This window comes from Glycine max, chromosome 5 (assembly GCF_000004515.6).
Source record: "Glycine max cultivar Williams 82 chromosome 5, Glycine_max_v4.0, whole genome shotgun sequence".
In the NCBI taxonomy this organism is placed as follows: Eukaryota; Viridiplantae; Streptophyta; class Magnoliopsida; order Fabales; family Fabaceae; genus Glycine; species Glycine max.
Genome location: NC_038241.2, coordinates 1,996,039 through 2,225,576, shown reverse-complemented (window position 1 = coordinate 2,225,576; position 229,538 = coordinate 1,996,039). Strand labels below are relative to the sequence as shown.

The 229,538-nt window shown below is 32.8% G+C and overlaps 27 protein-coding genes and 3 pseudogenes across 44 annotated transcripts; 14 read left to right on the top strand and 16 right to left on the bottom strand.

Annotated features, from left to right (window-relative positions):
- The first annotated feature begins 3,280 nt into the window (after window positions 1-3,280).
- Window positions 3,281-5,126, top strand: LOC100798002 (NAC domain-containing protein 100). The gene is made up of 3 exons (XM_003524678.5): window positions 3,281-3,804; window positions 3,895-4,172; window positions 4,252-5,126. Exons 1-3 carry the CDS (start codon window positions 3,618-3,620, stop codon window positions 4,837-4,839), a joined length of 1,053 nt encoding a protein of 350 aa, XP_003524726.1. The 5' UTR covers window positions 3,281-3,617; the 3' UTR covers window positions 4,840-5,126.
- Window positions 5,127-12,825: 7,699 nt separating this feature from the next.
- Window positions 12,826-14,874, bottom strand: LOC100803305 (galactoside 2-alpha-L-fucosyltransferase). The gene is made up of 2 exons (XM_003524687.4): window positions 14,535-14,874; window positions 12,826-14,418 (listed from the first exon to the last, which is right to left on the bottom strand). The coding sequence occupies exons 1-2, from the start codon at window positions 14,845-14,847 to the stop codon at window positions 12,971-12,973; spliced, it is 1,761 nt and encodes a 586-aa protein (XP_003524735.3). The 5' UTR covers window positions 14,848-14,874; the 3' UTR covers window positions 12,826-12,970.
- A 3,800-nt stretch (window positions 14,875-18,674) lies between these two features.
- Window positions 18,675-23,611, top strand: LOC100786514 (ribulose-phosphate 3-epimerase, chloroplastic). Of its 2 annotated transcripts, none has more exons than XM_006579467.4 (10): window positions 18,675-19,221; window positions 19,855-19,969; window positions 20,167-20,307; window positions 20,391-20,504; window positions 21,590-21,668; window positions 22,077-22,186; window positions 22,295-22,351; window positions 22,728-22,797; window positions 22,898-22,985; window positions 23,340-23,611. In XM_006579467.4, the coding sequence occupies exons 1-9, from the start codon at window positions 19,115-19,117 to the stop codon at window positions 22,945-22,947; spliced, it is 843 nt and encodes a 280-aa protein (XP_006579530.1). In that variant the 5' UTR covers window positions 18,675-19,114; the 3' UTR covers window positions 22,948-22,985; window positions 23,340-23,611. The 2 variants fall into 2 exon arrangements, with proteins under 2 accessions (XP_006579530.1, XP_003524706.1); XM_003524658.5 differs by having other exon boundaries at window positions 23,336-23,611.
- A 726-nt stretch (window positions 23,612-24,337) lies between these two features.
- Window positions 24,338-27,825, bottom strand: LOC100800105 (NEP1-interacting protein-like 2). Of its 2 annotated transcripts, none has more exons than XM_003524682.5 (5): window positions 27,389-27,825; window positions 26,545-26,723; window positions 26,256-26,339; window positions 25,074-25,238; window positions 24,338-24,724 (listed from the first exon to the last, which is right to left on the bottom strand). In XM_003524682.5, exons 1-5 carry the CDS (start codon window positions 27,486-27,488, stop codon window positions 24,581-24,583), a joined length of 672 nt encoding a protein of 223 aa, XP_003524730.1. In that variant the 5' UTR covers window positions 27,489-27,825; the 3' UTR covers window positions 24,338-24,580. The 2 variants fall into 2 exon arrangements, with proteins under 2 accessions (XP_003524730.1, XP_006579531.1); XM_006579468.3 differs by having other exon boundaries at window positions 25,074-25,229.
- Window positions 27,826-34,419: 6,594 nt separating this feature from the next.
- On the top strand, window positions 34,420-37,857 carry LOC100788659 (protein NEN1). Its single transcript, XM_003524662.5, has 6 exons — window positions 34,420-34,735; window positions 34,827-34,984; window positions 35,118-35,164; window positions 35,248-35,311; window positions 36,192-36,919; window positions 37,498-37,857. The coding sequence occupies exons 1-6, from the start codon at window positions 34,462-34,464 to the stop codon at window positions 37,730-37,732; spliced, it is 1,506 nt and encodes a 501-aa protein (XP_003524710.1). The 5' UTR covers window positions 34,420-34,461; the 3' UTR covers window positions 37,733-37,857.
- A 3,205-nt stretch (window positions 37,858-41,062) lies between these two features.
- LOC100786522 (two-component response regulator-like APRR1) lies at window positions 41,063-45,738 on the top strand. 2 transcript variants are annotated; one of them, XM_006579469.4, is made up of 7 exons: window positions 41,063-41,721; window positions 42,202-42,363; window positions 42,475-42,608; window positions 43,352-43,519; window positions 43,773-43,872; window positions 44,144-44,191; window positions 44,355-45,738. In XM_006579469.4, exons 1-7 carry the CDS (start codon window positions 41,535-41,537, stop codon window positions 45,281-45,283), a joined length of 1,728 nt encoding a protein of 575 aa, XP_006579532.1. In that variant the 5' UTR covers window positions 41,063-41,534; the 3' UTR covers window positions 45,284-45,738. The 2 variants fall into 2 exon arrangements, with proteins under 2 accessions (XP_006579532.1, XP_014630912.1); XM_014775426.3 differs by lacking the exon at window positions 44,144-44,191.
- A 1,287-nt stretch (window positions 45,739-47,025) lies between these two features.
- On the top strand, window positions 47,026-50,131 carry LOC100786005 (pentatricopeptide repeat-containing protein At5g61370, mitochondrial-like; annotated as a pseudogene).
- A 930-nt stretch (window positions 50,132-51,061) lies between these two features.
- LOC100793238 (probable xyloglucan 6-xylosyltransferase 5) lies at window positions 51,062-52,984 on the top strand. Its single transcript, XM_003524669.5, has one exon. It carries the CDS (start codon window positions 51,372-51,374, stop codon window positions 52,713-52,715), a length of 1,344 nt encoding a protein of 447 aa, XP_003524717.1. The 5' UTR covers window positions 51,062-51,371; the 3' UTR covers window positions 52,716-52,984.
- On the top strand, window positions 52,762-60,104 carry LOC106798756 (probable receptor-like protein kinase At5g61350; the record flags this gene model as incomplete). The annotated part of the gene is made up of 4 exons (XM_014775922.2): window positions 52,762-52,814; window positions 57,974-57,995; window positions 58,964-59,514; window positions 59,909-60,104. Coding segments are annotated over 4 exons (822 nt in total), but the record flags the coding sequence as incomplete, so codon positions are not given.
- On the bottom strand, window positions 54,184-56,181 carry LOC100814169 (uncharacterized). The gene is made up of 2 exons (NM_001253183.3): window positions 55,688-56,181; window positions 54,184-54,953 (listed from the first exon to the last, which is right to left on the bottom strand). Exons 1-2 carry the CDS (start codon window positions 56,012-56,014, stop codon window positions 54,858-54,860), a joined length of 423 nt encoding a protein of 140 aa, NP_001240112.1. The 5' UTR covers window positions 56,015-56,181; the 3' UTR covers window positions 54,184-54,857.
- A 5,281-nt stretch (window positions 60,105-65,385) lies between the features above and the next one.
- Window positions 65,386-66,844, top strand: LOC100809875 (uncharacterized). The gene has a single exon (NM_001317580.2). It carries the CDS (start codon window positions 65,448-65,450, stop codon window positions 66,417-66,419), a length of 972 nt encoding a protein of 323 aa, NP_001304509.2. The 5' UTR covers window positions 65,386-65,447; the 3' UTR covers window positions 66,420-66,844.
- Window positions 66,845-67,956: 1,112 nt separating this feature from the next.
- LOC100785475 (formin-like protein 20) lies at window positions 67,957-83,129 on the bottom strand. 6 transcript variants are annotated; one of them, XM_041015874.1, is made up of 18 exons: window positions 83,011-83,129; window positions 82,454-82,732; window positions 81,004-81,707; window positions 80,701-80,922; window positions 78,057-80,623; window positions 77,815-77,941; window positions 77,142-77,213; window positions 76,848-76,946; window positions 76,654-76,695; window positions 75,453-75,533; window positions 75,311-75,361; window positions 75,151-75,232; window positions 74,897-74,991; window positions 74,749-74,820; window positions 73,215-73,331; window positions 71,040-71,108; window positions 70,895-70,961; window positions 67,957-68,914 (listed from the first exon to the last, which is right to left on the bottom strand). In XM_041015874.1, the coding sequence occupies exons 2-18, from the start codon at window positions 82,524-82,526 to the stop codon at window positions 68,757-68,759; spliced, it is 4,698 nt and encodes a 1,565-aa protein (XP_040871808.1). In that variant the 5' UTR covers window positions 82,527-82,732; window positions 83,011-83,129; the 3' UTR covers window positions 67,957-68,756. The 6 variants fall into 6 exon arrangements, 5 of the variants coding, with proteins under 5 accessions (XP_040871808.1, XP_040871809.1, XP_040871807.1 ...); XM_041015875.1 differs by having other exon boundaries at window positions 82,884-83,108; XM_041015873.1 differs by having other exon boundaries at window positions 82,938-83,108.
- A 12,695-nt stretch (window positions 83,130-95,824) lies between these two features.
- LOC100784406 (protein IMPAIRED IN BABA-INDUCED STERILITY 1) lies at window positions 95,825-101,493 on the bottom strand. Its single transcript, XM_003524654.5, has 9 exons — window positions 100,555-101,493; window positions 99,736-100,020; window positions 99,280-99,597; window positions 98,723-98,950; window positions 98,357-98,454; window positions 97,647-97,734; window positions 96,977-97,510; window positions 96,382-96,514; window positions 95,825-96,215 (listed from the first exon to the last, which is right to left on the bottom strand). Exons 1-9 carry the CDS (start codon window positions 100,861-100,863, stop codon window positions 96,196-96,198), a joined length of 2,013 nt encoding a protein of 670 aa, XP_003524702.1. The 5' UTR covers window positions 100,864-101,493; the 3' UTR covers window positions 95,825-96,195.
- A 7,191-nt stretch (window positions 101,494-108,684) lies between these two features.
- On the bottom strand, window positions 108,685-112,730 carry LOC100527904 (uncharacterized). 2 transcript variants are annotated; one of them, XM_041015187.1, is made up of 4 exons: window positions 112,592-112,730; window positions 110,349-111,783; window positions 109,926-110,048; window positions 108,685-109,012 (listed from the first exon to the last, which is right to left on the bottom strand). In XM_041015187.1, the coding sequence occupies exons 2-4, from the start codon at window positions 110,572-110,574 to the stop codon at window positions 108,873-108,875; spliced, it is 489 nt and encodes a 162-aa protein (XP_040871121.1). In that variant the 5' UTR covers window positions 110,575-111,783; window positions 112,592-112,730; the 3' UTR covers window positions 108,685-108,872.
- On the bottom strand, window positions 112,550-113,998 carry LOC100305991 (eukaryotic translation initiation factor 5A-1). Its single transcript, NM_001249052.3, has 5 exons — window positions 113,807-113,998; window positions 113,535-113,657; window positions 113,358-113,414; window positions 113,178-113,252; window positions 112,550-113,071 (listed from the first exon to the last, which is right to left on the bottom strand). The coding sequence occupies exons 1-5, from the start codon at window positions 113,927-113,929 to the stop codon at window positions 112,967-112,969; spliced, it is 483 nt and encodes a 160-aa protein (NP_001235981.2). The 5' UTR covers window positions 113,930-113,998; the 3' UTR covers window positions 112,550-112,966.
- A 1,209-nt stretch (window positions 113,999-115,207) lies between these two features.
- LOC100784943 (uncharacterized protein At5g01610-like) lies at window positions 115,208-117,022 on the bottom strand (annotated as a pseudogene).
- Window positions 117,023-132,450: 15,428 nt separating this feature from the next.
- LOC100783886 (probable LRR receptor-like serine/threonine-protein kinase At1g74360) lies at window positions 132,451-136,610 on the top strand. Its single transcript, XM_003525410.5, has 2 exons — window positions 132,451-132,937; window positions 133,090-136,610. The coding sequence occupies exons 1-2, from the start codon at window positions 132,874-132,876 to the stop codon at window positions 136,296-136,298; spliced, it is 3,273 nt and encodes a 1,090-aa protein (XP_003525458.1). The 5' UTR covers window positions 132,451-132,873; the 3' UTR covers window positions 136,299-136,610.
- A 4,877-nt stretch (window positions 136,611-141,487) lies between these two features.
- On the top strand, window positions 141,488-142,220 carry LOC100500294 (nucleoside triphosphate pyrophosphohydrolase-like). The gene is made up of 2 exons (NM_001249033.3): window positions 141,488-141,655; window positions 141,767-142,220. Exons 1-2 carry the CDS (start codon window positions 141,524-141,526, stop codon window positions 141,992-141,994), a joined length of 360 nt encoding a protein of 119 aa, NP_001235962.2. The 5' UTR covers window positions 141,488-141,523; the 3' UTR covers window positions 141,995-142,220.
- Window positions 142,221-153,366: 11,146 nt separating this feature from the next.
- Window positions 153,367-156,129, bottom strand: LOC100818066 (flavin-containing monooxygenase FMO GS-OX-like 8). Its single transcript, XM_003524634.4, has 7 exons — window positions 155,391-156,129; window positions 155,127-155,197; window positions 154,753-154,911; window positions 154,582-154,664; window positions 154,286-154,421; window positions 153,768-153,941; window positions 153,367-153,681 (listed from the first exon to the last, which is right to left on the bottom strand). Exons 1-7 carry the CDS (start codon window positions 155,941-155,943, stop codon window positions 153,484-153,486), a joined length of 1,374 nt encoding a protein of 457 aa, XP_003524682.1. The 5' UTR covers window positions 155,944-156,129; the 3' UTR covers window positions 153,367-153,483.
- A 5,998-nt stretch (window positions 156,130-162,127) lies between these two features.
- Window positions 162,128-164,844, bottom strand: LOC100817010 (flavin-binding monooxygenase family protein). Its single transcript, NM_001255407.2, has 7 exons — window positions 164,217-164,844; window positions 163,729-163,799; window positions 163,342-163,500; window positions 163,165-163,247; window positions 162,818-162,953; window positions 162,564-162,737; window positions 162,128-162,481 (listed from the first exon to the last, which is right to left on the bottom strand). The coding sequence occupies exons 1-7, from the start codon at window positions 164,767-164,769 to the stop codon at window positions 162,272-162,274; spliced, it is 1,386 nt and encodes a 461-aa protein (NP_001242336.2). The 5' UTR covers window positions 164,770-164,844; the 3' UTR covers window positions 162,128-162,271.
- Window positions 164,845-168,686: 3,842 nt separating this feature from the next.
- LOC100783350 (flavin-containing monooxygenase FMO GS-OX-like 8) lies at window positions 168,687-174,129 on the bottom strand (annotated as a pseudogene).
- LOC102660235 (uncharacterized) lies at window positions 173,197-176,784 on the top strand. The gene is made up of 2 exons (XM_006579464.4): window positions 173,197-173,395; window positions 174,646-176,784. Exon 2 carries the CDS (start codon window positions 174,683-174,685, stop codon window positions 176,378-176,380), a length of 1,698 nt encoding a protein of 565 aa, XP_006579527.1. The 5' UTR covers window positions 173,197-173,395; window positions 174,646-174,682; the 3' UTR covers window positions 176,381-176,784.
- A 1,167-nt stretch (window positions 176,785-177,951) lies between these two features.
- Window positions 177,952-189,166, bottom strand: LOC100811838 (uncharacterized). Of its 2 annotated transcripts, XM_014775424.3 has the most exons (12): window positions 188,525-189,160; window positions 186,852-188,159; window positions 184,110-185,906; window positions 182,450-183,550; window positions 182,002-182,106; window positions 181,735-181,824; window positions 180,958-181,068; window positions 179,399-180,874; window positions 178,929-179,203; window positions 178,597-178,816; window positions 178,396-178,462; window positions 177,952-178,307 (listed from the first exon to the last, which is right to left on the bottom strand). In XM_014775424.3, the coding sequence occupies exons 1-8, from the start codon at window positions 188,579-188,581 to the stop codon at window positions 180,347-180,349; spliced, it is 5,097 nt and encodes a 1,698-aa protein (XP_014630910.1). In that variant the 5' UTR covers window positions 188,582-189,160; the 3' UTR covers window positions 177,952-178,307; window positions 178,396-178,462; window positions 178,597-178,816; window positions 178,929-179,203; window positions 179,399-180,346. The 2 variants fall into 2 exon arrangements, with proteins under 2 accessions (XP_014630910.1, XP_006579526.1); XM_006579463.4 differs by lacking the exons at window positions 177,952-178,307; window positions 178,396-178,462; window positions 178,597-178,816; ... (1 more) ...; window positions 179,399-180,874; window positions 180,958-181,068 and having other exon boundaries at window positions 182,002-182,075; window positions 188,525-189,166.
- LOC100782817 (uncharacterized) lies at window positions 178,092-179,424 on the bottom strand. Its single transcript, XM_003525408.1, has 6 exons — window positions 179,399-179,424; window positions 178,929-179,203; window positions 178,597-178,816; window positions 178,396-178,462; window positions 178,203-178,307; window positions 178,092-178,127 (listed from the first exon to the last, which is right to left on the bottom strand). The coding sequence occupies exons 1-6, from the start codon at window positions 179,422-179,424 to the stop codon at window positions 178,092-178,094; spliced, it is 729 nt and encodes a 242-aa protein (XP_003525456.1).
- Window positions 189,167-191,800: 2,634 nt separating the features above from the next.
- Window positions 191,801-197,058, top strand: LOC100782283 (heparanase-like protein 2). 3 transcript variants are annotated; one of them, XM_041015881.1, is made up of 10 exons: window positions 191,804-192,242; window positions 192,958-193,204; window positions 193,350-193,386; window positions 193,536-193,719; window positions 194,120-194,268; window positions 194,345-194,578; window positions 195,218-195,407; window positions 195,544-195,669; window positions 195,798-195,900; window positions 196,492-197,058. In XM_041015881.1, exons 2-10 carry the CDS (start codon window positions 192,995-192,997, stop codon window positions 196,900-196,902), a joined length of 1,644 nt encoding a protein of 547 aa, XP_040871815.1. In that variant the 5' UTR covers window positions 191,804-192,242; window positions 192,958-192,994; the 3' UTR covers window positions 196,903-197,058. The 3 variants fall into 3 exon arrangements, with proteins under 3 accessions (XP_014630909.1, XP_040871815.1, XP_006579525.1); XM_006579462.4 differs by having other exon boundaries at window positions 191,804-192,248; XM_014775423.2 differs by lacking the exon at window positions 196,492-197,058 and having other exon boundaries at window positions 191,801-192,248; window positions 195,775-195,901.
- Window positions 197,059-198,829: 1,771 nt separating this feature from the next.
- LOC100809874 (SNAP25 homologous protein SNAP33) lies at window positions 198,830-201,682 on the bottom strand. Its single transcript, XM_003524619.5, has 6 exons — window positions 201,352-201,682; window positions 200,294-200,863; window positions 200,018-200,111; window positions 199,668-199,798; window positions 199,248-199,345; window positions 198,830-199,092 (listed from the first exon to the last, which is right to left on the bottom strand). The coding sequence occupies exons 2-6, from the start codon at window positions 200,771-200,773 to the stop codon at window positions 198,993-198,995; spliced, it is 903 nt and encodes a 300-aa protein (XP_003524667.1). The 5' UTR covers window positions 200,774-200,863; window positions 201,352-201,682; the 3' UTR covers window positions 198,830-198,992.
- Window positions 201,683-207,251: 5,569 nt separating this feature from the next.
- LOC100805612 (protein LTV1 homolog) lies at window positions 207,252-210,807 on the top strand. The gene is made up of 5 exons (XM_003524612.5): window positions 207,252-207,825; window positions 208,037-208,486; window positions 208,988-209,599; window positions 209,794-209,921; window positions 210,522-210,807. Exons 1-5 carry the CDS (start codon window positions 207,448-207,450, stop codon window positions 210,523-210,525), a joined length of 1,572 nt encoding a protein of 523 aa, XP_003524660.1. The 5' UTR covers window positions 207,252-207,447; the 3' UTR covers window positions 210,526-210,807.
- Window positions 210,808-212,202: 1,395 nt separating this feature from the next.
- LOC100807732 (photosystem I reaction center subunit III, chloroplastic) lies at window positions 212,203-213,343 on the top strand. Its single transcript, XM_003524616.4, has 2 exons — window positions 212,203-213,074; window positions 213,159-213,343. The coding sequence occupies exon 1, from the start codon at window positions 212,400-212,402 to the stop codon at window positions 213,072-213,074; it is 675 nt and encodes a 224-aa protein (XP_003524664.1). The 5' UTR covers window positions 212,203-212,399; the 3' UTR covers window positions 213,159-213,343.
- An 834-nt stretch (window positions 213,344-214,177) lies between these two features.
- LOC100781747 (shootin-1) lies at window positions 214,178-219,092 on the bottom strand. Of its 6 annotated transcripts, XR_414158.4 has the most exons (9): window positions 218,644-218,782; window positions 218,317-218,437; window positions 217,831-217,893; window positions 217,318-217,420; window positions 216,515-217,112; window positions 215,459-215,588; window positions 215,153-215,320; window positions 214,936-215,043; window positions 214,178-214,482 (listed from the first exon to the last, which is right to left on the bottom strand). XR_414158.4 is itself a non-coding variant. In XM_006579457.4 (8 exons), exons 2-8 carry the CDS (start codon window positions 218,389-218,391, stop codon window positions 215,017-215,019), a joined length of 1,164 nt encoding a protein of 387 aa, XP_006579520.1. In that variant the 5' UTR covers window positions 218,392-218,437; window positions 218,644-218,782; the 3' UTR covers window positions 214,178-215,016. The 6 variants fall into 6 exon arrangements, 5 of the variants coding, with proteins under 5 accessions (XP_006579520.1, XP_006579521.1, XP_006579522.1 ...); XM_006579457.4 differs by having other exon boundaries at window positions 214,178-215,043; XM_006579458.4 differs by having other exon boundaries at window positions 214,178-215,043; window positions 217,831-217,890.
- Window positions 219,093-223,174: 4,082 nt separating this feature from the next.
- LOC102669916 (uncharacterized) lies at window positions 223,175-225,709 on the bottom strand. The gene has a single exon (XM_006579456.4). It carries the CDS (start codon window positions 225,156-225,158, stop codon window positions 223,449-223,451), a length of 1,710 nt encoding a protein of 569 aa, XP_006579519.1. The 5' UTR covers window positions 225,159-225,709; the 3' UTR covers window positions 223,175-223,448.
- Window positions 225,710-229,538: the final 3,829 nt, after the last annotated feature.

Below are 229,538 nucleotides of genomic sequence, written 5' to 3'. Positions count from 1 at the left end.
AAATACAAACTGATTCGTTAGGCTAACAATACTGATATAATATCTTATCATATATTCTATCACACCCCCGCAGTCGAAGCGAGAGGTCGACGAACACGAACACTAAGACTGTCTCGAACTGGACCCAGGACTACCGCCACTAATTTTTTTTTTCCAGAATTCTTGTGATATCCAGACGGCTTCCCACGTTGTTGTTGGTCTGAATGAGAGAAATTTGAGTCATAAATGGATTGTGAGGCAGCCACCATTGTCGATTCGGCTTCCTTAAGTGTGAGCATCGATCGAGCCTGATAAAACAGAGGTTGATGATCACGCTGCTGAATTAATGTCCCTACACCTCGATATACGCTTGTGAGACCCGGAACAAGTTGAATGACGAGGCAGCTCTTCGACAGACATTCTCCATTTCAAGAGTGATGGAGATATGGTTCCTTATATTGAAAACCGCAAGAGACGAATGGAAAGAACTCTTATTGTTCGTCATGACGGTGAGAAGAAAAAGAAATAAGAGATGGAGGGAAGGTAAGGTAAGAGAAGTGATTTGAGAGAGACAGCGAGCAAAAAGACTCATTGGGATTTGAAAAGTTCAGCCAATGTCACATATTGGACATTTTCCATCTCAAGAATGATTAGGACATGATTCTTGATGTTGGAGACAACAAGAGAAGTGTGAAAGATAGAGTTTGTAATATGAGAGGCCTGTGTGTGAAAGTCAAAGGACGGTGCTAGGGTAATATGAGAGTGTGTAATATGAGAGGCCTAACTCAACCCCAAAAGTTAGTTTAAGAGGTGAGAGTTGTCCTTCACTTATATATTCTAATGTGAGATTACTTTTAGCCGATGTGAGACTTGAATTATTTTCAATACACCCCCCTCACGCCAAACACTTCTTGGACTTGAATGGTGGGTGTTTGTCACCACAAAGCAAGTGTGGTCTCAGGATCAGAACTGGTTCTGATACCATCTTAGAATGAATAAGATATTCTATCAATAATTTTAATGTATATAATTAAACAATTGTATATGAAAAATATTAACATCATGCATTTTCAAAGATTAAAATGCTAGTTTTGTTATATTTATAGACTAAAAGTATAATTTATTCTGTAAACAAAAACAAAACCAAAAGTTTTGAAAATTCTTATTAGTTTTTTTATGGAAATATAGCTCCCTTTGATTTTGACTTCGTTAAAATATAATTAGGAGTAGAAAATGGTAATTTTGTAACGGTCAAGTGGTTATGCGTCTTTGCACTAGACAAATTTGCTCAAAGGCCAACGAATTTACTCATCATTTGACAACCACCCAAGTGAATACTATCCCAAATCCCAACAGTCCTTCCATATCATCAAATGTTGTTTTGACTAACTTTAAATACGTATTGTATTTTGACTCATTTGTATGTAGTTATGTTATTATATGTTCATAAGTATTTATTATTTTAGAAATTTGTTAAAACTTATATCACCGTCAAAATATTTTAGTAATTAAAATGTTGTTTTCAATTATTGACAATAAAAAAAAGATTTTGTACTTGAAATAATGCCCGATTTTTCATGAATGATTCTTAAAAATGTATTTTGGGAGGAATCCTAGTAATGTTGAGAGTCCGATTTAGATTTACATTTCTATGGGACTAATATTAGAAGAGGTAGACTAATAGTTAAGAAATAATTCCTCTATCTACAAATACTTCTCTATTTATATAGTTTGACATGAATACACACTATATACTTAAAGATCCTTTTGATTTGCTTAAATGTAAGAAATAACAAAATACAAAAATATTTGTTATATATCCGTCTGGTTATAAAATTAATATTAGAACAACACAAAAAAAAATTGCGAGGGACAAAATAAAATTACAAAAAGTTATAACATACTAAACCAGGGGATAATTTTTTCTCTTGCACATAATAAAATAAAAAACCTAAATTGTCCTTCTCACATTCCAGGATATGGAGGTCTTGCGAGGGCATGTTGGTTACCGTTATCGAGATTACACCGAAAAGACGAGGTCCTATGACGGCAGGGAGCGTGATATATAAATTTTTCACGTTATTATATTTGTATTGTTCATTTTTTTTTATCAAAAATAATGTATAAGATAAAAAAATTATATTGTGACTTACGCGATTGTGTTGTATTGTACACCTAAATTTGTATTGTTCATTGTATTGTACACCTAAATGCGTATTCAACACACAAAAAGCTTGAGTTACTAGGCACGAGTATCATACCATGTCATTTGTGAGTTCAATGTATCATTGTTGTCAAAATTATTGATTTGACCAAAGACGGTGTTTTAAGACACTAATTTGATCTAGGATTTCCTATCGATTCAACAACAGATTTTTTGTTTTGTCTACACTTGTTTATCTACGATTTATGTTTATTTTTAAGGTAAATACCCATTGTTTATCTTTTAATTCAACGCTGTCTATTACTAATTTTCAAATTCAACATTGTTTACATAAAATTCAACTTTAAAAAACGTGGCTTTGCAATTATGGTTTATTTCTTTCTTTTTAATTTTTTTTAAGAACTATGTCTGCCTCGGAAACTAGTTGCAGGGGCAGTTATTTACTTATTTGACTTATTATCTTTTGTTTCCTTTTGTCCCTAATAAATCTTGAAGACCATATTTGTAATTTCAATTACAATAATGTGAATATAACTGATTTTCAAAAGGAAGATGCAGAACGAGATGGTATGATCTATTATTGATTGCATTAATACAGCTGGGATGAGTTTCAGAGAAAAAGAATATTAGCTTTGCGAATCTTTATTTATATATATAAATAAAACGAGTTTTTTATTTTTTTTAAAAAGTACAGAATCTTTGTTTTTTTTTTTTTTTTAAAGTCTCAAGTTCTAGGAGGAAAAACACACATGGATTATCAACTCTGGTTGATTCTAATCGTTCTTTCCTCTTCTGATTGAGAAAGGAAAAAGAAAAACTTGTTATAATATTATCCAAACCAAATATTGCATGAAAAGGTCTTGTCGGTCCCCTCTTCACTCAGATATCCATGTTAATAATTTTGTTTTTTACACTCGAAAAACGTTTAAATTGAAAAATTCATCATTTGACGTTTTATCAATGAAATAATTAGATGCTACACACTAATAATATGGGTGAAAAAAAATAGTAAATGAAGATGGTTAGAGTTTTCACTTTGACTAGTGGAGCCCAGGGCAGTGAGATTAACTGTCTGGTGAATATCCAGTGCATGCGCGAATATAGATAAACTGAGACAGTAAAGTTTAGAAGTAGCTGGGTTGTAACTACCTTAGCATGATGAGAATTTAAGGAAGGGGTGATTGATGATGAGCGAGAAGAATTTAGGGTAGTGAGAGATTAAATTGTTATGTGAGAAAAAAAAGGTTGTAAGAAGTGGGCTTAGGCTATAAACAACCAAAGGAGGTTACCTTACATTCCACGTTTCTTCCTCCTCCCCCAAACAGCAGTATTTATGGCCTTGTTTTCCTATCTCTCTTTTCTCCTCATCATATTCACATCTCCATCTTCTCTCTCTCTCTCTCTCTCTCTCTAACTCTCTTCTAAAACTTACCAACACAACAAAATCGAGTTTCCAATAAAGAGTTTTGTTGAAATGGAAAACGTTCCGGCGGTGTGTAAGGAAGATGATCAGATGGATTTGCCTCCCGGATTTCGATTCCACCCGACGGATGAAGAGCTCATAAGCCATTACCTCTACAAGAAGGTCATTGACACCAAGTTCTGCGCCAGGGCAATTGGAGAAGTGGACCTCAACAAGTCCGAGCCTTGGGATTTGCCATGTAAGTGAAACCAAACCAATTCGATCAATCTACCTTTCATGTATTATATTGATTTTCCTTGAAAAGTTAAAATTGCAAGTTTGTGTTTAGGGAAAGCCAAAATGGGAGAAAAAGAGTGGTACTTTTTCTGTGTGAGAGACAGAAAATACCCCACTGGCTTGAGAACCAACAGGGCCACAGAAGCTGGGTACTGGAAGGCCACAGGGAAAGACAAAGAGATTTTCAGAGGAAAATCTTTGGTTGGAATGAAGAAAACTCTGGTTTTCTACAGAGGTCGAGCACCCAAAGGAGAGAAAAGCAATTGGGTCATGCACGAGTACCGACTCGAGGGAAAATTCTCTGCTCACAACCTCCCAAAAACTGCAAAGGTATATTATTATTCTCTTCCTTATCTTGCTTTTCAACTTGGATTTGTTTTGATGATTATGATTGTTGTTTTTGTGGCAGAACGAGTGGGTGATTTGCAGGGTGTTTCAGAAGAGTTCAGCTGGGAAGAAAACTCATATCTCGGGGATAATGAGGTTGGACTCTTTTGCTAATGAATTGGGTTCTTCTGCTCTGCCACCCCTTTCAGATTCTTCGCCTTCTATTGGCAACACTAAACCTCTGAATGATTCGGCTTACGTGCCCTGCTTCTCCAATCCAATTGATGTTCAAAGAAACCAAGAAGGTGTCTTCGATTCCTTCACCAACTCTATGTATGGGGTTTCTTCAAATCCTATGGACATTCTTCCCAGAATGCCACCTTCTGGCTCCTTCTACTCCACTCAAGGTGTTCAAGCTGCGCCTAATTTTGCATTTCCTGGTTCTGTTTACACTCTTCAGGACCACACCATCCTGAGAGCTTTGTGTGAAAACAATGGTTACAAGCCAGAGAGGGACATGATCAGTGTTTCGCAGGAAACGGGTCTAACTACTGACATCAACGCTGAAACCTCTTCAAATTTTGATGTGGGTTGGAGGCCCTTTGAGAATCACAATCATGCATCTGTTTCTGTTGCCCCATTGGATCTTGATGGTTTGTGGAATTACTAAAAGTTTAAATAAAAGGAACAATTACAGTGAAAAGTGAAATTAACCCCACTTTTGAGCTGAAAGGAAGAGGAACAACAAGAGCCTCGGGTGGGGTTGATACTGTTGTTGTTTCTCTGAATAGATTTTATCTAAGACATGTAATTACTGAAGCATATGTTGTTAAGTGTAAGAATTAAGAAATGTTGTGGAATTAGGCTGGTCTGATCTTTTGACACTTTGGGCTTGTGGTTGGCATGAACACGAGCATAATTATTTTGTTTCAGCTTGGATTAAAAATCATAGTAGATTGAGACTGGTGGATTAAAATTAAAATTTAAAAAGTCATGATGATGATTATGTACCGTAGCTTGTTGATCTTGCTTTTCTGGATTGGATTATCAGTATAGTATAATCCAGCTAATACTGAGACCATGACCAAGAGCTTGATTCGGTTAATGTTTGAATAGCATATTTTTAGTTTTAAAATGTGGGGGCTGTACGGTTACCAATGAAAATCCCTCAATTCTCTTTCTCTCTCGATTTGGACACACGTGCACGCGCATACTTTGACATAGACAAATGTTATCAAACTTATCTGCATTTACCTACTCCAAAGCTAACTGTACAAATCATGACTCTCAACTCTCAACTTCTCTTTCTGTTTACGTGCGTGTGTGTTAATGATAAGACAGCAGTATGATTCATTGTCAAATGCAAAAATTCAAAGGTTTTTACCTAAAACATCTGAACACATCGCTCTAGCCTCCAGTGGTGGTGTTCACATTTCATACCCTTCTCTGATTTAGCCCTTTCAAAGTCTTTTGCATTATTAATAACAAGGATGAGAACAACTGATATATATTTATCCTAATGCAATTTCTCAAAACTAATTTTATTTACCAAGAAGAAGGCGTTTTAGAATAGTAATAAATAACTAAATATGATATGTTTAGTTTGTAGTCAAGATACAAGTCAAGTGAGAACAAAGAATTTGTGCATGTGCAACCTCCAACATCATATTGGTATTGAATATGACACGTAATATAAAAATACATGCATAGGATCAGTGGCAAGGAGACTGCAAATGAAAATCAAAGTATAAGGTTAAAAAGAAAAAGGAATATGGTCTAATATATTTTATTTATTTAATATGCTTGTGATTTTCAGTGAAATTCCATCCCATTGAGCTATATTCAAATAGCATGTTACTGATTTTTTTGTAAGCTTAAGCTGTATATAAGAAATAAATAATAAAAATACTCCTTTTATGAGGTGTGATTGCTTTTACTGAATCAGGAACGCTTGTCTGTATTTGTGATAATTTATTTTATTCATTCATTTGAATTTGTCAAATCATCTATTCCTCATTTCATGATATGAATTCCGTTTTGAAGCTGTAATGGCATGACATGAGCGCATTGATCTTCTTTTTCTTATTTTGTCCAAAAATACAATATACGTATCTCTTTGGTACCATGCACATGTGGTGTTTACATTTATGGCACATGATAAATCCTCTAAAAAAATCCACCAATTTGAGCCCTGCACGTCTTGATCCATAACTATATGAAAATACTGGCAATAATTTGTCTTTTAATAATTTTTTGCACAACTCACTTAGTTTGATGGCAAATAAATACGTTAAAGATAAACCTCTCACAGTTACTATTTCGTTTTCTTCATGATATAATGACGCCAATCCAACGCCCCTTCTTCTACATTGGCCTACGAAGTGTTTATTTTTATTTAGTATATTTTACTGTATGAATGAGGTTGAAATAGAAAATTAACTTTCGAGGACGTATTATAAGTTTTGTGGCTCTATCCTTTGATTGCTGCAATTGTGGTATAAGTTTAGAAACGCCAACTACCTTATCATCATCGCATTAGTGAGCTATATGGGTATTCCGGGTTTCAAAGTTATGATTTGGAGAAAGAAAATTAGTTTTCTCCCATTTCATGTTACTTTGGAGAAAGAATAATGTTTCTAGTGAAAATTGTAAAAACAAATTCTTCTTATATTAAATAAAAAATAAAAATTTGACATTTTTATTTTCTTTGTCCTATTTCTATTCAAACAAATGGGATATTTTTCTTCAAAAAATAATCTTATTTGAATTTTGAAGTGTGATTAATTCTAAATGTAAATATATTTAGTTAATTAGTTTATCATGGGAAATTATTCCCTTTCACTTTCAGTGTACTCAAATCCAGTTTTGGTTTACAAACATGGTATTAGTGTGGTTAAAAGTCTTATCTTTATCTTCATTATAATTAGTACATGGTGACACAAGTGATAAAATTTGAAGGGCGTAAAGGTCACTTCACGTTCTCGACATTAAATTTAGTGGCATTCCAGATTCCGTTGGCAAAGGTAACTGACATGACCTTAACAAGAACTGGCACAGGCAGTGTGTCCCACACTGCCTCATGTCATTCTAAGGAGAAAGTTAAGCCTTTTTAACGGTTGATACCACCCACTCCCTCTTCTCCATCATATTTTTCTTCTTTTATATATCCAATAAATATTCAATTCATATATCAACACATTGTTTCTTCGAATATTTATGAAAATATAAACAATTTAATAATAAATTAGTATTTGAATAGTAAAATGAGATAAGATTTATATTTTTATATTTTATTTTAATTTAAGATTTTTATTTCATTTCATTTCACTTTCTTTTCATTTGTTTACATAATATCAAATTGGTTATAAAAAATATAATTTATTATTAAACTTATCTTTAAACATTATAACTTAATAGTAAAAAAAATCTCACAATTTTTTTTATATTTAAGGATTAAATTTTAGTTTTTTATTTTTCAGGTACTAATTTATCACCATCTCAAACTTTAATGGATAAAATGAATATTTACCTTTTATATATGTTTTTTTATCATCTATGATCTATCATATTTTATTTAACAGCTAGAGTAAGAAATTGATAAAACTAATTTAAATGGAAAATAAGTTTATATAAACAATCTATTGATCTTAGTCGTCAGAAATATTGAAAGTACAAGCTAATGAGAAGTAAGAATTGCAACAGTCGTTAGAAACTATGGTTAAAATAAGTTGGAGTAACTCTTATTCTTGAACTATCCCTACCAGGTAATAACAAAAAAAAATGATTGTATAATAAGCACATGCTGTTGAACAGTTGAATTAAATTTTGAAGAATTGGTGATATTTTTAATTTTGATAGTACCTAAAATGCTATTCTCAAATAAGTTTATATCTGGGTATTTTCTCATGTGGAATGCTAAACGAATATGAATGTGACAGTTTCAGGTGTCCCATTTCTTGCCAAATGTCCCTAGCTATGTCGACGTCATCGTCTGAAAACAGTGTGTTGATTTTTTTCCTTCAAATGCACTGGAAGTAATAATTTTTTATGTTTTGAGATTTTAAATTTAATTCAGTTGAATATATAATTGTGCCAATTACGTATTACTATATTTTAACAGATTCAATATTATAATAATATTTTATAGAGTGCACAAAACTTTCTTCCCAAAGTCCAAAAGGCAAAGATGCATTTCCATTATTGTGATTCTGGTTTTCGTGGCCCACTCTGCCCCCAATCATTGTTCTCACCATAAGAACTCTTCTATTTTTCTCAACCCCATCTCGGGAACAAATATTCATAAGCCACTTTTGATAATAACTCAACAATTTTCAGTTGAAAAAAGAATAAACATGAACAAATTGGCTCACCTAATAGACAATTTCTTAATATAATAATTTTGCACATGACCTTTTTCCTTTAATAATTCTCTTTTATTAATTTACAAGATTAATAAAGAGAAAATTAAAGAGGTCCAAGAATAAATAAATGGCCATAGGAAACGACGTCTATGATATCATTTTTGCCACGTGCCACTGTCATGTTTGGCTAACCACAATGTTGATTGTTACTATGATTAGGTAATGTCAATTATTTCACACCCTTAAGGCACTTAATGGGGTCTGTTATTCACATACTTCCAATATGGTATCCAAATAAAGTAAGTGGAAATATTATAAAAAAAGAAAGATACAAACAATGAACAGAAAGTAAGATATCCACGGAGATTTTTTTGCACAAAGTATAATCAAGCTTAATCCAAATCAAAAGTGGGAAAGGTCAATCTTATCCTCGTTTCCTTGGCCCAGTAACCACACAAAATGATTGCAGTGTGGTGTAAGAGCGAGACATTACGAAACAAATTGCCATTTTCTTACAATAAGAAATTATATAGTTAGTTAGTACATTCCTTTTATGCATAAATGAAACTAAGAGCAAAAGGGATCTCATTCAACAAATTGAGACGCATTCATCCTAGCCCATGCACTCATCATCATGCCAATGGCAATATGGAGGCATATGATTGGCTTTGAGGAAAAGTGGGTAAAGATAAATGTTTTGAAGAATGGTGTTTTGATCTGGAAAAGATGATATAAGTTATAACCACACCTTGGGGAAATCCAATTGGGACTTGAATTGAACCGCATGTTGGACTTTTGTTTGGGAAGGAAATGGGGACTCTTTTGGTGTGATTATGCATTACAAAATTTCTAAACGCAGATGCGACAAATTTGTTTTGGTAACAATTTCATATGTTACATTTGTTCATAGTCGGGTAAATTAAGGCCGTGTATTTCAACTTTACTACACCTGGCCACTAAAGTGAGAAGGTCAACTTTTAGAGAATTGATTCCATCCACATCATATGGATATGATTAACAAAATATCAAAGTTTCGATGGGCTATGGCTGATTTAGGTGGTGATGTGAGGGTGGTACTTTCAGCCTTTCTAAATAAAAAATAAATAGAAGTGTATATAATTTTTTAAATAGACATTCTCTTAAACTTAAAATCACCCTCCTAAAATTATAAATTATAAATTATAGTACCTCACAATTTTTTATTAGAATAAATCACAATTTGTCTCCTTAGTTTGATCAGAATAAAATCACCCTCCTAATAAGATATTTTTTTCTATAGCTTATTTATATATTATAATTACATTTGATAAGATATTTCAATTAATTTATATTCTTTTATTAGTTTAAAAGTTTGTTGGATTATTCGATAAACAAGTTTTTTTTATTAACTTTTAATATTTTTTAAATCCTACCTCAATATATTTATCTAATTTTTTTATTACTCTTTTTAAATAAATCATGATTTTTTTATAATTATACATTTTTTAACTACTTCAACAATTAATTTTATCGAATATTTATAATTTACTAAGCTAGCTTTCCCGCTTCTATCTAATCAACTAACTTTTCAGTTTTTAACTTTTTTTTTACTTGTAACTAGTTTTTACCAAACATAGTCTCTATAAATAATCACATCATAATTTTTCTTCATTTTTTATATAAATCACAATAGGAGGCAGTCATGCCTGAGCTATGTACTATAAGTATAGATTATAAAATTTTTCCTCTAAATATTTAATGTAATTACTTACGACTTAAATTCAAGACTACTTATTAAGTTGAAAGTTAAAACAATCATGTTAGTCTCCATTCAATTTTCATCCAAAGAAAAATGTGCTAGAGTTATAAAAATTTAATAAATAAATTATGAACTTCTATGTGAAATGCTAAATACTGTTAAACGACATTTTTGTTCTTTTTTGACCATTTACCAAAAAGTATATTAAATGAAAAAAAAATAAGAGGGAGAAAAACCCACATTAAAAATTTACTGCATAAATAAATCCCCGAGGTTGTAAATATTTAATGTTTTTTTATATCAATCCTAGCTATTTTTTCATCAATAAATAAATATAATGGTTTACTCAAGATATAAAACATCTTGCTTCACCATTGTCACAAAAACACACAATCGCAATTGAAATTTATTTGGCAGCAAATTTCTATTTAAACTTGTGTTTTTTATAAACTTTAATAGAAAAAGTGACAAAGTGAAGCAAATAGTAATTTACTTTTAATTTACCAAATATCCAAAGAGTATACAACCATACATGTTGTTTTTATTATTGACACACGTGTAAACAAATTGGAAATTGGTTTAGTGAGCGATTAGATTTTGTGAGGAAGTACAGAGGCATTCTCCAATATGTGGATGATCCGATGATATGATATTTAATTTTCGTGTTTAAATACATTGATAATCCCCTCTTTTTTACCAAAAAGGAAAAAAAAATACTTCAATTAATTGGAATGCAATAGGAAAACACGCGTGAAATGTATACAATTGCTTACTTTCTTTGCAATTTCCAAAAGCTTCACTTTTAATCTCTTTGACTTGGATTAGAAATGATTCGAATTTGATAGGATGGAGATGTGCCTCCTAACTTTGTGTTTTCTCAACCTTTTTGTAAACACTTAAGATTAAGATATATTCCGTGATAGCGACCTTCTATGTTGAATTTGATTCTCCATTACTCTCCCATTATGATTTATGGTATGTATATTTCCACTAACATGTGGCATGAATATGGTGATTCATTGTCAACTGATAAGAAAAGCATATTGTATATTTGTATTAACTTGTTAACAACATGAACATCCTAATGAGCACATGATTTGATTGATCTATTTTTAAATGACCCATTTGGAAGGATATCCTTGTGAGGTCAAACGTTGGGCTTAAATTTAAGCCCACAAAATAAACATTATCCTCCAACATGGGACAAGACAAATCTTTAAGCAATTAAGTAATATTTTACTTATGGATGGAAAAGAAATGTAACTTTTTTCTTGAAAGAAGCTGCTGGGATTGGCTTAGTAATGAAGATCGCACCCGTAAGGTGATTTTTATTTCTTAGGATAGCTATGGGTGTTTGTTCTTGATTCATTTTTAAATTGTTATTTGGTTTTATGTTCACCTTAATCATAGCAGAGCTGAGAATCTTAATTTGAGATCCACATTTTTCATAAATTTTTACAATGCAAAATGCCGCTGTAGAATGTGAAGGTAATCACTTCATTAGCAGTTTATAGGAGAGGAGGAGAAATAAGAAATTGTTAATTCAAATTGATTGTTTGAATAGGTATAATTTTCCTTCCCCTTGGAAAGAAAAGAAAACTAATACAGAGATTTATATATTTTGTCTTTTCAAACATATATGATCAAATAATATTTCATTGTTATCCCAGTTGTGGCCAAAGAAATAACTGATCCCTGCATAAGAATGAAGCTGATTTTCGAAGTATTTATTATAACACTCAGCTATTTATGTGGTTAAATGCTTGGATGTTGCTTTGCTTCCTTCCCTGTCGAGAATGTGGTTTATAATCTATACAATGTTTACTGAGAGAGCTTTTACAAAATAGTTTAGATTATTGTTGTTACTTTTTAATACTTCCGAGATTTTAGGGCTTATATGTGAATGTGGCCTAGTCATGAATGGTTTTACTTCATTTGGAATATGAAAATACCCAAACAATAATCGAACACGTTACAGATCAGTACCACTTTGGATTTGGTTTGCCATATATATCAAGTTCCCTAGTGATAATCTAATACAAGTTGAGACCAACTTTCTGAAAGAAAAAAATAGACATGTTTAGCGGTTGTTATTAGAAGACAATGGAAAATAGCTAGTTCCGACAAGAAGGATCAATGAACTGAGCTCCATTGTGACTTTATAAACCGTAGTTGCAAGGGAACATTCCTTTACTTTTTCCCCTACAACTGAAATCACAAATACCGGAATATCAGTGACTGGAAATTTGAAGCTTTTATGCTTTGTGCTTTTTAAAAGAAACATAAAATTTTAAGCAAGTTCATATAATAAACCCTCAAATAAGTCCTTAACTATGAGTCAGATATTTTAATCCTTGAGATTTAAAAAACTCTTCATGACTTACCAAAGCATCATTCATTTTACTTTATTTTTCACCATTGTTTTGCACCAAAAAGGTCTTAAAATTAAAAATACCCAACTCATATAATCTCGAGGTCTAATATAGAGGTCCACTCCAACAGCAATGCTAAATTCTTAAACCTGGTTATCGAAGTCATAACTAGAAAAGCCCTAAAGTAGAAAAAGCTAATACCATGGTTCTCTGGGAGAAAACTAATTACACATCTAAAAGAAATAACTCATTCTATTTTACAACAAAATGTGTAATACTTCATAGCTGAGTTTTCATAATACTAGCATACATAGCATTGGTCATAACTAGCTAGCGATAACTATCACTGTCCACAAGCTTAAGGCCCCAGCTCATATCTTCACAGTGCCTTACATATGGAACAAGTTCACCTGTGTCAGTTCCTCTCTTGGCCTTGCAGTCATAGAAGGGAGGAGCATGGAAACACGGCTCCATTGACATGGCACGTCGACAGGGAGGATCTGGGGCTGTTCGATTCTCAGGTTTGTACAGAATCCACGGTTTTAAACCTCCAAGCCCCTGAGCCACATACCCAAAAGTAGACCATGAGCTAGTAACCAACACATCAGTTAAGCTTAAGAGATACATTTCTGCCCAAGCTTTTTGGTTGTGCATCTGCTTCTGTGTTTGTTGATATCCTTCGTGGCTCGGCTGGTAAACGCCAACCACTTCTCCCGTCACCGTAGGATATTCCCAATACATGTCTCTCACCTTTTCAAAATAACCAGAGTTTAAGGATGTCATCAGTACCGCTTTTGACTTGGGAATTCCTGATGAATTGGTAGCATCCTGCTGGTGGTTAACATCAGGCAAAATATTCTTCTTCAAAGTACAAGCTAAGATCTGATCCAATACATGTTGAAACGGACCAGGTTCAGTGTCAAACACTCTAATTTGTATGCCCACTCTTTCATCAGCTTTAGATAAATAAGCTTGATAGTATCTGACCACAAGTCCCCACACACTGTTTGTAGGGTGGAACAGATACCTACTCAAGAAATGGAACACTGTTTCCTTATTTGGGAAGAGATCATTCAGTTCCTGCTCAAAAGATGGCATTAAGAATACAGAAGGGACAAAGTAGTTATCTGTTTTCATTATTAACCATGGCACGATCTGGAGAAAACGTTGTTCTTCATCGCAGAAGAAAAGCTTATCATGATCATCATAATCATGGGCTATATGAAGGTAGACAAAAGATGCAACAGTGGAATCTGTAACTGCTTTACTTTTCAGCATTTTCCCATAACAATGATCAGAATTCTGACTGAAATTATTAAACTGAGCATTAAGAGGAAAGTCACTAGGAAGAAGCCAGGAAGAATCTGGAAATGGCTCACAAAAGAGATCAACCATATCCGCTCCAGGGTCAACCAGTAGAACACGGTTAGTGAGGAGAGCATAGAGAAAAGCAGAAGCTAGGGTCAAAATCCTATTCCCTAAGCCACTAAACGAAATCCATACAACATATTTACACTCTGAGGACTCAGTAAATTGACCACCAGACCTAAGTTGTTCAACTGTTTTGTTATAGGAATCAGTGTAAGGTCCACATTGTTTGTGCTGAGCTTCATATTTTCTTAACCTAGAAATGAGGTAAGAAGAAGGCTTTTCTGATAGCCCTTTGTGAAAGTGATACCTGCTGAGACAAGATTTTTCATCAAATCCATCAGCTAGAAGGCCACCAAGCAGTTTATCTTGTTGCAGCTCAACAGAATCAGAGGTTTCATTGACCAAATCTACAAAGTCAGAGAAAGTGAAATTTTGTAACTTAAACAAATGGGGTGGGATAAAAAGGTGAAAAAAGTTGACCCTTTATACCGAGCAAAGCAACAATGAAGAAATAGGTAGCTACCTCGTAGAGTTTGTGTGATTTGCAAGAGGGGTGCGAGTGACGAGGGTTCGTGCAGGGCGGCATCTGAGGGAGGGTCTCGAAGAACAATGGAGACTGAGAAAACCACAGAGCAGAGGACGAAGGAAGCGACAAAAAAGCCCATCATGCTCATCAACGAGGGAGTGGAACATTTAGTGTCCAAATCCGAGGGTAAGAGTGAGAGTTTCTTCATCACAACAAGTGCAGTGACTGAGTGACTGAGTGTTCGAGTAGGCGTTGTTTGGTTTGGTTTAGCCACACACCCACACCAAGAAAACATGCGATTCACAATCATTTGTTTCGTTATAATTTAATAACGTTGTACTCATATTAAAAATACAAGATGTTGTCAATAAGTATTTTTTAGGAACATAAATTTTATATATTTTAATACAAAATTTCTTTTTTTTTTTAGATTTTAATAAAAATACAATCACAATAATAATAAGGACGTTGTACTCATATTAAAAATACAATCACAATTAAGAAAATGATGTTAAGAGTGTCACTTTTAAAGAAATTAAAACACTGAATTTTAAAGGGATTAAAATTTTAATGGGAAAGTACATGATTAAAACTAAGAACTTTAAATAAAATATAAAAATTAAAAACATATTTTTCTAATAATGTTAGTCTTAAGTGGACTGTCGGTGGTACCCTTTTACGCTCCATTGCGTTACCTTCAACTTGCAAACCGCACTCATGGCAACCTCAACCGATTTTTTTTTTTTTCATTTTAAAATTGAAAAATATAAATATGATCTCACATATATTAATTTTCGGATGTCTTAAAAGGAAAATATTGTTCAGTACGAATGACATTTCCTACTAAACACACAAATTAGTATTAGTGGCTTTTTTTTGGGGCCATTAACAATTTATATGGATTCTCTTTCGTGCTTTGATTCTTTTCTAGTTTTGTGTTTTTTCATTCAGTAGTTAGAATTCTGACTTTTATTTTATCACCAAAAATAGGTAAAAAATATTTACATAAAAAGAATAGTATGGAAACTATTAACATGACATGAGTGATTTTACTTTTTTACATTTAATTATAGTATAATTAATGTAAAAAATAATTTTTTTATTGATTATAGATATAGATGTAAAATATAATTTTTACATAGATTATATTTGCAACTAATGTAAAAAATTACTTCTTTACATTGTTGAAGAGATAACAAATGTAAAAAAAAAATTATTTTATTTTATCTATTTTCATCAAAAGGTCTAGAATTTCTAATTGATATGCGGGATAGGTTCCACAATTAGTGGGATATAATCAAGGGTATTTTAATTTATTATGTTTTATAGTAATTGTAAGTTAGAAATACTAACATGTTATTTATTCGTGCTTTTTTATACTTCAAGCTTTTCGTACGATGTAGCACTACTGATCTTAAAAATACGTAAACGGAATTACCGATAACAGACTTCACAAATTTGTGTCAGTGGTGACTATCGAGCTCCTCCTCCTGCAATTGCCATATTGTTGCTTATTTTGTCTAACTTCACCTATCGAGAATTGTTGTGTCAAGTATCCATTTAGGTTCAACCTCTCAAACATTAATAAATAGAAATCTCATTCTTAAATGAATACATGCATAAGTAACCATGGGCTTGATTGAATATGAAGGATGTCTCAAACTTCACATAGGTTTGTAAATTGTTTTGTGCTTTTGCAATACGCAGTCACTAAACTCCTATAGTTAACTAGCGGTATCAAAACATGTCAATCCAACCTAATTCATCCTCAATCTATTAAAAAATAAGTTAAATTGAATTGAATCCATAATTGTTGGGTTGGAAATCTTAACCTAATTTAACTATGATAAGTCATAGGTTGGATTAGGTTGACATACCAAAATTTATAAAAAAAAATACATTCAAAATATAGTTCGTGATTAACCCATCAAATAAAAAAAAATATAAAAATATAATTGCTAACATTTTACATTTCCTAAAATAGGGTTTTCTTTTCTTATCTTGAGGAGGATGTGTTAGAGTATTCATTTAGTCAAATTTAGGCTATGATTGTTTTTTTTTTGGTTTACTTTAAAATAACACCTTTAAAAATGAAGTTAAAATTGTTTGATGATTTAATTTATTTTAATTTAAAAGAAATTATTTGAGAGAAGAAGTCTGAAGTGAGCAAGGGAAGAGAGTGAGTGAGTGAGAAAAGTATAGAGAAAGAAGAAAGAAGTCATTTTTTTTATAAAAAAAAAAAACTTATCGTCTTAATTGATCAAAAAGCTACTACCATTTCCCCCTCCTTTTCTTTTATAAAAATATTTTGCTTAATTTAAAAAAAAATCAAAAAATGCGTTTAACTCAATTTCTTCTCCCAAATAGAAGAAACAAAAAACAAACACCACTTTAATTATTCTTTTGTAGTAGTGTTATTGATGACCTATTTGTTTTCCCCCTAGAAATTTCACATTTTTCCCTCCCTTATATCCGAGTTACAAATTAAAGCATTGAAATTTTTGGCAAACTTACATTTATTTAAAGATGGTGCCAAGGGAATAACTACTGGGAAAATAAAGCTACACCTAGCTAGCAATGAAAATTGGGTATCAATGAATTCTGATGGTTTTTGGGGGCCTACTCGCTGAGATAGTATATAGTGGTGGAAACACAATGACTCGGGTTAGTTTGTAATGGTTGACTTGTGGTTGATAGAAACATGTCATATTGTTGGTGGCCCGGGTTTGCAAACCAAAGCACTAGAATTTTGGTGGCTTGTGTTTTGGCAGGTGGAGCTGGTCAAGGTACTGAGCTAGTAGGGTAGGCATTTGTATGATCTGATAGTGGCAATAAACATGTGGTCAGTTGTAATCGGAATCAGTACAATGTGATGGATGCTGGGATGGTAGAAATAACTGTGAGTTCTTTTTATCATGTTAGTGATTAATTTTATTAGAATATTAGTGAAAAAGATTCAAACATAATCCCTTTTTTTCTTTTTCTTTCTTTAATTATCAAATTAATCTTATAACTATCAGACATCAACACAGGAAATCTCAACTGATACTACACTCTGTTAACGGTTTGGTTGTTATGTTTTAATGCTGGCAGTTTCTCTGATGTAATTATAGGGCTGAATTGTGATCTGGCAGCCATTATGATTGGCAGCTGGCTATTTTGTGTGGGGCAAAATTTTATCATTCGGATAGGGTTCTTTAGGATGGCTGTAATTTTGGTGAAGCTTTGGTTATATTTTATTTATACTCTTGTAGAAGGTATAAATAAAAAGTAACCAATGGCTGCTGGTTGGTTGCAGGTATTTGTTTGTATATCTCTTTATAAATGGATTTGAGGTAACTCTTGTATTTTTTTTTATTAGAAATTAATTCTACTTGTCATACATAATTATTTAATTAAATAAATTATTTTTATAATGTGAACATAACATAATCTTATATCAGTTGTATTTATTATAAATATAATTTCTTTGTTGATAAAAAATGAAAACTAGAATTTAATATCAAGTTATTTTTGTTAGCATTTGACTTAAAGTGAGTTAGGTTCTCCTTTTGTGATTTAAGATGGAATTCAATAATAGAAAAGGTGAAGAAAATAAAATAAAAACAGAACTAAGTTGAACTCAATCTCCTCATGATAGTCTGCTCTAACTCGTGGGTTGCATGGAGCAAATCAAAATAATTCAGGATACTTCCTTTTGTTTTTTTTGAACGGACTCATGTTACAACTAAGTTAAGCTAAATTGACGCAAAAATTGAAACATTCTGACAGTTCTATCAATAAAGTATTCATTTAATGAGCACCGTGTTATATAAGAAAATGCTTAATTTTTTTTGTAAGCAATGTGAATCTTGAATTTTACACCAAAACGCATAATAAAAGTATTATAATCCCCATGAATTTTGGCACACTGAATTCTACTTTACCGCTGTTTCGTGTTTCAGATAAGTACGTATGCAAGTCATATTTTGCTTTCAAAGGCTAAATTTTGGTATTTTTTGTTTTCTCTAGAACAGAATTTCAGTGGTGGAGAAATGTTTGCCCTACACACACCGTTAAATGATTTTAACATGATAGCTATGTTTTTCTCTTGCATTTATTTATAGCCACAAGTAACACGAATCAGTTCTTCATAGACATAAATGAATTCCCTTAATTAAGATGACTTTTTAGTGAGATCTAAACATTCTTAAAAAATTTAATCTTTTGGTTGACTATTAGATTGATCCTCTTAAAACTTTTCATCCCTTTCAAAAGATGTATAGTACAAAATCGAATTCAGAAATTTTTCTATAAATATGATGTATAACAGGTATTTAATAATTTAAGGCAAAGATGCCCTTGCAGCTGTGTCTTGTGGCTATGGAAGAACTGAGAGATGCAGAGCGCCAACCATTGCAGATAAGCACATCCCCCACCAAACCACAGGACACGTGTCATTCACACGATTTTCCAATTTTCATATCACAAAACTAAGTTAATTCACACCACACCACATCACATCGTACACACACAGTCACACTTTTGTGAAGGCCTAGGATTGCTGAGTCAAACTTGAATTGAAGGTGAAGAAGGAGATGGCAGCAACTTCTTCCTTGTGTTCATCGACCCTCCAATCCCAAATCAATGGATTCTGCCTTCACAAAACCTCTCTTTCCCATCCTCGTTCCCTCACTTTCTCCAGGTATTCATTCCTCTTCTTACAATCACTTGTTGAATTCGGAAGCAAATCAAGGATACCCAAAACATGAATTTCGCTCTTGTGTTTTGGATTGAATGATTGAAAATCATATTCACTCACTGGGACCACTTTGTGTGATGATGGGTGTCTGTTTAGATGACTTGTTACCATTTGTTCAAATTGAAAGAAAAGAACAATCTTTGGGTAGCTTGCAATCAGCTATTTCAAAAGTGATATGATTTACTTCATGCCATCATGCATGCATCGTCTTCTGGTTGGAATACATGTTATCTTCACCTGGGAGGACTGTGACAACTTGTTATGCTGTTGATGGTTCTGTTTATTTGCTACCCTTGCTATTAGATTTGATAATGCTCATGAGGTTTGGGAATTCGTTAATGGGGTAAAAAAATGTTAGCTTGCGAGCTTCATTCTATGAGTCAGCATTTCCATGTGTTTGTCTGTGGCCTTGTGTTCATGTTGAGCTCTAAAACTACTTTTCATGTGATCGTACATATTTCTGCAGATTGCAGTGCATGTATATTTTGTTAAATGTGGCCTGTGCCTTGGAGTATTTGAAAGGATAATATAGTCTGCATTAATGTTCTTTTGTTACTTTATGTTCTGTGAATTCAGGAAGAAAATTTCAACCACAGTGAAGGCTACATCTCGTGTTGACAAGTTTTCAAAAAGCGATATCATTGTTTCTCCATCCATTCTTTCTGCAAACTTTGCAAAATTGGGAGAGCAGGTTCTATAACATGCTTTACATTCTGTAATCAGTATTTCAGTTTCCAATGTTTTGTTTTGCTACTACAATATATAATATTTCATAATTTTTTTTATCACGTTTGCTGATTGCCAGTAAATCTGTCCTTTTGTTTTCAAGGCATGTTTTTCTATTATCAGCGATCATGATTGTTGTAGTTTGTGTGTTATCTTGTCTAGGTGAAAGCAGTGGAGTTGGCTGGTTGTGATTGGATTCACGTTGATGTAATGGATGGCCGTTTTGTTCCAAATATTACAATTGGACCTCTTGTGGTTGATGCATTGCGCCCTGTGACAGATCTTCCTTTGGATGTACACCTGGTATTCATCTTTATTTATACAAATACTAAATTAAGCTGATATTGAATCTAAGTAATTTTCTGGCTTCTATTGAAACACTGTAGATGATTGTAGAGCCTGAACAAAGGGTACCAGATTTTATTAAGGCAGGAGCTGATATAGTCAGTGTTCATTGTGAACAATCTTCCACCATCCATTTGCATCGTACTGTTAATCAAGTAAGATTTCATCCTGAACTGTAACTCTTGAACAACATTGCTGCAACTTAAAGTTGATACCGGGGAACCAACTTTGATCAAACTGTAAAAAGATAAAAACAATTAAAGGGGCTAAAATATGTTTAAGCCAATGTATAATTGTCAAGTACAATTTGAGAATCTTTTTGTCAAGGACACAGTAATCATCACATATAGTATTGATGCTGATATGAAATTCTAAAAGATTTAAGTAACAGTGAAGGGATGCCTTGATTACTATCATTATTAAGGATATTTATTTTTCATGATGTGGATTGAGAGCATTGACAAATCAATCTGAGGACTGGCTGAAGAAACGACCATTGCAATTTCTTGTAGTATATAAGGCATCAACTTGCTAAACCAAATTGTTATATTAAAATTGACATACTTTTTTATGAAGCATTTGAGCTTGGGAATTGTTTATTTATAACCCTTTGAAGATACATAAAGCCAAATGTCATTTCAAGGAAATTTTTAAACCAGGATTGGCCTTAAAGTGAATTTTGCATTTTCTAAAACTATTTTAAAAAAAGGTGAAATACTTTTTGCTGTTACATATTCTCTATTATTTTCTTGGGGCCTGTGATGTTAAAATTATTTCACATCTCTCTTTTTTTTTTTTTTTTTCTTGGTTGGTTTGGGTTAGTAATCACCTATTATTTAGGTTATGGTAAAACACAATAGAAGGCATTGGTCTCTTTATCTAGATGACCAGAGCTATATATGAAGTTGCATACTTCTTATTCCTAATGAGGTATGCTTTGCCTCTTCATGTCAATGAAGTGTCTAAATACATAAATAGAGTTCGGAAGCCTTATACCATCTCAGAAGTTTTCCTTTGTTTGAAGCTTTGTTTGCACCATAGTGTGAAATTTGAGGCCTTACATTTGAGTATATCCATTTCAGAGTTGGCTTTTTTCTTTGAGAATCACATATTGTTATATGCAAAAATGTTAAAGCCATCTAGGGAACTGGACAGTTGAAATTATTCTTTGGAAATATGTTTCCCCTCTCCTGTTACAATTTTTCAGCTTTATATATCTGATTATGTTCTCTTGATTTAGGTGAAAAGTCTGGGAGCTAAAGCTGGAGTTGTCTTAAACCCTGCTACCCCCTTAAGTGCAATAGAATATGTCCTTGATGGTGAGCCATTTTTACTCCCTTTTTTTTGTCTTCTTTTCTTTTCATTATACTATAAGAACACTAGTGATTTATGACACGGGTTCCTAGTATGCTTTATATGGCTTTCCAAGGCTTTAACCATGGACCAATAGAAAAGCTACCAAAGTTGTCAGTTAACCAAGAGTTCTGTTACTTCTTTGCATTATTTTTTTTTAATAGAAGAGTTTACGCTGAGCTATCTAAAGGACAAAAAGGAATTTGTTCGTGTTTTGACAATACTTATAAAAGAAAGTTATAATTTATAAACAAAAGGCAAAGAGAGTAAAACAACTTCTTTCACAACATATTGAAATCCATTGAGTTGCATGTTTAAAAGTTGTTTTGGTAGTGAGACAATAAAAACTCTTAATCTTGTTATCGTGTTGGCAGTGGTGGATTTGGTCTTAATTATGTCCGTAAACCCTGGCTTTGGTGGCCAGAGTTTTATTGAGAGTCAAGTAAAGAAAATTTCTGACTTGAGAAGAGTGTGCGCGGAAAAGGTATGGTGATTGCATTTGCTTTACTGTTTGTCTATTATTTTTGTCCCCCCCATCCCCACCCCAACTTGTATATTGTGCATAATATCTATCTGCATTCTCTCTCTTCAGGGAGTGAATCCATGGATTGAAGTAGATGGTGGAGTTGGTCCAGCAAATGCTTACAAGGTGCCACATACATAATCATATTGTCTTCCATCCATTCATAATTTAGAATGATCTGTAACAAGTATTCTTCTACACGCTTAACATAATCTGATTGTGCTCAATGATTGCCTTTTTTGAGAGAATGAACTCAACATAAAATATTTGGAAACAGCTGATGTGACATGCATATCTGGTCATGCACTTCAACTTTATGTATACCACTATTTTTTGTGAAGTGCTCCAGTTTTTGGATAGAACAAGGAATTCAAAATAAATAATGAGGGAGAAGGTCATTCTTCTTTATTCATTGAATTAGAATGCTTTCAACAAGACATAGTAATAGGATTAATCCATTTGAGTTGTAAGATCCAATTTTCAGTATAATCTTGATTGACAGGTGATTGAGGCTGGAGCCAATGCTCTGGTTGCAGGCTCTGCTGTGTTTGGAGCTAAAGATTATGCCGAAGGTACCCAAAAAAATATTTATGTGATTTGGCATATATATATTGCAATGTGTTGAAATTCAATGTGATTTTGATAATTTTCATGGCTTCAACTCCCTTGTAGCTATAAGAGGAATCAAAACCAGCAAAAGACCTGAAGCAGTTGCTGTGTGAAATGCCCATGTGGTTCAATATTCACCGTATGCTCCAACGTAAGCTGTATTTTTGACCCATAGAGGTTTCTCCATTAAATTTTGACATCAATTTTCTGATTGGGTGGTTGAATATAAGCAAAATTGACTGCCAATATGAGAAACAATCAAGTAAAATAATGGCAGACATTGCTTACACACCAGTTTCAATGTCAAATATATTGTATAATAAAGTTATGCTTCATCACATGTATCTGACTGATAATTACTCAATACTAGTAGAAATTTTACTTTTGGTTGTGTTAAAAACGCTCCATTGGAATTACAAAATTTAGATGGTATTGTCCTGGCTCTGAGCATGATCTCTATCTTATTCTCACTGCTGGTTTTACTCTCTTTGAACCTGGCAGACAGTACTCATGAATTAGTGGCCTATCGAGCACCATTATGTTGCCTGGCCTGCTGTCACCACTGGCAATTTGCTTTTCTCTGGAAATAACTATAAGAAATCAGTCCAAGTAAGGCTGCTGCTGTGATGCGTAGTTTGTGTATAATCTTTTGGAGTATCAGGACAAGTTTAATTCAAGATAAAGCCCTTTACTCTGTATCACCTTGTAGCCTGTCAATTCTATTCCCCCATATTGTAAAGCAGTTGTGATTTCTATCAATACAAGTTTTGAACAAAACCAGCTAAATACATTATATATATATATATATATATATTTTTTTTTTTTTTTTATTTTTTTTATTTTTTTTTTTTTGACAAAGTTGATGCCATTTTGTTTCGTTCTAACAATGTCAATGTGACATTCCTTGTCACTTATATTATATATCCCAGTCAGGAGACAAAATGTGTCTATACATGCATTAAAGAGAGGATCCCTTGAAAGATGAATAATAACCAATTCACTTCAAATTCTAATCAGAGTGCCTATGTGTGAACGTTCACACTTTTTCTTTAATCAACAAATGTTAGTTTACTAATTTTGTTAGAAATGTCAATTGGAAGGATTTGAACCTGCAACTTCTTTCTCCTCCCTTCTGCCTTCATCCATCTCCAACCACCGGACTCATCTTATATAAGTGGCAAATTGATGGTCTAGAGGAATGAAGAAAAGACAATCTTAGTGCCAAATTCTCATGCTAACAACGGACTATTCATTGCCCTACACACAAAGTTAATCGTATGTTGTATCAATGGTTATTAAATATACCACTTTATTGTCTTTTTGACAACCATTACCAATTCGCCATAAAGGTGATGTCCCGTGCTAAATTATCAACGGACCTAATTGTTGGAGACAATGTACAGATGGCCGCACAGTTCTAGCGTGTTAATCTTAGATGCTAATATTTGAAAATAATACGGAACATTGTACAGCAAATTAACTTAATTAGAAAAATGTAACGTGTTCACAAAAGAAAGAAAAATCATTCATTGATATACTTTTCAAAGTTTACCATTTTCTCATTTTTTTTTCTCCCAAAACATTTGTTATTGGGCATTGGCTTTCATACCAAATAGTATTATCTAATAATTACATCGCAGGATAGTACAAAAAGCCAATGTCAACTATACAAAACTTAATGGTAATCTCAGTTTGTATATAAAGAAACAAATAATACAACATATGCATCCGCCCATAAAGATAATCTCAAATTGCCCAAGGAACAAGTTGCACATTCTGTCTGCAAACAGGACACGAATCATTCTTGACAAGCCATTTGTCCACACATATCAAGTGAAATGTATGGTGACAGCGAGGTAAGCTTCGTGCAATTTCGCCTACTTCAATATCCTGTAAGTTTCACTTCTCAATGTTAAGATCATTACATTAACAGTTTCATAAAATAATCAAATGGGGATAATGAAGACTTGTCGCAAGTATTAGTGCAGGCAAAGCAAATGCATTTGGTGGTCATTAAAAATAAACCTCATGAGAATCATCACAAGCAAGAAAAGTAGAGGCTTCCTTAGTTAACTATGCACATAATGTTGATAAGGGTTCTACACCTTCTATCTACTGGTTTAATATTAGTATTTCCAGAGTCTCCTTATCAATATTCGTTGTTCTTTTTAATTATTTTCACATAGGAAACAGAAAAAGGATTAGGAGATCGACATATCTTAAAAAAAAGAATAATCACCTGCAAACATATTGCACAGCAAGTATTATCTGCCTTCATATCCTTTGAGATCATATGGTGCGGTAACCTCTTCAATGAATCTCCTGACAATCCTCTGGGTGCCACTAAGCCATGAACATCATGAATCTCATCATAGCCTGTATTAGCAATGCCAACCTGCTCAAACTAAAACCAATGATCATGCGTCAAAAACTAGATAAAGTAGTCCAAGTACACAATATACAATTGACTTCTTAACGATAAAGTACTAAACAATCAACGCAGCAAATATTTATAAAACTGATTAGTTATATGCAAATAAGCTTTACAAACATGCTTGTTTAAAATAAAAATCAAAGTAGTCTACATATGGGTTTAGTTAGTTACAGTTATAGATGCACATGTGATTAGTTGGCGTGGCGAATAGTCTCTCTACTACTACATAAGCCGTATATAGTTATTATGTTAACGACTTTCACATTTCAGTAATTTCACTTTCTTTCTTTCAAATTCCTAGTCCTAGTCCTACCTAAACTCCTCCTCCTTCTATCTTGGCTTAAATTTTTCAGAGAAATAAAATACAAAATCCTTCAAAGGATGATTCTATTAACCATGATATCAACGTGCCATATCCCGATTTGATTAGTGTACCGTTTATGGATGATTTCCTTTACGAAAACAAGCTCTCAGCTGTCAAATTTTTGTTTTTGCCTTACTATGTGTTATATATCTGCAGATTAATGCACTCTGATTTGTATTCTAAATGTTTTTGAGGCTTTTTTTACGAAGTAAATAGTTTAACTTTAATTTCAGATTTAAATTGTTATATAACATGAACTTGTCACAAGCTGATCAAACCGAGAAAAACCAATTTTAGGTGAATTGAAAGGAAAAGAGGTCCATCTCTGATTCTAGAATAGTAAAAAGGCTGATAATTTGATAAAACTAGCCAAGAGGAGGAGAAAAAGAAAGCTGGCATTTTGCCTGCTTCCATATTGCAAAGGAAAAATTTATAAAACAAGTGGTATTACTCATAAGTCTTGAAAGGTTAAGTCTATCTCAAAATGGCCATACCCAACAGCTTTTTGCATTACTAACTCAAAGATTGCCTCCCTAGACTATTATATTCATAATTCATCTACTGATGCACACAGCTATTGCTTTCAGAAGGCAAATGTAGGGCGAGAGAGAAAGGAGAATTACCTGCAAATTGTAAGCAGTTAAAATAGCAGGTGTAAGGGATTCCTCAACAAGCCTCCCACGAACAAGTTCCTCTATGAAATCTGCCTGGATTTCAATGTAAAATATTGGCTTGAAACTACGAATTAAGATTGCCATTCATAAAGGCTAATCATATAACAGGCTAGCACAAATAAGTGCAAGGCATAAAAACTTAAAAAGGTAACCATATTGTGCCTCATAATTTTGAAAGTTACAAATCATTTTACTCACAAAGAGACCAAGGAAAATCAACAAGAAAATGACTACCAACCATAGATGATGCACCCCGTGAGCCGGTTTGCTCCATACACCAATAGGCGCGGGAAGCTTCCAACACCTCCACGGAGAGTATAGAGCCGGCAATGGCACCCAATGAAACTCCCCGGAGAAGACCACTCTTAGTAGCCTTAGCTGCTAGAGCACCAGCTATAGCTCCTGTGAGGGCCCCAGCTGCAACCAAAAAACACAATTACATGAGACCAACCAAACCAAACTTCACAGCCTGTGCAACACTAAAATAGTGGCTACTGGCCAGGCAAACATTCTACACCCTTCAAATTTTCTACCCTTGTAAACAATAGCACCTACACCAACAACTAGCACACCAACCATAAATCTCACTACCACCACCAATTCAGGTCATAAAAAAAGTACAAAGCTTAAAATACAGTTACTTTGGTGCTTTTAGCTTTTTTCTCCTATCAGAATTATAATTTCACCTCAAAAAACTAAGTTGGCTTTTTGAAGTAAATATTTATTACAGAGATTACTGTGGTGAAACTTCAATTCCAATAGGAAAACAACACGAAAATTACCTAAAAAAAACTGCCTCAAGTTTTGTCTTATACAAAAAATCCAACAGTTCAGGGCAAAAAAACCTAGCACAAATTTGATTTATGCATACAATTTAATATTTCTACTTTCTACCTAACAGCAAGCCTGGAGAATTACACCTTAATAATCAAAAGCAAATAGTATAACAAAAGTCAAAGGCTCTAACTTTAGGGGAACGAGAATCGTGTTATTGACGCCCCACTAATTAAAACAAAGAATTGACGATATAGGATAGAAACAGTTAATTCCTGAAGGAAAAAAAAATCAGAAGGTATTATTACCAATGGCAAAACACACGGTCAGGGCCCCAGAAATGGTGCACAAAACGACTTTGGATAAAGAGCGAAATCCCCAAGGTCCCTGGATTCTTCCAGTTTCCATGGTGCCCAACCCAAATTGGGAGAATCTGGGTGTGTCAGAAAGGTGCAAACTTCAAGGACATGGCTGCTGATGTTCTTGTTATTTATTGGTGATAATGATGATGATGGGATTAGATTAGAAAGGATAAAAAAGAGCCCAAATTTTGGGGTAATGGAGAAAATGAATTGAAAGCTAAGGTAAGGTCAATTGAAAGCTAGCTAGAGATCAAATCAAAAGGAAGATTATGTAATTTGATGGTATGATAGGACTTGCTAAGGTCAAGAAAAATAATACTACGAAGAAAATAAATAATACTAATAATAATAGTACTTTGTTATATGGTAGTACTACCATACCATATCATATGATTCATATAATATATAGAATTATGGAGGAGGTTAAAAAAAACAAAGTCACGACATTCGCATGGGACTGTGAGGTAGTTGGTACCAACCAAAGTTTGTATTAAATTTTGTAATTAATGCTATAATTAATGGTAATCCCCTCATGTTTAAATTTTACACGCACACCTATCACAGAAATTGCTTTGCTTGTGGTATTGAACGGCCACACTGATCACTGATGTGTTGATAGGCTCTAAACGGCCCAGCCCTAATTATCCATAACCACTGTACTACTACATCTTCAGATCCAATGCCAACAATTATCATTATTTTCAGCACCTCCAGCCACAGAATTTGTGTCCACACTTCACACCCCGTTAATTGAGCAACTACTGGAGTGACTACTAATCAACCTGGTTAATAATTATTCTCACCATTTTTACATTTTAAAGGGAAAAAGAATTTTATTTTAGTTGTCACATTACAATACTAATGCAGGATTATTAAGAGTGCATTTGATCTCCTAAAAAGACAAGACAACACTTGACAAGTAGCTGAGTCATAAGACAATTGTTTGTAGTGTAAGTTGTTTTGGTGGTCAATATACAATATAAATCATTTTATGTTTATCATGTTTGATGTGCCTATGTAATGGACAAAAGAATATAAATTTTACTATAATATCTTTTGTACTGTGTAATGTTTGGTTTGTATTAGGAAAAGATAAAAAATAATATTTTGAAACTTTTTTAATTATTTTATTATTTAACAAAATTTATTATCATGCTTTACTAATATTTATAATTTATTAATATTGTGATATATTTTAAAGCATTACTTTAGACTTATTATAAAAAAGTTTACAATTTATTAATTATGTTGATATATTTTTAACTATATCTTATAAGTATCATATTATAAATTAAAAAACAATTCAAAAATAAATTAACGAAATGCATAAGTAAATTAATAATAATTTATCATATGTTATAACTAAAAATATTTCACAATCATCCAACTTTATTAAAAATATAAAATCTTATTAAGATATTTTTGGTAACATGTAAATTCAAGCTTTCTTAATTATTAAATATTGAAGGAGATGATGGTGGCGTTGGAGGGGGAGTACGGTGCAAGAGAGTGGATTGAGATGATGTCATAGTGGAAGTTGCGGGTAAGATCCACGGAGCTAAAGTTGTCGGTGATGCGACTGGTGATTTGAAGGAGCGTGGTGATGAGTTTGCTGGGGGGAGGGGGGATAGGCGTTGGGATGACAAGAATGGAGAGGGAGGAGCGGTTCGAGAGATTCATGGCGAGGAGCGTGGTGGAGATGATGATGGAGGTGAATTGGGAGAGCTCAGACATGGTGGAGAGGAAGCCGATGAGGTTGTTAATGTTTGGAGAGGGGGGTTTAGAGAATGAGACAATTATGAAAAAAAGTGTGGGATAATGAAAAGTAAAAAAATATGAATAATATTATATTTTTACTTTTGTTAAATACTGGACCAAAAATTGTACGGAGTTTAATGAGTTACACATTTTTGGATATTTGTTTAGTTCATCATTCTTTATTTTGTATTACTTCTCGATCATTTTTTAAATCAAATGTTGGACAAATATTTTTGTGTTGTTCAATTTCTTAGTTTTTAGTGAATCAAACCTACCCTAAATGTACTTTTTCTTATTATATGCTAATTATAAGAAATATAGATCGATTTTTAAATATATTGATTGTTTAAAAAAATCTTTAATTTATTGTGAATTATAATATTTATGAGATACTCATTCATTCTTCGTACATGTGGATGCCACTTTTTTAGGAACCATGTTAATGATGTAAAAAAAGTAGTAATATTATACTTAAAAAAATTCGCATTTAATTTACTTAATAATAAAAATATTACATACTATTATATTTTTAATATTTTAAACTAAAAAATACTAAACAAAAATAAATATATTTAATGTATAGAAACATAAAAATATTTAATATTGAAATAATTATAAAAAAAGAGAATTATGAATTGTTCAAAATGCATTAAAAAAGTTGCCAGTGTTTTCTGATTTGGTATAGAATAATGAGGATATCTAAAATACTCCTTATTAATGATTCAATAAAGAAAAATATTAAATGCTTTCAATTTTGAATATATTAAACAAATATGTATTAATAACTTAAAAAAAAACAGATATTTATTAGCAGAACTACACGTGTCTTGTCCGGGCTTTTGTTTGTATTGTAAAATGTTAGACGTAGCAACACTTCCTGTTCGTGTTTGGTTAACTTGTTTAGCTTATTATGGAAAAATAATAATCCGTGCAATATCCATCAGTTTTGCAGAGCACTGTTGCTGTGATCAAATTAAGATGGTAGTATTTCATAATTGTTCATAGGGCATTTGGGCTGCACCTTGTTCTTCAAGTCCATTTATTGTTCTCACGGTTTGCAGCTTGATATTCCAAATAGAGCTTCAAATAAATTGTTCTCACGTTTTATTCTTCCAAATAAAGATCTCACCGGTTTGCAGCTTGATATTCCAATTCCAACTTCTTTTTTCTTTCGGTACTTGCCAACTATTTTACCCCAGGCAAAATGAATTGCAACTATATGAGCTCAAATCTTCATTTTCCTCCCACCATGTTTGTTCTATATAATTACGAATCTTCTTCTTATATCAATACAAGACAAACTGTTTTTCTTTTTACATGGATTCAAATTTTGAGATGTCACAGGATGCTGGTTGGCCAAGAGTGAAGATAAAAGAAAGGGGAAGAGAGATCGTGAATTCAAATCCTCCCATTGATATTTTTAACAAAATTAACAAATTAACGTTTACTTATAAAAAAATAAATCAAAGAGAAATGGAGATGAACAACTTAAAGAAGCACAAATTCATGTACCAAATCTTAATGTTGATATTACAGAGGTAGCTTCAAACTACATTCTCAGTTCAGAATTCTGGTCAAATAATTTGTTGCAGTGGTAGTTAGGTGTATAATAAAAAAGATCAATCACTGTTAGTTGAAGTATCAACAAAAAAATATTATTGAAAAAAGTAATTAATATATTCTGACAAATAATTTGACGTAAAGAAATATTTCAAAAGAAATAATTCTAAATTTTCCACTTACATTATATAGTAAACATTGAGTTTTTTTTTTAATATTTTTAATATATGCATTAAAAGGTTTAATGTTTTTTATTCTTGAATTTTTTGAAATTTTCTTTTAGTCTCTAAACAAAACTTTCAACATTTTTGGTTCTTCTACTTTTCTTTTGTTAAAGAGTTTTATTTGTTGTGAAATAATAATGGTAGCAAATTATGTAACGATGTTAGGGGTCTAATAACTTGTTACATTATCAACAAATTTACTCGCATGTATTTTTTTCTTCCTTAAACTGTGTTTTTATTTCCATCTTTTTGTTTGATGACAAAAGAGGGAGTATTAACATACTAATCCACAATTTTTTTTTAATTTCTAATGATTTAGTTATTAAATTTGCAGATAGATATTTATGTCCTAGTTCTTCAAGCTGATGGAGGTAAGTAAGACCTGATAGTGGGATCCTGTGATTCTCTTCTCTCATTGTCATTTTATTTTCTCTCTCTTCTACTCTTTTAATACAACTCCATTATTTTTTGGCAATGTTAAAACATGTCTTTGTACTTTAATATAACTTTTGTTCTTGACATGCCCTTGACAGGAACTGGATCTGCTTGTATAAATGCTGCAACTTTGGCCCTTGCGGATTCTCTAATAGCACCCCTCTGCTTGGTATATATCTGTTTTTACTTAAAATTTTAACTTGCTATATACAAGTGTGGTGTGTCTTCTTTTATTTCAGTTCATAGTTATTAAAAGTTGCTTATTGAATATGGACAGGTTAATGTTCATGTCTTATTGTTTTCTCTATTTCTTTTGTAGTCAAAAGTATATTAATTCAGGGAAAAGGAAAAATTTTCTACTCCCTCTCGGGTTCTTGGGCCTAAATTATTGTGAAAGTTTCTACCGTCGTGACTGTGGGTCTTAGTCTTTTTTGTAGAGGTCCTTGAGCCCATGTGATCCATCTTTTTTTAACTATTGCTCTAGCTGCTGTCATCGGTACTCACATAAAGCAAGATTTGACTTTTTTGTTGTCCCTTCCCATACTCTTTCTATCTTCCTATGCTGTCGCGTTAAAATCATACAATTTTAATGATTTTTTAAAATTAAATGTCATCATTAAATATTATCACAGTTGTGCATTGTTATTTTAATGAGATAGGAAAAGGATAACAGAAGCTAAATCACATAAAGGTTTTGAAGCTGTAATCCCCCTCCCTTTTTCCAAAATTGTTCTCATTATTAGACTTACATGATTTTGGATTTGGCTCCAAGTGGTGTCTGTACCTTGGAGGGAATATTTCGTAGTTATAATCTTGATTAGTCTCTGTTTGTGGTTACATAAATCCCTCCCTACAACTCATGAATTAAGAATTCTCGAAACAACAAGGTCTACTCGACATGTTTGTTACTAGCCTTCCTCTTAGATTAATATTACGAAGCTGTATTTGTTTCAAACTGCGTGATTATAAATGCTGATTGAGATTGAGAAGCTTGAAAATTTTAACAAGAAATTTACCACTGTATCATAATTATGAAAAAAATGCAAAGCTTTTCTTTTGTACTCCAGTTTACTTCTTTCAAATTTTCTCTAGTATTCACTGACTGCCATATTCCGTAATTTGGAAACGAAAAGCTCCAACTTTAGTTTTATTTGCACTAATTCCTTTTGTTGCTGGCTGTAGATGGATTCTAAACTACCAATTGACATTTTGGAAAATGTTATGCAACTGGCAATTGAAGGCTGCAAAGCAATAACAAATTATATTCGAGAAGTAAGAACCTCTCGTCACTTTTGTGATTATACTAAGAGGAGTAAAAACATTCATTTCATGGCTTAATTCACAATTTCTTTGTTGGTTGTCAGATTTTACTGGAGAACACAAAGCAACTTGAGCATCGACGAGGTGTATAGCTTTATAGCAGATTTTTTTTCCTTTTTGCTTCCATTTTATGTTGGTTTTTGCTTGTGCATGATGATAAATTATTATTGTCGTTGGTCTTATTTTTCCAGATCTGTAGGTTCATTCTTTCAGCATCTGTGCCTTTTTTCATTTTGGATTAGAATTCTCCTGTATTTACCAGTAAACAGTTTTGTTTTTGGCATGCAGTGTTGACTAAAAGCGGGAAATGTAGAGCGGTGATTGTAGCATTTGTTTCTCATTTCTACTTAGTACATGCTTGATTTCAGTTGTGAGAGTTTAAAAGTATTTTTCCTCCTAATAACAAATTCTTGATTTTATGGATTAGAATTTGCCAATTCGCAATGGAATTTACAAAATACTTTTCCAACTTTAATCCAAATATAGTCTTACCTAGTCAACTGAAGTAACAAATTTATGGATTATTTTGGGACCATGTCCTTAAAAAATCCCGCAATATGTAGAGTGTAAGAATTAATAATTGAAGTTAGAACCAAAATCATTTAAAAAAAAGTATACTTTTTCATATATACATAATGGTTTACTTAATAATTTTATAAATCCTTAATTATTATTTAAAATAAAATATCGTTACTTCTACGGTGAATTATGTAGTTTATGGGTAAATAACTTTTAAAACCTCCTTCACGAGATTAGTAGATCTTAAACTCCATACCTTCAAAACTCGTATCTTCAAGTTGTAGATTTATAAAACCTAGAACGAAGATGACAAGTAGAAGGCAACTTCTGTTTAAGCACATACGTGGTTGCACTTTTCAGTTCAAGTAAAGTTGCAACTTGTAATAAGTATTAATATATGCTATTATTATAGTATTTATATATCTATAAAATTGGAATAAAATGAAATAATAAAGAATAAATATATTTTTGTTTAAAAATTAATTATTGGTAAGAAAAAATAATAGTATATTATCATAGTATTTTAGATTTGAATAAAATTAAATCTTAAAAAAATAAAATAGTATTTTAGCCATTGATTTTGTAAAACACTTGTTAAGACTAATGAAGACTCAAAAGGTATATACAATAGTATCCCCATCAATTATGCAACCTCTCAGTGTTTAATTTACAAACAAACACGGAAATAAAACTGCCCATGATATCCATCATTCTAATTTCTGATCAATGGTTTGAGAAGTTAATTAGAAGCTTATGTACTTGTACAATTATGCCATCTCTCAGTGTTTAATTTACAAACAAACACGGAACTAGAACTGCCTATGATATCCTCATTCTGAAATCAATTTGTATTCCAACAGAAGTTATTTTACTTGTATGAGCAATGTTGATTTAGGGAGAGATGCGTTTTGTAAAACACATGTTAAGACTAATATGAAGACTGAAAAGTAGCATATGCAAATAGTATCTTTTTGATGCTTGAGGAGTTGCTATATGCTATGGTGTTTGAAGAAGCAAAGTATAACTAACATAACTCCCAAGGATTGCTTGCATTGCACGAAACGAAAAGAGATACCTGATGGGCGGGTTAGTAATAACTTAAGCAATGGGCCTGAGTGAAAGCCCAATCACGGCATTTGTCTTATATATATGTTGTGCTCTGCTCCAATCAATGGAACAAAGAAATCTTCAATTTGAATTCCAATGGGTGAAGAGCGATCCGAGATAGTGTTCTTCGATGTGGAGACCAGCGTTCCGACCCGGGCGGGGCAGGGTTTTGCGCTTCTGGAATTCGGCGCCATTTTGGTTTGCCCCAGGACGCTCACGGAGCTCCGCGATTACTCCACTCTCGTCCGCCCAGCCAACCTCTCCGTCATCACCCCCTTGTCCGAGCGCTGCAACGGCATCAACGCCGCCGCTGTCTCCGCCGCCCCTACCTTCGCCGACATTGCTCACCTCGTTTACGACCTCCTCCACGGTTTCTTTCTTCTCCTCTCTCTCTCTCTCTCTCTCTCTCTCTCTCTCTCTCTACTGAAATTAATCAATTGTTCTGAATTTTGACTGTTTAGGGAGGATTTGGGCGGGGCATAACATCATAAGATTCGACTGTGTTCGGATTAGAGATGCGTTTGCTGAGATTAATCAGCCACCGCCTGAACCTAAGGGGACCATTGACTCGCTGGTTTTGTTGACTCAAAAGTTTGGTAGAAGAGCTGGTGACATGAAGGTACCTAGCTATCGTCAAAATTCATAACACTGTCTCTTCCTCTACCGTTTACCTTTCAGTTAGTGTGTGTATGTATGTATGTATGTATGTATGTAAGTTTGTGATGCATTTAATTAATTCATGTTCGTTGCAGATGGCTACTCTTGCTACTTATTTTGGGCTTGGACGCCAGACACATAGGTACTATTTATTTGCTAACATGCAAGCAATTTTATCTTATGTTGAATTTCTCTTTGCTGATATTTGCTGCTACGGATATTCAGGAGCTTGGATGATGTTCGGATGAATCTTGAAGTCCTCAAATACTGTGCAACAGTTCTATTCTTGGTGATTTCTAATTCGAAGACTTCATTTTGCTTTTTTTTTTTTTTTTTGTTTCAGTTAAGGGTATTTTTTTTTCAAATCATAAGTGAGAAGAAAGAACCAAATTACTATTTGTTAATTCTGGTTAATGTTATCAAGAAAAAAAATTGTGGTTACATTGTGTCGCTCAGCGCAATGTATCATCTTGCTAGAATTTAGTTGTGTGTTTCTCATTTCAGTCATATGATGGCATCTTGTTTGCAGTTAGTGATAGATGCTAACAGGACTTGGCTAGCAATAGCATTGCACACTTTGACCAATCTTCTTCTTCTTCTTCTTTTCCTTGGTTTTGCAATGTGATGATTCTTTTCCTTGGTTTATTCTCATCGAGTACTTGTATTATAATTCTTAAATACCTGGATGCATTTTCTGGCTTTAATTAAATTATTTAACGTACTACCTTTTGACATCAATAGTGCTTGTATCTATCTCCCAGTTGTGCTTTTTAAGGTTGGATCACTATATGGTCTCCACATAAAATTCATATACAGCAGAATACTCACATAGTCACATTCATCAAAATTCCTATGTCATATCTGTTTGGGGGCGGGGGTTGGTTTAGAATCTGTCTTCAGTCTACAATTTAAATAGACAGGACTACCCTACTTTTGGCTGGAATCAGGTTTTACTGTTACTAAGAAAATGATTGATGGAGGAACCTTAATACCTGCGCTTCCTTCTGAATAATCAAAAAGGCATTTTAAGAAACAACAATATGTTTTTCTTATTCTATGTAATCTTTTGTATATATGAGTTTCAAAGCTTTCCTTCCTGATATTGTTATGTATTTTGCAGCATTATTTAAGAACTTGTCATAAAATGTTGATTATATCTGTTTTTACAGGAGTCAAGTCTCCCAGATATATTCACTGCAAATAGTTGGGTTTCACCAAATGCTACTACAAGAAGCCGCAGTAATGGGAAATCTCCATCACAGTGGGGCTTATTAAATATTAATAAAGATTCTGTATTATCATCTCCTGCAACTGAATCCAAAGACAAAAATCGTCCAATAATTTCTTTTGCATTGAGCAGCCCAAAAGGGAATGTCTCGAATATTGCAGATCCTAACATGGATCAATCAGATCCTTTTAACTTGAGCACTCTTGAGGCTGAAATAAAAAGAGAATCCATTAAGTCAGATGTCGCCTTGGAGGAAAAACCCATGCAAGAGTCAACTGATTTGGCTTCCTCATCTTCTGTATCTCAGCCTTGCAGCAGCTCTATTGCTGTTTTGGAACCTGATGGAATATGTATACCTTCTATTGATGCATCTCTTGTTCCATCTTTTCGTGGCAGTCAAAGAATAGAGTTACTGCATGAAGGTTTCCTGTTTCAGCTTCATTGTACTGATTTGAAAGTGCGGTTTGGAATAAACTCAAAGTTTTTTGATAGTGCTGGCCGGCCACGATTGAGTTTTGTGGTTGATCCATCACCAAGTCTATGTAATGTTCTTGATGCATGTGACCGTGTAGCACAGAAGTTAACCGTGGATTCTGGTAGCAGCTCTGATTGGAGGCCTGTTGTTATTAGGAAAGAAGGCTTCTTCAACTATCCTACTGTCAGATTACAGTAAGTTCTTGACCTGCTATTTTATTTTATCAGTAGAAATGACTGTTTCACTTCACATGTATAAAGGCGTTTAACATTATTCCCGAAACTGGGCATTCAGTTTTACATGACCACCATGCCGAGGGGGTTTGAAGCATCCTAGAAAGCTTTCTCCAATACCGTGTCTATTTTCCTGGTTTTATTAAATTATTAGAAATGACTGCATCAATTTATGCTTTTATTGTTTTTGTGCTTTATGAGGGTGAACCTTGGTGCAGTGGTAAGGTCACTGCCTTTTGACCTAGTGTCATGGGTTCAAATCTTGGAAACAACTTCTTTGCTTGCAGGGGAAAGACTGTGTACATCAACTTCCCCTAGATCCCACTTGGTAGTAGTGGGGTACCCTTGTTTTTGTGCTATATATAGATAAATAAGGGATGACATTAACTGGTTAGAATCACAAGTAGGGATAAGTTCAAGAATACCATTAATTGAATGGCAAAATTAATCCAAAATTTCTGCTTTGGTGATCCTAATTGGCAAACAATTAGGATTTCTCAATGAGAATATCTCTGATTTCTGTAACATTCATTTTACAGCATACCTACTGCAGTAGTGGCAGACATTGCTATTTATGCCACGGAAATATATCAAAGAGAATCATCTGGAACAGTGCAAAGACTTCTCTTCAGTAAGTTTGATGCTGCAGAACTTGGTTCCTTGTTCATGCCTGGGACATTTGTTGATGCCGTCTTCTCCTTAGATCCGTATGATTATCAGCAGAATGCAGGGATTAAATTAGTTGCCAAAAAATTGATCATTCATAGCAAATAGAAGGAAATTGATAATTAAGTATAGGTTAGTTATTACATGCTAAGGTTGATAGATTAAATATTGGTTATGCTGTAAAGTTAGTTCCATTTCATGTTTGTAGTTCAATTGATGTTCATACCTTTAAATTTTCTGGTTACTCAGTACTCACTGATTTCCTCAACTCCATCTAGAACTACAGGATGAATTTCCTCTCCTGTGGCAAAAATGAATAAGTAAGAATTAAGAAAAGAACATGGAATTATTGATTCAAAAACTGATATCTTATGTAAAGAGAAAGAATGACTACTAATTATTTCCTTGTACAAGAATGACCATTCGGCATGGTTACTTTAGTTGATTCTTCATGTTAAGGGACAAACAGGAGAGAATGACCATTCGGCATGGTTACTTTAGTTGATTCTTCATGTTAAGGGACAAACAGGAGAGTTTGGATGGATCCTAATGTTGGTTTCCAAGTTATCTTATGCATCAATTATTTTTTTACCAAAATACTTTTAATTATTTTACAATAAATATTATGAATTAAAAAGATAAATACATTAGATTGAAGACTAACACATTAATTAGACAGAAAGTAATTGAGTAAAAAGAAAAATTATGAGTCCCAATAATTTTAAAGGGTAATTTTAAAAAAAATGATACAAATTACTAAACAACTTTAATGTTATTAACTAAATCAACCAATTTTCTTAACCAATAAATTTAATGTTACTAACTAAATTTACCAAAAAATTTATTTGTCCCTTTATATACGACAATTAGTTTTTTTTTTTTACCCAGGAAAAAAGACAATTAGTTGGTTGAACTAGTAACATGGCACTTTTACCTCGCTAACAGGAGATTTTGGGTCAAGTAATAGCATAACGACTGGATTGAGGACATGCCTTCTTGAGCGTTGTCTTGTTGAAAAGGCTTTTCAATCATATTCTACAATTGCTAGTTTGTTTAGCTCCTATATAGCATTAGTGTATGAACTACGAATAGCTTTAGCCCTGCCCCTGTGGCGAAAGAATTATCCTTTAGCTCTAGCTCAGCCTTTAAAAGTTGATTTATTCGGACCAAACAAACAAGGGGTATGCCCAAAAACAATTCATAGTGTAAAAGACCCCCTCCCCTCCCAGAAGAGGAAGGAAAATAAATTGCACCAACCCATAGATTGGCATGTCCAAGTTTTAATTGGAAATACTCTTTGATCTTCTCATAAAATCATGTACAAAAGAGAAGAATCGTGTGATTTCCACGTTAGGATCCCTTTATAATGATTGACAATTGTGATTTCTGCCAAAAGATCACATCGTCATATGTATTAAATCTGCGCAAATCCTTTCATAACAAATGGCGACATTGAATTTTAATTATTTCTTTCAGAGGTGTGTGTTTCTTCTCCATGAATTCTATGACGATAATGTGGACTTAACATATATCCTCAGTAAAATGTTGCGTAAACGAAATGCAAAATTGAAAAAAAGATTCTATTAAACTCATATTTGGCAAAGCATTAGATCCACCTGTGATTATTAAGTGGCTTCATCTTTGAATTTCCCAACCTAGGCAAAAGAAGAAATCAGGAATGCTAAGGACCACAATCGCCTAAACTAAATAATTGACACCTATTGTGATAACAGATTATTAAAATACTAGTTTGTTTTAATGTTATTGTAAGACCAAACATTGTCGTTGTCCCGCCTGAAATGTATTAATCTTTTGAGTGGGAAATCCAACTAATAGTATAGTAGATGCATTCAAGATGCATCTAGGAGAAACTTTCTATTTTTCTCTTTTGTCTTCTCAGTAACACCATGTGATTGATTGTTCAGCATAAAGTGTAGAAAGAAATGATCATGTACCTTGCTATTCATGATCATTAGAGGAATGTATATGCAAAGACTCCGATATTCAAGTCAATATTATAAGAATCTAGAGGTCAAGGATATAGTATATGCATGATTTAAGGTGGCTAGAGTTAGGATTTTTATAGCCTTATTGTCTTGATCTCCGAGTCTCAGTATGGATAGTCCATTCAGTCTTTAATGTGGCATAGAATATTTCAGAGCAATGATTTACATGATGGTATTAAGGGTAATAAACATTGATGAGTTTAAGGTTGAAACAAACACATATAACATATTGCACATTAACCCACATTATGCTCAAACATGTTATGTTTTTAGAGGTCATTAATATACTACATGGTTAGGAATCTTGGAGGCCCAAATGCAAGATTGGAGAATAAGTGTACTTTATGTTTACACTGTTCGAGAAATTTTTTTTATCAAGGACATCTTTTTATAAAATTCTTATTTATTCTTCAGTTTTATTTAGTTGGATCAACCTAGGATGTTGCATCTATTAGTCTCAGTTGATATCTGTTCAAACTATGAAGGATATGTAATTCCTGTTGGCTGTTGATGTGGATGTCATTCCTTCCTTCAGATAACTTAAAAAGTTTTCACTAAAAAAAAAGACAATAATTACATCAATTGGCATTTGGATTTTGGTGCGACTGAACAGGTACCGTACCCGTTCTGACATATAATTTTAAAGAGTACTATTTTGTTTACAGAGAAACAAAAATTATTAAATTAAAACAAGATTTGACATTTAAAATGCAGGTTTAATTAAGTTTCTAGTATTTTAAAAGTTTTTTTTGATAATTTTTAGTCATTTGTTAATTTTTCATTAGTGTTTTAATCTTTAAATCTTTTTTACCTATTGTTGGTCTCTTATTTATTTTTATTGTTCAAGATTATTTGTTGTTTTATTCATTTTTAGTTTCTCATTTTTATATATTTTGAATTAATTTTAAACAATAAAAATAAATAAAAAACTAAAAATACTGAAAAAAATAGTATAGACTAAAAATTGATAATGACTAAAAATTAAAATTTAAAAAAATTGAGTGACTAAAAGTTTAATTAATCCTAAAACATATTTTCGTTTGTTTTTCCGCAGACAAATAATGTTAAAAAATCAAGTAAATTTTACTTATATAGAATAGATAAGGTTCTGCAAGTGGCATTCGTACATTACTTATCAAGTAAATTTACTTATATAGGATTTTTGTTCTTTTTTCTTCTGCAAGTGGCATTCGTAAATTTATATTCCTTTTAGTTACTATAGTGAATTTTTTAATCCTAAAAAATAAAATATAAAGTTTAATCCTAAAAAATCCACTTAAAGAAATAAGTTTGAAAAATATAAATGAATAATTAAACTTAAAACATTAAAAAAGAAAGAGAAATACATAAGGGGACTGAAGAGGATATTTGGGATATTTTGGTGAGATTGTGTCTCCTTAAAATAAGGGAGATTTGGGGAGTGACGTGGCCTGCTCTCTATCTCTAACTAACTATCCAGACCCTAACCCACTCATATCTATTTCTATTTCTCTTCTCTCCCTTCTTTCCACGTCACCCTCTACCCTTTTTGCTATCCTACGCCCCCCTTCTCTTCTCCTTCTTCGCACCTTAGCTCCCACCACCATCTATTTGGTATTTTTTTCCCCCTCAGATTCAAATCCCAATCAATCCCTAGCACATAAAACTCTCATGTTTGTTCTCACAACCTCACTACTGGCTCAAAAAAAGTTTGATTTTTTTTTTTGGTTTGAGCTGCTAACGTGCGCCGTCTCTCCCAGACCTGGATTTTGCTGATGCTACAACGATCAGCGGATATGAACAAATGGGTTTTGAGTTTTATGTGTCTTGACTGGGGGTGTGGTTGCAAGATTTGATTTTGTATGGAGCTTTAGTATTGGGTTGTTGTTGTTGTTTTTTGTTTAGTACAGGGAAGAGTGGTCACGATGGATGCTGAAACTGAGACTGAGGAACTTATAAATTTGAACGATAAATCAAGTAACTTTGGTGGGAATAATAGTAAGAGTGGCGATGGATTCATTGACAGAAGCAAAGTGAGGATTTTGTTGTGTGATAACGATTCCAAGAGTTCTGAAGAGGTTTTTGCTCTTCTTTTGGGATGCTCTTACCAGGGTATGAATTGAACTTTCTTCTTTTGGTGTCAATTATTGTTCTGATTCAGGATGATATAATATCAATTACAAAGTTGAATTATGTTTTGCTTGTGCCTTGTAAAAAATATTAAATTGAAATTTGCTTTGCTAGAATATGGTTAGTGATGTGAGTTTCTGGGTTCATTTGAGGATAATTCTGATTTGGAAGTTAGCAAAAATATGGAAGGACAATTTTATATGTGTTATTGAGTTACTTCCATTCGTTTTTAAACTAGATTTGTGTTCTCTGCCCAAATATTTGTGTTCTTTGGCTGATGCAAATTATCATTTTTGTTTTTCAACGTTTGAGGACCTTACCCATTTGTTCAAGGTGTTACACGAAAGATGATTCTTAGAGGAATGTTTAGCTTCCCTAAGCTAGCCTTAATTGAGCCTGTGCAGGGGAGTTGCTTGCTACAACTTTTGAAAATATGACCACTGGATTTTTTATGCTTCACAGTTACTTCAGTAAGGTCAGCTAGGCAAGTAATTGATGCACTGAATGCGGAGGGGCAATATATAGATATCATACTAGCTGAAGTTGACCTTCCAATAAAGAAAGGCATGAAGTTGTTGAAGTACATAGCAAGGGATAAAGAATTGTGTCGAATCCCTGTTATAAGTAAGCCTTGATTCTTTATTTTCATAATGAACTTTGTATGACTCTTTATGTTAGGCAAATTATATCCTGTTCCTCATCAATGATTTTTTATTTTTTGGGTGGGGTGTTAAGTGATGTCTGCACAAGATGAGGTTTCCATTGTTGTAAAGTGCTTGAGGCTTGGAGCAGCAGATTACCTAGTAAAGCCTTTACGCACAAATGAACTACTAAATTTGTGGACACACATGTGGAGAAGGAGGCGCATGGTATGTATTTCCCAACTTCTAATTTATATTTTGTTTATTCATATGATTATTGGTTTTCCACTTGTCCTTAAACATCTCTATTCCATGATGATATGAAATGAATACTGATGACCGACTTTCCCATGGACTTTAAGCATCTCTATTCCATGCTGTCCACTTTTTCTTCGAAAGCTTTGAGATTGATTTGATCAACCCACCAGCCATTTTCTCCACCTGTGTGCTGTACCAGAGCTAAGCCAATCAGCTTGCTGGTGCAAAGTTATGGCCAAAACTCCAAAAGTGTTTTTTTTGGGGGGGTGGGGGGTGTACTATTAAAAGCTTTTTTTTAACTTATAAAATAGGTAATACTAAATGTTGCCTGCCAACTATATCAGTAAATTACTTGTTGACTACATTGTTATTTAAGTTAAAATTGAATCAATGTGTTTGGCAAAGTAGTTTATGATCACTGCATCTAACATTGATTAGTAGTTTCATTTCTCATGAAAATATGTTACATTGCTTCATCATATGTGAATAATGTGGAGAACTTTGATTTAGAAGTCATAAATAAACACAACTTTACATGGAATAACCATAATGGAATATAGAATGTTGGTGTAGCCTCTCCCCTTTTCTCTAGCTTGCTTCCTCACTGTTTATGTGCATTTGTGAATCTCCATTGCATCTGACATTTTCCCCTAAATTTTCCAATGTTAAACTTAGATCTTCTCAAATTGAAATGAGTGTTTTTATTCTGGCAGCTTGGACTTGTAGAGAACAACATCTTGACTTATGACTTTGATCTGGTAGCATCAGATCCAAGTGATGCCAATACAAACAGTACCACCTTGTTCTCTGATGACACAGATGACAAGTCCAAAAGAAGCACTAATCCAGAGACAGGAGTATCAATCCAACAGGAACAAGAGGTAAATGTTAGAAATCAGTATTTAAGTAAAGAAAGAATGTGTGTGTGTGTGCGTGCGTGCGTGCATGTGTGTGTGTGTCTGTGGCAATTTTGAAAACACTTTTTTTTAAAATATAAACTAAAGACTAGAAAACTCATAACTATGTATAGAGCCATTTAATTATGTATTGATGCATGTAGCGAAGTGTTGATGTGACACTTTTTTTTTTGTATAGATACACTATATAATATATGTATATCATTTATCTTTTCAGGCTAGTATTGCCACCATTGCTGCTGTGGTGGTGGAGCTTCCCAATGCTCTTCTATCAGAATATCAGCCTGATGTGCCTGGAATAAGTGATCGTCGAACAGGTCTGCTGCTCCTTTTCCTTTGACTACTATTTTTCAAAATAAAAAATTATTTAGTAATTTTGTACAATGTAATGCTCTGCTTGTTACTTCCTATGGATGTATAGGACAAATATTTGAATGCCATAAAATGATAGATTATTGCAAACTTCAGTTTTTCCTATCTTTGTGCATATTCTTTTAGCCAATTTTGTTCTGTATATCTGCAATCTGATTTCTCATGAAAATCAAATAAATACATTTATTCATGCTTAAGTGTTATTTATTATTACAGTTGCAGCTACTCCAAGGCAGCATCCATCAAGCAGCAGAACTAATGATGGTAGTTTGCACATCATATTTTTCCTTCTATAGCTCTACAGTTATAATTTCAAAATTGGCCTCAGTTTAAAAGGGATGAGTCCTAAAGTTGAATAAAGTTTGGCTGAAGTGAGTACCCCGTGTCATTTTTACTGATGTCTCTCTGATTTTCCATAATTTTGCAGGACATTTTTTATCTGGTCCAAAGAAGAGTGAACTGAAGATTGGAGAGTCATCAGCCTTTTTCACCTATGTCAAAGCAACAACACTTAAGAGAAACGTTGAAGAGAGTGCTCATGTTGACAATACTACTACTACAGAAGTCAGGGTGGAAGATATGAATCAAGCATGTACTGAACAGGGGGGTAATGACCTTAAAACACATGAAAATGAAGAAATGTTTGAAAACCATTCACAAGATGACTTACCCAGCAGCAATAGTATCCCCGATTCTTTCTCTATTGAGAGATCTTGTACTCCACCTGCATCGACGGAAGTTTCACAGCAAAAGCATTACAAGGAAGAACATTCTCAGGGAGTGGTGCATCCAAGAAATGGTAGTCATGGTTCTGGGCCTGCTCAACATGCTTATCCATATTATATTTCAGGAGTTGTTAATCACGTTATGATGCCATCATCAGCACAACTGTATCAAAAGAATATCCAGGACCTGCAGAGTCATGCTGGTTCTTCCATGATTGCACAGTACAATCATCTTCCCCAATGTCCTCCTCATGCAAATGGGATGACATCCTTCCCATATTATCCGATGAGCATTTGCTTACAACCTGGTCAGATTTCTACTAATTCTTGGCCATCATTAGGAAGTTCAAGTTCATGTGAAGTAAAAATAAGTAAAGTTGATAGGAGAGAAGCAGCATTGGTGAAGTTTAGACAGAAAAGGAAAGAGCGCTGCTTTGATAAGAAAATTAGGTATGTCAACAGAAAACGGCTCGCAGAAAGGCGGCCTCGTGTGAGGGGACAGTTTGTCAGAAAGTTGAATGGTATTAATGTGGATCTTAATGGGCAACCTGCTTCCACTGATTATGATGAAGATGATGAAGAAGAGGAAGACAATCATGGAGCAAGAGATTCCTCTCCTGAGGATGCTTGAGAATCTTAAATTGTTCCTTTGACCAAAGGGTGAATGGCCAATGAATTCCTTCCTGCACTAAAACTGTCGTGTTGAGGACTTGACACTGTTCCTGGTTTTGATGGAAAATTCATGCGACAGCATTAATCGATGAGCACGTGCTGTCTGTCGGGGATGCTGATCCAAGTCCCCTGGGTACCCTCCTCATCAGTTGGAGTTCAAACAAACTCTTGCTGGGTATCACTTTCCCAAAAGAATGATCCGTCACTCTTCCAGAAGGTATACCTCCTTCAGGTCATGTCCAACACGGTTGAAAGTATGGCAGTTTTGTTTAATTGTAACTTATTGAACTATTATGAGATTTACTGTCAAACAAATTTTACAACCTGCTCAAGCATATCCTGATATCTCTCTTCATAATTTTACTCTGTACCAAGTGTTGTGTTATTAAACTAATTTAGAGTGGTCAAACCCAAGGTTGAAAGTAGCTGGGTGATTATTTCTGATATTGGTTAGTTGTAGTCATCTAATATAGGTTGAGCTATTTACCAACTGTTGAGTGGAATGATCAACCGAAACCTCTGGACAATGTTACTATTAAAGATTTTTCACTACAAAGAGGCCATTTATAGCAATTGAAATTACCAGTCAAATTTCTGGTCTCATATATCCCTATCCTTAGGTTTTGTAACATCTCAGCCTATTACTATCACGATATGAGGAAGGTGGAAAAGAGAATTGCGTAGCGTGTTAGCTAATTAATTGCCTTTCCTCCTTCACCCCTTTTATTGAATTCCTTCCCACTTTCATGTTTCCTTGGATTCTTTTCACAGTAGTGAAACAATATAAAAGAATAATAGCCCAATATAAAGGAATACCTCAGTATTCTTCCCCCAACCAATCATATTTAATGTTCTACCACATCTTAAATATGATTACTTCTAAAAGAGAATACCTATATCTAAACAAAAAAAAAGAAGAGATCTTTCACATCCTGGTAATATTTTCTTATTTTTCACCCACCTTATAAAAAACAATTCATGAGCATAATATTTGTGGAATTTAATATGAAGTAGAAAATAAAAAAAAATATTATTATATTATTAATTTTTATATAATTACTTATTTTATTTTTACTTTTATAATAATTACATTAAAATAACATTTAAAGTAATCTTTTAATTAATTAACAATGTAAGTATAACAAAATTAAATTCATATTTAAACTTAAATATCTTTTTATCCATAATGAATATTCAATTTTTTTTTGTTTTTAATAAATTTTTGCTTGCATTGAGTTTCTAATAAAATAATAATTTTATTTTTATTCATTGACACTTATTTTTAATCTTTGATAAATTAACGAATTTAGTACTTATTATAAATTAGCGAATTTAATACTTCTTTCTTAATAAATTTTTTCATGTATTAATAGTCGAAATAAAAATAAATTTATTTTATTTATTTAAAAATAAATACAAAATTTAATAATTTATTAGATACCAAAACAAAATATCAAAGATTATAAACAAATATATTATTTTAGGAATTCAATATAAAATAAAAATAAAAATTTATTAGAGAGAAAACATATTTATTAGGAATAAAAACATATTTAACTAAAACTCTAGGATGTGTTATAATTTAAATAATAATTAAATTTTACTACAAAAACTTTTTTGGTATATTTGAACTTTTTGTTGTACATTAAAAAAAACATTTTAGTATTCTTCTAAACTCGTGTTGACGTGTTATTCCCTCTTTCAATCGATCTGACACGACAACCCTGGTAATTTATATGTTCAGTTTAACCCCGACCTCTGAACTCTGAAGTTCAGCTTCGAACCCTAAATTTAAAACACAAGAGGTTCATCAGCAGTCCCTAAAGTCTAGATTTTGTGGATGCCAGCATCTTACCTTTCTCTTTAACATGCAGTTGGGGTTGATTACATCTCGCACAACCCATGTGTCTGAAAATTTAGAGTTACAACGCTGCAAATACCTATTTGATGAATTTCTCGAATGAAATTAAAGATGCATGCCTTGTTGAAACCTGCGTGGAAACGCTTTTGGCTTCAAAATATGAGTACCCAGAATTTTCAAATATTTCCATTTTCTCATTATTCCACATTGCAGCCAATGTCTGTTCATCCCCAGTTGCAAGAGCTCTGCAACATTGTCATGAGCACTGTTGGTGGGCTAGATGAGCTGGAGTTGAGTCTAAGTAAGTTCAAAGATTCTTTAACTTCATCTCTTGTAGCTCAGGCTAACGATTCTACTAAGCATGAGGCACACACTAGAAGATTGCTCAGGTTCTTCTTATGGTCTATTAAGAATTTGAGTCAAAATTTGGAAGACAAGGATTATAATCATGCTCTTCAACTTTTTGCTGAAAAGAAAGACTACACGGCAATGGATATTTTGATGGGAGATCTCAAGAAGGAGGGTCGAGTCATGGATGCAGAAACTTTTGGTCCTGTAGCTGAGAATTTGGTTAAACTAGGAAAAGAAGATGAGGCATTGGGTATTTTCAAGAACTTAGACAAGTATAAGTGTCCTATAGATGAATTTACAGTTACTGCTATAGTTAATGCCCTTTGTTCCAAAGGGCATGCTAAGAGGGCTGGAGGGGTAGTTTTGCATCACAAAGACAAGATTACAGGAACAAAACCTTGCATATATAGAAGTATTCTTTATGGGTGGTCTGTGCAGAGGAATGTGAAGGAAACTAGGAGAATTATTAAAGAGATGAAATCAAATGGGGTTATGCTACAACACATTCCTCAGGTGCCTTTGTGAACGGAATCTTAGACATAATCCTTCAGGACTTGTGTCTGAAGCTTTAAATGTCATAATGGAGATGAGGTCTTATAATGTTTTCCCAACCTCAATCAGTTACAACATACTGCTTTCTTGTCTAGGGAAGACCAGAAGAGTTAAGGAATCTCGTCATATACTTGAAACAATGAAAAATTCTGGTTGTGATCCTGATTGGCTCAGCTACTATCTTGTGGCAAAGGTGTTGTTTCTGAGTGGAAGGTTTGGTAAAGGGAAAGAGATGGTGGATCAAATGATTGGAAAAGGTTTGGTGCCAAACCCTAAGTTCTACTACAGTTTGATTGGTATTCTTTGTGGGATTGAAAGGGTAAATTATGCTCTTGAACTGTTTGAGAAAATGAAGAAAAGCTCAATGGGAGGTTATGGACCAGTTTATGATGTGCTCATTCCAAAGCTTTGTAGAGGAGGGGATTTTGAAAAGGGAAGAGAGCTTTGGGATGAAGCCACAGATATGGGCATCACTCTTCTGTGCTCAGAGGATGTTTTAGATCCTTCAAAAACAGAAGTTTACAAACCTACAAGGCCAGAAAAAAGCAGCCTTGTGGACAGCTCAAGAGTCAAGTCTCCAGAAAAAGTTACAAAATTTTCAGGGAAAATGAAGATGAGAAAAAGAACAGTTGCAATGAAGAAGAAAAAGAACTAAAAAAATCTACTGCAACTTAATAGATTAACTACATATTAGTATTACTACAGGTTTGTGCTTATGAACTACATACTCTTTGTTATTGGATTCAACATCTTGCATGAAAAATCTTTATGATCTCTCAGTTAAACTGCATCTTATTCTGTTAGTTCAAGTTCACATTTTTAGGTGTTTTTGCACATGTTAGCCATACCATTTTGTGCCATATGACTTTACTTGGAGCTTTGGACAATTTAGAATCAACCTTTTCAGCTTGGTATCGGAAATGTGTTTCTGACATCTTTATTAATTAATAGGGGGTGGTTAAATGCTTATAAAGCTTGTTAATTTCTCTTCTGCTGTCGCACTTAATTCTTAGAGTTGCAGGTTGTAGTTGGCCAAAACATTGTTTTAATATTTGAAATATAGTTACCATCTGAAACCGGTACCTCTAGTTTTATCTAATTTCCTATGTAGTCTAATGTTGGCTATTGGCATTCAACAGTAGCAAAGCAGGTTAGTTATATTTCACAATAAGAAGCATAAACACAGACAAGAGTCACAAGTGTAAATTACACCACATGAACACGGACGACTAAGTCTAAATTACAAAGACACGGGATGCATATTTATCCAAAACAGAGATTATTGTTTCAGTTTCTGATCGCCGAATTACTTCAAGTTTGTCTTTGAATCTCCTTGAACGATGTGCATGAACCGATATCACGCCTTGTATCCATAGAAAGAAGAGTACATGCTTGGAAAAGCTTCCATTAAAAAGGGCATCTAGATTCAGAAGGCACTTGCTGAGCACATTAAGTCATGTTTCAATCAATATTCTCTATATGATCAAACTCTTGATGTTTGAGGTTTATTTTTGGTATAATCAAAATGCTCCTTTTTTTTTTTCCTTTATCAGGTGCATGTACTATTTTTGAAACTATCTCCTCCAGGTAGGACAATAGGACAGTGGCAGCAGAGAGGATGATGACACAGTAAGTATTACAAAATGGAGATCAAGATCTTGAAACCCCTCACATGGGGCCCCCTCAGCCTCTCACTCACGTTCCCAGATGCAACTCTCCAATCTAACTTTCCATTACAATGCAAGTGGATTCCACGCGTAACATAGCAGAGACAACTATGGGTCCAATGCCAGAAGGCCCAAAGCTGGAATAGACTCTATCTAGCATAAGCATGCCATACATACGTTTCCCCACTAATATTTTCTCTCAAAATATCCTTAATTAATACAAATTCTTATTTATGGTCTTGATCTTGTTTTTTAGTTTATTTGTTCTCTAGTAGGTCAAGACTGAAAATAATCAAAGCGTATGTATTGTATATTTGTAATATTGTCTTGGGTTAAATTTTTCACGAGAGTCATGCCTAATGGCGTCTCGTTGAAACTTGCTTGTCTCTTTTAACTTGTCGGATAGGGGAATTTGTTGACTTTCCTTTTGGCCAAACCAAATCTTACTGATACACAAACAAGACTATAGTCTACACTTTTAACATTAAAAGAAAAAGTGATGTATTCTAGGGAACGGATTATTTGTGCCCAATCTATTTTTTATTTGTAGACTTTCATCCAAATGCTAAACTCGAAAAGAAATTCATGTTTTCTTCTAACAACTGGAAAGTTGACCAAGAGGAGATAAAAATAATGGTAAAATCTGAGTAAAATGTCTTTATTTTTATGAAAATCACTAAAAAGAATATTTTTTTTAAAAAAAAGAGCCAAAAGATCGAAGTATAAAAAGATATTTAAGTATTAGAAGGAAGGAGAACTTTATCGGTCATAATAATTCTATCCGATTCAAATAAAATTATCTCTAATAGAAGATATAGGTTGTCTAGATAAAAAAAAAATATTTGAGTGTTATTACAAAAATTAATAATTTTAACATACAAGATATTTAAAATTAAAAGATAATATACCTTTTTTATGATAAAAATACATTTTAATTAAAATTTAAAAATAAACATGTTTTTAATTCTTACAAATACAATAAAGTGTTTTTAATTCCTGAAAAATAAATCTATTTTTATTCCTCTTTTCTAAAAATGTGAATTGTCTATTATTGTCTCTTATTCACATATAAGATATATTTTTATTTGGATTAAAAAAGGTAGTAACATTTTTTATCCTATTTAATCGTAAATTTTATTTTTCATAGTATTTTTTTGTCTGTCATATTACATCACTGATTTGATGTATTTTCTATTTATTTTTTTTTTATCTCTCACCGGGTCGGAGTTCAACTAGTGTATCCCAATCATGTTCGAAAAGAAAATCGTATAAAATATAGACAGAAAAGGTAGTAAAATATTAACACGATAAAGAGCATTACTTATTAGTATTTATTTATAAGTGTTGAAGATCCGGCACTAAGAAAAAACACATATTTTGTTTCTTCAATCTCGCTTTTCTTCAAAATCCAATGATTTTTGTTTCTAAACCTCCTTCTCAGACTCAAACAAGCACCCTCTAGTCTCTGTCTCAAACCTTTTCCCTTTCCCTCCAATTAACCAAACCAAACACTCCCTAACACCAACCATTTATGCATTTCGCAAACCACACCACACTCTTCGCTGTGTCCACTGATTCGTGTTAGTTATAATTCAATTCCCCCCAAATCTCGCGACATGGGGCAAGAGAACCACCACCACAAGCGCAGCACCGGCGTGGGCTTGCCGACCTCCAACGCGCGAAGCCGCGGCGGCAACGCGCTTCCCCGCGGCCGCCAGATCCAGAAGACCTTCAACAACATCAAGATCACCATCCTCTGCGGCTTCGTCACCATCCTCGTCCTCCGCGGCACCATCGGTGTCAACCTCGGTTCCTCCGACAACGACGCCGTCAACCAGAATCTCATCGAGGAGACCAACCGCATCCTCGCCGAGATCCGATCCGACGCCGACCCTTCCGATCCCGACGACCAGCAATTCTTCAACCCTAACGACACCTTCACCCTCGGCCCCAAGATCGCTAGTTGGGACACAGAGCGCAAAAATTGGCTTCACCAAAACCCTGAGTACCCTAATTTCGTCAGAGGTAAACCTCGCATCTTGCTCCTTACCGGTTCCCCTCCCAAGCCCTGTGATAACCCTATTGGAGATCATTACCTTTTGAAGTCGATTAAGAATAAGATTGATTACTGTAGATTACACGGGATTGAAATTGTGTATAATTTGGCTCATTTGGATGTGGAACTTGCTGGGTATTGGGCTAAGTTGCCTATGATTCGGAGGTTGATGCTGTCGCATCCTGAGGTGGAGTGGATTTGGTGGATGGATAGTGATGCTTTTTTTACTGATATGGTGTTTGAGCTTCCAATGTCTAAGTATGATGAGTACAATTTGGTGCTTCATGGTTACCCTGATTTGTTGTTTGAGCAGAAGTCTTGGATTGCGGTGAATACCGGGAGTTTTCTGTTTAGGAACTGTCAGTGGTCTTTGGATTTGCTTGATGATTGGGCTCCCATGGGCCCCAAGGGGCCGGTGCGCGAGGAGGCCGGGAAGATCTTGACGGCCAATCTCAAGGGGAGGCCGGCGTTTGAGGCTGATGATCAGTCCGCATTGATATACTTGTTGCTGTCCAAGAAGGAGAAGTGGATGGACAAGGTGTTTCTTGAGAATTCATTCTACTTGCACGGTTACTGGGCCGGGTTGGTTGATCGGTATGAGGAGATGATTGAGAAGTATCACCCAGGGTTGGGGGATGAGAGGTGGCCGTTTGTTACACATTTTGTTGGATGTAAGCCGTGTGGGAGCTATGGAGATTATCCTGTGGAGAGGTGCCTCAGTAGCATGGAGAGGGCTTTCAATTTTGCAGATAATCAGGTGCTCAAGCTCTATGGGTTCAGGCACCGTGGTCTCTTGAGTCCTAAGATCAAGAGGATCAGAAATGAGACAGTTAGTCCTTTGGAGTTTGTAGACCAGTTTGATATTCGAAGACATTCTACGGAAAACACGGAATCAAAGAGCTAGTGAGAAAGTTGTTGTTCAATGGTGGTATTGTAGAGAGTAATTATTTAGAAGTGGAGTTTCATTTGGGGACGGTTCGCATGTAATTCTGCTTCTTCTGTTGTCTTGGTACTTCTTTGAGAATGTTAGGATAGAATTCTTTCGTAAGTTATCTTCTTTCTTCCAGGTTTGAGCAAATCAGCAAACAAAATTTATTTACTCATCTGCTGTATACTGAGCTTCCTTTGTATTTGGACTTTTGTGACATGAAATGAGTTCACCAACTTAATTAATATACTTCCCTGTCCTCTTTGATATCGTTGTGATATGTTGTAACATGAGGTAACTACTGTTTTCTGTAGCTGTTATATTTGATCTGCATATCTCAAATGTGTTTAACAAAGGAAGTGTGTGATAGTTTGCCCAATTAAGATTTGAAGTGATATATTTTTTTTATATATTTGGACAATGTTTTGGATTCATGTTTACCCCCGTGATAACAGTGAATCCAAAATGTTGGGAGTGGCCTTTTGACATGTAACGATAGGATAAAAATCTATACCAGACACCAACATCTTTTAACTGCAACACTGTTTTGTCTTGGAACCAAAAAGGTGTTATTCATATTGACAAATACAGTGGCATGATATTTGAATATCATGTCTCACGAGGCCCTGCTTTCTTACATGTTAACATTAGCACATTTCTTTGTCAGTTACAGCTTTCGTTCCGAGTATACATTCCTGCGCACTCTACGATTTGTGAATGGAAATATAAATAAAACAAATCTTGTATTTTCTTGAAAAGTTGTTTTCACTTTCCAATCATTTTTTCCCTTCCCATTTACGACTATTCAAGAGCTTAAGAAAATATATATATTTGGGGCAGGTTAATGTATATCACTTATGTCTGATGAGCGTAGCATAACAATGTGCTATTAGTAACAGTATGCTAGAAAAGTTTTAATATTTGGCTATTAGCATATTCTTTAATTCAATTTTGTAATATCCTTGTAATCATGAGGTGACATTATATGCTTACTCCACTAAGAGTGAGTTCATATAGTATCAAAAGGAGTGTGAAAGTACTCTTGCTGCGCTGCCGGTGGTGGTAACTCAGTCACTCTTAGTTTAGTAGGAAGCTTTTAAGAGATTCCTAACATCACATGACTTGTTATCTTTCGTAGATATCCCCGTCATTATCATGTCTCTTATAAATTATAATTGCATAATTGCAAAATGAGACTTGAATGACGTGCAAGGTGTCGCGTTCATTGTACCAACAAATAATTGCGTAGTTATTTGGTTAAAACTTAAGTGGCCATGGCTCTTTTCCTTGTTACATTGTATAATTTCGTCGTCATTTGTTTTTCGGGTCCAGACTTGTCATTGTTGACTAAGCTTTTGAAGAGGTTGCGCCGTAAATCCTCTTACATGCAATTAACAAAGTAGAAAATGAAATGAAAAACTGTAATTCTGCATGAAACAAATAATTCTTTGAAAACATTAAACAAATTCTTCAAATAATAATTAATCACGGGCCTGTTTACTAAATACTAATCGTCAAAATTCACTCCATAACACTTTAGAATGATACGTTCTTGGATGTTCTGTGACATGCATCTCAAATACAGTAAATAAAAGAATGGGATTTTTGATTTTCCAAAAGCTAACCAAATATGGTGGAAGTCATTAAGTTAACATAAGGACTTGAACAAATGCAACATTGATCACCAAGAACCTAGTTAACAAACCGTTAGTACAGTTAGAGTGTTCTGCCAGCTTCGCTGCGTAAATGCTGTGGTTATCCATGAAGAGTGGAGAACTTCATTCGTCAAAGTTTTCACGCAGATTAATGATATAACCCCAAAGGCGCCTCATTCGTAAGCCATTTGCTTTGATTAGGTTTGATATGCCAGTTCTGATTGTTCAATCACTTGGCTGTAGCAGGAACATGTGCAAAGAATAACTATTAGTTGCTATGTCAATTTACAACCTAACTCACATGCAGAATCCAAGCAAATTACAAAATGCACATGTAAGCAGTGGTATTTCAAAAATAGAAAGAAGATAACAGCAGCATCAATGATCATTGGTGTAGGCAGGGTGAAGCCCCGACCACTGTTCCTTGTGAATGTGAGCTACCATATTCACAAGCTTTAGGAAATCATTCCGCTGCCGCTGCTTTTGCAACCAAAGCTTTGTGACGATCTATGAGTATTTCATTCATTTGTGCAATCTGGTGCAAGAGTTTGGCAATTTTCTGTAAATAAAAGTAGCTAGCAGTTAGAAATGAAGGTCATAGCAAAGGAGGACAGAGAGGAAAGCGGTAAAAAAAATGCTTAGCTTCAAGAGAATGAATCAATAGAAATGAGACATGATTGCATTTGCATAGAGAATCAGTGTGAGCTTGAATTAGTGGTTAGTTCAACTCACCATGATTTATAGAAGCAACAAATATTTGCTTTTGTGGTGAACTCACCATGATTTTATCTGTTTGTTGCTTCCAAAAATCATGGTGAGTTCAATCGGAACACACTCAATAGTTCATGCCAACATACACATCCAATGTTTAAATAATGGTAGGAAATGCCTTCTTCACAAAACCATAATTAATTTTTTCCCTTTGGGCAAACAAGGTCAGTACATTCTTTGTTATAAATTTCCTCCAATGCAATTGAATCCACTTCCAATGAGATATACCCCTGAACCTTTCTTGTTAGGGTAGAAAACTATTTCTACCTAAAGTAGGCTGACATTGTTAGGCTCATCGCATCTCAAGTATTCTTTGCTTTAACTCTCGTGACCTTTCACTGTCGTGTTGTGTGTGTCATCCTTTAAAAGGCGCTTTGGTGCGTTAAGAGAAGGTGTTTACAAATTAGTAAAATTACCATTAACTTTAATTCCTAAATAATTTCAAATTTCATTTGAATGATGATGATGATGATGATGGCATGGCCGAAATTGTAATGAAAGAAAGAGAAGAAATTTACGAACCCGATCTTTGTCCTTGATGATGTTAACGAGACGCGCTTCATTGGGCGTGAGGGTTATCTTCTTCCTGATGGAGATGAAGATCCAGCATGACATTAGAAGCGCTGCAGAAGGCAGCCCAATTGACCAAATTGGCCCTCTCTGCATCAAAGATGAAAGCTTGGAACGCAATATGTGGAAGGAGATACTAATCCAGCCGCGAAGACGAGAATCGAAGGGTTGGGGTGAAGGAGGTGAGGGAGGGGTTTGTGACGCAATTTGGAGATTTTCGTGGTCGATTGGGGGAAATAGGAAATCATTTGGACTCGGTGGAAGGTCAGAATCCACCATCCTTCTTCATTCAAGTTCAAGACTTCACTTTCATCAGCCAAAGCAAGAAATTATAGAATTCATAAGTGATTACCTCTGTACTGTACCGGAAGGCCAGGGTTGCTTTGCTTCGGTTAACCTAACCTAGTATTAGCCTGTTACCTTCCCGGCTTTCTCCAATCTTGGTCAAAATTTGAATGTCAACATAAAAAATAAAAAATAAAAAAAATATATCATTATGATACGTATTATTTTGATTTAAATTAATTGGCTGAATTATAATTTTAATTCTCTTTAATTTATGGGTCACGATTTTAATTATTTTTTTTAATATGTTAATTAAGGTATTTCATTTTTCGGTGGAATCTCCTGCTATTCTTATAAATTTTTTATTCTTTGAGCGGATTATAAAATTAATTATGTTTAATCACATTTGAAATTCATCTCTCCTTCCCAAATATATATATTATGTGAGAATCAAATTTAAATCATTTTTCACAAATATATCTATTAAGTTTAATTATCTATTTAATTCTTACCGATTTTAAATTTATCTCCTCCTAATTTAAATGAGTCTTATTGTCCTTAAAATTTACATTTTAATTCATAAAAGGTTTTTATTGTTAAAAAATTTTAATTAATGGAATTAAAAAAGTTAACGGCATAAAACTTTTAGGAATTAAAATATAAATATCAGGAACTAAAAAATTTAGTTATTAACTATATGAACTGTAAAAGGAATAAATTTAAAAATTATTGAGATTAAATAGATAATTAAACCTACCTATTGATATTTTAATTTTATTTTTTACAATTTTAGTTCTCTATGTATTTTTTTGGCCAGACAGATAACAAAATGCCGGTCGAATCCTCATGTGTATTTAAGATGATGGAGAAAATACTGTATTCTCTCATGCTAAAGTATTTTGAATGGTTAATTTTATTTAAGAAAAACAATTTAAAGAAAAGTTACTGTCCTGGTCCAAACTTTTGGCACCCATTATAACTTATAGTAGTATAAAAATGGCTTTAGTGTTTTTTTTTACAATAAAAAAATGGCCTTAGTTTTTAGAATTTTTAAATTGTGCAAAAAACTGGTTTGAATCTTTATATAAAGCACAGAGAAATTATTGGCCCATAAATTAGCCTGAGTCATAACCCATCCAAATTGATAGTTCATCCTGTTAGAAATGAGTCTGAATTAAGGGTACCGATTTGGTTCAAATTAGACTTTTTGAACTGGACTCCAACCAAACCAGATCAATGCCCAGCCCTAGAACTATGATTATGTGTGTGCATGCATACACATATTTTATGTTCATTGTAAACTGTGGAAGACGTTAAGTGAACTAATTTGCTAACAGCTAGTTAAAAGGCTCAAAATTGATTAATACTTAAAATTTTATTTTTATTATATATTTAAAACACTTTTGTATTTCAAAAGTATGACGTGCTAGTAATGTTAAGTGCATAAATTAAATGACTCATTAGTTATTCGAGTTTACTCAGTAATTTTAAATTTGAATCTTACATATATAATTAGATATTTAGAAGAATGTCTTAATCACCTAAAACGACTTTACCCCGCTCAAATAAAAGTGTTTCCTTAAAGAATATTTATGATTGCTAAAAAAATATATGATGTATCGATTCATTTAATTAATCCATTACTCTTGATGAGTTGAATTGAATTTACTATAAAGAATGAACTCAAATGGGTTCACTTAAATGTTAAATATGATAAGTTAATTTTTATTTGTTAAAATTAAAAACATGACAAATTAACTTTTTTTTACTGCCATATGACAAATTGACTAAAATAAGGGTTGATTCATTTTTACAATTCTAATTATAAGTTGTAAAATATTCAATCTCATTTTTTAATATACAATGTGATTTTAATTTAACACCTCATACAAATTGTTTAAACTCTTACTACTAGATCAATCCTAATATGTATCATCTTATTTTATTCTAAAGTGTTTTACTGGTAATAAGCGCCATTTTTATTTAGTTCTTATAATTTTTAAAATGATTAAGCCAAAGAAGGAAACAAACAAATAGAATAAGAAAAATATTATTATTGCATTTTAAAATTAAAAAAAGTGGTTGCAACTGTCATATGAATCTACCACCAAGCGTCTAAATCATTGGACTTTTCTAACTTAACTGTAGATCAAATAAATGTGAACTAATCAAATGTAATGTTCTCATACTAGGAATCCTAAATTAAAAAAGCAAATGTCGGAAAAACCAACAAAAAAAGAAATACTTTTAGTACTTTATCATCTCTTATTAATTACTTTACTTTTAGCCGTAAATTATACTTTAAAACTTTGTTATCCTGAGGAACCAAAAATGAAGCTTAAATCACAAACAATTTATCATACAGTGAATATTTTTGCTTCAATTTCGTAAACTCGGGTGGGTCATCTTATGGGCAATCATGATATTAATTAAGGACAGATGGCAAATGTGTAGTCAAATTATGCTCTGTTGCATTGCATGTATCATGCTAAAACAAAAATCTTTCTAAACCGATTCGCTTTGGTTGTTACGCGGTTTGCACTTGCTCATTGATAAAAGAATTTTAGGACAAACAAACGTCATTAGTGACATTCTAGGGTCCAACGTATACCTCGCTCTGATTCATCATTAGTTTTATCGATTCTAACAACACCCTCCAACATGCAACACAACTTGCTTCTTCTCCCTTTCATTACAAACAAAACACCTCTCTTCTGTTTCTCCAACTGCTGCATGCATTGCACCTTCTCCAAAAAAAAAAAAAACTACCTTCAGTTTCTTCCTCGTATTCATCATTCATGTACCCCATGTTCATCTCCACCCTCATTGTGGAGCCTCAACAATGGAAGAAGAAAACAAAGGAATCATAGTGAAGCTTCCTTTTGTGTCATCCCTTTCAATATTTCTTCACCTTTTTTCCTTTTCACCCCTGCCAAATGTGACTCTTCTTTCTCACCTAATGTTAACTATCTCATTGATTGTGGCTCCTCCCACCCCACTCTGCTCAAAGATGGTAGAACCTTCAAATCTGATCGTGAAACCACTTCTCTCCTATCTACAACTGAAGATTTACAAATATCACTCGACTCATATCTCTCCCCTTCTGTTCCTTCTTCATCATCACTTCCTTTGCATCAAACCGCAAGAGTTTTTCAAGAGGAATCCACGTACTCCTTTTACATCTACAAAAGTGGGAGACTTTGGGTTCGTCTTTACTTCTTCCCTCTCCCTGACCCTTCCTATAACCTAACAAGTGCGGTTTTCTCTGTCCAAACCAATCAGCACGTGCTCTTGCATGAGTTCTCTGTGAGGAACAATGACACATCTGTTTTCAAGGAATACCTTGTTAATGTTTCTGATAGTAGATTCTCTCTTAAATTCAAGCCTAAGAAAAACTCATTTGCGTTCATCAATGCCATTGAGGTTGTCTCAGCCCCTGACACTCTAATATCAGATTCAGCAACTGCACTTTCCCCACATGGAGAATTCAAAGGGTTGATTTTAATATCAGATTCTCTCTTAATTTTTCAATTTTTTAAAATAATAAATAATATTAAAAAATAAATTATATCTGCACTTTCCAATATTATTTATCTTAATATCAGATTCTCTCTTAATTTTTCAATTTTTTAAAATAATAAATAATATTAAAAAAATTTGTTGGTTTCTTGGGATTTCTACATTTGCCATTCCTGTCTTCCGTATGTCCCCCTCCTGCTGTGGTGGATCCTAGGTCTCAACCAGTTATACTTCAACGTGTACATCAATGGGATTGAGGGTGTGTCAAATTTGGATCTTTCATCGCAAACCAAAGTTCTAGCCACTGCCTTTTACAAGGACTTTGTGCTAAATGCATCTTCCATCACAAACGGTTCAATCTTGGTTCAGGTGGGACCAGCCAATCTACAACAAGGCATGGACCGATGCAATTGTGAATAGAATTGAGGTGATGAAGATGAGCAACGATGCAGACAGCTTGGATGGTTTTTTCTCTGTTGATGGGAAATACGAAGGGGCCAAGTTCAGCAACCAAGGAGCTACCATAGCCACTGCTTTTTTTCTCTTTTGGGGTAGTCCTAATTGAGGTACTTTGTGCTAGGCCAGTTATTTACCCTACACTGCCAAGAGAGGAGATTAATTTGGCTGATTGGGCAATGAAACAACATAAAAGAGGAGTGCTCAGGGAAGTAATTGATCCACGTATTGTTAAGATTATCAGTCCTCAATCGTTCAATGTTTTTGTGCAAACTGCTGAGAGATGTTTAGCTGATTGTGGTGTTGAAAGGCCTAGTATGGAGGATGTGTTGTGGCATTTGGAATATGCTTTGCGCCTACAAAAAGATGCCACAAGGATTAAAGAACTTGAAGAAAAAAGTGCAAGTATATTCACAAATGAATGTAATGATAATGATAATATAGCAGGTCACTCGGGTGATCCAGCAAGTGATGTGTCTGACAGCACAGATGCTAATTCTGCTTTGTTTTCTCAGATAGCCAACTTTCAAGGAAGGTAAAGTTAGATTAGACAGGAATTAATTACAAAGAGGTTCAAAGGCAAAGTGACTATGGTAGCTCCTTGTTCCCCCACAAAAGGAGTTGGATTAGTAATGCCACTCTTCCTTACTGCTAATATTCACTTCAGAAGTTTATGATATGGATCAACCTCTAAGCATTGTCATGCAACATGATGCACCCCCAAATTGGAGTGAGTGATTTTAGTTTTCAAGTATAAAAAGAGCCTACTCTGTTATTTTCTCCCTGTTGTCATAATTGATCATAGTGGAAAAAAAACATCAATAGGGTAAGAAAAATTTTGTATCTCAAGCGTGTTTTGTGCTGTCACGTTATATAGCAAAAAGTTAGCTGGAATATACAAAGTATTATACCTATCTGGTGTCTCAAAATGTGAGTTTTTACTTGTTTTTAACGCAATTATTTCATCCTTCCTCTTGAGTTAATGGATTAACTTTCAAAATGATTTAGTTACGTCAAACAAACTTTTTCATAAATATTTATAGGAAGAAAAAATCAAATAAAATGATTTTTTTTGTAAGATAAAATTATTTTATATCATAAGTTAAAATCAAATTTTAAAAATTTAATATCAGAGAATTTTTACAAATTAATTTAATCATAAGTTAATTTTAGATTATCGAAGAATTTTATTATATTTTTTTTCTTATTCTCTAAGTGCTTATAGAAAGGTTTCTTGAAATAGAACCCTACAGAAAATATCACATTAGAAGAATAAGAATTAAAAGTTTAAAATCAATGGATTTTTTTTAATAAAATATTTGGATTAAACTTCGGAAGCTCTGACTTTCCCCTCTAGGTTTGGTGCTAACCCTTTTTGTATACATTCAAACCAAACGGTTCCTTAGTGCTTCATGTCATTATTTTTAGCGGTCAGCAATTTTAGGTCTGAAAGAAATGTTATACTGCATAATTTGTATACAATTATTTTTTTCAGAAACATTATTGGTAAAATTTTGGTTATAAGATGAAATTTTGATAGAAAGGGAACATCAAAATTTTCTAAAGCCCAGACCCATAAGGCCATAGGAGAGTCTAGTATGGTTATGGTCCAAATCTAATATAGGGCCATGAATTTAAGGATTTTCTTTCTGTACCACGTATATCGATGGTTAAAAATATGTTTTAAAAAATAATTTAAAATTAATGATTTAGATCTTAAACCTTTGATTTTTGTGTTAATAGTATAATGTTCTAATCAACTAAGCTAATAAATTAATCATGTTATAAATTAATTAATGTTACTTATAACAATTAATTTTTATTTAATAATTAATTTTTATATCTATATAAATTTTTATTAAACTTATGATTTTTATATAAAATTTATATATATAATATTTTTTAAATGTAATAAATGAAATATTTTTTAAGTATATGTATGTATATATATATATATATATATATATATATATATATATATATATATTAAAATTTAAAATTAAATAAAAATTATTATATACATATATAATAAATTTTATATTAAAATTTATTAGTTTATTAAATTTTTAAAAGAATTATTTCATCAAGCTTATTTTTAAATTTAATTAAATATAAAAATAATTAGTCTCTTAATTCCTATCATTTTTATTATGAATTATATTTAATAATTTAGAAAATATAGCATTTAGTATTATTAGGCAGTTAACAAAGTATTGTTAAATACAATATATTTATTGCTTCTGTTTTAGTTTTATTTCTGTACCAAAAATAAAATATTTATTAAATTATTTTAAATATATTTTTAGTTCCTAAAAGTGAACCAGTTGTAATTTTGATTCTTATAGAATTTTTTCTTTGTTTTTCAGTTATAAAATGGTTCAAATCCTATACACCGATCCTCTCCCGTTGAAAGCCTAACAACATTAAATACTATATCTATTAAATACAATATATAGTCAAACGATGAAAATTTGATCAATTATTATAGCTAGGTTTTTTTTTAAGAAACTTATTATAGGTAGGTAAAAAAAAAACCACACACATATATATATAGTGCTTAATTATATTGTTTAAGTTAATTATGTACTCTTTAAAAAATTTGATTATATACTATATTTTTAAATGTTGTATTCATTAAATATAATTATATAATATAGTTAATAGATTTTAATACATATTTAAATTAAACTATTTTTAATATTATAAATTTATTCAATACTTTATTGTTAATTATATATTCAATGTAATTTGTATATTTCTCATTTTATATAATAATGAAAATCATAATTCTTTTAACTTATATGGATTTACTAACATTTTGCTATTATACACATACTTATTTTTTAGTTGAAGTATAATAACAAGGTATAACTAAAAGTGTCTTAACGTGCATTGACGATTTAGTTTGCCAACTTACTTCAACTAAAACTAAAAAAATAAGTTAGTGTTTATATTAGCAAACCACCCCCCAACCACACACTTATATATTTGAAATAACATAAGTAAATGGTAAATATACTAAATGAATAAAAAAAATGGTACATTATTAAATGTAATATATTTATTAATTTTTTTGTTAAATGTGATAATTAATGAAAAATGTCTAAAACAATAATAATTAATAAAAATATGAAACTGTAATTAAATATAAATTCTACGTTAATATTTGTGCTCAAGTCAACAATAGCTTACCAGCAGTTTTTCAATGACCTATCAATTAAAAATTTAGCAAGAATTGAATGTAACACTTTTTTCGTTACCATGAGTTAATCTCCATTAAATGGTACATTCCAGTGCCGTTACACAGTTGTATTATTAATCCCCTTAATCTTATATTTTTTTTATTAAATTGTTTACCACATACTAATACCACTGAAATGTATGTCAAAATGTCCCAAACACGAGGAAATATCCCGATGTTAAAGTTGTAATGTTGAAAGGGATAATGTTACTTGTTAGAGCATCCCACCATATTCATACCCAAAAAACTGCTTACATATTTTTCTTCAACAACACGAAATCTAGCTAGAATATACATTTCAAGTATTATTTAGTGTAATTAGTAGGTATAAAATTGAAAAGATGAACATAGAAAAATTGAAGCTAGGGACCAATGTAACATAAGCTTTTATTTCTGTTTAACCATATAAGCGTAGATTACTATATGTTACATTTTAGAGAAAAAAAACCTTTAAAAAATTGCATCAAGTACGAAAAGTTTAGTCAACTTCCACCTTTTTTTGGGGGGGTGGGGGTCAGTATCGTTTAGATTGGTTTTTAGACGAACATGATATTTAAAATAAACTAGTTTAATTAATTTTAACCATAAATAAAAGGAACCGACACTTTTGTTTTGTGTATATGTAGTCTTATTTTTATAATACTAAGCTGGAAATCGTTTTTTGTCTTCTTAAGGTTTCCTTTTTGTTTTTCCTTTACAGAAGAAGAAAGGAACCCGGGGTCCCCAATCCAAATGTCTATTACTTTATATTCAATCACCTAATTGCAATTTAAATTTCAGTTTGAATGTCAACAAATATATGTTGACATCTCAACAAGGAAAAAAAGTATAACTAAAATACTTAATATCATTTAATGACATAATATTCCCTTCTTATAATAACAAAATCATTTAAGAGATTACCCCATCGAACTTGCACCAAAATTACAAGGTCAAACAACTACCTTAGCTCACCAACTAAATCATACGCATACCCTATTTGCTGATAAATAAATAAAAAATACGAATTCCCTATTCACTATTCATCATGTTTTGTCCTCCGTTCATTTTCACCAATGGCATCAGCTATGATAAAGAACTCAACCCACCCCTGCCCCACGTCTATGATATCCTAATTCCATAGCCTTCATCTCACATCCAATTTGTGTGGCGTTTTAATTTGACATGAATCATTAGTTGTGTTATATGCATGTGATTTAACGTTAAATTGATCGTCTAGATTTATAGATACATCATGTTGCTAAGGGGTCCCCTTTCTCTAATAATTGTTAATGGAAGTGGAACCATTTTGATATATCTTATTATTGATATTGTTTTTGTTATTATTATTGATATTAGTATAGCTTACAAGCTACGTATTACTCACTTATTATACAACGGGAAAAGTGTCAAAAGTCCAAAACTGGGGTCGTGGTCCTACCTTAAGCAGCATGCATCTCAAGTTACTAGTAGTTTATAACAATTTTCATTGTATATTACGGCAACTTGGATTAAATTCTATGCTCCTTCCTCAAGTATAAATTTTACTTTATACTTTCCACTCATGTCATAAATTGCTCTTAAAATTTTTAAATGACGCTTTAATTACAAGGTTAATGGGGCCAACATCGAGTGCTTCATAATTCACTTTGTCATCATTTCTATTATATTTCTAGGACTTGAAAAAGTGTTGTGGCTCGAATGATAATATACCAAATAATGTGCATTTCAAGCAATCTAGAAAGAGAAGAAGCTCCTCTCATCATCAAGACAAAAACAAAAGACCTGTCATACCAAATTCCACATTAGCCTGTTGATAAATGCTAATAAATTAAATCGTGAAACCAAGGAAAAGGTGCTATGCTTATGCCCTCTTAAACCAGCTAATCTGGTGAGATTCGTAGAACACAAAGCAAAATCCACAATGCTTCCAAAGCCTCTGGTAAAAACAAAGTCCAAACACTTCCACCTTATAGCAGTCGTTGGTTTGTTCTTGTTGGCCTATCTATTCATTCAAAACACCAACCCTTAAACTCTCTAACCTACCATTTCCAAAAGAAAGGACAAACTCATTTAAGAAAAACTAGGACAGAAAACGAAACACCAACACCTGACTCTTGTACACTTTTGATGAGTATTATAGAGTCCATATTGGTGAGAACTGAGAAGCCACACAACTCTTTTCCACATCCCCTCTCCCTCTTGTGGCAATCTTCCAAAAGATCAATTCCAATGGAAGTTTCATGCAAGATTCTCAGAAGATCAACTCACACTTTTCTCCAAAACTATCATCACTTCACCTCAACAGCAGCTTTTCTAGCTTTTCCTTTCTCGGCTTCAATACTCCTCTCTCAAGCATTAGTCCCTTCACCTTCATCCCTCTTGCCCCAAATCTATAGCCGCCTAAGGACTCTCTTTGATGCTGCAGGCTTCCCTTCTTCACACTTGTTTACCATTCTCAACCTCAAGGTCTCTCAAACAATCACTTCTTCAATCCTCGCCCTTCCTTTCACCCTCACTTTTCTTCTCATTGCAAAAGCATCCATAATCCAGGCTCTCAATCACCACAAGCCAACTTTTCCACCTTCCTTCAAATCAATACTATCCCTTTACAAGCCTCTCCTCCACACCTATTTTTGCAACTGTTTCTTGATTCTCTCAGCAAATGCAACTGCTTTTGGTCTCATGTTTTTGGCCTTCAGCTTCATTGAAAGACTTGGCTACTCTTCCCCTACTGGCCTCACCCTCTTCATATCAGTAACTGGGGCAATTCTCTTTTCTGTGATTCTTGCCAATGCTCTTGTCATATGCAGCATGGCACTGGCTCTATCTGGCATGGAGGGACATGGTGGATACTTGGCAATTCTGAAAGCTTGTCTTCTCTTAAGGGGAAGGACATCAATGGCTTTGTTCCTGGCACTTCCTGTCAACGTGGCCTTGGCTGCCATTGAGGCCTTGTTCCAATTTCGGGTCGTAAGGCCCTATCATATTGCTGGAATAGCAAGGCCTTGTGTGGCTTTGGAGGGGATTTTCATTGCTTACCTCTACTCAATCTTCATCATCCTTGACACAATTGTGAGCTGCATCTTCTACAAAAGCCTTAAGACAGGATCATGGATCAGTCAAGAGGACAAACATTCGTTAAGGATTGAATTCCCAGAGGAAGGCAAGTACGGTTACATGGGCACCAAGGATCTACCTTAAGTAACATAAGGCGGCAAATCATTAATTTGGTCAAGGCTTTTCTCATATTTCATAAAGGAGAAGGAGCTACCAGTTATTTTATATGAATATAGAAGAAATTTACAAAATTCATTCATGTTGCTTGAAGGAAATCGAGCAACTTTGAAGACATAAAAGATTTTCAATTGAGCAACCTCAGCTCAGCTATGTGCAAAGCCAAAGAAGCTAGAGATAGTACACCATTTAATATAAATGCAATTCTGCTATATTCTTGGACTCCATCTTTTGTTTTTGTCTATTTTACTTTGTAGATTGGCAAATGGCAATATTTTACAGTGTGGATAATACAAATGCTTCCCTTTAATTGCCTTCTTCTCTGCGTGCAATTGTCATTGTAATTTTCTAGTGTTTTTCACCGAATGAAAAATCAATAATGATTTCGCGGACCCTGTGTGCATTTAGTACTTTCCTCTTAACCCGTGAAGATACAAGTTAGGATGGCAAAGTAATTCCTCCCCCGCCACCAGTACCATCCATTCCATAAACATAATTCAGCAATTGTACTTTGACAAACTAGCATGAGGAGACCTTGTTCTATAATTCAATAAAACAATTCTGAATGACCACCCCAAATGAAATCACACAAGGTGTGATAAATGGTGTTACAGTTGGGAAATGTCCATCTCAAGATACAAACATAGATATAACTGCTCAGGAACACCTCCGGGTAGCACCATGTACAGCTCCACTATCTCTCAATTTTTACTGTTTTTATACTCCTAAACTGTGCGCTCATATAAATCCAAAGTGGTTAATTTCATGAGCTCCTAGAAGAACAGACTGTGACAAAAACATTTTACACAAGAAAAACGAAACTAGCATATCTAATTGGTCTGCTCTTCTCTAGAATCTTACTATTTACAATTTGAATGATAAAATTTGATACTTTTACTAGTCCACGATTCCTATCATGCGATGAATCATGTGTGCCCATATAAATTTGAATCTTGGGATACATTGATGAATAAAAGTGATTCCAAGGAATAACACAATTCAACGACTCATTTTTTTTTTTTAATTTAACCATTTTTAATTAAAGAAATTGAAATGTATGATAAGCACAAATGATTAAATAAAAAAGAATTCAAAGAGCATTGCTCAACATATTAGTATTCAACTGCAATATTTTATTCTTCTGTCACATCTATGTTATGCATTGTATTTTGGTTAATTATTCCATTTTTTTAGTCAATTTAGAGTTTAATTGACATATATTATCAATTTAAAAGTTTATACTGTCAATTAATGAAAAATCATATCAATTAATGAAAAGTTTATAACAAAATCATTGTGCATAACAATTTGTAATTAGAAGTTAACATAAAACACTTTTACAGTTTCATTACAAACATTATTTCTTTAAAATAAAGGCTTCATATACTCAATTATGACTTATGATTTTTTTAGGACTTAAGTCATTTTCTATTTTGAAATAATTGCATTGAGCATTATATATCATTTATATAATATATTTCAAGCTAATTTCATTTTGTCTCAATTTTTCTGATTCAATATGATTTATAATTCACAATTCAAAAATTATCCTCGTGATTCACAATTGAAATTAATATTGGTTACAATACAATGACCTGATTTCTATTTTCTCCGAACCTGACTGCTATACAACATTTTCTCGAGGGTACCTACCAAAATCTCTATCAAAAAGGAAACTAATTTCTATGTTACATGAGAAAGAATTGAATCCTAAAGGAGGAGGGCTAGTGCTTTATACAAGGTGTCATGGTACTACGGTTGGGGTTGGACTTTGGTGTTTCACAAATCCAAAAAGCATCTGCTGTGGTGCTACATTAAATATGCCAAATGAATGATGCAAGCCAATGCCACTTCTACTGCCATAATAGAAGGCATGCCCTGCTACAAAATTTCTTCTTGAACCAACATAAAAGGGACTGGATCCGTCATTTTCATAGCATACACTGGACGCATGCAATCACAGTAAGCATCCATTCTGCATCTAAATCAGGGAATTTCCAGAGTATTCTGATAAAAAAGATCAGTTGGCCGCATAAATCCAATTCAGCACCATGCCATCAAAGAATCAACTCCTATCTCCTAAGCCTGTTGTATGTTCAAAACTCCACAGGACGCAGGAATTCGCTATTCCCCGCCAATATATCAGCTTGAAAGGCTAATTGCCACATCATCGTCGTCATCGTCATCATCATCATGGAAGGGGAGGCTTCTTAACTGGTCTCAGAAGCATTCCCCTTACACGGGTACATTCCTGCTCTTTGGCAAGAGCGTGATGTTGATGCAAAGGAGCAGAAAACGCAGCTGTCAACTATCTTTTGCACCCTTCTTTGTCAAGTTAATGCCCTTGGCCTTCTCCATTTCAGCCTCTTTCTCAGCTTTCTTCTTCTCTAACTCTGCTTGTTTGATATTCTCTTCATGTGCTTTCCGAAACAATCGTATAAAATTTAGCAGGGTTGTGGTAACTGCAATTGTTAAACCAATAAGAATAACAAGTTAGCCTGAGCATAATAGAAAAGATGAGAATATATTACCACTCTTTCCAAACATAACAGAAACACACATGGATGATGAAACTTCATTCCATTGAGATTTTCCCTCAATATATCTAATTTTCTTTTGCTGCAGTGCTTACACATGGATCCAAGAAGGACAGGCAATTCTATCAATTCAACAACTGATTACCACACCTATCATTTTAAAGATATGAAATAGTTTGTTACAGATTCCATTAGAAACTCTTAGAATGTTGGCTTAGGACCTAAGTCAACCCTATAAAACTGGCTTATAGGGTGAGAACTTCCCAAACCTTATAAGGATTACATTGACCATATCTCTAGTTGATGTGGAATCTCATCACACTCTCTCACACCCAAGACTGAACATTTGAAGTGTTGACAAATGCAGATGGCCCAATAACAACACCCCATCACGCCTAGGAATAGACATCTAGAGTGTTGGGTGACACAATAACAGATCTACGATAGGCTATCATACTATCTTAGAACTTGGACTTGGGCCTAACTCCACCCACAAAACCAACTTGAAAGGTGAGAAACTGCCCAAGCCTTTTTAAGTTATAAGGACTACATTGGTCATATTTCTACTTGATGTAGGATCTCAATAGCAATATAAATAACTAAATAAAAAGGTACAAGCATGCATACACACTTTGGCCCAACTATAAAATGCAACAGGTCATGAAAGTGTACTTTCACAACAAACATTAGTTAAATCAAGTTAAGAAACTATAATCTGATAGGGTGCGTTTGGAAGAGCTTGTTTACATCTTATTTGGGCTTATCTTATGATATAAGCACATGTACAAGTGATTGGGATAGCTTATGATATATCCGTAAACTGTTTTTAGCTTATATCTATGTGGAGATACATCTGGTGCACTATGGTTTGGGTGATATGGAATTGTAGAAACCAATCTATTTTTCAAGGTAAACGCTTTGAGAGAGATGACTGTGACTGCATGCATCAAATTCAGTTTCAGAGCTGGTCATGGTTAAGAGGATATTTAGCAGATTTTAACATATCCTTTTCTCAATGGTCGTCAAATTTCTCTGCGTGTACTTTGGGTTGCTATGCGTGATGTAGGTGGGGTGTGTAGGAGGATACATGATCAGTATATACAGTATATGCTTGCTGTCACTTTTTCAACTCACGTATATAAAGCTGGGAAGGTGGGATAGTTTTGTTTATCATATGTGAAAGTTACATGGTGAAACATTCTCGTGTAGCGCAATGCCAAGTGAGTGGGGGTGCTTTTGGTCTGGGCCAACATGCATGGGTATTTTCAACTCACTATCTCCTAGCAGATGTGGGATTTGAATTTTTTCCAATACACTACCTCACACCCATCACTTTTGGGCTTAGTGTGTTGATAACATGATGGGTGGTCCTTTTAATGGATCTAGATAGACTCTGATTAATATCATCTTAGAATGTGGATTTGGGCATAACTCAACCCCAAAAGCTAGCTCATAGGGTGAGGATTACCTCCAATTATATACTCTATCTTAGCACTATCTTTAGCCAACGTGGGACTTGATTTTTCTCAATAGATTTCATAATTAATTTAGGACAGATTTTTTCCAATAATTAATACTGATTTAGGACTGATTGATTAACAGTAATAATTAGGGAGATTTTATTTCCTTCATGTTATTCTTTATAATCAGTGGCCTATATTGGCAGACTCATGATTGTATTCCAAAGTAAGCAATAATACTCAGATTTTCTACAAGTTTCAACTTATTTTCTCTTTGATTACAGAAATAACTTGTTCATAAGTGTTTACATGATATAAACACATATTTAATAAGCGCTTAATTGAGTTGTTTATCCAAACACAACCTAAGTCACCAGTGGAAAAGACCAATGACTGCATATCATACCGAGTACCAACAACATAAACATGTTAATCATCAACCTACCTTGCTCCATTGGGCAACGAGCAGGATCCTCACCAAAATATAGTGCAAGTGCATCAGCACTTCTACCCTGTCAGACATATTCTACAATCTTTATATCTCTTCATATTGGTGCATAATGTACAACAAAGATAGTTAAGCATATTACCACTACAGAATATAGGTTTGTTAGAGATGCTACCTCTGACTCAGATACAGCTATAAATTCTTTCAATGTCTGAATAGAACATTAAAAAAAAAGTCAAATGCGCTGAAAATGCAAACCAGATAATAAACCATACAAAGTAGAATTTTTTTTTGTCAGCCAAGACAGAGAAAATAAATTAAAGAGGATATGAGGGGTATCCAAAACCCGGTTACAAAAGGGGAACACGATCACTAGAAAAATGCAGACACCAGTAGGTACCTAACAGGTGCACACCCCTTACTATTACTCATGTACCTTATTACATATATTCCCTTCCCCTACAGCTGACTGACAACAGCAATAAACTCCAACCACAGCACTGTTTAATCTCTATTCCATCTTGTACCCACTAATGACACACATTTACCACCAAAACGTTATCCCGCACCAATTGCACTTCGTCCCTTACAATGACGTTGCCAGGTTACACCCCAAATGGCACAACTCATTTGTTTATGCACTAGCACTAATGTAATATGAAGGAGAACTTGGCCACTGATAAAAAGAAAATTAAATATCTACTTAATTTCAGTTTGGCGCAAATGTTATGCAAGACTAAATAAACAGGAGGAGATTTATATTTTGTTCAACGTCACCATCGATCAATAACAAGGGACTGAGAATTTAGGAGAATATGACAAGCAACAATGCTGACAAGCAAAAAAATTTACAGAGAATAATGTGAAAATAGGTAAAGAAAAAACATTTGGAATTGTTGAGAAACATAATTCATCATAGGGTTCAAGTAAATAGTTGACTAAGTCAGTGAACTCAAAATAAAGAGCATGTTATCTAAGTCAACTTTATATAACCTTCAAAAACATTAAAGTCAAGATACAACAAGCATGCAGAAAATCAAGAATTCACCAAGGCTTCCCAGTTTCTCTCCATATCAGAAATAGTAACTTGTTTTAAATAGCCATGAGCAGAGCACCAACGAGAAGCAAAGAACACAATCCTATCCATGATAGGGAATGAGACACTCCTAAACATATGATCATAAAGTTCTAACTGAATAAACCAAATAACACATAAGCACCTAACAACTGCACCCCAAAACTTGGAAGAACAGAAAACGGTTTTGGCACTCATTTAAAGAAGACAGCTATCATTTCCTTTTCAATGCAAGTTTGGAATTTTGAGCTTCTTCTGGGATTCTGTAGTTCAATTCTAACCCCAGGTGGTAACCCTAAAATATTTCCTCCAAAACCCCCCTCATTGTCATAATCCCTTTCATTGGATACAAACTGGAAGCTAAAGAAAAAGTACAAATACTCAAGTTCAATTCAATAAATAATCCCAACAGACAAGGGATTTGGCTCCTCTAAAGTAAGGGGAGGGCACTTTAGAAGATAAAGTGCAAATAATAACCATCAATTAGAAAATTAACGGTTGAGATAATAATTAACTGTAGATTTTATTATATATGCATTTGATTTTATCACAATTCTCAGCCATTGATTATCTAATAAACGTTAAACGATTGCAAGTGCACTTTATTCTCTAAAGTACACCTCGCTTTAGAAGAGCCAAATCTAGAATAATAGTACCCTCAATATTTAAAACCAATGTCAGTCCCACCTTTAGCCATTTCCTTGACAAATTAAAGGGAAAAAAACATTGTCAGCTTCTGAAAACTTTTGTTTAAATCCACCCACAATAAATTCCCTTACATGTTCTATCAGAAGGTATTTTACTTCTCTATAACAAGTAGCCAATAAGCACATTGAGGGGACCTCAGAGCAATAATACCACCTGTTACATAAAGAGGAAGGACATTCTAAACGGCCAACACAAAACTTGTATTGGGTAATTTTAGATTAAATGTAAATTTATATCTCATGCTACAAATAGAAGATTGTGATAAGAAACTAACAGCATAAAATGAAGAAAACAAGTTGAGAAAAAATCTGCAAGAGTCTGCAAATCGACATATCTAACATGAACTACCCATAAACTTTAATAATTGATGATGATAATCATCATAACTACACAATCAACTACATTCATGAAGCAGGAAAAACCAATACTCTGAATCATTTTAGAAATTGAACTTTCTTTGTCATTTTATATTATTGTGGTTATTATTTTCCTGATATAATGAAGAATCAAGTGACTGACAAAAATGATTAACACCTTATGGAAAACTTCAGAGACAGGTCCATCATTTGCAGATGCAGCAAATTCTTGTTTAACCTTTTCTAATCCCTTGATGATTGCCTGCATCTCTTCTGCTAATGACTTCAATTGTATCTGAAAGAAATGGTGTGTCCAGTCAATAACCATTGTAATATTATTACCTGATGCTGGAATTTAAACAGTCCCATCTCAACAGCTGTTTCTTTCAGCTAAAAATGTAAATATCACTCTAACTTTTACCCTTGAGTAAATGAGGGGTGTAATCAACCCACTTTTTTAACAAGCAAATAGCTGCTTGTACCTATTAAGAAATGAAAGAAAGCAAGAAATGTGGTTCAAATAATGGGGATTTTGCTGGAACTTGATTCAACATGTGAGCTTCTAGGTGAAATTTCACTTGATTTTGTGATTATTGGTAATTGGATATTTCATTATGGTTTCTAAATATGCGTACTTGGCAACTGGAAGGGTATATTTTGCTAATAAATTTTAAGTGAATTAATTCCAAACTTGATACCAGCAGGAAAATTTGCCAAAAAGCCAAAGTGAAGGAAGTTACTTGCATTGTGGTCTTTTTCTGTTTGGTCAACTGCAGCTTGCCACCCCAAATTAGGAATGACAAAATGGGTTGGGTTGAGGTAAAGCCGTTTTGAGACTGGATTGAAAATCTCAACCCAATCCAACCCTAGGTGGTTTGCAGTTTGGTTGGGTTGGCTTGACCCACCATAATTTTAAAAAATAAAAAATGGGTTATAAAAGGGTGACCCCTCCATACATAATCATAATGGCCACTAATTAGACCATTAAAACAACCAAATGTTTGGAACATCAAATACATCCACCATAACCAATGGACCTTAAAAGGTAAATACTTGAAACATAAATATTTTACTTCACTAACACCAATAAATGTGCAACTATAAATCTTGGTGGATAACAATAAAAACAAGAATTTGCTCATAAAAAAAATAAATACAAGAATAAAAAAAACGGATTGACCCAACTCAACCCACTTAGAAAACGGGACGGGTTGGGTTGGATTGAACTCATTTTGAATGTGGTTTGTAAATTCCAAACCAACCCAACTCGTTTAGTAGGGTTAAATGGGCCAACCAAATGGATTGAACCCATTTTGCCATCTCTACCTTAAATTAAGTTCATTTGCACTTTTGCTATAAATTACATTATACCAAGTTCCGAATTTATTTAACACAGATTTTTGTAAAGTCCTGTGTGATTTTTTTAGCACATAACGGACTCAAAAGGACTTTTTGACTATGCCAAAGGGATGAGCTTTTGTCTCCAATGGTGAGCTTCAACAATGACTCAGAGGTAAATTGTTTTTATTTGGAGTAACGCCCCTGCTCACCAGCATCTAAAACCAAGTCTCTTAGAATCTTAGTTATAAAAACTGGAAGGAATATGCTCACTTTTACAAATAATGGGGAAAAGTGAAATTAGACCAACAAATCAAGGATGTAAAGCACATTTGACCTTTTCTTGGCTATAAAAAACCAAAATAAATCATCACCTTAGTGGAAGATTCCAGGCTTACAAGGTCTAGGTGGAAATCAAGGAGCCCGGGCGACTTATCAGCCAGGACCTAGAGCCAATTAGGGGAGGGAAAAAAAGGTTAGCAATGAAACAGTATCTTCATTTGATGCAATTGACACTTATACCTTGCAAAGATAATGCATCAGTGTCATTTTACTGTTAGAAGCACGAGTGTCAGTGAGCTTTAAAAGACTATCCAACTTGAATCCAACAGCAGATCCTGCAAAAATGAAAACATTTGATACTAAGATCTAACATAATCATATAAAAGATTGACTGCTAACAAATAGAGTTGGCACCATGTGTCAAGTGTCTAATACATCTAGCAACATATAATGAGAATGAAACTGACATAACTATAACAGACTTACGGACTTACCCCTTGCTGTTCCTTGATTCAATGTATTACCCAAATAAAGAATTTTCTTCATTATGTCCTTCAGTTTAACAGAATTCCGGACCTGTTACCGAGAAAAAAGTGCACAAGGTCAAAGAAATTCAAGCAATACAACATTCATCAGTTTGATATCTAAAAGTACCTCTTCACAGGCAGAGTTCACAGTGTTTAAACTCTTCTTAAATTCCATAACCTGCATAACAAGCAAAGTATGATATCTGAAGGAAAAAGCCAAATCCACTGAACATTCAGAAGTCAGAAAAATATTACAGACATCACCATACCTGAGAATTAAACTGAATCTTGAATGCAAATACTCTTAATTTTGACTCCACTCTTGGCACCTTCATCAACTCCAAAAAAAACTGAAACATCACAAAATATATAATATGATTATTATACATATTGATTCAAGAGTTAAATACATCTACAATTAAGGGCAATAAATACAAAACTGATGAATCTGAACAATCATGTAACCTCCAAGACTTTAAATGCTAGCCATAAGAACTGTTTCCAACAATAACAATTGGTGTTCTATCAATCGATCTATGATAAAACCATTAGCCCCACACCAAAGAAAACCCTCATAATCTTCTCAATCCTCTTAGCAACTACCATTGGTATGCAATAAAGATAAAGAAGACTGAATTCGAGATATACACACAACCGCTCAAAAACGGAAGCACCCCTCCAACTATTTAACTGCTTGTATATCTTTCTAATGACAAGCTCCCAAAAGGAATGGACCCGAAGGAACACCAAGATAGGTAAGGGACCATTGAAGTATTTGACAACCCAACAGAGAAAAAAAATGGTTAAAATCTAATAATCTACATTAAACCACACTAAAGCACTTTTAGAAAGGATCATCTTTAATCCCAAAAATAAATTTAAAACATTCAAGAATCGAAAGAGAATTATTAAAGAAATCAACATCCAACTCCAGATCACTTACCTGCAATTTGAACTATCATTTTTATCAAATGTCAGATTCAGTTCTAAAATTAAAACCTCATTTCATTGCTGTGTAGTGTTTTAATCTCTGGAGCTAACTATTTATACCCAGATTTTTGCAATAATTAAAATTCAAAAGAAATTACATCAATTTTTTTCTTAAAGCAAAATTCACCTCTTTCTGGTAGCTGGCTACATCATTTTTCCATCATTCCTCCCACCTCCCTTTCAAATTTTGTTGCACACAATGATGGCCAAACAAATCATCTAGTACGAGATATTTTTATCATTATTATACGTTTAATTTCCTCTCAACTTAATATGTGAGAATTTTATCCCATCACTTATATACTAAAGGAAATTTTACTTTTAAAACAGCTCAGTCATCCTTCATGTAAACCTCATGACACCAAGGCATGTGTCAGTTACGGATAAGCAGTAAAATGCATCCCATATAATTCTATTACCAACACTTTATTTTAATAACCATCACATATAATGTTATGACTAAAATAAATCATTGCACACCTGTTCACACTTCCCCAAAAGCTCCTTGTCACCAGTGTATCCCTAAACAATCATAAACAAGAGGAATCAAAATTAGAGATTAAACAAATCAGAGTAAAAGGATATATTTTAGTCTAACAGAAGATGCCACAAACTAGAAACCTTAATTGTTAAAACAAGATGTAAGAAGTATGGATAAATTTGTTAAACTTCACCTTCAAAAGATCCATCTCCTCTTTGGTAGGACAAAACTTAATGAGATTTTCCACTTGATCAACATCCAATACCGACTCATCCAAAGCTAGTACTGCAGCCTGAGAATATCCATTTCAACGTGTTAGGAAAGATAATACTTACCATTGATAGTTCCATGTTGAGATTTCAGAAGTTAGAAAAAGTTTGTAGCAGATATGGTGCCAAAAGATTGTTTATCTACTATCAGCAGCCTTTAACTTAAATAACTACTCTTGCATGATTTTAAAAATGCCCACATCAACGTGTCAGCCTACCATCATATCAGGAAGTGGCATCTTAACCTTGGTGAGCATAATTTCAGTATTATTAGCCCTCCTTAGATCAACCTACAATTAATAATACAAACACCCGAGTTATTGATCAGTTATTAACAAGGTATCAAATAAGCATCAAGTAGATGAGTTTCTAATAAATATTGGCTTTATGCACTAACATAAAAAAAAAACTGCACCAATATCACCTATAATTCATTCATTTACAGTATCAGAATTTTAATTTAGGGAACATGAAGAGACAGTGAACAGAAAGGACAATAACAGAACAATATTTATTATTGATGTAATTAGCACAGTCAACGATACTTAATGCTTTATGAATCAACTATCAAGGTGTGCTGGATATTTTTATTGACATAATAAAATTAAAGAAAAATACATTTGTTTCCTCCACAAGTTAACAAGAAGTATCTGATCTGGCAAGTTAAGTAAAAAAGAAGAAGACTTTGTTTGATGAACAAATAATGAAGTTTCAAATCAATGGCATTAAATTCCAATTTAAATATAAATGCAGTGATGATATTTAACAGCCTTTGTGAAGCAAAACTACAAATCATGGTGATGGAATGACTAAATGAGAACCATCAAATCATTTCTCACATAAGGCTTATATCAAAAATCAAATTTTAAAAATATTCATATACAATAATACCAAGGTGATTTTATCAGTTTTAGCTCCAACAGACTTGCGCCGCCCTCCAGATTTGCCAGAATCAGTAGGTTTTGGAACATTTGCAGAGAAAAGCTTCTCTAGCTCTGAAACATCAAACTCTGGTGCACTAAGAGAGAACATAAAACCAGTCATTACAAAATGTAACCATATAGATAAGATGGAGAACATACAATTATACATAATTGAAATGATTAAGTGCAACAGTAGACAAGACAAATTACATTTGCGGTTCTCCATGTCTTTGTAATTCTTCCCATAAACTTCCTTGTAGTGCCCTTGTAACCTTGCTCCAATGCAAAGGCTTTAAGGAGGACCGTTTGGGTGCCATTGCACCAGCTCCTGCAGGGCGTGCATACCCACGTCCCCTCCCTCTTGGATCAGCTCCAACATTTGCACCTTTTGCACCTAAGGGCGGAGGTGGTGGAGGTCCACCCCCAGGAGGTCTAGGAGCCCCAGGAACACCAGGGGGAGGTGGAGGAGGAGGACCTCGACCACCGGGAGTAGGTGGAGGAGGTGGTCCTCGACCACCAGGAGGTGGCGGTGGAGGTGGTGCTCCATACATTGGAGGAGGCGGAGGAGGTGGTCCTCGCCCACCAGGAGGTGGTGGTGGAGGAGGTGGTCCTCGCCCACCAGGAGGTGGTGGTGGAGGAGGCGGTCCTCGCCCACTAGGAGGTGGTGGTGGAGGTGGTGCTCCATACATTGGAGGTGGTGCTCCATGCATTGGAGGAGGCGGTGGTGGTGGTGGTGCTCCACGAATTGGAGGAGGTGGGGCAAGTAGGGTTCCATACATTGGAGGAGGTGGAGGTGGGGCTCCACTCGAAGGAGGAAGGGGTGGTGGGGGTGGGGCTCCACTAGATGGACGAAGAGGTGGCGGTGGGGGGAGGGGGACTCTAGACAATGGAGGAGGTGGAGGTGGGGGTGGGGCTCCACTTGACGAAGGAAGAGGTGGTGGGGGTGGAGGTGTGGGTGGAGATGGAAGTAGTGAAGCTTTACCAAAAGGAGGGGGAGGTGGCGGTGGAGGTACAGGTGGTGGAGCTGAATATATATGTGAATTAGCTAAGGGTGGTAGAGGGGGAGGCGGAGGGGGAGGTGGAGGTGAAGCTTTATGTGATGCAAATGGAGGTAGTGGGGGAGGAGGGGGTGGAGCTCTATGTATTGAAGCTGTAGGAAACATGGTAGGCAGAGGAGGAGGAGGAGGAGGAGGAGGAGGAGGAGGAGGAGGAATTGATGGAATTCCATGCTTTGGAAGAGGTGATGCTAATGGTGTTAGAGGAGGAATGGATGAAACTTCATACCTTGGAGGCGGCATTGGAGGTGGTGGTGGAGGAGGCTGTGAAAGTGCCACTGCAGTACCCACTACAAAAGGACTATGATCAGGAGGGGATGGGGAAGGAACTAAGCTCCCTTTATTTAGCCCAAAAAATGGGGGTGGAGGTGGGGGCGGGGGTGGGGGTTGGGGTGGGGGTGGAGGGGAAGGATGAAAAGTTGCAGGTTGTCTCGTAAATGACGTTAAACTTGAAGGTGGTGGTGGCACCATGGTGGACCCCTTTCCACCCAAAGAAGATGGTGATAACAGTTGAGATGGAGAATCTTGAGCTGATACATCATCCTTTAATGATAAGGATTCAAAAACATGTGAAGGGATTCTACTTTGAGATGGAAGGGGAGGTGGTGGGGGAGGCTGTAGCCCTTGCTCTGAGCTCTGTTCTTGGGCTTGAGTATCTGACTGAAAAGATGTCTCTTTAATTGGCAGCAATGATAATGGTGGACATTTTTCATCCATTTCTGCTGCTATATAGGCAGAAGATTTTGAAGTGGCAACCTTCCGACTTTTCAGGTCATTTGTCTTGTCAAGAGAAACGACTGCAGAGACAACAGGAGCAGATAAAGATCTTGTTTTGGCATCTTCCATTTTCTCCTTTGAGGAGGAGAAATTTGTCAGCGCAGCTGGTGCACTATTATTCCTTGATGGTGGATAATAGACATGCATTGAATTTGTATAAGAACCCTTGTTAGAAGGAATCCACCTAGTTACTACATTTGGCTTAGCTTGTTTTGCCTGAAAACCATGGGTATCTTGCTGTTTAATCTTTGGCTTTGCTGCAATTGAATCTCCAACTGGCTTCGAGTTAGATGGAGGTTGTTTCTTGGCAGTAGATGAAAGTAGTTTACCAGATTTTTGTTCAGACAAATCAGGCATCTGGTGGCCTGCCTTGGAGTCTAATTCCTTTTCTGTTGCCTCCTTATCTTCATCATATTCATTTTGCATAACTGCTAATTCTTGGTGCACATCCATGTTGACTTCCTTTGTTTCCAGAGGAGGTTTCATCGTATCAGAAATAAATGTAGTGGAAGTTGACTTAATTTCTCCATCATCCACAGCAATGTCCTTCACTGCATGAGGATCTGAATCCATGCTCCCATCAAATTTATAGTGCACATCATCAATGGAGATATCTTTCACTGCATTAATACCAGAATCCATCTTGTCAACCTGCTTAGGAATCCTGTCATCGGGTGTACAATCCTCAAAAGTATGAGGATCCGACTCTTGCCTCCAGACCTCTTTATGAGTTTCAACATCCACTGCATTTTCATGAAAAACTTGTGAATCAAATTCTGTCTTACCTTCCTGTGCATCAATTACATTGCTGAAAATCTCTTCTACTTCATAGAATTCCTCAGGTGAAGCACTTTCTGTCTCGGCACTCTCAGTCTCATTTGCATCTTCACTCACCGTGACTGTGGTTAGATCAGGTATAACAGCATCAGCGTCCAAAAAAAGCACCTGATACAGATATGGGTATGCGTTCAACTCCTACTGCTCCTGAAAATGGCTTTTGCAGAAGAATAACAATAACTTACCTCTGCTTTGAAGTCCTTGGGAAATAGGTCCTTTGCCTCCCACAAAATATCAATTTCATCACGGTTCAGCATCAAAATATTTGACCGCACAAATGCAGTATGAAACATAACTCTAAACATCATCTCCTCATGAACAAAATCTTCATTTAAATGTATGCACTCAAGAACCACATCCCCTTGAACACGACAACGGATGTCAATTTTCACGAGCATACACTCTGCCTGTGATTAAAATTTAATAAGAGGGACACTCTATCTAATCAATTCACAATTTAGTATCAATAGTGGAAATTTATATGGCACCTGTAGGTAGTGGTGAACATGCTTTATGGATATTGAAGATGAAAAAAGTAGCTTTGAACTTCTATTGGCAGGAATTGAAGGGTCCTGACCATAAACACGTACAACAGGCCTGCAACCTTTTCCATCATCAAATAATGGAAGGACTCTAAGAATCAGACAATCCAAATATAAGGGTGTTTCCGATGGTGGCCACTCAGAACCCAAATGTCTCCAGGAAATATACTGAAGATATCTTAAATGAGAAGGCTGTGGATCCAAAGGAGATAAAAAGTGTAGTAGTTCTCTTGGAGCTTGCTTGTAGACCATCTCAAGAGTCTTCTGATCCCCACTGTACTGTTTCCGGTATAACAGAAGACCTGCTAGCATAAATGCCAGCACGGGCCAACCACCCCTTTCACAGTGCATCAAAAGCACATTCTGCTGCCCCTCCAAAGACAACCAGCTTTCACTTGATCGAAGGAAGTGATGGATCATCTCTAAAGGCAGAAGGGGGCAACCCTCATATTGCCGAGGGTACTCCATAACTGTCATGTCATACTGAGAAAATATGTCTGAGATTTGGCTGCGTCTCTCCCCTTCTCGGAAGTTGAATACCATGAAAGAAGCATCTGGAAAGTGATCCTGTAGCTGAGCCACAATCCCCCCCATATACACTCTGTATTCATCTTCTTCCAAGACATCCTTGGAGAAGCAGCAATCGAAAACTGCAAAAACAGGTAAGGAATAGTCAAATACTACCAATTCAGCAATGCAGGGGCAGAGAGCTAGAGAACTTACTCACAACTTCAAAACCCATGTTTTCATTTCAATAAAAGTTAGAAAAACCAAAGACAGCAAGCAAAGAAGAAACGAAATTCTTATACAGAAGCTCAAGAAGATCCAAAGGCTGGACATTTAAGAATTAACAGAGGAAACTGTTTCATTCTGCCAATATCCATCTTTGCAACAACGTAAAAAAGCATCTGTTGCAAGGCATAAAAAATAATGCCTTAAAGGACAACACTCAATAGTCTCTCAGTTTAAGAATCTTCCAGAGCTCATCAACTACCAACCCTAATTTGACAACAGGAGTACCACGACTTAGATACTGCTTTATTTTTTCTTCTCAACAGTGATTAATTTCCTACGAGAAAGCAAGAAAGGAAACTAAAAGCTCCTACTTAAAAAAAGAGGTCTACATTGTTGTAGCACATTACCATAGACATTGTTTTGAAACGGCATTAATTAAAGCTTACTAAATTAGCTTTTAAACATTAAAAAGGAGTCCTAAAAGCTACAAAATCAGCTGTCCCTCAACTTGCCCAGAGTTGAAAAAAAAGTAACGCATGAAATGCTTCGGGTGCATTCATGAGCTGAATTATGCAGAGGAAACAGACCAATAATAAATGAACAAATAGAAAAATTTAGGGAAAGTGAAAAAAAGAGAGAGGAAAATGGAAAGGAAGCAAACCATAAACTCTCTCGGAAATCTCCAGAAGCCGATCCGGCGGCTTCCGGTAGAAGAACCTTCTGAACAGCGCCATCTGATGGCGCTGTTTCTACCCCGACCGGATCCAAACCGGAAATTGGGTTGGTCCACCACCAAGATCAAAACTTTTTGCCACCAACAAACGAAGCCGCAGATCTTGCAAATACCCAATTCGATCAGAGCCCTATGGAACCCGTAAATGCTCAATTCAAAGGCAGGAGAGAGCAAAAGCAAAGGTGGGTGACGTGATCCAATGAAAAGCTGAATTGCAGAAATACAATAATAGTCAAAGAATTGAATTCTAAAAATTAAAAACTGAAAAAAAAATATGAAGGGGGCAGAGGGGTAGGAAGAAAAATTGAAGTGAAATAGAAGTACGTGTATGAAATGGAATGCAAAAAAGGTAATAAACCTCTTTTTTTTTGGGGGGGGGGGGGGAGGTGAGTTTGGGAGAAAATGTGATTACAATGTGAATGGGTAACGGAGAAGAGGAAAGGGAAGAAGGAAGCGTAGTGGACTGAAAAGAAGAATATGAATACTCGTTGGAAGTTAGACCCGTCTCTCTCTCTCTCTCTGCTCTCTGCTTCTATGCCTGTGTTGATGTGTTGCGTCTCTCTGCAACTGCATACAGACAACATATTTTTGGGCAAGTTGGGGTTGATGGCACTCTTGTCTACGTGGTTGGCGACGTGGCATATGCATTCCAGATCTTGCTTCAACACGTTTAACTACAAAAGCATTCAAAATGTAATAACAGTTCACTTTTTAACTAAAGTTTCTTTTTTTAAAAATTAATTTTTTATTCCCTCAATTTTTTTATTATTATAGTCCATCATTAATTTTTTTTTATTACAGTAGTACAATAATTTTAGTCTTTTTTATTTTTTTTTATTTTTAATCTCTTGTTTATTTTTATTACTCAAAATTAATTGTTGTTTTAGCAATTTTTAATCCTTATTTATTTTATATTTAAAAATAAATTTGAGCAATAAAAATAAATGAAAAATTAAAAATACACTAAAAATTATAATGAAAAATTAATAAAGGATTAAAAATTGTTTAAAATATTTTGAGGAACCAGAAATTATAATATGAAAAAATTGAGAACTAAAACTTTAATTATTTCTCGTTTTCTTTACCTTAAAAATTGTAAAAGATTTTTATATTATTAATTATGTAATGTTATATGTATATATAATTTTGTAATAATCATTTTAAAAAATGCATTAGGTGTGATTGTTTGTTAGTTAATATTTTTAGTTCTTTATCAACTAAGTAGGAAAAATAAAAATATTTTTTTTATATTTTTGTGTTCTGACCTCAAACCTGCAATTGAAACAAGTTCAAGCTCAATGGATTATCACATATTATCCTTTTAGAAAGTGTTTCTATGGATTAAGAAGCAAAGGAATTTATAAATAATCATTGATCTTAACTCCTAAATAATATATGACTTTATGCCTACAAGATAAAAATAAAAAGAGAAAAAATATAAGCTAAATAAAAATTAGGACGACAATATTAGGTATAACATCAAGAGAGTGATCTTATTTTTGTTAAGGGATAATAATATTTAAAGAAATTGAGGAGATTTAGCTTAGCTGACTAATTAGAGTGTATAAATTATTATAAATTTTATTATTTTTATTTTATTCTTATGGATGCTTAGTAGTGGATAAATGGGTCGGTCCGTCTCGCATAAGGCTCGTCCGCATAAGCCCGCATTGGTAGCAGACCGGACTAGCTCACCCTGCATTCTTATATGGACCTAATAAATTGGTCAACCCCCACCCCGCGGACCTAGTTTTAAAAGAATTTTAATTTTAATAAAAATGCAATACAATCAAATAAGTTCAACACAAATGTAAATAAAATATCAACAATTAGTTAATTACATCAATAAAATAAATAATGTCTTAACAAAAAAAAATCCAAGCAATAAATCTAAAATATGAAACTTAAACATCTCCAACAACAAATGATTCCATATTTGAAGTAGCTTGAGTCTTTCATCTCCACATCTTCATATTCTTTTCCTAAAACTCAAAATGATAATAAATATTAGAATCAACTCAAGTTAAGTGATTAAAAAACAACATTTATTACACATTATTTACCTTGTTCATCAAATCCTAGTAATCAATTTTTAGTACATATCAAGGCTTGCACATTGTCACCAAGAAGTCTAGTTCAATATTTGTTAAGCACCTGTGAGCCAATACTAAAGGCCAATTTGGAAGTCATAGTTGTAATTTAGATGCTCAAAATATCATAAGTCAACAATGAAAGATTTGAATTAAGCGGGATTCTTAAAGTGTTGTAGTTGGTGGGATTCGCAAACCATGAATTAAGCGGGCTTACAGGCAACCCGTGGACCCCGCGAGCCAAATCCATACAGTCTGTAGGTTAAGCAGGGCGAACCCAAAAATATTGCATAACCATTGACTTTGGTCCATTACCCGCGTAGATCGCGGGTCCCGCGGGCCAGTCCATAGACTTGGGCCCGTTTACCCACTCCTATTGTTTAGAGAAAATAGGGACTAATAGTACTTATTGTCATTATGTAGTGTTACATATGTATTAAAAAAAATTTCAAATGGTTCGATATTAATACTTATCTAATTTTTAAAATTGAAACTAATCAAAATTAACTTTAGATTTAGAGCTTGTTTAGGAAATATAATAATCTCTAATCTCAACTGTTTTAATTGAAAAAAAAGTTGTTTATAAAATAAGGGGAATGTTTGAGACATCAACTCAAATTTAGTATAAAAAAACCTTTTTTTAAAATTAGTTGTTTTTATGAATATGAAAAATTCTACTTTATTATTATTTTTGGAACCTTATTTGTCCTTTCCAACAATTTCTATACTATTTTATTGTATAAAAGTTGATTCTTTGTTGCATCCAAACAAAATTAATTGACTTCAAATATTTTTCAACAAACTTACCTAACCAAAATTTGATTATAATTATAATCAATTATAAAAATAATTAATTATACATATAATCTATTATGAAATAATCTAACCTTTCCGATTGTGAAAAGCACACACTTAATTTTACTTTTTACTCATTAACTTTTTTGTTTTTTTAGCAAATTTTGAGAGTAAAATTTGACAAAAAGTAAAAAAAAAAAGATAAAATTCATCATAAAGTAAAAAAAAGTTAAGATAAAATTCACCAAATTTTTTTCACAAAAATGAAGATAAAATGTATAATTATATCATCATGTCACATAAAATCTTCATTAGTCAATTAACGAATAAATGAAAAAAATTAAATTCTCTAAGTTTTTTTAAAAATAAAAAAATAAATTGTACCAAATTAATTTATTAAAAATAAAATTTGTCAAAAAAAAATATAAGAATAAAAAGTGCAATTAAACACATTGACTTTAAAAACACCCTCAAGTTAGTACAGGCTCTCGAGTTAGTGAAACAGAACTGATCATAAATAATTTCTTATATTTATAATATGTAATAAGGTTGAAACTTATGATTTCATGTTAATTACCTAAATCCTCCCTCCATGTATTTCACCCTAGTGGATTATCATAAACATTATAATCACCTCAATCAATTACTTATTATTTTTTATATTATATTTAAGTTCAGGAAAGTTTTAAATTTTATAAATTAATATCAATATATAAATTGTAAAAGATATATATGTGTAATTAGTTTATGCAATTTTTGAAATTATATTTAAAATAGTTTTGATATATATATATATATATATATATATATATATATATATATATATATATAATCATGTATAATATATTTAAAAATTATGCTTCAAATAAAAGTCACTAATATTATTTTTCAAAGAAGAGTATACTAAATGATTAATGCACTTTGTCGGGTTCTTACGTATTATAATATCCTTCTAATAGTAGGAAATTAAATGCCAATGGTGTTTTAAGAAATTAAATTAACAATTATTTTGCAAAATAAATTATTTTAATAGTTATTATTTTTAATTTGATGGTTTTATCATATTTTTGTTTAAAAATAAATAAATTGTCCGTGTCAGCTGTGGTAATTTTAATAAAAAAATATAAATATTATTGAAAAAACCCTAAAAAATCATTATGAGAATATTAATAAAGAAAATAAAAATAAAAAATAGTTGAAAATAGTGTGTAATAAATAAAACAACAACAATAACAACGCCTTATCCCACTAGGTGGGGTCGGCTACATGGATCAACTTCCGCCATAATGTTCTATCAAGTATCATACTTCTATCCAAACCATTAATTTCGAGATCCTTTTTGATAACCTCTCTTATAGTCTTTTTGGGTCTTCCTCTACCTCGAATTGTTTGTCTTCTCTCCATCTGGTCTACTCTCTTCACTACAGAGTCTATCGGTCTTCTCTCTACATGCCCAAACCACCTAAGTCTATTTTCCACCATCTTCTCTACAATAGGCGCTACTCCAACCCTCTCTCTAATAGCTTCGTTTCTAATTTTATCCTGTCGAGTCTTACCACACATCCACCGCAACATCCTCATCTCCGCTACACCTACTTTATTCTCATGTTGGCTCTTGACCGCCCAACATTCTGTTCCGTACAAAATCGCCGGTCTTACCGCAGTCCGATAAAACTTTCCCTTTAGCTTGATCGGTACCTTTGCATCACATAACACCCCCGATGCTTTTCTCCATTTCATCCATCCTGCTTGAATGCGATGATTCACATCCCCTTCAATTTCCCCATCATCCTGTATTACAGACCCAAGATATTTAAACCGTGTGACTTGAGGGATAATATGGTCTCCTATTTTCACCTCTGAGTTAGAAACCCTCCTTCTTTTGTTGAACTTACATTCCATATACTCCGATTTGCTTCTGCTTAGGCGAAAGCCATGTGTTTCTAGAGCTCGTCTCCAAGTTTCCAACCTCTCATTCAACTCCTCCCTCGACTCTCCAAGGAGGACTATGTCATCTGCAAAAAGCATGCATCTCGGCGCTATCTCTTGGATTTGTTCCGTGAGGACATCCAGAATTAAGGTAAAAAGGTAGGGGCTAAGGGTTGACCCTTGATGTAAACCAATTGTGATGGGGAAATCGTCTGACTCTCCACCCTGTGTCCTAACACTAGTCGATACCCTATCATACATATCTTGGATAGCTCGAATATATGCAACCCTAACCCCTTTCTTCTCTAAAGCTTTCCACAAAATCTCTCTAGGCACTCTATCATACGCTTTCTCCAAGTCAATAAAAATCAAGTGCAAGTCTTGTTGGGCCATGCGATATTGCTCCATCACTCGCCGTAATAAATAAATCGCTTCCATGGTCGACCTTCCCGGTATGAAACCAAATTGATTCTCAGTAACTTGAGTCTCCTTTCTTAATCTCCGTTCGATCACTCTTTCCCATAATTTCATGGTATGACTCATGAGCTTGATTCCCCTATAATTTGCACAATTTTGTATATCCCCCTTGTTCTTATAGATTGGCACTAACGTGCTTCTCCTCCATTCCTCTGGCATGCATTTTGACCTCATAATTTCGTTAAAGAGTTCGGTGAGCCACTCAAGACCTCTATCTCCAAGAGTTTTCCACACTTCAATAGGTATGTTGTCTGGCCCCACCGCCTTACCATTACTCATTCTTTTCGACGCTTCCTTTACTTCCTGTTTCTGAATCCGACGATAGTACTTATAGTTCCGGTCCTCTTCTCTTGTGTCTAGACTGCTAGAGTCATATCCATATCCATCATTAAATAAGTTGTGGAAATACGCCTTCCACCTTTCCTTGATATCTTTTTCATGCACTAAGACTTTGCCTTCTTCATCCTTAACACACTTTACTTGATCCAAATCTCTAGTCTTCCTCTCTCTACCCTTAGCAAGCCTATATATAGATCTTTCTCCGTCCCTGGTTCCTAGAGCTTGGTATAGTCCGTCAAAAGCTTGGGCTCTTGCCTCACTCACCGCCTTTTTGGTTTCATTTCTAGCTATCTTATACTTATCCCAAGTTTCAGAATTTCTACACCTAGACCACTCCTTGAAACACTCCTTTTTTACTCTAACTTTGCTCTGAACATTTTCATTCCACCACCACGATTCTTTACCCCTAGGTCCAAAACCTCTAGATTCACCCAACGTCTCTTTAGCCACTTTAATAATCTCTTGGGACATCTTGTTCCACATATCATTTGCACTTCCTTGTGATTGTCCACACCAACCCTCCCATATCTTTTGTTGGAAGATTCCTTGTTTCTCACCCTTCAAGTGCCACCATTTGATCCTTGGTGCTACCAGAGGACTTCTTCTCTTTGCCCTATCTCTAATTCTTACATCCATAACCAAAACTCTATGTTGGGTAGTCAAGCTCTCTCCCGGGATAACTTTACAGTTCAAGCAATACTTCCTATCAGACTTCCTGATAAGGAAGAAATCTATCTGAGAACATGTCCCTCCACTTTTGTAAGTGATAAGATGTTCCTCTCTTTTCTTAAATCATGTATTGGCTATAGAAAGATCCAAAGCCTCCGAAAACTCCAAGATGGATTTACCCTCCCCATTCATCTCTCCTAGGCCAAAACCCCCATGCACCCCCTCAAAATCTCTAGCCACGCTACCTACATGTCCATTGAGATCCCCTCCTAGGAAAACTTTCTCTCCTTGGGGTATATCCTGAAGTACCCCTTCTAGATCCTCCCAAAATTTTACCTTAAAGTGTTCTGCTAACCCAACCTGAGGTGCGTACCCACTAATAACATTAAAGGTGTCCTGTCCCACTACCAATTTTAAGACTATGATACGATCTCCTACTCTTCTTACATCCACGACATCCTTCTTCCACTCCTTGTCCACAATAATCCCTACCCCATTTCTTGATCTGATTTTTCCCGTATACCACAGCTTAAATCCCGAGTTGTCTAATTCTTTCGCTTTTTCACCTGTCCACTTAGTTTCTTGTAGGCACATAAAATTGATCTTCCTCCTCACCATAACATCCACTATTTCCATAGATTTTCCAGTAAGTGTGCCTATATTCCATGTACCAAAGCGAATCCTCCTGTCATGAACTAGCTTCTTTACCCACACCCGTTCACGAAAATGTGGGAACCCTTGCTTACTTTTCACTACATCCGGGCGGCGATGCAGCGGCCCTTGCTCTTTTGACACTGTACTCGAGCCATACAACACGTTGCTTCCGGGCAACGATCTAGCATTCACATTATTACGTAATTGATCCATGTCATAGAGATTCGACAAAGTTTAACGTTGGCTGTCGAAAGCCTAACACAACCCTCTCCTTTTATCCGGGCTTGGGACCGGCTAAGAATAGCAAAGCTACCCTAGGCAGGATTTAACATATTAAAACATGTGGAGTGATTTAATAGTTAAAATTTCTCCTATTTCTATAAAGTATTTAAAAATACTTATATTAAATTATTTTCATGTAGTATCATTAAGACACATGATGTTTAATAAACAGGAGAAATTTTATTTGCATAATAAATAACAAATTATCAATTTGGAGTACTTATTTTCCAACTTGTCCATTGTAGTTATACTCAACTCCAGTATGATTGTTTCTAATAGCTTGCCATCTTTATAAAAAAATAAATAACAAATTTGTGACGTGTAAATTACTGTGTGGAATATGAATAACACATTTCTAATAAAAAAATTAATAAAAATAAAATAAAATTTTTTAACAACAGACAAACAAGAGCATATGAAATCTCCTTTATTCAGCAACTAAAAAGTATTGTAAGAAAAATTGGGATTATTCAGTAATTAAGTCAATATCGAAATGATGTACAAAAAGTTTATATGTAGAAGTGAAACAACTGATATTTAAGAGAGAGAAGAAATGACATAAAAAATAAAATAAAATAAAAAATGAGAGTGTAGGTAACTCATTTTGTACAAAAATATGATTTCCAAAATTAAGAAAATATTTTTTTTAGTGAGAATAACTAAAGTTTAAATGAACAAATAAATTTGAATGTAATTATCACAGAGTTTTCATCGTATTAAATAATACTACTAAAGCTACATGTTTTAGATTTAGGAATAATATTATTTTTTGGAATTTTCATTATAATTGTCGAGCATATCTAAAATTAAATAAGCAAAACATAATATTTGGAGGAGAGAAAAACAAATAGTGAAAAAGATATTATTCACATCCCATAACTCAACCATTTCTATCCCTTCACTCTCCCCAACAGGTCTCACTTCTTCATGTAACCTTGTACTCAACAAGTTAAGTTTAATAGAATACATTAGTGTCTCAAACATAATTACTTTTGAATAATGATACATTTAGAAAGAAAAATTAAAAATTGTGATCTTCCTCACCGTCAACACAAACGGATCTGTAAGAGAGAGAATATATATATGGAGGATATCTAATTAGATTTAAGAATGCATGATGGTTAATTATTATTGGTGAGCAAGAGTCAGGAGATATTCTTGCGTTTTCTTTCTTTCAAAGTTTGAATACAAACCGGAGAGGATTAATTTATTCTGCTCGTATTTTTGCAAATGAATTAATGCTTTATATAAAGACTACAATGTAGTAATTTTAAAAGTATCATTTTAATTTAGAGACAGTTTGAACCATTCATTTTTTAAGATATTATATCAATGGTTCAATGGATCAGCGGTAGTCAAATTATTTGGTGGCCCAGGTAGACAAAATCTTGATTAATTATGTGCTTAAAACATATGAAAATAACTCGTTAAAGAACTTGAACTACTATATAATTTTTTTTGGGCTACTAACTGTGAATAGAGTATTGCAACTAGAAGACAACAATAACTTAGGCAAGTCAGGCAATCTCAAATCATAATTAATATCACGTATTAAAGCATCATTTTACACGCTAAAATTTATCCGAATAACCAGCGAGTGTTCATCTAATTAATGAAAGAAAATAATCTTCACCAAATAATTAAATTGTGCATAGCCATTGAAGTCTTTATTTATTTCTAAAGAAAAAAAGTGTGTATAGTAATAACAAATATTTCATCATGAAATTAAAATAAATTAAGTACAACATATTTAAATTAAAAGTAATTTAATATTTAGTCTTACTAATAAATAAATAAATGACTATCTAAGTGTCTAGTATTTGTGTATGAAGAATCTCACTATCCCTTTTTAATTTTTAAGTTATTCCTGTACTGTTCATTTAAAATGACATTACAATTCATATAAAAATTGTATTAATATTGAGATCATGATTCAATTTTAAAAATCATAAAAAATGATATTATTTGCATGAGAGGGTTGTGTAGCAAAGGGATGAAGAGAAATAAATGGGGGGAGTGGTGTTTGTCGTTTAGGTTTGGCAATCCCGAAAAGTCTGGGATAGAAGGATTGGGTCCAAAGATGAAGATCTTTTCCCTGTCAAGCTCACTTCAGTGGATGAGACATGAGACACGCCCCCGTTCATTGTCAACAAATACCAATCAACTTCAACTTTTTTTCACCTCCCTTATCCCAACAATTTCTTTATAACAAACAAATAAAAATTCAGACGTATATCATCTTTTGTACAACAATTCAAAAGTTTCATTTTGTTATACAACTTACCACGATTGTTTTTAATAAAAATTAAAAAAGGTCAATTATATCTTTTATTTTTTACTATTTTCAATTAGCAAATTTGTTTTTTTTTCTCCAAATTTGATATTTCACTAATTTAATTATGTAATTTTAATTCTTTCATTAACTTAACAAAAATGTTGACATAACATTATAGTAAAGTATTGTGTCAACATAAATGTACTTATATGATGGTGCAATAGAGTGTCATATGTCAATATTTTTATTAAATATTAGATATTAAATTAATAAATAAACTAAAACTGTACAATTAAAATAGTAGACTATAAGTTCACCAGAAAATATCAAAATCACAAAATAAAAGTAATAGGGATACCAAATTGCAATTAGGTCTGATAAAAAAAATAACAAGAGAGAAATATATTCAATATCATGTACTAATTTAAAATGTATATCTGATTTAAAAATAAATAAATAATAGAGCATTTTTTATTTTAGAAAGAGGTTTTAGTTTTGTAAAACTAAAATTAAAAATCTCATTTGATTATTAACAATAAAAAAAACTCTTCACACTAAAATCTATTATCCTAGAAGCTCAAATTCTAAGACCCTTAGAATTAAACCAACAACCACAATTTTGATATCGAGTTGAGTGTGTTGTGTGGATGCTGCACTTATTCCTCAAGCATAAAGGTTCAACCATTGCTTGCTAATGAAAGAGTTGGAGTTTCATTGTGAATAAAGGATCTTTGGGATTATTTGGAGGAAAAGTTCATCAAATAAACCATTATTGTAAAATTGGGGTTTTGGATTTGAGGTAAAATAAAAAAGGTGCATGAAAATGATCGAGTTGAAAGGTTTAATGGCAATGGAGTGAGGTTAGGGTTGTGGCAAAACCATAATGTTTTCGAGGAAGTGGGGTGTGTGGTGAATGTTATGGGACTATTTGACAAAAATGAGGATTTTGGAGAAAGTAAATATGCAAATGGTTTTTTTTAAGTATTCACATAATAAAGGTTGTTTCATACACTCATTTGTCTTGCAAACAAGAAGCATTAGCCAGAAAGTAATTTTTACATTGGTTATATCTGTATAACCGATATAGAAAATGTTTTTTTATATTAGTTAGAAATATAATTAATGTAAAAGAATATCTTCTACATCAATTATATATCTGATGTAAAAAAAATATCTTCTATACTTGAAGGTATCATTGAGAGTGATGTCTCTCGCTACATACAAATGGGCATATGCAACAATGGCTACCATATAAATACTTCTCAAAAGAAGCCATTTGTATATTTACTTTCTCCAAAATCTCCATTTTCGTCAAAAGGTCACATGTTATGATGTTGCGCTTGGCATACTCGTTCGACATATGAGAGTTTCTTTCTTCTTGTTTTTTGCTTTTAAAAAAAAACTTTTGTTTTAAAAATGATTTTCAGAATTTGATAGATTTTAGGTGAGATATCAACTAACGAGTAGCATAAAATTATTTTCAAGATAAACTTTGAAATAAAAAAGTAGAAATAAAATAAAACAAACCCTAATTATTTGACCCTATTTATTTTAAAATTATAACTATAAATGTTTATAACAACTTATTCTTTGAACTCATTCTTTGATGTTTAGATTGATAAACCAACATCTTTTTTAGGAAGATCTCCTACCGTACGTGTAGGACTATCCGAGTAACTATAACTGAGGGAAATCATTCCCAGTTTGAACTTATGCAATAATTTTCTAGGTAATCTTTTACTAATAGTCCCAACATGTTATATATAAGCACCTTAATTATCCAATAGCAGAGAGTGTCTCCATGTTCTATCACATTCAAAAGAAAAAAAAGAAGAAGAAGTAAACATTAAACCAACAGAATTTCATGCAGATGAATAAAATTCTTCATCAGCTTTAATAATAATGTTAAATTCTCCAAAACAGTTCATTTTTCTTATTTTATTACTTCTCCACTCTCCCTTTAATGTAGAACTATTTGTAGATTAAGTGATAATTTTACTAGTGATTGCTCTCTCTCTTTTTTTTTATTATTAAATAAACTGCCTGTTTTTGTTTCTTTTATAAATATTTGTTCATAGACTATTAGTTATAATGATAATCATTGAATTTTGATTTTTAAAAATAAAAGAATTAACTACAATATCTCTTTTATCCTATCCTTTTTTCATTTTATTTAATTTTCATTCTAAATTATGTTTAAATTAAAAATACGTATATAATACAAAAAAATGCTTCTTTATATTGCATAACTATTAACTAAATAATTATCATATGGTGAATTGATTTTTAAGAAAGTTTAAAAATATACTAAAACAAAACATACATTTTTCATAAAAGTGTGAGAATTAACTTTTCCAGAATAAAGTAATGTCTCTAATGGAAACTTAATGGATTGCACGGGTGCATTATCGCCGTGAGGCAAGGCCAAAGAGACATATGAAAGTGGTAGACATATGAAAACTCAATTTTGTCCTCTTTGGTTAACTGACACGTGTTAACTTTTTAGGTTTTTTAGTCTTTTCAACTTTTTACTCAGAGAGAGAGAGAGAGGTTGTGTGAAAAAGAAAAGAACCTCGGTAATAAAAGGAGCAGGCCCAGAAATGAAGTCACTTACTTCCTGCTTGAGAATATAGAGGAAACTTGGTAGAACGAAGAGAGAGAAAAAGAAAGTGTTTGAGAATCCAGTTTGTAAGTTTGCGTTTATTGTTCCTTGGTTGGCCGCAAGCAGAAGCTGACACTGCAATTTGCCAAGTGCAAATATGCAAATCCAATTCAATTTATCTATCTATATTTAATAATAATATAAAGCCACACGCAGTTTTCCCAGTTGAGATAAATAAAATAAATGCTCTACAAAGCAAAAATCTAAAGAAATGCAGGGCAACAAGATCCCGTCTTATCTTTCTGGGTAATTTCAAAATTTCCATAATATTCTTAGGACAATTTCCACCAGTACTTTTGGTATTGTTTTTCAATTAGAATTAAAATTTTACTTCATTATTTGTGTAATAAAAATTTCCAACAATGGTTGAAATCAATTGCCTATGTATATCAAAAGGTGACTGATGTTTGATGACATGTATGTAGAGGGGAAGAAATAGATAGAGGAAGTCTCCCAAAACTGATTGAAATTTTCTTTTAAATAAGTATTCATTAAGACTACTGTTTTTGTCAATTACTAATGAAATTCTTCAAATAATTATTCAACGAGTCTCTACTACTTCACATAGATACTTTTGAAGGTTAAAAGCAGAAAAGGATACAAAAAATGTGTAGTAGAAGCAAAACTATAGGTGGTCATAAATTGATTTGACAAAATTGAACTAACTTCTTGAGGTATTAACTGTTAACAATGTTGTAAGGTGTGCGTGCTATTGCAAGAATTGAGGGTGAACTTGGGGTTTGAAGGAATTCCTATGTTTGTGGATAGAAAAGATGTAGGAAAGCACATTCAAGTAAGATTTAAGAAGGCGCTCATGGTAGCTCTGGACAAAGAAGACATTCTCACTTACCTGGTTGGTGTCAATGTTGACATGATATTTGAAAGGCCAATGTTAGTAGGTTTGAATCTCTCCCACTAACAAAAACTAACAAATTAAAAATTAATATTGATCTTTCAAAAAAAAAAATCATTTCTGATTCTTTCCTTTGATAAAGAAATTACTAAATCGGATACCTTTGAAGAATATAAAAATAGTGAAAATGGTAACTAGACAACCTATAGATATTCAAGCAGTTATGGCAGATGAAATATGTACATTACTGGATGAGACTTGAGAGGTAGATAACGATTACCAAAGGCAAAGGCAATAGGATTGAGGAAGTTTAGATCATACAGAAATAAATTTTTCTATATTATAATTGGCCAAAAATAGAGAATCCATGGTGAAAAAGAAGAAAAAAAAAGCCTCTCTTCTCTTCTCCACGGCCTTCTGATTTCTATAAATTGAATTACACTCCTCAAATTAGTTAGTTTCCAAGCTTCTAGGTAACATCTCATGCTGCTGGTAACTGTGTCTATGTGTACATGATAATGTTCATTGTTGCTCAAAGTCACAGCAGCGAGTGTGCTTGGTGAATGGAGAAGGCCCTTTCACAAGGACATTTGATTTGATATACGAGGATCTATATCCTTTCAAGAATAAATATTACAGTTGCAGTTACTTCCCTTGCTTCTTACCTGCAATCCAGGGATCACATGTTAAAAGTTTGGAGTAGCATAGTTCCCTAATAATGATTTCAAGAAATTTATGCAGAAAGATGAAGGTGAAAAGATAGAACAGTAAGTGACAAAAGCAACTGCTGCGTCTTGTGGTAACAGTCTTTTTGATATTACTGTCATGTACCTCTCTGAAACCATGATCTTCTGACCGTACGCCGGATATGACTCTCGTGTCTTTCTAAGAGCTCATCAACTGTGTGCATTTGAGATAGTAGTGGCCCTGAAAACTCTACCTTTTCTGCTTGATCCTGGTAACTCTGTTAGGAGGGAAATGAATAAGTTAAGAACTTAATAACCGTGTCCATGCAAGGACGCATAAATTGCATATTCTGGCTTCTAATCTAACAAAATTAGCAACTACGGCCAGAAAGTAAAGAGTAAACTTTGTCAAATTTTAGGTAATTATTGTAAGACTAAAGTTATTTTTTTTTTTTTTTTTGGTTTTTAACAGACAGTTAATCATCATCTAAGCAAGACAAAATATGTCAATATCAATATTCATCAAAAATATGAATATCTTTTTGGCCTGTGAAAGTTTAAATAATTCTCTGTATCATCAAAAGTCCTAAATTCCATCTTGCAAATAGAATCCTACATTAGTCTCCACATCTGGAAACAGAAACAGAACAAGATGTAGAAAGTGACAGTTAAGTTTCATGCGTCAGCAGATGGTAATGCTTAATGCCATATTAAAAATAGTAGCAACTTAATGAACTTACCAGGTTACTTCTCTTGGATAGTGAATCTTGCCTGTTATAAAGTGCCACGGACAGTTCTTGTGAATGGTATTCGTCACAAGTATCAAACGAATCTAGACGATCAAACTTACTCCATTGATTTTGCATGGCAAGCTTAGAAATTTCAAGTAGGTCATGGCCCCTAGAATTGGCATGTGCCCCGAAAAATTTCTTATTTTCATGGTTTCTGGATTCAGAATTATTCCTTGAATTTAGTGTAGAAGTTTCTGATGAATTAAAGATATATCCTCTAGAAATAGACCGACTGTGGGATCTAACTGAAGTGTCATCTCTACGCCTTTTTGCCCATGCGAAGCCACTTGATTTTGAAACTTGCAATGGTCCAGGAAAGGGAATATCTACTTGAGATGCATTCTTCATATAAGAAGAAGCATCTTCTGGTTTACCACTAGACTGCTTTGGTGCCTCCTCACATGTGTTAGTGTTCTCTTCTTTAATGATGTGGACAGATCTATCATCCATCTTTTGGGAAGTTTGAGTTTGACTTGACAAATCCTGTAGGAGAAGAATGAGATGCTAGGTGATATAAGAATACATTTTTGGTAATTAGATCACTGCTGTAAATCAGTGCATGCAACCATGCACATAAGAAAAATCATAATGATGCAAGAACAGAAGAAGCAAGCTAGACCTCTGCTGGGGCTAATTTACTGAGTGCTAGTGGATTTCTTGATGGTTTTCTTGATTCTGCTCTGCAAGCTCGCCCACCAATCTTTTTCCTGAAAGTTCATCACCGTATATTTTCATGAAAAGATAACAAGTAATAATTGCAAAAATGGAAATTTAAAGATTAAATTTTGTTTATTATGCTCTATACTAATGAAAGCTTCACATCATCTTTTCAGTATTACAATCTTGAGAGTCTGTTGGTATTTTGGGACATCAAACTGACCCTTAATTGAAGCTATATCTCAGTAAAGCAATCCACTTCCAACTCCCAGAGAGATGGAGCGATGGTGAATATAAAACAGAATGGAATATTCCTGTTGATTCGTTTACTATCAATAGCTTTCCTTCTTAATTTACTGCTCAAGCATGCTAATTCTAATGACATTTGAGTGATAAAAGAACCAGTCTAACCTCCCCGGCATTCTAACACCAAACCTAGACCCTGATAAAATATTCAAGAAAACATTTCTTTAATGGATCAACTTATGAAATCAAACTATGGTGATGGACTTGATCAAGTGAATGGCACATGCAGATATCCTCTTGGTTTGACCATACCAGCCAGACAGAAGGTAATACATTGCTAGTGACACTGGCTGATATGTGACAATCCAAATTTTTCCTAGCCTATAAAATTGCAAAAAATAGACAGCTTAGATGATTGATTTTCACCTTCTCGATTCTTCCTCATTCTTCGCATCAATCTCCTTGCTAGGCGGGTATATTGGTAAACTTGATGGGTCACATGCATAAGGTTTTGTTTTGAAATACTGAAAGTGGTAAAATTATTGTATCAGAAGACTAGAAGGATTCAAAACCATACATTAATGCTTCACATAGTCATAAAGTTTGCAGATGGATGATGAACAGATTTGTACCCAGGAGGCTAGGACTAATATCATAAAACCAAACAGATTTATATGCATTAAATAAATCTCAAAATAAAAATATTATCAAAATTAAAATGGACAAAGGCTCTGCTATAGCGATTAATCACTGAAGAAAGAAGAGTTTGCTTGGTTCAACACTGCCATGTACCTCCAATGAGAGAGCAGAGGAGGCAGTCCCACGTTTGCTTGGTTCGACAGAAAGAAGAGTTTGTAGAAGATTTACACTGGATGCATGAAAATCTTTAAATGTCTCTCGGAGGCAACTATCATATGGTTGTTGTGGCTTGAACAATGTTGCATGAGGAAGTCTGGTCTTTTTCCAGTATTCTTCGGGTGGGGAGCCACAAAGCTTGAAAATTTTGTGCAATTGCTCAACCTGTATGTGTAACAGTTGAATTCAGAAGAGATTCAAAAGAACCGTGAAAAAACAAATTATTGAAGTTGTCATTTCCAGTTTATCAGTTTATTATCAATTAGCTGGTTAACAATCAATCTATGCAAGATTGATTCCACTCTCCACTCCACCAAGATTGAAGAGATAAAATGACACCTTTTAAATAGAATAGTGGTTTACTATTTCTGTAATAAGATGTAATCCAATTTTCAAATTTTCACTAACAAGCATCCTCAGAAGGAAATCTGAACACAAAATATCAAATGGGGAAGGAAAAAAGTTCATACATTTTGAAAAGTTTACTTTACTACCTCAGTTCTCCCCTGAAGTATAGGCTTCCCAATTAGTAATTCTGCAAATACACAGCCAACACTCCAGAGATCCACGGATGCACCGTAAGCTGTTGAACCGAGCAAAAGTTCCGGAGGACGGTACCATAAGGTGACAACACGACTAGTGAGGGGCTGCTTGTTCCCAGAATTGGAGAAATTTGCCAATCCAAAATCTGCCACCTTCAATATCCCTTCATTATTCACCAAAAGATTTGATCCTTTGATGTCCCGGTGCATCACACCTCGCGAGTGACAATGCTCAATGCCAGATAACAACTGTTTCATGTAGCATTTGATCTGCACAACAAAATTATTTCTTCATTCTAACTATGCATCACAACAGTCAGTTGGCACTTTCTGTGTCAGTTTTACAAAACGGTCTCTTTGCACTTATGCTGTATGAGAAACAAGAAAACAAACATGCGACATTCATACCTGTGATTCACTAAACTTGATTTCTGGTCTAGCCAAGAGCCCTGTGATGTCGTGTTCCATGTACTCAAACACAAGGTATATGCTACAAGACAATCTAGAAGTAATCAAGCCCTCCAATTTAATGATGTTTGGATGATCAAGCCTTCTAAGAATCATTATTTCTCGTGCCATAAACCTCACACTCTCTGGCTCAAAATTGTCGAACCTCACCTTCTTCAAAGCCACTATCTTCCCGGTCTGAATCTCCTTTGCTCGGAAAACACTGCTATATGTACCCTGCCCAATCTATTCATCCATTTTCAAAAAATACATATAAGCCAATTGTCAAAACTCAATAATAAACATTAGTAGAAAAAGCAGCATCATATATACAACTCAAGAAAAAGCTGCATCATGCATTCATATCCAAGGTTTTAAAGAAGAGTCTCCAACTGCAATTTTAGTTACAAGGACAAGGCTTTTGGAATCTGAGACTACATTGCAACCGCAATTATGGCCGCATTTGTCAACAATTTCCTATGATATCAAAGATTGCAACAAAATTGCGATTGCATTGCCTCGCAATACAATTACGGCCATATTCGTCTGCAATTTCCTGTAATATCAAGAATTGAGACAAAATTTCCACTGCAATTTTATTTATAGCATTCCAACAAGTTTGAGAAACCTCCTTGACTCTTAAAATTCTCACTTTGACATGCAACCTAGTTCATCAAATCATAAAATTAACGCCCCTTGCCCCCCAAAAAAAAACTTAGGAAAAAAAAACAAAGCATTGTAATTTGACATGATGAAATGGTTGTTGTTATTAATACAAACCTTATCAAGTTTCTCAAACGCGTCAGCTCGGAGAGGCACCCAACCGTGAATGGCCTCACACGCGACGGCGCTGAGCCACGCCGGCCATCCCGCCGCCGCCTGCTCTCCCTCCACGTACTTGCTCAGGTTTCCCAACCTGAAGCTCAGAGACTCACTTCCACCATTGGAACTCGCTCTCCCCGACTCACCCAACTCGCTCCTACTTGCCCCCACTGACTCAGTCTTCTTCTTCCTGTTCTTCTCCGACTCAACCGAGTGCTCAATTGCAGGCGTCACTGACACCGCCTGCTTCGCAACCACACACCCCATTACGCTATGCCTCACCACACCATATCACTCCCCAACACCTTCTTCACCTTCCGAGTTCCGACCCACTACGTAACCGGTTAACTCCCTCCGGTTCCTCGGGTCAAGTTAGCTTCTTTTGGAACCGTAGAGAACGTGGGCGAGCATCAGCAACTGTTTGGCAACACAATGGAAAATGGGTCTGGTCTTTTAAACTCGCATGACACGAACTCAGACGCAGACACGAACATAAAACTTTGTTTCATTCACTTTCTCACCTTTTTTTTTTGGTTTCTCCGGTAATTGCGGAGAGAGGGTGGATGTTGGGTTCTTCTTAATGAGGCTCACTGAAACACAGCACCGAAATCAACGGAAGAAGGATGAAAGTCTTTTTGTGCGTATTTGCCTTTCGAATGATAACGAACGAAAACGAAAATTCGAAATACTAGTTTTGTTGTATTTGTTCGTACTAGTTTGCAACTTTGTATTGTCAATTTGTCATAGGTTTGTTTTTGCGTGGATGTTGAGTTGAGTTAGTAAAAGGTAAAAACTACTAGAAAGTGTGGAAACTTTGCATGGGAATTGGATTAGAAAAGCGCGTGTGAAAACGGGAGGTTATATTGTGCGTATGAGAGATATATTCCGTTTAAATTGATTTGGGTCTTGTCATGCCAATCATCAATTAATATTGCTTCCACACTGATAAATGGTATTGGCTCGTCGTTGTTGGGTTGATTAATGCGTCTTCGTAATCTCTACTTGCTTGTAGATTTCCACTTTCTTTGAATTTAAGATTTGAATGTTTTTTTGTTCATACTTCATGCACCACTTTACTTAAGTGGGGTCACCGCAATAAATGGGAGTTTTTTAATACGCTCTAGGGCAATTAATTACTTTATTTTTAAATAATAAAAATTGTAACAATAATAATTGTCTGTATAAAATTTACTTTTTTTTCCCTTTAGAGGCTACATATAATTATATATTTAGAATTCAAAACTCTGAGAGTCAAAATTAATTGCTAAGCTAAAATAAATTAATTTATATCAATCAATCTATACATATGTGGCATAAAAAAATTGTTTTGTTTTTTAAAAACAAGATCAGATATTCATATAAACCAAAGATATGAGACTAAAATTCAAAACGTAAATATCATCGAAGTGAAATTTTTTATATACGCACATTCAAAGAATTGGAAACCCTCCCAAGTAAGAAAAATGTATTTGAATCTTGATAATTAACATGATAATCTCATGTTAGAGAGGAAGATATAAAAATTAAATTAATGGTCCTAATGGTGAATATTTATACGCAGTAATTGTTTCATGTCTTTCTTTCTTGTAACATATCATTGTCATATTAGTTACCAATAGAAGGAAAGATCTTAATCCGCATAAAATTTGCTTACTTTTAACTGTGTTTACAGTTCTCCCATCGCTGACATTTTCATGCTTACTTCCGTCAGTTACTGACTTAAAGTCCACGCATAGTTGGGTTTGATTTTGAAAGATTGAAATAATAATGGGGCAGGCACCTCTATCCCACAAAATTTTCTTCGTGGTTTGACACTAGGTTATGCAAATATAGCAGTCTATATATCTTTCTATCCTTGGTGTAGATAAATATTGACCACAGTTCTCACTTTCTTAGAGATAACGCTTTGGAATGTTGGATATTTCTGAGTGGGTAGAAAAGCGAGCTTCTTAGGATAGGGCTTACTAAGGAATTGAGAGACTTGGGACCATTTCTATATTTTGCGAAAATTTGGTTAAGGTAAAAACTTCTAAAAGGGTCAAGGCCATTCTACAATTGACAATTTAGCTTTTAATTTCCTATATTTCAATATTTCTTTCTATGTGCACAACCAACATTTGGTTCAATTAATACAAAAAGAAATTAAAAGTGGTGTTTTAATTAATGATTCCTTCTGCTGATGCGTTTAGGAATTTAGTACAATGATTAGGCATGGTGTATCCATAGCTGACTTGAGTGAAAGAAGGATAGCATTATGATTTGATGACCAAAACCTTGCCTGCATTATTAATGTGCTCGCCTTATTCTCAGTATATTGTTTTTTCAGTATCCTAATAGCGAGGGAAAAGTTTTTAGTGTGTAGCCCCCACTATCTTTTTCTTTTTCTCGGTGATAAAAGGAAAGGGGGCACCGAGCCTCCAACAACTATTTTCACCATTATGATTGCAATTGTGTGTAGTTTCTGGAATCCTAGAGTAATAGTTATGAATAGGGTAAAGTAAAATAAGTGGATAATTTTTTCTGATTTTGCAAGTCTTGTAAGATTGTTATATTCACCTAAATAATGGTTTGTGCTATTATGCAAATTAAAGCTTTTTAATAATTTTGTCTATTTAGCCACAGGGAAAGACCATAACTGAGATTAACAGTTTTGGCCTTTTGGGCTAAGCTTCAGAATTAGCAACAGAAGTGTGTGGTAATAAAAGTGGAAGGTGCCTTCTAATTCAGCTAATAAAGATTTATTTGTAGTTGATTGCAATGACCATTGCTTAAATCCCACCTTTACTCATCTTACTTCCCGAAGAGGAAATTTCACAAATTAATTAAACCATAATAGGAGGGGAAAAGAAAAAATTAAAAAATGAAAGGAAAATAAATAAGTATCCAAAGGGAAGAAAATTGTAAATTTGAAATTCAAGAGTTAAATAATATCTATTTTTTAACAATGTCTTTGATAAAAAAAAAAATAAAAAAAAACAGGCTTCGTTTTACTAGTTCTTCATGTGGTGTCTTTGTCATCACTGATGTGCTCTGATCATAGTAACTATCTTCAACAATCCCTCCTCCCCCAAGAAAAGAAATGGTGCTGATAATATACATTAGAAAAAGAAGAAAAAAAAGATGACTCTGAAAAAGCCATAATTGCTGCCTCGTGCCTCCCGTGATCTAATCAAGGTCTCCCTCAAAGCATGAGGAGCACTCAGAAGCAATGATACAAATAAACAATACGAAAGTGATAACTAATAAATACATCTATAGACGAAACTATGAAACACACCCTTACATTAATCAATGAAAATTAATGTAGACAATGCATTATTCAAGTTGATAAGAAAAGTGTTACTCCCACTGTATTATTATAATTACCGTGTAAAACAAAACATAATTCTAAAATAATTCTCATTTTAACTTTTTAATATAATATTAATTATTTTTTTAATTTATATTGTTATAATATTAATGGTCAACAACTAAATTTATAAATAAATTAATGATAATAAAAAAATAATTTTATAAAATTATTATTTTTATTTATTTATTTTCTTAATATGTATAACACAACTTAAAACAATAATTATTTTGAGACAGACAGTCAATCACAAATCTAAAACAGGCATAAGTTTTGTGTTTTAGAACCTTGCACCCACCTTTTTCCCTAAAATAGTTTCAACCCAGTTATAAGAAAAAATATGAAGAGCTATTGCCTGGTATTTACTTCACGGGTAAACACAGCAGCAAAAGTCCACAAATTTTTTAATGCATAGCTGATAAGATAAAATAATTTTTTCATTCAATAAATTTATTAAATACTTCAGACATTTTGACAAAGTTGGCTTGAGAATAATGACAAATGCTATTATTGCCTTAAGTGGACTTAATCTTTAATATAGAAGTGTTTCACATTGCAACTTAAGAAAAATGACAAGAAACAGAAAGGCAAAGCGTGTGCACCTAAACAAGATTAAACTGATAAAAATAATTTCTAAACAAGGAAACAACTCGAACAAAAGTGAGTAAATGTACAACAAAAGAAACGGGTGAGTAAATGTGATATTGAACAAAGCATGTGAGTGGAACTGTTGTGATTAATTTTTCAATTCATTTTTTATGCATGGTGGAGAAAGCATCTCCCTCTTCTCCCACTGGAACAGATGTCAACGGAACATAAATACCAACAGCGGTGATTAAAAAGAATAAAGAGTAATCAAATGAAGAACAAAAGGAGGTGGTTGTGGTAGGTCAAAGGTTGGTTACAAGTGGGGATCCATGTCAGGATTTGCTTTATAACTATGGTTTAGTTGGTGCAAATATTTACTAGAGAACCTACATATAATGAAACCACAAAGAATGAACGACAAGGGAACCATAACACACCAACATTTCCTTTGTTAGTGTGTTTTATTTCTTTTCCTGCTCACATCCTAGCCGTGCAACATGTTTATGCTTTCCCCCTTAATTATTACCCAAGCAGCGTATGGTATATATGATTAACAAATAATCTTATTCGTTAAGTATGTAGTTAGGAATTTTAATTTCAAGTCCGTGCATATACAAAATATACATCTTAAATCTCAATTTCTCAAGGAATTTGTTCCGACTAAAAGACACCTCAAATTCATCCAAATCATATCACTCAATGAGATACTAATCAATCCAAACCATGGGGTCATAAAACTGAGGTTTGGGTATAAAGTGAACTCAATGAAGCTAGTAGGGTATTAGTTATTCTTCATTCTTATATAAATTTTTTGCCGATCGATGCTTGGATATGGAAACCTTCAAATCCATTTTCAGTGGCTTCCACATACAAGCATTTACAAACAACCATCCTAGAGCAGCAACAAGTAGCCAGTCACACAATCTTCAAGAAGTTTTGGCACTCAGAGGTTCCCTCAAAGGTTCTGGTTTTTTCTTGGAGGCTCATGCTAAACAGACTTCCGACATGTGATTTGGCATGCAGCGGTATGGTTATTATGGAATGCTAGAAATGGCATCCTGTTTAGAGAACAAACTTCTGATGGTGCTGCAATCTTAGAGACTATCAGATCTTTTTCATGACAGTGGCTAATATATAAGAGGAAGGAAAAGGTGCCTTTGTTCTTCTCGGACTGGATGACAAATCCTATGCTTTGTCTTCAATCATCTTACACATGATTGCACATGTTCTTGTAGAGGTTTTAGACTTTTTGTTTTCTGTATATCAGTTTAACGTATAGAACTTTAGCTACAATTTTTCTGTCTGCTGTCTTTGGTATAATCTGACAGCATGATCAATTACTAAGTTGATCATTTGTACAACTTTGCTATAGGCACAATTGTGCATTGAATGAAAGTTACTCTCTTTGACTTCCAAAAAAATATGTATTTAAAGTCATGAGCTAGTAATAATGTATTTAATGGTTATTTAATTTGAAGTATTTCATAATTTTAACCCACTAAAATTTAACATTAGATACACCTTTTCTTTTATTATTCAAAGATCAATTCACTTTAAAAATGTTTTCTCCAATAGATTTACTGCAATTTAAGTGTATGATTCTTACTTAAATATACTTTAAATAATATTTGGTATATTTGGCCCAAAGAGAGTTAAAAAGTTAAATGTTATGGGGTCAAGTGTCTACTTCTGGCTGTCTCTATCCATTTCGAATTGTTTGTCGAAAGAGTCAAAGGCTGGCATGAAAGACCGTGTATGCGAACTGAGAACACCAACTTAATTAGGTAGTAATATTAATTCCATTTTGTTAAGTACTACCTGCTTAGATATAGAAACCTCATGGAAGCATTTATTTCTAAGGCGAAAGAATGGTCAAGGTTCAGTATATGAATCTTAAGATTATTATTAGGTTTTAGTCCAAATTTTAAATTATAAATTTTCATCTATGATAAAAATTTAACTTTATAGTAATTAATTGGTTGATAGCGTAATTTTTTTAACATTAATAATAAAAAACTATAATTTTTACAAAATTAAAAAAATAATAATTATTTTCATTTTTTATAAATTAAAATGTTTTAATTTATATAACTTTGAAGTTTGAAGACTAATTTAAATATTTCCTCATAAAAAAGAAAGAGAGGATTACACAACACTGACACACTGGTGACACGCCCGAGTGCCAACGTGGTTCCCATGGATGTCACTCGTCGCAGCTATAGAACAATTCTTGATCTGAAAATTAATATTTATATTTTTAAGTGGAGTGCTATGATGAGATGGTTTATAGGGTGGTTTGCATCAAGGTATTATTAAGTGGCTTACTTAATCTTGTAAAAACTGAAAATCGATAAATTAACTTAAGGGTGTTGCTAGGTGCACCCAATATTTTTAAAAAATACCAAAACTGTCCCTGTATTTTTTTCGCATTTGTGATAGGTGTGTGTGAGGGTGATCCGTAAATCGTACGGATCAAGTTGATCCGTAAGGTTGATACAGATCAAGTTGATCCGCATGTTGATATTAAACATACAAATTAACTTGATCCGTAAGCCTTTTATGAATCAACTTAAAAGGCTTGCAGATTAAGGGTATTTTTGTCATTTCATTTTAAGTGCTGGGTGCACCAACAATAATGCTGGGTGCACCTAGAAACACCCATTAACTTATGGGTTGGACATTGGGTCGTAGCCCACATGACCTTGCGGACTCTTTTTATGTGTGTGCATTTTTGTTAATAGCTAACGAGGGTTAAGGCTCAATGTGATGGGCTAGCTACTACAAGAATAGTCTATAGAGAAGACTCGCAACTTGTAACTTGTAAGAATAGAAGAAAATGCACGAATATATGAAACCTTTAAACTATGCTTTATCATTAAAAAATCATGAGGCCTAAAACAAATTGACCAACCAACAAATGAGGCCTAAAACAAATTGACCAACCAACAAAGGTTAGTTTAATCGGTAAAAATCAAATTATGTCCCATAAGAATGTGAATTTTGCTGTAAAAACTTTGTTGGTGAAAAATATATAATTATTTTTATAAACATTCTTTAAATCTCTGAAACTCAATTCATCTAGACTTTCCTAAATTAGAAACTCGCCCTAGGGCTAATTTTATCCGCCTTATCCTGAAAATCATCCTTAGACATATATTTTCACATATAGTATAGCAAATTAATGTCATTGAATTTTATTTTACACATGTAAGTATCTTCAGCGCTTAATTTTCTAAAATTAAGTAGTTTTAAAATATAAACTAAAGAAAAAAAAATTAAGAGAAAAATACTTCAAAATTATAAGAGATATATATGCATAATTAAAAAAAGGGGAGGCCTCTAAAATAAGTTGAATTAAACACTAATAATTGAATAAAGCACACTTTCAATTTGAAGGGACCGACTTAATTCAAACCCATGCCTTATGAAATTCGAGTTTGATCCTTACCATTTAGATCAATATTTGTTGGCAATTTTTATCTGACCTCTAATATGAAAGTTTTATTCACTTAAATTTTGTCTTAATAACCCTTTTAGTATTTAATGGGAGTATTTATCACCATTTTCTCATCTTAACATGTTGCCTTTAAGTAGTTGAACTAAATTAAATGCCTATTGGCATTTTTATATTTATCTAAATTCTTAATTAACAATATAATAATTAATTTTACATATCAAAATATCCTTCTTATTAATTTTAATTTTATAAAAAAAAATACAACATACGCCAACTCAAAAACCCAAAGACTAATGTTGAAAGTACAATTGTAATTAGCAAGTAAAATACTACTTAGAGAACTGTTGTTAGTGTTTGACGAAGGTTATATTAATTAAGCATATGATCTCAATAATTTAACAGGAAATTTAAAAAAATCTGACAAATCTATAGTTATACTTATATGCAAAGACAAATACTAGAGGGTTTACAACTCACACCGGAATTATAAGATTGGCATAATGAAGGGAGAAGAGAGGGAAGAGAGGTGGCAAGTTTGAATCCCTCCACTAATAAAATAATAACAACTATCATAATGCTCAACCATGTTATATCCCCTTGGTAGATGCCAATGTCTTGTTAAAATATAAGTTGTTGATTTATTAGTCGTTGATAAATATAGATTTTTCCTTTTTCCTCTTGCTTTAGAGTTCACTTTAAAGAAATCAGAAGCCTCGAATTGTGTTTAACAACTCGTCTAGATGTCAATGATCACACGAGATTAAATGATAGAAAGTGAAACAACTGTTATTTTTTTGTCTAAAAATTAAGGGAGTGGACAGGAGCTTCTTTTTAAATACATGTATGTTGCAGAGTTGATTGCTACAGCTAAGATTCATTCTTCTATGGCAACTTACATGCATCTGTGTCATCCTTTGGTTTAAATTTGCCAAGCTTTTCAGCAATAGTTCTGCAACGACACTGGTTTCCTGGCCGCATCACATCGCCATAAACAGCCATCTCAATAATATCAAGTTCCTTATCTGAAAATTGATCAAAAGAAGATTATACTACTAGAAACATGATGATTAGGAAGAAATTTGAGCACTACACCATTTGCTTGTAAAACCCTTTACCTAAAAGTAAATGTGTAGTAAACATGTGATTTAAACAAACGAGTCATTAATGGATCACCTCTCAGCATCAACCAGAACAAGATCCAAAGTATAACAACAATTCTTCTAACTTGACACAATGAAAAAACTAGCCATCTTAATAAGAGGGAGAGTGGCTGCCAATTAATCCCCTTAAGATCCATCTTAAAAAATCTTGCCAGCTGATTTTGAGATCATCATAATCAGGGTTGGCAATTTACAATAAATAGAACAGCATATTCTTAATAGATTAAATTAAAATGAGCGTTGGCTTCAAAATAGCATTCTTGGCAAAAAAAAAATAAAAAAATTACATCCATCCATGACCAAATTCACATGAAGGAAACTAAGAAAAGCATGAATACCAACTTTCAGCTAAACATTGTCTACAATCCATACTCCTTGTAAATCATGGGAGATCATGCAAGTGAAAGCACCTAAAGGTGCAATTGAAGCACATGAATTTGTAAAGCATTTAGTAAATCCATCCAATCTGAGCAAGGAAGATGCATGTTAATTTTTTTATATTTTTTTTTGCAGAAGCACTTCAATGATGCAGTCTATAAATTGCAAAAGCCAGCAATTGAAATAAGTTATGATTATGATCATAAACTATAACAATTTGATTAATAATAGAAGAGGATTATGATTTTCAGTTACTAAATAATACTAAGATTTTGTTCCTCCATAAAGAACAGTACTGAACAAAGGAATCGCTAAAGTCGAGCATGGGTAAAATGCACAATATCAAGTGAAAGAATAAGTAGAATGCAAAGAAAAACAAACAAAAAAGCGGGCATACCAGTAAAATTAACCTCACAGGAGTAGTCTTTCAATTGATCCGAATCAATGTTATATTTGTCCGATTTGAGTCTGTTAACTCTTGATTGAAGTATTTGGCAATTATCCGCAGTGGACTCACCACCTACAATGTATCAAATAGATTAATCATCAAATTACAAAATATCGATCCCTATTGTATGTTCATTCAACGACAAACCTTAAATTAAAAACCAAAAGCACAAGTTTTTATTCCAACCACTATCTTCCTTTTCTATATAGAATTTTCTACTAGTCACCATTTAATCAAAACAATTGAAAAAGTCGACACCACATTTTATCATTACAATTTAGCTCTATATTCAGTCATTGCTCTCTTATCTTAACTCAAAATATGATAGAACAGCAATAGAGTAAGCAAATGAAAGGGGGGTAAAAATGGAACCTTTGGAAAAGGGAATGATGTGATCGTACTCGTAGCAGAGGCAGCCGATGCAGTTGAAGAAACGTTTGCAGACAACGTTACCGGCGGCGTCTTTGCGCCACCTCTCAGGGTGACGGCCGGGGACAGTATCAGCTTTAGACCAACAGATGGCCTTCGCGTTTGAGTCGAAAAATCTGGGCCTTTTCTCGCCGTCGCCGCGAGAACGTTGTGGAGAGGACGAACTCATCCCTCCTCAGTCCTCACTTTACACTTTGCAGGGAAGAAAAAAAACAGTAAACATAAAAGGATGCACTATGGTTTCATTAAATTATAATTATAACATAAATTACTGATTTATGTTTTATTTTATTTTTGTTTAAATCGCATGTATTATTAGAGATAATGATGTTCCAGACGAGTAAAACTTAATAATTTATAATGTTACGTAACGATCCCCCTTAACATTTATTACAGATTATAATTTTCGGCCTCAATGGTTAAATACACTAGCATTTTGTAAATTTTGATCATGAAATGTTAAGAAATTTTTTTCCTAAGAATTAAATTGAATTTGGTTCAAGTTTTGGAGAACTAAAATTTTATTTAATTCTAAAAAACATTCTAATTAAAAGCAGTTTCATATGCTCTAACGAGAGAGTTTGAGAAAATTAATTTTTAATAATAATTTTTGACGATCTAATGAAAAGTAAGGAATAACAATGATGTTATAGACTTTTTTTCATAAAGGTTCGACTATTTAAAAGCATGTTTAAAGATGTATTTAACCAATTAATTATTTTAAAACCTAGTAAAATATTAACTAAAAAAAGAAACTTATAAAATTTTGTATAAATAATGTACAAATTCAAAAATAATTGATAAACAAAATCATATTGAATTCAAGTTATTTAAACACAAAGTATATCAAAAGAAAATGAAAAAAAAACTCATAATATTAAAAAATATATGAATTAGAGATTATTTATATTAATATAGCCAAATAAAAATATTTAAATTGTCTGAAAATATTTTTGCAAAACATTCCTTTCTTTAGAGGTATTAATCTGGTTGTATTATCAAAAATGGTATAGATAATAATAATAATTATTATTATTATTATTATACCTTTTTATCTAAAAAAACTTTTTAAAAAGTTTGAGTTTGACCTTAGCCTTAAATAGGCCGAGATAGACCCTTGACAAGTGATTCGACTCATTTCTATCCCTAGTTGTAGTCTCCATAACATAACTACAAGATATGTGAGTGTGTTGTGCATAAACAGAACTGCAAATCTCGATTATGATTTATATGAAATTGACATTGCTGTAACAGGAAATAACCACACTCCGTGCCTCTGCCATTGTTATACCAAGCAGCCACAAATAGAAGAAAATTGCTGATCGTCAATTGATCCCACAACAATGAATCAAGATCATTGGTGATCGACACAGAGCAACTGCGAAAAAGAGATTAATTATAAGGCAGCAATCAGATGAATTTGCCACAGAATTAATGTTAAGCTCCTTATAATGCAATATAAACCAGCTTGCTGCATCTAATGATCTTTAAAAGTAGAGGCGAGAAGCCGAGAACCACCTTAGAACCAAGCCCAACATAGAAATCATACCAGACAAATTTTCATAATAAAACTAACTAAAGCGTGTTTGTTTGCATTATAAATAAACAGAACAAATTTTCGGCTGAAAAAGTGCATGGACGAACAGTTTTACAAACTTGATCTTGGTTGAAAATAATTTCTAATAAAACGATTTATGTTTAGGTATAGAAATTTGTTTGAATACCAATAAATAAATAAACAGTAAAGACTAACTTTTTTTCAAACCAAGAAGGTATAGAAATAAAACCCAATTAACCAAATGTGACATCACCCAAAACGATTCTGGGTAAAGGAACTCAATTTGCACACTTTGATGGATGCTGCAAATTGCAACACCATGCATGACCTAAAATACAAATTGATGAACGAATCACGGTTAAATTTACACAATACTCACTTTGACCCAAGTTACTAGTTAAGTGATATCTAATGTAGATTTGTCAAAAAATTGTTGACTATTTTCAACCAAAACCAAAGTTACTTTCGGATCAAAGCGAACAATTATAACTTTGACGGTTTAAAATTTTCATATAACATACTTTTCATATGAAGGTTACCAAATAAAATTTGCCGCATTTAAAACTCAACTTTAACCCAAATTCATGTTGCAAAAGCATCATTCAAAATCAATATCATAATTGCTCACCTAAAAGTACAACAGTACGAATTGGGTCTGATTCTGTCATACACAATTGGTTTATTTGCATCAGGTCTGATAATGCTGTGTGTAATTTGACATTAGAATGTAAGTTTTCATCAATGCAGGCAATGAAAATCTCATCATATCATACCAAAAAAAACCTTCCCACATTTGACTCCTCCTTTATAACAAAGTCATAGGACAGCATAGAAAACCAGAAAAAATGTGATATAGTTTCTGTGACCACATCCATAAACACCATTGTTAAGACTAGTCTGACTAGAATCTATAAGCCATAAGCCAGGTCTTGAACAAACCAATATAAAGGCTTACAAAAGGATCTTTGCTTAAATAGAAACAACAGGCTGCCAGCACCAAAAGCTAGTTCTTTGGCCCAATATCCTTCAGGGCGCAAATCTGTTCCTCACCCATAGCAGACATGACAGACACAACAAGATCCTTGCCCTCAGCAAATCCATCCTTTATCTGCAAAGAGAAATCAATGATACAAACCAATCAGACGAAATATACACAAAAAACAACCTATATTTGTCAATCCAAAAGGGGAAAAAATCATTAGAACTGTGCCAACCTGAGTGAGCAGACTCTCATCAGTGGGAAGCTTGAGGTCATCCTTGGTGTTCCCATTTTCAGTAAGCAGACTCAACTACAATAGTAGCAAACCCTTGTTCAGATTTCAGAACATAAAAGCAAGGGCTAATTACTAATCTATAATAATAAAAGAAAACTGGGAACAGAAACACCAACTCACAAATCCATCCTCAGCAATATCAATGAGCTGGTAATCAGTACGATTCACATGAGGAACCTGAAAAGACAAATAGCAACAACATAGAAAAAACATGGTATAGATTAAGCTACTATTAAGAAAACAATGAGAGAAAAATTATAAAAAATAATAATAATAATAATTAAGCGGCATGCATACATCACAGTTGTGAGAAGAGGGCACAATATCCTCAAGTTTCTTGGCAGTGAAAATATCAATTCCAACAAAGTGGCACTTGGCGTGACCGTGCTTTCCAGTTTTGGAAGTCGAAACTTCCACAACCTGTTAGCAAAATATAGATGTATAATAATTAAAAAGAACAACCATAGATAAATCAATGGCAGGTTTCAACGAATAGCCAAAAAAATTAGGGGCAGAGAGTGTGGATCTAAGAAGTGGAATGAAATAAATTATTGAAGAAGGGATTTCACCTTGCAGGGGCGTCCTTTGATGACGATGTAGCCGTTCTTGCGAATGGTACCGGCTTGCTGAGGGTAGGTTTTGGAGGCACCGGCGTCTGCCTTGGACTCGAAATGGTGCTCTTCGTCCGACATGATGATGTTTGACCTATCCAGCTAGGGTTTCCTTTTTCTTTTCTGTATCTCACTCTCAGATATTCTTCCTTTTCATTTTGAATCGTTGGATCTTGCCCAACTGCGTTAGATGGACGCTAAAACTAATGGGCTTCGGCCCAACAACAAACACCTACATTTAAAATAAATAAACTTGTTATTCTCTATATTTGTTTTAGCACAAATTATCCTAAAATTATGAACATATAAGATCAACTTTTAATAATCATTTTAATTATTATTATTATTTGATAGTTAAATAATTAACTTAAATATGTTTTTCATATTTGTAATATATTTTTTTCAGTTTTCTACCTTAATTTTTTTTTACTATTTGACAATTTTAAACTTTTATTTGTGGTACTTATTATTAATTTAAGTTTATTAAATGATTATGTGTCACTATGTTAATCTATCATTTCATCATTTAATAGATAATGTGATACTTTATTAATTTGTTAATTTGTCATGTTATCGCTTAACAAACCAAAACTAATGGTAAGGATCAAAAGCAAAACTTTAAAAATGTCATGAAGTACAATAAAAAAAATATTTTTTAGGTGGTAAAATGAAAAATGAATATATTATAGGTATGTAAAAAATATTTAAGTCTTAAATCATCTATAATTAGGAACATATAAATTTGTACACTTTTCATATTTATTATAAATTTTAATAGTATAAATTAATATTTATCATGTGTATTGAATTGGCTAAAACACTAATTTATTATATATAAGAATTTTAATTTTTAAATAAAAATAATAGATGCAAAAAACATTTTTGTTTTCACCATTTTTATTTTGAATGGAAAATAAATAAAGTCACCTTTTGTAATTAAAGCCTGAATAAATTAATAATTTTCTAAATAATAAACAGTCAAACAAAGACAATATTTCATTTTCAATTATTTATGATTTTATTTTTAAAAAAGAAATGAGATTTATCAACATGAAACATTTGTTCAAATTATGACATTGGTATAGAGTATCATAAATTTTATTAATAACTAATCTCAGTTGAAATTTTATTTTAGATTTACAATAAATAATTTATATATCATGATACAAAATTATTTTAAAATATTTGTACTTTCTTTTTTAAAAAATATTAGTTTTTTTTTTAATTTAAAAACAGATAAAAAGGAATACATTGAAAGATATATACAATCAATATATGATATTAGCATAAGATATATGACTTAATGAAGTCGTTATAATTCTTAAAACTTCTCTTAAAAAATAATCCCTAAAAATTCCCTTACTCAATGGTAGCGAACCATACTTTGTCAGACTTGTAACTCTCAACAGCAACACTAGTCACCTTGACCCAGACAAGAACCTTGGTTTTCATTCCATCTATATATAACAGTGAGCTTCCCCTTTGATAATGACCCTTTAACACGATTTGCATACCTCACAATGGATGAGTCCTTGAAGCATACCTCACACGGAGAGGACAAGTACACTATCAACTTTCCCTTTGATGCATCAAATTCGTAGCTTGTTATGTTGCGAGGGAACAGACCGGTTGGAAGGTTGTACTCTCGAAGGAGATCAGGCAAGGCTTTCTGGGTTTTACCTATTAATTAGAAAACAGAACTAAAGACTTTGTCAAATGTAATTCAGTTTTTTATTTTTTCTTAGCAACAAATATTAATCGTTAATTTTTCAGTATTTTAGTAAGAATTGAACCAACTACCTTGACCTTTGTTATTGCCATTTATCATTATTGCTAATTTAAGATTATGCAAGCCTTAGGAAGAGTTGAGTTCGAAAAAACAAAATAGATACAGTTATTTCAAGTTTTCAATCTGAGAATCATGATGCCACCAAATGAAAGGAATCAAACAATGAGTAATTATTTGAGGGGATAACAACCGGTTACCCAGTCGCATAGCTTTATAGCTTGAGATGATACGCAAAGATTAGTTAGGCTAATTCTTTCAAAAATACCAAAATTGCATGAGAAGAAAGGGGTAAATGAAATGCAAAATATTATAGGGTAGTGATAGGGGATTTTGAAATTGAAATGTTAACTTGCATATGAAGCAATCGTGCATATACGAGCAAGGCTATAAAAGAAAGATAAAATGATAAATGTTACTGAAACATTTTCTAACATTTATTTTTTACATACTCTTTTTTATTGAGGTAAAATTTATGTGAATATCACATAATATGTGGATTCTAGTTTTCATTTGTCAATCTCATTCTCAAACTAGTAGAGTTCACGTGAATTTTAATTAATAAAAAGGAATGTGTTAGTAATTTATAACTTATGTTATTAGCTCTAGCTTAGCGAGAGAAGAAAGCCTAGGTAAACATTTTGCAAGTCATAACTTGTTTATGCTCGAAACATATGTGCAAAATGTTGTGAAAATACTAGGTAGTAGGTACCTTTGAGCTTGTTGATAAAAAGTTTTGCCTTCTCTTCGACTGTATTTGGGAGAGACTGAAATTGCAAGCACGGTATAAACATTCTTGTACACAAAATATTAAAATGTTTACACTGCAACAAATCAATTTACATAAAAACAGGAAGAACAAAATGCTAAATAGACTCTTATGAACTGCAATTTCTTTTTACTCTTTAATTTGGTTCACTGTTCACAGTACTGATCATTTTATATTCTTCAAGGTGTAGGGCCAAACCAAGTTTTGGATGTTAATTTGTGGCTCTGAACAAAATTTTGACATAAGAGAAGAACAGACATTTCTCTCTCTTATCATTAGTCATTACCAATAACGTTCACACTAATTTCTGGAACAATGGGGTGTTATAGAATGAACACAGAGGCAAGTAATATATATGAGTATGAGAGTCCTAGCTAGAAAGAGTTGCAAATGTATTGCATCAAATCTTTTAGTTCTAGCAATTTTGTACAAAGTCAAGTCATTTAATTTACCCAAAATAGAGATAACTCAAAAGCATTCAGAAATGTTGCTAAACAAAAGAAAAATTTCGGACACAAAAAAAGACACATACTGACAGGTCATCGGTTATGTGGGAAATCTCTGCCTTGGCTTTCTTGGAGATCCAAGCGCTACCCAGTTTAGTTAGAGCTTTATCCATTTTCCTTCTACTTTTCCACTTCTAAATTTCTCTTAATAAAAGGAAGAAAAATCATGTTTAAAGTTTAAACACTGTAGTACGGGTCTCTATCTTGGATGGTAAGCCAGACAACTCAGTGTGTGTGTGTATAATAAAAACTACAAGAAAATTACTGAAAGTGAAAACATCACCACTGTATAAGAATATACTCCTAAGCTTTCTCTCTTTGCTTTTATAATTAGCTAGTCTAATAATCAGTTACCAAAACACTGGAAAACAAAGATTCTTATTGAAAAAATGTATTAGTTTTGGCCACTGCTTCAATGTGATATGTAAGTTAGGAGCTTAGCTTGCCTTGTAATGTAAATTTCTGTGATTTTATGGTTATAATTGTTTTTACAAACTTCTGTATGAGAAAAACTAATTATAATATTTTTAATTAGAATTTAATTAGTAAGTTTTACACACTTGTTTCAGGGCATAAACACAAAAGATAAGCCAAGAATGCATTGATTTAGGCTTTTATACCAATTAAATATTTTTCTAAATATAAACCTAGATTAATAAAATTCATTAATGATACAACATTATAGCACGTTCTAGAACATTCAAAGAGAGAATTAGAGTTAAAATTATGCACCTGGCGTTAGATAAATATGGATCCATCTTTTATCAAGCCTCGTTAGGGAATGGTGGTGGAGTAATAAAGGGTGTAACAACGACTAGCCTTTATTTAATACTAGCTAGAGTTTCACGCTAAAAGAAGTTGTCTAATAAAAAACAAATTTTATAATTACACTAGATGAGAGTAAGGATCTCTTAATATGTATTACACGAATAATTCAATCCATTAGAGTGTTTTTAATTACTTTTAAAAGTTTTTCATGTGTTTATTCTGCTTTTTTTTAATAATGACAAATTAAAAAGAATCTAAAATATTATTAAAATTATAAGTTATTTTAAATAGGTTTAATTTTCACAAAAATCATTTGTTCAATTAAAAAAAAGTAACTTTTTTAATTATAAACAAATATAAATTAACTTATACGTACTTTTTAATAAAAAAAATCCAAAAATAGTTACTAAATTATTTTGTCAAAATCACTTTTATTTTAATTTGTAACAGAAATTCTTAATTAATAATTCCAGTTTTATCAATTAATCAAATACTATGTTTAAGTTAATAATTTTCTTAATTAACATATTTAATAATAATTTTAAAAAACTAATTAATACAGTACTAATCACGGACAAACCAAGGAATTAATGCTACACTCACCCTCCATATACAATTTCCCGTGAGACGATAAGAAAATAACAGGAAAAGCATTAATTAATTTCCATGGAAACGTAGAAATTCGGAGTGCAACGGCATAAACCAACAATTTTTGCAACAACTGAGTTACTCCAAGACAACACACTAAACCACTTAGGAAACATGCTTGATTCTACCCGACGATTCCAAGAACCAAAGAGGAATAATTCTTCGACAGCCATGCTCCATGACAACTTCACAGCATTGTGTTATCCGCAGCAATGCTAATCCCCATTAATACAACTTCACTTCTTGTGTTAATTTTGACTTTCTTGTACCTTCGATCAGTTTTGCAAAATCATGGGTAGTGAGATAGATACTAAATCTATTGAACCGGTCCGGAATGCCGTCTCTTTGTTTGGAGATAAAAGTGATCAGAAGAAATATCTAGCTGCGAGGAGTAAGGTTAAGATATGTATGGAATAGAGTTTTAAACGGATCATGTTAGAGTATCTTTTTTTAGTTTCCTATACAAAATACAGTATCTATGCACTTGACATTGTGACATTCAATTATTAGTCTCATTCACTCATGTAGATTGTAACATTGAAATGTCGGTGTTAATGGTCATGAGAAGATAGATATCTTAATTCATGATTTTCCCTTTTTATTTTGTTGATCAGAGTGATTGTGAAAAAGAATTTGAGGTGTTGACCAAGGAATTGGCCGATTGCAAGGTACAATTAGAAGCAAAGCATGCTGCTCACTTGCAAGCACTTCTTAAGCTGGAGCACAACCAAAAGATGATTAATGAGTTGTCTACCCTGCTGAAGAAATCTGACATCGAAAGAAACAAGAACGTGAATGAATGTTCAGAGTGCAAAGCTCTCAAAGATGAACTTGAATCCAAGATGAAAGAGATGGCTGATCAAAATTTGGAGACTACTGCAAAGGTCCGGGACCAGCTTTCACATGTTTTAAGTGCATTGAAGGCCACACAAAGGGAGCTTATTAACAAGGAAACAGAACTTGTTGCTGCTAGAGATTCAGAACTCAACTCTTTGAAAATTGTATAACAATTGGAATCTGCCTTGGAGGCTGAAAAGGAACAGAAAGAAGAACTCCTGCAGCAAGTGAAGGAGCTCAATGAAGTTATTTACGATTCAAAACTAGATGCTATTAAATCTGAGCAAGAGAAGTTAGCTATATTGGGTCTGTTTGGATATAAGTTATAAGTACTTTTGACATCTTTTCTACTAGAAATATAAACCATTTTTCAGTAGATAAGCTCTTAAAAGCACTTCTAACCTTAGATCCAAACAGGCTCATTGTCTGAGAAGGAAGAGAAAATTGAGTTAGCAACAAAAGCCACTTCTCAAGTACAACAGCAGCTAGAAGATATGACAAAACATGCAGAAATGCTACAAGGATTACAAAATCAACCAATGGATAAGTCTACACGGGTTGAAACACTTGTTTTATCTGAGGATTCTGCTCCCAAATTCGTAAATGACTCAGGCCAATTAAGCATTGACATGGAGCTAAAGGAGAGAAAGATCATGGACCAATATGTGTACATTGAGACACTAGAAATGGAATTGAGTCAGTTAAAACAAGAGCTCACTGTTGCAAAGGAAGAAATAAATTCCTTGAATATTACTAATGAACAAGGACAGTGACATTGAAGCACAGGTGGAAATTGCATTGCTGAAATCTCAGTTTCAGGAACATAGGTTGGCTCACAAGAATGGACAAGTTACTGAAGTTTCCAAAGTTGATCACTCAAAGGCAGAAGCTGAGGAGAGAAATAGTGAGAATAACAATGACCATGTCACAAGCAGAAATGGAGCTCAAGGATCAGTAGGTGAAGTTAAAAGATTTTCAGAGTTAGCATTGATGGAAAAGGAGCTAGAGAATGCATCAGGGAAGATTTCTGAGTTGAGGGCACGTGGAGAACAGGCTCTAAGCAAGGCTGAGTTTGCTGAGAATGCTAAAGCAGCGTTAGAGGACAAAATAAGGAGACATAGGGAACATATGCAGAGAAGGAGGGCTGCTCTTACTGCACTGCACTTAGGGAGGAATCTACCCCTAAACCATTTAGTCCTTCCTCATCATATGGAACACCTGGAACCTATGTAGTTGTGAAAGTCTAACTCACATGTAAGTTGTTACTTGTTAATTACATTTTTTCAGTGTTCCTAAAAAAAATTATTGTGTCTAGCTATGGGATCAGAGGTTTGGTCTTATTTTATATTGCAATATTCTTATCTGAAGACAGTAATATGTTTAAGGTATATATGAACAATGATACGTGATTGACGTCCGGATTATAATTTCTAGCAATAGTATCAGTACACACTGAAAGATGCATGCACTCTTTTGGTGATTCTAAAAGATTATATGCTGTGAATTTTTTTTTATTCAATTGCAAGCCATCTTTTTTGTTGTAAAATAACGACAATGGAAATAGAACTTAAAACTTTTTGCAAACAAACCACTAGGTCGATCCTAGTGCGTTTAACTACTAACTGGCTAATGCAAATTTTACTATAACTATGGAACCCAACTAGTTTATTAATCAAATTCTTTTCTACATTGTTTGTACATCATATATATCATTTATTTATTCTCACTGTTTATTACTGAAACATGGTCTTTGTTTGTGTAATATTACATAGATACGATTTTTTGCTCAATCAATTCTTCTCATTTTTCTTTTTATGGGTAGTAATTCGTTTTAAAAAATAGTAGAGATATTTTCGCTGACACTTTCTTTCTAATATTCTTCTTATGATTGACTTTTATTGAAAATCACCAATTTTGATGAGGTCAATGATCTCTTCTGATTTAAAAATGAGACCGACTAAAAATTTGATAATTTCCAATAATTCAGCTAGTAGAGTGTCGGAGCGAGTATGAATAACATTCCTTATTATTTTTTGTTTATGCATGTGTTACAATTATCCTAAAAGGCCTCTGCGGCTATGATCCAATTGTTTCTGGTGTGGTATGGAAACACAAGAATGCTGATGATAAGAGCTGGTTTGGGTTTAGTTGGCCCAATGATAAAAACAACAACTTGATAGAACGGTTGGGCTCAGTTCTCATGGACAAACTGGGATGGCCTAGTTAATGGGAACACATAACATCCTTAATACCCGGTCCCCTCCCAAAAAAAAGTACCACCCATGAATATTGGAAGGATGGAAAATTATCTTAGACATTCTTAAAAATAGAGTTACGCAGTGAAAAGAATTATTAATGCATTTCATTTTTTTGTTCTTTTTAATGATATATTGAATCTAGAATCTTTTATAGGTTCCAATCATGATAGCCATTTGATCTCATGTAGGTCTAAGTTTCGAGTTTGGGATGTTTTACCCACGTAGAATTGTCCAATGAAAAATCTAAAATTGTTTCCTGAGATAAAATATTGCATATACTGTTAAAGACACGTTTTGCATTCCTCGTCTTTGGTCCCTATCTGACAAGAAAAGGCAAAATAAGCGGCATGTTGCATTACATGGACTTTTGGTCTTCATTTTCCACAAGCGTGTGCTGGTTAACTGAACACAATAGACCAGTTTAATCAATTTCTGCATTCATCTACGACATTTCAGATTTCACTCTTCAAAGATCAAAGTAGATTGTTCCCGAAAGAGGGGGGAAAATCTTGAAGTCAATATTTGTCTATGAACTCATTTAATGAATGCCTGGAGCTAATATATTTTTCAAACTTTTATAGAAGCACCCATTTCGTCTATATGCTTTGTTTTAAAAAGGAAAAACTACATTTGGAAGGTCAACAATTTAATGCAATAAATACTACATTGCACGTGTGCGAATCTATCGTATGTTCCAATTTTCTTGGTATATAGGCAACAAATGTCTTTCGTAAAAGCTATATATACTTGAACAAAATAAGATTATTATGGCGAATAAAATTTTCTTTAAGTATTTAATGTAATTATTTTTAAAAAAAATCAATGTTTGTTATTCATTTGTTATTATGAAAGATTCAAACTCAAAACCTCTCGTTTTCCTTCTCTCTTCATTGATCTAATCTTATAATTCTTGTATTTAATGTAAGTGTATATTTAAAATTTGAATTCAATATCACTAGTTAACTAGTTAAGTTATAATAATCCTATACCTATACATTTGATTCTTTTTTTTCTGGAATGTGGTACGTTTGATGGTTTAAATTAAAAGTAATCATCTTCATAAATTGATTCACTGTATAAACTGTAATAACTAAATCAAAAACTAATTTTTTTATTATTTATAGTTATATTGGATTTTATTTTTTTGAAAATCAATCTATTTGGATTTAATTTGTCTTGCAAGATTATTCAATAAGCAGTTACATGGTGATATATTGAAGAATTTTATGAACAAAAAAATTACTATCAATTTTGTATTTGTTCTTTAAAAGATTGCAAAATTAAATTTAACTTATAATTTGAATATATACGTCATACAAATACTTCTGATGCAATGCAGGGTTGACCAATAGAGTTGATCCAAAAAGTCAACTATACCCATTTTTTTACGAATGAGTATATTTTTTTGCATGGAAATAACCTTCTAAGCAAGACCGCATTCCTTCAAGCTATGCACGGTCGATACTTTTGCCAAATTCCATTGTTTAAGGGATTAAAATGACAATTTTATCTTTTCTTATTTTTAGGGCATATTTTTGCTATTTTCGTTATGTAAGGGTCTTTTTGCCATTTTATTATTTCTTGTTTTAGGATTCTAACGCATTAGTACCTTTCTATTTATATGTATCTAAGCCTCCTTATGACGACAAACTTTGATTGGATAAAATTTGAGAATTTTTTTTTCAATTCTCATTTCTCGGTATTCTTAAGAATTAACTAGACGTTGAACCTTGTTTCCATTGTCCTTCCCGTTTCGTTGCATCAACTTCTTTTAATAAAGTATTTGTCCTTTTAAAAAAACAATTTAAATGTATAAATTGAACTACATTATGAGTTTTATATGAAAAATGATATTTGATGTTGAATTAATTTGTATATTCCATTATTTATTTGAATATTTGTAGACTATTTTTTAAAACAAAAACTGATACAATCCTATTCAAATATAAATTAGATTGGATTAATATGATTTAAAATAAAAATGATTAAATGGTAAAAAAACTTAAGTAATTAAGTTGAATTATTTTCCACTTAATATCGATCTAATCCAATTTATAAACACTCTTTTATCAAAAGCATCTACTTCTTTTGATGCTGTTGAACTTGAACCTCAAAGGTACGACGCGTATTTTTTCTTCAGGGAATCCAGTTGGTCTAAATTTTGATGCACGTGAGCCGACCAAGATTGTTTATCGTAAGAAAATAAATATTCACGTAGCAATATATCTAACGTGAATTTTGACCAAGAAAATGCTTTTCTGATAATATTCGTGGGTTACTTGATTCTTTTAAATTAATAAATAAAAGCCTATTGATAGCGTGAAACTTTTGTCAAACACGTAATTCAATTATTTATTTATGATTAGAGGACTATTAAAATACACTCTCTATTATTTGGGCTGAAATTTGTTGAGAATTACCAAATTATAAGAGTGGTTCATTAAATATGGAATGAGACTCAGTTTTTTTTTAAAATTTTTAATTATTAATAAAAAGTGTACTGTATTAAATAATGTGTTTGTTAACATTTTCTTAAAATTACACATGATCCATGGGAACAACGCTGCTTGGTTTGGTACTAAAGTTTGGTTAGGACCATAATGGTTGACCTGGTTGGAGGTTAACTAATCAGATTTTGCTTCTTCCAACCATTTAAAAATTTGCACCTTGTATGTAATGAAATGGGTGACGAATATGTATGTTTGAAACAACAAAAGTGGAAAATGAACTACATAATTAAATGCCATGTTATCCAATTAATGGTAGTAAGTTCACTTGATTATGATAATAATTAGGGCGCGGTGGGGCTAATTAGGAATTTTCTGTTTGGTCAATAGATTTTTTTTTATTTTTTTTATTGAAAGATATTTGTCTTATATTATGACTTTGACCAGTAAAAACCATAAATTCCTAAATCATGATGAGGATAAAAAATTTTGTGCAACAAAATAATTTAGCCTTTACACATTATTACAAGTTGGGTGGTTTGAGATCTGGGCACTTGCTTGCGTGCAATATTTCCAATTGAAGCTAGCTTGCAAGAAAAAAGTGATAATTAACCAAGAGAAAAATAACGAGGAATGGGGAAGTTTTATTTTATTTTGCTTTTAAAAGCAAGAGGATGAAATATACTCATGTGTTTTAAATGTAGTTAGAGGTAGAAGAACGAGTGTGAGCTCTAGCTAAACAGGGATTAATACAACCTAAATCATTGACTTAATCTGATTATTAGTAAACAAAGTTCGGTTAAGAAGTACTCACCTGGCCAAATTCATAGTTTAGATTAGAGTTAATTAATTTTTTTCTTTCAACTTTTTAAAATTTTAGTTTGAAGTCCCTTAAAAAAAATTGGCAACTTTTAATCTTGTTATATTTTTCCGTCAACATTTTTAGTCTTCTAAATTATTTATTTGTTTTTTAGTCTTTTGTTTATTTTTATTGTTCAAAATTAGATAATATTTTTTTCTCATTTTTTTGATTCTTTTATTCTTTGGAACTAATTTAAACAATAAAATTAAACGAGAGACTAAAAATGAAGAAAAAAATTGCATGCACTAAAAATATTAATGAAAGATTAATGAAGTATTGAAAGTTGTAAAAAAATTGAGAGATTAAAAATTAGAATCTAAAAAAGTTAAGAGACTATTTTTTTAAAATAATTAATTAAATTTTTAGTCTTTCAACTTTTTTAAATTCTAATTTTTATTTCCTAAAAAAAATTAATAACTTTTAGTCCTCTATTAATTTTATGCTAGCATTTTTAGTCTTTCTAAATTTTTTATTTATTTATTTTTAGTTTCTCATTTATTTATATTTTTTCAAAACTAGCATTTTTACTCCGTCTCTCATTTATTTTATAGTAAGACTAATTATGAGCAACAAAAATAAACGAGGACTAAAAATACTGAGAAAAAAATTAATAACGGATTAAAAGTTATTAAATATATTTAAGGGACTAAAACTAAAATCTAAAAATTTAAAACTTAATTAATAAAAAAAACATAACAGAATGGTCTACCTAAATTATACACTATTATATATTGTTCTTTCCATATTATTCAACATCCACGTAAATGATATTATTATATAGGATAAAATATATTTTGTCTTTTATAATTTTGTTATATTTTGTTTTTCATTCTCGTATAATTTAGTCTTTTTGAACTTTATAAAAAATATTTAGTTCCGGAACTTACTCATCAAATTTTTTACTTTTTTATTTCAAATTGTGAAAAGGGACTATAAATTGGATAAAATAGAGACTAATTTTTAATAATAATCTGTAGCTTTTCTTTTTATCTCTTTTAATTTATCATTGTCAAGTTCTAACTTAAATTTGATTTTTCTTTTATGAAATTATCAATAATTGAAAACAATATATGATAACATAAATTATTTATCATATAAATCTAAAATATAATTTATATATTAAAAAAATTATTTATTAATACTTTAATTATAATATAGTCTATACATTTAGAAATATTTATTTATTATAAATTATAGTTGTATAAATTAAATATTTATCTTATCCAATGCACAAATTAAAGTACTAGTATTTGATAATGGCAATTAATAATCATTGTTATATATAGTTTGACTCTAATTTTATATTTTTGTTAAAAAACTGGGCAAGATGATCTCAACAGAAGCATCGTAATATGATAATAACAATCCAACATATAAGATTTTCATATAATTGTCCAAAGGATAAAATTGCATAAATATATATCAGATGGTCCTCACTCTCACTCCATTGCTATATATATATATATATATATATATATATATATATATATATTAAACTTTGCCGTAAAGCCAAATCCAAGAATGTGACGGAGGTTGGCACGTTCGTCGTTACTCAATGAACCAATATTGCTAGTTGTATAATGTTCTGCATAAAGAGTTATAACATTATTGGAACCAAAAAATCAAACAAATCATTAGTTTTATTATTCTGTTGAAAAAATTGTGTTATAAATTTTAAATGTTTGGCTTAGATACAACATTATTTCTTCTATTTTGTCAAATTTGCAATTTTTGTATCCTATTTTAAAATATAAATATTTGATTTTTTTTATAGAAAATTTATAATTTTGGTTTAATTTATAATTTTGTTACATTTATTTTTATATTTTAATTAATTAAATTATTTATTAATGATACGTTAAATGAATATATTAGATCAAAGATTTAATTAGACCAAAATAAAAAAATAAAATATAAACAAAATTGATAATTAAATCAAAATAGTGAATTTTTTAAAATGTAATCTATATGAATCAATGAAAATTATGAATTAAATAAAATTACATTTAAGCCTAAATATTTTAAAAATTATTCTTATCATATTTATTGAAGATATGGCATATATAACTAGGCATGTCTTGGTATATATTATTTCAAAGTAGTTATTAATGTAACATAACATCATTCTTAAATGATGGTATGGATTATTTTAGATTTTTTTATTATAGCAAATTATAACTAACAAAAAATTATCAAGGATAAAAAAAAGTTCATCATATTTATTTATAATGACTATATTGAAAATTGAATTGGACCCTCTTTAAAAAAAAATGAATTGGACTAATTGATTCGACCCAAAAATTTGGTAAATTAGTTTTTTATCCTGTCCATTAAACCAGAGAACCGATTGAGGATTGACTCAATTAAAATCTGATAAAAAGTACTAAAAATCGATGCTTTCCAGTTTGCAACAGGTTAAATAAAGACGTTGCTTTACCTCTTAAAAAAAAAGACGTTGTTTTACTTCTCCAAAAAATAAAATAAAATAAAGACGTTTTGTTTTATTTATTTATTTTCATAGTTACTGTTTTGGTGATCCACACTTCTACAGCACATCATTGTGAAATTTCTGGGACGTGACTCAGTATCACCAAGCTTTGAGTACTGTTTGCTGAAATTCCAATTGCAATGACAAGTCTAGCTACTATCACCGTGTGAACCATGCAAGCTTGCTGCCGTTGAATTAATTCTGCAACTTACAATTGCAACTGAGAGACCCGAATGGTTAGGTATTATTTATAATCTCAATTAATTTTCATATGCTACACAACTAAATATTTCTTTTCATAAATTAAAAACTTGAATATGTATTTCATAAAAATTGATCTAAGACTATAAACATATAGTATTCCAGGAGGATCAATAATATCCAATAATTTCTCCATGACATACCTGTACGTATGCCTTGCTTGTTTGATCAATATATCTCATGAATAGTTAGACTTAGGGTAAACTGGATAGTTAGACGTGTACAGGGTTTCATTTATGTGACCTGCGGTTGTAATTTTTGTTGTATTTGTAGTTTTTCCTGTGTGATGAGGTTATGGTAGTTTGATTTTATTTTTTTTTACATATTATTTCATAGATTATATATTTTCCTAAAAATATTATTTAATTAATACCAGTTAGATTACAGATTAACTAAAGTTGAACCACTTTAATATTTTTTGAAAAAATACCACGTGCATGACAATTGTCAAATCATGAATTTAAAGAAGGTCCTCACATGTCTTATACCCTTGGCTGGACACGGGCGCGGCCAAAACTATTACAATCTTGTTCCAGTACATTGAATATTTGTCTTTATATTGGCTAAAAAAAATTGTCTTTATTAATTCTTTCCGTTTAGGCTCATCATCAGTCATCACTATTCTTTTTATAAACATGTATTTTTATAATAACAAACGAAAAACATAATTATTTAGTAGTTATATATATTAATGGCTAAAGAAAGAGCATCACTTACTCTAAAAAATATAATGATATATTATCATTATTAAATTTTAAAAAACTTCTCCAGATAAAGAAAAAAATCAAGTTAATACTAAAGATATTTGTCATTATCATTTTTTTGTTTACAATTTGACACTTAATTATATATTTAAATGCTTCTCAAGTTATAAAAAAAATTAGCTAAAGAAAGAGCATCCACTTAACTATGATGTTTTTGTTCTTATATTTTTAAGAAAAAATATGTTTTTCTAAATATGCAAATATTTGAAATTCATCCTTTTTACAAAATTTTTGATATAGTTTTTATTTTCATAGAATTGAAATGTGTTATTTTTAGACCTGGAATAAGGTTCAAATTTTTGAACCTACATGTATTGTTTTTTTTACATCAGTTATATGCATAACAAATGTAAAATGTAAAAAACATCATATTGGTAATGCAAACCAATGTAAAAAAAATATTATCATAACTTCTGATTTATCTAAGTTTCATTTGAGCCAAAAAATGATATATTTTAACTCTGTGAGGATGAAAAACATACTAAAATTTTTACATAAATGAATTCTCAAATATTTTCATCTAGCCTATTTTAAATGGATAAATTTAATTTTTCATCTTTCAAAAATATGTAAATTTAGATTTTTTTTAAATTTTGTGCTGGTAAAAAATCTCCATTAAATATTAAGTTTAAACATGAAGAGAGACTAAATTTACATATTTTGAAAAATTAGATAACTAAATTTTGGATTTGAAAAATACAGGGACGAAAATCAAGTTTAACTATTTCTATGAATTTTAAAATTTATGAATTTAAAACTAACAAAAATTTATTTTGATTAAAATCAAAATTTATTATATTTATAGGATCTATCAAATATATTAAATAAAAAATAATTTCTTATAAACATATGAAATAAACCAGACATACTTTATTTTTAATTTGTTTAATGTTGATAAAGTAGGTAATTCAAAATTAGACCAACTTGCAGGCTAATCCAAAACTAAGTCGAGATATGAACAAATAATCTGACTCATTAGCATATGTAAGGGATAGTTAAATAATATGTAACTTTTTCTTATATTTAGTTAAAGACAAAATCTAAAATCTAAAATCTAATCTAATATGAAGGAAAACTAGTTTAGGTAACATTTAATTTCAAAATTGGTTAATTAAAATTTTTAATGTCAGATGATTACTTGAATTAATTACTTTTTATTTTGTTTTGGTGACAACCTTTTTAATTATTTTAGTTTATGCATACATTTGATTTAAGGAAGAAAACAAATACTGAAGTCAAGTACTTTTAGCATTATATTTTAGAATAATTATGTTGGCGCAATAGATTTGAATAACTAGATTGTGTATATAAATAATTTTAAAATTATGGTGACAAAAAATGCTTGTTATTAAATATATAGAGATGATACATCATGACAATGAAATTAGAACTAAAATTTTGAAATTATATTGTATTTTTCATACATTTTACATGCTGATAAATTGAAATTAAAATGCTAATGATCTTATAGCTCAATCGATAGCAACTTGGTTTTTAAAATTAGAGTATGGCAGCTAAGTTAAAAGTTTAATTCTATACTAATTTGTGAAAAATATCAAGTAATTCTAGTAAAATATACATTTTAACATCAAATTTACGTAAAGCAAAAAAATGTATGGTTGTAAGCTCTGTATCAAATGCTTTCTTGTTTCCTTTTGGTTGTAAGCTCTGTATCAAATTAGAAAGGGACACGTCAATTCAAAAGTCTACCTCATTTTAATTAGGTTTCAGGGAAGATATATCCATGACGTCGTTTGTAACGTATTTCATTAATTCTCATAACGTTTTCCATTAACATGTTCTCCTTCCCTCTTCTCCCTAGTCCCTACGTTTCTTTGACAACAAATTTGGTACCCTGAAACCTTCAATTTGTTTTCATGCATTACAAGAAGAAATAATAAAATATTTGATGAAATACTGGTATGACCTACCAGAGTTTGTGGTTAATTTTGTGAAAACCCGAGAACCATATTACTTCAAAGAAATTGTTTTTTTAAGGGACATTTGATCGAACAAGTCGTGAGCATGTTCAATTTCAATGGTACATGGGGTGGGTAATCATCATGTTTTAGCAAGCAAGGTTGCAGGACAACTGGACAAGGGATTTCCTTAATGCAAATCCAATTTTTTTTTTCTTGTGTAATCCAATTATTACTGACAGTTCCCTTCAATACAAACCTAAATATTTAATGCAGCTTTTTTTTTTGTTGAATAAATTTTAATGCAGCTTTCTTTTTGTTGAATAAATTTTAATGCAGCTAACAATCCGTAAAAGAGAAATAAGGCGAACATGTTTAATGGAGAATGTGGAGGGAAGAATGAAATAAGTCACAAACAACATTAATCTTCAATGAGGCCTAATTAAAAGAGAGGTAGAATTTTTAATTGCCGTATCACTTTCTAATTGGGAGAAAAGGGAATGAGACAGAAAAAAGGGACAGGAAATCTTGATTCATAAACTCTATCATGCAACCGATGTCCAAAGCTAGCTAACGAGTTATATTTTCAAAAAATGATTAGTCATTTTTAAACATTTATTTTTAATTACTTATATGTCAATAAATTTATTATATCATATGTATCTACCAAAATCGTTAAGAAAAGAATATTAAATTATGTAAAAATTCTAAAATAAAATTAACTAGTAATAAAAGTTCTAAACCTTTTGATTAAATTATGCAAAAATTTTAAAAATTTTAAGTGGTCGGACAAGTTTGGGGTCGGGGACGGGGCGAATGTAGAATCCCATACCCGTACCCGACTTTTGGTTATCGGGGAAAACCCGAACCCAAACCTATACCTGATCAACTCAGATATTATCTATTAAAGTCGAGATAAATTTGGACGGATACTCACGGATACAGATTTTCTTGTCATGTATACTTTTTTTTTCCTTAATCTAATAGCAGAAGTTATCCTAAAAAATTATTACGTATTTAATACATTTTTAATTTTAAATATTATAATAAAAAGCTATAGTACTACGATGTTAAAAATTCGTCACTATGGAAAGGTACGAGATAGAGTCATCATACATAATCTTATTCTTACATATGTAAAGATATTGTTTTAGAATTCAAACTCATGTTGGTCATCGAAACACAACTTATATTATAATAAAATTGCAAAGAATATATCATATTATTCAAAACAGTTCTATCCGCATCGGATAGGAAGATGTATTTGTCATTTGAAATGGACAGAGTTAATGAATCTAGAATGAACTAAGTTAACACATAAACCCAACTGAAATAGACTAAGTTGATGCTTGGCCGAAATGATATATGTAAAATGGTCTATCTGAATTGGATTACGCTGAAGTTCAAGATGAAATCGAAATGAACTCTATAACAAAGTTAAAACTCCATAAAAAAAATTGGATATATGCGGAAGGTATTTCAATGTTCAAGTCAATAAATATTCTACTTGAATAATTTTTTGATAATAAATGCCTATATCATATAATAGTGTTGTATTTATAAGAGCTTAATTATAATGGATTGGATTTCTTGATATAGCACTTTTTGGTGGGAAGGAAACAACGACGGAACAAAAACCATTAAAAATGTGTTGATGAAAAAACTGAAAATTAAACATTAAAAACGCTAATGTAGTTTGTTGGTACCCGAGGCTAATATGGATAGCATTACCAAAATTGTTGTGGTATGGTATGAGGTTCCTTTGGCTTTACTTGTATCCGTTCGCATTTACTTGCCATCACGAACATGACATTTATGGCTATCCAAACGACATTATACGATACACCATTTTTAACCACTTTGAATTTGATTCAACTGGTATCTAAATTCAGGGGCCTTCTTAGCAACTCCCTAGCCTTATTCACAGATGCTGTCCCCGTATATCGTTGCCAAATTTTCCACGAAATTCACAAAAACGCATCTACTAACGGCGGTCTAGTTTCTACCTTGCTTAAGCCACAATACTCTTTAAATTATATATATTATTCACGTAACATGTCATAAACATTTTATAAAATGTAGAAATATATTGTGCAAAAAGTAAGTAAAGGCCAATTTCTCGTGTCCTTTTTGCCTTTGATCATGTATACAACAACCTAATCTATCTACCAACATTGGTAATTGCGTAAACCATGTCTGTCTTGTAACTTTGTTTAGTCACAGGTCAAACTGAAAGCCGTGCGGGCCAATTTTCTCCGAACCGGTCAGCAAGGGAGGCTCGACCGGTCTCTCTGGCTCCTCCAAAACGTGAGCTTCTTTATCTTTTTCCTTATGCTTCCATTCAGAAATGTGAATCCTTGAATAAATAAATGCACCCAAGTAGATCCATGCAACTTATTTTGTTTTTACATAATCATACGTAGCCACCATTCATTAAATTACAATTATTCCTGAGACCTGAACACACGTATCTTCAACGAGTAAAAGTAAACATATAATGCAAGTGAAGCTTCGTGTTCTGAGTTCCATTTTTGTCTCCCTGCTGCTATACCTCCCAGTCCAACACGCTCCCCAGTGGCTTCAATTTCCTCTTTTTCTTGAGTAGTAACTCTTATTTTATTCTGTGAACCATCAGCACATGAGTTTTGATCAATAAAGAAAAACAAGAGAAGAAGCAAAAGAAGGAAAGAGATACTCCAAGCAGCAACATAAATGTCAGAGCAGGAAACACATTCTTGTGGCTTACTCTTATTCTTTTTCTGGATCCTTCTTTCAGGTAATCATTCTTTTGCTCTATTGTACTCTTGAGAATTAGTATTATTTTATTCAGTGTTCAAAGGTTGGCGATTCTGTTATACAGTTATAAACTTGTGTCTTTGTGTTTACCGAGGATTTTTTTTTTTTTGCTTTTGTGTTTGGTTTTGGCAGGTAAAGCTGTTGTAGGGGAATCTTTGGACAAAGACAAAGAGGTTCTGCTGAAGCTGAAATTGTACCTGGACAGCAAAATTCTTGCAGACAGAGGAGGGTACATATATTGGAACACCAATAGCTCCAATCCTTGTGAATGGAAAGGAATTTCATGCAGTGCTACGAAGAGGGTGGTTGGCATAGACCTTTCTAATAGTGACATCACTGGTGAGATATTTAAGAATTTCTCGCAGCTCACTGAACTCACACATCTTGATCTCTCTCAGAACACGCTCTCTGATGAGATTCCTGAGGACTTGAGGCACTGCCACAAGCTCGTGCATCTCAACCTATCACATAATATTCTTGAAGGGGAGCTGAACTTGACTGGATTGATAAGCTTGTGCACATTGGACTTGTCAAATAACAGATTTTATGGGGATATTGGGTTGAATTTTCCTGCCATTTGTGCCAATTTAGTCATTGCGAATGTCTCAGGTAATAAATTGACTGGTAGGATTGAAAGCTGCTTTGATCAATGTGTAAAGTTGCAGTACTTGGATTTGAGCACCAACAATCTGAGTGGAAGCATATGGATGAAGTTTGCGAGGCTCAATGAGTTTTATGTTGCCGAGAACCATCTAAATGGGACTATTCCTTTGGAAGCTTTTCCTTTGAATTGTAGCCTTCAAGAACTAGACCTTTCACAAAATGGATTTGTTGGTGAGGCACCTAAGGGGGTTGCTAACTGCAAGAATTTAACCAGTCTGAATCTTTCTAGTAACAATCTTACTGGGACTATTCCCATTGAAATAGGGTCCATTTCAGGCCTTAAAGCATTGTACCTGGGAAACAACAGCTTTTCAAGAGATATTCCTGAGGCCCTTCTGAACTTGACCAATTTGTCCTTCTTGGATTTGAGCAGAAACCAATTTGGTGGGGACATACCAAAGATATTTGGCAAATTTAAGCAAGTAAGCTTTCTTCTGTTGCACTCAAATAATTACAGTGGAGGATTGATATCCTCAGGAATTCTCACATTACCAAACATTTGGCGGTTAGACCTAAGCTACAATAACTTTTCAGGTCCACTACCTGTTGAGATTTCTCAAATGACAAGTCTGAAGTTTCTAATGTTATCCTACAACCAATTCAGTGGATCCATTCCACCTGAATTCGGAAACATTACCCAACTTCAAGCCCTTGACCTTGCCTTCAACAATTTGAGTGGGCCTATACCCTCAAGCCTTGGAAACTTGAGCTCCCTCTTATGGTTGATGCTTGCAGACAATTCTTTAACCGGAGAAATCCCTCTGGAGTTGGGAAACTGTTCAAGCTTGTTATGGCTAAACCTTGCCAACAATAAGCTCTCTGGAAGTTTGCCTTCTGAACTGTCCAAAATTGGAAGGAATGCCACGACCACATTTGAATCGAATAGGCGAAACTATCAAATGGCTGCTGGATCTGGTGAATGCTTAGCAATGAGGAGATGGATACCTGCAGATTACCCTCCATTCAGCTTTGTGTATAGCCTCTTAACCAGGAAAACTTGTAGAGAGCTTTGGGACAAATTGCTCAAAGGATATGGTGTTTTCCAGATTTGCACGCCTGGTGAAAGAATTCGCAGAACTCAGATATCCGGGTATATTCAGCTAAGTTCAAACCAGCTCAGTGGTGAAATCCCTTCAGAGATTGGGACAATGGTGAACTTCAGCATGATGCACTTGGGGTTCAACAACTTCTCTGGGAAGTTCCCTCCAGAGATTGCAAGTATTCCCATTGTGGTGCTAAACATCACAAGTAACCAGTTTTCAGGTGAAATTCCCGAAGAAATTGGCAGCTTGAAGTGCTTGATGAATCTTGACTTGTCATACAACAATTTCTCTGGGACCTTTCCCACAAGTTTGAACAACTTGACAGAGCTTAACAAGTTCAACATCTCATACAACCCCCTAATATCCGGTGTGGTTCCATCAACACGACAGTTTGCTACCTTTGAGCAAAATTCATATTTAGGCAACCCCCTTTTGATCCTTCCCGAGTTTATCGATAACGTTACCAATCATACAAACACCACCTCTCCCAAAGAGCATAAAAAGTCCACAAGACTGTCTGTGTTTTTGGTGTGTATAGTTATAACACTGGTTTTTGCAGTATTCGGGCTTCTTACGATCCTAGTCTGTGTATCGGTGAAAAGCCCTTCAGAGGAACCAAGATACCTCTTGAGGGATACAAAACAATGGCATGATTCCAGCAGCTCCGGATCCTCATCATGGATGTCTGACACAGTTAAGGTTATCCGTCTGAACAAGACAGTTTTCACACATGCCGACATTCTGAAAGCAACTAGCAGCTTCTCAGAGGACAGAGTTATAGGAAAAGGAGGGTTTGGAACAGTGTACAAGGGAGTGTTTTCAGATGGCAGACAAGTGGCAGTGAAGAAGCTTCAAAGGGAAGGTCTTGAGGGTGAGAAGGAATTCAAGGCTGAAATGGAGGTTCTGAGTGGTCATGGCTTTGGTTGGCCACATCCAAACCTGGTCACACTCTACGGTTGGTGCCTAAATGGTTCAGAGAAGATACTGATTTATGAGTACATAGAAGGTGGAAGCTTGGAGGATTTAGTCACTGATAGAACACGTTTCACATGGAGGAGGAGGCTAGAAGTGGCAATTGATGTGGCACGTGCACTAATCTATTTGCACCACGAGTGCTACCCTTCTGTTGTTCACAGAGATGTGAAGGCTAGCAATGTGTTACTAGACAAAGATGGGAAGGCCAAGGTTACCGATTTTGGGCTTGCTAGAGTGGTTGATGTTGGGGAGAGTCATGTGAGTACTATGGTGGCTGGGACTGTGGGCTATGTTGCACCTGAATATGGACACACTTGGCAGGCTACTACAAAAGGGGATGTGTACAGTTTTGGGGTGTTGGTTATGGAGCTGGCAACAGCAAGAAGAGCAGTGGATGGAGGGGAAGAGTGTTTGGTGGAGTGGGCTAGGCGTGTTATGGGTTATGGACGACATCGCGGGTTGGGTCGTTCTGTGCCGCTTTTGCTAATGGGTTCTGGGCTTGTTGGTGGGGCTGAGGAGATGGGTGAGTTGCTAAGGATTGGGGTGATGTGCACAACTGATGCACCACAGGCTAGGCCTAACATGAAGGAGGTTCTTGCTATGCTGATTAAGATATCCAACCCCAAGGGGGACTCAAGTTATGGACCCTACCTTATTTAGTCTTTTTGTGTTAAGGGGATTGATGGATCTGCGAGAAAAAAAATGTGCATAGGTTAAGGTGTAGCATAGTTTACATAGAAACAATGTGTCATGCACAGTTGACTCTACTATTGTATATACACAGAAACTTCATTCATTATGTTAAAGAAGTCGCTCAATTTAGTTGTGTAACACGTTTTCCTATAGTGATTTTACATTCTTATGTTTGTTTCTTCTTTTTGATGATTATTCAGCAATCAGCACATCAGTTCTTTTGTATTAATTTGCTGTAACATTTAGTTAACCATTTCTGCATATAGATACACACACACACTTTATACCATCAATATGAAATGGAGCAAGAGAGAAATTGAACAACGTCAAGAGCCTTGAGGATGACAAGTGATTAGAATGTCAAACAGTAGAGTATACCCCTTTACCAAGAAGGCAAAAATATAGCTTTCATTTTGTGCTAATATGGCCATACGCTGGAGCTAACATGTAACATTAGGTCACAAGTTATAGTTATTAATCACGGTATAACTATTAATTGCCGTTCAAAAAAACAACTGGTATAACTACTCATTTTTGTCAATAAACACGGTTTAATCTGCGTTCGATCCATTCTTGGCGTTGTCAAGGAAGGATGTTAGTCCCTAACCAACAGTTTCCTCCCAGTACCTCCTTCTAGCCAATGGTTGTGATGCCAATTATCGGATTAAGTACTTACATAGACCAAAAGCTTTAGTTATCAGCCGAAGAGTGAAGCAAACACGTTAAGGTGGACTACTACCACTTTGTACGTGATGAACTTTTGCGAGGAACCATTACAACATATCATGTGTTGTCTCATGCTCATCTTGCAAATATCTTCACCAAGGCTTTAGGAATGACCCAGTTTGATTGCATACTGTCTAAGTTGGGCATTTATAGTTCATTTACTCCAACTTGAGAGAGGGTATTGAGATTATTAAGATCCTATTATATCTTCCATTATTATTAGGATTAACTCAATATTTTCCATACGTTATTGTAATTAACCTGTGATGATATCTGTAACAACTAACAAGTCCGTACAGATTATATTTAGGAATAGTCACCAGATAATTAGCATAGAATTGAAACAACTATTTCTGTAAACCTTGTATACATATATTTAGTCTGTACAACAAAGAAAATGCAATATTTGCATCGCAAATTCTTCTTTTGACAAGTTTTCAAAATCAAAACCAAACATCCAAACCAGTAAAAAAAAAAAAAATCGGTCTTTGATTTTTCAATAAAGTTTTGGTGATTTATATTAGATTAGATAAACTTATAAACAACTTAACTCTTATTTATTTAAATCGTCAGTGATCAATGTGCTTTTGGATTTGATATGATTCCAACTTTATGTGAGCCTTGTACAGAGTACTATTGCTGGCTTTCAACCAACAATACCAGGATGACTAAGCCGTAGCTTGGTAATGATTGAGTTTTATTATAACCCCAAAACGGTAGGTATTCACCTGCCCATTTCAGATTCATGCACCGGATATATTTTAATTTCACATGTTGTATTAGTTGGTGACTAGGTGCTGATAGTAAAGGGTTAAATAATTGTGTATCACATTATGGTTGCGAAGATCGTGCATTATGGATGTTGTGCAACCAATTGTTAACCACTTCTCTTCTGACTTTGTTAAAATAAATAAAATGACACTCAAGTGTTTTAACAGTCTGTCATTTCTTTGATTTGATGACATGTATCAACGAAAATGGTTTGGTGTCATAGTGGTTCCAATGTCGAATAACAACCTAACAGCAAGCTGATTCAGTTCCCATCTTCTGTAATTTTTCCTTCACAATCTTTTCTTTTTGTTTATTTATTTCCTTGATGTTCTGAGAACCATGATGATGAGACAATTGAGTCTCTCCATCAGAGTCATGTCTTGTAGGATTGTTGATTTTACTAAGTCCTCCAAGTTCCATGCTCTAGTGTTAGAACACAGGAGCAACAAACTGGTGGCAAATGGCAATATTGAAATGAGTATTAGTTGCATAAACACAATACATACATTATTCTCTCTGTAAGGAGATATCTCAGCATTCATTGATTTTGTAATATTTGAATTCTTGCATACAGAGATGTGAAGATAAGACTTGTTTATATACATCTAGATGTAACTACTCTAGCTATAAAGAGGGAGTTTGTTATAATAGCCTATAGGAAGTTATTTCCCTCTATGTTTACATCCCCCGCAAACTGATTGTGGGTAAGAAGATCAGCTACTTGAGGGAGCCTTGGTTAGAAGATCAGCTACTTGAAATTGTGAGGGTATGTGCTTGACAACTATTTCTCCATTCGCAGCCTTTTCACGAACAAATCAAAGGTCCAATTCAAAAGGTTTTGATTTTGAATGCAGAACTGGATTAGCTGTTATCACACCTTGATTATCACACCACAGTAAAGGAGGCTTCGTTTGGATGACATGCAATTCAGTAAGAAGGGACTTTATCCATTTAATTTCAGCAACTAGGGCTGCTAAACTTATGAATTCTGCTTCAGTGCTAGACCGAGAAACTGAATGTTGCTTCTTCGCAAGCCAGGAAACAAGATTATTGCCTAGATAAACACAGAATCCTGAGGTGGAACTTATATCAGAGGAGTCGCAAGCCCAATCTGAATCACTATCCAGTGATAAAAAGATTCTGTGAAGGATAATATGCTAAATCATGATCAATAGTACCATTTAGATATCATAGAACACGTTTTGTGGCTTTCCAATAACTTTCAAGTGGGCTATGCATAAACTGACATAATTTATTGACTGCATAAGCTATGTCCGAACGGGTTATGGTGGCATATTGCAATGTTCCAACCACAGATTTGTATAAAGTTGGATCAGAAAAAGAATCAGTACCATCCAAAAAGTCAAATGTTATTTGACTTTTTGGATAGAACCAATTTTTAACATATATGAGATTAAAAGAAGGTAACATCATTTAATTTAGTGTGTCTAAATATGAACAAAGAAAAAATACATTGATTATTGGAAATTAATTTAGTGGTGAAATATCTTTATGTTTTCATTCCTTTAAACAACTCCTATAAAATTCATCATTATTTTTAATAAATTATAGTTAATCGACACACAAGTTAATCATTATTTTCCATAAATTATGGTTTATATCAATACAATAAAATTTCCTATATTACATATTTGTTTGATAGTTTACTGTTACTAATAGTTCTCTTATATCTTATACATAGAGTTGAATTTTAATCACTCAATAGTAAATGTTTTTTCAAAACATATAATTAAATTTAATATTTCAAAAAAATCTTATCCTATGCATATGCACGGATAATTTAACTAGTTTGCATCTTATTCGTTTTACTTCCAACATGAGTTAAGTTATCGTTGCTAGTAGCATTAATCACCACTTTTTTTTTTATCAGGCCAGCTCTTGTAGTCTCAAACCATTAGGGACATGTCTATCACTATTTGTGAAATTTTTGGTTCCACATGATCATGTCATTGCTGCCCAATTTACATTTCCTTTCCACCAACATGTCTCTCGCACTTTTATTTGTTAAATGTTTTTATAATTATTATGCTTTTACGAGTAATTAAATGTTTTTTTTATTTAAAAGTCTGTCATCGTATTATAACTTTTTATTTTCCCATAAATATTAATTACTAATTAATGTATTTTCCTGATATTTTTAGTCTTTATTTAAGTCTTCATTATCCCATGACCATACGATTTTTTTTATTATCGTTTTCTTTATTTCACTTGGTAAAAAACTTGTATTGTCATATATACGTGACGTTGATTTAGCTTCTTAGCTTGTCTGCCGTTACGTTTTTTTTTTCTACTGTACCAAAAAAAAAGTTACGAAGTTTGTCCCCTTTTTTTTGTCCTGATTACCCTTTTTTTTTGGAAAATTATACTGCAAGAGTGATGGTATTATAATCTTTGATTTCTCTAACATTTTCTAAAAAAGAAAAAATAATAAGGTGATGATCTTTATCTATGAGTAATTGATAATTGATTACAATAATTTAATAACTAATTTTGCATTTCAAAAATTTTGAAAGTTAAATTTTAATTAAAACTATCCTATTTTAATAAATCATTTCATTAGTTTGGAAAATACAATCCTAAAATTATTTTTTAAGAATAAAATTTGTTTTAAGTCTAGATAAATATTAGGTTGGCCCAAACCATTAGTATATATATATATATTAATGTGAAGCATTATAATACTTTATTTTGAAGCAGGTGCATCAATAAACTGATATGGAACTATTTCAATTTAATGAAATATACAAGTTTTAAATATGTAGTTACATTAAAATTTGGATGAAGAATTTTCTCCAATAATGAGAAACAAACCCAATGAAAAAAGTTTAAACATGAAATCTTATATATAAAAAATAAAACATATATCACTTTAGGCTAGAAATCTTTCACTCAAATGGAATAGGCCATTATAAAGGGTTTGATAAGGATTAGTAAAGCTTTTGCTATAGATGATGTGTATTTTTTATTTGATTTTTATCAGTGTCTAAATCTTTCACTCAAATGGAATTGGCAATTATAAAAGGGTATAATGAGTCACAAGTTAATTCATTACTGTACATTTCTAATTCAATCAATAAAAAGAGATTTTTCCACAATCTCTTTTGTTTTCAGTTCTTTTAGTTTTGAGTGACTTTTATAAACAGTTGCAGATCTGTTCATAAGTTACAGATCTGTTCATAACAGGAACCATATCAACTTGGCATGCAGGAAGAAAAATCCAAATTGGAGGGGATAAAACTTGGTTCTTTTAGAAAATTAACACAACTTCTAGATTCTATAGGTGAGTGTGATAGGCAAGGCAAGTAACTAGGGGATTAATAGAGAAAATCGCTATTCAAATTCGGGCTAAAACTTTTCAGGTGTAAGGTAAGTGGTTTCAAGTCATGGATTGTAAAGATGGAGGCATATCTGCCATATGCCACCTCCATGATTACTGTCCTACATAGAAAAAACCAATCAAGTGCTCCTCCACTACAACAATTAGTGCATATATTAGTTAGAAAGGGGAGGGAACAAAAGAAATACGAATATATCTTATCAACTATTTCACCCTTCTCTCTCTCTTTTTCTTCCTTTCTATCTTGTAGCCCCACTCTCAGGTTGTCTATAAATTGGACATGCACGCAAGACTATTGGATGAAGCAAAAAACAAAGAACCCTGCCTAGAAAAAAAAATGGAGTACTCTAATGGATTCCCTAGAAAAAGAGATGTTTCTCTTCAGGAACTTAGCAAAAGGCTTGCTGAGTTTGCTGAAGTAAGAGGATGGGATCAATATCACAGTCCCAGAAATCTTCTTTTAGCTCTTGTAAGTAAAAAGTATACATATATGTCATATTTACCTAAATTGATGATATTGAAATTTCTTTAATTAATATATAATTAATGAAGCATTCTATATTAATGATTTATTATGTAGGTGGGAGAGGTGGGAGAGCTTTCTGAGATCTTCCAGTGGAAAGGAGAGGTTGCAAAGGGATTGCCCAATTGGAGTTCTGATGATAAGGAGCACTTAGAGGAAGAGCTTTCAGATGTTTTGCTTTATTTAGTGCGTCTTGCTGATGTTTGTGGGCTAGATCTTGGACAGGCTGCTCTGACTAAAATAGTGAAGAATGCTCAGAAATACCCAGTTACTAGTACTAATTAATCACACCAGCAATTCCACTTACAACTAGCAATTAAGCTGTTAATTTCTCAGTCTTTTTCTTCATGTACTAGTATGCTTTAATTTAGTGCTACCTACCCGAAAAAATAATTGCATCTATGTATCTTCTCTTGGTTTTAGTTTTGAAACTGAGTCCACTGCCACTTAATTCAATCCTTACCGTGTAAGAAGATGAAACCTTAATTTAAAGAAAAAAAATTTAAGTATTTGATAATTTGTGTTATGCTATCTTAATCTGATGTAGTAGTTTAGGTGTCATGAAATGTTACCAAAAGGACTACACTCATATTTCATCATTCTGTCATGCATGGATCGAACTACCCATGTGATCTCGTTCTAGGGTCCTAAGCGTTAGTGAAAATGAGTAAACTGTCCATGTCGGCACGTGCCTATAGACAACAAATTTTCATCTCATGGGTTGTTTTGCGATATCATTGGCGTCATCATTTATGAATATATGCTGTATATTAGAAAACCTGTAACGCTGATGTTTCCGGGAACATTAGAAACTACTATGACTAGAGTAAGAGCTATAAAATAACTTGAAAATTATGTTGATGAGTGATTTGACTGGTGGCAGTGAGTTTGATGGGAAGGGTGGATACAGTGGTTAGTTCCACAAGTGAGGAAGCCATGGATAGGATCTGAGAGAGGACTATGAAATTATAGGCTTATCTGATCCTATATAGAAGATGGATAAACTAAAGATTTTATTCGGTACGTTTAGTTGTATGTGTACAAGAAATATATAGAGAGAGTATAGAAGAATAATAAATTCATAAATTATCTATTAAATTATTTATAACTTAAATTGAACTTGAATTTAAATTACAACAAACTAAATAAACTTAAATTTAAATTATCATATCAACAGTGCAATAATTATGCGAGGTGGATTAGTAATTAAAAAGTTAATTGATGACAACTGCAGCTCATGAAAAGAGGCTATCATTAATACAACAATAAGAAGAATCTTAGCAAATTAACTTCCACGGTACTTTTAAACAAGGTTATGCATCATGCATGTATTCTCTAACTGTACATGTTCGATTTATTAATTCTTTAGTCACATCTAAGGTTTGAAATTATGTTGATAGCGTTGTGTTTGTTGCTAACTGATGCAGCTAGCCATTGTAAACCGTAATTGCGGTTGCAGTAGCTGCTGCAACTCAAATGATGCTATTGCATTATATGTTCTGTTCGCATCATGAGATATGTACGGCTTTCATTTTAAACATGATCATCGTGCATGTTTTTTAGTTCATCTCTATCCAAGAGATTATGTAAGAGTGTAATAGCTAGTTATTTCACCTGACTTATATATAATTTGTTTGATTGATTTATAAATTTGTTTGATAAAAAAAATATTTAGTAAACAAGCTCATTATTTAGTTTATAACATCTTTTTAGATATTATTTGTTTATGATTATTTATTATTATTATTATTATTATTATATTTTTAAAATAACAAATATTTTTATTTAATATTTTTTATTTTCTTAATTAATATTTTTAACATGTCATATATATAAAAATTAGAATTTATCTTCAATGAGAGAATTTTTAAGAGTTTATATTCAACCCAATCTTTTTTAAGAATATTTCTTCAACGAGAAGTTAACCTTTTATATTCTTTTTATCTATTCTTTTTATTGTTATTTTTAAGTTAAATTTTAAGATTTTTAAAAAATTTGTCCATAATTAAATACAACATTATATCGTTATATCATAAATCCTCAAATAAAATTTATATGTCCAGAGATGTGTATTTATTATAAATTTTAATTAAAATATAATTTATATATTTAAAATTATTTATTTATTTTAAATTTTAATTATATAAAATAAACATTTATCTTATATATTGTACATGCTAAAATACTAATAAATTTTTTTAGTGAATTCAGGATATATTTAGACAGAAAGTTAAGAATTAATTCCTCCAAATAGTAAGATTTATTTAAAGATGTTTAATGCACAAAGTTATAAAAAGGAAAGAGAGACCCACCATATTAATAAAATACTTGCAACTTAATATTGGTGTATATTACTTCATATTTATTTTAATACGTAAAAATAAAAGCTTGAATTGTGGTGTCCATTCCATTGCTTTGTGATGGTATCTTAGATAACCGATTAGGTCACTTCAATATTACCAATTCAAGAATTGATTTTGGTACGAATAACACGTATCTTTTATATATAGAAGGTGTTTTTTGAGCTGAAAAAGATTATGTTGATTGGTATTTTTTTTTAGTATTTATATATAGTAGTTGTATATCTAAGAATCAATCTCAAGATTATTAATTATATTAGAATAAGTTTGCATTAATCTATTCATACATTTTTTTTTTGGAAAAGGTGATCCATGCATTTGATTGTTGAATATTCAAGAATTTTTGTTAATTAACAAAGTTTTTTGCATGAATTATTTTCTTGTAGATCAATGATAACTGCTAAATAATTGTGAATTAATAGTAGTTAAATAGTAAAATTTTGGCTTAAAATTAATTATTTAGCAGTTATTTATAATTAAAAGTTAAAAAAATTAATTAAATTGAATTTCTGGTTGCAGATACGAAAGATGAGGGTACATTAAGCACAAATGGCAACATAAATGAAGAGAAAGAAGGAATTCTAAAGCAAGCCCAGCCCAACAGTGGCGCTAAGCGCGCATCAGGCGCTAGGCGAGCAACCAACTGCAGGCGCTAAGCGTGGCGTTAAGCACGAAGGAGCAGAAACCGTTACGCGCGCTTAGCCCAGCTCGGCGCCCAGCGCGCGATCCAACAGAAGCACAGGCTAAGCCTGCATGGCGCGTCCAGCACGCGATCTGAACGCCCTAAGCGCGAGGTGTGGTGCTGAGCGCGACTAGGAAGGCCCACAAGCCCACTTCAAGCAACTATAAATAGAGAGTCAGTCCCAAGGAATCATCACCTCGTCTGAGAGCACTGTTCTCAGTACTTAAAGTCTGAGCTCTCCCTTCTCTCTTATTATTCTTTGTTTTTATCATCCTCATTCTTTCTTTCACCCCCAATTGTAAGCCCTCAATGGCCATGAGTGGCTAATCCCCTAGCTAGGGCCTGGCAGGCCTAAAAAGTCAACGATGTACGGTGTGCTTCAAGAATTATCAATGCAAAGGGAATTTCTCATAGGTTTTGCTGTTCTAATTCTTTTCTTGTTATCTTGCATTCGTTCTTAAATTTATTTTGGATTTTATTCGCTCGGGAGAGGATATTTCCTAATAAGTATTTAAGATTCAATGCATGCATTCGTTTCAGGGATTATATACTTGGGAAAGGTAACGCCTAACAGAACATCTTAAGAAAAGAATCCTTGGGTTATCATTGCTAGGCATAGAATGATAACCCACTACCCATGCATTTAAGCCACATCTAGAACTTAACTTTAATGTATTTTAATTATTGAATCTTTGCAAAGGCATTTGGGAGATAGGTAGTTAAAATAGGTTTGCCAACGAGAGGCATCAGGGGCAAGTAATTAATAGATGTGGGTAGAACTAATACCTGTGTAATGAATATCATATTTACATGCATCGTTGGCCAATTGGGTTTGTCCGATCTTGGCATCTTTATTAATTGTCTTTCCTTTTAAACTAGTTGATTTAATAACCACCCTTATTCCTGTCTTTATTATCTTTAGTTATACTTACAAATTGAGAAGTATTTAATCAAGTGCAATAAAGTCCCTGCGAAAACGATACTCGTACTTTCGAGTTATACTACTTGAGAGCGATTTGGTACACTTGCCAAAGTCTCAACAATCAACATTAGATTTTGTCCATTTTGGTTTATTTAGTTCTTGTTTTTTGAATGACTAGTATAAATATGAACTACAATTAATATGGGGATTAATATGGGTGAAATTTACAGTTGACAAATAATTAAGCTGCTTAAATATATGGTTAGAGAAATAAGATGATGTCTTTTGAGAAATATCATCAGCTTTAAGTATTTGCTAAAAAAATTAACTACTAATAGATGCAAAATTTAGTTTAGAGATTTTATACACTATTAAATTTTATTATTGACTATTAATATATACCAGATTTAATTTTTTTTAGTCATCATATTATTGATGCAAAAAACTTATTAATTTTATTGATGACTATATTTTCATCGAAAAATTTGTGTGTCCTTTTTTAATAGAATATTCTCTCAACAATATTTTTTTCATTTACAAAATTTTAACTTAAAATCTTCCTTAACAAATCTAAATTCAGTTTCTTGAACCAACAATATATAAATTTAGTTTATAAAATACACTTATACACTATTAGATTTTATTAATTAGAGAATGTCAATGAGTTACCGGAAGGGAGTGTAAGCTTACTTGAAATGTAATCTATTGGTAGGTGATATGTAATCTCACCGTAAATTCTTGTTGAGATTGATGGTCTTCTCTAGTATATGGGGTGAGCATTGCATTCCTTTAATCCAAAATTTAAAATAAAAAAATAAAAATATAAACCATTGTTTTATAAAAGATAATTTCTATTTGATTCTATGTATATTCGTTATATAATTTTTAGCTATTAAATTTTTAAAACTTTAAATCGGCGAACTCGTCAAGCTTTAAAATACAAATATGGATTGCCTCATGCTGCATTAATTGAACTGACCTGATGTAAAAGTATAATGGTTAATTGTTTATAATAATTCTCTTTTAGTTAAAATTTATGACGTCTATTTGAAAAAAAAAATGTGATAATCTTTCATTTTCATAACTTTCAATAGAAAAATGTGATATATCAATAAAAAAAGTCTTTACAATTTCATCATATACTCTACCAGAAAATTGATTAATTTAGAGTAAATCAAGAACATGCTCGATTTTTTCTGAGGTGAAGTTTTACTTTTAAAAGAACTGAGTGATCATGAAGTCAAGTTTATGAGTGAACACAAATACACATCACTTTAAAGTTTCAACTTCTTTTGAACCAAAGTGAATTAGTGAAATGACATGTCGTTTGAGTCCAAACTCCAAAGAGATTGAATATTAAGTCTTTTCTTTCAGATAATTCGACATGACAATGTTTTTTTTTTTTTTTTGCTTTTGAGATTTTAAAACTAATTAAATATAACTTAATTGGTATAAACTATAATATACAAAACATAATAATGACTAAATTTCTTTGTAATAAAAATGAGAATAAGTGCATGTTAAAAAAGAGTAAAACTGTAAAAGTTAAAAAAATTTGCATTTGTTTTTTATCAGTTGTGTTAAACTATTTTTCCGTAATGGAAGCGTGATTTTAAAAAAGATATAATTATGCCACACTTTGGCCGATTAATTGGGTAAATGCTCAATTGGGGGACTTATGCACTTCACTTGCATCCTTCCAAAAGATAAATAAATGATTGTATTTGGGACTTCAAAACTTACCAATTATTATTAGCAATACTTGATCAATATATATCAATGACCAATTAATGTAAATTAATATCAAGGTATACATGCGTTATACCACTAAAGTAAGAGTGGAAAGCATAAATGAGTTTTGAGAGAGTTCAAGAAAAAAGGATAAATGTTGGTTACGTAATTTCTTCGTCTCAGTAATTATCGTGTAAAAAAATTATAAGATAATTATCATTTTAATTTTTTAATGTATTATTAATTATTTTTTCACTTTTATCCCTTATAATATTAATGATGGACAACAAAAACTAAAAATAAATTAATAATTTTTTTGTTTGTGTAAAATTGATAAAATTATGATTTTTTTTATCTATTTATTAATTTTCTTAATTTGTGTAAAACAATCTAAAACGATAATTATAACAACAATACACAAATGAAGTAATTCTTATGAATTCTAAGTTACACTCAAAATCTCACATACCATGTGTTTTTAATAAATTAAGTCTTATACTCTTTCATTATTTAACTCTAAAAGAAATTCTTAATTGTTTTGCTCGAATAATACCATGCATCTCTCTCTAGATGTCATTGACACTGTTAACAAAAAGTGACATATTACACTTGTGTTTTTTTTTTTCAAATTACATTTAATGTCCCTCCGTTAATTTATTAATTATTTATATAAGTATATGAATGTATAAATATGTTGATACATTTCTTAGATAGTACTTTTATTTATTATATTTATTAAATATAATACATTTCTTAAATTTAATAAATATAATGATACATGTATATTAAATATTTAAATACATATTATGAAACTATAATTAAATAAAAATAAGTATACCAAAATACATACATAACCTTATTGGAAAGTTTTGAGAATTTGGAGGGTGAAAATGCCAAAAATGGGCCACCAAAAGTAAACAGGTAATGGGGGCCTTCCTGAGCCATGGACTACAAGCTAAGTCAGGGCCCAGACACTTGGGCCATTATGTGGAGACCAAACCTGTTAGTTATTTTTCTGTTGCACTATACACACACACACACACAAAAGGATAGTAGTGGCTCTCTCGAATTACCTTTTCCAGTAACTGAATACAAGTTTTCCATCTACAATTTCTTGGCTATCGGTGTTCTTTGATCAAAATTCCTACTCCTTCCTCCCTAATTATAAAAAATCATTAATTAATTCACGCAACTTTAATTAATTAATTAATTAACATTAGATTGATTTGTAATTAAATAATTAATACGTGGGGAGAAAATAATAATTGTTGAATTTTAATTTTTGAAATTAAACTTATTCATTCTCCAATCCTCCTAAGAGATAAAAATAACATTTATAATTTGTGAAGTAAAATAGTAAAGAGTATTTTGATAATTGCAAGGGATAATAAAAAAGAAACTTAGAAAAAAATGATAAAAATTTTCAAAACAATGTTTTTATGGTGACGAATGAAGTAAATTAGAGAACATTAGACCATTTGATCCTTTGATCCTACCTATGCATAAATAAAACCCTCAATCACTATAGGCTCCACCTACCACACCAACCCCAGAAGAAGATCCACTAAAATTTCAAGAACACATGCATGCCTCCGACAACAAAAGAGAAGTAAATGGCTAAGAGATATTATATTCAATAAGCCGGTATAAATTTCTTGGGCAGTTCTTCAAAATTCTACAAGAATGCATAAAAAAATGTCTTGTTCCATGGCTTTTTCTTTTCTGTTCTTTTTTTCAAAACGTTCCTTGTCCTTTTGTAAATGAAAAAAAAGGGTGTCATCTAGAATGTTTCTATATTTTCAAGTGCATAATTCTGAATAAGTTGATATGGATCACTATTCCTTAGTTTTTGCTTGAACAAGATATCTCTATCACTTTATTTTATTCAATAAGATTTAGCATTTGTGAACAGCGGCATCTCATGGCATAGATTTGTCCAGTGTTGGTGCGTTTAAAAGTTTCTAAACAAATAATACGTCCAAGTTAATTATGTCCAACTCAAAACTCCAGTACAAATGTACAATTATAACACGCCAAGAAAATTAAAACAAAATAAACATATATTTGTTAAAGAAACCCAATCAAAATGAATAGACAGAATACTGTAGAGAGGACATGCCCGTCACATCTCCCGCTTCTTATGGATTCCAAGAGCAAAAAAGGAGCAATAATTTGTATATATTTGCCACATGTTAAAACCAATATTGATTAATCCACCGACACTTACTGATTCAGTAACACCTTGCATAATTATCAAACTTTTTGACTTTGTTAATTTTTACGAGCTTATTAATTCATTTATAATTTCTATATATTTGCCACATGTTAAAACCAATATTGATTAATCCACCGACACTTCCTGATTCAGTAACACCTTGCATAATTATCAAACTTTTTGATTTAATTTGTTAATTTTTATGAACTTATTAATTCATTTATAATAAGTTGACTTATGTGTAAATTTTCTTTTTAGTAAATTTTGAGTGAATTTTGATAAATTTTAAATAAATTTGATAAACTTTTAAGTTTATTATTGAGTCAACGAGAGTCATGAAGTATTATAAAATTTATTATTTATTATTTTATTTTATTATATTGTTAAAATATTTAATTTATATGTTATTTATAAATATTTTATTATTATTTTTATATAAACTAAACTCTTATAAGTCTATAAATCTATAAATTAAGTTGATAAGTTGAATCAATAAAATTCTCACGAAATAAACTCACGTATTTAATAATTTGATGGCTATGTTTCCCTCAAATGTGGATTCCACTTTCAATAAGCTCGCATGCCACCACTCCTTTATTCTGGTAATCTGGTCGTTGAAGAATGATAACGTGCCGGGTTTTGTTATCCATTGTCATCACCAAGTAAAAGAATATTTGTGAGGTCTTAGCTGTCATGAATGATACAGGAAAAGGTTAACTAATGTCCTGATTAAAAATGTTAAAATAGAAATATTTTTATTGAAAAATAAAAAATTATGTTGTTTATAATTTTTTATTTTTTTATATCTTTTAAATAAATATTTTTATTAAAAAGTATCTTGAGAACATTCCTTAATAAGATCCTATGATATATGATCAAAATTGATAAGCAAAAGTAAATGAATTTAAGACTTTTTATTAAAAACATTTTTGTACGGTGAGTCATTAACTTTTATTACACATATCTTAAAAGCCATATTTAAGATGACACACACACACATAACTTGCATGGTATAAATTGCAGGGGATGAACTTCTTGAAAGACACATAACTTGCATGGTATAAATTGCAGGGGATGAACTTCTTGAAAGTCGGTTTGCTATTGTTAAACCAATTTCTAACAGTTTTTATGTACAATAAATTTTCGAATGTGAAAAACAACTAGAAATTGGCTTCATTTAAACAAAATCAACTTTTTAAAATGTATACTAGTTTGGTAATTTTAAAATCAAACCACACTCTACTTTTTTTTTTTAAAAAAAAAGCCAACCTGTATTTAAATATTTATTTCTGATAATTGTTATACATACGCAGGTAATTATCTAATTTTTTTCTCTTTTATTATTTTTTTTAATTTAAACATTAGAAATTTAACTTATTCGGAGTTTTTATCTCATAAATGTTAAAGTTAGTAAATTTATACTATTTTTAATTGTATACTTTTTATAGAAATATAAACAGAAGACATGAAAAAGGATTGAAGAGTTGGACAATTGCACTCAATGCGATTGCCTTGCTTAACGCGTTAGGAACGCTCAACCTAAGAAACTCGCTTATCGCAAGAAATCACATGGGAAGTCTATTATCATATGCAAGTGCGTTGAGCACGCACCATGCGGTTTAGTACGTAGTCACTTAAGTTAGCTGAACTTTTTGCGTCACGCTCAGTGCGCCGTCTCTCTTAGCAAACAGTCAATGCCGAAAAAACATAAATGTGTTGTTTTAAGCAAAAAAAAAAAGGAGGGAACTCGGGGGGATTCAATTGGGTAGCAAAGAGTGAGAGCTAGGACACGATCCATTGGAGGAAACTATTCATTTGGAGCATCTCATCTCCATCTTCATCCATTTTCTTCCATTCATTTTTCCCTTTTTTGTATTTATAAGTCTCTCATGACAATGAGAGGCTAAACCATCCATTGTTGGGAGCTCAACAATTAAACATTCTTGATATAATGATTCTAACTATTTATTTAAATGTTATTTCAATATTATTGTCTCTTCTCTGTGTTTATTATAATGTTGATTGTTAATGGCTTAATCACCCATACTAATGTAATGTTATAAGGTTTAGGCATTAAAAAATGTTTATTTCTTAAAAACTTGAAAAGAACAGTAATTCATCTTTAGGGATAAAATAGTATTATTTAGCTTAAATTATGTATTTATGCTCATAATGTAATTTGTCTGATGTATCTCTAAAGGGATTAAGGGTGAAACTAGGTAAGTTAGACTCTCTCATGTGAGGAATCATGATTAGAGTATGTTAGTGAATGTAGATAATGATTAGAATAATATTAAATAGAAAAAAATCATTAACTTGCATCAAAAGTAATTCTAGTAGGTTGAGTCCCAACATGCTGGTAAATCTATATCATGTGAGTGTTTGTTCTCTCACCCTTGCACATGCTTCCTCTGTTACGTCGAATTTACATTTATGCATCATCATGTTACAAATATTTAATTCAATTCATTAATTGTTTAAAATTGAACATATATAAATTCTGAGTACAGTTAAAGTCCTTCTGGATTCGATATTCGACCTTACCGTTTTAAATTACTACTTGCATAAATTGGTACACTTGAAAAATAGTTAACAATTTCCCTTTTCACATATCATTTTTTACAAATTACAAGCACAAACTTTATTTTTTCTTTTTGATTTTTTTTATCTCGTTTTTCCGTTTTTCGTATAGATACCCCAAGGGTACTAAACGAGTATTATTCTATCGTTGTTAAAAACATATTATTATTCTTAAAAAAAAATAGTATAGACAGATCTCTTTAAAAAACCAGCAATGATTTGCTGCTTATATGGACTATGCATAATGCAATTTTGCATACCAAACCAAAAACCTTTTCTTTTTTGCATTTTGATTAGCACAATATTTGATTATTTGTCCCAAATCTTATATGTCGCAACCAGCTTGATGCCTTATTGCGTTTGGGTTAAATGGCCGACGGTTTTTTAGCATATAATTGGTAAATGAAACTTATTGTAAGCTTATTATAACTATACATTGAAAGTTCACTAAAAAAAACTATATATTTAACGCGCACTAGAATAAAATGCATCCTCAGGTCATACTTTTAGACTTTTAGTGGAAGATCTTCGAAATATTTCTATAAAGGATCAGTGCCCCACTTTCTAAAACACTCTTTATAATATATATTTTACTATTCATTTAAATTTATTAAAAATAAAAAATTGGAAAAGAAAATTATTAAATAAGAAGTAAGAAATAGAAAATTTGGATTTTTCAATAAATTTTGGTGAATAATAACATACATATTTTAAAGAATGTATTAAAAAATGTGTTATCATTTTTCATGTTATTTTTTATTTCAACCATCACAAGTATAATGTAAATAAACCTCTAAATAAATAGTTGTAAGAAATAAAATAAAAATAAAAATTTCATATGGAAACACATTTAAAAATCATATAAAAATGCATTTTTAAAAAATTAATTTAGACCAAAGTATTCTTTAATATTTCGAATTTTCAACATATTGTGAAAATTATAAAACTTCTACCTTGTTTAACATGTTAATCTTTATTTTATTTTATTTAGTTTTAAACGTTTATTACTAATCTATATATACTGTGCCATTTTTTTACTTTTTTTTTAAAAATCTAAATCTTGTATCAACTAAACTATAATAGAGTCCAAAAAAATTGACAAAACAAGATTAACACAAAGATTGAAGTTCTTAACATAGAAAATTAGAAATAATGCGTCAGTATAACTTATCTCAAATAAAAATAAGATTAAATTAGCAATCCATATCACAATTTTGTATGTACTCCATTTTTATTAAGAATAAGTTACACAACCCCACGAGATATTACTAATTAATTCGAGTTTTACAGAGAAAGTTGTTCAAGTTGAGTGAAGTAAGGACTTCGAAGGGCCTCCTGAAGCTTCTCATCAATATCATCATTCCACGAATCACGATATGTCTCCAAGTTGGCAAAAGCGTTCATTCCAGCTGATATGCACAACTCTTTCCTCCATTCTTCTGTCTTTGGGAATCCAACATTTTCTCCGTATTTGTCACAATACTGCAAAACACACTTAACTTTTAGTATATTGTATGTCACAAACCTTTGCATGCTTTAGCATATCACCAAACTCCTAATGAACTTACATCAAAGGCATCAACCACATGGGTGTAGCGTTTAGGAATGCCAGCTACTTCATTTGAATGATAGAACTCCTCGATGGATTCCATCATTTCCTCATATGATGGCAAAACTTTTTTCCCAGACAGTAGTTGCGCTATCCATTTTCCTTGGGACTCAAAGAAAGTGATCCCCAGGATCTGCAACATTCATCAACAAATATTACTACACTATTTATCAAATGTTTTTTTCTTAACCGTACGATTGATCAAAAGAAATGAATTATAAGTAACTAATTCAGAGTTTAGCCAACAAATAAGTAAAATCTAGTCAATAATTATTTTTGTCAAAAATTAAGATAATATTACATGAACAATTAATCTTAGTTCCAACACGTTAATCACTTGTATTCAATCACTTATTATAATATTTATTAATGTATTGACATAATTCAATTATAACTAAAATAATGCATGTTCTCATGAATAAATAAATAAAAAAAGTGTCCTACCTAAAATTACATATCTGATTCAGGGTAATTTACCTTTCGGGGGATGCCTACAAAAGAAAGTGAAGGAGCAAGTGATGGTGGGAAAGTGTGCTCATACAAAGGACCCACTCTGTTATCATCCACAACAACTATTCCTTTGGTGTCGAGAAAGGGGTAAGAATAATTGTACCTACATAGAAACCCATTGATTATGACTTATGAGGATACACAACACGCCAACACCCATTGTTATTTAAGTGGACCTTTGAAACAGTGAAATTTAAAATATTAGGCTTTCTTATTATATGTATGAGGCATGAAGAGTAAATTTGTGATCCCATAGATGTTACCCAGTGCAGTATAAAATAGTGTCAGCGATAATGTTGGAACCATCCGTGAAAATCACAGTCCCATCCTCTTGAAGGGTGTCTATCTGCACAATGTACCACATCTTGTAAGACTAGCAAAAATAGCAGTGAATTTTTTCTTGGTTTTAGAACTTCAAGATTAGCAAGTTATACCTGTGGACGAAGGTGAAAATTCTCGTTTTTGGATATGACTTTGGATAAACCCTCAAAAATGATAAGAGATTTCGAACTGAGGTGAACTTCCTTCGCTACTTTCACAAGTTCCATTGATATTTCTTGTCCACTTAAAAAATTTCCAACCACCACCACTATCTGTAGAAAACTTCTCATTTGAGGATAGCTTATTTAATGTTAAAAGGGACAACATTTTAAAATACGAAAGCTAAACAAGATCATTTCTCTCTGTTTAGCTATGAAGCATATATGCTTGCATTCTTAAGCTTCCACAAAACTTGTATGGCCATTTCTTATATAAAATCTCACTCTCTTTGAAGAAAAAATATATTTAATGGGTCATAGTCGTATACCTCCCCGCGGAATGGCTCTGAAGACCTGTAAATATGACTGTGCATTTGTTTTCTTTTCCATGTGTCCATTCCTGAGCATCAATCACGGGAATGGAATTAGTTTATTATACATGAACTTGAAATGCATATGATTTTCATTTGCATGAAATATAAGGACGAGTGGATTCTTTTTCCTTTCTTTTGGTGAGGAAAAACACCCTCATTCATGTGTGTGTGTGCGCGAGTGAGACACAGAGATCCAGAAACAAAGTGATGTCCACCTACCTTGAATGCAGGGCAATCTAGGATTAGAGAAATGGCCAGTGGCCACAACCACTGCGTCAAAGACTTGTTCAACTTCCTCCTCACTCTTGTTCTCTTTGCTTCTAACAACCCATTTCAAATCCTCACTAGGGACACCATAATTTAATGGTCCTACATAATGCACCTTTGTATTGAGCTTGATCATCTCACTCAACTTAAACCATTCACAAAAGTCCTTAAGGTAGAGAAGGAACTCTGTATGGCTTGGAAACCTCCTTGTGTCTCTACCTTTCTTGACTAAAAAGGGGAAATCAGTTGACCCCATGATCTCTCTGGGAGACATGAACCTTAAAGACTCATAGATGCTGCTATGCACCTTTAGCCAAGGGTCTCTTCCTAAGGGATCCTCCTCTTGTACATTTGGGTCATATAGCCATTGACCTCCAATATCATGGTTCTGCTCCAACACAACCACCTTGTGACCTTCTTTTCTCAGCTCCCTCGCTGCCAATAGCCCCGAGGGTCCAGCTCCAATTACACACACATTCTTGGACTGGTTTGTTTCGGAAGCCATGGTTTGTTTGACAGGGATGGATTACATAAGTGGTAGAAGATACAGATTGCACTTGTTTAAATATTTATATGTATAATTACTCATATTTTTTTGTGAAATAGAATATTGTAACTTCACACCAATTCAAGATACGGATTATTTCTTATTACACTAGTATAGCTAAGCAAAGTAGTTGTTGGCCTTATTTTCTGACAGAGGGCTTGGATTCTTCATTGGAAAATATGAGAATTTGGAGGTTCAAAATGGGCCACCAGCAAGAACTAGCTGAAGTAGTTGGGCCATCCTGGGCCATGGACTACAAGCTAAGCCAAGGCCCAAGAACACGGCCCATTATGTGGAAAAACACGACACACATTCACCCTTAAAGCATAACCTCTGAATAATAATATAAAAAAAAAAAAACTTAAGAGCTAAAATTAGTTGTACAATTTTTAATCAAAAACTTTTTTGGTATTGATATTTAGATACCTAAATTTTACAAACATTCTCATTAATATCTTTTTTTTTCTATCACATCCTATCATTAATCTTATAAATTACTTATATTTCTTCTCTTTTATATATGTCTCTCAAGGTGTTTATATTCCCTTTAGGTGTCTAAATATATTTTTCAAAACTTTTTTTTATATGGCAGAGATGTTATTTCATGAGTCACGTTTTCGTTTTCGTGCTATTACCCTTCCTCAACACAATCACTAACCCCGGAAGAAGATCTACAATACAATTTCAAGAACACCTTCATGAATCCAACAATAAAAGTTAATGGCTAAAAGGTACTACATCCAATAAGCCGGTATAAATTCATTGATCACCTTTTCATAATTCAACAATTTCATTACATAAAAAATCTGTCTTGAAGTTTATGCAAGCAATGATTTGTTTCATGGTGCTTTCTTTTCTTTTCTTTTTTCAGAACCGTACTTGTCCTTTTGTAAATGAAAAAAAGATTGACATCTACGACTTTTTCCCATTTTATGAATGAGAGTTTGAATAAGTTGACATGATCACTATTCCTTTGTCCATAAAGGAGACATCTCTATCACTTTTTTTATTCAATAAGATTTAACATTTGTTTAGGTTTAGTGCGAATACCAACATCTCGTGGCCTATTTGTTTAAGATTAATCCAGATTATTGGTGCGTTATTCGTTTCCCGCTGCGGACAGTGAACAAGTGTTTGCGTTTAGAAGCTTAAAACTAAACAAAACTTTTTACGTCATTTTTAAGTTAGCTCTTACGACTTAGATTTATCTTTGTTTATTTATGTGTTAATTATTGTTTAGAGTCTCTATTACAAAAAATTTCAAACATTACTTCAAGCGAATGGTTTGGAGATATAATAAATTGATGAAGGAAAGGTGGTATCTATTAATTTCTAATGCTATGTTTGGCTGTGAGAAAAGAAATAAAATAGGTGAAAATTTAATAGGAAGGAGAAAAATGGAATTTTGGAATGTTTGGTTTGAGAGAAAAAAGATTAAAAAGAAATAATAGTGATTCTTAAAATTTGTAGGAAGCAATTAATTTGTACTTATATAAGGAGTTTTTAAAAGTCATTCACTCTACTATGAGAAGAGCAGTCTAACTTAAAAGAGAGAGTAATAAATTAAGTAACAGATTTTTTTTAATAAACAAAACAAAATTTTGATGAAACTACTCAAACTGAACACAATTTGTCTCAAATATTCAAGACGGCAGAACAATTATAACATCTCATGTCAAGAAAATTGAAACAAAATAGGCATATGCCTTTGTTAAAGGAGAAAGAAAGTAACCAAAATGAATATTCCAAATAGCACAAACCAATAAATCCGAAATCCTATATCCAGGGCCGTCGAAGACATTTTTGGGATCCGGAGCAAAAATTAAAAAAAAGATTTATAAACAATAAAAACTTATTTCATAAATAATTCATGGACAAAAAATTTTCATGTATTTATTAAAAAGTTGACTAAAATAAAGTTAATAATTATTTTTTTAGATATTTTAAAAGTTGTGAGCCCCTCAAAATGAGGATTGTGAGGTTGATCACCTTGTACATGTGTCAGAAATGGCACTGACTGTATCAAATGATTCCAATAGCACACAAAATGCAAATTCATGAGATCCACCACCCAAAGTAAAACAGGGCCTCAAAGTGAGCTTGTGTCCAGTGTCAACCCACACTCGTATGTCTGCTCTGCAACCAAGAACCATACCAGCCTAGAAATGTAACCCTAGCTCGTTAAAATTGGTGCAGTACCACCATGGCTTGTACTTTCTTCAAATGTGGATTCCACTTTCAACAAGCACCCATGCATGCCACCACTCCTTTATACTCTTACAAATGAACCACGGTGAGCATTATTCAATATACGTGCAAGAATTACAACAGGCCAGATTTTGTTGTCGATTTTGTCATCCAAGATACAGAAGCAAAATCAGCTTTGTGTGTCTTAAGTCTTAACATTCATATATGATTAAAGTTGATAAGCAAAAGTAAAGAAATTTCTTACTAAAAAATTTAAAGACTTCTAATTACTATAAAAAAATTACCTTTATCATTGTGTTTTCCATGCAAGTAAATGTAGAAGTGCTATAAACAAGAAATATCTTACAGTTCTTTTTTTTTTACTAAGTTAGTAATTATCAAATTTATATTTTTAAAAATTTAATAATATGGACTGCAGCATAAGTATGTCTTTTTTTTTTTTTTTGCATAAGCATTTTCCTTGTATATTGTAACTGGAGAATTTTAAAAATATACTTATATACTTATATTAAAATCATTCCGCCACAGTATGTGTCGTGCATATCGTTTGGCCCACTTTTTTAATTTATTTTTTACCTATTTACTTCTGTCTCTCCTTTTCTGCACTGTATTTTATAAGGCAACTTTGATGGGGACAGAAATCCTTCCATCCAGTCATAGTGAATAACAAAACCCCCTATTATTGCCTATTAACTGTTGGTACAGGATATTAGGGCGTTAGGCTAAATTATTGATAGCTTTTAAAAGATTTTGTTTGATTTCTCAAACACTCAATTAAATAATATAAATATTATTAAAATATAAAAGTGAAAAATGACGATTGATTGGAGTTTGGACCCTCATGAACAATAGTCTTCCTTTGGTAGAATTTAGTTAGAAAGAAAATTGAGGATATGAAGAGAAGTTAAAAAATTTAGTGGTAATCTCTATAACTCATACCTCTGATTCTACTTTAATTTGATTTATTTATTTATTTTATTTTCATCATCTCTATAAAACCAAACATTAACCTTGACATAATACAATTTGTATGCAAATTTTATTTAAAATTTCTCTCATTTAGAAGTAAAATAAAAATAAGTTAAAATATATTTTTTCGTTTTCATAAATATAAAAATATTTGAAATTTATTTTTATAAAAATTTTAGTACATTTTCCGTACTGACAAAAACATTTATTATTTTTAGTGTTGATGTTTGAACATAAGATAATGACTTTTTATATTAAATGTATATAATATAATCAATGTAAATATGATATTCTTTTATATTCATTATATATATAATTAATGTAAAAAAAATCATGTAAATAAGTTTGAATGTTTAAATCTTATTCTAAATAAAAAAATAATACATTTTAATTTTGTGAAAACAAAAAATATATCAAAAATCTTGGATGAAGCAATTCTAAATATTTTAACAAATAAATTATTAAAGAAGCAAGAAAATGTTATGTTCATTTGTTTTTCAAGGAACTTAACTAGTTAGTGTTGTTAGATACTCGTGAAGGGTGATATCGAGGCGATGTCAGATTGCGTTGCTCATATAGGAAAGGAAAGGATTAAAAAGTATGCAAACATGAATAAGTTATGTTTTAGTTTGTGTTTGCTGGAGTGCAAAGAAAACAAATAAAAGTGTAAAAAAGAAAAAAATAATAAATATAAGAGTGAAAAGTCATACATTACTACAGATTTTGGAAGGTTATATATACTGAGTTTGAATCCAGTCTCTTATTAAATTGTCTTATAGAACAATTATCATACAAATTAAAAATGCCGATAAAAATCACATACTATACTAATGATTATCAAAGAATTTTCTAGCGGTCATAAACAGATATAAAAAATATTTACGCCAAAACAAAAAATAATCACATTTATAAGGCTGGACTTATCCCACATTATTAAATTTTTAGGAATTATATAAATGCAGAAGTGTTTTAAAAATTCTATATTTGACCATTTTAATAATTCACCCTTAAAAAGTTCACCTAAATTTTTCTTTCCAAAATCCTTAGCACCAAATATTATACGTGTGAGGAGTTTTTTAAGTACAAAGAAAGAGTTATCAATCATTTAATTATAATTTATTGTGTAGGATAAGTTTATTAATTTTTATAAAATTATCTTAAAAGTTATATAAATAATAATTTATAATAAAATGAAAATGTAAAACTATTTTACATTTTCTATGTATCACCATTAAACTCTTTTAAGTATGTTATTTTTAGAAAAATAATAACATATTATAGACTTAAATGTGTTTTATTTTCAAAAATTAATTAATTTCAATTTAATCTTTATAAAATATTTACGAAGATATTTGATTTATTTAAAGTATTAATTAAAAAATTATTTAAAGTACTCGTAAAATTTTTCATATAATGTTATTTGATTATATATTGTTATGTATAGTAACTTATTGAGTTTTATAATACATAACTTAAAATTCATATATAAAATTATTTCTTATTAATTATTAATGTAAAAATATTTTCAGTAACAATGTTTATAAATTAAACTTGAATGAAAATCATATTTTAATAAGTGAAACGTGTATTTTAATATTAATTTTAATTTTTAGCTTAATTATATTTTTAGTTCTTAAAAGTCAAGATAAACCTATTTTTGGTCTCATAAATTGAAAAAAAATCATTTTAATCCTATAAATTAATTTTAAAAATATTTTTTTTAGTTATTTAAATCCGGTGAGTTAACAAAAGTAATATGGTGGTTCGTGACACTTGAAAGCAAACTTATGTCTAATGTTGACAACACTATGTCACCACTTTTCATGACTTTCGTCAACATTGTTGATTAAAAAGGTAATTTTTAATATTAAGAGACCAAAATGATTTTTTCTCAATTCAGGAAATTAAAATTAAATTTATTCCAAATTTTGGGAGAAAAAATATAATTAAATCTTAATTTCTTTTATTGATAATTCAAACATAAATTGTCATGTATGTTAAGTTATTGATTTTCTTAATAATTATCTTAAAATTCATATTTAAAGATATTTTTTTATTGACTATATAAAAACCTCACATGATAATACATAAAAATTTATAAAGATCGAAATTTTGACGAATAAGACATGCAATTAAGTATATAATTATATTTTTTCACACACTAACACTTGATGCTTGTCACATTTATTAGTGTTGTGTTTGGATGAGAGGAGAGAGATATAAATAGATAAGAAATTGTGAGTTTCACAAGTCACACCTCTAACAACACTCTACTTTAACTCAAATATTTATCTTCTACTTTCATTTTTTCTATTTTTATCATTTTCAACCAAACTCCACATAAGAATCATCCAAAGTTAATTGAATAATATTTGAATTCTAAAAATTAAATTATATATTTTATACAATTTAGGTCAAGACTTGCATTATTTTTTTTTTTAAAATGTTATCTAATAATTCAAATTTTTAAAAGATTATGAAAAATATGAAATTTCTAACTTTAATAATTAAATATATCTTGTAATATTTTTTTTTGTCATTATGACGTTAATTTAAAGTACGGATCAATGATTAACTTTCATCGAGGAACCAAGCTAACCAATCATTTTTAGTGAGATCTTTTCTTTCAATCATATTTTTTCAAGCCATAATACTTGAACTTTTCATAAGAAGACCAAATCTAGTATCACTTGGATCAATGGATTGTTAATTTTATAAAACCTAACTAATCACTTTTAGTGAGACTTATCTTTCCAATCATGTTTTTCAAATTTCAAGGTTCAAACAAGATTGAGACTTTTCTTAAAAAGATCAAGTCTAATACCACTTGCTCAATAACCAGTTAATATTATAAAATATTTTTGGATGGGGAGATCTTGGATAACATGTTAATTTAACTTTTGCCATTTTTAAACTTTTATTACTAATCTATATATATTGTGTCAATTTGTACTTCTAAACTCTTACATGAACTTCGTCGCATTTTATGATCATTTGAATCAAACAATAAGAGTCCACAAATTTGGAGGAACCAAGGTTGAGATTATTGAGCCACAAAGATTGAAGTTCTCAACATAGAAATACAAGTAATCGCTAATTAATTTGAGTTTTACAGAGAAGGATCTTCAGGTTCAACTCCTAGTTGAGTGAAGTAAGGACTTCGAAGGGCTTCTTGAAGCTTCTCATCAATATCATCATTCCACGAATCACGATATGTCTCCAAGTTGATAAATAAGTTCACTACAGCTGATACACACAGATCTTTCCTCCATTCTTGTAACTTTGGGAGTCCTACATTTTCTGCGTATTTATCACAATACTGCAAAATAGGCTAAATTGTTATATTATATGTCACTAACATTTGCATGCCTTAGCATATACCAATCCACAAATAAACTTACATCAAAGCCTTCAATTTCATGGGTATAATGTTTAGGAATGCCAGCTTCTTCTTTTGAATGATAAAACTCCTTGATCGATTTCATCATTTCCTCATATGATGGCAAAGCCTTTTTCCCAGAAAGCAGTTGAGCTACCCATTTTCCTTGCGACTCAAAGAAAGGGAGCCCCAGGATCTGCACCACTCATCAACCAATGTTACTGCACAAATATTGTATGTTCTTTGTTAATACCAAAATAATTCAGGGTAACTTACTCTTCTGGGGATGCCTACAAGAGAAAGAGAAGGAGCAAGTGCTGGGGGGAACGTGTGTTCATACAAAGGACCCACTCTGTTATCATCCACAACAACCATTCCTTTGGTGTCAAGAAAGGGGAAGGAATAGGTGTACCTACACAGAATCCATTAAAATGCATAGATTATAACTTGAGGATTCACAACTAAAAGGACTAACATGGTTGGCACATATACATATATATGGTCCTTATTCACAACCCAAATTGTTTAAGTTGAGCTTTGAAACAATTTCAATTTAGAATATTAGACTTTTTTATTATATATATGAGGCATGAAGAGTGAAGTTGTGATCCCATATATGTTACCCAGTGCAGTATAAAATAGTGTCTGCGATAATGCTGGAGCCATCGTTGAAAATGACCGTCCCATCCTCTCGAAGGGTCTCTATCTTCACAATGTACCATATGTTGTGAGGTTAGCTAGCAAAAATAAGCATGAATATTTTTCTTAGGATTAGGACTTGAAAGATTAGGAAGTGATACCTGTGGACGAAGATGAAAGTTCTCGTGTTTGGATATGACTTTAGATAAACCCTCATAAATGTCAAGTGATTTTGAACTGAGGTGGAGTTCCTTCACTACTTTCACAAGTTCCATTGATATTTCTTGTCCACTAAAAGAATTTCCAACCACCACCACTATCTGTACTAAACTTCTCATAATCAGTAAGTTTGAGGAGTGATTATTTAATGTTAAAAGGGACAACATTTCAAAATACGAAAGCTAAACAATATTTCTCTCTGTTTAGCTATGATGCATAATATACTTGCATTCTTAAAGCTTCTACAAAACTTGTATTGCTATCTCTTGACATAAAAACCTCACTCACTTAGAAGAAAAAATATACTTAAATGGGTCATATTCATATACCTCCCCACGGAATGGCTCTGGCGACCTGTAAATGTGACTGTGCATTTGTTTCCTTTTCCATATGGCCATTCCTGAGCATCAATGACAGAAATAAAGTTAGTTTATACAGGAGATGGAGTTTCAAATGTGTATGATATTCACATCGTTTTTCTTTTGCATGAAATATATAGATGAGTGGATTTATTTTTCCTTTTCTTTTGGTGAGAAAAAACAAAAACTCTTCATTCATGTATCTATACAGAGAATTACTTGGTTATTGTTAAAAACAAGATCAATAAATAAATACTACTATATTAAGATTGAAAAGTTCTTAAAATGAGTACTATTTGCATGTTTGTCTAATATATTGAGCCAGAGAGACAGGAAGTTTAGTTTGTAAGTGTAATCTTATGATGTGTTTGTGAGTGGGAGAGAGGAGATCTAAGAAAAAAGTGATTTTTTCATCAATTGAATTTTTTTACTACATATCACATCTGGTCTAAAACTACCTTGAATGCATGGCAATCTGGGGTTAGAGTAATGGCCAGTGGCAACAACCACAGCGTCAAACACTTGTTCAACTTCCTCCTCGCTGTTCTTGTCTTTGCTTCTAACAACCCATTTCAAATCCTCACTAGGGACACCATAATTTAATGGTCCCACATAATGCACCTTTGTATTGAACTTGATCATGTCTCTCAACTCAAACCATTCACAAAAGTCCTTAAGGTAGAGAAGGAGCTCTCTATGACTAGGAAACCTCCTTGGATCTCTACCTTTCTTGACTAAAAAGGGGAAATCAGTGAAGCCCATGACCTCTCTGGGGGACATGAGCCTTAAAGACTCATAGATGCTGCTATGCACCTTTAGCCAAGGGTCTCTTCCCAAAGGGTCCTCCTCTTGTACATTTGGGTTATATAGCCATTGACCTCCAATATCATGGTTCTGCTCCAACACAACCACCTTATGACCTTCTCTTTTCAGCTCCCTCGCTGCCACTAGCCCTGATGGTCCAGCTCCAATTACACACACATTCTTGGACTGGTTTGTTTCGGAAACCATGGTTTGTTTCACTAGGATGGACGTACTATATAAGTGGCACAAGATAGAGGTATTGTGTGAATATTGGAAAAATGAGTAAAGGGTGACGCCGTGACGGGGAGTTTTATAGCCCAAATTTTATTTTTTTTTTCACGTAGAATAATTGATTGGAGAATCACGTGGGATAAATGGAGAAACTTTAGAATGAATTAGTCGATTTGAGAAAACTTTTCTTTTAATAAAAAACACGACTACAGTACAGACTTGCATATTCTTGAATATTAGGTATGGTATAGTTGAAATCAAGGTTATCAAACCGAAGAGTTTATACAGACTCATTTCATAGATTCGACTCGTAAGAGCCTACTTCATATAAAAATAATAACAAAATATTTATAAATAACATACTAATTAAATATTTCAACAATATAATAAAGCAAAGTAGTAAATCATAAAATTCATAATATTTAAATAATTAAGTCTAATAATAATACATCACTAATAGACAATAACTTGTAGAGATTATAATAACGGTAGATCATTCTCGAATTTAATGTTATCAAAGAACAAGAGTTTGATATTATCAAATGTGAGAATTTTGTATTTGAGAATAACATACTAAATGAAAATATGTTAAATGTTAAACACATAAAAAAACAATAAAAAATAACTTATATTTTGATTTAATTTTCTTAACTTACTAATTCGTTGACTTGATAGTAAACTCAAGAGTCTACCAAGTTTACTTAGAGTTTATCCAGAGTCTACCGAGTCTACTTAGAGTAAACTCATAAGAGTTAACGAGTTAATTTGAGAGTTTGATAACCATGGTTGGAATTGTTATGTAATGACATATGTCTTTGCATTACAAGCCTAATTCTATTTATATTTTTTACTAATAGTTTTCTTTTAATTAATGTGGATTTAATTGTAGAGAGAGACCTCAAGCTTGAGATTAAAAATGAAAATTTCAGCTTAATGATTAGACCGGCGTTGCTAAAGTTGTAGAATTTACAGCAACAAAACATGAAATTTGGGTAATTGAAGTTAGCTAAGAAGTTTCCGTGTGTTATACCAATTTTTATTTATTTATTTATGGGTGCCCCTACCTGTCATAATTTCTTGATTAACTGCAAGATACTACTTCAAGTCTTAACCATCCGGTTAAATTAAACATTACTTGTTAAATTACATTTATTCAAGCCAATTTAACGGAACTTGCAGTTTATGATATCTTTGGGTATCTTAAGTAAGCTTTCGGTGACTTGTCATGTTTGCATACTTCGGTGCTTAAATTTTATAGTTTTGGTTGAATTAGGAAATCAGTAGGAGAATTTCTCTGTATGAAAGGATCTGCAATGAGAGTGACTGCTCCATGGAAAATGGCTATGCCCAGATAATTTTTTTCCCCTAAAAAACAGTTTGAAGCACTTCAAAACAATTTGATGCAGTTCAACACAGTTCAGTTAGGTTCGGTTCAAGGGAACTGTTTTTTCAGTTCTTGAAAGTTCGGTTTGGTAACCCCTAGACTTGATGGCCTTATTTTATGACGGAGGGCTTGGATTCTGCCATTTGAGAAGATGAGAACTTGAAAGGTGAAATGGGCCACTAAAGGCAACTTCGACAATTACTTAAGGCATCCTATTTTTTACTTGTTGCCTGCCCAAAATTTATAAAGTATCTTACCCTTTTCATCTCACTCACTCTCTTCTTCTTCTTCTTCTTCTCTCCATCTTCCTCTTCACCTTCAAAATTTATAAAAATCTATACTGTTATTACTCACATTCCATATGCGATGTCTTGGGCCTAAAAAGAATGCACCTTCGTGAATCCCCTGGTTGTTGGAATGTTCTAAAGTGAAAAATTAGAAATACTCTTGAGTTGAGGACTATGGTCTATGGTGGAGAACGAATTGAAATAAGTGTTAAAATCAAACTTTGATTCTCACATACAAACTTAACTTAGGGTGAGTTGTTATCATAGCTACACCTTTCTTGCTATTATCCTCGGACATTAGCTATCCGTTGTTAAAAATATTAATATTCTTAGAAATAGAAAAGTATTGAAAGATCTCTTTAAAAAATTAGCAATGGTTAATTGTCTGGTTAAACGGACACGTATGCATAATGCACCTTTGCATAGCAATTTTGTTTTCTTCGATCTTAACAAAAAAACCTTTTCTTTTGAATAAGCACAAGATTCGTCCCAGAATTGCGTTTGGGTTAAGTGGCCGACAGTTGCAAACTTTAAAGTCTTTAAGTAATTCGTCATATCATATTTTTCGGGGAGCTAAAAGCTAGTGGACTAGTATTTTGGGCACATAATTGGTAAATAAATTTTATTTTAAGCAAATTCTAATTATAAATTAAACGTGCATGACAATTAAACGAATCTGTAGATCATACTTTTAGTGGAAGATCTTCTCAACGTCTCTATTGATTTCAATTGTCACATTTATGGTTCAAATAATCTCCCAACTAATACTTCTAATAAAGCATATAGTAAATTAATTAATTTTATTTTATAAATTAAAATCAACTTATATATTTTACCATTTTTTGTTTTAAAAAAATCTACTTTCTAATCTCCCCAAAAGTTAAAAATGAATTGAAGTTTGATTCAAATTAAAAGATAGTGAGACTTATCACGTCACTAGTTAGAAAAAAGTATGTTTAAATATTATTGAGGAGCACAAAAGATTTTTACTTCTAAGGAAATAAATTCTTCCATTCATTTGGTGTCTTTAGGATGTTTAAAAAGGATACTGGAATAAGGAGGCACCCAAATATTACAGTAGGGTGTGAATAATATGTTTGAACTACCATTAAAAATTTACCTATAGGATAATTTTAAACAGTTTCATCCACTAATTCAACTGATTTCTAGGCATCAAGAGATCTTCATGAAAGGGGTTGTCCAATAAATAAGAAAAATGATGTCTGAATGATTTGAACCAACACGCATAGGAAATATGAGAGTTCATATTAGATCCTTAATAACTTGTGTCAATCATTTTGTGTCTTGTAATTTGAAAACACTTATAAAAATTAACTAAAGCACATTCCCAACCCTTATCTAAATATAGTTGAAGCAGATAAGCTAATTTGAATTTTTTTTATGGTTTAAATATATTTTTCATTTCTGTAAGTTAGTATTTTTTTTTTATTTTTGATTGTCATAAATTCATTTTTCTAATTTTAATTCATGTACGTTGTCGCTTTTATAATTTGATTCTTAAGATATTTTATTTATTTTTAGTCTTTGTAAATTTATATATTTTTTTAAATTTTAGTCAAGTTTATGAAAACTACAAATAAAAAAAATTAAAATCTTAAAGGATCTAAAATTGAAAAATATAACTTTATAAGGACTTAAAATGAGAAAAAAAAAACTTATAAGAACCAAAATAAAAAAAAACGTTAATTTACAGGAATTAAAATTAAAAGAATAAAAAGAAAACAAAAATGAAAAATGTTTAACTTAGAGACTTTTCTTTTATTGACCATTTCAATGATTGAACTTTTTCTTAACGTGTAAAAGTGATCATTTATGACAAAGAAAATGAACTTTAAGACTAATTCAAAGTTCTCGTATATATAATGGAATCATACAATACTTGACATGAGATTGATCTTCTAAAAAATAAGACTTTTTTTATACAAAAAAGCTAATTCATTTGAAACCTTGTTGATTTACTTTTTTTCGTGTTAAAAAGATAACTTTACTCCTTATTATTTTTCCTATAATTAAATATTTGTAAAGAAAATATCTAAACTAAATCATAGTCTTGTAGAATTTAGACAGAGTAACGATAACATAAATTAAGTGTCACGTATATATATATATATATATATATATATATATATATATATATATATATAATGTTAGTGTTTTTTAATTTTTGAACTTTTATTATTATATATATTGTTTCCATTTACACTTCTTTTTTATCAACTTTGTTGCATTTCATTTCAACCAAACTGTTTTATCGAGTTCAGAAGTTTGGACGAATCAAATATCGCGCCAAGATTGAGAATATTGAGTCACAAAGATAAAAGTTTTAGCATAGAAATACAAGTGATTACTAATTAATTTGAGTTTTGCAAAGAAGGATCCTCAAGTTCAACTCCAAGTTGAGTGAAGTAAGGACTTTGAAGGGCCTCCTGGAGCTTCTCATCATCATTCCACGAATCACGATATGTCTCCAAGTTGACACAAGAGTTCACTAAGGATAATATGCATAACTCTTTCCTCCATTCTTGTAACTTTGGGAGTCCTACATATTTTGCGCTTTTGTCACAATACTGCAAAACAAATTAAATTGTTATATTATATGCCACTAACCTTTGCATGCTTTAGCAGATACCAAATCCCAAGTAAACTTACTTCAAAGCCTATAGCTCCAATTTCATGGGTGAAACGTTTAGGAATGCCAACTACTTCTTTTGAATGATAAAACTCCTCGATGGATTTCATCATTTCCTCACATGATGGCAAAGCTTTTTTCCCAGAAAGCAGTTGAGCTATCCATTTTCCTTGCGACTCAAAGAAAGGGAGTCCCAGGATCTGCACAACTCATCAATCAATATTTGTTTAATATATACATCCTTTAGTATAAGAAAATTTACAATTCACGCATAATCTTCAACCAACTGTTTGGTATTTATCAAATATACAAAATTTCATTACAACTAAAATATTCTACGCTTTGGTGAATATATAAATGTATGAAGTGCCATACCTAAAATTACAGATCTAATTTAGGGTAATTACCTTTTTGGGGATGCCTATAAAAGAAAGAGGGGGAGCAAGTAATGGGGGTAAAGTATGTTCATACAGAGGACCCACTCTGTTATCATCCACAACAACCATTCCTTTGGTGTCAAGAAAGGGAAAGGAATAGTTGTACCTACACATAATCCATTGAAACCCTTCAATTATGAGGATTCACAACTAGTTAACTTTAAAGGGATTGGCATAATTGGGCATATATATACATATGGTCCTCATTAAAATCTCGAATCCTAAGGTCATAATTATTCAACCCCAACTGATTTTATGTTGATTTAAAACAGTGAAATTTAGAATATTTGACTTTCTTATTATATGTATGAGGCATGAATTAATTGTGAATTTGTGATGCCATAAATGTTTAATTAATCTTTTGCCAACTTGATTTTGTGGTGATACGGGATATTACCCAGTACAGTACAAAATAGTGTCTGCAATAATGATGGAACCATCCATGAAAATGGCACTCCCATCCTCTTCAAGGGTGTCTATATTCACAGTGTACCAAATTTTGTGAAGCTAGCAAAAATAGCAGTGAATCTTTTTTTTTTTTGGGATTAGAACTTAAAAGATCGAATTGGAAGTGATACCTGCGGATGAAGGTGAAAGTTCTCGTGTTTGGATATGACTTTAGATAAACCCTAAGTAATGGTGTACCTCCTTCGCTGCTTTCACAAGCTCCATCGATATTTCTTGTCCACTATAAGAATTTCCAACCACCACCACTATCTGTAGAAAACTTCTCATACTAAGTACGTTGGAGGAGTGTTTATTTAATGTTAAAAAGGGACAACATATCAAAATACGAAAGCTAAACAATATCATTTCTCTCTGTTTAGCTATGAATTATGATGCATATATATAAACTCGCGTTCTAAATATTCAACAGAACATGTATAGCCATCACTTACCTCCCCGCGGAATGGCTCTGGAGACCTGTAAATGTGACTGTGCATTTGTTTTCTTCTCCATGTGTCCATTCCTGAGCATCAACCAACAACAACAACAACAACGCCTTATCCCACTAGGTGGGGTCGACTACATGGATCAACTTCCGCCATAATGTTCTATCAAGTATTCCTGAGCATCAACCACGGGAATAAAATTAGTTTATTATACATGAGCTTGAAAATGAAATGTATATGTATATGATATATTCATATCCTTTTCATTTTCATGAAATATATGGATCAGTGGATTTCTTTTTTCTTTTGTTTTGTTGAGAAAATGCAAGTGAAAGTTCACCTACCTTGCATGCAGGGAAATCTAGGCTTAGAGTGATGGCCGGTTGCCACAACCACAGCGTCAAACACTTGTTCAACTTCCTCTCTTTTCTTCTCTTTGCTTCGAACAACCCATTTCAAATCCTCACTAGGGACACCATAATTTAATGGTCCCACATAAAGCACCTTTGTGTTGAACTTGATCATCTCTCTCAACATAAACCATTCATATATAGATGCTGCTATGCACCTTAATTTAGCCAAGGGTCTCTTCCCAAAGGGTCCTCCTCTTGTACATTTGGGTCATATAGCCATTGACCTCCAATATCATGGTTCTGCTCCAACACAACCACCTTATGACCTTCTCTTTTCAGCTCCCTTGCTGCCACTAGCCCCGATGGTCCAGATCCAATCACACACACATTCTTCGACTGGTTTGTCTCGAAAACAGTAAGTTATGATTTTAAATATTTATCACTTCATTCTTTGTAATTTTAAATATTTACTGATTTTTTTTTTTAATTTTTATTGTAATTATGATTTTTAAATATCGAATTAGTAAGTTTAAAAATATCTTAACTGGATATTTGCTAAAAATAAATTAAAATATAAAAATTAATTACATATTTATTAAACTAATTAAACTTCAATTTTAAATTAATGTATTCTAATTATTCAGTTTGATTTAACTAGTTTATATACTTTCTTATTGTGTAACAAAAGTTTATGATAAAATTTTGATAAAATTCATCCAATGTTAGAAGAAAAAAATGAAAATTGAAATAAATAAAGGATTTAACTTTAATATATTGTTGATATAAACATTTTTATATTATTAATTGATTAAAAATTACTTTAAATATATAGAATTTTTAAAGTAATTATTACATAATGTAAAAAAAAGTAAAAAAAAGTAAAATAATAAAAAGGTCTTACACCCTGCATTGATTATCATATTTTTACTACCTTCGACTTCGAGTACTAGATTAAGAAGAAATTAGTGGTTCATATATTGGTGCAGAATCACATTATGACTAGTCACTAGTGCCTGAACATATAATGGGTGAATATTTTATTAGAAGGGATACAGAATATTAAGATCTTTGATGGGGGAGGACTATCATTTCTATTGAAATGTTACAATATTATTAATCGTCTTGTATACTCTATTAAATTAATGTTATAAGTAAGAATAACGATATTGGAAGATATTGCATTTTTTATTTTATACACATAAAGTAATTGTATAAAATTTTATTTTTAAATTTTTAATATATTACGAACTGTAATTTTATTATTTTTAATTTTAAATTTACTAATTTACTATTAATATTCTAAGTATTTAAAAAAATTAAAATTTACGTAGATGCTTATAATTTTTAATATATTACGAAGAGTCATTTTCATCGCATCATTTATCATTTTTTGTCACTTTTTCTCTTTTTATTTTTTCTTTCCACGTCGTACTGTCTAAAAATGGAATGTAACTTACGTTTGTTTTTGTTATTTTCCGTTGCAACACTCTATGTGGACTATATATATAGCTAATAACTGATAACACGCTGCTATAGATGACGGGAAATAGCTAAACAGAATATTAAAAGTAAAAATAAGTGGTTGAGGATTCCAATATTAATGAGTTCTTGGTAAGAAATAAATTTTATTGGAAAGAAAATGCATATTTGTGTGTCTTTACGAATGAAAATTTATTATCATTTATGATAGGACAATTTCATATCAATACCATATTAAAAAAATAAGAGTATTGTCATGTCGTGTTCACAATTTAATATGCTGGCTTGTAATTATAATGCAAGATTTAATACAAGTAAAATCTAATCAAATAGTAAAAATATTCCTCATGATTATGATTTATGATGTAATTACAAAATCGGTTGTGTAGATCAGTTGATCATTAGGTGAGGTTTGAGTTTTAAAGATAGCATTTGTCATGAATCAAAACACTACTGTGAATAAAGTAACGTACTTTATGCGTGCATACATATATCATTACAAGAACACCAGAAAAGTGTATATATGCAATGCATGAGTGGCACGTGTAGAACATGCACGTACGCGAAAAAAATGATATAGAAACATAAGAAATAAAAAAAATGTTGTAACGTCTGGTTTATGAATCTTAACATTTGAGCGAAACTATGGACATAAATAGTTATCAAAAGATGACTTTAATGGCATTATAAATAAATAAATGAACGATGTATAGATGGAGTAATATATATATATATATACTTGGAGGCGTTTAATATAAAGTTTTGAATGCAAACGAAAGGGTACGTAAGGATATGTAAAGATGATGGATGTTGACGTGCCTTCTTCCATGGCTGGTCCAATGTGACGATGCAATGATATTGCATGGTTAGGGTGGTTTGCGTACAGAGCGTTATTCCTTATGGTGGGACTCTCTTTTTCTCTCTCGAAGGTTACTTTCTCGCAACAAACGCGCTTTTGTTCGCAGGAAACGCCACCTCATACAACAAAAACAACACCTCAACCCCTTTTCAGTTTGCATCCAACCATTTCTGACTCAGAATTTCGCAAACTATTCCTTTGCTAGGTTCTTTCTTGCATGCTCTCCTTTTAAGAATAATCACAGAGATTATTAAAACAAGGTATGCAAATGCAACAACCATGCATTCTCTTTTGCCTGCTTTGCCACTTGTTTTCTGCTCATAATTTATCTATGGTCGTGTCAGGGTGTCTGTTTTGTTTATTTTCTTTTTTCTCTCCTCGTTAAATGAATGCCATGATGATCAATGACAAAGGAAATCTCGTTAAGGATACGTAGTGTGATGATGATGATAATCTTGAATATGTCATAGGATCCAACGTTTCAAGGGATTATTATATTATTCACTCCTGTGATCAGATCGTAACCATGGTGGTTAAGAGTTAATTTATTGGGTTTAATGGGTCTCTGTGAGATAATTTTGTTCGGTTTCTAATTTAACTTCTATTTTTTCCTTCTCGTCTTCTCTATCCACACGGTTCTGTTATGCTGTTTTACTGTTGGTCTGAAATCTGAATCAATTTGTGATGTATGGTCCTGCTTTTGTAGCATCTCTAGATTTTTCTTCCTTTTAAAATCAAAGTTGTTGGTGCCTTGGTGGTGTTGCATTCATGTGATTGACTCTGTATCCTGCCTTGGACATTCCTTCAAACTCTTTTTTCACCATTGAAGTAATCTATAATTAGTTGTGTATCAAAGGTGAAATTCATTTCACACACTTTTATGGTGTAAAATTTATCATTGAACTGAAAGATAGATATAATATTGTCTGCAATCTCCTAGTCATGGAATTGAATGATGGTCACAACTCACAATCAGTAATTGTTGTAAAACCATGTATTGAGGTTATTGTCTATCTCATGGTAGTGTTGGACAAATCCTTCAAGGTGTGTCACTTCATTGTTTTGTTTCATAAATTCACTCAATCTAGAGCACTTTACAAAATGAGCCAATACCATTATCTTAGTAACATTGAGAGTTTATTTGTCCCTATTTTTCTATATTAAATCTAAATTGTTGGGTAGCTACTAATACAGTAATACCTCTTTTATTGTGTGAAGTAATGCACCATATTGCAAAGATTTTAATTATTTCCATTCATTCTACATGATTAGCAACCCTTCATTCAAGGCTTTATATCCTGTGGATCTAATTCTTGTTGGAGGCTAGGCATGGTATTTGCACATTCAAGTTTTTAATTCTCCTCTTTGAAATGTTTTCATGTCCCTGAACACTTGGTGTGTGTCAAGATAACCTAGATTGGAGGAAAAAGTTGTACACATTTCATGTTGCTTTGGCCAGCATTTACTCCCTTTCCCTCTACATCTCTAAAAGGACTCTTGTCTGTTGCAGGGGTCTCTGAATTGTTGCTACATCCTTCATCAAAGTGATGGCAGAGGAAAGTGATGTTAACCAGTTAAAGTCTGAGAAAATTGAGCCTGAAGATGTTGATGAAAAAGCAAATCCTAATGAGAGATTAACCATCACAAAAGTTCCACCAAAGAGTCTTTCGCGTTATCTTAGTCCTCGAAAAAGTTCCTGCCATGATCTTTGCAAATATGGCATCCCACATGAAGCCAAACCATGGAGTCCAACACAGAAAAGGGTTACCAAAAAGGAAAGAAAAACCAAAGTTCCACAAGAGATGACTTCTTTGGAAGGTACAAAGAAATCAGGAAGCAGTTCAAAGCCTTCTCAAACTTCAAAAATTGAAAAGGCCAATATTCCTGTTGACACCAAGGAAGTAACATATGAAAAAACAGTCACGTCAGGGAAAAACTCACCACCTTATGAAGAAACACATGTTTCCTCGGAACATAACAACAGTGACCTAAAGCAAGAACAGTCTGAGCCATCTCTCCCAGTGAAGGAATCTGCCGAGAGTCAAACAAAAAGGGAAATAGTAAAAAATAAGAGCCCTTCTGATTCAAGCAGCAGAAAGAAAACTGAAAGCAGAAGCAAACAGAAAAAGACATCTTTAACTGGAGTCAAGGAAAAACCAACTCCACCAAGTCTTCCCTTGTCTCCAAAACACAATGTCAAGAAATCTCAAAGCCTAAGCTCCAAGAGTTTCATGAACATGGCAAGAGAGTCCTCTCTGAAACCTCAAGACAATGTTGAAGAAGTCACACCTGAACTAGCCAGCAGTGACAATTTACCAGACAATATCTTGCATGTCACTGAACCTGCCTCAGCAAATTCATCTGAGGACCCTACTGTGGCTTGTGATGCAACTAGGTTGTCTTCACCCTCGCCTTCATCATCAGAGGAAAAAAGCTTGAAGCATACCAATGAAAAAACTGGCAAGTCTGCAGTGTCTGCATCTTCAAGGAAGGGTCTTGGATCTGTGGCTGGGAACAAAGAGAAGGTAAATACGCGTAGTGTTTCACGATCGCCATCGGTATCATCATATGTTTCCTCTTCCGTGTCTTCCCTTCGGAAACAAAACAATGCTACATCTAAGTCCAACAATAGAATACATCATCATCAAGGTGAAAATGTGAAGATGGGGTACAAAATCAGGCCAAAAATGAGCACCAAAGTTGGGGCAGCTAATAAAGCTGTTGTTACAGCCCGAAAATTGAATTTTAGGAGAGGAAAAGTGATTGAACTTCAGCCTCAGTGCAACAACGTTCCAAGGAGACTCAAATTCAAGCCGACACGCATTCTTGGTGATGACATGAGGAAAGACATAAATGTTGCTAGAAAAAAGACCATTGTGGATAATAAAGTTGGTGGTGATGGTGAGGTAAATGCTGCTACTACAAAATCAGAGAAAGATGTGGCCAAACTCCAAACTGTGGAAGGAAGTAAAAGGAGAATTGTCGGGAGGAAGGTTGGTGGGGATAGGAGCAAGATACAGGGTTCAAAATCAGGTTCTGATGAGAAAGTTGTCTTGAGACATCAAAAAGTGGAAGGGAAGAAACAAAATCCTCGTTTGTATAATAATGTGATTGAAGAGACCGCAAGCATGCTTACTGAGCTAAGGAAGAGCAAGGTCAAGGCTCTAGTTGGTGCATTTGAAACCGTGATATCTCTTGATTCTCTTAGAGAGGCCACTGCCACGGAAGTAAGCACAATTTGTTGAGTTACCTAATACTTGTTCTGTATTCAACTTCAACATGCATATAACTGTGTTATAGAGTGATAATTTACACATGGGACAAAGAGGAAGACGTGGTTATGAAAGTAACTTTGGTCTTAAGCCTTGGCCTTTGTGAAACTGCAACTGTTAGTGGTTTGGATTTTTTTGGCCAATGTTGTTAATGGTCTTTCCTGTATTTTACTGTTTTCCTTTGGTGTCATTGAGATTTGGGGAATGAGACCGATTTCACTGGAGTGTGTTGAGATGTTAGGCTTTTTTTTTTGACAGAGGCTATTGTTAATGATATAGCATTTCTGCTTTGAATTATCTGGATATGTGATAACTCTTATGCTAACACCATTATGCTTGTGTTGAGTGCCCATTGTGTATTTATTTATGATTCTGGGACCTCTTTCTTTCTCTCGCTTGGTTTGCCATCCTTAGAAGACTTTCTACTGAAGTTGAAAAGAAGAGAAGAGGGGATATTTGAAAAGGAGAGTGAACGAAAAAGTGAGTATCACTATTAGGACAAAACTATCTTGTTAGTTGTTAATTGTTATAGGTACTTTTGTCTTGGTTTTTCATAAAAACAAGCGTAACGGTTATGGCACGTTATATCTTCATTGGTAACTTAATACACTTCCATGTTTTCATTAGACTATAACACAAAAAACACATCAAAGAGCACCTAAGTCTTGTCCTTACTTATTACTACTATGACCTACGCATTCAAAAAGATCAAAAGAAGAAAAGAAAAAGAACAGATTTTCAATGCAACTTAAAAGGAATCCAAATGTAAGAAGAAAGCAAGAGTAGAGTTTTCAAAGGGCAAGCAAGATTTTTGTTCATATTGTTTTAGATTCTACTTTGATATCAAGGTAAAAAGTTGTATTATTCATAAAACATTTTTACGACACTTCCTTATAACTCATTTTTCTCTCTTTTCTTCTTATTTGTATAAAAATTTGTCCAAAAACTGATGTACAAATGCAGTTACTTTAAAGTAAACATACTCATTATTCTTCATCATCATCAACTCTCTTTCTCTTATACCCATAATGATAATGCGACGTAATTTTCGATAAAAGGAAAGCTTGTTTACATATTTCAAGGGATTTGGGATTTTTGTGATTTTGTTTCAATTTCTGAATCGGTATGTTATGGGAACTTTGCAAGTCACATCATTGAGAAGCTCCTCTTTCTAGTTCTTTCTCCTCGTGTCGTGTGTCAAATGTCCCCATGTGATGGTATTGTAACTAGCAAAATTTGCTAATATGCAAGCAATGATACCACCACTTGGGAACGAGAATATAGAATAACAAAATAAATTTCGTGATTCTAATTATAAAATGTTTATAAGGAAAATGCATGCTTTTCAATATCTGTGGATACGTGCGATCTCTCGTAAACGCCCTCTTAATGACCTGCCAGTTTGGTTGTTTTTTTAAGTAAACAATTCTTGCAGGTAGAAAGAAACCTTAGGCACGATGAATCGATGATATAATACGAATGTGGTAATATAATGTAGTAGTGGCAAAAACGAATAAATAAATAGCATATCACTGTGCACATGATGACTTGAATGGTCTTGAAACTAATTGATCAGTTAGTGCATGTTTCGTTTATTATGCAAGCATTTGTCAATAAAAACAGTTTGAGCTGCCAGTAGAAGAAATAGTTTGAACAGAATTACATTTCCTAGCTGGTAGCTGTTTTATTTCCATCTCAGACTCTCGAGTCCAACACCGTCCTGTTAAGAATTGAAGCACAAACATTTCCCAAGGTCCTTGCTTGTTTTTCTATTTATGTTTGATTTCTTTCTCACCTCGGACTCTTTTCTTCTTCTGTTTTCTAACCCTGCTCTAGCTCCCTGCGCTCTCATATCTTCCCTTGCTGTCTTATTCTGGTAATTTTGCATTTCCATTGCTCTCTGTAGATGGTACCAATGAGATTATGTTTCACAAATTTAAAATATAATAAAACTCCAAAAGTTTAGGAAAATCTTCTTCCCCTCCCACCTGGACTTTGACCTGAATCATCTTCACAAACTCACAGGAAAGAATTTTGGACTTCATCTTCTCATACCTGAAAAGTTTTGCCAACAATGATGAGAGCAAACTAAATCCAGATTCCCATTTAACAACCACTTTATATAACAGGCAACAGTTTTACAGGAACAAAAAATATGTTGAATAATCTGCTCAAGCAATTAGCATTACAGCTTTTGAATCATTTTTATCATGGCCTTTTCCCAAGTTTTTGGTCTGGTTTTGGCCTTTTTGTGTTGTAATGGAATCCCTTGCTGCTGCCTCTGATACCCTAGTGCTGAGGATACAGGCATTGAAGTTGGAGGTGATATACCACTTGGACGTCTAACAGGAAAAGCAGTTTCCTTGGTCCTAGGGTCTTGTCCAAATGATCTTTTAATGGAAGTTTCCCCTGGTACACATAATATAGCAATTCTTCATAACAGCTAGTAGTGAAACTTGACCATAGTCCACAGACATAAATTGTTAGGTATATAAATGTTATTTGGAAATGTTATAATTACCATAACTTGTCCGCTTTGGTATGTCATTCTCTTCTCTTCTCATAGTTTGTGGCCTTGAAGATTTGGAGCGCTCTCTCATTTTTTGTAAGTTACGTAACTCCGCTTCTTCTAGAGAATGAATGGCAAATGCTGTAGCTGCAACTGAAGCTATGTACTCATCGTCTCTTACATAGTCATCATGAGAAGTTATCCTTGGAAGCCAGTTCCAAGCCTTGTCATTTCTACTACCACTGGACCCATGATGTTTTGATGAATGTGGATCAGAAAATGACACTCTAAAATAGAGACCAGCAATTTTCAGTCATTAGTCAGTGATATAATTGGCAAGAAACCAAAAATGATGCTTCCTAAGTGACACAGTTCACAACCAAGGTGCTGTAAGAAACAGTTCTGAACAAAATTACAGCATAAAGAAATCAAAAATAAAATAAACAAATGGCATCACAAGTTGCAGTTAGGAAACCAAGTACCTTCTTTGGTGGAGTCTATTTTCCATTTCTTGAAATTGAAATCTGTGTAGACTTTTCTGTCTTCAAGTTCTAGTTTCCAAGCTGTTTGATTGTGTAAAGAGAACAGAGAGCTGGCCTTATACGTAGAGCAGCATGCAGACAAGCAAAGCAAAATAGGCTTTACAAGCAGCCTCCAGAGGATGCAAAGTATCCTCTCTTTAAACTACACCCACATGCACAAAAACCCCTATCGTCAACTAACTTGTTAGCATTTTAAGCTGCATGGTTGCTTTCTAGCTATAAAGACCACTTTTCAGTCTTCTTGGTATTATGGATGATCAGAAATCAGAACAGAAACTTCGCCCGTAAACTGCAGCTATTCCTTTTTTCCTCGTAATGATAGGGTATAGTGCACGTTTACAGGCTGGCGGAGACGTGGATTATCCTGTAAATAAATTGAGTTGCATTAAACAAGCTAGCTCGTAACCTCTTTACTCTTTTCTTTTCATCTGTGCTGGGCAAATAGTAAAAACTATCCAAAATATTTTCATAAATACGTCGTAAAATTCACCATATAAAAAGATAATTCGGAAGGTAGGTTTGAAATCAATAAGACAAATTGATTGCTGAGATTGTTACCCCCCAAACCATATCAATGGCTATAATTACAGCAGTGGTAACGATGGCTATTATCAACAGCCACTTTTATATCGTTTTTATATTACAAAAATACTCAACTCGAAGTCTCGAACTAAATATATTACTTCGCAGAAAGTACAATACTTTTGGCATTGACTGAGATACGAGCTTTGGTGTGGCAAAACTCGACAGGTTAATCTTCAGAGACGTCAGCTTTTGGGTTGTTTGTGTGGCTGTATTAGCAGTGTGTAACACGTATAAAGAAACATATTCAGTTAACGCGTGAAGATCCGTAAACTACCAATCAAAATGAGTTCACAATGTTTAACCTCAGAGTTCATCAACCCTGTTAGCAATTTCCGCTGAAAAAAACTGCTCTACTTTATCAATGAAGCTGGGAGGAAATCTACAGTGCAACATTAAATTTGACGGCTCGCCGTGCTTAGGAGCCACTTCTTCAGAATTCTTGGTTGTTTTGCCATCCCGTTGGCTTCGTATTCTGCCATTTTTTATGTTATTTCCCGAAGCACCACTCTTTCCCGAGGAAGCCCGAGGGCCTTTGCCATTTGAACGACTATTTTTTACAGGAATGTCCACTTGAGGCTTTTTAACTTCAGTACCTAATTGATTACATTCACTAGATTCATCTGTAGTGGAATTGTCTAAGGTTGAATTAAGCTGGGTTGCAGGCGCAGCATTTCTGCAAGACCTTAGTAAGGAAAGTAGCATGTCAACACTCAGTTCTTGCTGAACTACAAACTTGTTCTGCTCACACCCGTAGCATGCAGCAACTAACGTGCCAGCCAAGATTGGCATCAACTCTGGGTCACTGAAGAAAACGAATGGCAGATCGCAAACCTGTCCTCTTAGAGATGAATATTAGATTATCTATATAAATAGAACAAATAGACCAAAATTGCTTAAATTTTAGAGTTTAAGACCTTATGGAGGATCGTGGGACTCTTTCCCCATCGAAGGACAGCTTGATTTCCAGGATGAAACAATGCAAAGTGACCAAGAAGAGATAGAGATTCAAGCACAAGTGAACCAACCTGAAGGAAAAAAAAAACATGCAGATTGTGGCATTGTATCCCTGGACGCATTGATTAAACTACTAAAAGCACATCCAAATACCAAGAATGCATGAAGAGTGAAGACTACAGCAAGGTGTTGATACCCATTATAAATGCTTCACTGCTGTATTGGACATTACATGTTTGGTTTCATGTTGAAGAATTAATTTTGAATCCAAAATTGATTTTACATAAATTTTTACATGTTCGGTTTCACGTTGAAATAGAGTTCAAAATTGATTCTAAGTTGAAGCAACTTTGAGTAGCTTTTGCATTAGATAAAAAATTCTATACTAAGTTTTATTCTTAACTTGAATTTTATAATAAGAACATCCAAACATCAGTTCAAAATCAGTTTTACTCTTAACTTGAGTTTTGCCTCCTTAGTGTAGTTTTATCGAATCTCTGTAGCTTAGTATGGTTTACTCATTTTTGTTAGGGGAGCTTCCACTCATGAACACCTTGAACACAAATGAAATGAGCTATAATTGCCCTGTTGTCACTTTCCACCAATACTAATGTGAGGTCAAAGATATTTCCTTTTAGAATGTCTTAAAGAGTTAGGCAAGCCGGGTTTAGCAAGGAAAAGATAAGTATTTTATCAATCAAGCATTTTTAAGATTTTTCAAGTTGTTGGAGATTCACCTGATCATTAGGAGCTTTCCACTTGCAGGCACAATGAGAAAGAAGGAAGCTCATCAAATGGAAAATTTCCATTTTCAGATCTGGCCTAGCCTGGAAATAAAACAGCATAAGGAAAATTAGAACATATCAGCAAGAATCAGTACCAGGAAAAAGAGATAGTAAGTAAAGATAATCATTAATCATACCAAATCAAACCTATAAGCATTCTTAATTTAACATACAGCTGCTTTAATAGATCATTATTACAAGGGGAATCATCAAACTAACCAGCATTTGCTGCAAAAATACAAGATCCAAAAGAGCCACATTGTTCAGCACCTTCAGTACTCCAGCTGCCACCTCTTCAAAATTAGATGGAAGGATATATGAGGCCTAGAAGAAAATGAAGTTATTCAACTTAGATATAACAGAAGAAAAATATTAATAATTACTTATTTACTTATCACCAGGACAGACAAGCAAATGAAGGAAATAATTAGACATGTAACAAATAGTAAATGACCAAATTTTCCCAAAAATAACAGAAAACATTTATTTAATAATAACTGATATGGTTTGGTGGATAAATGACAACTATCTTAATTCCCCCGAAAAATCCATAGAAAACTTGTTTAATAATAATGGCAATATCAGAAATCTATAGAGTTTTCACATTAAAGATCTTTAAAAAAATTAATACGTGTGTGAATGAATTTGCAGGTTGCAGAAAAGTTACCTGTTCAGAGGATGATCTATTGTTTGCCTGCAGAAGAACAGCAGTCAAAAGAGAAGGGAGACTGACAAGTCCCGTTTCAGAAATAGCTGAAAGAAGAAATACTGCCGGCTGAGCCAAATTTGATATTCTTTCATTTTTCTGTACTGTAACGCTTACCACTGTATGTTTCTCATCCTTTTGGAGAACAGACAAATTAGTAATATCCCCATTCTGATTTTTCTTGGATTCATCTAGATCATCTATCTTCTCCATATCATCATTTTTCAATTTAACAGAACTATCATGCTCCAATTCACAGTCCTTCCCAATAGAAATAGATTCATCACTCTTGTTCACCTTAATCATTTCTTCCAATGGTCTGTCCTCAGGGACATCAGGTAAATGCACAACTGAGCTTCCAGTGGTCACTGATAAGGGATTGAAATTTTCCCAGGAGTTATTCACTACAAAATGTGCAGCATCTGCAAACTTAGCCCCTTCACTACCAATTTCCTGCTCCATCGCCACAAGGGAAGATTCCCAGTCAATATAACTCAATCTTCCAGATCTGGAGGTCAAAACCACCAAAAGTTGTATGCTTAAGAGAATAGGGGTAGGAAATGCAGACCCTTCCATCTGTGGCCTATCATGAAGTGCAAAAAGGTCTCTTAACCGGTGAATCACTTGATAGGAAATCAGTAACTCTAGCAAGCCATCTCGCATCTGAAGTTGTCTTTCTTCCGAGCTTATATGACCAAAAATAGCAGTAACAGTCCACAGAAAATTATTTAATATTTCAGAAATTGATTCGAAGTTCTCAACTAATGCTTTACTTGATGGCAAACTGACATTGCCAGGAATACTTAAAGATGCTGCAATTTTTATATAATTCTCAAGAGCTGCTGAAAGCATTGGGATGATCGGAGGCAAAAGATTCTGTGCAAGGAAATAACTCCTATTTGCAGGTGTAGATAGCACAACTCTCAGAAGTTTTAACAAGTGCAACATAACCTGGCATGCTTCAGGTTTTGATGTGTGAGATGCAGGCAAGGCAGAAGCAATAAAATCAAGTAGTCCAGCTTGACGAGATGCTTGTAACTCGGGATCCTTTCCCTCCAAATACTAGAAAACAATAATTAATAAATAAATGAAAACAGGCACATTAAAAAAATTAACAAGCAATGGAAAAATCATAAGATTACTATCCATAAATTCCACAATATGAAGGGGCAATGCACACATTTACACTTTAAATAATCCTTACAAAAAGGAACTTAGTTCAACATCTAGTCAGGAAAAAAAATTGGTTGGATGATTGTCCATAAAAGTTAGTGATTTATAATTTCTTATCAAACAAAAACAAAGACCATATGCAAGCATCATCCAGATTCCAGAAAAGGACAAAGTAAACCTCAACAATAACTCGAAGTCTCATACGAATACAACTGAAAGAATCACTAGTTTTTCCAGACAAATATTTATTCACAAATTAAATAAGAGCTCTCCAACTCCAAGAAGTGCTATTTTAATTAGCACTTAGATTCAGAATTCAAAAGTGCAGGGACAAAAAAATCAAGGAATACAAAATTTTATTCCACAGAGCAACATTCTAAACTTTGAAAATGTTAAAAACTTGTATCCATAGGAGAAAGATATGATTTCCAGTGAACAAAAAAAATACCTTGATCATTTCGGAAATTATTAGCCCGATACTTGTGGCCCCTTCTTTTCTTGCTTGCCTAAGTCTTTGAAGTTCTTGAAGCCACCGGCCAACTTTTGCCCTAGCAGCACCCACTGCTACTCTATATCCCAGGCTAGCACTTTCACCACCAAGAAGGGGCTCAAGAAACTCATACTTTAAAGCCATAAGCCTTTGTCGAATTCTCTTAATTCTTCTCTTTATTGAGTGTTGCAATGTGACATTGCCAATTCTAAGACTAGAACCAATGCCAGAAACAATGTTTGTTTGAGAATCATCACTGCTGTTTGTAGGTGTGGATCTACCTTGCCCCTCTTTATTTATTGATCGACGAAGCAAAGGGGATGATTGATCCCTCAAATTTGCTCTCTCCCGAATTTGTTCCAGGTAAATCTTACGGCGTTGTTCACTTTCATTAAGTCTCTCTGCCAATTTCTGGGCCAAAAGTTCAGCTTCCTCTTGTTGTGCTTTGGCTCTTTCTTCCTTTCTTCGAAGCTGTTCAATAGCTCTTGCTTCCCGTGCTGCACTTGACGCTTTTCTTTCCTCTTCCCGTCTGACTTGAGCCTCCTCCTTTCTCCGCTGAATCTCAGCAAGACGCTGTAACTTTTCAGCCTCAATGAGTTTTCGACGCTCTAGAACAGCTTCTTCTCTTGCCAAATCCTCCTTTTGCTTAGATTTTAGCACTTGAAGCTTTTCGGCTCTCCTCAACTCTGATTCGTGAAGTTTCTGACGCAACATCAATTTTTTATTTTCTTCATTTAAGGAAGTAATAAACCGAACCTCATTTACCTTGCTACTTTCATCACCAGCTCTCTTCACCACTTGAGCTAGAAAAGCTTCATGACGAGATTCACTCCGTTGATGGCGGGCATACATGCCCTCTCGTAACTTCATATGACGGACAGCATGCCATTCGTTGACACGATTTAACTTTTGTGATGTACGTTGAAGCTTTTGGACTCTCTCATTCTCTAACTCACTTCTGATTCTCATAGCACGAGCATGCTTTTCTTCTGCTTCCCTTTTTAAGTCTGAAGTTGTTTTCTTCTTTTTGTCAGGCGACATTAGTTTATCGTGCAGAGTACGTACACGCTCGGCACTTTTTCGGCTCAGGCTTGGTGAATATGGCACACGGGAAGAGACACGAAATGGAGATGAAAGTATGTCCTCCCAGTTCCTTTTCTCCTTCCAAGCATTCAAAGACTTTCCTGGGGCAGAACTCCTTTTCTCCTTATCTTTTTCAGGCACTGGCATTTGCCTCCTAAGATTATCTGTGCATCTGGCATTTTTCTCATTAACAACTTCTGTTGGTGCTTTATCTTTCTTATAAAGTGTCTTGTCAGATCCAAATCCAAGTTGATCTCTTTTGCCCTTGGTGGTGGCAGAAGCAGAAGAATTCTCCAACAGAGATAATTTAGATAACTTACCTTCTGCAGTTAATATGCTTTCTGGTGGGTTACATCCATTTTGCACTGTGACCGAGTCAAAGGGTTTCCCTCCATCAATACTATGATTTTTTTCATTCGGGTTCCCTTGCTTCGCATCTGAAGATCCAACATGCTTTCTTGACTTTGTCACTGAATATTTGGCATCATCTGTTCCATCATTGACCCTTGACTTGTTCATATTGCCAATAGATTCAGAAGTCAAACATTTAGACATGGCATTTTCTGTGGTACCGGATTGCAAGCTAGCACGCTGTTCTTGAATCTTTCTAAAAGCCTCAAGAGATGAAGATAGTATATCTGCCCTATGCGGTGAAGTTGTCATCCTTCGGACCTAGAATCAATAAAGAGCATCTAAACATATTAAGCAAAAGAAAGCCAGATCACACAGATCTCTAACAAGTAACACTCATAGTCTAATTTGTGAAGTCTATGCACCACCATCTTCGAAATCAGAAATCAAGCAAGCAAACAGATATAGACCATAAGCGATTGCATGCTTAAATGTTATGTTCATTTATATCTTTCTCTAAGTCCAAGACACAATGATAAACCAATGAGTATTAGTCTAAACGACAACAATGTTTAATAATGCCAGATTGTTATATGAATCCAGTTGGGATGACATGAAATCCATCATGCATAAGTTATAAAAGTAAAATAAACAAATAATATCCAACAGTGTGAGATCTTGTAGCAGTGTTAGATGAGTAAGTTTACACTTAGTTCATTTGATCCTAACATCTCTATATTCATCAGACAAAGCAGAAACTCCAGATATACGTACAATCACCCAAACTGATGCATATTTATGGAGAGTAACAGATACATATTAAGACTACTGTATCAAATTATGATATAATCACATTCAATTGAAGAAAAATAAGAAGGAAATGAAAAGAAACGGTGTATATAAAATTTCATTTAATGAATAATGATTCCCCACTCTGCATAAATGCACACGCAAACTACACTCACATTGTCCCTCACATTCAATGATAACAGGTGTAATTATCTTTGGAGTTCATCCATTCTAAGGATTGAATGACCTATCAAGTTATCATATACATTTGCTTAACAAGACACAGGCAAAATATAGACATTACTTACCAAAAGGTAAATTCATTATTAGTGAATAAAATTTATTTTCTTTGCCAGATGATCCACAGTTGTCAGGCACAACATATAAAATTCACAATGTAGTATCTTGGAACCACAAAATATCAACCTAACCATGGAAGAAAGCAGATTAATAGCAACAATATGTAATCAAGTATACCTCCCATGAGAGAGCATGTGGCCGGCGGTGATCACTCTTCAAGATAACAGGAACTCCATCAATTGTTTGAGAAGATTTTTTAACCTTTTCAAATTCCTCAACTCTAGTGATTAGCTCTCTAAAATCAGACGCAGACTCCTCAAGAACAAGAATTGCCTCCTTCATCTGCTCCAAATCACATTCTAGCTCACAAAGAAGATAAAGTTCATCTACAGACCTATTAAGATTCTCAAACAGAAAGCACCAAAGCCTCTGCCTAAACCTTTCTTTGCTTTCATTGGAACCACCTTCTTCAAGAGAACTCATATTATGAGAGGTTGAAACAACATTTTCCACAATATCATCCTGTGGATCACTAACCACTTCAGCGGAAGCCACAGAATCATTAACAATTTCAGGCACTTGTGACTCAGTACCCTGGGCAGTAAGTGCTACACTCAAGCTGCCATTTTGTTCTGCCACTTCAGAAATGTTTATATCACTTACCACATTGATAGAGGCATGCACTTGATTTGCAACCGCTGTAGCATCTTTGGCAGACAAAATATCATTGTTAATGGCACTATCAGTCGTTTTATTCACATCATCATTTTTCATAACACAGTGTAATATATCATCTTCTGGACCAATTCTTTCCCCATTTGTTTCTTGAATGTTCAAATGTTCCAAAGATATGTTCTTAACATCTTTACCATTCTCCCCAAGCTTTTCGTCTTCACATCTCACTGGAGGGATCTGACCAGAAACAGCCTCTGCATCAATAGTAGTTGCTGTCAAGTTTTTTTCAGGAGGATGATATGAATCACAAGGATCAGGAATATTCCCATTTTTTCTACAGCTAAGTAAACTATCATCTCCAATACTACCAAATTTGATTCCAACTCCAATCAAGTTTTCATGGGGCAGTGCCAAGCCCCCCTCCTCTAAATCACCCCATCGTGTTTTCTGGGCTAAGTCAGGCTTATCAGTTTGGTCTAATTTCCTAACTTCTTCATGTTTACCTTGAGAATCCATAGTAAGTAATGTAGATGATTTCTGACTTCCAGTATTATGTCTAACTACACTAGTATTAAGACAGTTTGTGCCCTCTTTTTCATTTGATTCGGAAATAGAACTTGCAACACTCCCAGGGACAGGGTTCTGTGAAAAATTCTCCCCTGACCTTGAAAGATGAGTTTTCTGCTGGCTATGTGAATTGTCATCAGTTTTAGTCATGGAATGCTGAGTGTGCAGAGAGTTAGAGGCATTTTTCCCCGACAATCCCCCCACCCAGCTCTGCAAAGAGAATTTCGAAGTATTTCTGTGCTTCTGAATGAGAAAGAAAGAGAAAAATTAGAGCACGTAAGTAATATACCAAGCCACACAGAAAAAGAAGAAAAAAAAATCTATGATGCATTGCCCAAACATAACCAAAGAAACATATGATATATAAGAATAAGAATTAGCACAACCAAACAACAAACTAGGATTAAAGAATAAAGCAAATGTTTGGATACTAAAAGACTGATCCATACATTGTGAACGAATGAATAAGTAAATAACTAAATTAATTCTACATTTTTCCTTGGCGTGTGTTCAATTTTATCTTTCATCAAGTACAAATCAAAATGTCATGTCTTAATAGAATACATCAACAGAGTTAAAAATAAAATAAAAAAATAAAAAATAAAAACCTTTTTGACTTGGAACCATCCTGAGTTCTGATCATCAACGACTTCATTATCCTCCATCACGAAAATACCAATGCAATAAGTGATTCAGGTGTTAAAATAAGTTAACAATACTCCATCAAAATTCCCACGGGGATGTTACAATACGACACTATTGAAATCGAGAATCATTGAAGCACAGCGAGGAGTGTCGACTGGGAACGATTTTCAAAGCTAAACTGAAACACGGTATCTATAACAAGAGTGTGGGGAAAGCGATTCCTCCCAGAAATGAGAGTGAAAAAGACGAAAGGAAGCGAAAACAGAGAGTGGAATCATAAGGATAACGTGGAACAAGGGGATTATGCGGTTTTGTTTAGGGTTTTGAAGATAATTTGGAAAAGGAGTGAAGAGAAAGAGTTGAAAAGGAGGGAATGAGGTTTATAGGGGTGATTTGAGGAACAGCATGCATTGCGTTTTCTCTTTGCTTTGTTATTTTCTGGTTGGTTGGGTCGGTGCACTGCATAACTTTACCTTGAAACAGATTTTTTTTAAAATGTGAAAAGTTTCATCATGCCAAAAATAGACGTTTTCAATTTATTTTTTAAGTATAAATTTTATGTTTTTTTTTTTTTTAAGAAACGGTAAAACAAGAAGACACTCCTAGCTGATTTAAAAAAAATATATAAAAAAAGACGATAAAAAAATAAACAGACACTCCTAATGATACCGGACGAGGCGTCAAGACATGTTCTAAGAAACTTCATGGATGGTAGAAATGGATGTCACAATATATCATTATACTAATTGGCTTAGGCACTCTACCACCAAAAACTTTGTAAGGATGGCTTTCTTTGTCACTTCATCCCCCACAATGAACAACGTCTCTAGGTATTCGAATAACTAGATCCAATCTCCTGCGAATCCTACCAATTGTTCTCATGCAATCCCCATCTGACTAAAAGTCTAATGGTATAATATATTAGCCAAGCTTCCCTTATCTCCTAACATTTTTCCTACATTGATATTTGCTATTATTGTTATGATAACCATAGATCATGCTTTGTGACAATGTTTCCTTAATCAGCATATTCTTGTGACTCTCAATGCAAGTTTCCTTGTCCTTGTTGAGCTATCACCCACGACGAATCTGCCTAAAAATCTTATTGATTCAAATGCATGGAGATAGTGCCAACATCATGATTAAAGGTGAATTGACCACCTTGTGGCCTTACGAGATGGCCTCTGCCTGAGTTTGCTGGCGTAAGTTGTTGACTACGTTAGGTGAGAATTGGATTTATTAAATTATCACAAACAACATTAACAATTTGTCTAAGATAGGACTGTTAATTAGACTGAAGTTCGACATCTTCAAACAATGGTAGATTTCTTTGTTAAGTTTGGGATGCCATGAGTAAGGAATGTGGTACCTACAAAAGGCACGTTGGTACTCAAGTAAGTAATGATTTTGCCAGAGTGATAATGTATATAAATGCTTACTTATTATACTGATGTTAATTGTATTTATAAGAGTTTGAAATGGGTTAAATTCCTTCACACGTGGCTCTTAATGGCTATGTTGCCTTGTCCAATTGTCTTAGCATAACGATATGAAAACTTTATTCTAAACTAAAATATGAACCATTGTGCACAAGCGTATCTTAAAAATCATGTACCTAATCATTGACTTTTATCTGCATCAATGAGTTAAGTTGAAGCAAACTTGAAGTTGAGATAACTCACTATACAAATTTAAGTCTTAAATCTAGTCGGACAATTTGAATCACATGGAAAAAAAAAACTTCAACATAAAATTATATTGATATCTAATTTATGGAATAGATATTTACATCTCATTAGTAGTTAAACATTATATATATATATATATATATATATATATATATATATATATATATATATATATATATATATATATTTTGTATATATGGAAACAAATACTTAAACAAGAAACATTAATATATAATTATAAAATAATATTTTATGTTTTATATTAAATATATGTACCTTGTTATAGTTAATCATGTAGAGTTAAATGCACAATTTGTTGATTATACGGGTAAAAATTGAAATACTAATCAATAAAATAAAATAAAATAAAGTGGACCTTTTTGGGTCCTTTCGTACCAAAAACATAAGATTAAAGCATTCCAACAATATTAATTAGCATCCACTTTGTATTCTAAAGAATCCAATCCAAAATGTAAAAATTATATTTTGGATTGGGATCGGATTTCTAGCGTATAAAAGGGGTGCTGATTGATATTATTGGAGTGCTAGAAGAAAGTTAAGAAACACCCAGATAATAAAAGTCAAAGAAAATTATTAAAATAGACCAATTAATTGAAATTCAAATTTTGAAAGATTTAAATATTTTATTGGCATTAATGAAGACAAATGACGACGTCTTAAATTAAAGAAAAAAATGTTGGCTTTAATTTGGTGCTAAATATAAACATTTTATTAATGTGCTTACACTTTGAAAGAACATGCTTCTACAAACTTAGGTATTATATCTCTGGTCCTTTAGTGTATTTTTACACTAAAATTTGTTTCAACCAAAAGAAGTATATTTTAATTAGTATATATTATCAAGTGTTATCAATAAACACACCTTTATTTTTTTGTCTTCTATATTTTTATCCGCCATTGAAAAATGTATTTTTAAAAAAAGAATAAGACTTAACACATACTTAAGTCAGATTACTTTTAAGAAAGAAAATTTGTTTTTTAAAGTATTTTTTAACCTAAAAATGTTTTTATAAAACAACTATAGTGATTCGTTATGCAAGTATAATACTATAGTCAAAGTTTGTGCAATTTTAATTTCGACAATTAGTTGACCTAAACTTGTAATATATGATATTCTTCAATTGCTCGAAATTACAACAGTAACATAATAACCTGATATTTGTTGAACAAAGTTCAACCAAAATCTAGATCCAATTGATACTTCCATTCACTTTTGAAAAATAATCGTAAAACGAATCCAATCACATATGCATTTAGTCGATTGCAAGCTATTAAACCCAATCCAACACATTTTCCAGTCACCAAACGCCAACAATGAATAAATTAACATAAAAAAACAAAAAATCAAAAAAATCTTTCCATGTGGTGGAAGAAGGTATAGCTTCTCCACAAAGTCAAGACAAGACAAAGAAGAGACGACTTGCAATTTCAGCAAATGGGCAAAATTTCTTTTTGATTTTTTTTTTTTGTATCACAAAACATATATAATAATTGTACTTTTTTTTCCTAGTCCAAATTAAAAGAAGAGGGAAAGAATTGACAGTTGCTTGCACCGTTAGCTGAGTTGTTTGCTTTCCAAAAACGATGCATACCTTCAACCACTCTACCACAACCACACCTAAATTTGGAGGCAACAACAATTACCTCATGAGAAAACCCCTTCAGCTAAAAAAAATTAAATGTTTCAGTGCTTGTGAGTTGTGTCACCACCCACCTGAGACAAACCTATCCAACTAACTAACATCACGACAATGTTGTCCTTCTTCATGGCACCTTCGCCATCATAAACCTTTCCCTTTCCACTGGGGCAGTACGAGGCAAGGAAAGTGCTCCTTCTTTGGCAGTTACATTACATGATACATTATTATTATTATTAGTGTTGTCTATTTTCACGCTTCATGCTTCACAATTGAGCTTCACTTTTCTCCTTAAAGGCTGTGCTGGATTGAAAGTTCAGAACATTGAAAACAAGGTTCAGGTTGGTCTTGTAATTTATGTTTTGTAATATTCCACTGTTTCTCTATCTGGGTGTTCTTCAAGTTTCATTTTTTTTTCTTCTGGGTTCGTCTTGTCTTGTGGGGAAACCGGTTTTACTTGTTTGTTACGGTGTGATGTTGTATTTAGATCTAATAGGCCAATGCTTACGAGTTCTTAGATCTGCATAGCGATTTATGATTTCCTTGTTATTATAAAAATAAGTATAGTCATAAAACAAATAATATTGGATATACTATATAGTTTAAAATAAATGAATTACCGGCTCGTGACTAACTTTGAATTCATCTTTACCGGTTCTATTTTTATGAAGATTAGGCAATCACAAAAGTGTTCTCCTTTTGTTTATTTATTTGTTTGTTTGCTTGTTTTTGTGGTTTATACCACCGGCTAATCATTAGGCGCTATTCTTCAGTTAAAAGCTTATCTTGAAACAGCTGTTAGATACAGAAAATTGCAATTATGTAGTTTCAGAAGATCTGTCTATAAGTTAGAGAATGTTTGTTTTGTTTGACTTACAGTTACAAAAATGTTACTTGTTTTTATCATTCTTTCACAAAATCATGAAAACAAAAAATGAAATGTAAGCAAGGTGATGATTTTATAATTATCAGTGGAAACAAATTATCTGGAAATGAAATGGTAAAAAGACCAAATACAACCTAACATTTTTTTTTCTTTTTTTACTGCAGTTAATTGGACTTGGATGCTGTTGTAATTGATCCACTCATGGGAATCCACCTCGCCTTGTTTCTCTTTCTGGCTTTTCTTCGAATGACTTTATCTCAAGATATTGAACATGGTTCAATTCTAGTAGATGGAATTCAAGCAATTGCTGAAACTGATGATAATTTCATCTGTGCTACTATTGATTGGTGGCCTCATGATAAGTGTGATTACAACTATTGCCCCTGGGGGGATTCATCTGCTGTAAATTTGGTGAGTATTTTCGCACTTATTTACATAAAACATGAAATAAGTAGAGAATATATATATTATTCTTCCCATCTCCTATCTCTCATTTTGAACTCTAGAAAGCTTTGAAGCAGTTTTAGTCATTATTCAATGTGGATTGGTTTTTCAGGACTTGTCTCATCCTTTCTTTGCCAAGGCAATCCAAGGTTTGTATATGATGTAGAAAATCAGTCACTCTGATGGCATTCTAAGGTTTTGTGGCTTCCTTACGCTACATAATTTTTTTATTGATAGTATCATTGGAATATTTAGCTCATGCGTGATGTCATTCTTTCCATAATGGTTTGCTTGATAGCTCTCAAGCCTTTGAGGATAAGAGTCGGAGGTTCTTTGCAAGACCAAGTGCTGTATGAGGTAGGAAGTTTGAAGTCCCCTTGTCATCCATTTCAAAAGATGAAAGGTGGATTGTTTGGATTTTCAAAGGGATGTTTACAGATGAAAAGGTGGGATGAGCTGAATCATTTTTTCGACGAGACAGGGTGAGAATTTTAGCGTTGAGATTGTTGTTTTCTTCACCACCTCCCTTCCCCTTTCCCTTCCTTCTAAAGCAAAAATGAAAAGAATAGAATTATACCTCTTATGTAGGGTGCTGTAAGTCTGCAATAGATTTATTTGCTAAAGAGCTGCTTGGTATAGATTTTTTTAAGGACAAAACTTTAGTACTACAAGTGCTTTTGGTGTTCTGCAATTAAAATTAGTGTTACACCTCAGAGTAACCTGTACAATAAAAATTCTCCTAGACAATTTAAAGGATCTGAGTTTTGTTCACATGCATTTCGAATGGGTAGTTTTCCTTTGTTTTTGTTTTTTTTTTGCTTCAGTGTGTGTTGTGAGTGACTTGACATCTGTGGAGTAACTTAGTTGGGTTTAACCTTGCAGTGCCCTTGTGACATTTGGTTTGAATGCACTCCATGGGAGGCACCAGATTAGTCATACTGTTTGGGGAGGAGACTGGGATCCTTCCAATGCCAAAGATTTTATCAATTACACCATTTCAAAGGGGTACAAAATTGATTCATGGGAATTTGGTAGGATTGAAGACAAAGCTGTTTGTTATATTCAATTTTGTTTCATTGGATCTTATTCTTGCATGATGTGCTATAGGTAATGAGTTGAGTGGGAAGGGCATTGGGGCTAGAGTTGGTGCTGCACAGTATGGGAAAGACTTGATAAAGCTTAAAGAAATTTTACGCACATTATACAAAAACTCCACGTTCAAACCTTCCCTTGTAGCACCTGGAGGATTCTATAATAAGGAGTGGTTTGATAAGCTTCTTCAGGTTACAGGTCCAGGCATAGTCAATGTGCTGACACATCATGTGTATAATTTGGGCCCAGGTTTGCTTGTCACTTACCTAATTATTTCTACTATAGTCATTCTTAGAGAATATTTTACGTTCCAACATAACTAGATGATGAATGTGAAAGAAAGCAGTCATATGGAAAGTGTTGCATTCTAATCCTTCTTGTGTTTCTGTTCTAATTTCTTTTTAAGTAGTGTTGAAGTGGCATCAGATACAATCAATGAGGGGATAATTAATACTTTCTTTTATTAAAAAACAAATGAGTGAAAGAAAAATGATAAAATAAACAATGAATTGCCTCTTTTGACAAAACTCATATCATCCAGACTTCAAAGAGCTAATATATTAACAGTTGCTGATGTTAATTTATGTACAGATACCTCTTAGCCTCTCTCTCCCTCTTTTCCTTGATAATCTCTCTAGCTACCTAAAGATCTTTACACACAATATGTATGCCAACATAGACATGTGTCACCTGCAAAAGGCAATAATAACTAATACATCATATTTTGTCACGTCTCTATTTAATTTGTGATTATCTTTCCAATAAGTGCTAACTTTTCCACAAGCTGAGAAACATATACTGGCAACTGATATATTGTGTTTACTTGTTGGGAAAATGATGTTGTCTATCCCCTCTGGTTAGTATATTAAGTTAATTTCTCTTTTTCAGGTAGTGATGAGCATCTTGACAGGAAGATTCTAGATCCTGAGTGCTTGAGCAAGGTTGAATCAATTTTTAGCAATCTTTCAGAAACCATTCAAAAATATGGCCCTTGGTCTTCTGCATGGGTAGGTGAAGCTGGCGGGGCATTCAACAGTGGTGGTCGTTCTGTTTCTAACACATTTGTAAATAGCTTTTGGTAATCTTGGTTCTTCCTTACATCATTTTCTATTCCTCTATAAGTGATGAAATAAGAATTTATAATATTTTGTTTGATAAAAAATATCATTAAAAGTAATCTATAAGTTCTAAAATTTAGGTGACTTACATTACAGGTACTTGGATCAACTTGGAATAGCATCCAGATACAACACTAAGGTTTATTGCAGGCAGACTTTAATTGGAGGAAACTATGGTCTTCTCAATACCACTACTTTCATTCCAAATCCTGACTATTACAGGCAAGTGCCAATTGAAAAATGTAAAATGAAGAGAAAAAGAAGAAAATATATATTTGTTTTTCTAAAGTGTTATAAACATATTGCTTAACATATTGTATAATCTAGGTCCTGGTGTTGTTTTTGAGCAGTGCACTGTTGTGGCATCAGCTAATGGGGAAGACTGTTCTTGCAGCTAGTAGTGATGTTTTTTCACCATCTTTACGCACTTATGCCCATTGTTCAAAAAGCAGAGTAAGTGCGCTATCATCTTATTATAAGATAAACTATGCAAAGGAACATTAGTTTAGGATTCGTTCTTCTATATCTGATGTTTGCTTACCAACTTCTAAAATTTTAAGTTGATATGACACCTTATAAACATACTGACGTTTGATATATATATAAATTTGATCATAAGCATAATCATTATGCAAAATGTTTATGCTAGATTGAATTCTAGCTTGACTCAAAAGAGACCCAAGGTGATATTAACATCAATGAATTGAATGTTACCATACTTGTTCGACCATGTTGAAAGTTTCACATATGGTGCATGTATGTTGTCATTACATATGTATTAAGATGGGAGGATAAAATAAAAACAGAATTACACCCATAAAATCGTTAAATACACATAACCATAGCATAATTCAATTGGGGAACTGCACCTAAAATGAATCTTTATTTCCTAGCAATTTCTTTTTTATTTAAGTTGAATTTACAAGGACATTAGCTTTATCTTTTGTGACTTGGGTAGGTATTAGGCATCTAATTGATATATTGCAACTTTTCAATTGTACCTTTAGCATTCCTACAATTCTTTTTTTTAATTTCATTATACAGGATGGTATAACATTACTGCTGATCAACTTAAGCAATCAGACTCATTTCACACTCACGGTTCATGACCGTGTGCCTGTGAGCAATGGAGGAAATGAAAATGCTAAAAGCATCCATACAGAAAACTCATTCTTTAGTCATCTCAAGAAAGCATTTTCTTGGATTGGAACAAAAGGATCAGATGTCACATTCAGGGAGGAGTACCACTTAACTCCAAAAGATGATTACCTTAGAAGTCAAACCATGTTGCTGAATGGTATCCCCCTAGAATTGACAAATGATGGAGAAATTCCAACATTGGATCCACTACTCAATAATGTACATTCTCCAATACACTTGGCTCCTTTATCCATTGCATTTATTGTATTCCCCAACTTTGATGCTCCAGCTTGTGCGGGACTTAGAAAACCTTAACCGAAAAATCTTGTAGACTAGGTATTAGGACTAAGGGAATGTGAGCCCTGCCATTGAAATTGTATTTAATTGGCTATATATTTGTATCCACAGCAAAGTTCTAACCACCTTTGCAATAATTTATTATGAAAGACACTTGCTAGAAGCATGATTATACTTGGTTGGCTCAAATGATCAAACTTCACCTGAAGTCCATGCAAAATTGCAACCACTTAATTTTATTGGACAAAATTTAAATACAATATCACTGGTAATGTTTTAATAATCAGAATGGATTTTTCTTTTCCATTGTTTTTATACCCGTAAATAAAATTGGCAATGATCCTGAAATGAATTGTCAATTTTTATTGGAAAATAATATTAATAATATTTATGGAATTACTGCTATTGATAAAAAAAAAAGGAATTACAGCAAAATTTATATAATTTAGCACTTTCTAATCGTTAATTAAAATATAGTGCCTTTTATTACTGACTGAAATTTGTAAAAGTTACAAAAATATAAGTGATATTTATTAAATAGATTGGATTTTTTCAATTAATTTCAACTAATAATAAAAGAATATATTAAAAGAGTATGTTAAAAACTATATCCTTACTATTTCTCTTGATTCAAATGCCTTCAAAACAGTTAGGGTTTAACATGACATGACAGGCTAGTTAATTATTATGAACCCTATATAATTTTACATAATTCACTTTTAGTTAACTTAAATGGATAGCTTGTTTGGAAACACAGAAAAACCTTTAGAACAATGTTATGGCACTGAAATGATTTCGATTTTTGTCTCAACGTGTTTGGTAAAATTTGTGCGAAGTCAATTTTGCGTTCCAAAACAAGGTTTTGACAGAATTACTGTATTGTGCTTTTGTGGTGGAAAAACCTCAATGTATTGAAAAAACATCATTTTTATTAAAAATGACCTTATTCAATTCATTCTGTCCTTAAGGAATCAAAAAATAAAATATTTTAAAGATATAATAAGCAAGCCTTTTATTTTTAAAAATAACAAGTGACAATTATTCTCAAGGAAAAAAAATACACTGACAATATTTTTACCCTGTCATCAATCATGAATTTTCATATGCATAATTGTTAATTGCCATATACATAAAATTGTTGACTACTCTTATCGTTATAATCATTAAAAAAATCATATTTAAAGAGATTTCTGATTCGTCCTCAAAATTTTTAACATTATAAATTATTATCCTGTTAATATATAAAAATTAAATGTATATTAATCATTCAGCACTTTCATAACGGCAGAGATAAACTTCAATGATTGATACCCAATTGGTTGATATTGCTAGGATGTGAATGTATTGAACCCAATATAGATAATCATCCCATCCAACTCAATTAGATTTTTTTAGATTAAATTAAATCATTAAATTTGATTGATTTTAGTTTAATAAATTTAATGAAACTCATAAATTGAGTGACAGATTTGAAAACGCCACATACAATTTTACTAATATAAAAATCTTTAATTATGCGCATCTCATTCTCAAATTAATATATTATTTTGAAGTTTATTTTTTTATTTATTTTAAGGCAATTCATTGTTTATGAATGGTAATAGAAGTGGTATTTATGATTTTTTTTTAACCGTATGAATAATATAATATTTTATAAATACTGATTTTTTAAAATATCCAAAAAAAATTATCCTTACTAATTTTTAGTTGAAATTTTTTTAAAAAAAATTCCAAGGCCTAAAGAATTGACAATTTTTTAATAGTTCAACCTCATAACCAATCTAAATAAAGTTTGATTGACTTGGTTTGGTATGACCAAAAGAAATTCCAATCCAATTAAATTTAATTGGGTTGAAAAATAAATAAACTTCAACTCAACCCGAATCACTTACTTACACCCTTGTAAAGAGCAAAAATGGAAGCTCTACCTGTAAAGCCAGCAAGATAAATCAACAAATTGAATTATGTAGTATTGCACCCAGACTTATTTAATCTGTTGCATATTTTATATATAATGCAACACAAGTATAAACTAAATGAAAAGATTGCCTTCATTAAACCAGATGATGGATACAAAGAGAAAAACACAATGATGAAATCAATCAATCTTATTTTCCGAGCAAACGACGGCCACGTTGATTAGCACCTTTCACTCGGAAATTCAACTCATCCACATCATCGTATAGATGATTCAGGGCTTTGTTATGCCTGCACAATTTACCCAAATAAACTATTAGTAATGCCATTCAAATTGTTTGATAAACTATAACCTTGTTTCTACAAGTACATTAAAATCTAGTGTTCATGAATCACCTAAGAAGTAATGAATTACTATATAAAACAATACAATGCAATTGACTAACCTCTCAATCTCGGATCCCATGTCAACAGCCATGTCTTTAAGCTCTCCCAACAGATCACTTAAATCTGATAGTGCATCATCTTGCTTCTTTTTTTCAACCTGTTTCAGGACATTTTATTTAGTAGCTTAATTCAATATTAACAATAAATATAATGTCGTCTAACAGTGTCTAGAGTCTAGTGTTAGTGGGAGAAAGATGAAGATAAAGTTTGCAAAATTGTTAATGATTGTAAATAAAACTGGTTTGTTGCAACTTGTAAATTACTGATCTGGTCATTAGAGCTGAAACTATAGTAAAAAGTCACCAACAGTAGTTAATCACATCAAAATCAGAAAGACACTGATAAAACTGGTATCATAACAGTACCTAACACACTTAGGCTTTAAACAACAATTTAATCTTTAACTACTCTATACGAACCTCAACTTTTTCAAGTGCATTTGTTGGTTCTGGAGGGGGGGTCCGTAGCTTGGACTGCCCTTTGGGTGCAGAGGTCAGTCCCAACTTGTCTCTCTGCTCCAAGTGATTGTCCTTTCTCCTGACCGGATCATCTGCATATCACAAACCGCGTTATGCCAATGATATAGCAATAACAACAACAACAAAGTCTTTTCCCACTAGATGAGATCGGCTACATCAAACACACAAAGGCACACAGTTGGGTTAAAAACTATAGTTTCTGAGATGTTATTTGCCATGAGATTATGCCAATGATACAACCCAAAAATATTAAAATTATAAAAGAAAACATATGCAGAGAAGATATTAACCTCCAACAATAACAGGGCCGGTTATTGCTCGTGTCTTCTTTGGTTTCCAAGTTTTGGAGAAGAGGCCACCAAGGCTTCCCAAGAGCTTTTCTCCCTGGAAGCAGCAATAGTCAAAATTTAGTCAGTTTTAGAGCAGAATACTGATTTGAATTCAAAAGGGTTTCATAACAAAATGATATTATGAAACAACATAATATTTTCACAAAGGTAAAACAACATGAAGAAGCCACCCAAATAGGAACAGAGAAAAAGTGTATTAATTAACAAGATTGATACCCGACTTAAATCGTGATCAATGTCAGCAGCAACATGGTGACTCCTGGTAATTTGTTCACCCTGTTGTTCAAGGGTGACTAGTGTCTTGGTAGCATCCTCTCTTATGTTCTCTGCTATCTTCAAACAATTGTTGACTGAATTTGTAGTCTCTTCAGCCTTGTAAACAGCATAACTCTCCAGTTCTTGAACCGATTGATTCTCTAATCCACCAGAGTCACGAAAATCATTCTTATACCTGTTCCGGTTGGCAGATTGAAAGGCATACGAAGTTGATGAAGATTTCTTATTGGCATCAATATCATCATCAAAGGGGTTGGTGTTAACTTCCAGTGTAGCAAGTGCGCGCTCCGAAGAAGTTTTTCTAGAGGAACTATATTTTTTGCTATCCTTTCCCTCATCATCAGAATCAAATGGATTCGTCCAAGATTCAGCAGAGCTAGGCTTAGCAACCTTCAAAGGAGATTTCTTTGAACCAGACATTATCTCTCTTCTTGCAGAATTAATTCAGAGGCAAATTAAAAAGTAAATTTCTCAAAATCCTATGTGACCTAAGGACACGCTAACTTTTCCCTGAAAAGACAAGCAAGTGCTAATCAGTCACTATAAATGTACCACAACAAGCAAAAGAAACCCAAATATCAAATTATTAATCCGCTTATCACAAAAGCATTAATTTTATCAACAAACCAAATGCATCATAACTTGACAAAAACTACATGTTAATAAAAAGGGCAAAGATAAAAGGAACAAAAGCGATCAAATGTAAAGCAACATAAGGAAAAACCACCAACCATTGACAAGGACCCTAAGAGAAACTAAAAAGGAAAAGAAAAAAAGTACAAAAATTCCCGATAGAACCTGAAAGAACATTTTTCATAAGCCTATAGAAAGATCAACAAACACAAGATTTACTAGGATAGAGGGAATCACAAGATTTCCAAGGATAGAGGAAAACACAAGAAAGCAAAAATCTGGAAAGACCCAAATGGATTAAAGTGCCTCTCTCAGCAACGGAATCATCAAAATCAAAACTTGTAAAAGAGAAAGCAAGATGGTACCTGGAGGAAGGAAACGGAATGTTCAGAAAGACTTGTAAAAAGCATCAATTTATAAGAACTCTGGAAATGGGAGAAGACTGAAGAAGGGTTTCAATAAGAAGTTGACAAAAACCAAAATCGCGTCAAGAAAGGTCAGAGTTGGAGGATGGAAGAAACTGCAGAGAAATCGCAATTTGCAAGGCAAAATCGAGAGTGAACGTGTTCTTTGGGGGGTTTGGTAATGCGCTCTCTCTTGTTCTGTTTGTTTATTTAATTATTATTATGGGCGTCGTTTGAATTGAGACGTTGAATGGATCAAGTGGGACTATGTGGGAGCCATTTCAAACCGAAACAACAAAGGACTTTGGCAACTTCTTTTATGTGGAAAATATATTTTCTTTTGGAATGTTTGGGCACCAACTAAGTATTCAAATGGAAAGGAAAGAAGAAGATTCTACCTTTCATGTGAATGAAGAGGAAGGATTATAGAAGAAGAAATTTTGGGATTCTCACTTACATTTATGCATATTTTTATAAAAATAAAAAAATATATATAGTGAATAATATAATACCACTATCAAACAAGTTATCAAGACATAAGAATTCAATTAGTATTTTATAATCTGTATTTTACTAGATAAATATTTATTTGTACATAATTATAATTTATAATAAACATGTATTTTAAATTTATAAAATATTATAATTAAATTACAAGAAAATAAATCATCTAAATATATAAAATATATTTTGAATTTTTAATTAATAATTTAAATTTTAATATAATTTTATTTTTAACCAAAATAGCTAAGTGGTTAAAAAAATAAGCAAGATAACAAAAAATGGAACCAATGGTTTAGCTTAATTGGCAACAGTTTATGTTGAAGGATCTGAATTTGATATCTATAAAATATATCTTTTGAAAGTGATGATAAGTTTTAACTGTGTTCAAGTGGGGATCAAGTTCAAAAGAATCAAAACTTGTTAAATACTTATGGGTTCTATCACAGAAACAAAATTTCTAATTATAATGATTAAAAATGATTTTTAATTTGAGATGATTGAGAGAGATAATTTGTTTACTTGAAGCTGGAATAGCGTGTGAAATGTATTTACTAAAGAAAGAAAAAACAACGTTTGGATTTCAAGAATATCTAGATGAGAGAGTGGAAAAAAAACTTCACTCCCTAAATTTAAAAATTTAATTTATAATATAGAAATAGATTTAAATATACTAATGCTATAAAAAATATTACATTTTCATATTATTGATTTTTAATAATTATTTTAAATGTTATATTTATGATGTTTTCTAATTGATATTGCATTAATATGTTTTTATTTTATTTTCTTATTGAACAATTAATAAATTCTTGCCGGTCATTGAATATTGTGTATTAGTACTATTGTATTGGTTGATTAAATTTGCGTCAGTCCAAAAACAAAAGGCATCCCAAAGATGTCACTAAAACTCAACAAACTTTGTTATAATTGATTAAATGAAAGAGCCATTGTAATTATTATTGTCCACCTCTGAGTTTTTCTATTATAGAAAATCCTCATTTTTAAAAGGTGGACTGATATTTATTTTCTTTTTTATGTAGTTACGTGCATTTTTTATTTTATTAGTTGACATATTAAATTAAAATAATTAGCAACTAGACAGTATTTAAAATAAATTTTAATTTCTTATTGTTTTTATCAATACTTAATTATTTTTTATCAACAAAATAAGTATGATGAAATATTTTAAAATTGTCATAAAAATTATTTTATTAAGTGAATTAATTTTTATTTTTAAATTTAAAAATTTAAACACCTTTGTTTTTTTAATTAGTTTAATAACTTGTGATAAGTGTATATCCTACAAATTTATATGTTGTGATTTTTAATATATTTTGCTATTATTTTTAATTAATAAAATACATGATAGTAAATGTTATATCAATATTTACAATACATACATATATATATATATATATATATATATATATATATATATATATATATATATATATATATATATATTCATGACAAATGATGTTAAATCAAAACTTGTGTAAAATATAATATACATGACAATAATTTGTTTTGATATTTTTTCAAGAAGATTTTAGCATGTTGTGATAGTTATGAAACTCAAAAGTTACTCCCTTCATTTTTATATATAAGATATTTTTTACTTGATTGTTTGTTCCTTTTATTAGATTCTCTTTTTTCTTATAATATCTTTAATTAATTATAATATTTTATTTTTAGACATTAATTACTTCGTGAGAAATAATTAAGTGAAAAAATAAATAAAAAATAATTTTAGAATAATAATAAAATAAATTATCGATAAATTTAGTATAATTAACTAAATTAATTAATTTTCTTAAAAGAGCACAAAAGGAGCAATTCCTAAGACTCACGGCAAGAACCTTATGGTGAGACATCAATCCCAATATAAGTACCATATCAAATTGGAGCATTCGTTAGTAGACGTAACAAATTACACATGATTCGCCCCTATAGGTACTTTCTCACGCTTCATCACATAAAAAACACCATTATAGTCTATAGAAAATAATATAAATAAGTCATGTAGGCCTTAAATATATTGTCTCTAATTTTTATATTCATTTATAAGCGTAAAGTATCATTTTCAAAAAAAATGGTTATATACCTTTAATGAGGTATTGTTTTCTAATCTTATTTTTTCCATCACTCTCTAACTTTGATACACTTATTCCCTTTTAAGTATTAGAATATTTGCAGGTACATCACTAGAGTTTGTCTTATTGCAACATGATAATATTTCATTTGAATATTCATCCTTTTGAATTAGTGTTGAAAATAATTGTTTCTGTAAACTGCAAAAAAAAAAAAAAATATATATATATATATATATATATATATATATGTGTGTGTTTGTGATTGTGTCATGATTAATTGTCTATTTATTAATCAGCGTACACCGATTATATCTTTCATCATTCTTGTTGTTTCAATATTGTATATGCAATTCATGCCATTAAATGGTCTAGATTCAATCTTATCCAAGCTTAAAATGGGAAATGGAAGTTAATTTTTGGGTTTCCAAGGCATTAGATGGTTTAGATTCATTCTTACCCAGTCTTAAATTACAAAACTATTAGATCCAAAGTTACCAAATTTGGTATGCATTTGTCATTTGTATCTAGGGGTGTAAATAAATACGAGTCACTTCGAAATTTGAATACATCAAAATCAATCTAAGTAATTTGGGTGAGATAATTTTTGTGCCTGGGTCAAACTCGTTGAATTTTTGCTTGAGATAGGAATTTTAATATCTGAACTTGTTGATTCGTTTATTTATATTAAATTATTATTATTATATGTAACATATAATATATATTTTAAAATATTAAAAAAAATCAAATACTATTGATGGTTGATTATAGACTTATCGACCTGAATTTAGTAAGTATTAACGTATCCTTAACCTTCAGGATCAAATCGGCAATGATTTTACTGATTGAAGCCACTTCATATGAGCTTTTAAAAATATTTCAAATATATTTACAAAGAATAAGGCTCGTAATATTCTATTGGTTTTGATTTAAAAAAGTATTTGAAACACATCCTCGCTATGCTTATTGAAACTCCTTTTCTCGAATATCGTTTGCTTAATTTTTCATCCCCGTGGATAAATAGATATATAGGAATCAACAAATTGGAGTAGGGTGTGACAATATCATAAAAAAATTAATAAAAAAACTAATAAAAAATAATTGTGTTTGATTCATTTAATACAAATTTTAGTTTATAAAAAGTATTATTTTTAAAAAAAGAATAGACAAAATTAAATCTTTTTACCGTTGATCCAATTCAACGCAAATCATTTACAAACGGGTTCGTGTTAAGTTTTATTTATTTTTCTTAAAAATTCGACCTAAACCAACCCATTCAAATTTGATTGAATTGAGTCATGAGTTTGACTAACCTAACCTAAACCGATCCCACTTACTCTCCTATTTGTGTGACCTAAAATTATATATCCATAGACATAGACATAAAAAGACGTAAACTAGTATATAACTTGGATACATCTCTCATATCTTAGGTTAATCTAGTTTCAATAGGATATATATTTGCTTTTAATATTATTAAATTTTTTAATATTAAATATTATATTAAAATATAATAATTTAAATATTAAAATTATATTACATTAAAATCTATAGAAAATAAATATATTTAAATATATAAATTATATTTTTAATCTGACAAATAAATAATTATTATATGATTTTTTTTTTGCGTGTGAACCAAGATATTTCTTGGTTGAAAGCATATAACTAATCTCTCGAGGTAGTGAGTTAGGGTGCAAGCATGTCGATTTGGGTTGGGTTTGATGAAACCCATGAGGCAACCCTATCAAGATTGAATAGGTTGATTTAGGTTAGTTTCCCGATATCAATATTTAAAACCCAACCCAAACCAATTTATTTGTATATGATGTGGATTGGGTCAACAAGGCAAAACATTTAAATTTGTGTGTTATTTTTTCAAATCTAATATTTTTTATAAGCTATTTTTATTTTAAATGAAATATAAAATACATTACTTATAATTGTTACAAGTAGACAAACAGTGGAAGAAAATATTAAGGAAGGAATCACATTGTTGTTATCATCATTACATAGACTAATATATTATGTTAAATGTGATTTAAATATTAAAATATAATAAACAAGTTCAAGAACCACACTCACTAAGCCTAAAAACCCAAAAACTAAAACTATTATAACATAGTTTGAAAATTCTAATGCCCTTAAATAATCAAATGAACAATTCAAGTGAAAACTTCAACTAAATCTAAAAGAGTTTGAAACAAATTAAAAAACAAAATGGATATTTTATAACTAGCTGGGAGTTGAAACCTTAATTTTGTGAAAACGATTAAGTGAAGTCATGAGAATTGAGAAAAAGAAAAGATGATCTCACTCTTAATCATCGATAATAAGAATAATAATTGATTTTTTAAATTTTTAAATATATATATAATAATAATAATAATAATTTTTTGATATTAATTAACAAGTCGAGATATTAAAACATGTGACTTAGCCTAAAATTCAATAAGTTTGAATGGGTGAGGTCAATTTTGATCTAATTATAAAAAATATTCAACTCAACTTATTTGAGTTAATTTGGGTCAATTTAAATTTATGAATGACTCGTATTCGAACACTCTTAGAATTAAGTTTCATTTAAGAGATTGATCTCTCATAATAAATATTTTTTTTCATACACACCAGTGAGGAATCAAACCCATGACTATATACTTAAAAAAATAAAGTTATGTAGCAAACATGTCATTCTATCTTCTATATGATTTTAGTTTTAACTATTATCATTTAAAAAAATCATTGAAATTAAATTCAAAGATAAAAGACGACATATTAAAATAGATAGATGATCAAGAAAATGAAGTCTACGGGTAAATATATAACAAGAGTATTTATGAATAAAAAAAAAGAGTATTTCAGATTATTGATAGATGATTTTTGGCTAGTTGCACAACCAGTAAAATACAAATGGAAGGAAGACAAAATATGACACATATTAAGAATGACCAATAAAGAGAGTTAGAAGAATAAAAGTTTCACTTATAATAAAAAATGTTTTTTTTACAAGCGGTAGTAATACATTTATATGAATATATCTGACTCTGTAAAAAAATAATATATTTTACTTTTTATTATTAATTGAAATTTGTTAAAGATCACGTAAATGTTAAAGATTCATAATTTAATAAGTTTTAGTGTTTCACTCATAATTTTACATTTTAAATAAATTTTAATTAATAATAAAAATATATTAATATTATTTAGCACGGATTTGTGTTTTTAGAACTTCCTCTATTATAGTTTTCAGTTCAATCAAATTAAAAAAATAAAAGAAAGATTATACTACTGGTAATTAGTATTTTATTACCAAAATATCCCAAGCTAGGGTTCCGGTTATCGTTCTGCATTGATAGGTAGAGCGCTGTGAGAAACACAACAAACACTGCCGCAACGCAACCGTTACGAGAACACTCACTTGACACAGTTTGTTTCTCGTTTCGTGGAACACTTGGAAGGCACAATGGGAGGGAGGAAGAAGAAGTTCATCGACAAGAAGAACTCTGCCACTTTCCAACTCATCGCTCGCGACACCTCCGACCCTTCTTTCTCCCAATCCGACCGCGTCTTCGTCCGCGTCGACAACAACCCCGTTTCCTTCCCCGTCGCCGATGACTCCGCTTTTGATGACGCCCCCGACGACTACTACTACGACGACGACGCCGGAGTTAGCGGTGGTCCCTTGCCGGAGGACGTGAGGAGGGAGATTCTGGAGCTAGGGTTTCCGGATGATGGCTATAACTACTTGAATCACTTGAGGGAAATCAAGAACAGTGGCGCTGGTGCTGCTTTCTACCACAACCCCAAGTTCAAGCTACAACACCTCCCTCGCGATGTTAAGGTGCTTCTTACTCTTTGTTTCTTAAAAAAAATTGAACTTTGGTGATTTTTATTTATTTATTTATTGAACAGTGTTTTCGAGCTTAGTGATTTTTGAATTGTGAGGTTCGATGGTGTTGATATGAGCATGAATTGAAGGGATGGATAAATAACTTTTTTGTGTGATGAAGTGGGAATGTTGATTATTTGTGTTTTCTTGTTGATGAGTTTAGGCATTTGATGCTTCTAGATTGCAAATTGCTGAGGCGGATGGAGAGCCTGAGGAGAACACTATATACAGTGTTGCGTCCAAGACTACCAGCGTAAGGGTGCAGAAAGCAGTTGATCCTGAAGTGGCTGCACTGCTTGATGATGACGATTTGTCACGGTTGGGATCTGATGTCGAGGATTTGGAAGAAGACTTTGTTGTTCAGGCGAATCTCCTTGAAGATGAAGATGAAGATGAGGAAGAGAAGGATTGTATATTTAATGAAACGAGTTTTTCCGAGGAATCTGCGATACATAGAAACGGGAACAGTGCACATGCACTGCAAGTTTCTTCCTATTCCAGAGTCACAGATGATTCTGGACCTTTGGATGGGGTGACAGATGGTGTACCAGGAGAGGACTGTGTTGGTGAGAAGCAAAGAGCTCGTCGTTTGCTGGACGAGCAATTTGATTTGGTGAGTTTAGCTATTCATAATACTTTATTCACTATCTATATTTTGGTTCTTTTTAATGTGTGTTTGGATGAGCGTTGCCAAAATTGATTTTGGTTAAATTGATGTTATTTATGTTTGGATGTTTTTGTTATAAAATGAAGTTAGGAGTAAAATTTAGTACAAAATTTTGGATTTAACGCAGAAGCTACTCAAAGTTGCTTCAAGCCAAAATCAATTCTGGATTCTTCTCCAATGTGAAACCAAATATGTGAAAATGCATCCAAAATCAATTTTCTGGATCCAGAATCAATTTCCCAACATAAAACCAAACACACACTTATGCTTTCTCTTTACGAATTATATTATTTAATGAAGTATGTTGAGCCCCTCTGTTTCTGGTATTTGAGGAAGATGCTTTTGCCAAATTATGTCCTTAATTGTAATTGCAAGTATAATTATTGACTGCCTCTGAACTTTTTACCTTTAAGATTCCCATTCTCTCTCTGTCTATTTCTGTTATAGCTCGAACGCCAAGAATATGGAACTGATGATGATGATGGTGATTATTATGAAAATTATGAAGCCGATGAAGATGAGTCCCTTGCTGAGAAGCTCAAACACTCTCTTAACAACCATGTATTGGATGATCTAGAACTTGATGATGACAAGTATAAGGTTCCTGCAGACTTATTGAAGAATAAAGATGCTCCACATGAGGAACAAGAGGATTCTGCTGCTGATGTGATTCGTCGCTGCAAGGAATATGCTGAGGAGTATGAAGTTGAAGATGATCACAAGGATGTTGTACTTGTACAAGAAAGTAGTGATGAATCAGAAGTTTGGGATTGTGAGACTATTGTTTCGATGTACTCAAATTTAGATAACCACCCTGGAAAGATTGAAGCACCTGGAGTAACCAGGAAAAAGAAATTGTCTGAAACCGTGTCTGCAGTCTTGAGTTCCTCTAGTCAAATAATACCCCTTAGAGGAAAAGAGAAACTCCCCGTAGACTTCTTGCCTGGTGGTAGGAAACCTGCCACCGAAAAGGTTAAAGGCCAGAGCATTGCAAAAACTGAGCAGTACAAGAGAAAACAACATGGCCTTGAGTCAAAGGAGGAGAAGAAAGAACGGAAGGTATCTGTATTATTATCTAATTTAGTCTATGATGCTTCATCTATTCCATACATGTAATTCTTATCAACTTCTTTCTGAAACTTACCAGCCATTGTTTCCCCAAGAATAATACCCATGTTTATGTTTGGCTTTTATACATTTACTATTACTGCTGCTACTACTGTATTAACATGAATGGTTGCGTTGTTTTGTAGGCTGCTGTGAAGGAGGAACGACATGAGGCACGTCGCAATAAAAAAGAAATGAAAGAGCTTTATAAATGTGAAGCACATCGGGCACAGAGAGCTGCTGCTGTGTCTGGTCCTTCTTCCATTCATCTTTTGTAGGTTTTCAAGTTGTAAATTGGCTCAAATTATATTTAAATTCTTTCATTTTATTTTGAAACGTCTTTTAGGCACAAATCCATTACAATTTAAACTGTTAGTTTCCAAACCCAAAAAGGGAAGCGGGGGTGGGGGAATAGGGGATGAATCTATCCTGTGCTTCTAATGATTTTCACGCATATGTAGTTTTTTATTTTATTTTTTGTAAGATGCCTGCATCCTTCCTGTTAAGAAAAATAGGTTTCAATCTGATAAAGAAAACTTAAGTTTTGTTATGGCTCACAAACCTCGTTAAATGTATTGGTACAACAATAGTCAATTGAAATAGTTGTGCTTCTAAATTGACTTGTAATGTGCTCAGTGCTCACGTTATATAGTTGTTGACTAAGATAGGGATGGTTACATTTATATAGTTAACTGGCCCTAATTCTACCATGAACGAAAACAAACTTTGAATTTCAATTAATGCCCTGAAATGGTGGCATCATTTTTGTCTCAATTAGTCAATTCTCACTTTAAATATGAGTGTCCACATGCCGTGGCTAATGTGGTTTTCTGAGGGCTAACTTTGTTTTCCTTTTGCTGATCTATCTTTGTAGGTAAGTTAACAATTACAAGTACTGGCTGTTGTGATGTGAGTCTTTTTGCCCAAGCAAGAATGTGCTCAGAGAGTGTTTTTGGTACTTGAAGAAAAACTTTTGTTGTTTTTATTCACAAGGTTTACCAAAAATCTTTATTTTATTGTTTTAGTGGCTTTTGTTTTGTAGAACAAAGTCCGCCAACCTTATACAGGAGGATACGCAAATAGTTTTAATTATTCTTCTTTGAGTTGTATGGTTTACTGATCAAAGGCTAACCAATATATTTTATGCCTTTTGGCGACAACCTAATTTAGCTATTTAGAAAATGTCGAATTTCGGAGTTCTGTCGGCCAAATTTGGAATTTGAAGTTCCACTGTGACAAGCAGGTCTGTTGGAGTTTTGAATTGGAAGAGCTCACTGGTGGTTCTATTCTGCCTGGTCGAATCCCATAGATTTTGCACAGAATTAGGATTATGATCCATAACACTAGCAATACTTAAACATTTTATTTCGAAAAAACCCCCAATATTTAAACATGGTCCTTAAAATATTACATTGTGCATTTATAAGGAATACCGAGTTCCATGGGTTGTATATGATAAACCACGAAGTTCGCAAGCTCTCTAATAATCAATGTTACGAATTAGGATTATTTTTTTGGAACTAGTTTCAAATTTAAGCTCTCAACAGTCAATATTACCATTTAGTTTTAGCTTTAGAGTGTGTTTAGATGAGAAAATTTAAAATTTTGATAAATTTTAAATTCTAAGAATTTTAAATACTTCAATTAAAATTCTTTGATTTTTAAAATTTTATGTTTGGATAAAAAAATTAAAATGGTCAGTGTGAAAAAAATGAATACAAAGAGAAGAAAAAATATAATTGATGTGCTTTCAAAAGAAAGAATATCGATGAGACATGGGAGTCGCAGGGGAACTAGAACATGGTAGGGGATGAAGGTTACAAAGAAAATTTGGAAGATTCTTCTATTAAGAAAAAAATTTCAATTTTTCACATTTTTAAAAAAAATTTAAAATTTCACATTTTTAATTGTTTAAAATTTTAATTCTTCATACAAAAACATCTGAACAATAAATTTTAAATTCTCTAATAAAATATTTTTTTAATTAAAATTCTCTTTTCAAACACAATATACAGATATGTCTCTCAGCTTTGAGCATATTAATATAGTTACTTTCCAAACTTATTTCTTACCAAACCTGTGCGCCAAAGTTGCTGACTGCTGCAGAAGACAAGAGCAATCACAAAGTCCATACAAATTTCGTACTTATACTAACGGTAAATCAAAGATGAAATGTGAGGGGGAAAATGGTGATTAAACTTACTTAAAAGGATAGCCGCAGATATTCTTTTTGATAAAGAACTTCTAAAAATGAATAATTTCTTTCAGAAGAACGAGTTATAGAATTGTACATTTTTATCATGTCCAAGTTTCAACAAATTTTAAAATGGAATATTAACATAATTTCCAACTGTAACATCACACAGTAATTAATGACCTAAGGTTCCGTTATAACAAACTAAATATATGTTTAACATATTCTTTACTGCTGATTAAAATTTATATAAAAAAAAAATGTTGGCACAAAATTGTGATTTGTAATAAATTAAAATTAATAATAAAGTATTTTTAAAAGGTGTGTTATATGATGGGGTAGGGCATCTCTTATCCAAGGCAAAGAAAGAAGGATAATCCAACAGAGGCAGAACCAATAAGGATAATCCAACTCAGCTTCTTCACTCCCCTCACCTTATCAAGAATCCCCTTATAGTTAACCACCACCAATCTTCAATCTCCTCCTCACTGAATCTAAAAACCTTCCCTTCTCTTCTCACCCCCACACTCCCATCTCACACACCCCTCGCATCCAACAATGTCTCTCACCATTCCCTCCAACCTCTCCAAGCCCGCCGCCCTCCGCCCCAAACTAAGCCCAAAGCTAAGGTCCGCCGCCACAACCACCATCGTCTGCAGCACCACCAACAACAACAACAACAACAACGTGTCCTCCGACCTGAAGGCGTTCTCCGCCGCGCTGGCCCTCTCCTCCATCCTCCTCTCCGCCCCTCTCCCCGCCGGCGCCGACATCTCGGGGCTCACCCCATGCAAGGAGTCGAAGCAGTTCGCGAAGCGTGAGAAGCAGTCGATAAAGAAGCTGGAGTCGTCGCTGAAGCTCTACGAGGCGGGCAGCGCCCCCGCACTGGCCATTAAGGCGAGCGTGGAGAAGACGAAGAGGAGGTTCGACAACTACGCGAAGCAGGGGTTGCTGTGCGGCGGCGATGGGTTGCCGCACCTGATCGTGAGCGGAGACCAGAGGCACTGGGGTGAGTTCATCACACCCGGAATACTATTCCTGTACATCTCGGGATGGATCGGCTGGGTGGGTCGGAGCTACCTGATTGCGATCAGGGACGAGAAGAAACCCACCATGAAGGAGATCATCATCGATGTTCCTCTGGCTTCTCGCTTGCTCTTCAGGGGTTTCAGCTGGCCCGTTGCTGCCTACAGAGAACTCATCAACGGCGACCTCATTGCCAAGGATGTCTAGGTCCTGCTCCTCCATTCACTCTTTTACACTTTTCAAATATCTAAATTTTTATATTTTTATTCACTTTGCTTTGTTTGATCTCAGATAAGAGAGGGTGGATGGCTACATTGGAGGAAAGCCTGGAGAATTTGTATGTGGATGGGATCTTTACGCGCTCTTTTTGTAATTACTTTTTTTATAAATGGTACATGATATGATGTAATCTAATGCATGTGAACCACAATCAACCTCATCTTCCAATTCAATTAATGTAAGAAGAGTTCTTGCTACACTCTCTCAAACACATGCTCTATTGTTAATTCAAAACTATAAAATTAAGAAAGAAATTCATCAAATACTAAGTTCAACCCATAAAAAATGTGTTTAAAAAACGTGTTGCTAATGTTTTTCCTCGTATAGTTACATGCATGTAAATATTATGCAAGTTTATTTAAGACATTGTGCTGTTTGTTTTAGATTTAATTTAATTTACTGTGAATATCATATCATTTTATTTTTACGACTATTTTTGTGACAACATGGACTCACTGAGTCACCAATTTTTCTATTTTTATTAAGCTCAATAAACACTGCCCCTCCATTTTCGAGATGTGCATAGTTCGGTTGAAGGAGAAAATTATCCCCTTTGGATCAACCTCTAACGACATTAGAGAAAAAAAAGTAAAACTATGGTGTAAAAAGTAGGAAAATCTTGCTGAAAGTAATCTTTTTTTTTTTTTTACATGTATTTGCTTTTTTTTAAAAATAATCACTCACTTTCATCAAGAACTTGAAAGAATGATTAAAACACAAGTGATTCCAAAGCCTGTTTGTCAAGAATCATTCATTTTAAAACTTAAAAATACTTTTTTCATCCTTTCAATTCAGTGTATTTTCCATTTTTGCCCTTATAAAAATTATTTTGGCTTTAGTCTTTATAAAATATATTTATTTTATTTTTCATCCGTGAAACAATTTAGATAGAGTTTTTTTTTACTATTTAAAATATTTTATTTTAATATTCAAAGTGTTATCTACAATACTTTAAGGACAAAAACTAAAATACATTTTATAAAGATTAACAATTTTTTTTTGCATGAATGAAAATAAAAAAAACGTTAAAATTACACGAACAAAAAAAAATATTTAGGCCTAAAAAAAATAATCCAATCCGGTAAAGTGTACACTTTACATTCATAGGTCGACCATGTACAATTCCAATCCTCTCCCCACCCCTCCCTGCCCTCAAAAAACACAAAGGAAAAAAAGAAAATATCTCCAGACATCCTTAGCCACTTCGGTTAAGTCGTTCCTGTTCTACTATCCTACCCACTTTGATTCTTTCATACTCAATAGAAGGCATAAGAAGACGTGGGAGACAATGTTGTTGTCCAGGATATAACAATTTTCTTGCCAGGATCTATGAACCCTGAGAAGCAATGGCAAATCAAATTAGTGGAAGTGATTTTGTGAAACACTTGAGAGTCAGAAAGGAAAGAGGAAGATTGGTAGTACATAAATGTTGTAGAAACTGGAATGAAGCAAACTCCAATTTTTAACTACTCAAAACAAAGGGAAGGAACATTTTCTGTACTTCTACCCATTACAAATTTCCATTATTTCATTTCCTCCCTAAAACTAGACATTAAAACTTTTCCTCAACTGATTTCTGGTACTGTGTACTATGTGCTATAAGGCCTGAGAACTACACAAAACTCTCTCTTCAGTGCCCAAGGGAATCGGGTCAAAGGTTAGAGATACAAGAGATAAAGGACTCTGATGTCAATCCAACAGACATTTTGAATTTGAAGTTCCACTGTAATGACATAAGTATGTAGCAAACTGCTGAGAGGGCAACTTTTTGAGATACATCAATACAAACCTTTGAGGTCATTCTCTACTGCTGAACCTGAACAACTTAGAACAGTGCCGGCCTCTGTTTCATGGAGATGCCTGACATCAATTACGGGTTTTTATGCTCTCTTTTAAGCTGGAATATAAACAAAAGAGGAAAAAGTAAGTAAGTTGCATTTCGAATGAACTATAAAGGATAAAAAAAAAGAGAAAAAAAGAGAGATTTTTAACTTTTAAAGCCATACCTGAGCCTCTAACTCGGCAATTCTTTGCAAGGATGCATGTTCAAAGCAAGCACGGCGCTTACATTCTTCCTCTAGGGAACCGGTAAATTGGTATCTTAGCTCTGCCATTTCCTGAACTAAGTCCTCTGCTTCTTCTTTTGCCTTCAACTTTTCCTCTCTTAATTCTTCCTAGTAGAGGAGGTCAAAATACCATATAAATCTCAAAGCTAAAAAAATTATTTGAATGGTGTAGTTATGATACACAAAGTCTCATTAACAAATTCACATAGACCACTTCAATGATTAAGCTTAGAAGGATGGCCGTACCTTAAGTTTCTTGATAAGACATTCATATTCTTGGATCTGTTGTGACATCTCCATCTTCCCTTTTAAATCTGCAGCTGGATCTAAGATCATTGCCAATCTTCCAACATGTGGACCACATACTTCATAAGTGCTGAGGAAATATTAAGCAAATATTACCAGAAAGTTTAGTGAAAGTATATGATAGGGACTTGAGTATTATGGGATGCCTAAGTCTCACATCAAATAGTATGGGATGCTCGGTGGAGTACTTAAGTCAGTTAAGTGGCTTGATTCTAACTTCTACCCCCTTGACTTTAAGGGAGATTTTCCCAAGTGCTCAGGTGCTTATCAATATACTTCAATCATAACATTATAAAAAGGAGAAATAATTGGACACCTAGGTTATCAGCATCACCAACAATTACAGAAGAAACATAATCTTATCTTTCCCCATACATAACTATCCAGATAGACATGTTTAATTTCTTTTAATATGCATGTAGGCTGTGAAACGTTGCATTAAAAATATGATTAAGGACCACACAGTCATCATTCAGAATAAGGAGCCAAAAGGATCATAATTCAACTTACATAAAATGATAAAATAGTAAAGGGTTTACTCATTTCTTTAATTTTTATAATGCATCCCATCCACGTTGGAATTATATAAATTCAAAATACCAAGAGGTGTAATTAAGTATACTTAATAGCTCTTACATTATTAGAGTCCCACATGCAGTTACTACTGATGATCATATTAATATTGTTTAAGACTTTATGAAAGCAGCTCTGTTTGTTTCATTATTAAGTAAAAATGGAAACTTGTTATGAAAAAAAAGAAGGAAAAAAAAACTAAATTAATAAACCTCCATTTCTGTTTTATTAACTTGAAGAGTAATACGAAACTATCAAATTGAAGGTCAGGCCCAGTTAGATATGAGAGAAAGAGAGATAACAGCAAATCACAATGAAACATCCTCATCCTTCAGCAACTATACACAATTAAGAAAAATACGTAAGTGGCCACATTTAAAAAATAATTAGTCAAGCATCTAAATAAAACTTCAAAATAGGTACCTTATGTCCTCCTGCATGGTAGAGTTGTTGCCTCGCACATTCAAGGAAGATTGAGTCTCGAGTTGTGATCTGTCCTTGTTTTCCAGCCAGTATTCATCCTTTTGAGAAGAAATTCTAGAGTTTTGGTTGGCAGTATCAAGCTTCTCTTCAAGTTCCCTAATTTCTTCATTTAGAGTGATGATAATTTTTTGGGCATCCTGCAATGCTACCTGGAGCTCCTCAATTGATCTACTCATTCTATTATTTTCATCTAGAGTTTCATCCTGGATTTTCTTGGCCTCGAAAAGACTCTGTTCCAAGACCATCATATCAAGCTTCATGCTCTCTACTTCAAACTGAGACTCTAATGTTATGGATGAAAATGATTCCTCTAGTTTCTCTATGGACAAAGCTGACTTCTCTAATTCTTTTTCTTTAGTATCTAGTTCCTGGATCAAGGAAAATTGCTTTGACTCAGATCTTTTCAGCTCCTCCCTTAATCTGAAAACCTCCTCTTGTAAATCTTCCATCCCCTCTAATTTCAATTCAAGGTTGTGAATATGCTCTTCCAGATAGTTCACCTCTGCATTCCTTGCACTGAGTTGATCCTGAAGATAATCTGTATAAAGTACAAACAAATTAAGCCAGTTAAAGAGTGCTAAAAACCTAGTGCAGCATTACAACTATTACAAAGTAATTTTGAGATCAAAAAGACATGTAAGAAGGGGGAAAAGAATAACTACTCTTCCATTTACAACCATTTTCCATTGTTAACAAAGTTGTTTATCCAAGAAAGTTCACATGTATGCCATGAAAAAAACTACCTATTTCTTGAGAACAGTTCAGAAGCTCTTTTTCCAACCTCTGAATGTGTTTCTTATCTTCTGCATGAGCTTCTGATTTTGACTTCTCACATTGTTCTAGCATCTGCATCATAAATCAGGTTTTGTATCAGCCATCAGGTGTTTGCTAATTAAACTCAAATTTTCAAACATTTTATTCATTTGCTCATTTACTCATTTAATGTGTGTATCTACCATCGCAAGTATGGCAAGATTTTACGAACTACATCCAAAGGAACCAATGCAATGTTCAACTTCACTCAATCATTCCTTTACCATGTCTTTTTCTTTTCCTCCCTATTTAACTTTAACCAATGTCTATCTGAGGGATGTAAATATTAAAGCATGCTTTATTTTGAAATTGAAGTTCAGCAGGAAGAGTTCGTGCATTAAAATTTGAGGTGAAGTTCTCTATGTTGAATCAACAAATATTACAATTTACAACCTCATATCACCACTGTCAAATTAGCTGCAACAACCTAGCACCTAACAGACCTGGATTGGTTGAATGCTTTGGGATTGAGAACTTTGTAAAACGTCCTTCTCTTTTCTATGCTGCTGCAAATCATAGACAAAAAGTATATTGAATATAAAAAACAAGAAGAGGATACATAAACTTCACTCGCAAACAGCATGGAAAAACCAATCAATATTTGAAAAAGCTTACAACATTGATATGAGGAGTGCCAGCAACACTCTCTTTTGGATACTCTTCCTGTGATGATTGGTTAGAATTTATTAAAAATCATTAATTTTGGTAGGTTTTATTTCTCAATTAATGTTTCTCTCTCCTGATTTATATTAAATGAGAAAGAAAACTTATCAAAATTGGTGATTTTCAATAAATTCTAACCAATCATAGAGAGAATATCATAAACAGAGTGTCGCTAGCACTCCTCCATTGATATAGATATAATACTTGGTTATATAAAAAATTAGGAATTCAGCCAAGAAATAGTTAGGTTTTAAAAAAGAGAGTACCTCTCTCCTACGCCTTGTACTAAGTTCCTCCCCGTTTAAGGGAGTAAGATGATCACTTCTGCAGCTATTTGACATTTATGTAAGCAAATTAGACACATACGCATAGGACGAAGAAAGGTACCTGATTAATTTTAATTAGCAGAAGATAAACCATGTTAAAATTTTATAACAGTAGAGAGAGAAAGCATAACCAATTTGCAAAACCATGTCAAAATTTCCTAAACAGAGAATAAAAAAACCGAGAGCGCTCACACTTTTAAACGGAGGTTACTAGAGGAATTAATGGGAAGAGTATGCGAGTAATGAAATGGAAATTGGAGTAATTACCAGAAAGTGGGGAGCTTAAAACTGATCGGAAAAGCAATGCCGGTGGTAGACCTTCCTTGCCGCGCCTCCGAGTTGCATTTCCGTCTCACTTGTGGATTGATGGATTATAAATAAATAAATAGCTATTATTTTAATATTATGTGCCGAGGATCAATATTTAGTTCTATATATAAATTATATTTTAAATTTACAATAAATAACTTATATCATAGTTATTATATATATTTATAATAACTAAATTTGGACCGTGCGTCCATAAATAAGTCTAGAATTGAAACATAAATTTAAATACATAAATCTGTTCGAGATTTGAAAAAAAAAAAAAGCCAATTAATACAAAACACTCTCACGTACGTTCCAATTTCTTAACCCCACTCCAACCTAAATAGTACCCCAAAAATATTGAATTCGTGCTGGAAATTACAAAAATCTACAGCCTGGGCCTGAATTAAATCTGGTTTAAGCTATGCATGTAGTAAGTCTTGACTTGGTTGCATTTTGCTTTTCTTTTTAGCTGAAAGTTTCCTCCACTCGGAAATAGTGTAATGTGATGGAGCTGGACAAAAGATCATAAATTCTTGAAAATGGGACTCACATGGTAATAAGCATTACTATTAATTTAAAAAAATGGGAAAGGTTTTTTTTAGAAGAAAATGGGAAAGCTTTATTCATTGATTGAATTTTAAATTCAATGGATAATTAATTATATCTCCCAACCATTTATTAGATATAATAACCATTTGCCACGTACTTTGAATTTCAGAAATTAGATTAAGATATATGTTGGAAATAAAATATCTGAAATGAATTTGAGTAACTAAAAAAACCATCATAACTGAAATCACCTTTGCTTTCCACTTAATGAAAAACAAGGAAATATTGTTAATTTCCTGCATTAGAATGGAAAGGAAACGAAAGCAATGAAGCTTAGATTGAGAATTCTAAGAACTGAAAAGTGAGTCCATTTAAAAAAAAAGGCAAGAGTGGTACAAATAGAAAAAAAGTGAGTCCATTAAAAAAAAAGGCAAGAGTGGTACAAATAGAAGGACTTCCGTGCATGCATGGCATTACCATGTCCATGAACTAATAAATCATACTTAATTTATAAGTACCTGATCAGAGTGGGAAATCACAATGTGAAGTTTTGTTGTGATCTCTGTTAGGTGTGGATATGATGTCATGCAAAACATTGACCAGAAGGTAGCTATGGCATTCATCAGCTACATTTTCAACAAGCCAGGTTTGTTTTTGCCAAACTTGTTTTGGAAATGGCATTACAAGTTACAGCAAACAATTACATAAGCTACTTTAATGATTTAACAAGGTACAACAAAGGAAAGACAAATTCTTCTACATAAAAAATTCTCTACATATAAGTGTAAGTGCTATACAAGAATATCAGTTTTCTGTAGTACCTATTTTTGTTTTTTCGGGTGAGTTTTCTGTAATATGGATAATAAACTACTCAGGATAATAAAACAGCATTCAAGCAAGCTAAAATATATATTTTTAATCAACATTGCAGTTCCTTGAGTTTTAGCACAGACCTCTCTCTCTCTCTCTCAATTTTTCTGACCTCAATAACTGAACCTTTATAAATTAATAGAAATGGAAAACTCAAGATCCAATAAAAGCTGAACTAATCATTTGTTGTTTATTTCTCGACACCAACCACAAGCTAATATATAGCCACATGTTCAATTTATACCTCATGGGGCACACTGTGATTAAGAGTGCATATGATCTTAACCTCCATTTTTATGACTAGAACTATTTAAATCGTAATGATATTATTAAATATTACCCACTAATGATATTTATTGGAATCAAACTTCCAAACGAATCCCATTGACTCTATAAACTAAGTTGACGGGCTGCCAAGTATTTTAGCCATTTTCGATCCAAAACAGATTTTTATCTTTTTTATTTTCAAATTTCTTTTTAATTTTTCCCCGCAGGCCAATTTGGGTATGATGTAAGGCTGCTTCGTGGATAAAAGAATTTAATACTAAAACAGTATAAGTTTCTTGTCAAACTTTCATTCAGACTCTTGATTTTCATTAAGTTAAAATTTAATCGTCTTAGTTATGTTTATGTCAGCACGAACATACCACATAAACTATAGCAAGAGATAATAAAAATATATAATTAGGAAAAATGAATTAGCAATTATAAATAGAGGTACTTTGTGAAAGTTAACTTTCTTCAGATATTTTCCCCTCATTTTCAAAATAATTCGCTTTACAGATTTTGATTCGTTACAAATTATTTAAAAAATAAAAAATATTAATTAATTGTGTTCAACTTTATTCTTGTGAATAATATCTTCATTTAGTGGAATGCGAGAACACTAATAACAAAATGAGAGAAAGATATCATTAAATAACTCATTTTCTATTAAAATTGAGAATATTTAATGGCCTTAGTCTATGTGTAAAACCTTAAATGATAATTATTTATATATTGCTTAAAAATTGGAAAAAATATTGAAAATATAATATTTAATGTTATAAACAAATCTTTTTGGATTTTAAAATCATAGTTTTCTTTATATTACTCTTCAACCATTTTTGCAAGGGTGATGATTAATAAAATCGTAAATAAAATTTCAATGGAACTAGTTAATTATTGCTAAGCTGAAAAGTAAAGATTTAACTCTTACAAGGAGAAAATAAAACAAGTAATCTTAGTCATAGATGAAAAAAAATAACGATAGATGTTAAGTACGTGCACATGCATAATAATAAATCATGAATGTATTGGAATTTTAACCATTAATTTTTGTATAAAATAGTTGAGATTACTTACTTTATTTTTATTCATTTTATAGAAGTCAAATAAGAAGAATATAATTTTGAAGCATGTTTTATGCAAAAAACTCCAATTACCTTTTGAAGTCTTTGAAACATTAAAATAAACAACAATACTGTAACTCCTTACTAAATTTTATTTGGTAAATGCCATACTATTTTTAAATGCTAATACTACTCTTAACCAACATTTTAATAGGAAAAAATAAACATATAAAAATTAAATTTTATATAGGTAAATTTATATAAAACTTTTGATGCCAGAGTGCATACATTTACAGATATAAGTGGAGTGCATTTTTTATATTAGTAAATACAAATTTAAAACAGAATTCTTGTGGGAAAAATAGCTTCCTAAGAGCATCTCTAAGGATTTTTTTTTGACAGATCTGACAAAATTTATTAAGTAATCCACTTTTAAGTTCTTGAGTTTAAAGTGGGTTCTACTTTGTCATATCAAATTTAAGCCATTCACCCACATTTTAATCCAACAATGTAATTTCTGAGAAATCTACATTTTTTCTATTTGCACTTAATTTTGGTTTATCATTAAAATATTATTTTTTAAATAATAAATTAATTCTTTATTCATGAGCAATCGTTCTTTATATAAAGAACTGTAGTTAAATTTAAGCAACTCATCTACCAGTTAGATTAGCTCTAACATAAGAATGAAGAACATTTTTTTAGTTTAAGAAACTCACCTAAGCAACTTCATCGAAATTGCTATAACCAGTAACCAAATATGCACTGTTCGCTCACCTGAGGGGAGGGGAATTACACCTCCTCCTGATTATAAAAAATAAATATGCACTGTTCAGATTGCATAGCCTTCCTTTCAGTTGCAATAGTCGACAAAGCAGTAACAGAATCATCTGCTGCCAGCTACTACTAAAACCGATTAAACGTAGGATTTCCTCCATACAGTGCAAGTGACCAAACGCTATCTCAAGTTGCCACATTAAAAAGCACAAATGTATTGCTCCATTTCTTTCAAATGGTAATCCATATCAATTGGTGCCAATTCATGCATATTACACCCATCCTATGCTAAATTCATCCTAGCATAGGATCTAAGATTTACAATGGTTAAATCCCATTTTATTAATAAATTCTATGATCAAAATGTAAAAAAAAAAAAGTGGAAGAGTGTTGTTTAACCACTGAGTTGAATTTTATAGTAAGGTGCACTTTGCGTCGTTTGTGCCGTTGCAATTTCAGTTTGTAACATAGTAGTGGTCCAGCCATCGCCCTCACTATCTTGATGAATTATTATGATATTTGCTACTGAGAGAGTACGTAGTGATTAGTGAGAAGGATTTATTAGCATACCACTTGTGTGCCAAGAAAGAGAAGGAAACAACATATAGATGGATGGGTGGTCAGGTTTTATGGTAGGTGACAAAACAACCACCTTGTGCTCACATGTCTTCTTTATGTGTATTATAAAATCTACCTTTCTATTCCTTCATGTGTAATGGCTTGGGGTACCTATCCTAATTTTTCAACACCTCATTCATTTTTCTTTGATGCAAAGAAAAATAATTACCCCACAAACATGTCACCTTTGGAGTTTATGATTTTATAATTAAGTACATTTCTAAAATGCAAGGTGGGAAGTGCGTCAAAACAAACAGTACCAATCTGTTGCACAGTACCACACACATCAGTTAGAATTCATTCCTGGACTTTCTAAGAGAACCAAAATAGTGAGCTTAAACTTTGAAAGAAATGAAAATTATTCTATAAACAAAAAAGTAATAACATATAGAATCCGGAAAAATAAAATTAAAAAAACAAAAAAAGGAAGAGAACAGTATATTATGAACTACTTGAAAAATCTGAACAAAAACAGAAATACCCTGAAGAGGAAGAAGAAGATACATATCCTGTAAAGAATGAATGGAATGAATGCAGAAACATTTCTATACAGTTTGAATCTTCACTCTGAAGTTGCAGCAGCACTGATGGAACAATAAACTATGTCACCTTTGGCTATGAGATAAGGCCTACCAGTGCCTCCTGTTTGTGGTTGTCTTCTACTATCCACCAGGGTCTGTTACTGTTAGAGTCAGCATGGCTATTGCTTTCTTCCTCAGTAGCAGCAGGAAGATTAAGATCAAGGAAGTCCCTAATTTCTGCCACTGGTTCCTGAAGCACAATTGTTTGAAAGCTTCTACTCTCAGACCCACCAACCATATGAGATCTCTTATGGCCACCCAAGGCTTGGCCAGATGGAAAAACCTTGAGGCAAATTGGGCACTCATGCCCCTTGCTCTTCTTGGACTCATTAACTGTTTCCACCTCATTATGAAAACTAGCACCATGTTGATGTTCCACCACACACTCACTGTCACCGTTCTTCATGAGCTTGTTTTCAGTTATTATTGGGTCAGGAGAGAGATCAGTTTCAATGCTGTTCTCACTGCTCTCATTCCTTGAAGCAAAGCATCCTTTGATCTTCTTGTGGCTAGCTCTATGGCCTCCAAGTGCTTGGTATGAGTGGAAAATTTTGTTGCAAGTGGTACACTCAAACTTGCCTCTCTTGTTAGAGTTCTTGCTAGATTCAGCTTCTGAAGCCTTGTCCATCCAGTTCTTATTTGACTTCAATTCAGAACCTGAAAACTTTGTCTTGATTGAGCTGTACTTTTTGCCAGTAGTTGTAACCGACTTTGATAAAGCTGATTCTGTTCCATTGACTCTTCTGCTCCTCCTATGTTCACCTTCAGAATCCTCCAATGCCGATACATACTCAAGCTCAGACTTGTAGGCCTTTTCGTACCCTTTATTGGAAACTCCATTTTTGTTCACTCTAAATCCATTTTCAGGAATCTCAGTAGTAATAGTAGTAGCAGTAGTAGTCGTCAAAAGTTGTGAACTCTTACCTCTGGTTGAGTTGGGATTTTCTGAATTGCCAACCTCCCACTTGTTATCACTTTGCTTGATCAGTTTTGCTTGATCAAATTTGGTGATCAAATTAGTTCGAACCGAAGATCGAGCTTCGAAATAAGCAGAGTTATTGTCAGAGGACTCGGCAACAGAATGAGGACCACTCCAAGGACTCACATCCCTACTAAGCATCATCAAGCTCATAGCAACCTCTTCTTGCTCTTGCTCAGCCTCAGAGAGAGAAGAAGAAGGATTGGCAAAAGATACAACAGAAGAAGTTGTTGTTGCTGCTGCTGCTGCTGCAGAAGAAGCAACCACCGTGTACCTTGTTCTTCTCTTGGACCTTCTTCTCTTATTCGGAGCAGTTGCTTCGTTATCAGATTGGCTATCCATAACCACCTTAGCATTAGTCCAAGAATCTTGATCTTCCAAGCTGTTGGAAACTCTCTCTTTCTCAGAATGGCATTTCATGTGGCCAAACAAGGCCTTCCAAGACTGGAACCCTTTGCCACACTCTTTGCAGAACTTGTCAAACACCAAAGGGTCTTCGCTTGAATAATCTGAGATTCTCCAAGTCTTCTTGGGTTTCTCTCTGAGACCATAGCCAGCAGTGTTAGCTGCAGCAGCAGCTTCAGAATCCTTGTCTCCACCATTGTTGTGTGAAGATGAAAGCTTTTCTTTTTCATTCATCTCAGATGAAAAGTTGGTTATATGAGACCTCATGTGACCCCCCAAGGATCTGCCACAAGGGAAGCACTTGCCGCAGAACTTGCACGCGTGTTTCAATTCTTGATGAATTCGATGATCTCCTTCCATTGAATTTCGATACGAATCAGAGAAGAAGGAGAAAAACAAAAGGGTTGTTGTTCTTTGGGAGGGTGAATCAGAGAGTTTCCAAGAATGCTGAATTCATCGATCTCGTAACGCGAATCAGAAGAAGAAGAAGAGTAAAACTAGCGAGACCCAGATCAGATTATTGAGGTGGAACTGCGAAAAAGCTGCACCATGCTACCTTTTTGCACTGACTGCTGAGAGAAAAAGAAAAAGAAAGGACACTTCACACTTGTATGAGTTTCAACAAAACTCCAAATCTAAGGCACAAAAAGAGGAAAAAAAGAAGAGAGAATGAGTAGTGAAGTAAACAAAGCAAAGCAAAGTTGTCTCTGGTTACTACTACAAGTTGCTTATTGGGTAGTTGGGTTTGGAAGAAAGAAAAAAATCAAAAACTTGAATAGGTGGAGAAGAGTTGTGGTTGTGCTATGATGGCGAATGAACAAGGCAAGAGAGAAGAAAAAAAGAATTATAGTGAGCGTTGATTTTCTCTCTTGCTCTCTCTCTCTCCTCTCCACTTGACTATATTTGGAGGAGAAATCCATGCATGGAAGCAAAGAGGGAGGATAGCAGCACGTGTACTCAACTGAGGATACTACGCCACTCCTAATCCAACGGGTTAAGATTTGGCCACGTAAGCATCCCTATAGCTGAGGAAGCTACTAAAACTAATAAGGAAATGCTATTGTATTTGCTTCCACTCACTCTCTTCAAGTGAAAGGTTCCACTCTCCGGCCGTTATTCTTTGGACTTTCTATTACTGAATGCTTTTTTATTTCAAGTGGGGCCCATGCTTACCCTCTATCCAGTTGCTTCACTTCACATCCCAATCAAAGCCTGCTGCCATGCCCACTGTTTTCAGGGTAATTTTGTCAATCCACTAAAAGTCCCCAAACATTGGGTGGGTCGTTCTCAAGTGGGGTTTCTTTTATTTTTCAAGTTCTTATTCTTCTTAGTCGGTTCGGTGAGGTTGCTCCTTGTCTTAAATATTAACCATTTTTTCCCCTTTTATTCTTTTTTTGTTGCATACATAGTTGAACTAATTGTGATATACTAGATAAGTGAGTTATTATAAATCTTCTCAATATTATATTTAATCTGTACGGATAAAAAAATTTGATATACCACCACCAAATCGTGTTACCCGGATACTACTACCAGCTCAGCATATGATTAGTAGTAAGTAATGCAACTAGAAAATGGTATATTAATGTGTGAATAACCGTGATATCTCTGCCTCTTTATCTTTCTTTTTTTTCAATATATCTTTTGGAATCCTCGATAATAATAATATAGAGTATTTTAAATGTCATATTTCCTCCAAGGGCCACAACGCATACAGCTAAATTCTCTTGGCATGGCTGGAATTGTTTATATTGGTTAGGTACTCTTGTGGACTCTAAAAATGTATATTGGTTGGAGAATAAGAACTTGGGAGTTCTAGGCCTACCCATTAGAGGGGGAGTGTTGCCTATCCATTATGCCTTCTCAGTATGTCAGTTGGCCATTTTTTTTTACCCCAGTTGCGAAAAAGGATCATAGCATCATAGATGTAATCCAAGGAAACTATAAATTTTTACTTAATTTCCTTCTTTTGGTTTTTTAACACTTGGAAATAAAGGTATTTTTTGAATTTCTATGATGTAAAATATTCATAAGTTTTGTTAGCGATGATCCATCTTTGTCTAAAAATTGTGTAATTATTTTTAACGAGATCTCTCATTTCCACTAAGTTTATTGATAAAAATTGTAAATAAAAAATTTCTGTGGAGTTTATATTAGTAAAGCAATGCTTATTCAGTTATTTGGTCTAGTAATTAAGTTGAATGCGAACATGTTGGGTCTGGCTGTTTCTCTGTTTCTGATTTTTCTTTTCTTTTTATATTATACGTGCAAACTCTTAAATAGAGTATGAGAAAAAAAAATTAATAGAGGATCAATCTCCAATATTGACATTACACATAAATGATTAAAATCTTAAAATTTTGGGTCGTTGTCATTTGAAATATTTTCTATAGATGGAATTTGTGATATGTCGCCAGCCCCACCCCCCTGAAAGAAAAAGAAAAAGTGATGCGTTATTTTCTACTATGTCGCAAGTATGAGTCACACCCACAGTAATAAATTGCAGCTACCGATGGAATTTATCAAATGAGATATTCTCCTTTCTGTTAATTGAGATTTTTATATTCATACACGTCACAGTAGAACCGAGAACCCATGCATAATGCAGGTGAAAACTGTGAAAGCTAGGTCAAATATATTTACTGGCATTAAAACATCGCATAAATTTAAATCTTATGGTGAGACTTTTGAAATTAAACAGTTAACACTGAAGTTCTCAATACAAATGAAGAATAAACATTTCCAAATAATTTCCTACGGATATGCACAGTCAAAGATTAAAATACATAATTAATTCAATTTAAGATCGACCTAAAAATAAAACAACTAAAACTCACATTTTAGGTCCATCCATAAAAAGATATTTTCTATTAGTTTTTTAAAACAAAAAAAGTCACATGTATTAAAAAAATGTCATATATATTGACAAAAAGTCTTAAATTTAGCTCTCACATTTAAATTATTTTTTTCTTCTTAAAGTTTACTTTAGACCTTATTTACCCATGGGTCAACCCTGATTTAATTGAACATTCATATGTTCTATACTACTATCCATAAACTTGAAAATCAATTGTACCTAGCTAGAACCTTCTTTAATTCATTCATTTATCAATAAGAAAACATTTCATTTGATAAATTTATTTGGTTACACAGTTAATTGTTTTGTCTGTTATATTTTTAGAGTTTAATATTTATGCATTATCATTAAAAAAAATTATATAATCAAAAGCAATCAGAAATTATAATATAATTTCTAAATAGAAGATGAAATGAATATTGCAAGTGAAGTTTTAAAGCAAATAATGTAAGTTCAAAGTATCACTTTATCTATTAAAGACAAAAAATTGACAATACAATATTGAGTTAATTTAGTTGCTGGTATAAGTTAAAGAGACAAGAAAAATATGTTAAGCAATTTCGTCCATAATTGCTCACTATTAATGCATTCTTTGACAATAAAATGAATTGAAGTGTAAGGTATAGGGTGAGAGGAGTACAACTATTAAAATAAAAGGAAAGAGCAATATATTTTAAGCATCAATATTTTTTTTCTAACTAACATATTAATACAAAGTAACCCACCAAAAGTAGTGACTAATTTTTATTGAGAATCATAAGCACACATAAAATAAGTATTTTTTCTCAACACAATTTATTTCATTTTCAATGATCATTCATAAATTAATTCCTGAATTATTTGGTTAAAAAATATAAATTATTATCACTTGTATTAATCATAATTGATTTTTTAAACATCTATATATAAGAAGAAAGATATATAATTTACTTTTTTTATAAAAAAAAATTGTACATAAACTATATATCTACTTAATAAAATTGAATTAATGTAGTCCAATCCATTTTACTCTGAAAAACAAACTGCATGAGAGTATGATATGTTAATTCTGTAGAGAAAAAAAAGGACAATGTATATACCTGCCTCGTTAAAAATCTTTGATCACTTTGTTCTGGTTAAAATAGATATCGTCCAAAAAATCTCGACAAATAGGTGAATCTTAAATATGTATCAGTGTGTGTGTACTGTCCTACATTATGCATGTTTCATGTATATTTCATGCACACCGTATCGGTATCTGACCTAATCATTCCAATAGAGAGAAGGTAGATCAAATATTATATATACATAAAAACTAGGTGCAGCAAATGTGATTTACATTAGTTAATCACTTTAAGGTATCTGATTAGATTAGGCATCGTTAATTCATTGATACACCCTGAATAAACAAGTAGTACTAGCTGTCTAGCATCGTGACTTGTGATGCCTTGTTATTTTAAGACAAGGGTGCATTGGATCTTAGTTCGTGCTCAATTGCTGACTATAATATCCTCACAGATTGGCCAGCATGGCTAGCTTTTAAGGGTCATAGACCAAAGTAATTAAGTGCCGGCATTTTTTTTCATTTATCAAGCCGGCCACGTTCATTGCTGTAACCATAACATGAATGTCTTATTAGCAGCCACGGGTTATGTTATGACTCAAACAACTTCACTGTGTAATTGCTTCGCTTAATGTGTGCCTCTTTTTGCCGGCAACTTAGTACGGTAGTTAGCTGTATTTGTTTGTTTTCCCCAGTCTTTGTTGTTGTAATGGATGATCCACAAAGAGAAGCTTCGTGTGCAAAAGGATTAGAGATGCTAAGCATTAGAATATGATGTTTCAAATAATAAAAATAATACTATATGATTGGACTTTTTATCCCCCGTATTAATTTTCTATTA

What these genes read in the sequence shown, in the direction of transcription:
- LOC100798002 (XM_003524678.5), top strand. Translation starts at nt 3,618, where the DNA reads ATGGAAAACGTTCCGGCGGTGTGTAAGGAAGATGATCAGATGGATTTG. An exon ending in CGAGCCTTGGGATTTGCCAT is followed by an intron (nt 3,805 to 3,894) that starts GTAAGTGAAACC and finishes GTTTGTGTTTAG; the next exon opens with GGAAAGCCAAAATGGGAGAA. An exon ending in ACCTCCCAAAAACTGCAAAG is followed by an intron (nt 4,173 to 4,251) that starts GTATATTATTAT and finishes TTTTTGTGGCAG; the next exon opens with AACGAGTGGGTGATTTGCAG.
- LOC100803305 (XM_003524687.4), bottom strand. Translation starts at nt 14,847, where the DNA reads ATGATTGTGAATCGCATGTTTTCTTGGTGTGGGTGTGTGGCTAAACCA. An exon ending in AATCACACAAACTCTACGAG is followed by an intron (nt 14,419 to 14,534) that starts GTAGCTACCTAT and finishes CTGACTTTGTAG; the next exon opens with ATTTGGTCAATGAAACCTCT.
- LOC100786514 (XM_006579467.4), top strand. Translation starts at nt 19,115, where the DNA reads ATGGCAGCAACTTCTTCCTTGTGTTCATCGACCCTCCAATCCCAAATC. An exon ending in GAAGAGTGTGCGCGGAAAAG is followed by an intron (nt 22,187 to 22,294) that starts GTATGGTGATTG and finishes CTCTCTCTTCAG; the next exon opens with GGAGTGAATCCATGGATTGA. An exon ending in GTCCAGCAAATGCTTACAAG is followed by an intron (nt 22,352 to 22,727) that starts GTGCCACATACA and finishes CTTGATTGACAG; the next exon opens with GTGATTGAGGCTGGAGCCAA.
- LOC100800105 (XM_003524682.5), bottom strand. Translation starts at nt 27,488, where the DNA reads ATGGAAACTGGAAGAATCCAGGGACCTTGGGGATTTCGCTCTTTATCC. An exon ending in GACCGTGTGTTTTGCCATTG is followed by an intron (nt 26,724 to 27,388) that starts GTAATAATACCT and finishes TTTTGGTTGCAG; the next exon opens with CTGGGGCCCTCACAGGAGCT. An exon ending in GCTGTGCAATATGTTTGCAG is followed by an intron (nt 24,725 to 25,073) that starts GTGATTATTCTT and finishes TGAAACTTACAG; the next exon opens with GATATTGAAGTAGGCGAAAT.
- LOC100788659 (XM_003524662.5), top strand. Translation starts at nt 34,462, where the DNA reads ATGGGTGAAGAGCGATCCGAGATAGTGTTCTTCGATGTGGAGACCAGC. An exon ending in CTTGGACGCCAGACACATAG is followed by an intron (nt 35,165 to 35,247) that starts GTACTATTTATT and finishes ACGGATATTCAG; the next exon opens with GAGCTTGGATGATGTTCGGA. An exon ending in GTGCAACAGTTCTATTCTTG is followed by an intron (nt 35,312 to 36,191) that starts GTGATTTCTAAT and finishes CTGTTTTTACAG; the next exon opens with GAGTCAAGTCTCCCAGATAT.
- LOC100786522 (XM_006579469.4), top strand. Translation starts at nt 41,535, where the DNA reads ATGGATGCTGAAACTGAGACTGAGGAACTTATAAATTTGAACGATAAA. An exon ending in GTGTCGAATCCCTGTTATAA is followed by an intron (nt 42,364 to 42,474) that starts GTAAGCCTTGAT and finishes TGGGGTGTTAAG; the next exon opens with TGATGTCTGCACAAGATGAG. An exon ending in TGTGGAGAAGGAGGCGCATG is followed by an intron (nt 42,609 to 43,351) that starts GTATGTATTTCC and finishes TTATTCTGGCAG; the next exon opens with CTTGGACTTGTAGAGAACAA.
- LOC100793238 (XM_003524669.5), top strand. Translation starts at nt 51,372, where the DNA reads ATGGGGCAAGAGAACCACCACCACAAGCGCAGCACCGGCGTGGGCTTG.
- LOC100814169 (NM_001253183.3), bottom strand. Translation starts at nt 56,014, where the DNA reads ATGGTGGATTCTGACCTTCCACCGAGTCCAAATGATTTCCTATTTCCC. An exon ending in TCATCAAGGACAAAGATCGG is followed by an intron (nt 54,954 to 55,687) that starts GTTCGTAAATTT and finishes TTTTATTTACAG; the next exon opens with AAAATTGCCAAACTCTTGCA.
- LOC100809875 (NM_001317580.2), top strand. Translation starts at nt 65,448, where the DNA reads ATGGAAGTTTCATGCAAGATTCTCAGAAGATCAACTCACACTTTTCTC.
- LOC100785475 (XM_041015874.1), bottom strand. Translation starts at nt 82,526, where the DNA reads ATGGCGCTGTTCAGAAGGTTCTTCTACCGGAAGCCGCCGGATCGGCTT. An exon ending in GATTTCCGAGAGAGTTTATG is followed by an intron (nt 81,708 to 82,453) that starts GTTTGCTTCCTT and finishes CTGTTTTTGCAG; the next exon opens with TTTTCGATTGCTGCTTCTCC. An exon ending in TCTCTGAAGTTTTCCATAAG is followed by an intron (nt 71,109 to 73,214) that starts GTGTTAATCATT and finishes TGTTCTATTCAG; the next exon opens with ACATTGAAAGAATTTATAGC.
- LOC100784406 (XM_003524654.5), bottom strand. Translation starts at nt 100,863, where the DNA reads ATGGGGTGTGTGGTTGCGAAGCAGGCGGTGTCAGTGACGCCTGCAATT. An exon ending in CGTTTGAGAAACTTGATAAG is followed by an intron (nt 100,021 to 100,554) that starts GTTTGTATTAAT and finishes ATGGATGAATAG; the next exon opens with ATTGGGCAGGGTACATATAG. An exon ending in CCTCTGCTCTCTCATTGGAG is followed by an intron (nt 98,455 to 98,722) that starts GTACATGGCAGT and finishes TACCACTTTCAG; the next exon opens with TATTTCAAAACAAAACCTTA.
- LOC100527904 (XM_041015187.1), bottom strand. Translation starts at nt 110,574, where the DNA reads ATGAGTTCGTCCTCTCCACAACGTTCTCGCGGCGACGGCGAGAAAAGG. An exon ending in CATCATTCCCTTTTCCAAAG is followed by an intron (nt 110,049 to 110,348) that starts GTTCCATTTTTA and finishes GATACATTGTAG; the next exon opens with GTGGTGAGTCCACTGCGGAT. An exon ending in CTGTGAGGTTAATTTTACTG is followed by an intron (nt 109,013 to 109,925) that starts GTATGCCCGCTT and finishes ATCAATTTTCAG; the next exon opens with ATAAGGAACTTGATATTATT.
- LOC100305991 (NM_001249052.3), bottom strand. Translation starts at nt 113,929, where the DNA reads ATGTCGGACGAAGAGCACCATTTCGAGTCCAAGGCAGACGCCGGTGCC. An exon ending in TCAAAGGACGCCCCTGCAAG is followed by an intron (nt 113,658 to 113,806) that starts GTGAAATCCCTT and finishes TTTTGCTAACAG; the next exon opens with GTTGTGGAAGTTTCGACTTC. An exon ending in ATATTGCTGAGGATGGATTT is followed by an intron (nt 113,253 to 113,357) that starts GTGAGTTGGTGT and finishes CTACTATTGTAG; the next exon opens with TTGAGTCTGCTTACTGAAAA.
- LOC100783886 (XM_003525410.5), top strand. Translation starts at nt 132,874, where the DNA reads ATGTCAGAGCAGGAAACACATTCTTGTGGCTTACTCTTATTCTTTTTC. An exon ending in TTTCTGGATCCTTCTTTCAG is followed by an intron (nt 132,938 to 133,089) that starts GTAATCATTCTT and finishes TGGTTTTGGCAG; the next exon opens with GTAAAGCTGTTGTAGGGGAA.
- LOC100500294 (NM_001249033.3), top strand. Translation starts at nt 141,524, where the DNA reads ATGGAGTACTCTAATGGATTCCCTAGAAAAAGAGATGTTTCTCTTCAG. An exon ending in GAAATCTTCTTTTAGCTCTT is followed by an intron (nt 141,656 to 141,766) that starts GTAAGTAAAAAG and finishes TTTATTATGTAG; the next exon opens with GTGGGAGAGGTGGGAGAGCT.
- LOC100818066 (XM_003524634.4), bottom strand. Translation starts at nt 155,943, where the DNA reads ATGGCTTCCGAAACAAACCAGTCCAAGAATGTGTGTGTAATTGGAGCT. An exon ending in TAGATTGCCCTGCATTCAAG is followed by an intron (nt 155,198 to 155,390) that starts GTAGGTGGACAT and finishes ATTGATGCTCAG; the next exon opens with GAATGGACACATGGAAAAGA. An exon ending in ATGTGGTTGATGCCTTTGAT is followed by an intron (nt 153,682 to 153,767) that starts GTAAGTTCATTA and finishes TGTGTTTTGCAG; the next exon opens with TATTGTGACAAATACGGAGA.
- LOC100817010 (NM_001255407.2), bottom strand. Translation starts at nt 164,769, where the DNA reads ATGGTTTCCGAAACAAACCAGTCCAAGAATGTGTGTGTAATTGGAGCT. An exon ending in CAGATTGCCATGCATTCAAG is followed by an intron (nt 163,800 to 164,216) that starts GTAGTTTTAGAC and finishes ATTGATGCTCAG; the next exon opens with GAATGGCCATATGGAAAAGG. An exon ending in ACTTTCATCTTCGTCCACAG is followed by an intron (nt 163,248 to 163,341) that starts GTATCACTTCCT and finishes TACATTGTGAAG; the next exon opens with ATAGAGACCCTTCGAGAGGA.
- LOC102660235 (XM_006579464.4), top strand. Translation starts at nt 174,683, where the DNA reads ATGGCAGAGGAAAGTGATGTTAACCAGTTAAAGTCTGAGAAAATTGAG.
- LOC100782817 (XM_003525408.1), bottom strand. Translation starts at nt 179,424, where the DNA reads ATGGAAAATAGACTCCACCAAAGAAG. An exon ending in AATAGACTCCACCAAAGAAG is followed by an intron (nt 179,204 to 179,398) that starts GTACTTGGTTTC and finishes TCTCTATTTTAG; the next exon opens with AGTGTCATTTTCTGATCCAC. An exon ending in TGATTCAGGTCAAAGTCCAG is followed by an intron (nt 178,308 to 178,395) that starts GTGGGAGGGGAA and finishes TACCATCTACAG; the next exon opens with AGAGCAATGGAAATGCAAAA.
- LOC100811838 (XM_014775424.3), bottom strand. Translation starts at nt 188,581, where the DNA reads ATGGAGGATAATGAAGTCGTTGATGATCAGAACTCAGGATGGTTCCAA. An exon ending in CACATGCTCTCTCATGGGAG is followed by an intron (nt 185,907 to 186,851) that starts GTATACTTGATT and finishes TATTGATTCTAG; the next exon opens with GTCCGAAGGATGACAACTTC. An exon ending in TAATTTCCGAAATGATCAAG is followed by an intron (nt 183,551 to 184,109) that starts GTATTTTTTTTG and finishes ATTGTTTTCTAG; the next exon opens with TATTTGGAGGGAAAGGATCC.
- LOC100782283 (XM_041015881.1), top strand. Translation starts at nt 192,995, where the DNA reads ATGGGAATCCACCTCGCCTTGTTTCTCTTTCTGGCTTTTCTTCGAATG. An exon ending in CTTTGCCAAGGCAATCCAAG is followed by an intron (nt 193,387 to 193,535) that starts GTTTGTATATGA and finishes TTTGCTTGATAG; the next exon opens with CTCTCAAGCCTTTGAGGATA. An exon ending in CCCATTGTTCAAAAAGCAGA is followed by an intron (nt 195,901 to 196,491) that starts GTAAGTGCGCTA and finishes TTCATTATACAG; the next exon opens with GATGGTATAACATTACTGCT.
- LOC100809874 (XM_003524619.5), bottom strand. Translation starts at nt 200,773, where the DNA reads ATGTCTGGTTCAAAGAAATCTCCTTTGAAGGTTGCTAAGCCTAGCTCT. An exon ending in TTGATCACGATTTAAGTCGG is followed by an intron (nt 200,112 to 200,293) that starts GTATCAATCTTG and finishes TGCTGCTTCCAG; the next exon opens with GGAGAAAAGCTCTTGGGAAG. An exon ending in ATGCACTTGAAAAAGTTGAG is followed by an intron (nt 199,346 to 199,667) that starts GTTCGTATAGAG and finishes GTCCTGAAACAG; the next exon opens with GTTGAAAAAAAGAAGCAAGA.
- LOC100805612 (XM_003524612.5), top strand. Translation starts at nt 207,448, where the DNA reads ATGGGAGGGAGGAAGAAGAAGTTCATCGACAAGAAGAACTCTGCCACT. An exon ending in ACCTCCCTCGCGATGTTAAG is followed by an intron (nt 207,826 to 208,036) that starts GTGCTTCTTACT and finishes TGATGAGTTTAG; the next exon opens with GCATTTGATGCTTCTAGATT. An exon ending in AGGAGAAGAAAGAACGGAAG is followed by an intron (nt 209,600 to 209,793) that starts GTATCTGTATTA and finishes GTTGTTTTGTAG; the next exon opens with GCTGCTGTGAAGGAGGAACG.
- LOC100807732 (XM_003524616.4), top strand. Translation starts at nt 212,400, where the DNA reads ATGTCTCTCACCATTCCCTCCAACCTCTCCAAGCCCGCCGCCCTCCGC.
- LOC100781747 (XM_006579457.4), bottom strand. Translation starts at nt 218,391, where the DNA reads ATGTCAAATAGCTGCAGAAGTGATCATCTTACTCCCTTAAACGGGGAG. An exon ending in ACCATGCAGGAGGACATAAG is followed by an intron (nt 215,589 to 216,514) that starts GTACCTATTTTG and finishes ATATTTCCTCAG; the next exon opens with CACTTATGAAGTATGTGGTC. An exon ending in GTCTTATCAAGAAACTTAAG is followed by an intron (nt 215,321 to 215,458) that starts GTACGGCCATCC and finishes CTCCTCTACTAG; the next exon opens with GAAGAATTAAGAGAGGAAAA.
- LOC102669916 (XM_006579456.4), bottom strand. Translation starts at nt 225,158, where the DNA reads ATGGAAGGAGATCATCGAATTCATCAAGAATTGAAACACGCGTGCAAG.